The sequence below is a fragment of the Bos mutus genome, chromosome 19, assembly GCF_027580195.1.
Source record: "Bos mutus isolate GX-2022 chromosome 19, NWIPB_WYAK_1.1, whole genome shotgun sequence".
NCBI classification, from domain to species: Eukaryota; Metazoa; Chordata; class Mammalia; order Artiodactyla; family Bovidae; genus Bos; species Bos mutus.
In genome coordinates this window covers 42,269,834-42,558,191 of record NC_091635.1, presented here as the reverse complement: position 1 = coordinate 42,558,191, position 288,358 = coordinate 42,269,834, and the positions used below count along the sequence as shown (strand labels likewise).

The window sequence follows — 288,358 nt, the reverse complement described above, 5'->3', positions numbered from 1 at the left end:
CCACCGGCTCCCTGGTATCCACCCCAGCAGATAAAGCAGGACTCTGCCCTCTCTCCCCTCTCCCAGCCTCAGAGCCTTGTGGCCTCTTTGAGAAACTCCAGGAAGGCTGCACTCAGAGAAAACACTGTTACCAGTCTAAGGGCTTGTAATGAACCAAATTATCCTGAATTAATTGGGTGTTGTTAGCCGTGTGCCGTGTCGGGGAGGGGGTTGGGGAGCAGCAGCAGCAGCCAGCGAGCCTGGGGAAGGGAAAGGCGGGGGCCGCCCAGCCCACAATACAAAATGCTCTGCACAGCTTGTTCGAGAGAAGAATCCCTTAGTGTCAGCTCTCGCCGAAATAGCCAAGGCACCCACTCTCGCCTCCTGATAGGACCTCTATTCTGAAACCAGACTCCCGGCCCCCGGCTTTGAACATTGGAACTCCAGGGGCATAGGTCCGCGTTCCCAGGAGCCGTCATACAGCCTGGATGATAAGAATGAGCCTGTACCAGCCCCCTACCCCCCACCCCTCACCCCCGCGCCGAGCTTCAGGGTCAAATTACAAAGGAATCGAGAGGCCCAGTCTCTTGGCTGTACATCCCACTTCCTGCCTTGATGGGACTGGTGAGCGAGGCGTCGCCAAGCTGGGAATTGCTTCTAATTAAGTATTTGCAGGAAACGGAAGGCGGAGGCTCTGAAGAGCACACGTGGTCTTCAGCTGGTGCACAACAGAGGTGGTGCTGAGATCAGAGCACCTGCGAGAGGGACCTGAGCCCAGAGGTCTTATCTTGGCTCTTCTCCAACGGGCTGCGTGACCCTGGACAAGTTACTTCCCTCTCTGAGCCACGGTGTCTTCAACTGCGGGGTTGCTGGAATGAACAATCTCAGTCCCTGGGTCTCAGCCACTGGGAGGAGGCAGGGGTCTTGCAGGTTTTGCTAAGGTCGAGGAACCTTTGTGTGTACCCTCACTGTCTGTTGGGGGACAGGATAGCTCTCATGCTCACATGTACGATTGTTTTTCAAATGAACATAGACTCAGTGGTTATTTATAAAATAAAAATGTGTTTTAAAACAGTCACTGAATTCATGGGAATTTGATTCATTATTTTCTATATTTAATGATACTTTATGGGAGTTCCCTGGCAGTCCAGTGGTTAAGACTCCACACTTCCACTGCAGAGGGCACAGGTTCAATCCCTGGTCAGGGAACTAGGATCCCACATGCTTCATGGCTTGGGAAAAAAATTTTTTTAATGCTACTTTATCTTTTTAATTTTTTTATTGTGGTAAAATACACAAACGTATTTTATAATATGTTATAATATTTACAACATATACCATCTTAGCCATTTATAACTATACAATTCAGTGGCAGTGAGTACATTCATACTGCTGTACAACCAACACCATTATCCATCTCCAGAACTTTTTCATCATCCCAAAATAAACTCTAGCCATGAAACACTAAGTTCCCACTCTTCCTCCTCTTTCAGCCCCTGGAAACCCCCGGTGGTTATTTTCTTAATCAAAAAGACACTAAAAAGGCAACCGTTCTTCTTATTTGGGATCTTTGGAATAAACAGATGTTGAGAAGGAATTCTACTTCCGGAAAAGGTGAGGAGCTCTTGACCTCCAGACACCAACCCCCTGCCTGAGCTGACATTTACTGATTTTCTAATGTCAGGAAGGAAACATCAACTTGTTAATTTTTCCCCTAGATTGAAGACAGATTTACCTTTCAATTTTTTTTTTTTTTCTTTTCATGAAGGGTGGGAATATGGAGGTAGAATCTACAGAAAGAATTAGCAAAGATGTCAGAGAAGCGATTTCCTCTGCAGGGCGTGGAGGAGCCTTGCAGGGAGCAGGAAATATTCTCTATCTTGATCTGTGGGTGGTTTACTGGTGTGGATATATGTAAAAATTCACTGAGCTGCTCAGTTAAGATATACATGCTTTGCTGTATATTTTTATATCCAGAATATATCCAGAATAGCATCATTTTAAAAAGGGAGTGATGGGTGTCGTTTGTAGTGATGTGGATGGACCTGGAGTCTGCCATACAGAGTGAAGTCAGAAAGAGAAAACAAATATCGTATATTAACATATATATATGAAATCTAGAAAAATGTACCAATGAACCTGTTTGCAGGGCAGAAATAGAGACACAGATGTAGAGAATGGATTTGTGGACACAGGTGGGGAAGGAGAGGATGGGACAAATTGAGAAAGTAGCAATGCCATATACACTCCCATGTGTAAAACAGATAGCTAGTGAGAAGCTGCTGAATAGCACAGGTTGCTCAGCTTGGTGCTCTGTGATGACCTAGAGGGGTGGGAGGTAGGGGGGAAGGTGGGAGGGAAGCTCAGGAAGGAGGGAATATATGTATACTTACAGCTGATTCACCGTGCTGTATGGCAGAAACTAACAACATTATAAAGCAATTACACTCTAACAGTAAAAAAACAGGGAGTGAGCCATCCATTCAATGGGTATAAAATAACAACATCAAAAGCAGAGAAGGATGACAGACATTGCTCTCCTGCCAGGTAAGTGTCTACCTTCCTTGAACAAGCAGGCCAGGATCTGCTCTATCCTGAAATAACATCAGGTAACAGATCATTTGTTTATTCATTTGTTAAAGAAAAATGGCCCTTTCTTTGAGCCAGGCCCCATGCAAGGACCTGGAGATACAGAGAAGCTCAGTGACCTCATGGAACCGTGTCAGCTGTGGCCATCTCCCTCGTCCACCTACAAAATGCACGGTCAAGTTCTGGTTTACTTCACCTAAATAGCTCCTGCCACAGTCTCAGCTTCTTCCCTCTTCTACTTTCTCAGCAGAGGTCATCTTAAAGACTCTCTGAGGACGCCTTGTGAAGCTCTGGCCAGATGATCATTAGTAGGGAATAATCCTCTTTGTCAGGCAAAACAATCTCTGTTCCTTTATAGACCTATCCATCTTCAAACCCTCTAGTCAGAGCACTTTGGTTTAATACTAACAAGCTGATTTTGAAACCTATCTGTTTATGTTTCTATGACATGGAACTTCTTGAAGACAGGCATTTGCTATATTCATCTTTGTGTCGATTCTATTTCTTAAGCACCAAGTATGTGCGTATAGCCCAGTGTCTGGCACATACTCTGAGCTCATGAAGTTCACTGAGTATATAATTGAATCAAGGAAGGGATACACAGACGGAAGAGCAAAATGCCCAGAGGGGTCAACTGAGGGTTGACAGGCTGAGGGTCACCCAGCGATGGCGGATTGCAAATAACACTGTCCCCAGAAGTCAGCATCCTCTCTTTTCCTTGGCAGGCTACAGCCACACCATAAAACTTCCTGTCTATCCCTTTGAAGAGGTGGGTTTGATTTACATCAGCCATCAGGCAACAAAAATATGGCCTTCAAACTTTTACTGCCTTTTTATTATTCCCGGTGATGCACAGAAACATCATCCAAAACATTAGCAATTACTTTGAAGGTGCATGTTCCAAAGGCTTGGGGCTGAGGGGATTTTCTAATTTGATAAGTCAGGGTATTTCTGCCAGGCAGGCCCACAGACATCAGCAGAACTGGAGCTGAGTCAAAAGCAGAATTGATCTTTCAAGCCTCCTTCTCATTTCCATCAGCACCCCACCAGACACCTTATGCTGTGGCCTGTTCCCATCCATGTATAATTTATACATTTGATTTCAGTAGATCCATCTCTGCTTCATTCACAGGGAGGTGGAACAGGGAGAGCTCCTCTACTTTCCATGGAGAGTGATCATGTATATTTCCATAGACTGTGTTTCTATTTCTGCCTGGAGAATTATTTTTTTAAAGAGTAATTCCAAACTCACTCTCATATTTATTTAGTCTTTAGAAGCAGGTGGAATGGTGTGGACTTGTGTGGTTATTTCTGTTTATGCAGGTGGGAGGCTTGTCCCAGGCCTATCAGAGAGGAGACCAACCTAATGCCTCCCGATGCTGAGGAGTAGCTAGGAGAAGGCTGACGCCACCTTATCTGGAGCCAGAGTCAGTGCCCACTGAACTCTGACCCCAGTGTAGCTCTCCATCAGGCGAGTCGCCAGGGCCTTCCTCAAGTAGCTTAAGTAGCGTCCCCTGGAGGAAGACCAGGCCATAAACGGGAAAACACGAGATGCTCTTTCTTAAACCTAAGTCCTAATGTCAGGCTCTGTTGTTCTTCCTTTCCTCCTTTTCTGCTCCACTGCCCTGTGGGGAAATCTGATCCAATTCTGGAATCCCAGAGTTTCAAGAATTACCTTGGTAGTAATTAAACTGCCCCCCCGCACCCTCCCAACCCCACTGATCTTATACTCAAAACCTCTTCTCAAGGGACCTGTGCTTGTCTGTGCACCAGCAACTTCACCCCCGGGAGCCCAGCCACAAGCCTTCCTTCTAAATACCCTTCCTGGTTGGGCAGTGCTGCAGACTGTACCTCCAAGATGACTGCCACAAGATCTCCCATCCCACATGTTCTTACAACTTGAAAGCTGATCATTCCCCTACTGAGAGACAGGGTCTCTAATTCCTCCACTATAATCTAGGCAGATTTGTGACTATGGCAGAAGTAACACTGTTGCTTCCCCCTGGTTCTCTTGGAACCCAGCTGCCATGCTGTGAGGAAGCCCAGACCACATGGAGAGGCAACATTATAGGTGCCTGGGTGACAGCCCCCGCTGAGATCCTAGCCAACAGCCAGGATCAATGCCAGTCATGAGAGTGAGAAAGCCTTTGAAATGACTCCCGATCCTGCTACTATTTGACTGCAGTTGTCCAAGGGATCCTGAGTGAGAACCACCTTTCCAAATCTAGTTCATCTATAGAACCATGAGATGTTATAATAAAATGACTGTTGTTTTAAGCCACTGCTTTGGGGGATGATTCATTTTGCAGCGATAAACAACTGAAGCAGGGACTTCCCTGGTGGTCCAGAAGTTAAGAAAAGCCTTGCAATACAGAAGACACAGGTTTGATCCCTGGCTGGGGAACTAAGATCCCACGTGCCAGGAAGCAAGTAAGCTGAGGCACAACTAGAGAGTCCACGTCCCACCACAAAGGGTCCCAAGTGCCACAGTTAGGACCCGACACAGCCAAAAAAATAAATTAAAAAAAAAAAGGTAACTGAAACAGACACGGTTAGCAGAGGAAGTAAAGACAAAAGTGAGCCTCTGGCAGCGGTTCTACTGCCCCAGCTAAAAGACACGCCAGATTTATACAAAATCACATGTAAATGAGTGCTGACGGCCTTGGGTGCTCCCTCTCTCAGCAGACATTTGGGAAGGAAGAGGGCGGTAGAGGGAGAAAGAGAGACAATATTTATTGAGTACCTGCCACATACCAGGTAGGTGTCTTCTTACCCATCACACAGCTGAAAAAAAACTGATGGCCAGAGAAGTTGAGTTGGTGAAGGCCACGCTGCTAGTAAGTGCGCTGTTTGTGAAGTGAGGCTTATGGCCTGAGACACATATGGAGGAAAGAGGTGCTTCATAAATGTTAGTGGAAGGAGTGAATGAATGAATGAATGAATGCATTCCATCTGCCTTTTCTATGTAGCCTTTTTCTTCCCTGGTGGCTCAGGGTGCAAGTTGAACATCTTATGGGATAACGTCACTGATTTGTTTTTTTCCAGGGAAGGAAAGAGAAGGTAGGGAGTGGGCTGAGCCCAGGACCCCACTGCTGGCTGCTGCCCAGGGAATAGGCTGGCCATCCTGCCAGGTGGGGGTCACCATCCTGTCCTCCTCTGGTCTCAGCCCTCTTGAAGGTGCCCGGGGTCCCAGATGTTCTTCAGGCCCCCCTCAGTGCCATTCTGACTGTGTGTAGTCTCTAGTGCCAAGCCTTGGGGCAGAATCCATGCCACGGTGGTCGTGACCACATAAGGGCAGCCAGGCGGGGCCAGTGGGTTTCTGTTTGTACTCTGGTCCTCCCCAAGCACAACTAGGAGCAGAAATCATTTTGTCCTTTGCCATAGGCATCTTTTTAAAAATTATTCATTTATGTATGTATGTATGTATGTATGTATGTATTTGGCTGTGTTGGGTCTTAGTTGCGGCGAGCAGGATCTTTCTTTGTGGTGCGCAGGCTTCTCTAGTTCCAGCAGGAGGGCTCTTCTCTAGCTGTAGCTTGCAAGCTCAGTAGCTGTGGCCCGTGGGCTTAGTGGCCCCGCCGCACATGGGATCTTAGTTCCCTGACCAGGGATTGAACCTGAGTCCCCTTTATTGGAAGGCGATTCTTAACCTTGGCCCAGCAGGGAAGTCCTGCAGGCCCTGCAGCTGCACTGGCCTTTTCTTGCCTTTTTTTTTTTTTTTTTAACCACAAAGAACCATATTTTTCCAGGAAAGAGGGAGAAGAAAGCAAGTGTCAGGGTGGGGGGGGGGTACTTACACTAAGCACCTACCATGCCCCAGGCACTGTATAATGTGCATTCATCATCTCATTTAATCTTCATAATAATGCTATGAATAGTTAATCAGCTGCTTGTCCATTTAAAAAATAACACTATGAGGTACATATTACTATCCCTGTTTTACAGATGAGGCTCAGAGAGCTTAAATAACTTTGCCAAAGTCACACAGTTACCACAGTTTAGAGCTGGATTTCAAGCCCAGCCAAGCTGGTACAGTTTTAAAGCCAGGGCTCTTTTCCTCCTTCCCGGGAACTAGAATCCTCTTAGCCATGAAGTGCCTGAGAGCAGGTACAGGACCAGGAGAAAAGCTTACCTCCATCCCCCAAATATCATTCATGAAGCTGGGGCAATACATACTGGCAAAACCAGAGGCAACGTACTCAGTAACATATATCTGAGCTGTTTCTGTGGTTCTTGGCTTCAGTCTTTAAGACCATAGAACTTAAGATACTCAGCTCTGGCTTGATCTCATTCGTGAGCCAGCTGCCCACCACAACCCTGTCTCCCAGAGCTCAGACCAAGCCAGATGAGGAGAGCATACTTTTTTCCATGCATCTCACCTCACCCACCACTGAATTCCATTTCTGCTGAATCCTATGGGAGTGCGGTGCTTCAGCACCTAAACTCTGGAGCTATACTGGTTGGGTTCACCAATAGGACCTCTAACAAGTGACTCAACATGTCCTTGGCTCAGTTTCTCCATTTGTAAAATTGGGTTTATGAGAAAACCTACCACATAGGGTTATTAGGATTCAGTGAGTCAGTATGTGGAAAGGTTCATCAATGATAGGTTGGCTATTGATGCTATTTCTGGTTTGATTTGAGCACTGCCTGACCCATATCTTGCAACCCAGAAAGAACCCCTTTGAGTATGCCCCTCTGGAGACCAGACTAAACAGCCCAGCCAGCCCCCTCACCTCACCTATTGCCCCTCAGAGAACCAGGCAGGGATTGGCCAGGAAGCCTTTCTATATCAAGGAGGATGCTCTTAGAAATGGGCTGGGTGTGGCCTTAATCACTCACTGCCCAGCTCCTCCCCTGATTCCTGTCCTGTAGCTCAAGCAGCTTCACCACGTTCAGGCCTCACCTGAACCCTCAGATCATTTCCTCAAATTACCTGTGCCTGGCCTGGAGGCGATGCCACACACAGAGAGGAGGAGAAGCAGCTGCTTGTCACCTCCCCTCCTCCCCCCATTAGGATGTGAGTCACCTCCGGAGATGGGACTAGACAGCCAGAGGGTGAATAGCTGACCTCATGGTTTGGGTTACTAGGTTCCAGGTATCCCAAAATGCCACTGACATTTTATTTCCCTCTGATGAGTTGATGCCAGCCCTCCAGTGACAGGGACCGCACCCCAATTCCCTAGCCCAGCTGCAGAACCACTCTGGCAAGTCAAGGGATTCTAGACTCCAAATGGCACAGGTCAGAGTGGACTATGTATGTCGATGATTTTCTCCCATCTGTACACTGACCAGTGATAGCAAAGCCAAGTTGAAGCCAGGTCAGTGCAAGTTGCAGAAGCAGAAAGCTAATTCTATACACCTCTCTCCTTCAACTCACCCATCCTGAGTGCACCAAGGTAACTCCATCCTGTCATCCACCCATCAACACTATTCTCTGCCTGCTTCAGTGTACAGCAGTGCACATCCGTTCCCTAGTCCCTTCTGTCAGCGGACTTATTTCTCCCTCTATCAGAACTTTTTATTTATTTATTTTTTGGCTATAGTGGGTCTTCTTTGCTGCACACGGGCTTTCTTTAGTTGTGGCAAGCGGGGGCTACTCTTTGTTGCAGTGGGCGGGCTTCTCATTGCAGTGGTTTCTCTTGTTGCAGAGTATAGGCTTTAGTCGAAAGGGCTTCAGTACTTGCATCGCGTTGTGGATCGTGGGCTCTAGAGTGCAGGTTCAGCAGACGTAGCCCATGGGCTTAGTTGCTTCATGGCCTGTGGGATCTTTCAGGACTGGCAGTCTAATCAGTGTCCCTTACATTGCAAAGCAGATTCTTTAACCACTGGACCACCAGGGAAGCCCAGAACTTTTAAAAAAGACATTGGTTGAGCTCCTGATTTGTAGCTGGTCAGATATTGGTCAGGTACTGTTTCATTTATTCCTTACAAATACCCTGGAAGGTAGATCTATTATTAAATCCGTTTCCCTAGTGGCTCAGTTGGTAAAGAATCTGCCTGCAACGCAGGAGACCCAGGTTCAATCCTTGGATCAGGAAGATCCCCTGGAGACGGAAGTGGCAACCCACTCCAGTATTCTTGCCTGGAGAATTCCATGGACAGAGGAGCGGGTCAGGCTACAGTCCATGGGATTGCAAAGAGTCGGACATGACTGTGCGACTAAAAAAAAAAAAAAATATGAAAACAGGTTCAGAATGGTTAAGAAACTTGCATGACTTTCACATCCAGTGAAGACTTGAGCAAGGGTCTGAATGAGGTCTTGCCAACTGTAGAGCCCGGTTTGTTATAGCTACACCTTGCTCCCTCTGACTCTGGCCTGTGACAGTGACTTTGACCTCTCTGCAGGCTCATCTCCACACTGATTCTGCCCTCTCTACTATTCAGGTCAGAGATTATTGCCACAGAGGCATCCACCACAAACACAGGCAGGCACCTCTTAGCTACTCCTACTGCATGACCTCACCTTCCCAATTGGGAGCTAAGCAGCTTAAAATCTTCAGTCTTGGGGGCAGGGGCAACAATTGCTGTTGTTTTAATGTTTATTTATCTATTTGGCTGCACCTGGTCTTAGTCGCAGCATGTGGGCTCTTGAGTTGTGGCATGCGAACTCAGTTGTGGCATGTGGGATCCAGCTCCCTGACCAAGGATCATGTCAAACCTGGGCCCCCTGCACCAGGAGTGCAGAGACTTAGCCATTGGACCACCAGGGAAGTCCCTCTTTAGTCTATTGTTAATGTCAAGAGGTCTGGGTTCCCAAGAGAATCTCTCAGATACATTGATATTGCACAACTGATATTGCAAGAAATACCAAAGTTAAAGGCCTAGAATTGTAGCCCCACCAATAGCTGGATTCAAAATCCACCACCCTGGTACCAGGATCTCAGCACCCAGCCTGGTCACATAAACTCAGTATGCAAGGAAAGCATAGGCAGTGTTTCCCAAAGCATGGTCTAGGGAACCCTCCCCACCAAGAGATGCTACAAGAGAATTTTCACAGCCAAACATTTTATACCCTAATCCCTGCCTAAAGGTTTACTCTAGTCTTTAGTAAATTATAAGTTTGAGCAGTTTTTCAGTAAAGAGATTTCCCTTTAACTCAGTGTTTCTTCAATTTATATAATCCCAGAATGCTTTCACCTTTTTTAGGTTATATGAATGTCCAGTGGAATGGGCTTTGAGAATTGATGGTCTGGTACCTCCACCCTCATCTGAATCACACCAGGTTCAGCTGCAGATCACCAGTCTTCCAGCTATAACAGCCCACTTCACAGGCAGGGCCAGTGAGGCAGGGCACGTGGTCTCAGCCCGTGGAGCAGAGTTCACACTCCCGCTGCTGGCAGCACCCTTCAACCCCCTCTCTGACCCCTGGACTCTGGGGCCTGCTGCCAGCCCAGCCCAGAGTTGACCTCCTGTGACTTGATCCCTCGATTCAGGTACTTCTGCATTCCTGGCTCCTGGTGCCAGCGCTATCAGAACAGCCCTCGCCGTCTGCATGCCTGCTCCCTGCCAGAAAGTGCATGATGGAGAGAGAGTCCCAGGGGGGCCAAGCCTGGTTGCAAGGGGCGCACTTCCTAAGGCAGCACTTGAGCAGAGCCACATGCTGGGGAATTGGCCTCGGTTGGAGCAGAGGCATCCAACAGCTTGCAAGGCGAAGACACAAACAGCTCCCAAGCACAAAACGCCTTCACAAAAGCTCAGCATGCAAAAGAGCCCACCTGTCTCTCCACCACCCCACCCACCAGGTAACACCCGCACCAGCGGCAGCAGCAGCAGCCACTTCCACCCCCGCCCCAACAGCCCAAGTCATGTGAAGGCTGCCAGCCTTTGCCTGTCGGCTCCTAAGAACAGGGCCGACATCACTAATACATTCTGTCCATCTCAAAACCCAGGACAAGAGATTAAGCAATAGTAATCACCACAGGAGTCCCAGACAGAGTGGGGCAGGGGTGTGGGGTGTATGAAATCAATAGTTATCTACTGCCTCCTGAAATTTGCTTCTTCAAGCCGGGCGTCCTCTTTTTCTTTTTCTTTTATTCATTTATTTTTTAACTTTTAATTTTGAATTAGGGTATAGCCAGTTAGGGTTTTCCTGGTAGCTGTAACTGGTAAAGAATTCTTGACTGGAGAATCCCGATGGACAGAGGAACTTGGTGGGCTATAACCCCAGGAGTCAGACACGACTGAGTGATTAAGCACAGCACAGCACATAGCCAATTAACAATATTGTGATAGTTTCAGGTGAACAGCAAAGGGACTCAGCCATACATATACATGTATCCATTCTTGCCAAACTCCCCTCCCTTCCAGGCTCAGGCAACCTCTTTATAGGACTTGGACTAATAACGTCCATGTCTACAGACCCTGCGGGCATACAAGCATCTAAAACAATAGCCAGCCCCAGGTTTTGTAGAATGGGTTCTCCCATGTGGATGCTGGCTGATGGGTACATGTGACTACGTGCAAAGGGAACTGAGAACACAGGAAGAAGCCAAAATGGAAGGAAGGGTGCTGTGAGACAGCACTGCCTAAAAAAGCGCATATTTTCCAGGATTGATAATTAACCTTGGCATCAATAACTGCTTGCCTTTCCTGCCTCAACCCCACCTCAATATAGGTTCTCCCCACCCCCGCCCGTTATGAAATTTACAGCCCCTCTCTTGGAAGGCTACCCTCTGCAGTAAGCATAGGATGGAAACAATAACTAGAGGGCAAAGCAATTAACCATTTCCCCAGGCTGAAGTTTCAGCCTCTTATTGCCTTGATAATTTACTCTGTAAAGTGGCAGGCACCTTGGCTCAGAGCCACTTTCCAAATCTATTTAAAAGTCCCTGAATTCTGCTGAGTCTGATTTTACTCTATGAACAGGACCAAAAGCAGTAAGGTCTTCAACACCTCATTGTTTGGTGCTAAATATCACCCATGATGCTTATTGAAAAGCCCATAATTATAATACAACTTGGTTTTCCTGCAAAGCTTCCATTTCCTGGTGTACTAGGAGACAGAATTAGTGGTTGTATTGTTTTAGTGAGTCTTTGGAGCAGCGAACCAAGTGTCATCCCTTCTCCAACCAGATCTTCCTATTTCTACAAAGATCTCGGGGCTTTCGGCATCATGGTTCTCGTGGAAAAGTCATGGAGGTTTCAAGCTTTCAGGGCAAGTACAAGAATAGGGAATGCCAAGACCAGAAGGAGCCAAAATTATATCACAATGTGCTTAATTCTGAACCGACGATCTCATCATCTACTCTGATCTCTGCTTGCCCCCAACTACACTTCCTCCTGTCTCCTGTTCAGTGAATGGTTCCACCATCCACCATTGGTTCAGGTCACAAAAGTGGGGGTCACCTGAGTCTTGTCTGTTTCCCTCACCACCACCCTCATCCCACGTGCAACCAGCCCCCTATGTCCTGTCAGGGCCATTCATCCTTCTCCAGCCCCACCAGTTCCACTTTCATTCAGACCACTTTCTCTCCTCTGATTTAACAACAGGCTCCTAAGTGGCCTCTCTGCCTCCAGCCTTGCTCCCTTTTATCTGTTCTATCTATAATCAGAATGAGTTTGCAGGAAGAAAAACAAAATAAGATCATGTCACTGCTCATGTCCCTCAGACATGACCTGCCTTCTCCAGGACAGAATTCTAACCCCAACCTTGGCACCCAATGCCCTTCTTGTTGGTGCCCCACTCCTCTCACCAGCTTCTTTTCTTGCCATTCCCTTTCTTACCAGATATTGAAGACTTGTAGTTCCCAGAACACAACGTGCCTTCTCATGTCTCCAGCCTTTGTGCATACTATTTCCACATTCTGGAATAATTTTCCATCTACCTCCTGGCCAAGTCTTATTCATTCTCTAAGACTCAACATATGCATGCCTTCCTCTGGAAACTTTCTGGAAAGGGAAAAAAGCCCATCTTGCCAAGTGTTTTTATCTTAGTCTTATCCTTCTGATATGCAGCAGAGAGCAATGAAGATCTGAGCTACACCTGACCCACAGCACCTGAGGGACTATCCAGCATCCATTCTCCTCTCCCTCTTTCCTATCAGAGCCCAGATTTGTCCTCATATCCACTCTGCTCCAAGTAGCTCCATGCCTCAGGGAAAGCTGACCATGGGCTCTGACCAAGAGTGGACCTGACTGATCCAAGGTAATTCCATTTCCCTTCACAATAATTGGCTCAAGGATGTCATGTGATCCAGTTCCAGCCAATGAAATGCACTATTTCTTGAGAGAAACACCAGAAAGATAGGAGGAGATGGTCTCATTTCTTCTTCCACAGTAGGGATTCTCCAACTTTAAAAAAATTTTTTGGGTTCCAGGATCCCTTTGGCAGTCAGGTGAATTTTTTGGACCCCTTTTTAGAACAATATTTTTAAATACATAAAATAAATCACATGCAAACAATTATAATGTAATGTTATTAAAATATTAAAACAGTATTTATGATATATGTGATATTTTATTAATATATTCAATATCAAGATCTAGTGATGGGTCTGATGACTACTATAACTTCAAAGTGGGGTTAAAAGAAATAACATTTCACAGTATATTCACAACTATATGTGAAAATACATGTGATTTCTATGGATGGCAAAGCCACAGTCCACTATGCTACTATAGTTTGTTGCCTACACTCATAATTGAAGGAAACATCAAATTGCAGTTAGAGGTTAGTGATGTGATTCTTTTCCCTCAGTTCACGGCTCCCTGGGTTTGTCCATAGAGCCCAGTCAGTAACCCCCGCTCTGGAGTTTGTGCTCTCAGTGTGATGGCTGGAACCACTGCACCCATCTTCCTAACAACCTAAAGGTGGACCGATGTGGAGACTGGCCTGGCAGAGAGAGAAAAAGAACTTGGGTCCATGATGCTGATCCTGAGCCTCTAAACCAACCAATTCCAAAGCCCATGGACTTCAGTTATGAAAAATAAAATTATTTATTGTTTATGTCCACTTGACCCTGGATTTCTGTCACTTCAGCTCATTTACAGGAAAGGAGGAATGTTTAATTTTATATCAGAGTCAGTGTCATGGGACAGCACAAATGGGGCAGCTACATTAAGCTCCCAGTCAAAGCAGGAAGCCCTGCTCCTAACTAAAAGCAATTTTAAGTGCCCGGGCTTGGGACTTCCCTGGTGGTCCAAAGGTTAAAAATCTGCCTTCCAATGCAGAGGACAGGGATTCAATCCCTGGTTGGGGAACTAAGACCCCACAAGTGGTGGGCCAACTAAGCCCTGCTGCTACAACTAGAGAAAAGCCCATGTGCTGTAACCAAGAGCCGCTGCGCCATAATGAAGACCCAGCACAGCCATAAATAAACTAATTAATTAAATGAAAATAAACTGCCCCTGCTGTGTTCACAGCACCAGAGAATACTGATCACCGAGATCATGTAAGCACTGAGCCCTGGGGTACAGAAGCTAGAGAAATACCTGTCCCACTGCACCATTTTACAAAGCATATTGGATGGAGGTGTAACCTTGCGTGGGAACCAAGTGACGATAACTCTTTTCATAATCGCTTTGCTTTGAGCACACCAAGAAATAACAAAGGTTCTGAACTGAAAAGCTGAAACTCCATCATCAACAATATGGGGCAAGAATAATGTGGGACACACCAAAGAGCAAGACTCCTCAAACCGTAGTCCCCACTTCCTCCTCCAAGGGATCTTCCCAACCCAGGAGTCGAACCCACATCTCTCGCGTCCCCTGCATTGACAGGTGAATTCTTTACCACTGTGCCACCTGGGATTCCCATTGTCCCCAGAAAAGAACATCAAATTGAGGGTACATCAGAAACACCTGGAACTTGCATCTGACACTTCAGGAACAGGTAGCAGGGCAATATCCCCAGAAGCTCTGAGGATAGTTCAGTTCGGTAGGTTGGCAAGGGCCCTGAAAATTTGTATTTCCAAAATGCTTGGGGTTATGCTGAAGCTGCTGATGCAGGGCTGGAAACACTGGCTTGGAGGATGGACAGCTACTCAGAATGACCCCTTCAGCCACATGGCTAATAATATCACCCAGGAAAGCAGAACGGGCCTTAAAAGTTCATCTGGTGTTAGTATGCTGAGCGATTGATCTAGTTCTCTTAACCAAATGTGGTTTGAGCTAGGAGTGTGATCTGCCATTCTCCTTGGCAGTGGGGTGACAGAGCCAGCTTGTATTGGTTCATAAAAGCCAATTGTTAAATTTTCAGGAATTTTGCAAGCTGGTTATTAAATACAGCCATTATTAAAAACTAAAGTATAGGGGACTTCCCTAGAAGTCCAGTGGTTAGGACTCTGCATTCCCACTCCAGGGGGCTCGGATTTGATTCCTGGTTGGGGAACTAAAATCCTGCATACCGTGTGCTGTGGCCAAAAAATTTTTTTTTAATTATATGTATTGATAGTGAAACAAATTACATAAAAACAAAGGTAATATATACTCAAAACTCACCACTTTCTAATTATTTTACTACATTTTATAAGCACCTATGCTCTTGAGGTTACTCATGTCTCTTGAGTCTGTTTGGTGGAAATATTATACGTAATGTTTTCCTATCTTGCATCCCTTCCCATTCAGTGACTTAAAATTGGTAAATTGAAATCAGCCATGGTGGGAGGATTTATACTGAGGAAACTGTTGATTGTATAGGCAAGAATATGATGGAGAAAATGTTAATAATGCAGATTCAATTTAAACCCATGTTTTATTTATAATCGAGACATTGTGATGAGTACAAAAAGTAGGGGACATACTCATCCAGCGTTCAAAAACTACTACCTGATTCAGCAAAGAAGTCTCTATATCACTGATGAACAGAAGAAGTTCTGATATATGTCTTTGTTGTTTCTCTTTTGTCTTACTTCTTAACATAAGTGAAAATATCAACCAACATTCATAGTGGAATTATACTCACTTGTTTAGAGACGTGAGTGCCTTCTTTGCTGAACTGGATAATAACCAAGCATTTATACATAGTCTGATTTTGTCAAATCACGATTGAATTGCAACCATAGTTGGACTATGGACTATGGATACAAGACTTCAACAAAGGTCAATAAAAGCATTGTGAGATTCAACAGACTATATGGAATTTACAAAGAAGCATTGTGTATTTTATTTTTTATGAATAGTGTGCTACATACCCTTTCTAGCAATAAAATTTTAGAATAAACTTATACATCAATTATACTAAATTATACCAAATTTATAAGAAGCATATATATTTTTTTTTTCTGAAGAGCCAGTTTTTAAATATGTACCAGTACCACCTTTGAATCACCTTTGTATCCTGAATGGGGTGGACCTAGCTCATTATTAGAACTGTGAGGGACTTCCCTGGTGGTTCAGTGGTTAAGACTCCCTGCTCCCACTGCGGGGGGCACAGATTCGATCCCTGGTGGGGGAACTAAGATCCCACATGCCACTCGGTGTTGGGGAAAAAAAAAAGCAAAGGAATGTGATTTCACCGCCCAGAGTTTCAAAACTGGGTTAGCATCTCCCTGGCAGGATTTTGTCTTACCAGGCTTATTTCTTTTGAATGTGCTGCCTGCAACAAAGCATCTTTCACACTTGCTGAAGCTGTCCTGGAGTGGGGACACTGGCTCTTTCCTCCTATGTGTAGCTTGGTGCACGTCCCTAGGCAGGGAGGTGCAAGGAAAGTAATAAAACTTGCATAACCAGGGCCTCATTGAGCCTCCCAATAGTTCACAGCCTGGCTCTCTTTTCCTATAAGTTTACCATGACCTGAAAAGCACACAACTCCCTGGAAAGTCTCTCTATAAGAAACAGGAACAGGGGACTTCCCTGGTGGTCTAGGGGCGAAGACTCTGCACTCCCAAAGCAGGGGCCCGGGGTTTTTTCAGGAAACTAGATTCTAACTGCCTTGGCTAAGAGTTCAAATGCCACAGCTAAAGATCACACCACAACTAAGACCCAGCACAGCCAAATAATTTTTTTTTTTAAGGCATGGAGAAAGGACTTCCCTTCCTCATCAAAGGTGCAGAGCAGTGGGGTAGTACACGCCATGGACTGAGGGAGCTCTAGGCAACACGATGCCCTGATCTGGGGAAGCAGAGGGTCTTTCCAGGAAGCTGGAGATGGTATAAGACTGGGCTTGTTCACAGACACCCTCGAGGACTCCGATACACCAGCGAGAGAGGCCCAGTTCTGCAGTTATCTGGGTGGGGCTACCCAGAAGTAACCTTCAGGCTTAATGATTTATGAGATCTCATTTGTACCTCATTTGCCAAGCTTCATTGTGCAGATGAGAAAGCCCATCTCAGGAGGGAGATGACTCAACCAGAAAGGTCACATGGGGAGTCGGAGTCCAGCGCTATGGATATATCTCTGACTGTTTCATCCAGCCTCAGCTCTAGGCAAGATTTTACCTTTACATAAGCAGGGAAAGAAAGCATCAGCTCCTTGCGTAGAAACACACCGAGCCAGCTGGCATGTCTGTGAATCAGCATTTGTGCTTCTCCCAGATCATTTACAGATTCTGGGGAGGAGAGTGTGGAGGGAAAGTGCTCCAGAAGCCCTTGCCCACAGCTTTTACACAATGGCTAAGCTGCCCCCCCATGGCACATCGTCCACCTATTTCATCTGTCTCTGTCTCGTTCCCAACTATGTGCAAGTTCCTGTCTCAGGGAACATGATATACATGGCCTTTGGGGCCAGAAACAGGTTTAAACACTGTCACAGTGTCAAATACTGTGACACTGGGCAAGTCTATTAGATGAAAAAAGAAAAGGAACAAAATATTACTGAATGCCTTAATAAATTAGGATCATTTTAGTTGTAACTGAAACCCAACTCAAACAGTTTAAATTTATTTTATTTTATTTTTTTAAAGGAATATATCAGTAAAGCAAGCAAACTACTCTGGAACAGATCAAGTGGGCTTCAGGTGTAGCTTGACCCAGGGGAATAATATCTTCAGGACCCATTTTCACTCTCTCCATCTCTGTGTGCACGCGTGCTAAGTCTCTTCAGTCATGTCCAACTCTTTGTGACCTGTGGACTGTAGCCCGCTGGGCTCTGTCTATGGGATTCTCCAGGCAAAGATACTGGAGTGGGTTACCATTTCCCTCTCTAGGGGATCTTCCTGAACCAGGGATCAAGCCCACATCTCTTACGTCTCCTGCATTGAGGATTCTTTACCACTAGTACCACCTGGAAAGCCTGGACTCCACATTCTCTTGTTGGCTCCATTCTCAAACGGACTCTCCACTCAGAGAAGGAAGAGGTATGACTGCCCACACTCCAATCATACACATGGTCAGGCTCTGGGCCTAGCAATAAGGAAAATAATTCTCTTTTCAATAATGCCCACACAAATCCTAGGATCACTTTAATTGGACCAATCAGAGTCACATGGTATAGTCTTGAACCAATTACTGTAGTTAGGTAAATTCAAAGCACTGATTGGCCATGCTTGAGTCACATGCTCCTTCCCTGAAGTGAGAAATAAATCCTGGCACAGAGCACATGAACTACAAATGCATTAGGGAGTAGAGTTCCCCCCAAAGAAATAAAAAGGTAGTCCTTGGTGGCTCAGATGGTAAAGAATCTGCCTACACTGCAGGAGACCCAGTTTCAATCCCTGGGTTGGGAAGATCCCCTAGAGAAGGGAATAGCTACCCACTCCAGTATTTTTGCCTGGAGAATTGGCTCCTCTGTCCATGGGGTCACAAAGAGTCAGACACAAGTGAGCAAGTAACACTTCCACTAACATTTTACTAAAAGAAATGAAAATGGATTCTGGGTAGCCCAAAAGACCTCAAATGCCCACTGTACCTATATCTGCCAGGCTCTTGGTTCATTATTTTCATTAAACTCTCCCAACAATGTAATTTAATCTTTCAGAACTACAGTTTCCTCTTTTAAAATGAGAATAATGATACCTAATAAGAAGAATAGCTGCCACTTATTTAGAACTTACTGTACCAGGCACTGGGCTCAGTGCTTTCATGTATTCCAACTCACTTAATTATTTATGTCATAAGATTGCTGTTGAACATAAATTGAAACAGATGACATGAAAGGTCCCAGGCATAGTACCTGGTATATGATAGGTGATAAATCTTTAAATGTATTTTATTTGTATCTGCCCCTCATCTACTATAGTATTAAGCCTCTAACAGGTGCTGATTTTAAAGGCCGAATTAATTAATGAAAGCATGAATTATTTTTGCTTTTAATTACTTATATTCTACCTAGTTGTACAAAGGATTTGCTATAACAAACAGGATATCCATTCGGCAACACAGTGCAATTTAGATAGGAAAACAAAAATGAGATAAAGGAAATATGTAAATTAGAATAGAATAACAAGCGAGGTGGAAAAATAAAATGCATTCACAGAGACTGGGGAATTACTTTGCGAATTTGGCTCTGAGCTTCCTGGCCAACAAAGAGAAAAAGGAAACCCCATTCATTACAGTTCTACTATTCAAGAGTGCAGGGGAGGATCCCTCAAGGAAGAGAATTTAATAATACATTGGCTTTTGAGGCAAAGGAATTATTGCTGGGGGTGGCACAGATACCTCTAGATCCTATATTGGGAAAGAACTGGAGCATCTCTAGCACAGAAAATAATTGGCGAGGTAGCACTTTGTCTTTTGTGAGGCAAATACCTGAGGTACTTTTTAAATTATTATCTATTGACTTGGCTGCAACAGGTCTCAGTTGAAGCATGTGGAATCTAGTTTCCTGACCAGGGGTGGAACCCAGGCCCCCTGCATTGGGAGGGCGGAGTCTTAGCCCCTAGATCACCAGGGAAATCCCCCTGAGATACTTTTGATAACAGGATGAGGTGCCTCTGTGGGGCACTGGTAAGAACTCAATTTCTTGAGGCACAAATCCTCCCCCAGCCTTAGGAGGGACTCCCTCTGACAGAGCCCACACTCAAAGGGAAAGTGTGTAGGAGCCTTGTGTCTTGGAAGAGGATGACCCTGAGGGCCTGAGCTCCCTCCGCAAGGAAAAACCTAGGAGATGATCTCCAGGAAGCTCAGGAAGGAGAAACCCAGGGGTTCTCACCTAGCTCCTCCCTGAGGCAGGACGCCTCCTCTAGACTCTGAATCTCCACCCTACAGTCCCGAAAGAGTTAATTTGCGGTGACCCAAATCTGCAGTCCCATTTTGGGCACGCTGAAAATTACTTTTTAATCCTGGCTTTCAAGGCTTGCCCGGGGAGCCATCTGCTCTGCCCTCCCCCACCTCAGGCACATGGGATTACTCCCACCTGCCCCGCCTAACTTGCTTCTGTGGGGACTAATTCCACTCCTGCCCATCCAGAGAATAATAATTTGTAGGATGATGGTTTCATGTGTGGGGTGGGAAGAAATCCTAGATTTAAAAAAACCAAAAACACAAGGTTTTCAGATTAAATAGAAAACAATCTGAAAGGTCAGAATCCATAAACAACTTGTAGGTCTAAGATAATCAGACGTTCCAGCCTCAGTGATACAAGGCCATCTGTTGCAGGCTCCTGGGCTGGACAATATGGAGCTTGGGGGGTTTTCTGGGCTTTAATACTTGGGTGCCAGAGGGTTACGAAAGCAGATTTGCACCCATGACTCTGGGTTTGTTCCACCTAGGAAAAAGCAGAAGTCCCTGAACTCCCACCAGAATAAGACCCAGAGCTTATACCCTAAACTCTCAGTCCTTCAGCACCTCAATGGACCAATTCACGTAGACCACCTACTTACTGCGTGCCTGGGACTACACCCTCAAGGACCTCACTAACAGTGGAGGAGAGAGATGAGTCAGTAATGAGAAACCAGTGTGAAGTGTGATGTGTGTTGCAAAAAGGGGATTTCTGGGAGCACAGGGTGAGCGTCAACCCAAAACCCTGGTAGGGAGCTAAGCTTAGTCGTGAACAGGAGTTCATCAGATGGACAAAGTGAGATGGGACATCCACAGACATCCACAGAAAAGGCAATTGCACAGACAGAGGTCTGAGAGGATGGTGGTTCTTCTGAGAAGGGGACAGAGAAAGTGTTCTCAGCCACATGGCAGGTGGAAGTATCCACTGAGTGGGTACCACCTCCATCAAGGGTGATCCACCAGTAATCTTTGCAGTTACTAATACATATATCCTTTCACCCCAAAATTCCACTTCCAAGAATTTATCTTGCAAACATACTCCCACATGTGCAAAGTGACATACTTACAAGGTTATTCAATACAGCATTGTTTATTAATATAATGGCAAAAGGTTTGGAGTGATCTAAATGTCCACTATCTGGAAATTGGTTAAATGAATTATACTACAGCCCTACAAAGAATACCCTGCAATGGAAAAAAGAACAAAGCCATTCTTTATGTTCTGGTATGAAATGATCTCCGAGAGTATTGTCAGGTGATAAAAAACAAGGAGTCAACCAAATACAATGTGTAGACCTTCTCTGAATTTAGATTTGAACAAACAGAGAGAGACCACTAGGGAAACCTGAATACTGATAGATAGTTTGTATTTTTTTACATGACATAGATATTATATTTTAAGTTTTTTCCTTTAGTGATATATGCTGAAGTATTTACAGATGAAATTATATGATGTCAGAGATTTGCTTTAAAATAACCAAGGGGAGAGGGGACAAGGCTGGCATGTGCAATAATTGTTGAAGCGAGCTGCCAGCTATATGGGAGTTCACACTACTTCCTCTACTTTTATATATGTGTGAAAATTTTCTATGACAAAAAGTTTTCAGAAAGCAAGAAATAGAATACTGTATTCAAAATACTGACACTTAAATAAAACGATCCCCACTAAATATAGATAGACAGATTAGATAGATGATAGGTGGACAGACAGACAGGTAGATGAATGTTTCCTGAGACCTATTGGGCTATTTGAGAATATAATAGCTTATTTTAAAAAATAATTATAAAAAAGTGTGGGAAATGTGAGGATAAAAGGAAATGAAGAAACTTCAGTGGGGAGAGGGGGTAGTTGAGGAAGGTTTCTCGAGAGATGACGTCTGTGCTGCATCCTGAGAGATACCCAGGAGCTTGCCAGATAAGGAGCATGAGTGAGGAGTCACACATTTGCACTGAGGGAAAAGCAAGAGCAGAGGCAGGGAAATGGAAAGAATATAGCGTGTTTAACTAAAAATATTACTTGGCATTAATATGAGCAAAATCAATACAGTACTGTTGTCATATATATATATATAACCTTACCAATAGTTCTTCAGTAAAAAACCAAATGAAAGGATTTATGCACTCACAAAAAGAAAAAACCAGGAACAACAGACTTGCCCCTTTGTTTGCATATATATGTATATATATAAAACAAGTCTCTGTAAGACAACACACGGAGCTGGTAACATTTATTGCCTCCAGGAAGGTGGACTCACTAGCTGGAAGAAAGGGAAAGAAAGAGACTTTTCAGTTTTCTTTTTTTATATCTTTTGAATTTTGAGCCAAGTGATGCATTATCTATGTTTCCCAGTTAAATATATATATATATATATATATATATATATATATATGTTTGGACTCAAGAAACGAGCCTGTCTAGCTTGGATAAGTTATTTAGCCTTTACCTCTATAGATCTGTTTTCCTCTAGTTGGAACGGGAGCAATAATATTAGAAATCTGCCTCGTGGCAGTGTTGCAAAATTAAGTAAAATAATGGACTAAATGAAATAGTGTAATAAATTAGGTTCTGGATGGAGAATCCCCTTATGAACACCGGCAGACATTGATGGCAAGGCTAGGGTTCAACCCATGAGTATTTGATTCCGCGGTCCGTGTTCTTTCCACTACAAAGTTAATCACCAAGTTGAAGAGGGGCTGTCCATAGAGGGACTGGTCTCCAGGCTGAAGCTAGGAATGGGGTCAGTGGGACCTCTCTGAAGCTTGGACACTATGGCCTCATAGGTCTTTATGATTCGTGATCAGTCCCTCCAGGAAGCACACACAAGTGCTCACCACCTACTCTTAGCTATTTTCACTGCCTTGTCTCCCCCACGGAGGGTCACTGAAGATCAAATGGATGAAAGATGTAGTCTTACCTGTGTGACCAAGACCAAGTCTTCTGGGAGAGAAGTAGTTCTTCTCAGAGTTGCTCACAAATGTCTGAGCCCCACAGCAGAGAACTCCGGAAAGAAGTCTCGAGACCCAGGGTTGGGAGTCAAAGGATCTTGGACACTGTTGACAAAGCATATAAATTAAATCATATTCCTTCACCTCACTGGGTCTCTGTTTTCTCATCTGTAAAATGGGGCGGGCAGGTAGGAAATAACCTGCCCTAGCTACCTCTTAGGGTTGATATGGATAGTTAATGAAAAGAGATATGAGAAGACTTCCCTGGTGATCCAGTGGTAAAATATCTGTCTGCCATTGCAGGGGACACAGGTTTGACCCCTGGTCCTGGGAGATTCCACATGTCACAGGGCAACAAAGCCTGTAACTGCTGAAGCCCACGTGCTCTACAGCCCGTTCTCTGCAACAAGAGAAGCCACTACAATGAGAAGCCACCACAATTAGAGAAAGCCCATGCTCATCAACGCCCCAGCACAGCCCCCATTTTTTTTTAATTACATTCAAAAAGTTTTTTCAAAAAGAAAAGAGATGAGAAATTATGTCTTCTAAATCAGACACTAAACTATTAGGATCTTCTTCAAGCCTCTTTACCCTGGCAGATTCTGTGGCTCCATAGATATTTTCTACATAAGTTAAAAAGATGATCAAAGGGAAGTTGAAAGGCTGACCCTGAATTAGCAAGCCAGAGCTGTCACCTTGAAGTTCCTAAACCGTCCTTCTCCCCTGTGTCAGAGAGATTACAACACATACACAGGTGGGTGGGAAGGATACTCTGCCCCATAAATACACGTGGGCAGTATCCATCTACTTCAGATGTTTGTCCTTGATGAGAGCAGCAGCTGTCTCGATGTGGCTAAACAAAGTCGGGAAAAATCAGAAAAATGCAAATAAGATTCTTATTTTAGGCAAATCAATCTCAGCAAGGCTCATATCTGATCACGCTTATCTTTAGGATGATCATTAGGATAATGGATTAATGCAAATGTTTATTTTTGCCCTGTCTGCTCTCATCACTTTAAAAGCCCTCAGATCACATCTTGACTGTGCCAGACACCCCCAGACCTGTTACAGATCAGTCTGGAGACAGAATCCCCAGCATGAAGGCTGGACGAGAACTGGGTAGTCACAGAATCCAGCTCACCACAAGGTCACCAGCACCACACTGCCCCCACCTCTCATTACATGACACGAGCCACCTGCAGCCGTCCTCAGATGGTAGAGGTTTCCCTTAGGAAGCCCCAGAAAGGGAGGAGGAAGACACATGCGACTTTCTCTATGAGAAGGTCTTTGAGGGAAGTTGCAATGAGGAGGTTAAGAGCAGGAGCTTTGAAATCAGGCAATCCTGGTTGAACCCAAGCTCTTACATGCTGTGTGACCCGACTTCCATGAGCCTCAGTTTCCTCATCTGTAAAAATGGGGATAAAATGACTTCTACTTCACAGGGCTGTTGCGTGATCCAAATGAGAATTGTGTGTGTAAAGCATTTTGTGAAGTCTCTGATGTGGGGTAAAAATGAGAGCAACTGAGCACTGAGTATATATTTGGCACTGTACTGAGTCCTTCGTGTGTATTGATTAATACCAGCAACAACCCTAAAGGGTTTCCCCAGTGGCTCAGCGCCACTTGCAATGCTGGAGTTACAGGAGATGTGGGTTCGATCCGTGGGTCAGGAAGATCCCTCAGGAGGGCATGGCAACCCACTGCAGTAATCTTGCCTGGAGAATCCAAGGGACAGAGGAGGCTGGCGGGCTACAATCCATAGAATCGAAAAGAGTCAGACATGACCAAAGCGACTTAGCACACGCACGCACAACCCTAAAATATAGATGTTATTAGCTCTTTCTTAAAAAAAAAAAAAAAAAAAGAAAGTAAAAGAAGGAAACTGAAGTCCAGAGGAGGTCAAGTGACAGGGCACCGTAGCAGAACCAAGGTTTGAACCCATGGCTGCAGAGCCCAGTTCTTACTGCTTCCCTTCATCCATTGTCAGCTTACTGTTTGTTTGCTTGTTTGTTTAATATTCATTTATTTATTTTTGGCTGTGGCCACAGCTTCTCTAGTTGTGGCACCCATTCCCCGTGGCATATGGGATCTTAGTTCCCCGTCCAGGGACCAAACCCTCATCTCCTGCATTGGAAGGTGGATTCTTAACCACTGTACTGTCAGGAAATTCCTATCAACTCACTGTTTGAACTGGAAAGATGGAGAAGGGGTCTCCCAGCCTGGCAAGGAGCTGCACCTGTAATGAACCCTTCTAGAATTCTGTATAATGAAGATAAGAGGGCACTGGTCAAGAATGAAGAAGCAGTGAAAGGAGAAGGCACAGGGGTTTCCAATGCAGTGTGGAGAGAGAGAGAAACAGCAACCTCCCATCCACAGATAGACACCTTCTAGTGTGAGGGGGCAGTCACCCAGCCAGTGCCCGCACACCGACCCTGAGCCTGAGGCCTTAGCTGAGGCTTTCTCTCCCCTGGGTGTTGGAGACACAGCTGGAAAAACATCCTAGTCTCTGCAGAGGTGAATTTCACAGCACATTCCCAAAGCCTTTCTGGCTTCTTGCCTTAGATTGCTTTGAGTCAGAGCCACGATGGACTGGAAGGGGGGAGTCAGCCCTGGGGGAAATGGTGTTTGGAAATATCCTCCCTCTGAGTCCAAAAACGTCTGGCTATGAGAAACCCTGAGACCCTGATGCTGGGAAAGATTGACGGCAGAAGGAGAAGAGGGGAACAGAGGATGAGATGGTTGGCTGTCTTCACCAATGCAATGGATTGCAATGTACTTGAACTTGGGCAAACTCCGGGAGATGCTGAGGGACAGGAAAGCCTGGCATGCTGCAGTCCATGGGGTCTCAAAGAGTCAGGCATGACTTGGTGACTGAACAACATGAAAAACCTCAGATTCTTAGAAACACCACAATGATTAAGACTAGAGACTCAGAATTCAGGTCTATTTCAGAGAGCTCTAACATTAACTTGGCCCATGACCTTGGGAGATCTTCTTAACCTGGGGTCTCAGTTTTCTAGTCTGTTCAGTTAAGTTCAGTTCAGTCGCTCAGTCGTGTCCGACTCTTTGCGACCCCATGAATCACAGCACGCCAGGCCTCCCTGTCCATCACCAACTCCCGGAGTTCACTCAGACTCACGTCCATCGAGTCAGTGATGCCATCCAGCCATCTCATCCTCTGTCCTGCCCTCTGTCCTTCTCCTCCTGCCCCAATCCTTCCCAGCATCAGAGTCTTTTCCAATGAGTCAACTCTTCACATGAGGTGGCCAAAGTACTGGAGTTTCAGCTTTAGCATCATTCCTTCCAAAGAAATCCCAGGGCTGATCTCCTTCAGAATGGACTGGTTGGATCTCCTTGCAGTCCAAGGGACTCTCAAGAGTCTTCTCCAATACCACAGTTCAAAAGCATCAATTCTTCGGCGCTCAGCCTTCTTCACAGTCCAACTCTCACATCCATACACGACCACTGGAAAAACCATAGCCTTGACTAGACGGACCTTTGTTGGCAAAGTAATATCTCTGCTTTTCAATGTGCTATCTAGGTTGGTCATAACTTTTCTTCCAAGGAGTAAGTGTCTTTTAATTTCATGGCTGCAGCCACCATCTGCAGTGATTTTGGAGCCCCAAAAAATAAAGTCTGACACTGTTTCCACTCTTTCCCCATCTATTTGCCATGAAGTGATGGGACCAGATGCCATGATCTTCGTTTTCTGAATGTTGAGCTTTAAGCCAACTTTTTCACTCTCCACTTTCACTTTCATCAAGAGGCTTTTTAGTTCCTCTCCACTTTCTGCCATAAGGGTGGTATCATCTGCATATCTGAGGTTATTGATATTTCTCCCAGCAATCTTGATTCCAGCTTGTGTTTCTTCCAGCCCAGCGTTTCTCATGATGTACTCTGCATATAAGGTAAATAAGCAGGATGACAATATACAGCCTTGACGTACTCCTTTTCCTATTTAGAACCGGTCTGTTGTTCCATGTCCAGTTCTAACTGTTGCTTCCTGACCTGCATATAGGTTTCTCAAGAGGCACGTCAGGTGGTCTGGTATTCCCATCTCTTTCAGAATTCTCCACAGTTTATTGTGATCCACACAGTCAAAGGCTTTGGCATAGTCAATAAAACAGAAATAGATGTTTTTTCTGGAACTCTCTTGCTTTTTCGATGATCCAGCGGATGTTGGCAATTTGATCTCTGGTTCCTCTGCCTTTTCTAAAACCAGCTTGAACATCAAGAAGTTCACGGTTCACATATTGCTGAAGCCTAGCTTGGAGAATTTTGAGCATTACTTTACTAGCGTGTGAGATGAGTGCAATTGTGTGGTAGTTTGAGCATTCTTTGGCATTGCCTTTCTTTGGGATTGGAATGAAAACTGACCTTTTCCAGTCCTGTGGCCACTGCTGAGTTTTCCAAATTTGCTGGCATATTGAGTGCAGCACTTCCACAGCATCATCTTTCTAGTCTGTAAAATGGGACTAATAATATCTACCTTATAGGGTTTGAGAATGAAACAAGAGATCCTAGATAGGGTCCGGCATAGGGTAAGTTGTTAAGAAGCAGTAACTAGTTGTTATACGTAGTGGATTTAAATTCCTAAAAGACAAAAATACATACATTTAGTAAATTGTATGACTACAGTTGGAGATGTGTAGACACATGTATTTAAACATGCATTGATACATGTTTCCCTAGACAGGTCACTGAAAAACCAGCACATGTTTGAGTCAACATGAAGTATCTTTCACCTTCTCCTCAGTCCGGTGAGGTGTGGTTATTACCCCCATTTTAGAGATCAGGGAACAAAGGGACTTAGCAGGATCTAAGTAGCTTGCTCAAGGATTCCAGGCTAATCCAGTGTCCTTCCTACCCTTCTCTTAACCTTCATGACAATTTGTGCTGGCCCTTCCCCTCCCACACAGATTCTCTGTCAAGCTACAAGATTATGGATGTCTCCCCAAACACAACCTGATTATAGGAAGGAAAGGCCTGAGAAGAGGTGAGAGGGAAAAGAAAGGAGAGGAGGAAGATGGAGGGGGAGAGATGAAGGGATGGGAGATCCTTGCACCCGCCCACTCTGCCTGCCCCACCCCCAGCCTTGTCTCCGCCCACATTTTCCTGCCTGGTCTTCCAAGCGTTGCTGGGATGCTCCAAATGCTCCCATTACAGTGGGGTCCTTGTGCTCCTGGACTCCTGAGCCCCTGGGACCCCTAAGAGCTTCTGTCCCACCCTGATGCTGGCTCCATGCATGCTTGCCTTAAGGCTGTGGAGTGAAATTCCAGGAGGGAAGCAGCCCTCTCGAGAGCTCACCTTCGCTGGCTTCTGCAGCACCTCTCTTTAGTACCCACAGGGGCTTTGGCAGGAAGTGTCGTCTGTTGTGTTTGATTTTCCACCTGAAGGAGTGTGCAGAAGCTGAACTCTGACAGTAAAAGCAAAAGTGAAGGCACTAGATTGGACTTCCCTGGCAATCCAGTGGTTAAAACTCCACCTTCCAATGCAGAGGATACAGGTTAATCCCTGGTCAGGGAGGTAAAATCCCACATACCTTAGGACCAGAAAACCAAAACTTAAAAAAAGAAGACAGAAGCAATATTGTAACAAATTCAATAAAGACTTTAAAAACGGTCCATGATTAAAAAAAAATCTTAAAAAAAAAAAAGTGCAGATGCTGGAGCAGAAAGGTCAGTGTGAGGATTTTAAGAAATTGCATGGTGCAAGGGGCCCAGAACAGTGCCTGGCACACAGTAGGGCTCTGCAAGCAAGGACTGTCCTCCCTGACCCTGAGGAGTTCTCAGAGGTACCTCCTACCCCCGCCCGCCACCTACCCCTCTACCCAAAGCTGCATTTCAGTTTGTCTCGTACGCTCAGGCTTCACTCCATTACACAGGGAAATTTAGCTTCATTGATATGAAGGGGCTAATTACTACATGAGACATAATTACAAGACGGGAAATGGATTTATAGATGCTGTCAGTGGGAGGGGAAGCTGCTATGGCTGCACAGTGCTTTACAGGACTCAAAGCTGCCCAGAGTCTTGCCCTGGGAATACTTGCCTTTCCGAGAGACATCCTCCTAGAGAGGTCAGTGGTGCTACAGATTTCTGGACATCAAATCCATGTTTCCCTCTGAATTTGCTCCAGCAACAGTGACATGCTCCACAGGGTCCCTCAACACAATAAAAATCATACTTAAGAATGTAGTTGGTCTTAAAGGAAACATATGATGAGATGATCTATCTTAAAACTAGTGGAGCTTTCTGACTCTGCTGCCGCCATGGTGACTATGAGAAAGCTTGTGGAGAAGCTGGGGCAAAAAAAGAAAGCAGTTCCTGAAGTTAACCCTGGACTGTACTCATCTGTAAAAGATGGAATCATGGATAGCACCAATTTTGAGCAGTTTCTTCAGGATAGGATCAAGGTGGATGGAAAAGCTGGCAACATGGGTGGTGGTGTCCTAACCATCAAAAGAAACAAGAGTAAGATCTCTGTAACTTCCGAGGTGCCCTTTTCCAAAAGGCATTTGAAATACCTTACCAAAAAATATTTGAAGAAGAATAATCTACGTGATTGGTTAGCCGTAGTCACCAACAGCAAAGAAAGTTATGAATTGCATTACTTCCAGATTAATCAAGATGAAAGAGGAGGAAGATGAAGATTAAAATTCAATCTGGAATATTTGTATAAGTTCTTAAATAAAATTTATCAACCAAAAAAAAAAAAAAAAACCGAGAGGGAAGGAGAGATGCTGTCTAGAAACTCTAGGATGCTAGTGCCTGCTTTTCTTTGGGATTAGATGAATCTTGACAGAGAGTTATCTGTCCAGGGGCTTGCCTGATAAATAAGCACTCTTAGAGTCCCTTATGGCTTAGTTTTCTTCGATCCAAAATAACATATCCTGATGGGAAGGAGGCTCCAGAGAGATGGGATATATGTATGTGTATAGATGATTGATGATGTTATACAGCGGAAGCTAACACAACATTATAAAGCAATTATTCTTCAATAAAAAGTAGATAAATAAAATAAAATATGTATCTTGGGAATTCCCTGGTGCCCCAGTGGTTAGGACTCTGTGCTTCCAATGCAGAGGTTATGGGTTTGATCCCCAGAGAACTAAGACCCCAAATTCTGTGCAGTGTGGCCCCCCAATTTTTTTAATAAAATAATCAAATACTATATTTTAATGCACACACACAAATATACACATGCACAGAAATATAAACAGATAATGAGCATATGTGGAAATTTCCATCCTTGTTGATAATCAAAGTTAACAAATTAATTGTTGCTAGTATCTGTGGAGGGGTTTCCCAGGTGGCAGTAGTGGTTAAAAAAAAAAAAACTGCCTGCCTAAAAGATGCAGATTTGATCTCTGGGTCGGGAAGATCCCCTGGAGGAGGGCATGGCAACCCACCCCAGTATTCCTGCCTGGAGAATCTCATAGACAGAGGAGCCAGGCAGGCTACAGCCCATAGGGTCGAAAAGAGTCAGACTCAACTGAAGCGACTTAGCACACGCACACACACAGTATCTATGGAACACACTCCGTGCCAAGTACTGAGCTTTGCATATATTATTGTTCATCTTCACAATAGCCCATGAATAAATTGCAATCATCCCTAATTTACAGCTAGGAAACCAAGACTTGAAAAGGTCAACCTAGGTACCCGAGTTCACACTGGTTAATGCCAGAGCAAGGATTTGTACTCAGCCTGTCTGAGCCTAGATTCTCAAAAACAAAGAGGAAACCCCCCAAATAGCAATGATACAGACTCAAGACTCTCAGGAGTGTCAGGAATCTCTCTGGGATCTAGTATTCAATTCCTGATCCCCTAGTTAAGGAAATTATCTTAACTATAGAATAGGTTTAATGCACAAAGATCTTCTTTGCAGAATTACTTATGTATGGATGTGAGAGTTGGACTGTGAAGAGAGCTGAGCGCCGAAGAATTGATGCTTTTGAACTGTGTGTTGGAGAAGACTCTTGAGAGTCCCTTGGACTGCAAGGAGATCCAACCAGTCCATTCTGAAGGAGATCAGCCCTGGGATTTCTTTGGAAGGAATGATGCTAAAGCTGAAACTCCAGTACTTTGGCCACCTCATGTGAAGAGTTGACTCATTGGAAAAGACTCTGATGCTGGGAGGGATTGGGGGCAGGAGGAGAAGGGGATGACAGAGGATGAGATGACTGGATGGCATCACCAACTCGATGGACTTGAGTCTGAGTGAACTCCGGGAGTTGGTGATGGACAGGGAGGCCTGGTGTGCTGCGATTCATGGGGTCGCAAAGAGCTGGACACAACTGAGCAACTGAACTGAACTGAACTGAATAAAGAAAAAATTGGAAATTAAATGATCAACAATAGAGGAACCGTTGCATAAATTCTGGTACATCCATAAAATGGAGTATAAGTCAACGACTAAAAGTGAAAGTGAACATTGCTGTTGTGTCTGTCTCTTTGGGACCCCATGGACTATACAGTCTGTGGAATTCTCCAGGCCAGAATACTGGAGTGGGTAGCCTTTCCCTTCTCCAATGGATCTTCCCAACCCAGGGATCAAACCCAGGTCTCTCGCATTGCAAAAACTGATATGTACAGAGTTTATAACAACTCAGAGAAATGTTTATGTTATGTGGGATAAAAAGTAGCAAGATTCAAAAAATAAATATGCGTTACAATAACTCCAAGAAAGAAATATGTGAAAAAAGATAACTGGAATTTCAGTTCAGATCAGTTGCTCAGTTGTGTCTGATTCTTTGAGACCCCATGGACTGTAGCACGCCAGGCTTCCCTGTCCATTACCAACTCCTGGAGCTTGCTCAAACTCATGTCCATTGAGTTGGTGATGCCGTTCAACCATCTCATCCTCTGTTGTCCCCTTCTCCTCCTGCCTTCAATCTTTCCCAGCATCGGGGTCTTTTCAAATGAGACAGTTCTTTGCATCAGGTGACCAAAGTATTGGAGCTTCAGCTTCAGCATCATTCCCTCCAATGAATATTCAGGACTGATTTCCTTGAGGATTGACTGGTTTGATCTTCTTGCATCCCAAGGGACTCTCAAGAGTCTTCTCCAACACCACAGTTCAAAAGCATCAATTCTTCAGTGCTCATCTTTCTTTATAGTCCAACTCTCACATCCATACATGACTACCGGAAAAACCATAGCTTTGACTAGGCGGACCTTTGTCGGTAAACTAATGTCTCTGTTTTTTAATATGTTGTCTAGGTTGGTCATAGCTTTCTTCCAAGGGGCAAGCATCTTTTAACTTCATGGCTTCAGTCACCATCTGCAATGATTTTGGAGCCCAAGAAAATAAAGTCTGTCACTGTTTCCATTGTTTCTCCATCTATTTGCCATGAAGAGATGAGACTGGATGCCATGATCTTTGTTTTTTGAAAGTTGGGTTTTAACTGGAAGGAAACACACTAAAATGTTTTGTTTTGTTTTTAGCATAATTATGACTGTCAGAAACAATTTTCTGTCTTTTGTGACAGTCCTGCACTGTTCGGATTCTTAAAAGCCTTTCAAAGGCTCTGCCCACAATTGTAAGGCCTTTATTTTGAGGTCTTGCTTATCTTTCCTCACAGATGTCTGGAAAGAACCAACCATCATCACAATTTATTATTCTTAGAACTGTAAGTTTTCACACCAGGGGCTTCCCTTAAGAAGGAAGTATATGTGCCAAAGTTTCCTCGTCTGTCCTGGCTGATGACATCAGGTGCAGAGTACGGCAATTTTTTCTTTTTAAATAATTTAATTAATTAATTTATTTTTGACTGTGCTGCGTCATCACTGCTGCTCAGACTTTTGTCTAGTTGTGGTGACTGGGGCCCCTCCGTAGTTGTGTACCCAGGCCGCTTTTTGCGGTGGCTTCTCTTGCGGAGCATGGCTCTAGGGCACACTGCGGCCCGGGGGCTCAGTGGTTGCAGCTCCTGGCTCTCAAGCACAGGCTCGGTAGTTGTGGTGCACAGGCTTAGTTGTTCTCCAGCACGTGGAGCTCCCCGCATCAGGCATCGAACCCCGTGTCTCTTGCATTGGCAGGCAGATCCTTTACCACTGAGCCACCCGGGAAGCCTCTAGGGAACTTTTTAAGACCAGAAAGGGGGATGCCCAAGGGGGCAGAACGATGGATGCATGAGTCTCCTCCATACCTGGTCATTGGTTCATTCATTCAGGCTGTCAACGAACTTGCCCTGGACGCCTATTGTGTGTCAGGCGTCACACTAGGTTCTGGGAAATAAAAAACAGAAATAAAAAAGGTCTAAAGTTTACATCATGTTGGCTTGAGAAGCATCCCTGCTGATCACATAAGAAAAGGGGAAGAATCTAAGGCCAAAAGAAAGAGCTATCTGGCCAGTGGGTTGCCTGAAAAATGTGCCCTGTTAGAGTCCTTATGGCTTGGTAACTGAGACTGTAACAAGCCATGGGCCGGAGAAAGAACTAGAAACCAAATCATCCAGCACTTTGCATTTACTCCTTTCTTAGTATTAATAGGAGGAGGAGAGTTGTGCAACACGAATTCTCCTTGCTGGTCTGGGATGGCAGCCTCTGTGATAATTTTCTATTCAATTGGTAGTTTCATGTGCCTGCTAGGATGATTGGCTTGTCTTCTGTGGGCCAGGCTTATGTTACTACCTAAGTACTCACAGACTGGGGCAACTTATGCCCCTGACGTGTTTCCTAAGACAGATGCCTATGGCCACCCAAGGTGGTTGGTAGGCTTGGTCTCCCTGTTGGTGCCATCCTGCTCCTGTACTTTCAGTCTAGTAGGACATTCACACCCCCTCTATGCAAGCGTTTTCATACTCAAGTGAGGATCAGACAGACCTGAGCTCTGTTCCCTACTCCACCACTTACTATCTGTGACCTTGGGCAAGTTGCCTTCTCTGCTATTCAGCATATTCAAGATAAGATTTAAGGAAAATTCAGCCTGCCTATGGGTTCCAGGGCTTTTGCGCAAGCCTAGTGAATCAAATCTGTAGGGAGGGGCTCAGAATCTGTATTTAAGTGAGCATCCCAAAGTAGTTCTTATGACCTCAGGGTAAGTATTCAAAACATGGTAGCTTTATACAGTTGTAATTTACATTATCAATATCTACAGTCAGTTTAACAATGAATGACATCACCATTGCCTACAAGAGCGATAAGTATAACATTATACATCTAGATAATTAAAGGGCTATTCTGAGATTTCTCTTGAAGCAGCAGTCTTCCCCAAAGGTGAATTAAGGTCTCTAAATCTAAAACACAAAATGATGAACTGTAAATTGCAAATGAGCACTTTTCCTTCTTCTATCTACTAACGTTTCAAAAACTTCAGAGTCTGGTCATATTTAAGCAACTCTATCAAGTCATGTACACTGTAGGACTTTGTATATATTATTTCACCTTCAGAATTATGTTAAATTCACACATGCAACTTCAACACAGGTATACCTTTCTAAATGTAGTAGACTCAGGAACATAACCCCTGCAAACCTTGGGAAGTGATAACATGTTTTTATCACTCAATTTATTCACCCTTTTAAATATTTATATCCAACTGTGATCAATCATGTCTATTTTATAATTATGAATTTTGTATAATCTTTTTCACAAATACTTTGGTGTCATTTCTGAAGCATCACTTCTCTTCTAATATTATCTGGTTTTCCAACTCGTTAAACTGATACTTTCTCCTTAGTATAAAATTGCCGACATCAATGAGGTGTGAATTCACCCTCCTGGGTTTCGCTGCTGTATGAATTCTCTGGAGCACCATGAGTCATGACTTCTAGATGAGAAACTTCCCCATTTTTGTTCATTGATGTCTTAGAACAAGCTGTCCTTAAGAGTTTCTCTGTGTCAAATGAGGGTTGTGCCCCATCTGAAGGCGTGTCCATGTTCAGTAGATTACTGGGCTTCTCCATATGAATTGTCCTGTGTTTTGGTTCCTTTTTGAGGTGGCCTCTTGGTATCGCCATTGGCCTTTTACCCGTGCATTTATTTTTCATGGAGAGACTCATCACATGGCCTTCCACAACCTTGCTTTGAAGATCCTGCTTGTCCCTACCATGAGCCCAGGTTCCAGCAGAAACAATCTAGCCAGGACCCCCAAACTGGGCTCCTTCCAAAGGAATAATAACAATATCAACTATTCACCTGCATTATGTTAAACACTTTGTGTACATTAACCCATTTAATCTTCAAAAGAACCTTTCAAAGTGGGTTATTATAATCTCTATTTTAAACATTTGGTTCAGAGAAGTGAAACAGTTTGTTCAGTGTTACAAACCTCTGGAGTCTAATGACAATGTGTCCGATTTCTATACCCTTGCCTCCATTCCCTGTCACTTTTCATCCCGTTCCTTATGACCCGATGGGAGCCCAAACCTTGCCATGGGGACGTCCACAGTTACTTTCAACACAAGCTTAGCCCTAAGGCCGTCCCCAGCCCAGCTGGACTTGCACCACAGAGAGGCTTTATTCTCCAGCCTCTCTGTTCCTCCATAACCATTCTCTGAGAGATGAGATCATCATGAAATTACTTTCTGCTGCTCCAGGCACTCTCCTGCAACTGCAGTGCCCTCAACACACTACAGTCTCCCAGTTCTAATTATCACCAGGCTGAGCGGGGCTTTGGAAAAGTCCCAAGGCAAAAGATAACTAAATTAAAAGCCACGATAGTAAAGACATATTATCTCTGTATAAAAAAAAAATGCCCAAAGTTTACAAGTTTAAAATAAAAACATTTATTCTATCACAGTTCCTAAGGGTCAGAAATCTGAATGTAGCTTAGCTGAGGGCCTCTGGTTCGAGTTATCTCATGAGGTTGTAGTCAAGCTGTTGTCCAGGTATGTGGTCTCATAGGCTTGACTAGAACTGGAGGCTCCAATTCCATGCTCGTGCACATGGTTATAGGACTAAAGACCTTAGTTTCTTGCCCTGACATATGGGTCTCATGGCATCTTGCAACCCACACTGCAAGCGATCCAAGAGAAAGAGGAAGAGAGAGCACATTTAAGGTGCAAAACAGTCTTTTTATAACCTAACCTCGAAAGTGCCACTTCTGCTGGATTATTTGCTAGAAATGAATCACTAGTCACTCAAAGAGAGGGAATTACACAAGGGCACGGACACGAGGAGATAGCAAACACTGGTGGCTGTCTGTGAGGTGTACTGGACAGAATCAGTTACTGCCACCAGCCCCCATAAAATCGTACACACTGGGACTTCTCAGTGGTCCAGTGGTTAAGAATCTGCCTTGCAATGCAGGAGACATGAGTTCGATTCCTGTTCAGGAAACTAAGAGGGGCATGCCGAGGAGCAGCTAAGCCAATACACCACAACTACTGAGTCCACGCTCGGTGTGCCTTCAAATAAGACCACATCCCTGGCCAACAGCTTGCCTGCAATCTCATGAGAGGAAGCCCACACCACAGTGAAGACTCAGCACAACAGAAAGAAAACAACAGAAAAAGCCCATACACGCTAACTTTGTTCTCTTCCTGAAGTTTAATTTCCTTCTGGGCAATAACTCTTACTATATCTCCTGATTAACTTTTGAAGTCCCTTACCAACAGGATAGTATAATAGTTGACATCCATCAGTTGCTTAGCCCCTTCTAAATGCTGGGTCAAACACCTCACAAAACTTGAAAGATGCAGAAACTGAAGCTTAGAGAGGAAAAGTAACTTGCCCAAGATCTCATAGCTACTAACAAGCAGGGGTGTGATTTAAAGCCAAACCATCTGACTCCAGAACCTGGTTCTCTTTAGCATGTTGACGTGTGCACACTCCTGGTTTCTGTCTCAGCTGTGTCCCACTTTGCAATGACCATGACTCCTATGACTTGGGAGTGGTGGCAAATGCTTTGGACAAAAGGCAAATATGTTTCATTTTAGGGATTCTCTCCACCTGCTGTGTAAATCGGAGGGAAGACATTACTGGAGACTAGATAAGAGGGTGCCTAAATTAGCAGGAAGTTCCACAGAAATTCTAAGTATAAAAACAAATTGAAGATGGAAAAGGAAATAGTCTGTCAAGATCCCTTGCTCCTTCACTTCATTCCTAGCCAGCTGTGGTTAGGCTGGCTCACCTGTTTCCCAGGCTCCCGAACTATGCTTCCTACGAGCTAGATGTACTTGAGATTCCCAGAGCCAATGCTGAACAAATTGATTGATTGCTCCCTATTATCTCAGACACCTTGCAAAAAGCTTTACCTACACTGAGTCATTTAATTCCTACATATTTTTCTGCTCATGTGCACACATCATCTTGAGGTGGCTCACTGGGAATAATCCCTGTAATAAGGGCAACAGGGCTCCTGGAATGACCTTGGTATAAGCTAGAGAGTCTCATTCTTCTCCCCCAGAGAACACACGCAAGATTGACCACCAGGCAAAAGAGGATAAATGGGTCAGGGAAAATCCATCTTGGACCTCATTCAAGTAGACTCAGTCATACAGTGAGCTGAGACCACAGTCACATGACTGGCAAGGAGCTGGTGGAAGTGTGAGCAGGCAGGGACCAAGCTGAGGGAGATGAATCCCTGGAGCGTTCCCTGGAACAATCACATGGCTGGATGCAAAATGATCAGCTCATGCTCATGGTGGTTTAGCTGGTGCAGGCATCAAATCTTCCCAATCTATAGATTAGATCATGGCGGAAGCAATCCAAGTGGGTTCAGCCTTCTTGGCTTCAAATAACTGGTCTCTTCACAGCAAAACTCAGACCAGAAGGATCTAGTATCTCTCTTCACTATCCCAGAAGAGCAAAAGAGCTGCTAATAATTAAATAAACCCTAGGCAGTTAGGACCTCAGTCACTTAAACTGGACTTAGGGCGGTGCTTGAATTCCCACAGAGAGCTAGAGTCCTCTGTGGGCCCCCCAGGCAGAAGCCTAATCATCAGAATGGTGCCAGCCTAGGGGGGTTGGGAGTGGGAAAAGAAGGGAGGGGAAAGAAAAAGAAGGGAAGAAAAGGGAAATGAAAATGTGTCTTTCTGAGAACTCAGGTTTACCCCTAAGCATGCCATATCCAAGTCTAAAGAAGCAAGACTAATCCCAGGCCGCACTGGCCTCAGACTGCAGATGGAGGAAACCTTGACCAGCAGTATTGGTTTGAGAGTTTGGAGGAACTAAGACTCCACATAGAAAGCATCAGTGAGTCTAATTCAGAGGAGCAAGGGTGAAGGGTAGTAGTCAGAATCTGTTGACCCCACTGTAGGAAAAGCCCTTGTCCCTGTACTTGTATCTCAAGATATCAAGCTCAGAGATCATGAGCTCAGTAACCAAGTCGTACAGAGAAAAATGAAAGGGGATCTTGGTTTCCAGTTATGGGTTTGCCACTACTTGCTCTACAGCTCCTGGCAGATCACTGGTCTGATCCTTGGTTTGCCTGTGAGGAACAAACCCCTAGACTACAAGGGTCTTGTCTGATGTACTCATTCTCTTTATATCAAAGACCTAGCAGAGGGACGTCCCTGGTGGTCCAGTGGTTAAGAATCCACCTTGCAATGCAGGTGACAGGGATTCGATCCCTGGTCAGGGAACTAAGATCCCACACGCTGTAACTACCGAGCCTGTGTGCCACAACTACGGAAGCCCACGTGCTCTGAAGCCCACACAGCACAACTAAAGAGTCTTCATACTGCAATTAAAGATCCTGCATGATGCAATGATGATCCTGAAGGGTGCAACAAAGACCCTAGGCAGTCAAATAAATAACACTCTTTAAAAAAAAAAAAGAAAGACCTAGCACACAGTAAGAGCTTAATAAATATTTGCTGAATTAATTAATTAATTACACTCCTTGGAAAGGCTATGAGAATCAAGCATGAGACTTGAGTGTTATAAGTCACAGAGATCTTAGTTAAGATAATGCTACAGAATCTTAACCACATGGAGGTCCGATCATCAAACTGAAATGGACTAAAGCCTGCCAATGGGCAGGAAGCTACCGTCCTGCCTTCTCTCTGGGTCTGAAGCAACGGATTTGCCTTCCTTCCCCAAGGTGGACATGGCCCTAAATTACCTGTTGTTTGCCATTTGCTGTTTAGTTGTTCAGTCATGTCCAACTCTTTGCAATCCACCAGGCTCCTCTGTCCGTGGGATTTCCCAGACAAGGATACTGGAGCGAGTTGCCATTTCCTTCTCCAGGGGATCTTCCCAACCCAGGGATCGAACTTGGGTCTCCTGCATTGGCAGGCAGATTCTTTACCACTGAGCCACCTAAAACATAGTGAAGGACTTAAGGGTGGTGAAAACCTCTGGAACTGAGAGTAAGCTTAGTGGCGCTCTCTATTGTGAGGAGTCAAAAAGAACATAAGGGCCAACAAGGGCACCATTGGATATCTTTTTTATTACTTTTCATTATGGATTTCTATGCGACAGAAGAGACTGATAAGAGGTGGAAAAAATAATAATAACAATTTCTTTTCTATGGTGTCTTTGTTAAATCTCTTAATCAATGAACTTGAGATGTCACATCACTTGCTCTTGTGGGGCCACTTGGCTTCATGAGGGTAATAAATTTCCCAAGTCTCTGCAAGCTGAATTAATTTCTCGATATGACCTAGAAGTCCATGTCTAAAGGCAAAAGGATCACAACTTCCCTGGAGGTCCAGTGGTTAAGACTCCAGCCAGGCTCCCAATGCAGGGGGCACAAGTTTGATCGCTGGTTAGGGAAATAAGGTCCCACATGCCATGCATGCCATGCCAGCCAAAAATAATAATAAAAAATTTAAAAACAAAGGGAAAGGGATCCTTTGACAAGTAACAGAGATAAGGAAGAGAACATCCATGGAAGCTGTGAAGAAGTGTGTTTGAATGCTTGATCCATAGACCACCTGCACCAGATCACCCAAGGTGCTCATGAAAATGTCGATGGTAAGTCTTCACCCCAGCTCTACTGAATCACACTTTCCAGGGAGAGGATAAAGAAAGAGTAGGAAAGATGTCCAGTGCCCCCTTGGTAGAAAGTCAGGAAAAGGGTCCAGAAAGACCTGTGCATAAGGAAGTTCCAGCCAAATAGAGTGCTATCTAAAACAGACTAGAGATGCAAGCCTCTCTTGAGCCCACTCTAGGTCCAGCAGAGATACTGCAGTGAAGTGAAGTGAAAGTCGCTGAGTCGTGTCCGACTCTTTGTGACCCTATGGACTATAGTCTGCCAGGTTCCTCTATCCATGGGATTCTCCAGACAAGAATGCTGGAGTGGGTTGCCTTGCCCTCCTTCAGGGAATCTTCCCAACCCAGGGAGCAAATGCACATCTCTTATGTCTCCTGCAAGTGGTTCTTTATGACTAGTGCCACCTGGGAAGCCCACTGATTTCATAAAGAGGCTTCTTATTCGCCATGTTGATGGGGTCCATGGGTGGGTCTGCTTAGTCGTAAGGTTTTTCTTCAATTGCTACAAACTCAAGAGGAATGCGCTCTGGGCAAGCTTTCCCTTGCTGTCACTTCCCACAACTCGAACTCAGATTTGCTGAGATTGACAGAGCTGCCGGAGGAGCCAGCCCAGCTGTCTGGTACCTGTACTTTAAAATAATCTTCAGCGTTTTCCAAGCTGACTTCTGAATATCTGCAGCTCTAATTGGTGGGTAATCTCCATGTTGTTATATGAATGTAAAAACAACTACCTCAAGAATGCATTGGGTCTGGGACTTCCCTGGTTTCCCAGTGGATGAGAATCTGCTTGCCAGTGAAGGGGACACAGGTTCAATCCCTGGTCTGGGACGATCCAGCAACCAAGCTCCTATGCCACAACTACTGAAGCCTAGAGCCTGTGCTCCAAAACCAGAGAAGCCATCGCAACAAGAAGCCTGAGCACTGTAACTAGAGAGTAAACCCTGCTTGCCGCAACCAAAGAAAGCCTGAGCACAGCAATGAAGACCCAGCACAACCAAAAATAAATTTAAATAAAGAATATGTTTGGCCTTCCCTGGTAGTCCAGGCGTTAAGACTCTGCACTTCCTCTGCAGGGGGCTCGGGTTCCATCTCTGGTCAGTGCACTAAGATCCCTGCAGGCCAACAGGCATAGTTAAAAAATTAAATTAAAAAAAAAAAAAAGATTATTGCCCCAGCTGCTGTCTGCAAAGCCTGCTCATGTTGTCCTTGTCGCCTGCTGACCCCAGCTCATCCAATCTCTCACCTCCAGGGGCCACAACCTACCTGTGCTTTGAGCCACTAGGTACCACATCTTTGTGTATTTACCAAAAGATACCCTAAAAAACAGTTTGAACCTAGAGAATAACAAGGGGGTTTCATCACAGCTGCTTATTTTCTTTATTTCTTTTTCTTGGGGATTTCTCTGCTTCAGCCACCTCAGGGGGCAGGTACAACAAAATGACAGAAATGAAAACACTGAGCCACATTAAAATGCTGTACCAGCAACTGCCAAATCCTAAGCCTTTGGAGAATAAGCTGATGGAAAGTACAGCTGTCTCTCTGCTAGCGACACGGAGTGTAGGCTCAGATTGATGGTTCTGGGCTTAAGCCCAGGAGTTTAATGATAATGATGATGATAATTATTATAATAATAACTAACTTTTATTGAGTGCTTTCTATGTGCCAGATATAATACCGTGCATCATGTGTGTGTATCTATACCTATAAAATCTCATTTAGTTCTTTCTGAAGTCCTGTGATGCGGTAATATTATTACCTCCATCTTACAGAGGAGGAAATTGAGGAACAGAGGGTTTCAATAACTTGAAGAGAAACCCAACTCAAACTTGCTTCCTCTAAGGAGATGTGTTGGCGCATAGAACTCAGAAGGATGGAGTGGAGTCATGTTAGAGATGGTTTCAAGCACATCTGGAATTAGGGGCTCAAGTGATGTCTCTGAGGATCTTTGTCAACTTCTCTAAGTTCTACTTCCCTCTCAGTATTGACTTCATTCTTTGTCCCTACGGTTGGGCTTCCAGATAAACATGTTGAACTCCAGGTTTACCTAATCCAGCACCGTTGAAGCTATGCCTGACAATAGGCAAAGTACTGACAAACTTAGAAGAACCTGTCCCTTTAATCCTTGCTCTGAAGTCAGAACCACACACCCAACCATGTCACTTCCTTCCTTCCTTAAAACTCATCCTGTCCTTCTGTTGTATAAAATCGAATCTCTTTAGCAACCTCACCCCCACCTCCCGACCTGGTCTTGTGGGTCTCTTACTTCACTCTCCGTGACCCTCCCGCAGATGCTCTGTGTTCCTGGCAGGCAGTAGTACTGACACCTCCTGGATGTTCTCTTTGTTGGGGGCAGCTGTGCTGGGTCTTCCTTGCAGGGGGCAGGTTCTCTAATTTCAGAGCACAAACTCCAGAGCACGTGGGCTCAGTAGTGGTGGCACTCGGGCTTAGTTGTCCCACAGCATGTGGGATCTTAGTTCCCTGACTAGGGATGGAACCTGTGTCCCCTGCTTTGGAAGGCAGATTCTTAACCACTGGACCACCAGGGAAGTCCTGGATGTCCTTTTACACCTCCATGCCTTTGTTCTTGCTGTTTCATTGACCTGCAGAACTGTATGAAAGTGTTAGTTGCTCAGTCATGTCCAACTCTTTGCAACCCCATGGAGTGTAGTCCATCAGGCTCCTCTGTCCGTGGAATTTCCCAGGCAAGAATAGTGGAGTGGGTTGCCATTTCCTTCTCCAGAATCATATACCTACTTCTGATTCCTCCTGGAAAATGCTTATTCATCTTTAGAAATTCAAATCAAGTCTTTCTTCCTCCATAAAGCTTTTCCTGGAACCCAAGGTATGGGTGGTCTCTTCCTTCATAGCTCCCTCATTGCCCCTCGTTTGTACCATTTTATAGCTGAACTTGTTTAATTGCATTGAAAATGATCTCCTGTTTCTTCTATCAGATTAGAGCCCCTCGAAGGCAGGGATCATGTCCTCCTTATTTACAGAACCCTAGCACCTAGTACACAGCCAGCACACACCATGGTTACATTCAATGAATGTTTGTTGAATTATTGGATGGATGGGGTAGATGATTAACACGATATGATTATCAGGGTAACTGCTCTTGTGATACAAGGAGGTTAAATCCTGATCTAAGAGTACAACCCCTCCCAAAAGAAAAGGAAGGAAGGTTAACACATTAGTTAAGAGCATGGGTTTGGGAATAAAAATCTGGATTTGAATTCTGTCTCTGCTGCTTGCTGTGCCTCAGTATTTAACTACATACATGTGTGCTAAGTCCCATCAATTACATCCGACTCTTTGCGACCCCATGGACAATAGTCCGAAAGGCTCTTCTGTCCATGGGATTCTTCAGGTAAGAATACTGCAGTGGATTGCCATGCCCTCCTTCAGGGGATCTTCCCCACCCAGGCATCAAACCCACATGTCCTACATCTCCTGCATTGACAGGTGGGTTCTTTACCACAGCACCGCCTGGGAAGCCCATACTTAACCACGTGAATCTCAGTTTCCAAACGTGGAAACTAAGAGTAGGAATATCTGCCACATGGGTCACTGTGTAGGTTAAGCAAGATAATATACACTTGAAGGAAGTTGTGCTATTTAGCTGCCACTAGAAATTCTATTAAGATGAGAATTGTGTTTGCTCAGAAACTCCCCTGACAAGGAGCTTAGGGTAGGAGATGGGACCATGAGAAGTGAAAGTTGCTCAGTTGTGTCCGACTCTTTGCAGCCCCATGGGATTCTCTAGGCCAGAATACTGGAGTGGGTAGCCTTTCCCTTCTCAAGGGGATCTTCCCGACCCAGGGATCGAACCCAGGTCTCCCGCATTGCAGGCGGATTCTTTACCAGCTGAGCCACAAGGGAAGTCCAAGAATACTGAGGTGGGTAGCCTTTCCCTTCTCCAGCGGATCTTTCCGACCCAGGAATCGAACTGGGGTCTCCCACATTGCAGGCGGATTCTTTACCAACTGAGCTATAGGAGAAGCCCAGGGACCGTGAGAGGTGTTGCTGAAATATCAGCAAGGAAAAGGAAAATTTTTTTCAAATGAAACTGTGTATTTTGGAATAACTTTAGATTTAGAGAAAAATTGTAAAGACAGTCCAGAGAATCCCTGTACACCCTTCACCCAGTTTCCCCCAGTGTTTACATCTTACACGAGGCATTTGTCAAAACTGAGAAATTAACACAGTACACTATTCACTAAACTTCAGATTTTACTCAGATTTCACCAGTTTTCCACTAATGGCCTTTTTCTGTTCCAGGATCCAGTCCAGGCTACCAGATTGCATTTGGAAATTACTTTTCATACATAGAGGAGAGGAAAATTGTGGCAGTTTCACAGCAAGCCAGGATGGGTTGGGGAGGAGAAAGAGAGAGGGGAATGGGAGTGAGAGATGGAGAAGGAGAGAAGAAAGGGGGAGGGAGAGGAGAGAGAGCGCTTCTCCAATCTCACTGTGTGGGCCGCTTGCTCTGAGTCCCTCTGCATCCTACACTCTGACTGTGTGAATGCTGATATGAGAAGTCACAGCTGTGGAAATGGAGGAAGTGCCCTGAATTTCAGGTCTGGGATGATCTAGTGCAAAAGGAAGGACAGAGAAGTCTGAAAGCAGATTTGACCTTGGAAACACACATCTCCAGATGCAGAAATCTGCAGAAGGAGTTCAGATTTCTAGAGGCTGCAGAGTAGGCTGGGTGGGGAGAAACCAATTTTATCTATATCTCGAAGGACAGGAAGACCCCCTCCCTGTTGGCATCTGCCTGATATGGTAGTAACTCAAAATGCTCATTATTAGTATTATTAATCTAATGCTCACATCCCTTCATTTTTTTGTTGTTGTTAAATTTTTGGCCACGCAGCATGTGGGATCTTAGTTCCCCAGGAATCAAACCCAATCCCCCTGTATTGGAAGTATAGAGTCTTTACCACTGGATTGACAGGGAAGTCCCTCAGATCCCTTCTTAAGGAGTGAACCTTAGCTATCAACTCAACCCCTCAAAGCAGACTCTATTAGGTAGGATCTCCACTCTTGATTCAAGCTCTTCCACTTAATATCACCTACTAAGACTTCACGAAGACCACAATGGATTCACCACCAAGAGAAGCCACTTCAAGTTTGAACCATGTCCAGGTTACTGATAATGACCATGAGGATAACTTGTGGGTCCCCAGGGCCCAGCAACAGTGGGAAGGATGAGCTAGTGATGTGGGCCGGGTAACCAAGAACCATGATAAAGACCACAAAACCTGAACTTTCACAGGAAGATCCTGAGTTCCCCTGCCTCCTCCCTCCTCCTAAAAGACATTTTTTCCCACCCTTCCTACATCCCAAGGTCTTCCCTGATAGCTCAGTTGGTAAAGAAACTGCCTGCAATGCAGGAGACCCTGGTTCGATTCCTGGGTTGGAAAGATCTGCTGGAGAGGGCTAGGCTACCCACTCCAGTATTCTTGGGCTTCCCTTGTGATTCAGATGGTAAAGAATTCGCCTGCAATGCAAGAGACCCTGGTCCAGTCCCTGGGTTGGGAAGATCCCCTGAAGAAGTGAAAGGCTACCCACTCCAGTATTCTGGCCTGGAGAATTCCATGGACTGTATAGTCCATGGGGTTGCAAAGAGTCGGACATGACTGAGAAACTTTCACTTTCACTTTCCTACATCCCCACCCTTGCTCCAGGACCAGGCCCAGGAGTATCCTGAAGGGCTGACTAACTCTCTTCACCACAGTGATGCAAGTGAGGATTTAGGCAAAGGACGCTGCCAAAGAGGCCAATGTCAGAGACTGAATTCCAAGAGCAGGAGCTGAGGGCACCAGCTCTAAATCAATTATTCTTTTTTCTTTCACTGAATTGATCAGTATCCTGAGTATCATGTAAAAATATTAATAATCCTTTGCACTCTGAAGTGCTTTTACATCCATTATTCCAAGAAGTATGCAGGATGTGCCCATTTTACAGATGGAGAAGCCATGTCTCAAAAGGGTAAGGGGGGACTTCCCTGGTGGTTAAGACTCTGCACTTCCACTGAAGGGGGCATGGGTTTGAATCCTGGTCAGGGAACTATTAATAGATCCCATATGTGAAAACTAAGAGTTCACATGCCGAAACTAAAATGATCTTGCATGACTCTATGAAGATGGAAGATCTTAAGTGTCACGACTAAGACCCAGCACAGCCAAATAAATAAGAATTTTTAAAAAGACTGCATTTCCACTGCAGCCACTGTAGGGGGATGGGTTCAATCCCTGGCTGGGCAAGTTCTGCATGCCAAATGGCAAGGTTACAAAATTTTTTAAAAAGGTTAAGAGATTGCTCAAAGATCACCCAGTTTACCGAAGGATTCGAGACCTTCTAGAAGTTGGTCACTCTCTCTTGGACCCAGGTACCCCTGTGAGCTGCCATTCCCCGAAAAGAGTGACTCCTAGTCTCTCAGCAGAAAGCAGGAGAGCTCAGAATCAGAACATAGAAATGTTCACAAATGTCAACATTTTAGCTTTAACAAATTTATTTGAAAGCACATTTCTCCAAAACAATTTCTTCCTAAACAGTTAAAGCAACGAAGGGATGGGGAGAGACAGTTGTCAAAAAATGAATTGAACAGACAGGATAACAGACAGGTTAAGGGGAATAATTAGAGGCTTTTTTTCTTGTTATTCAACAGCTTCTTTTTCAGGCCTGTCAATCACTGTTTATCACACTTGAACCAAAACAATGATTTTTTTTTTTTCCTCTCTGAGGCCAAGAGGACCTACTGGGGAGATAGTCACTAACACTGAGGCAGAACCAGCATGACATATAGGCTGGAGTTGGGCAGCTTAAAAGTGTTCACAGCAACATGGAAACAAGGAGGCCTATGCCAGTGGGAATGGCCCATGCCAGTCGCCAATAATACACCTGGCAGAAGGGGAAGCAGACATTTTTCAAGCTCCTACTATGGGCTGGCATTCTTCATTAAAATTTCTCAGCAACCCTGACAGACAGACATTCTTATTCCCACTTCACAGATAAAAATGCTGAGGCTCAGTGATGTTAAAAAGCACACACACAAAATAAACTGCACAAAGCTAAATGCAAGAAAATGCAATACCAATGAAACTGCATGTCCATTTTTGCAACTAAGATGAGTGTCAGAATCCCAATAGTAGGCTGTGGGTCAAGCAAGTCCCTGTCCTACTGGGACTCTGGGGACTAAGGCAGAGCAATCAACCTGGTTCCGGATAAGGGATGAGGCAGAGGAAGAGCAACTATTGAACTCAGGGGCTGGGGGCTGGGAAGGGGGCTCACTCTTAGCAAACTAGGTACCTAACTCAGGTGACAACACAACCACATCCAAATCCTGCCAAATGAAGCCCTGGACCTTTGGATGGAGCTTAGCCATTGACCCATCTTGGAAGAACTGAGCATAATAGAGGAAGAGAATAGAGTGTTAAGGGAGCACAGAGGGGAAGAATGTGATCCAAGATGAGCAGAGAAGACTCTCTAGAGGAAGGAATAACTGAGTTGAGAGGTAGCCATGTAAGTGAAAGTGGAGGAGAGGAAAAGAGAAGAGAATCCCCAGCAGGGAAGACAATAAGCAAAGACACATGTGCCAGTAACAGCATGAGGGAGGGAGAAAACTACAGTTGGATGTAACCTGAGTGATAAACTAGAAGAAAGAAATGATCACTCATAGGCAACAGCTTATCACTGTTAACTTTGACGGGATGCTTACCACATGCCTGGTATGTCTAAGATCTTTACATATATTATCCACTCATTTGTTCCACAGATATTTATTGAACATGACAAGCGTGGGCTATATAACATGCAGGGCTCAGTACAGAGTGAGAATGTGGGGGCCTCTGTTCAAAAAGCAAGATTTTTACTTTCTTCTGTGGCTTCTCTCTCCACCATCATGGTATCTTTTTTACTTGCTGTTTAATGTTGCATTCTTGAAGCAAAGACATACTACCAGCGCAAGCATAGATCATTGTAAGTGCCCCACACCCCATCCTGTTGTAATAGAGGCAGCGCGAGCACGCAGCCATTATAGCACTGCCGTTATCGCGAGGTTGGAGGTCCCGCTCTGCCAACAGTGAGCCTGGAAGTGGTCCTCTTGGCAGAGGGTGGGGTGAGAGGTAGATATCAGCCTTCTCCCTTGAGCCCTTCAAGCCCTCTGGTGTCAAGCCAGCCTGTGAACTTCAGGGGCCGGCTACAGGCTAAGGGCTGTATCCTGCAGAGGTCCAGAGCTCTCGCCACAGCTGCCCCTGGGCAGGCACAGGCCTTGAAGTAACAGTGAACCTCTCCCCCGTCCCCACCTCCAAGACATAATGGTAGCAGCAGCGGCAGTCTCCATGGTTTGCAGTCCATGGAGGCCTCGGTAACTGGAGTATATGGACACTGCCATGAAGGCAAAGCTTCAACCAGCTTCAGTCTCACTGTACAAGTTTCAAAAATTGATCCAACTTAGATCAACTGTGGCCAAGTGCTAAAGAATCCGCCTGCCAATGCAGGAGACTCAGAAGACGTAGGTTCGATCCCTGGGTAGGGAAGATCCCCTGGAGTAGGAAATGGCAGCCCACTCCAATATTCTTGCCTGGAAAATTCCATGGACAGAGAAGCCTGGCAGGCTACAGTCCATGGAGTCACAAAGAGTTGGATGCAACTGAGGATGCACATGAACTCAAGCACTTAAAGTGCAATATTGCCAGACATTAGACAGAAGGTGGCCAGAGGTCAGGGTTAAGTTGCAAGGACATTACACATTGTTTCTTCTGAACCACCTCTGTGGTTGGGGCTAGTCTCAAAGAAGGGCAGTTGTTGTGAGCTGGGAATTCACCTGATTGGTATTTGTTTACAACATGTATTCCTATAGATCCCCTACTCTCTGCAGTTTAAAAACCTGAGGGCCAGCTCTATCCTGGTTACCTGGCTCCCTCAGTGATGACGGCTGGGCAGGATCTGAGAATGGGCTCTGAGGATGTCACCAGCTGAGATCTGCCTCTCCAGCTGGGCCTGGGCACTGCTGGGAGGATCCAGACTGCCTGCTGGATGAACACCCTCAGGCAGGGTAACCAGCCCAAGTTGGGATCTCCCTTCCCTTAGCCAGAGCCTGGACCTCAGAGGGCAAAAGTTGAGCCTCCTCCTTGTCAGAACAGAGAACAACATCTGTCTTGGTGGAGATTTACAGGAATATGGTGAACTGACTGTGACCTGACTTCAAAAGATCTGACACCAGGAACACTGCAACAACTAACCCTGCCCCTCTCTCCCCTTTCCTATAAGAGGGCTTTGCTTTAAGCTTTCAGGGAGTTGGGGGTTTTTTTAAGGCATGAACTGCCCGTCTCCTTGCATGGTTCTGCAATAAACTTTCTCTGCTCCAAACTCTGACGTTTTGATATGTTTGGTCTCGCTGTGTCAGGCACACAGACTTGCATTTGATCACACTGAGACTTGGGCCATGGGCACATACCTATTTGACTCTGACCTTCCCTGTATCCATGCCAAAATCTCCTCTGGGGCCCAAGGTGGCAGTAGTTGCTGGGTAGGGGAGGAGGAGCAGGTAGGTAAGAAATCATTCCAAAGACGTGGGGAGCAGCAGAGGTGGGATCACATGTGAATTGGGGTTCCAGACTCCAAGAGCAGGTCCCATAAGACCTGACTTATAAAAAACAAGAATAATTTCAAGACGGCAACCACAGAGCACTAAACTCCAGTTGCACAGGCTCTCCCTTCTGAGAGTGGGCCCTGTGAAACTGTACTGGTTTTAGCCTGTGAAGCCATCCTTGAAGTATTATCATATAGCAGTGTTAGTTGCTCAGTCGTGTCTGACTCTTTGCAACACCATGGATTGTAGCCCACCAGGTTCCTCTGTCCATGGGATTCTCCAGGCAAGAATATTAGAGTGGATTGCCATTCCCTTCTCCAGAGGATTTTCCAAAACCAGGGACTGAACTCAGGTCTCCTGCGTTGCAGGTAGATTCTTTACTGTCTGAGCAACATATATGTTAGTTCTATTCTTGACTCTAGGATATAGCAGTGGACAGAACAGAATAGATATAAGTTCCACTGTCCTGCAACTTACATTCAAGTGTGTGTTGTGGGGGGTAGAGGGAGGAAACTAGCAAAACAAATGAAGCAAATAGACGGTATGTTCAATGGTGATAAATACAATGGAGGAAGTGATGCAGGAAGAGGGCATAATGGTGCTGGAGAACATGTATTTTTTAAAAGGGAAGTCAGGAATAAGCTCACGAAGAAGGTAACTTTTGAGCAAAGATTTGAGGGAAGTAAGAGAATAAAGCAAGGGCATAGGAAAGAGAACATTCCAAGCAGACAAAAGAGCAAATACAGAGACCTTGAATCAAATGTGTTCTTGGCTTGTTCAAGAAGGCCGGTGTGATTAGAATAGGACAAATGAGGGGAAGCTGGTAGATGAGGTCAGAGAAGAAACAAGGGATGCAGATCAAGTCGGGCCTCATAAGCAGCTAGAAAGACTTGGGCTTTGGCTTTGAGTATGATGGGAACCTTGGGAGCATTTTGAGGAGAGAAGTAATATGATCTAATGTATTTCATTTCATTTTTTTTTTTTTTTTTTTGATCTAATGTATTTTAAAAGGCTCACTGTGGCTGCTTTGTGAAGAAGAGATGACTGAGTTGAGCCTCAAATTTTGAGTGGTAGCCATACAAGTAAAAGTGGAAGATAAGGACTAGAAAGACAGGGACTTCCACATAGTTAAGACTCCACACTTCCAATGTAGGGGATGTGGGTTTGATCTTTGGTCAGGGAATTAAGACCCCACATGCCTTGCAGACAAAAAATTAAATTAAAAAATAAAGAGGACTAGAAAGACAGCATGAACCAGGGACTACTGCAATAATCCAAGGGAAAGATGATGGTATCTTGGACCAGAGTGGTAGCAGTGAAAAATTATCTGATCCTGGATATATTTTGAAAGGAGAATCAACATTATTGTTGTTATTTAGTTGCTGAGTCCTGTCCAACTCATGCAACCCCATGCACAGTAGCAGGCCAGGCTCCTCTGTCCTCCACTATCTCCTGGAGTTTGCTCAGATTCATGTCCATTGAGTCAGTGATGCTATCTAATCATCTCATCCTCTGCCACCTCCTTCTTTTGCCTTCAGTCTTTCCCAGCACCAGGGTCTTTTCCAATGAGTTAACTTTTTGCATCAAGTAACCAAAGTACTGGAGCTTCAGCAACAGTCCTTCCAATGAATATTCAGAGTTGATTTCCTTTAGGATTGATGAATTTTCTCACAAATTAGATACGGGTAATTTGTGCAAATGAGCAAAAATGAGGACTCAAAATGTACTCCAAGAATTTTGACCAGAGCAATTGAAAGAATGTTGCCGTTAATCGAGATGGGGAAGAATATTGATGACGGTGATTTTAAGAGAAATTGGAAGTTCACTTTCAAATAGATTAAGTTAAAGAAGCCTATTAGGCTTCTAAGTAGAGATAACAAGTAGACAGTTGTATATAAGCCTGGAGTTTGAGGACAGTATATGGACTGGAGATATAAATGCAGGAATAGTTAGCATATAAATGAGAAGACTCTTGAGAGTCCCTTGGACTGCAAGGAGATCCAGTCCAAGGTGTTCCAAGATCAGTCCATTCTGAAGGAGATCAGTCCTGGGTGTTCTTTGGAAGGAATGATGCTAAAGCTGAAACTCCAGTACTTTGGCCACCTCATGCGAAGAGTTGACTCATTGGAAAAGACTCTGATGCTGGGAGGGATTGGGGGCAGGAGGAGAAGGAGACGACAGAGGATGAGATGGCTGGATGGCATCACTGACTCGATGGACGTGAGTCTGAGTGAACTCCGGAGTTGGCGATTGACAGGGAGGCCTGGCGTGCTGCGATTCATGGGGTTGCAAAGAGTCAGACAGGACTGAGCGACTGAACTGAACTGAACTGATATCTTAACGTAATGAAACTAGATGAGATCTCCAAGGGAGTTGAGTGTATGTAGAGAGATGAGATTTAAAGACAGCTCTGAGGTACAAAAACATAAAAGTTTAGGAGGAATTACCAACAAAGGAGACTGAGAAAGGATGGCCAATGAGATGAGAAGAAAACTGGGAGGGTGTGGTGTCCTCAAAGCCAGGGGAAGAAAGCGTTTCAAGAAGGAGAGGCTGATTCTCAGTGTTAGAGGCTGCTGACAGACCAATAGGAGGAATAAGAACTGATTATCAACATAGAATTGGATTTATCAACATAGAGTTCAGTAGTAACTTCAGTAAGAGTAGATTCAGTGGTGCAGTTGGGGGTGAAATCACGATTAGAGAAGGTTCAGAAGGAAAATGAACCAACTCAGTATTTTGAAAATTAATAAATAAAAGGGGAAAATCTATTATTTATCCTCTTTTTTCTCAGGGTAACCAAATAGTTGTTGAAGAGGAGTTTTATTTTATAGAAATATTCAGCTAGCCAGTAAGGAAGGAATGGTAGAATATTATCATTTTGCAGCCCCTGATGAATGAATGGATCTCGACAATGCTCACCATTAGCTTTACAAAAAGATGTTTTCCTGAGTAAAAAGGAACCTGAATCTGATTAAGCCTCTAGATCTAACATCAATTTGTAAAAACTACAGGGAGAGAGGAACCCACTTGGCAACAGCACAGGGAAGCAATCAGGAAACTCTAGGCTATGGGAAAATCTACAGGAAAAATGGTTCATTTCATCAACAACAACAACAAAATCCCAAAAATGGGAGGGGGGAAGAGGGGGGAAACTTATAGATTGAAAGAGAGTTAAAGGTAAAATTTTAAAAATTACAGTGACTGACCCTTATTTAGATCTTAATTCAAACAAACTGGAGGGAAAGCATGACATTGGAAATACTTGAAATTTTTAACATTGGTTGGATATCTGATTATATTAAAAATGACTTTTGGGACTTTCCTGGCAGTCCAGTGGTTAAGACTGTACTTCTAATGCAGGAGATGTGAGTTTGATCCCTGGTTGGAGAACTAAGATCCCATATGTTGCACAGCACAGTCAAAAATTGAGGGAAAAAAAAGACTGTTAACTTCATTAGATTTGACATAATATTGAAGTCTGGGTAAGGCGTTTCTGTTTCTTAGAGGCATGTGTTGAAATATTTACAAACAAAATATATGCCTGGATTTGCCACAAAATAACCCATGAAAAGAGATGGAAAAGAAAATAACACTTGACCAAAAATTAATAATTATTGAAAATTAGGTGATAGGTACATGGGAATATATTAAATAATTTTCTTTCCTGTGTATGTCTGAAATTTTTTACTACAAAAAGTTTTTTAAAAACAGAAAAGATAAAGAAAAGAAACTAGTTACAGTGAGTACAGATACTTCTTTCAAGGAGTTTTGCCATAAAGGGAACGAGAAAAATAAGGCAATGGCCAATACTATTTTATTTGATCCTCAATAAAGATTATTTTTTAAAGTCGATGGCATGATTATCAACCCTACTTTGCAGATACAGAAACTAGGGTATAAGAAACTAAGAAGGGTAAGTAATTGTGTAGGGATACACAACAAATGTCAGAACTAGAATTCAAACCCAAGTAGTTAGGATCCACAGCTCTGTTAACCACTATGGTCACTACACTAAATGCAGGGGGAAAAACAGTCAGATTCATTTTACTTCGGGCTACTTTCACAGATTAGCGGAGGACAAAATCGGAGGCAAGGAAACAAGTTCAGAGGCTGCTACAAAAGCCTAGGCAGGAGATTCTGATGACCGGAACTAGAACAGTGGCAATAGAAGTAGGAGAAATGGAAGATTAGCAAAGAGTAGCTACTGCTTTGCTAGACATGGAGAAACAACACAAACAACTGGTAGATTTTGGTGAGGTCTGTAGATTTTTGCGAGACAGGCATAAACATGGATCACAGATTTGCAGCTTTGTTAACTAAAATAGGTGGGACAGAGAAAGACAAGAGGGAAAGTAGGATAAGGTGAAACATTAGTTCATTGGGGATATATTAAATGCTCCAGTTCTCTTCACAGGGGGGACGGATATCAGAATTGAGACCATCTCCATTTTTTGGCAGAGTTGTTCTTACCAATGCTGCTGCTGCTGCTAAGTTGCTTCAGTCGTGTCCGACTCTGTGCGACCCCATAGACAGCAGACCACCAGGCTCCCCCGTCCCTGGGATTCTCCAGGCAAGAACACTGGAGTGGGTTGCCATTTCCTTCTCCAATGCATGAAAGTGAAAAGTGAAAGTGAAGTTGCTCAGTTGTGTCCGACTCTTAGCAACCCCATGGATTGCAGCCTACCAGGGTCCTCCGTCCATGGGATTTTCCAGGCAAGAGTATTGAAGAGGGGTGCCATGGCCTTCTCTGATTCTTACCAATAAACCTTTCATTAGTAACTACAAGTGGTGGGTTTCTGGTTGAGGAAGAAAACAAGCATTACTTTCACCAAATGTTCCTATCATTCAGAAGAGGCAATGGAGTTAATATTTTGCCTTCAGGTTCTGGCTTGAATATCTGACACCTGAGTTTGATTGGCACTCGTGGTAAAGAAACCACTTGCCAACACAGGAGATAAAAGAGACTCGGGTTCGATCCCTGGGTCAGGATGATCCCTTGCAGGAGAGCATGTCAACCCACTCCACTATTCTTGCCCGGAGAATACCATAGACAGAGGGCCTGGAGGGCTACAGTCCATAAGGTTGCAAAGAGTTGGACAGAACTGAAGTGACTTAGTACATCCATCCAAATAGGCATGATTCCACCCAGGTTCTTAACTTCAGCCCTGGGTAAATTTCATGTGGCCAAAGAATACATGTTTGAAAGTTAGACAATATCATATACAGAGGCTGCATTTCAAAGAAAGGGACACACCACCTGATACCTATGTGACACTGGGTAAATTTATCCAGCCTTTCTGAGTCTTAGTTTTCCCAATTGAAAATGAGAGTAATGATATTTGTCTTTTAAAATTAAGATGAGTCATTGGAAGTAAAGAACCTAGCAAAGGCATTTGGGTGCTCAATAAATGTCACTTTCATTACCACTCCCCTTTGTGAGGTTCTGAGGTTGTGATATCCCCATGCCCTTGGTGGTATTTATGTGTCATTATCTATGTCTAGGCAGAGCAATGGCATCAGGCCTTGACAGTCTTATCTGACGCAAGTGCATCCCATCCTGATTTAGGAATACCTCTACCCCCATTTGGAGTGCATAAATTCACTAGGTAAGGCTCTTCTAGGATTGCAAGATTGACTCACACTGCTTCTGCCTGTTGTTTCACAATGGGTTGGTTCCCTGCTGGGGGTATCAGCACCAAGAGTGTGGACAGCTCCTTCCCTGCCTTCCTTACTCTTAATTCTGGAACCTCCCTCTGCCCATGGTTCTGATCAAGGTTTCCTTGCCTTTCTTGCTCTTCTTACCACAGCTTTAACCACTTGAGTCAGAGTCCATAGGTTTGGCATTTAGCAAATCTTCAAATTTTTAGGAAATGTTGCCCTGTTATCTATGGACACTGATTCTGATATATAAGCTTATGCTTTGAAAAGAGTGATGTTTTGAAAAGAGTGTAACTTTAAAGTTTTTTAATAGTGATCCCCTACTGGATTGCCCAAGGTAAGAGAAACCCAAGTAAGATGGTAGGTGTTGCAAGAGGGCATCAGAGGGCAGACACACTGAAACCATACTCACAGAAAACTAGTCAATCTAATCACACTAGGACCACAGCCTTGTCTAACTCAATGAAACTAAGCCATGCCCGTGGGGCAACCCAAGACGGGCGGGTCATGGTGGAAAGATCTGACAGAATGTGGTCCACTGGGGAAGAGAATGGCAAACCACTTCAGTATTCTTGCCTTGAGAACCCCATGAACAGTATGAAAAGGCAAAATGATAGGATACTGAAAGAGGAACTCCCCAGGTCAGTAGGTGCCCAATATGCTACTAGAGATCAGTGGAGAAATAACTCCAGAAAGAATGAAGGGATGGAGCTAAAGCAAAAAGAATACCCAGCTGTGGATGTGACTGGTGATAGAAGCAAGGTCCGATGCTGTAAAGAGCAATATTGCATAGGAACCTGGAATGTCAGGTCCATGAATCAAGGCAAATTGGAAGTGGTCAAACGAGAGATGGCAGGAGTGAATGTCGACACTCTAGGAATCAGCGAACTAAAATGGACTGGAATAGGTGAATTTAACTCAGATGACCATTATATCTACTACTGCGGGCAGGAATCCCTCAGAAGAAATGGAGTAGCCATCATGGTCAACAAGAGTCCGAAATGCAGTACTTGGATGCAATCTCAAAAACGACAGAATGATCTCTGTTCGTTTCCAAGGCAAACCATTCAATATCACAGTAATCCAAGTCTATGCCCCAACCAGTAACACTGAAGAAGCTGAAGTTGAATGGTTCTATGAAGACCTACAAGACCTTTTAGAACTAACACCCAAAAAAGATGTCCTTTTCATTATAGGGGACTGGAATGCAAAAGTAGGAAGTCAAGAAACACCTGGAGTAACAGGCAAATTTGGCCTTGGAATACGGAATGAAGCAGGGCAAAGACTAATAGAGTTTTGCCAAGAAAATGCACTGGTCATAACAAACACCCTCTTCCAACAACACAAGAGAAGACTCTATACATGGACATCACCAGATGGTCAACACCGAAATCAGATTGATTATATTCTTTGCAGCCAAAGATGGAGAAGCTCTATACAGTCAACAAAAACAAGACCAGGAGCTGACCGTGGCTCAGATCATGAACTCCTTGTTACCAAATTCAGACTTAAATTGAAGAAAGTAGGGAAAACCACTAGACCATTCAGGTATGACCTATCAAATCCCTTATGATTATACAGTGGAAGTGAGAAATAGATTTAAGGGCCTAGATCTGATAGAGTGTCTGATGAACTATGGATGGAGGTTCGTGACATTGTACAGGAGACAGGGATCAAGACCATTCCTATGGAAAAGAAATGCAAAAAAGCAAAATGGCTGTCTGGGGAGGCCTTACAAATAGCTGTGAAAAGAAGAGAAGTGAAAAGCAAAGGAGAAAAGGAAAGATATAAGCATCTGAATGCAGAGTTCCAAAGAATAGCAAGAAGAGATAAGAAAGCCTTCCTCAGCGATCAATGCAAAGAAATAGAGGAAAACAACAGAATGGGAAAGACTAGAGATCTCTTCAAGAAAATTAGAGATACCAAGGGAACATTTCATGCAAAGATGGGCTCGATAAAGGACAGAAATGGTATGGACCTAACAAAAGCAGAAGATATTAAGAAGAGGTGGCAGGAAAACACAGAAGAACTGCACAAAAAAGATCTTCATGCCCAGATAATCACGATGATGTGATCACTGACCTAGAGCCAGACATCCTGGAATGTGAAGTCAAGTGGGACTTAGAAAGCATCACTATGAACAAAGCTAGTGGAGGTGATGGAATTCCAGTTGAGCTATTTCAAATCCTGAAAGATGATGCTGTGAAAGTGCTGCACTCAATATGCCAGCAAATTTGGAAAACTCAGCAGTGGCCACAGGACTGGAAAAGGCCAGTTTTTATTCCAATCCCAAAGAAAGGCAATGCCAAAGAATGCTCAAACTACCACACAATTGCACTCATCTCACATGCTAGTAAAGTAATGCTCAAAATTCTCCAAGCCAGGCTTCAGCAATATGTGAACTGTGAACTTCTTGATGTTCAAGCTGATTTTAGAAGAGGCAGAGGAACCAGAGATCAAATTGCCAACATCCGCTGGATCATGGAAAAAGCAAGAGAGTTCCAGAAAAACATCTATTTCTGCTTTATTGACTATGCCAAAGCCTTTGACTGTGTGGATCACAGTAAACTGTGGAAAATTCTGAAAGAGATGGGAATACCAGACCACCTGATCTGCCTCTTGAGAAATTTGTATGCAGGTCAGGAAGCAACAATTAGAACTGGACATGGAACAACAGACTGGTCCAAATAGGAAAAGGAGTACATCAAGGCTGTATATTTTCACCCTGCTTATTTAATTTATATGCAGAGTACATCATGAGAAACGCTGGGCTGGAAGAAGCACAAGCTGGAATCAAGATTGCTGGGAGACATATCAATAACCTCAGATATGCAGATGACACCACCCTTATGGCAGAAAGTGAAGAGGAACTAAAAAGCCTCTTGATGAAAGTGAAAGAGGAGAGTGAAAAAGTTGGCTTAAAGCTCAACATTCAGAAAACGAAGATCCTGGCATCTGGTCCCATCACTTCATGGCAAATAGATGGGGAAACACTGGAAACAGTGTCAGACTTTATTTTGGGGGGCTCCAAAATCACTGCAGATGGTGACTGCAGCCATGAAATTAAAAGACGCTTACTCCTTGGAAGGAAAGTTATGACCAACCTAGATAGCATATTCAAAAGCGGAGACATTACTTTGCCAACAAAGGTCCATCTAATCAAGGCTATGGTTTTTCCTGTGGTCATGTATGGATGTGAGAGTTGGACTGTGAAGAAGGCTGAGCGCTGAAGAATTGATGCTTTTGAACTGTGGTGTTGGAGAAGACTCTTGAGAGTCCCTTGGACTGTAAGGAGATCCAACCAGTCCATTCTGAAGGAGATCAGCCCTGGGATTTCTTTGGAAGGAATGATGCTAAAGCTGAAACTCCAGTACTTTGGCCACCTCATGTGAAGAGTTGACTCATTGGAAAAGACTCTGATGCTGGGAGGGATTGGGGCAGGAGGAGAAGGGGATGACAGAGGATGAGATGGCTGGATGGCATCACTGACTCGATGGACTTGAGTCTGAGTGAACTCCGGGAGTTGGTGATGGACAGGGAGGCCTGGCGTGCTGTGGTTCATGGGGTCGCAAAGAGCCGGACACGACTGAGCGGCTGAACTGAACTGAACTGAACTGATTGTTTGATTCTCTCTGGCTTTGTTTTTCATATCTTGGGAAAATGCTTGTGTAGCTGCCTTCAGTTCAGTTCATTTCAGTCGCTCAGTCATGTCCAACTCTTTGCGACCCCATGAACCGCAGCACGCCAGGCTTCCTAAGTCCATCACCAACTCCCGGAGTCCACCCAAACCCATGTAGCTGCCTTAGCTTTTCACAAATTACTAAGGAGTTAAGGGTGCATTCATTGGGTCTCGATCTTCTGGACTCATACTGAGATTATATACCTTAAGAGTATAAGCTTAAGAGAGCATATAGCTTCTTTCTCTTTTTCCCTAGAGAGAGGCATGGACTATAGAAGTAAGAGAAGAGTAACTGTTGCTATAGGAGATAGTTTTTGTTTTGTTTTAAGAAAACTGAACCGAACCGTATGTATGTTAACAACTAGAGTAGATTCCTAAACATTGAATATTAAGTCAAAACATTAAAACCTGAATGTTATCTTCAGGCCTCCTTTAATTGGGGTCTTAAATCTCTTTACCTGAGTCCTGGGCTGACATCAGCACTCTCGTATTGGGGTGCCTGGAGAAAGAGTCCTCCCAATTAGGACTCTCTAAGAGTAATCAGTTGATCCCACTTCTGGAAAGTGCATCCATGTTTACTGTATAACTACTGTAACTGCTGCTGTTGCTGCTAAGTCACTTCAGTCGTGTCCGACTCTGTGCGACTCCATAGACGGCGGCCCACCAGGCTCCCCCATCCCTGGGATTCTCCAGGCAAGAACACTGGAGTGGGTTGCCATTTCCTTCTCCAATGCATGAAAGGGAAAAGTGAAAGTGAAGTCGCTCAGTCGTGTCCAACTCTTCGCAACCCCATGGTCTGCAGCCTATCAGGCTCCTCCGTCCATGGGATTTTCCAGGCAAGAGTACTGGAGTGGGGTGCCATTGCCTTCTCCAACTACTGTAACTACTCAGTCAGATATGTCATCTCATCAAGTCCTCTCAGCATCCCTGGGAGGTAGCATTCGTATCCCCTTTACAGATACAGTCAGTCAGTCAGTTCAGTAGCTCAGTCGTGTCCAATTCTTTGTGACCCCATGAACCCCAGCATGCCAGGCCTCCCTATTTAAATTTTTAGGACTCCAACTCCCAGAGTCCACCCAAACCCATGTCCATTGAGTTGGTGATGCCATCCAACCATCTCATCCTCTGTTGTCCCCTTCTCCTCCTGCCCTCAATCTTTCCCAGCATCAGGGTCTTTTCCAGTGAGTCAGCTCTTCACATCAGGTGGCCAAAGTATTGGAGTTTCAGTTTCAACATCAGTCCTTCCGATGAACACCCAGGACTGATCTCCATTAGGATGGACTGGTTGGATCTCCTTGCAGTCCAAGGGACTCTCAAGAGTCTTCTCCAACACCACAGTTCAAAAGCATCAATTCTTCTGCGCTCAGCTTTCTTTATAGTCCAACTCTCACATCCATACATGACCACTGGAAAAACCATAGCCTTGACAGATACAAATGGAAGCTAAAACTTGAGAAGAGATCTTAGCAAGTTTTAACAGTCATCTATCTGTGGCCTCAGGTACTCCAGTAAGGCAAATGGCTCTGATGGTATAATAGGGGCTGACTGTGGGACACAGGGTTGCTAGTTTCAGGATAAAAGTTCAGAGGTAGTCTTCACATTTGTGAGCCAGTGCAAAGTTTGTCCTAAAAAGCACAAGCTGATGTTAAAACGGCTGCATCAGAATCATTGGTGGGCATGTTAAGAATGCAAATACATAGACCCTGTTCCCAAAGATTCTAATTCAGTAGGTATGGAACACAGCCAAGGAATCTAAATTTTTAAAGATTTCTAGGGGATTCTCGTGCACTGACAGATCTGGGAACCACTACTCTTGGCAACCTTTATAAGGCTCAGGCTTCCCTCTTCTGCTTATAGTTATAAAATAATCCTCAGGAATTCAGAGCCAAGGCACGATTCTGAAGGAGGAACTACAGTCCCCATGGAAATGATCACACACAGCACTTGGAAATTGGTTAGGGCTAGTGGTTCTCAATCAGAAAACGTGTGTCAATAACAGGAACACTTTCTCAACACCAACACACTTGCTTCAGTTGAGAACTACTGCATATTTGATGAGCCTAGAAATAAACTTGTTGGAGGTAAGAGATAACTGTTTCCTCAGGGATTAACGTAACCTCCTCAGGACTAGTGCAGAGCAGCCACTACATTCTCCACCATCTGGTGTATCTTCTACGAGGGTTTCTAATTTATCTCCAGGGAACTTCCCATGTGTTCCCCCATTACAACTTGAAGGGATTTGCACTTACGTGGAGGCTGGTATGAAAGGCAAAAAGATATGATACCAGAAGATGAGTTAGGGGGCCCCCAGGTGGGGGGCCAATTTATCCCTCCCTCTACTCAAAGGAGCTTATTGATATGCTGATAGACAAAATTCCACTGCTAAAAACCACTCATAAATTACTATTGTCTATTCAAAAAAATCAAGTGGGCAACTCAACGCTGTTAGGATGCCAGCAGTTACACTGGCTTCTTGTCTTCCTGCATATCCTCCAAATCTCCCATGGAAAAGAATCATCTCCACTCCAATCAGTACCACCCTCTGCAATTGGAACAACCCAAAGTGGGCTTTGCATTGAACAACAGACTGGTTCCAAATAGGTAAAGGAGTATGTCAAGGCTGTATATTGTCACCCTGCTTATTTAACTTCTATGCAGAGTACATCATGAGAAACGCTGGGCTGGAAGAAGCACAGGCTGGAATCAAGATTGCCGGGAGAAATATCAATTACCTCAGATATGCAAATGACACCATCCTTATGGCAGAAAGTGAAGAGGAACTAAAAAGCCTCTTGATGAAAGTGAAAGTGGAGAGTGAAAAAGTTGGCTTAAAGCTCAACATTCAGAAAACGAAGATCATGGCATCCGGTCCCATCACTTCATGGCAAATAGATGGGGAAACACTGGAAACAGTGTCAGACTTTATTTTGGGGGGCTCCAAAATCACTGCAGATGGTGACTGCAGCCATGAAATTAAAAGACGCTTACTCCTTGGAAGGAAAGTGATGACCAACCTAGATAGCATATTCAAAAGCAGAGACATTACTTTGCCAACAAAAGTCCATCTAGTCAAGGCTATGGTTTTTCCTGTGGTCATGTATGGATGTGAGAGTTGGACTGTGAAGAAGGCTGAGCGCTGAAGAATTGATGCTTTTGAACTGTGGTGTTGGAGAAGACTCTTGAGAGTCCCTTGGACTGTAAGGAGATCCAACCAGTCCATTCTGAAGGAGATCAGCCCTGGGATTTCTTTGAAGGAATGATGCTAAAGCTGAAACTCCAGTACTTTGGCCACCTCATGCGAAGAGTTGACTCATTGGAAAAGACTCTGATGCTGGGAGGGATTGGGGGCAGGAGGAGAAGGAGACAACAGAGGATGAGATGGCTGGATGGCATCACTGACTCGATGGACGTGAGTCTGAGTGAACTCCGGGAGTTGGTGATGGACAGGGAGGCCTGGCGTGCTGCGATTCATGGGGTCGCAAAGAGTCAGACACGACTGAGCGACTGAACTGAACTGAACTATCCCACTAATCTCAATTCCAAGTGAGTTGGGGGTATTTGACCACTTGTAAAGGAGATTCAACCTGTCTTTTTATTCTCTATACCACAAGTGTGATTGTGCTCTCATTCTCCTTCCTTCACTTTCTAAAACGGTTTAGTCAGTCTTTCCTGCTGCAAAGAAATAATTATAGGGGGTTGGGAGGAAATCAGTCATCAGGGGACAGATATTCTTCTTGCCTTGCAGCTCTCACTTCCTCCAGTCCTCATCTTTACCACTTTCTGGTGGGTGAGAACTCTGCTGGGTAAATGCCTTTCCTGAGAAAGAAAGCCTCAACTAGGTGGGTGGTTCTGAAACAAAAATAGTGGCAAAGACCTGGCTGATGGAGAAGTATCCAAGGAAGTTTTGTGGGATGGCCCTGTATTTTCAAAAGCAGCTGGGCTCCAGATTCGTGGATTAAAGCCTCAGTTCCTTTTTTTAAAAAAATATTAATTTGGCTGCATTGGGTCTTTGTTGCAGCACACACGATTTTTGTTGTGGCACATGGACTCTCTAGTTGTGGAGCATGCTTTGCAGCATGTGGAATCCAGTTTTCCAACCAGGGATTAACACTGCGTCCCCTACATTGCAAGATGGATTCTTAACCACTGGACCACTAGGTTCCCAAAAGGCATAGTTCCTTTGACACAAGAGTCTGTGTGTTTCAAGTTTCCAGCCACAGTCAGTGGCTCACTTGAGGTATATGAAAGTTCTCACAAGTATTTTGGAGGAGGATGAAGATTTTCAGACTATCCTCTGCAGTTTATCCAAAATGCTCATACTTGTCCTCTCCAGCCACTCCAACCCTCTAGTTTATCAGAGTTGGCAGTGGAGTAAGGAGTCAACCATGCACAGTTCAGAAAAATTCCCTAGGTGATTTTTATTCTTGACTCTTTCCTTTCCCATGGTACCCTCACCTCTAGCCCTAATTGAGAACCATTGAACTGAGAATTACCCAGCCCCTTGGGTTACTTTGGAAGTATTGTGGCTACATGAAGTCTATAAATGAGATGCCCATTAACACACACACACACACGCACACAACTTGGACCTTAAATAAGACAATGATGGGATTAGACATATGCATAGTTACCTGAAGGAGAAGGGTGACTCCACTGAGTAGTTGAAGGTATTAACAGTCCTATGTGAATGAAGTGAAGGTCGCTCAGTCGTGTCCAACTCTTTGCTACCCCATGGTCTATGCAGTCCATGGAATTCTCTAGGCCAGAATACTAGAGCGGTTAGCCTTTCCCTTCTCCAGGGAATCTTCCCAACCCAAGGAGCGAACCCAGGTCTCCCGCATTTCAGGCGGATTCTTTACCAGCTGAGCCACAAGGGAAGCCCAGTCCTAAAGAATGTGTCAAATTGAATGGGGAGGTTGTGCAGAGTAAAGAGAAATTGTCCGTCAAGAAAACATAGATGAAAGAAAGTTGCTGAAGCCAGGATTGGTAGTGCCCATCGCCAAGGGAGCCTCAACAATCAGACCTGGTCCATCGTGGGCTATTGATAAAACCATCTCTGTCATGAGAAGGAAGAATCAGGCCACTTATCTATTAGGGCTTGCCCAGTGACTCAGTGGGCAAAGAATCTGCCTGCAAAGCAGGGGCTGCAGGAGATGCAGTTTCGATCCCTGGGTCAGGAAAATCCCCTGGAGGAGGAAATGGTAACCCACTCCGGTATTCTTGCTGGAAAAATCCCATGGACCGAGGAGCCTGGCAGCTACAGTCCTTGGGGTCACAAAGAGTCGGACACAACTGAGCACACACAACAGCAACCGTCTGTTACCCCCAGAGCTAATTCTTTGCTCTTTCAAGTGATTGTCTGACCTCCTGTGTTATAGGTTGAGAAAGTTCTAGTCTGTATTTCTAGTACGGCTTTTGATTAAACACAACGTGACATTCCATGAAGCCTGATTGTAAGGCCCTGCCTGATGTGTCTCAAACTGACTTTTCAACCAACAGTGACGTAATAGTCCTTTTAAAAGGACTATTCTTCTCTAAAAAAATGTGAAATTCATATAGCATAAAATGAACCATTATGAACTGAACAATCAAGTGGCACGTAGCACACTCATAATGTTATACAACGACCATCTCTACCTTCTAAAACATTTTATTGCCCCCCAAAAAGTAACCCTGTACCATTAAGCAATTGTTCCCCACTCTCCCTTCCCCCCACCCCTGGCAACTCCCAACACTCATTCTGTGTCTATGTGTTTACCTATTCTGAAAATTGCATACAAACAGAATTATACAATATATGAACTTTTGGGTCTGGCTTCTATCATTTAGCGTGTTTTCAAAGTTTATTTACATTGTAACATGGATTGGTACTTCATCTCTTTCTATGGCTGAATGCTATTACCTTGCATATACACATCACAGTTGGTTTATCCATTCACCCACTGGTGGACATTTGGGTTCTTTTCCACTTTTTGGTCATTGTGAATAGCACTGCTATGAACATATATGTTATATGAAAACACACATGTTAAGGAAAAACAAAGAATTCAATTTGGATAAGTTGAGTTTGAGTTGTCTATTAGATATGAGTAATAGTTATCACGTTTTGTCATTACCTATTTACTTCTTTATGTCTTTGTTAACTGCTATATCAGTTAACAATGAACAGTAGACAATAAACTTGACAACACCAAGAACCAGATCTTTCTTATTCAGTGTTGTATCCCCAACATTTCACATGAAACTTGGCACTTAGTAGATGACCATTGAGTATATTTTAATAAATAAGTCAAAATGCAGTCAGGTCCAGCTCATCTTTTCTATGTACTCGGTTTGTAGCACTACTTTCAGATGCACATTTTTATTATACTTTACTTACCACTGTATTTCCAGCACTTTCTCTATTCCTGTAAGAAGTGGCATTCTTTTATTCAGAGTTTAATAAACCTTGACATGCCTCTCACCCCATCTCCTTACTCTCTCTTTACCTTTCCATTCATGCAGTCTCTGGCACAAATGGCATACTTAATAAATGCTGAGGGGAAAAAAAAGACCTGGTACTTCCCAATAGGGCTTCTCTAGTGGCTCAGTGGTAAAGAATCTTCCTGCCAATGCAGGAAACATGGACTCGATCCCTGGGTCGGGAAGATTCCCTGGAGAAGGAAATGGTAACCCACTCACTCCAGTATTCTTGCCTGGGAAAATCCCAAGGACAGAGGAGCCTGGCGGGCTATAGTTCATGGGGTGGCAAAAGAATTGGACATGACTTAGCAATTAAGCAACAACAACTTCTCAATAACGGTAGTAATATTTATTGAGTGCAAACTATGTGCCAAGTACTGTATAAAATGGTTTTACATCTCCTCACCTAATGCTTACAACACGTGTATCAGCAAAAAGCCTGAAGCATATTTTTTTTTCCAGTGTTAGAATCACATGCTTTGGAATGGGAGCTTGTCTATATAGCCAGAAAGAACAGTTGAGATGGGTATATTAATTTATTTAAGTGAATGTATATCAATATCATTTTTTTTTTAAGTGCTGACTTGTGTCAGCATAATGAAGCCGTGGAGAACCTTGCAATTGGGCAAATGAGTATATTAAGTTAAAAAATTCATCAGGCAATAAACATTTATAGCCCCACTATAAAGATATTGGGGTAGGGAGAAACACAAGATAAAAGATATGAGCTTAGCTGGGGAGAGTTTGATCTAGAACAGGGACATGTCATCAGTAAGCCCTGGAAATCTGTCCATCAGTAGGCTCTCACCCCGTCTATGGATCTCAAGGGGATTACATGAGATCCTCTGCAACTGAGTAGTTTGTAAAGGCACCCTCCAAAAAATTTCAATAGCCAGCCCACAAAAATCTTATAGCGGAGGCTCTAAAACTGAACACTGTTCTGAAGTCAGGTACCTTGCTAAGGAAGGCAGGAAGCTATGTCGAAACACAATCCCCTTCCACCTCGAGTGTGGGCTGTGCTTGGTGATTTGCTCTCAAAGAATATGGTATGACAGAAGAGGGGTGGGGAGTAACTTTACCATGGAGAAGTCAGGCAAACATACCTCAGCCAGGTGTCCAAGTAAAAATCAACAGTAATATGTCATCTTGATAGCATTTGCCCTTGATATGATGTGATGAAAATGACACTTCACCTCTAAGGCTTTCTTACCAAAAATCCATAGCCCCAGTCTAACTCTGAGAAAAACATCAGACACAAATTGAGGGATGTTCTACAAAATACTTGCCAGAACTCCTCAAAACCTTCAAGATGATCAAGAAAAGAAAAGTCTGAGAAACTGTTACAGACCAGAATAGTTTAAGGAGATATGACACCTAAATATTAGCGGTAATTCTGTAGTTCAAGAGTTCACACTTCTTCAGTGTACTGGTAAAAGTAAAAGCTATAGGGTTAGCAGGCCCTAGGTTTGACTACCAGCTTTCCTCACTTATTAACTATAAGAACTTGGATCAACTTCAACCCTTTGAGACTCGGTTTACTCCCCTGAAAACAGAAATAAAGTCAATACTTCCAACATCATAGAACTGTCATCATGCTTGAATTAGTTAATGCTTGTGACATTCTTAGTATCAGGTCTGGCACATGTGTGCGTGTGTGCTAAGTCACTTCGGTTGTGTCCAGCTCTTTGTGATCCCATGGACTGCAGCCTGCCATGCTCCTCTGTCCATGGGATTCTCCAGCAAGAATAGCGGAGTGGAAATCCCCACTTTCCTACTCCAGGGGATCTTCCCAACCCGGGGATTGAACCTGCACCGCTTAGGTCCTTTGCACTGGAAGATTCTTCACCACTAGTGCCACCTGGGAAGCCCACTGAGGTCTGCACATAGTAAACAATAACACAAGCTACTATGAATTCATCTTTATTTACTTTAGTGAAGAGTATGATGCAGAGATTTATGCTTCATTTTTACTCCTGGTCTTTAACCACTTTGTTCCAGCACTTTCTGAATGATCTATCATTTTCTAGTTGATTGCAAATCACTATCTTCACAAAATAATACATCCATATTTTTGTTAGAGGCTTTCTATTTTGTTGCACTAATTGGCCTACTTATTCTTGTGCAATTAGCACACTACTTTGCAGTATGGTATAGGTTTGTAACATGTTTTATAATTGCAAGTATAAATACTCTCATTGTATTATTCTTTATCTATATATATATTTAGATATATATTCTTTATTTAGATATATATTCTTTATTTTTATATATATAAAAAAAAAATATATATTTTTATTTTCTTGGCAACACTGCATGGCATATGGGATCTTTTTCTTTAATGGCTTGTGGGATCTTAGTTCCTTGACCAGGGATTCAGCCTGCACCCCTTGCACTGGAAGCATGGTGTCTCAACCACTGGACAGCTAAGGAAGTCCCTATTCTTTATATTTCTACAGTTGTTCTTATTCAGAATTTATTGAGAAACTTCCATGTGGAGAGCTGTCATAAGTTTAGAGAAAGGGGTACTGGAAGCAGAGGATGTAGTCCCCACACCAAGGTGTAGTGTGTGTGTGTGTGTGTGTGTGTGTGTGTGTGTGTAGAGAGAGAGAGAGAGACAAAGAAACTGATTCTTCTATTAGCCATTAAACGTCTTTCATGAATCTTATTCTCATGCCAGGCTCAGTGTTTGGTTCTGGAAATACAGACTGAATAAGGCATGGACTCAGTCCTCAAGGAGCCTTCAGTGTGGGAACATGAACAAGTAAAACCATGGTTCTAAGGTTGAATCACTTTAGAGGGTGCTGTGGGAATACAGAAGGGGGTCATGTCAATGAGGAAGCAATAGCTAATATGAGTTTTGAAGGCTGTAAGTGAGGTGGTAAAGCAGAAGAGAAGTGAGGGCAAGAGGCAGGGGGACAGAGTGGAAGGGCCCTGTAAGACAGGGAACAGAATGTATGAAGGTATGTCAACTTATGGAAAAGGACAATCCTCTCAATGTGACTGGAAGGGATGAGGGAGATCGGGGGAAGGACTGGAGTGTATATAGATATACACCTAGAGCAACACTGGGATATTTAAGTTCTAGCTGATGTTCTTTCTTCTCCCTTAAACTCATTTTACAAAGATCTTATCAGCCCAGATCATCAAGAAAGAGTCATATGGTATTTTGTGACCTCTCTTGTTTATTTTTATTTAATTTTTACTCTGGTGCCTTGAAAGCAGCTACTAAGTAGATTTACTTGATAGGTATTCCTCTAGATACTAGGACACAACAGTGAATAGAACAAAACCCCTGCCCTCATGGAGTTTATAGTTTTAGCAGGAGACAGATAATAAACAAGCAAATATGTAGTTTGTTAGATGGTGATAAAGGAGTCTATGGAGGGAAACAGATTAGGGGAGAGGGATAAGTATGTCTATTGTAGTACTTACACTTCTCCATAAAGGTTTTGTGGAGTCAAGTCAAGACTATGGTTTTTCCAGTAGTTATGTACAGATGTGAGAGTTGGACCATAAAGAAGGCTGAGTGCCAAAGAATTGATGCTTTCAAACTGTGGTGCTGGAGAAGACTTCTTGAGAGTCCCCTGGACTGCAAGGAGATCAAACCAGTCAATCCCAAAGGAAATCAAGCCTGAATATTCACTGGGAGGACTGTTGCTGAAGCTGAAGCTCCAATACTTTGGCCACCTGACACGAAGAGCCAACTCGTTGGAAAAGAACCTGATATTGGAAAGATTGAGGGCAGGAGGAGAAGGGAGTGACAGAGGATAATGGTTGGATGGCATCACTGACTCACTGGACATGAATTTGAGCGAACTCCAGGAGATAGTAGAGTACAGGGGGGCCTGATGTGCTGCAGTCCATGGGGTCTCAAAGAGTCAGACTCAACTGAGTGACTGAACAGCAACCTCCCTACTAGGTTGAGTGTTTTCAAGGGCATAGATTGGTTTTTGTTAATCCCTATAGCTTATGGTCCAGTGTCTGGAATAAAGCACATGTAAGATAAAAACAGAAGAATAGTATAGGTTAGACCTGGGAAGAGACCGCCTTGTCCAAATCCAGTCTCCATCACTAATTAAGTCAAGACCTTGGGTAGGGTACTTGCTTGAGTTTCCTCATCTTGAAAATGGAGATATTGATAATACCTTCTTCATAAGTCTGTTGGGAGCATTAAATGAGAATATATTGAAGAACTTAAGAGTCCCCTTAAATAGGTAGCAGTTAATAAATCATAACTGTTATTAAAGAACTGACTGTGATATGAGTATATTCTAACAGAACGGACTTTAGGGCAATTAAAATAATTTATTGTTGTTTGAAAAATCTGCTCATGCTAGGTTAGGTCTTCCGATAAAATATCTTCTTAAATTACACTAGCATATTTTTGTAGCCCAAAGGTGTTCTGAGAAGTTTATCCAGAATATGGAAGCATAAGCTGCTGACAGAGACCCTGGTGTTTTTTGTGAGCCTCAGACCCTGGTTTGCACCCAGCATCTCACCAGAGCTGAGCCTCTCTGCCTAGTTACTAGGTTTGTGAGCATGGCATTAAAAATACGATTGTCCATATTTATTTGGTGATAACACGTTCTGACAGTATTTAGCCTACAGGCCATGTACATTTCCATCATCTCTTCTCAGTAAAGCGTTTGCTTGGAGCTATCTCATATGTCTAGAAATATTGCCTTTTCAATTGTCAACAAAGTAAGAGAGAGTCATTTCTTAAATTTGTCTGGGACGTTGTAGTTTGCAAAGCACTCTCCTATCCATTATCATTCAATCCACAAGCAAACACTCCAGAGAGACAAGGCAGGGTGATCATTTCCACTTAGCAGCTATGGAAACAGAGGCTTATAAGGTTAAGCCTCAGCCAAGTTGGCTGAGCTTCTTCTTACTCGTGATTCTTCTCTCTGCCCTATAGCAGGCTCCCCATGAATTCTGGGTTCCCCCCAAATAGTCAACATGTCATTGCGGGCCCTTTCTCTTGACATTTCTTCATTTTTTTTTCAACTTATCCAGTATATCTACCTGTTTAGAGACACAAAATTGACAGTTACACTTTTTTCAGGTCAGGCAAGGCTGACCTCAATCCAGTAGAGCATCACAGGCCCTCTGCATCCAGCCCCTCTCAGTTTTGCCACTGGGGTGGACACTCTTGGTTAGAGGATAGAGGCTGGAATTCTAAGTGACTCCAAGCGAGTCCATAGTTTCCCTAAGTAAAAATGGTGATATATAATCTGTTATCATGATACAATCTAGGCATACTGAGATTCTCCCGGAAAATATACTCTGCTATTTCTCAGGCAGACCAGTAACTTATGTTTTTAATTGGTGGTGTGCAATAGATTCGGAGAAGGTAATGGCACCCCACTCCAGTACTCTTGCCTGGAAAATCCCATGGACGGAGGAGCCTGGTAGGCTGCAGTCCATGGGGTCGCTAAGAGTTGGACACAGCTGAGTGACTTCACTTTCACTTTTCACTTTCATGCATTGGAGAAGGAAATGGCAACCCACTGCAATGTTCTTGCCTGGAGAATCCCAGGGTTGGGGGAGCCTGGTGGGCTGCCGTCTATGGGGTCGCATAGAGTTGGACATGACTGAAGTGACTTAGCAGCAGCAGCAGCACAATTTATTAAGATAATTTTGCTAACTTATTTTACCAAATAAGGATAATAAACAACAATCATCATAAAACAACAAATAAGAATAATAAATAACTATCATCCTTTTCACACCAAAAAGATAGGAGAGAGAGAATATCAGAATAAGGAACAGTACATTTAGTTCTATGAAGAACTCAGAAATCAACCTTGTATCTCTTGTTCTACAGAGGTCTGTGTTAAACACTTCATCAGGCATTTGCTCTGGGACTGGCATTTGGAATCACAGCTCTGGGAGTTATAACACTTTTTGCCCTAGTATCCTTGGCTCGGGCTGTGTTCAGAGCAGGAGAATTCCAGGCCAGAAAGGCATGTGTATGGACTAACAGTAAAGTTTCCCTGTACATCTGAATTGGAGCCAAGACTTGTGAATCATCCTTTCTGGATATTCTATTAAAAGAAGTGAACACGATATAATTAGGTAGCATTTGCAACAGTATGTTTGTTTTTGTAGTGGTTGGGACAACATGTTAATTCCAAAAAATCTTAGCTTGGGAATAATTATGGACTCTGCAGTCAGCAGAAGGAAGCACCTGATTTGATGTCACATGTTATGGTGAACCATGAAATTGTCATTCACTGATGAGATCTTGACCTTCCTCTGTGACCAATACTCATTTTTAAAAACCCTACTGTGAAATTTAGGTAGACATAAATGTCATTATAAAGTCAAAAGTATATAACTAAAAGAAGGCAAGGGAATAAGAGAGGGTAATAAAGTTTTTGAGTGTCTACTTTGTGCCAGATATATGCAAAGAAACCAAACATCATTCACAATAAACTTGGAAAATTAATCAGCCATCTTTATTATACAAGTGAGGAGATTGAGATGAAGATAGAAAACTTAAATAAGGTCATATAGCTGGAAAGTGGCAGAGTTCAAATCTATCTGATTCCAAAACCATACTCTCTACATAATACTACCAAAGAAAACAGAACCAAGACCTAGAGTTCTGACATCTTTTAGCATGGTGAAATGTAAACAATGAAATTAAAAATACTCACTGGTTAAAACTAGAGGGGAACTTCTTGGACTTAACAAAGAGCATCTATTAAAAAACCTACTTATAGCATCATACTTAATGCTGAAAAACTGAATGTTAGAAGATTGCTTCCGAAGACTGAGAACAAGACAAGGAAATTTATTCTCACTGCTTCTATTAAACAGTTCATTGGAGGTCCTTGCTAGTGCAATAAGGCAAGAAAAATAAACAAAAGGCTGACATATTAGAAAGGAAGAGATAAAACCGCTTTTATTTGTAGATTAATAAGATTAGAGAATCTTCAAGGATCTAGAACAAAAATCTACTACAACTAATAAATGAATTTAGCAAGGCCAAAGACTACAAAGTCCTATAAAAAATCAATTATGTTTCTATATAGCAGAAATGAACCAGTGGAAAATGAAATTAAAAAACCAATGCCATTTACAATAATACTGAAAATGTTGAAATACTATCGGATAAATTTAAAATAATATGTTAATGACCTATACACTGAAAAGTATAAAACACTGGTTGGGAAAATTTTAAAAAACCTAAAAAGACAAAGAGATATACTGTGTTCATGAGTTGGAAGACTCAATGTTGTTAAGATGTCAATTTTCCTCAAATTATCTATTAACTCAATGAAATACCAATCAAAATACTTGAAGGCTCTAATTTTTTTTTGGCTAGAATTTGACAAGGTGATTTCAAAATCTATGTGAATATGCAAATGTCCAAGAATAAACAAAATAATTTTGGAAAAAAAGAACCAAATTGGAAGATTTAAATTACCTGATTTCAAGATGTAAATTTAAATCTATATTAATCAAGACAATATGGTATTGGCATAAGGACAGACACACAGTTCTGTGAAATAGAATACTTTCCAGAAATAGACCTACACATATTTGGTAAAATTATCTTTTAACAAAGGTACTACGGTAATTCACTCATCTCACATGCTAGTAAAGTAATGCTCAAAATTCTCCAAGCCAGGCTTCAGCAATACGTGAACCGTGAACTTCCTAATGTTCAAGCTGGTTTTAGAAAAGGCAGAGGAACCAGAGATCAAATTGCCAACATCTGCTGGATCATGGAAAAAGCAAAAGAGTTCCAGAAAAACATCTATTTCTGCTTTATTGACTATGCCAAAGCCTTTGACTGTGTGGATCACAATAAACTGTGGAAAATTCTAAAAGAGATGGGAATACCAGACCACCTAACCTGCCTCTTGAGAAATCTGTATGCAGGTCAGGAAGCAACAGTTAGAACTGGACATGGAACAATAGACTGGTTCCAAATAGGAAAAGGAGTACGTCAAGGCTGTATATTGTCACCCTGCTTATTTAACTTATATACAGAGTACATCATGAGAAACGCTGAACTGGAAGAAACACAGGCTGGAATCAAGGTTGCCGGGAGAAATATCAATAACCTCAGATATGCAGATGACACCACCCTTATGGCAGAAAGTGGAGAGGAACTAAAAAGCCTCTTGATGAAAGTGAAAGTGGAGAGTGAAAAAGTTGGCTTAAAGCTCAACATTCAGAAAACGAAGATCATAGCATCCGGTCCCATCACTTCATGGCAAACAGATGGGGAAACAGGGGAAACAGTGGAAACAGTGTCAGGCTTTATTTTGGGGGGCTCCAAAATCACTGCAGATGGTGACTGCAGCCATGAAATTAAAAGACGCTTCCTCCTTGGAAGGAAAGTTATGACCAACCTAGATAGCATATTCAAAAGCAGAGACATTATTTTGCCAACAAAGGTCCGTCTAGTCAAGGCTATGGTTTTTCCTGTGGTCATGTATGGATGTGAGAGTTGGACTGTGAAGAAGGCTGAGCGCTGAAGAATTGATGCTTTTGAACTGTGGTGTTGGAGAAGACTCTTGAGAGTCCCTTGGACTGCAAGGAGATCCAACCAGTCCATTCTGAAGGAGATCAGCCCTGGGATTTCTTTGGAAGAAATGATGCTAAAGCTGAAACTCCAGTACTTTGGCCACCTCATGCGAAGAGTTGACTCATTGGAAAAGACTCTGATGCTGGGAGGGATTGTGGGCAGGAGGAGAAGGGGACGACAGAGGATGAGATGGCTGGATGGCATCACTGACTTGATGGACTTGAGTCTGAGTGAACTCTGGGAGTTGGTGATGGACAGGGAGGCCTGGCGTGCTGCAATTCATGGGGTCGCAAAGAGTCGGACACAGCTGAGTGACTGAACTGAACTGAACTGAAGGTAATTCAATGGAGAAAAGATAATCTTTACAACAAATGATGCTGCAATGATCAGATATCCAAAAAAGGGGGACCACTCCCCCCAAAACACTTGACCTTTACCTCACATCACATGCAAAAATAAACTCTAAGTGAATCATAGACTTAAATGTAAATGATAAAAATATAAGAAAAAAATCCTATGGCCCTAAGGTAGGCAAAAATCTTAAGATTTTTGGCATCCAGAGAGGATGCCAAAACCCAAACCATACAAGAAAAAAATGGATGAACTGAACTTTATCAAAATTTAAAACTACTATTCATCAAAAACACTGTTAAGAAAAGTTGAAAGGAAATCTGTAGACTGGGGTAAAAGATTCACAATACATATATACAACAAAAGACTTGAATACAGAATATATAAAGGATATCTACCCTCAACTTTTCAAATGGGCACTTCACCAAAAAAGTTATATACAAGTAACCAATGAGAATATGAAAACATGTTTACCGTCACTAGCAAGAAGGGAAATACAAATTAAGACCACAAGATGATATCACCATGCATCCATTAGAACGGCTAAAAGTAAGAAGATTATGGTCCCAAGTGTTGGTGAGGATGAGCAACTGGAACTGTCATTTTTTGTTGGTGAAAAAGTAAAATGTTACAATAACTTAGAAAATAGTTGACTGTTTCTTATAAAAGTAAACATGCACTTACATTATGATCCAGAAATCCTATTTCTAGGTCTTCACTCAACAGAAATGAAAAAAATATGTCTACACAAAAATCTATACACAGAAACTTATAGCAGCGTTATTTATAATTGTCCAAAGCTGGGAATAACCCCAAAGTTCATCAGCTGATGAAATAAACTGATAAGCAAATTGTGTGATCCACCAATGCAATGGAATATTACTCAGTAATAATAATAAAAGGATCTACTCATACATGCAACAACATGGGTGAATCTCAAAAACATTTTGAGTGAGAAAATACTTATATGTGACTAAGTTCTGTATAATTCAATTTATATGAAATTGTAGAACAGGCAAAATTAATCTATAGGGATGAGAAGCAAAAAAAAAAGAAAAGCGTCTTCTTGGGTCAAGGGTGAAAGGATTGACTGGAAAGGGACAAAGATAGAAATGTTCTGTATTTTGACTGGGGTAGTGATTACATGGTGTCACTATGTATGTTTGTCAAAATTCATTGAAGTTAAAATATTTATTGCATGTACACTACAGATCAATAATGGGTATGAGAAGTAAAAATCTAAATTGATTTTTAGAATTGAAAATTTTTATTAAGTCCTAAGTGTGACTTTGTGTTGCTGCTGCTGCTGCTAAGTCGCTTCAGTCGTGTCCGACTCTGTGCGACCCCATAGACGGCAGCCCACCAGGCTCCCCCATCCCTGGGATTCTCCAGGCAAGAACATTGCAGTGGGTTGCCATTTCCTTCTCCAATGCATGAAAGGGAAAAGTGAAAGTGAAGTCGCTCAGTTGTGTCTGACTCTTCGAGACCCCATGGACTGAAGCCTCCCAGGCTCCTCCGTCCATGGGATTTTCCAGGCAAGAGTACTGGAGTGGGGTGCCATCGCCTTCTCTAGATACTGTATAAAAAGGATTGCCCAGATGCTGTCTCAGGTTGTAAACAAGTGCTCTTTATATGGAAATGATGGCCTGCCTAGGCAGGTAAATAGAGGAGAAGTATCAGACCAAATAGAAGCATTTGCTCCAAAATTTGATTTTTATTACTAGAGGACAACTTACAATCTTAAATATACCAGAAGCAGTAGGTTTTGGAGGCAGAAGACAAGAGTAAAGTCATAGGGATGCCTGTGGAGGAAAAAGGCGAGGCTATAGGAATCCCAACCAGTGCTCTAGGAAAGTCATCAGATGCCCCCATCACTTCAGTCATGGGAAAATTCCTGAAAGGGCAGATTGAAAGATATGGTAGAGAGGACATTCACACTCTGGCAGCCTGGCGTTCAGAGTGGACCACAGTAGGCTTTCTCTCACCTGGGAAAGTAAAAATAGAAACATTGTATGATGGATGGACCTACTTGTAGGCATCTACCCTAAAGAAACATTTGTATGTGTGTAAGCAGCATGAATCGGAGAAGGCAATGGCACCCCACTCCAGTACTCTTGCCTGGAGAATCCCAGGGATGGGGAGCCTGGTGGGCTGCTGTCTATGGGGTCGCACAGAGTCGGACACGAATGAAGCGACTTAGCAGCAGCAGCAAGCAGCATGAATGGGAACACTTGTGGAAGCCTTGTTTATAGAAGATAAAAAAAGTAACAACTTAAATGGGGAATGAGATAATAAAGTAAGGCACCCCTGCTCTATAGCAGACCTTTCAGTGCTCTATCCACCTGTGTTGTCATGTCCAACTCTTTGTTACCCCTTGGACTGTGGCCCACCAGACTGCTCTGTCCATGGGATTTTTCAGGCAAGAATACCGGAGTGGGTTGACCATTTCCTCCTGCAGAGGATCTTCCTGACCCACGGATCGAACCCACATCTCCTGCATTGGCAGGCAGATTCTTTACCACTGAGCCACTCTTTACCACAGAAGCCCACTCTATCTGTAGAACCTGGGATTTATGATGTTTCTGTTATGCCCACAGACTTTCAACTGCTAGCACCCGCCCCAGTTGTCTAAGGACTTTGGCCACCAGAGCACTCTCTGCCCAGGTGCATGACAAAACAAAAGTATGGAGAAATTAATCCCTTTCTAAAACAGCCCTCAACCAATAGTAAATGGGAGGTGATGTATAAATGCCCCAGCTCTCTTTGGTTAGAGGGTTCCACACCCACGTCACACACTGATTCCCAGAGTTCCCCCTGGATTTGAACTCTGATTACCTACAGTGATCACTTGTTTGATAAAACACCTTTCATTGGTTTCTTTCCCTTCCTTGTCTCACTTCTCTATCCCTCTACTGCTATTTTCTGAGATCACCTCTCACATAAAGTACTTGTGCTTAAATCCTTGTTTCAGGGTCTCCTTTTGAACACATGTTGAAAGAACAAAACAGAACAATAAATAGATAATTATGAAAAGATATCCAAAACATATTGTTAAGTGAGAAAGTATGTCGTAAAGACTAGACGTGTAGTATAATAGCACATATTTTTAAATTTTTTTAAATTTCTTTTTTTATTTTATTATTGGCTCTTCTGGGTCTTCATTGCTACATGGGCTTTTCTCTAGTTGAGGAGAGCCAGGGCTACCCTCCAGTTGCCATGTTCCGGCTTTTTATCTCAGTGGTATCTCTTGTGGAGCACGGGCTCTAGGTGTGAGCTTCAGTAGTTGCAGCTCCCGGGCTTTAGAGCGCAGGCTCAATAGTCGTGGCGCACGGGCTTAGCTGCTCCTTGGCATGTGGGATCTTCCAGATCAGAGACTGAACCTTCGTCTCCTGCATTGGCAGGCAGATTCTTTACCACTGAGCCAGCAGGGAAGCCCAGCATGTATTTTTAAAACACACAAAAATAAAACCATACATTTATAATTGTGTGTGTGTGTGTGTGTGTAAACGTCCATAAAATAGTCTAGTTGGCACGCACACTTAACGGAGAATAGTGGTGACCTCTGAGGAGAGCAGGACTAGACAACAGGGTTAAGGGAGAATTTTCTTAAGTAGAAAACTGAAAAGTTTAAAACAAGACTCTATTTGTGAATTGTTTGTGTTTTTTAAAAATAAAATAAAAAACACTTCTTAATGTGATGGATGAGTTCATTTCACTTCAGCTTAAGAACCAACTCTGGGCACTGGGGATGTGGAGAAAAATAGGAACACAGTCTCCGCCCTTAGGGAGCTCCCAGAGCATCAGACAAGTAAACATCTGTAATGCTGTGTGATAAGCGCCATGATGGAAATAAGCAGAAGGGGCTATGGGAAGCCAGTGGGGCCCAGTCAGCTATCTCTAGAAGAAAACACCATTCCTGCCTTACCTCCCCTGTGGAGTGTTAGGTACACGTCAACCGAAATGACTAGGGTCCAGTTAGCACAGCTGAAAGTGGGACAATTGAGAATTAAGCTTGCCACCCAGTCAGAATAAAGATGGTTTTAATAGAAGACTTATGACATCCCTGGAGGCGTGTCGTATAGGGAGACTTTCAGTGTTGCCAGCACCACCAGGAATCTCCAGTCAGATAATTATATTGGTGAAAGGACCTTGGCCCTTGGAGGGCCACCAGCCAGAGGTCCCACCAGCCTCCCCCCACACGTCCACCCTGTGCCCTGAGACCATGCCCACTGAGCGACCTTCTGCCAATGATTTAGTTTCCTGTGGAACATTGCCTAGAGGAAGAAAATGTACTGACATGAGGAGGCAACTGTTACAATTGAGTTGTCAGTTACATTTTTTACTGAAAGATAGTCCTATGGGGTCACACAGAGTCCGACACGACTGAAGTGACTTAGCAGCAGCAGCAGCAGCAGTCAAGTGGCCTATTTCTTGCCTCTGGGTCTTTAATTTGGGGCCCCTTAGCCCAGTGGTTCTAAGCTTTCTGCACACACATTAAAATCTCCTGGGAAGCTTTTAAAAATACTGATACCCAGGCCAGATCCCATATCGGTTAAATGAGAGTGAAGACCAGGCAGTGGTCAGCTGCCACCCAGGTCCACCTTCAGCAAACTCATTTTGGTAGCTTGAAACCAACCATGGTGGAAGTTTTTATACCATGGAAATGGGTTAAAAAATCACTTTATTTCCCTCTTCCTTTCCCAAGACCTGAGTGGTAAACATTTACCACCATGCCACTGAAGCCAGGCATCAGTAATTTTTAAAGATCCTCAGTTCAGTTCAGTTCAGTCGCTCAGTCGTGTCCGACTCTTTGCAACCCCATGAATCGAAGCACGCCAGGCCTCCCTGTCCATCACCAACTCCCGGAGTTCACTCAGACCCACTTCCATCGAGTCGGTGATGCCATCCAGCCATCTCATCCTCTGTCGTCCCCTTCTCCTCCTGCCCACAATCCCTCCCAGCATCAGAGTCTTTTCCAGTGAGTCAACTCTTCGCATGAGGTGGCCAAAGTACTGCAGTTTCAGCTTCAGCATCATTCCCTCCAAAGAAATCCCAGGGCTGATCTCCTTCAGAATGGACTGGTTGGATCTCCTTGCAGTCCAAGGGACTCTCAAGAGTCTTCTCCAACACCACAGTTCAAAAGCATCAATTCTTCGGCGCTCAGCCTTCTTCACAGTCCAACTCTCACATCCATACATGACCACAGGAAAAACCATAGCCTTGACTAGACGGACCTTTGTTGGCAAAATAATGTCTCTGCTTTTGAATATGCTATCTAGGTTGGTCATCACTTTCCTTCCAAGGAGTAAGCATCTTTTAATTTCATGGCTGCAGTCACCATCTGCAGTGATTTTGGAGCCCAAAAAAATAAAGTTGGACACTGTTTCCACTGTTTCCCCATCTGTTTGCCATGAAGTGATGGGACCGGATGCTATGATCTTCGTTTTCTGAATGTTGAGCTTTAAGCCAACTTTTTCACTCTCCACTTTCACTTTCATCAAGAGGCTTTTTAGTTCCTCTTCACCTTCTGCCATAAGGGTGGTGTCATCTGCATATCTGAGGTTATTGATATTTCTCCCGGCAACCTTGATTCCAGCCTGTGTTTCTTCCAGCCCAGCGTTTCTCATGATGTACTCTGCATATAAGTTAAATAAGCAGGGTGACAATATACAGCCTTGACGTACTCCTTTTCCTATTTGGAACCAGTCTATTGTTCCATGTCCAGTTCTAACTGTTGCTTCCTGACCTGCATACAGATTTCTCAAGAGGCAGGTCAGGTGGTCTGGTATTCCCATCTCTTTTAGAATTTTCCACAGTTTATTGTGATCCACACAGTCAAAGGCTTTGGCATAGTCAATAAAGATCCTCAGATGATTCTAATTTGCAGCAAGGCCTGGAAATCAGTCTTAGCCTTGGTCTACACAGTGCTCATTGTGGTTCTTGAAGAACTTGGTTTCACCTGCTATTCTAGGAATGGGTATTTAAGGCTGCAGCTCTCTTTCTAACCTGGAACCACCACTTTAAGGGTTTTTTGTTGTTGTTGTATAGTCACTAAGTCATGTCTGACTCTTTGCAACCCACCAGACTCCTCTGTTCATAGCAGTTCCTGGGCAAGAATACTGGAGTGGGTTGCCATTTTCTTCTCCATGGAATCTTCCTGAACCAGGGATCAAACCTGCATCTCCTGCATTGCAAGTGGATTCTTTACTGTTGAGCCATCAGGAAAGCTCAGTTAAGGGCTTTTAGGGAGAACAACTTTTATTCTATTCTGGAGACTGATCTCTGCAACTTGATATCTTGGGAGTGGGAAGGTAAAAGTTTTGTACAAGGCTCATTGTTGTCCTTTTAGTGAAAAGTATCTTGTCACATGTGGAGTCCAAGCTGAAAATGAATTCACAGGATATTTCCTATACAACATTATGAAATATGCTTTTTTATTGTATGTCCAGTGCATGTGAGTTATACTTTCATTTATTGATTTAAGAAGTCAGAATGACCAAAGGCACCTACAACTGTTAAACATTGCAATTTTATCACATAGTTTTAAACTTTTTAATAAAACTAACTTTAAGAGAAAATGTTCATCACTTAGTAACCTGGGAAGGAGAAAATTGTTGGACATTGCCTGGTTCTCTTGGCCAAGGACATGAGTCGGGGCTAAGGTATGGTCCTCAGGTTTGGAGTTGGGATGAGCATTTCACCTCAGGCCTAAAAGATGGAGAGGGGTAAGATGAGACCAGAGTTCTCAGATTCGTGCAAAGGGAGCAGGAGCTCTCGTGGGGTTTAAGCTATGTTGTTAACTTGAGTGGGAGCCTGGCTCTGGGGGAAAAAGGCCCAAGGCTTCAGGGGGCCTGGACAACACATGAACTTGGATTTGTCTGGCCTTACCTAGTCCCAGCTTCTTACCATACCCCATTTCTCTGGAAACCACTGGAAATGGAGACACCAAGGGAAAAAAAATTGATGAGTAACCAAAACATAGAAGGAAGGAAGCTACCTAATTGAGCTGCTCATCTATGTTAGGCACTGTGCTTGGTCTTTCATATGTTAATACATGGCCCTATTTAATGCTCTCAATATCTCTTCGAAGTAGATATTATTTTCTACTTCAAAACAGATGAAGAAACTAAAGCTCAAAAATGTTAAGTACCCAAAGTCGCATAGCCTCCTCAGACAACTCATGAGGGGAGCCAGTTCTTGGAAGAAAGGGAAGATCACCTCCCACTTCCTGCACATTCTATTCCTGCTTATGCATTCTGATGTCCTGCTTGCTTTTTTAGGCGTTAAGTGCTATCCTGCTGAGTCACTTCCGACTTCTTGTTCATCATGCTCAGCTCCTGAAAATGGAATGGATGGAAAGGGCTGGATATTGTACTGTCTGGTGATGCGTTTAAGGAGAACTGAGTGTCTGTCAGGCTGGCTCCCCATGGACGGAATGCTGGGGATGTGAACTGAGCAGCGCCTGAAGTGTGTTTCTCATCTGACACATAGGACACTTTGCTTTGGATTGTAATGGTAATAATAACCACTCCACTTACTGCCACCCATGAGGAGCCAGGCAGGCCCTGGGCTTGTGCTTTCCATGACTGTCTATTTGAATCATCACAACAGTTGGAGAAGTCAGGGATCCTGTATTTTATGGACAAGGAAATTCAGACTAAGACAGGTTAGGGAATTTGCCCTAGATCATAACAGCTAGTAGGTGGCAGAGCAGGGATTCAAATCCATAATCTAGATCTGTGCTGTTTCATAAGATAACCACTAGCCACATGAGGCTGTGTGTGTGCGTTCTGTTACTCAGTCGTGTCCAACTCTTGGTGACCCCATGGACTGCAGCCTGCCATGCTCCTCTGTCCATGGGATTCTCCAGCAAGAATAGTGGAGTAGGTTGCCCTTTCCAGGGGATCTTCCCAATGCAGGGATCAAACCTGCGTCTCCTGCATTGGCAGGCAAATTCTTCATCACTGCGCCACCTGGGAAGCCCCACATGAGGCTATTCAGTTCAGTTCACTCGCTCAGTCATGTCCAACTCTTTGCAACCCCATGAATCGCAGCACACCAGGCCTCCCTGTCCATCACCAACTCCCGGAGTTCACCCAGACTCACATCCATTGAGACAGTGATGCCATCCAGCCATCTCATCCTCTGTCATCCCCTTCTCCTCCTGCCCACAATCCCTCCCAGCATCAGAGTCTTTTCCAATGAGTCAACTCTTCACATGAGGTGGCCAAAGTACTGCAGTTTCAGCTTCAGCATCATTCCCTCCAAAGAAATCCCAGGGCTGATCTCCTTCAGAATGGACTGGTTGGATCTCCTTGCAGTCCAAGGGACTCTCAAGAGTCTTCTCCAACACCACAGTTCAAAAGCATCAATTCTTCGGTGCTCAGCCTTCTTCACAGTCCAACTCTCACATCCATACATGACCACAGGAAAAACCATAGCCTTGACTAGATGAACCTTTGTTGGCAAAGTAATGTCTCTGCTTTTCAATGTGCTATCTAGGTTGGTCATCACTTTCCTTCCAAGGAGTAAGCGTCTTTTAATTTCATGGCTGCAGTCACCATCTGCAGTGATTTTGGAGCCCCCCAAAATAAAGTCTGACACTGTTTCCACTGTTTCTCCATCTATTTCACATGAAGTGATGGGACCAGATGCCACGATCTTCGTTTTCTGAATGTTGAGCTTTAAGCCAACTTTTTCACTCTCCTCTTTCACTTTCATCAAGAAGCTTTTAGTTCCTCTTCACTTTCTGCCATAAGGGTGGTGTCATGAGGCTATAGAGCACTTGAAATGTAAACAGTATGACAGAAGACATTGAATTTTTAATTCAGTTGAGATGTGCTATTAGTGCAAAATATGTACCAGATTCCAAAGACTTAGTATCTATATCAATATCTATATTTATATATACACAATCTTTTTTTACATTGATTATATACTTAACATGACAAATTTTGCATGTTAGATAAAAAGTATTAAATTACAAATAGAATTAGTTTTTTTAACTTTTTAAAAATTTATTGTTATTGGAGTACAGTTGTTTTACAATGTTGTGCTAGTTTCTACTATATAGCAAACTGAATGAGCTATACATATTATACATCCCCTTTTTTTGGATTTCCTTCCCATTTAAGTCATCACAGAGCATTCTTTTTAATGTGACTACTAGAACATTAAAAATTTTTTACGTTACTCATTATATTTCTACTGGACAGAGCTGACCTAAATGACCTAATGGTCATTAGACTAGTGATTTCCCAATACTTTTGATAAATTTTTGGAGCACAAATCTCCAATTCACATACTTTTATTTATACATAATATACATGAACACTACTCTGTATATTATGTACATTATAAAACATTGACCAAATGGATGCTTTAAAAAGATGAAATAAAAAGAGAGCAGAAATAGAAGTTGTACTAATTTCTTTCTGGAGGCCAGACAGTGGTGCATTTTGTGCACCACTTAGAGTCCGCACACATCATTTTGGAAACTCTTGCATCAGACACTGAGAGCTCCTTCCTGAAAGAGTCTATTAATTTGCATCTCCCTGGGGTTCCCTGGTTGTTCAGACAGTGAAGAATCTGACTGTGGTGCAGGAGACCCAAGTTAAATCCCTGGGTCGGGAAGATACCCTGAAAATGGAATGGCTACCCACTCCAGTATTCTTGCCTGGAGAATCCCATGGACAGAGAAGACGAGGGGGCTACAGTCCATGGGGTCTCAAAGAGTCAGACACGACTGAGTGATTAACACTTCACTTTTTATTTCTGTATTGTTGAACCTAGTGCAATATCTAGATATAGTTGGTGTTCAGTAAATATTTGTGGCAGGAAAAAATAGCTCTTCATATGCAATAACTTTCTGGTGGTTTGGATGTATTTATTTCACATGCATTGAGCCCTTTCTAGGTCCCAGGTACTATACTAGAGAGTCAAGAGTAAAAGTTTCAGTCAGTCAGTCAATTCAGTTGCTCAGTTGTGTCCGACTCTTTTCGACCCCATGAATCGCAGCACGCCAGGCCTCCCTGTCCATCACCAACTCCCAGAGTTCACCCAAACTCATGTCCATCGAGTAGGTGATGCCGTCCAGCCATCTCATCCTCTGTTGTCCCCTTCTCCTCCTGACCCCAATCCCTCCCAGGATCAGAGTCTTTTCCAAAGAGTAAACTCTTTGCATGAGGTGGCCAAAGTATTGGAGTTTCAGCCTTAGCATCAGTCCTTCCAAAGAAATCCCAGGACTGATCTCCTTTAGAATGGATTGGTTGGATCTCCTTGCAGTCCAAGGGAGTCTCAAGAGTCTTCTCCAACACCTTAGGAAGACTCAAAAAAAAAAAAAAAAGAATACAGTCCCTTTGCTCTAGGCCAGTGCTTCTCAAACTTCAGTGCATGTAAGAATCACCTGGAGGGCTTATTAAACAGATCCCTGCCCCTCCCACCCCAAGATTCTGATTGAAAGAGAATGAACATATATTGTCAGGAACTTTAAAGTTAGTTAAATTGCCTAAATCATTCAGCTAGTGAATAGCAGAGCTTGGATTGGCACCCACTTCTGCTCTCAGAAATACATACAAATCTTTATTGCCTTCACCTTTTAGACACGGCTCAAGGAACCAGACTCAAGGAACACTGGGTGGAACAGAGAAGCTTCCTGTCCTGGTCAAACTCAGTAAACAATGAAAATTAAAAGAGTTCTCAAAATAAATAAATAAACAGTTCTCAGTGCTATGAGGGATGTAGTGCCATGGAAATATTTAAGAGAAACACGTATTCTACCATAGGGTTAGGGAAATCTTTTCAGAAAGAGAAGTGAAGACCAGAAGTATAAGTTAGAATGGGAGTTGGGAGTGTTTGGAGCTGATGATATGCATGAAGGCAACAAACCATTTGAGAAACTGAAAGAAATGCAGAATGTCTGGAGTATATAAGGCTGTGAAGGGAGGCAGGAACCAGATCCAGCTGGGCTATTTAGACTTATTGACTTTTTCAAGGATAGGGGTGTGGTCAGACTTGTGTTTTTAAAAGATTGTAATGCTCTCAGTGGATGAGAGATTAGAGGAGAGCTATCCTATAGGTAGGGAAAGTGAAAGTTGCTCATTTGTGTCTGACTCTTTGCGACCCAGGCCAGAGTACTGGAGTGTGTAGCCATTCCCTTCTCCAGGGGATCTTCCCAAACCAGGGATGGAACCCAGGTTCCTGCAATCTCCCACATTGCAGGCAGATTCTGTACCAGCTGAGCCACCAAGGAAGCCCTGTAGACAGGGAGATCGTAATTAAAGATGCTACAATGGCACCCCACTCCAGTACTCTTGCCTGGAAAATCCCATGGACGGAGGAGCCTGGTAGGCTGCAGTCCAATGGGGTCGCTAAGAGTCAGACATGACTAAGCGATTTCATTTTCACTTTTCACTTTCATGCATTGGAGAAGGAAATAGCAAACCACTCCAGTATTCTTGCCTGGAGAATCCCAGGGACAGAGGAGCCTAGTGGGCTGCCGTCTATGGGGCTGCACAGAGTCGGACACGACTGAAGCGACTTAGCAGCAGCAGCAGCAGCAGAGGCATGCATTTAGGTAATACTGTGGTAACTGCGGAGAAGGGTGTGTGTGTGTATGTGTGTGTTTGATAGAAAGTGATGCTGTTAGTCGCTCCGTTGTGTCTGACTCTTTGGGACCCCGTGAACTCTAGCCCACCAGAGCTGATTTCTCAAGGCAAGAATACTGGAGTGGGTTGTCATTGCCTTCTCCAGGGGATCTTCCTGAGCCAGGGGTCGAACCTGAGTCTCCAACATTGCGGGCACAGTCTTCACCATCTAAGCCATGAGGGAAGCCCATGTGTTTAAGTGTTCAGAAGTGTTTAAGACTTGATGATTGATTAGAAGGGAAGGAGTGGGCAGGCAGGAGAGAAATCAATGATGATTTCCAGGGTTCTGAGTGCACAGTTTTAGTAAGGGTAAGGTCTGTAAGCTTATTATTTCGTATTTTTAAAGAAAAGTAGATTTAGGTAAGTGAGGTTATGTGAAAGTAAACTTTATTTTAGTAAACTTTCAATGACTAGAATTTATTAGAAAGTATGGGATAGAATTTATTAGAAAGTATGGGATAAAATTACAGTCTTTGTGGTTAGGTTTATTATTTTTGTTGTTTTAATTATATCTATAGGCCTATTGTTCCATGAGCGTGTTAGTTGTGAAAACTGGACATAATGTCTTTTTGCCACTAAGAGGATTAGCCATGGAAGACCAGCTATAGGTTATGAACCATCAGTCTTTGAGTTTCTTTTGTGATCGCCCTGATGAATAACCTTGATTGAGTTTCTGAAGCTCGACATCCCCTCTTGGCGCCACCTATTTCTCCACACCTGAAGTCTCTAAAAGGGATAGTAGATGGTTCCTATCAATGGATGATTTGGACTCCGCCTTCTTCCTCTAGGTCCCGCCCTCTTCCCTGAAACCACACCCCCTTTCAGTTGGCCCGCCCCTTGAGGAGGTCGTCGCTGATATGACAGCGATTTTCCACAATCCTGACCTATAGGAGATCGGAAGGGTGGGACCGAAATCAATTTCCTTTTTCATTTGTCAAATCAAATGTCTATCTGGTTCCAGTCTCAGCCCACTTCCTCTTCAAGCCAATGATTGGTTGCTCTGTTCTTGCTCCCCGGCTCACGATTGGTTCTTTCGTTCCAACCCTCTCTTCCAGCTTTTGCAGGCGGGATTAGCACGCAGCTTCCTGCTCCTGCCAAAAAAATAAAAGAAGAAAAAGAAAAGAGGAGAGAGGCGAAAGAAAATGTCACGGAGATCTTTGGTGTTTAATTCGCTTTTGGCCTTGTCGGTCAGGCCCAACTCTGCCTTTTGATTGGTTTTTCTATCTGCCCATCCTGGGTCGGGGCGGGATTTCCCCAGGAGACCCACATCTTGTCGCCACTGGCCGAACAGTGCGCCTGTCTGAAGCTGCCGGCCCAGGATTGGAGGCGGACGCGGACAGGTGGGCGTGGATTGGCTAGGGCAGCCGGTCAGTGTGAGGCGGGGGCGGGGCCTCGGCGGCTGGTTGCGCGTGTCCGCCGCTGGCTCCGCTCTATCCGGCTTTGCTAGGGGAGGTGAGTCCGGCCGCGGCGGCACCGGCGGCTGAGGAGGCGGCGGCTGAGGAGAAAGCGGCCACAGCGGCTGAGGAGAAAGCGGCCGCGGGGACGGAAGCCGGGTGGGGGGGAGGGGGGGAGACGGAGCAGCCTTGAGCCCTGCGGGGGCCGTCGCGCGGGGGGACCCACCCGCTCTCCCCCCCAACCCTCCTCAGCAGAAGCAGCCGGCGGCGGGGGCAGGAGTCAGTCCGCTTCCGACTGCACCCCGCCCGCCTCCCGGGGCTCCCATTCTTTGGCCCCGGGACCCTAACCTCCTCCCGGGGCGGTTCCCTCTGTCTCGGCGTCCGAGTGCTGCCCACCTCTCTTTCATTCCTCCCCGCACCTCCTTACCTTCACTTTGCCCCGGTTCTCTTTCTCCTCTCTGTCCTGCCCTGTCGCCTCCTCTGCTCACTCTGTCCCTCCTGCCTCCTTCCCTGGCTCTTTTCTGTTCGGGAAAGTTTAGTCCCCCCCGCTCCAATCAGGTCAACCTGACGAGGAGTAGGGGGAGATGTAGGAAGGCCTGAGAGTTCGAGGGGGGGGCAGCTGGTTTCCCTGAACATTTCCCCCCATCTTTTCACTTTGGGGTGGTGGAATTTTTTTCAGTTGCATTTTTGAGGAGGTGGTAGGTGTTTAGAAAAGGATGTGGGAATGGAAGGGGTAGATGAGTCAAGCCTCTTACAAGATTCCAAGGGTGGTGTGTTACCTGATCCTTTTCGCGTGTGGAGTTCAGGAGGTCGGGAGGTTTGGCCTTCATTCCCACATTCAAAGTTGGAACCTCCCCCGAATTAAGCATGGAGTTTTAGTATCCACTTGTGGCAGGAAACCTGGGGGGAAGGGGTCCCTTTTTCCTTTTTCTTTTTCTTTTATTTTTTTGGGGGGGCAACCCACACCCTTCCACACACGCTCACCCCCAACTTAAACACCAAGATCCTCTAACTTGTCTGGATTGACTGATGAAGACATAAAGCCAGTTCCGCTCCATGTTTTTTGGAGGTGGAGTGAGTGGTTTTTTCCTTCATTTTTAAATGGCCAAATGACAGCTTGACCCAGTTTGCTTTCCAATCAAAGGGCATTTTTTTTTTTGAATGTCTCTTTGTGGCGCAAGAGCCAACGCAAAAATGATGGCGGCTTACAATGGCGGTACATCTGCGGCAGCAGCAGGGCACCACCACCACCATCACCACCACCTTCCACACCTCCCTCCTCCTCACCTTCACCACCACCACCACCCTCAGCACCATCTTCATCCCGGGTCGGCTGCTGCGGTCCACCCCGTGCAGCAGCATACTTCCTCGGCAGCTGCGGCAGCCGCCGCCGCAGCCGCAGCTGCAGCCATGTTAAACCCTGGGCAACAGCAGCCTTACTTCCCATCACCGGCACCGGGTCAGGCTCCGGGACCAGCTGCAGCAGCCCCAGCTCAGGTACAGGCTGCCGCAGCTGCCACAGTTAAGGCGCACCATCATCAGCACTCGCATCATCCACAACAGCAGCTGGATATTGAGCCGGATAGACCTATTGGATATGGAGCCTTTGGTGTCGTCTGGTGAGTATCCAAGGAAGAATCACGACTTCTGGTTTCTTCTCAAGGTTGCTGGGCAAGGCCTTTTCTCATGGTTTTTCTCCATGTCGACCCAAGTGGAACAAGCTGCTCAACTATAGGAAGTCACCCTTCATTACCTGGTAAAAGGGGCCTGATGGCATTGGCTGTCTAGGCTTAAGCTTTGAAGTCCTGGCCAGTTTTGGTGGAGCACCCTCTGTTGAACTCACAGAAGTTTGTTGTCTACCAGACTTACAGCGTAGGACCTAAGGAAGCCACTGAATGGAGAATCAGTAAATAGGTGAATGCATGGAACGCTTATTCCTCTACAGACCTTGGCCGTCCCTCATGTTTGATTGAGTTTGAATCAGTTGCCCAGTTGGAGCAGATGTCACAACTGACCCAAACTGGATTCCTTACCATTGTCTGGTCGTTGGGGTATACTTTCCACAACTATTTTGCTCTTTCTCTCTCTTCATTCCTTAATTTGTGATCGCGATCCCCAAAGGAAGATAGGGTTCATATTTGAACCAGTTAAGTCGTTTCGTGAGTGAGTGGTTTATTTTAAACCATAAAGCTACAGTTGGGAAGTATGTAGCTTTAGCCTTTTGATAAGAATGCATTAAATATAGCATCACACATGAGTACCACAATTGAGGTCAGTAGACTGTAACTATGCGGTGGCCCACATTCAGTGTAATGTTTTAGTGTCATTTAGTGGCTTGTAAGTTGCTCTTATCCCTTGGTTGGTTGCTGTAGTAGGGAGTGTGCTTTTAAAACATGAAACTGGTCTATTCTTGGTGCGGCTAGTATAAATTTTTTTAAAGTCTGAGGGCTTCTTAAATGCAACATTTTGTCATTTTGTCTATTCTTTTTAGGAAGATTAGTAGTTTATAGTAAAATGTGTTTATCATTGTAGGGTCCTGTTTCTATCAAAACTAGAGTGAACTGAGTTTTTCTCCCCAAGGAGTAAGTATTCTGGTGTGAATAGATGAATTGATGTTTTCAGTGCTTCAAAAATAGATTCCTTCAACTATATCCTGATTTAAAAAAAGAAAAGATTCTTGTTAATGTCTAGAAAAGCCCCCATCACCTAGAGAAAATGAACTCTTTGGAACTAGCCTGGTAAGCGTCTCCTTTGATCGTTGCTTTTCAGGCTGTAATTGATATGAATTTCATTTTTGCATTACATCTGGCCATCTTTATTTACATTTCAGATTTTATAAACTAGGCTACTAAGTGATCCAATCTATCTTTTTTTAACCTGGTAAAGTCCAGTGTTTTCCCAGTGAGCTCTCCAAGGAGGTTGCTGCTGCAGTGCTCTGTTCTCCAAGGTGTGTGGGATTCCTGGTGGGAAAGAGGGTAGCCGGTAATGGTGCCTCTTCAGTCTCTGCTCAGGGACCTGCCTGTTCTTGCCTTCCTGTCTTCCCTTCCATATCCTATCCTCAGGGACTACACGGTGAACTGCTATTCCTTGTCTAACCCTGGAGGATTTCAAAGCTGAGGGGAGGAAAAAGATTGTAATTTTGTCATTGATTTACTGAGAATTTGTTTGGATTTTCTTAGACCTGGATGCTCTTTAGTTTTAGTGCTTTGCATACAGTGCTAAGAACTGGAGATGTGCTGACAAGGAAATGGGTTGCAGGATTCTGGACTGTGTTCTAAAGGTGTTATTTGCTCTTCATTTCTATCAACTGGTGATGGGGTTTGTAGAAGTTTTAACTTAAAGTTGGTGCTAAGGGAATTTCTTTTTTCTTTTTTTTCAAGGGAAGGGAGATAAGGAACTGGAGTGCTGAAACATATCCCACAGCAAACATCCTGGTAGTGGTGTTCTAAATTACCAGTACATGAAAATCCAAATGCTTGATTTGAATCCATTCTAGATTCTTTCCTTGACTGACCCCTTCTACCACCCATGGAGTTCATTCCGTGCACTTGAAGCGCCTCCATTTGTGACCGTCTTCCACTGTGCACCAGTGGTTTTGTACTTGCCCTGTCTGATCACATTTGTGAGCCCAATGAGGGTAGTGACTGGGCCTGCTAGAGTACTTTTTTTCTCCGCAGCACAGTGCTGTGGCATCTTTGCTGCTTGGTTACTTGATCTCCTGGTCAGGCCTTCTTTGTTCTTTAACCAAGTTTTTCTACTTAGCTGCATTGAATGTTTTTATCAGCTGTTACAGGTGAAATACAATTCGGTATGAAAAAAAAGGAAAAGAGTTCCAGGTGTGTGTTTTAGTATGCAAATACTTTTCTATTTTTGTATTTACATATTTATAACTTGCTGTCTGAATTGCTTATTATATTTGAAATTTAATTGCTGTATGACCCAAGTAAGATTGTTAAAACTAGAAATTTGAATGACAGACCACAGTGAATTGCCCTAGTATTTTCAAACCCAAGCTGAAGATGTTAGTGAGCTTTTTTTACTTTTTAACTAACTGTGAAGATTTTTCTTTTTAATTTAGAAGGCACTTAATGACTCTGAAACAACTATTTTCTAAAGTGGTTAAAGTAGAACGTAAAAATATTCTCCTAATGACACATCATTTAATTCAAAGCACCACATAACTACTTGGGCATTATAAGATTCACTTAGACTCAAATATGTTTAATGCATTTTGCAAGTATTTTCCTTCTGTCATGGCATATGAGCGGAAACTGTATGCGCGCTCGTTTCTTTTTCTGGACGTGTACCCAGTGGTACTGAACTGATAGCTAAGTGTTGCTTATGATTTTGAGGGATATTGTTGTTCCTCCATGTACACAAGGAGAGATATTTGTAGGGGTGATGCAGCATTTTACCATTCTGATTTCTCACTGAACAATTTAGTCTACCAGGCTTGATTTATCTTTCTGCTGAATTTAACTATTGGAATAACTTATCAGTATTGGACAGTTGTGTAAAAGTAGTGAATTACCTATTAGCTTGCTGGTAAAGGTGGTGCTTTGACAGTTCAATTAAGGTTTCATTAACAACTGTCTGCTGTGCTTTATCTCAAAGTAAAGATTCCAGTTTACCTAGTAATATGATCATGGAGTAGCCTGAGATACATTCATTGCCAGCGATAGAATATTGTTCATGGGTTATCAAAGCATCATATATAATTTGACCTTCTTTATCAGATAACAAGGCTTCCAAATGCCCTTATGGATATTTTCACAATGCAAAACCAAAGCACAAAACAACTCACAGACAGAAACCTGACTTGTTCTGTGAGAATGTCAATATCTTTTTGTCTGTAGTTAACATTTGCCAGATGGAAAGTAAGTTAGGTTGTTCTTAAAGATGTAACAACTTTGGGACAAAGAGTATTACAACATAAAGCCTTCAGGGGCTCTTGAAGTGTATACTTTTGAGAATTGGAGGAAACTGACCGCATGAGAAAGGTTTGAGAACTGCAGAACCCAAGCAGTTTTGACTTTGGCAGCCAAAAATACCAGACTGAATTAATGGTACATATTGCTACCTTGATGATTTATGAAATCAGCATTTTTTACTGTCTGGGATTGCATTCAGTTTGTTGCCTTTGTTCTCCAAGTTAAATTGGAGAACTTTGAATTGTATTACTCTAATACTTTCAGCAGGTTACTTTTATATGAACTTTGAAACTCAAGCATCACTGTAGTGATACTTACTAGCTGTGTGATCTTGATACATTGTTTAACCTCTCTCTGTTTCTCATCTATAAAGTAAGGATAATAATAGCATTCATTTCATTCCATTGGTTTGAGGATTAAATGAAGGTAATCCTTGTAAACCATTGAGTATATTGTTTAGCACACAGTAAGCACTCAATAAATGTTAGCTGTTTTTTATTGTGGTTATTATTGGTAGGAAAATCAAACTTGTGTAAATGTTCATAGATGTGGCTTCACATATGGTCAGATTTATCAGGTAGAATCAAAATGCAGGCTATGAAATTCTCCAGGCAAGAATACTGGAGTGGGTAGCCATTCCCTGTTTCCAGGGGAGTCTTCCAGACCCAGGGATCGAACCCAGTTCTGCACTGCAGGCAGTGTCTTTACCGTTTGAGCCACCAGAGAAGCCCACTGTTTTTAGAGGCATGACTTTAAATACCTAGAGTGTCCTCTTAGTTCTGCTATATGCCAAGGGGTTGAATTTAGAGTTAGGGTAAAGTATTCTGTTGTCTCAATTAATTAAAAGCAAATGCATTTTTTAAAAGCACAATATGTATGTTTACATGGACTTGTTACATAAAGTCCATATGTTACATGGACTTTACATGTTCTAGCCAGATCATCTGTACTCGTTTAGGCAGTATTATAGATTTCCATACCTGGAAGGAAATTAATTTTTTTTTCCCCTCAGAATGTAACAAATGAAGGACATCCTTGTTGTCAAAGTTCACCTTTAGTGGAGATTCATTTTACTTGTGTATGGATGAACAGGTGTGAATTGTTAAAGACGATCCCAGTGAGGTGGGGGAAATATGTATGGTTTAATGAAAAATTACTCAGTGTAAATCCTTTTTGCGTGGCAGGGATTGTCTAGCTTCCTCATCTTGTGAAAATTAGAGGCATCATGTATTTTCTGATGTTTTCTCCAGTCCTCTTACTCCCCAAGTAGCAAACTGAAATTTGGAAAATTGAGGAATGCTTTTGGGGATAATTTTGGGAAAATGCTGGCGTTAGTTGCATCAGAAAGAGTAGTAGACTAAAGTGTATTTTGTTATTAGCTGCCTTTTCCAGGTTAGGAATCTGTAGCATTGAGAAGTTGGTCTATCAGCCAAGATTAACAGCCACAGCTGGATTCTTTGGTGGGGGTGGGGGGGGGCTGCTTTGTGAAAAGAGCTTTGAAGAACCAGAGCCTGCACCATAAAAAGGAAACGGTTGCTCTTCTAGACATAACAAAGCAGCCGTGTGAAACTAGAAATGTGGAAATCTATATTGTTAGTTTTAAGTACAAACGAACTTACTTTTAGAAACTGCAGGTTCATGGTCATAAAGTCGAGGAGGCAGAGAGAGAGAATAAAAGGAACACAGTCTAATGACAGTGAACTGGTTTCTTGGTCACTGAAAGTCCATAACCTGTAACATTGGAAGTCATGTTGTAGTTGGGCTCCTGGACAAGATTATGCAAATATTATTCAAAAACCCAAAATGAAACAAAACCTAAACACAACAAAAGAAATTTGGCTTATCCTTAGGGGAAATTTTTATGTTCTATTGACTATCAGCTTAGAAGAAAAAATTTTTTTCCTAAAAAAAATACATTTCAGAAGGAATTGCCTTTTCAAACAAGCTAAAACAACAGTCTCCCTCAGAACTACTTGCAACTTCTTTTAGCTATCAGTTGTTACCACTGGTGCATGTCCTGAAAAAGAAATAGTGGTATATATAGTTCTCTTTTATATGCTGTGCTAGGAGAATATTTGCAAAATACATTAACTGAATATTTGAATTCTGGAATTTAACCCTCAAAGCATCGGCAATTGTATTGGTGTTGTTCCTTATACAAAAGGCTGTCTTCTAATGGAATGCTAGAATATTTTATTATCTTCACAACTTGGAGCATTAGGGTTTCACTGACTTCTATATGTAGAATTGAGTCTATTCTTGGTGGTTCTTATTAGATTTGTTGCTGTCCTAGCATTTCAAGCATCAACTGTTTATATAATATGCTGATTTGATTTCTTTGATGCAAATTGTCAAGGCCAAAGAAACTTTTCCATTTGTCATCCAACCAAACAGAAAAAAGTCATTGAGTAGAAGTTCTTTACATTATATTTGGGTTTTACTTGCAATTCCCTGTGCTTCCGTAATACTCAGGTGCATTATTTGTTGATTGGGTCATCTAATGCAGATCAACAATGATTGTCTAACTAAAATAGCTTGTCAGTTTGATCCTTTTGTTGCTTGGGGGTAACACACAGAGTGCCTTAGGCAATAGTTGTAATACTGTCAATAAGCACGTGACAAACCATCATAGACCTAGCTGGTAGTTCTGAGGTACCTAGCTCAGAACTTTTTCAGAAAAAAATCTGGCACTCTGACATTTCGAAAAGATGAACTCTCAGGAAACTGTAGTGAGTTCAGATTTAATAGTTAATTGTAGTGGTGTGAATAGAGAGACTCTGTACAGGGATGTCTGCCTTTAAAGATGATTGGTGATCTTTACCTAAACCGTTTCACATCTTGTGCTTTGAATAAGTTTGGCTAATTGAATCATACAGAAGGTTTTGGCATGGCTGGAGGTCACTGGTCTTGTCAACCTGCTACAGAGCAGCACTATTGTAGGCTTTAATGAGGATATTTAGTTGTATAAATAATTTCACAGACTTCTTTCAAGTTTCTGCTGTGCTTGGGATATAAAGATGTTTAAGTCATGATATTGCCCTGAAGGTGTTTACAGTTAAAGAAACAGTATGAACTGATACATCCTTGCTCTCAAGAGAGTCTTGATGGAGAATTGAAACCAAATTTGAAACCGTCAAATAAAAATGTAAGGACAGATTATTTTCACTTGTTCTTATAATACTCATTGACTATGTGTTGACTGTTTGCCAGGCACTGTGCTGGATGATAAAGATTTAAAGGCGATTATGATCTAGTGGGGGAGAGGGATTTGTAAATGGTTAGTTACAATTCACTGCCGTAGGTGCAGCAATAGAGACACTCCCTGGGAATACAGAGGAGGGATTTCTTTGGAAGGTACGGATGCTTCCTCGAAGAGATAAATACCTCAACAGAGTTTTAAGAATAAAAGTTTTAAAAAAAGTCAACTAACGGGGAAGGGAATTATTGGTGGATGGGCCCTTATAAGGGAGACTTACAGGGCTGGAGCTGCTGAATATCAATTGCAGTGCAGGTGACAGGAGATGAGGGTGGAGATGCAAATCCTGAAGAGGTTGGAGCATCCTGCTGAAGAGATAAGACACCATTGGTACTTGGGAGAGGGGAAAAAGAAAACTTTTTTTTTTTTTTAATTTAAAGCCCCTTTATAACATGCAGTACATAAACAGATATGCAGCATATCTGTGGTATTAAAATTTCATTGAGGGGAGAGCAATTGGAAAATGTCTGAAAACGCTCCTGGGGGCAGGAAATAATGAAAAAGGTTGAAACATTAGGAATGGCAGCCACTGGAAGTTTTTAAGTAAGAGTGACCGTTTAGATAGGATTTTTTTTTTTTCAAGGCTATGTAAGTGGAAGTAGAGATAGCTGAGGTCTGGGCCTTAGGGAATGTTCTCAGTTGTAGATGGAAGAAATTATTGGAGATGGAACTAAGGGTAATCAGATAGGAAAATATTAGTGATTGACAACCTGCACATGGGAAAAGATTGTTAGGAAGATGGGAGTAATCTTTGATGCAGATAAAGTCAAAGAAAATGAGGATGGAAAAAGGTCATTAAATTTTGCAAGTAGATCACAGGAGAGAATGTGTATGATTCCCCCCGACATATATATATATATTTGGTTCTAAAGAATGTCTCCAGTATTAACAGCACGTTTATTGTTAATAAAATTCTCCCAAATCCCAAGTTGTTATTTCTAGTTTATTAAACCAGAAAATTTGATGTTTATCATAGTCAAGGTACCATTTCCTTGGCAAGATTATTTCTTTTTAATGACAAGGTAGTAAAGTACTAACTAAACTTGTTAGGAGACAAGGTTCTGGTCCCTGCTGCCAACAGCTCTATGACCTTGATTAAGTTATTTGACTTTTCTGAGTCTTGGTTCCCTCATTTATAAAATCCTGTGTTGCCTCAATACACAGTTGACCCTTGAACAACATGGGTTTGAACTGTGTAGATCTACTTAATATGCAGATTTTCAAAAATAAATATATTGGAAACTTGAGATTTGTGACAGTTTGAAAAACTCACAGATGAAGCCTGTAGTCTAGAAATATCAAAAGAATTAAGTAAAAGGTATGTCGTGAAGGCGTAAGATAGGTATAGATACTAGTCTTTTCCTTATACAGGCGTAAGGTGAATGATATTAATATAGAATTACTAGTGTATTAGTTTTCTTATTGTTTTAACTTTGTTTTCAAAGAATTAATTACCATACAGTATGCCCCACCTCCTTTCACTCATAGTTGGAGAAACAGTATCAGCCTAGCATCACAGGTAAGTGTCTTTTTAAAACATGTGTTTCCAGCACTCATATTGGTTAAACTAGTCTGCCGTAAAGCTACCATATTACTGCTTCTTTGTTATCAATGCATGAATAGTTATACCTGTAAAGAAATGTTTCTTTTTCACATTATCTTTTCATTTTGGATGTCTAGTGTTAGTGATACGTGTAATACATACAGTGTTTTGTATCATATAAGACAATATTGATGAAGGTACTGACAGATGATTAATCTTGTAAATAGCACTAAAAATATATTTTCTCTTCTTTATGATTTTCTTAACATTTTCTTTAATTTGCTTTGTGGTAAGAATTCAGTATATTGTATGTATAACAAACAAAAAGTGTTAATCGATTTTTTAGATTATCAGTAAGGCTTCCTTTCAGTCAGCCATAGGCTACTAGAAGTTACGTCTAGGGGGAATCAGAAGTTAATACATAGATTTTTTACTGCACTGGGCAGGGATCAGCACCCTTAACCTTCACATTGTTCAAGGGCCAACTATATAATGCAAACCACGTAACACAGTGTTAAATTTTCTACGTTAAAAATGTAAAAAGAAACAAATGAAATTAATTTTAGTAATCTATTTTATTTAACTCAATATATCCAAAATATTATCATTTTAACATGTTACTACTATAAAAATCATTAGATATTTTACATTTTTTTCCCATATAAAATATACTAGACCCAGTGTTTATGTTAGCACTTAGAACACTTCTCAGTTTGGACTGACCAAATTTCAAGCGTTCAGTAGCCCAGTGACTATTGACTGGCTTATTGACCAGCCCAGTTCTAGAATGTCTTTAGCCTCTGTCGAATTGTATGCTCATCTCTGGACCCGTCACTGTCAGTGTGGATAAGGTTACTTTAAAGCAGTCAGGTCCACTCCTGGAGATGGAGTCAGTTATAAGTGGGACGGATGAATTCCAGCAACGAATGCTGGGAAAATAGTCATTAAATGAGCAAGAACACATTCATCTAACTTATGTCAGACTCAGAAGAACTTGACTCAGTGTGTTTATAGAGCAAAGTGGAGTAATGTTCTTTGTAGAGAAGTTGTCCTGCCTGCCCTGAATTATTTGGAGTGATTTCCTTTTCTGAAGCCCTGTTTGCTTAAAGTAGCAGAAGGTAAAATTGGTACCTGATCCTTGTCATGTTTGCTTTCTTTGCCAGTTAGATCAGATATCCTCCATTGATTTCTTTTCTTTCCTCTCAGTGTTGTGGTTTTGTTATCTAAAGTTCTCAGTCTTGTCTTCAGTTTAAGTAATATAGAGCTCAGTATTGTCAGGCAGTAAACTTACAGGAGAATGGACAACACAGATACTTTTTTGTTTATCCATTCCTTGACCTAAAATTCTTGCTCTGAGCTACAGAGAAAAGGTGAAGGGGGAGACCTTTGAACAAATAGATAAAATTAGTCATTTGACCCAGATTGCAGCTATTTTTTTTTTTTCTGTCTGCATAGATAAAAACCATCCTCCAATTTACATAAGCAGGTGATTTTTCTTACATGCTAATTTTCTTAATCTACCATGGCAGAGAGCTACAGATTTGCAAATTGTGTAAGTAAATTGAAATAAAGGTGACTTATTTCACTTTATTATCTTACCAGTACAGAATTACCCCAAGGGTGCAATTATCAGGTGATTGTCAGATTGCACATCTAAGCTAACAGGCAACCCAGTGCAAAGTTTTTTTTCTCACTTCTCTTCCTTCTCTCTTTAATTTTTAAAATAGGAAACTATTGATTTCTGTATTTACTTTGACAGAGCTAGATATTTAGTAACACAGATGTGAGGAAATTTGAGCTTTTATTAAAAATAACCCAGAAACCATAAAAATTGACAGGTAATGGTACTGGCCAGAAAAAGCATACTTGGTTTGGATTTGAATTGCCCAGGAATTAGGTGAGAACCTTCAACTGTATTTAATTGGTAGCTTCCTTTGTGTTCCTTGTCCCAGGTTCTGCATGTTAATAGTATTTGAGGTTATTGTGAAGATAACTGGGTGTGTACTAAGGCCAGTGTTCAAAATAAATATTGATGCATTCTTTTAAAAACCAAACCATGTTAATTACAACATGGTTTAAAATGGCATTTCAGTAAGATTGAAATTTTAGAAAGGTTTTAGGGGCTCTTTTCACAGATGATTCATGAGGACAAATTAACGTCAATCAATAGTGTCTTCTTTTATTAAGATATTCCAATTTTAACTTAGTAATTAATGCTACATATTTAATCCCTCAGATGTTACTGTATTGTTTACTTGTGATATGTGTGGAGATTAAATTATACTTCCTGTACCTTTGAAGTAATGACTTAAAAATGAATCATAATTTTCAGCTAGCAGCTAGTTAAAAGGTTGGCCAGTCTTTTTATCCCAGTACTTAAATATTATTATTTCTTTGCAGGTTAAAGAAAAGTAGTTTAGATGAAATGAACTTTGAGAACAAAAGGCAGTTAAAGAATGACCTGAGCAGAACATTTAAGTACAAAAGGACAGGATGGTTAAATAGTTAAGAGCCTGTACTCTGATGACTGCCTGGATATAAATCTTAACTCTGCCCCTTATTAGTTGTGGGCAAATTATTTAACCTCTGGTTGTCATGTGTAAAATGGAGATAGTAAATAATGGTATATCTGTTGCATAGGGTTGTGTGAGGATTCAGTGAATCGATGTATATGTAAAGCCTTAGAACTGTGCTTGGCACTTAGGTATACATTAGCTGTCATTATTATCAGTTTCAGTACTCATGAAAAAATGCAGTACCTCCTTAAGTTTACTAACCTAGGGCAGGTAACCAACAGCTTTTGAATGATTATGATAGGTATCAAGTTAATGACTATACCAGAGATTTTTTTTCTGATTAACACCCAACTGTTTTCAAAAAATTCTTTCCATTTCTAGAATGCCTTCCAAAGGTAAAATTTCCTTTAGCACATAAGAGGAGGGTTTTTCCTTGCTTATCAACTCCCTCCTTTCACTCTATTATCAAAATAATAATATGTTTGTTGTAGGAAACTTGGAGAATACAGAAAAGCTATATTTAACCTGTAGCTCAGAGATAGCCACTAATAGTATTTTGGTATAATTTTTTTCAATTTTTAAAATCTGGAATGTGTGCATTTATAATAAAGTTTTAAACTTTGGGATCATGATTATTGTGTGCTTACAATGTGGTATCCTATTTGTTTCACCAACATTACAAAGGTAGATTTTGGCCATTTTTTCCCTCTTTGAGAGCTAGTTTTTTCTTTCTCACAAACCTAGAGCCCTATCTGAACGGAATTACAGAGTTGGGAGATACTTTAGAATGCATCTAGTGTAACTGCCTCATTTTATGTGGGAAAATTGAGACGCAGAGAAGCTAAGAGGTTTGTTCAAGGTCATACAACTGGTAGGAGGCTGAGCCAGAACCTTTGCGCCTTTGCTGTTTTACCAGTAATACCTGTCCAAGTTAATGCCCATTGAAAGTGGAGGAAGTGTTCTTCGAAAAGCAAACAAACAAAAAGAATAAAAAACAAAAATCCTATAAATGAAACCAAGAACAATGCTTCTGAAAGAAAAAACGACAATATTTAGAATACTCTGTTGGGCAGTTTTTGTGTGCCAGTGACTAAGGTTTCTGGTAAAAGTTTGATGTTACGAGCTACAGGGCTTTTGAAAATAGCTCACTCTTTATGTATGTATTACATGCACGTTCTGTATCTGCTTTGAGGCTATCATGCCTCTCCCCCTTTTATTTTTTGAAAAATTTTAAGTCTCAGAAAACTTGAAAGAAATGTACAGTGATACTCCCATAAACCTTTCTTCTAGATTAACATTTTGTGACTTTTTGCTTTATCTACTTCAAGGCTGTTTTTACGGAACTTTGAGATTGGGTTTCGATTAAATTTAGACTTACAGTGTTAAGAAATTTATGGTCACTGCATCAACTCACTGTTCCATGTAATAAGTTTTGTAAGATCTCCAACTAGAGAAGGAACTGGAAGTTTTCAAGCTTGTGACTTTTTGGAATGCTATTTATTCTCTTAATACTTAAAACAAAATTCAGTGTGAATCAAATGTGCAACTGAAACATACCAGTCAAAACTAGGCTTCAGGCAGAATAGAAATATTCCATTCGGCAGAGTTTTTCTTTTTTTGTGGTATTTATCTCAAATTGAGAATTAAAGGGACATTTTCAAATTAAGAACCTAAGATCTGGTTTCACAATTTTATGACAGAGGACATGATTGAGGATATTAGATTGTTGAAGCTAAATTTTAAGTTACTGTATTTTTTTTCTTTTTTAAGGAAATTACCCTAATACAGTCACATGAGCTGATGATGTTGTGATTTGTGTCACCCAATTCACTGCTCTGTATTTTTCAGTACCAAATAATTCCTTTGTTAAATTCATTTTCAGTAAATGAGCCATTGTTTCCCAAAGGGTAATGATTCTTTCTATATATAGCACAAATCCCTAAGAGAGAGATTTTAAAGTTTAAAATATTAACAATTAGAAATGGTTGAAATCATCACTGTGTATATGAAAAGGGCTGCTGCTGTGTTTGCTCCTTGGGCTACAATGAAATATTTTGTTAACCAGAAACCCCAACTGGACAGCAAGTCTTTGAAAGTATTTTGGCTTATGTGCAAAAGTGAGTTGTTTTATTGCATCCACCCAACTTTTACATTGCATAGTTTCATAACATAAACACCTAGAATGAGTCTAAATCTAAACGACCTGAGACCGGTCAGGAAGATCAATGCAACTGACACTGGTTTACTTGATGGTACTTGGTAGTAGTATCTGCAAATAAACCACTGACTTCTTAAAGTACCTCAGCGGGAAAGACATTAAAATAGGGACACTGTGGTGTTTTAACTGGTGTAAGATACTGAAGATGTTACCAACACACATCAGGTTGTCTCTGTAGGTGGGCAGATGTTTTTTTTTTTAATTTTGATTTTCTTTTAAGTGAAAATCAATCTGTTTCTGTCTCTCCTTCTCAGTATTAATCAAAGCAAATGCTTATAATCACTTATGATACATTCTGTACCCACTAATCCACTAAAAATGATGAGAGCTTCAAAGGCTGGGGCCATGTCTCTTTTGTGTCTCCAGAACCTATTGTGGTCATTGGTGGGTACTTACTACGTGCTTGTTGTTGAAAGTGGCTAATGCTAAGTTTGTACATGATGGTGACTGTCAAAGAAGAGTAGTATCGCTGGCTGTTGCCATTATGTAGATCCCTACTTCCTCATGAAATGAATTTTTATGAGAAAACAGTGATGTTTAGACTGTCTCGTAGTGACTTTTGTATTCTTATGTTTGGATTTTTTTTTCTTAAGAGTAAAGAGCCCTGATCTAAAAATAATATACAATAACCAACTATTTACCAAAATAGCCCTTTATTTTTATAATCTACATTAAAGTAAGAATGCTGTTAAATTGTTTAGGAAAAATAACAATTCTCAGTGCAGTACTGTCATCTTATGTTGAGAAATAGAAACTGTATTTCAAGTGTCACTTAATACATCAAAACATTTGAAAGCAGTCTGTGATGCTAACACCCCCCAATACTAAGCTCCTTATTCTGTTCTATAAATTTATGAATAAATTGCAGATTAGTGTGTACTAGAGATCTTCTTAAAGTTAGTGAGAAAGAATGGCTTATTTCTGTGTTGTGCTGGTTTATGCTTAACAGCAGGGTCTCTGAAAAATTAAAAAACTCTAGTTTGTAGGGCTTGCCAGTTCCTGTGGTCCTATAATGGCCGGTTTCAGGCTACCAAGCTGAAGTCACTAAATGCTGAATTGGAAAAACAGAGTAGCACACCATCGTAAACAGTTTTCACCATAAATCATTCTGAAATAATTAGGACTTGTTATTTCTGAGTATTTATTACCTTTATTTTAATTATAATTTGTTTCCTTATTAGTTTATATAATTTAATTTTTTTATAATTTTTCACAGTCAGCTTTGCAGAATTCCAGAAAATGTGACTGTCTCTCAGGAGCCATTCTGAGCCAGCTCCAGTGAACCCCTGATTTATTTCATGTGTTTGTTGGGGTGTTTAGCTGGTGTTGGGGAGTGAGGAAGTTACATCCTTACTCATCATGAACAAAAATAAAGTCCAAGTGGATTAAAAATTTAAATGGAAAAAAACAAAGCCAAAAAGTAAGAAGAAAGTAATATATAATTATTTATCATCTTGGAAGGAAAAGATGTATTGCCTTGATTTCAAAGCAAGAAAAAGAACATCAGGTTTGTCTGTGTAGAAATTTAAGATGTGTGTTTGGTAAAATGCATTATTAAAAAAGTCTGAAAGAAAAGACAAAAAGACCTCCAGAAAAACCTCCCAGATTGAAAGCAACCTAAATGTCTCTGAATGGTGAACTGGTTAACTTTGAAAAATGCTCATAATTTATTACGTGAAAATCAATGTCAAAGATCATCCCCTTTAAAAAAAAATTCGCTTCTATGTTCAAGGAAAGTCTGAAAAGATTTCTGCCAGCAATGGTTATTACAGTGAGGTGGCAGTAAAGTGGATTTTCACTTTGGATTTTATAGTAATAGGGCTTCAATGGTGGCTCAGACAGTAAAGAATCTGCCTGCAGTAGAGAAGACCTGGGTTCAATTCCTGGGTCAGGAAGATCACCTGGAGAAGGGAATGGCAACCCACTCCAGTATTACTGCCTGGGAAATCCCATGGACAGAGGAGCCTGGCAGGCTGCAGCCCATGGGATCACAAAGAGTCAGACTTAAAAGAAACACTAAGAATTTCTTTATTGTAAACATGAAGTACAAGAAGTACAATAATAGCATCCCTCTTTTTAGAGGAGGAAGCTATAGCTCAGAAAGGTCTGACTTGTCTCAGTGTTCATAGCTAACAAAATGATAAAAAAGGCCTCACCCAGGCCTGTGCTCTTTAAACAGACAAACAAATGTAATATTGATATATATAAAAGATACGTGATAGAAGTTAAAAGAATAATTAAAAAGTGTACATGAACCCACAACCTAGCCTAAGAAATAGAACATAAAATCAACCCTGTTGAGGCTGCCCTTAAAACATATCCACCCCATCACTCTGCCTTACTTCCCCTGCCAAGGGGAAACCACTTTCTTGAGATATAATTCACATTAAGCAATTTGCCTAAACTATACAATTTAATGTTTTTTTAAAGCATATTTACAGTAAATTAAGTTTAGACCATTTTTATCACCACTACAAGAAACCTCATACCTATTAGCAAATTGCTTCCATTACCCCTTCCCCTGCAACTGTTAACCTCTCTGTCTCTCTAGATTTGCCTATTCTGAACATTTGAAGTTGTTAAGTTCTTTGTGTATTCTAGATACCTTTATCAAATATTTGATTTGTAAATATATTCTCCTATTCTTGTCTTTAACTTTCTTGATGGTGTCCTTTGAAGCATAGAAGTTTTTTTTTTTTTTTTTTTTAATTTTTATGAAGTCCAATTTATTTGTCTTTTGCTCTTTTGGTGTCATATTTAAGAAGGTTTTGCATAATCCAGGTCATGAAGATTTATACTTCTGTTTTCTTCTAAGAGTTTTATAGTTCTAGCTCTTATATAGTTAGGTTTGTGATCCATTTTGAATTAATTTCTGTATGGTGTGAGGTAGGGAGTACAACTTCATTGTTTTGCATGTGGGTATCTACTTGTCTCATTGCCATTTGTTGAAAAGACTAATTATTTTCTAATTGAATGCCCTTGGCCTTGTTGTTGAAAATTAGTTGACCATAAGACACTCCCAACTTTGATTGTTTTAAGATTGTCTTGACTTACTCTAGGTCTCTACACTTTCATATGAATTTTAGGATCAGCTTGCTACTTGCTACAAAAGAGAGAGAGATGGCATTTTGTTGGGGATTACATTGAACTGTAAATCAGCTTGGGGAATTTTGTCATTTTAGCAGTATTAAGTCTTCTAATCCAGAACATGGGATGTTTTTCTATTTGTTTAGATCTTCTTTAATTTCTTCAACAATTTTGCTTTCAGAGTATGTTTTACACTTTGTTAAATTTATTCTTCAGGTGTTTTTTGTTTTTTGTTTTTTTTTTCATTGTTTTCAGTGATATTGTAATTGCTTTCTTAATTTCATTTAATCTTGCCCTGCAACCTGGTGGAACATGTTTTTGTTAGTGTTAATGGTTTATAAATATATTTCTCATGATTTCCTATATACAGTGTCATGTCACCTGCGAAGTTTTACTTTTTCTTTCCAGTTTTGCTGCTTTATTTTCTTGCCTAATTTCTAGGGCAAGAGTAGACTTCCTTGTTTGTTCCTGATCTTAAGGAGAACTCATTCAGTTTTTCTCTGCTGAGTGTGTTAGCTGTGGGTTTTTCCAGATGCTCCATATCAGATTGAGAAAGTTCTCTTTTATCCCTCATTTAAGTGTTTTTTTATCATGAATGGGTGTTAAACATTAATTAAAAAAATTTTTTTTAGAATGTAGTTGATTTACAATGTCGTGTTAGTTTCTCCTATACTGCAAAGTATATCAGTTATACATATATCCACTCTTTTTTAGACTATTTTCCCATATAGGTCATTGTTGTGCTAAGTCACTCAGTCGTGTCCAACTCCTTGCAACCCCATGGACTGTAGCCCGCCAGGCTCCTCTGTCCATGAGGATTCTCCAGGCAAAAATACTGGAGTGGATTGCCATGCCCTCCTGCAGGGGAATCTTCCCAACCCAGGGATTGAACCCAGGTCTCCCACATTGCAGGTGGATTCCTTATCTTCTGAGCCACCAGGGAAACCCATGAATACTAGAGTGGGTAGCGTATCCCTTCTCCAGGCATTCTTCCCTACACAGCAATTGAACTGGGATCTCCTGCATTGCAGGCAGATTCTTCACCAGCTGAGCTACCAGGAAAGCCCCATGTAGGTCATTACAGAATTTTAAGAAGTGTTCTCTGTGCTATGCAGTAGGTCCTTATTAGTTATCTGTATTATGTATGCTATGCTATGCTATGCTAAGTCACTTCAGTCATGTCCGACTCTGTGCGACCCCATAGACGGCAGCCCACCAGGATCCCCTGTCCCTGGAATTCTCCAGGCAACAACACTGGAGTGGGTTGCCATTTCCTTCTCCAATGCAGGAAAGTGAAAAGTGAAAGTGAAGTCGCTCAGTCGTGTCCGACTCTTAGCAACCCCATGGATTGCAGCCTAACAGGCTCCTCCATCCATGGGATTTTCCAAGCAAGAGTCCTGGAGTGGGGTGCCATTGGCTTCTCCTGTATTATGTATAATGAACATTAATTGATTTTTAAATATTGATTCAACCTCACTTTCCTGAGATAAGTCCCAGTTAATCACCGTATATAATCTGCTTTAGCTTTTTGTTTGTTTTAAATAGACTTTAGTTTTTAGGTTTTAGTTTAAAACCTAAACCTTGACTTTGACTGAAAAGTTAAACAAAAAATACAGAGAGTTTCTGTAAACTCACTGATCCTGGTCATGCACAGCCTCCTCCACTAAGAACATCCTGAACCAGAGTGATACATTTGTTACAGTCGATGAACCCACACTGACACATCATCATCCCCCAAAGTGTGTATTTTTTTACATTAGGTACTACTTACTCTTGGTAAGGTACTACTCTTGGTAGTACAGTGAATGGGTTTTGACAAATGTATTCAGCATTGTAGTATCATGCAGAATAGTTTCACTGCCCTAAAAATCCTCTATGCTGCATGCATTCATTATCCCTCCCTCCGAATCCCCAGCAACTGCTGATCTTTTACTGCCTCCATAGTTTTCCTTTTTCGTGTCATGTAGTTCGAATCATGTAATATGAAGCCTTTTCAGACTGACTTCTTTCACTTCCTGATATGCATCTAAGGTTCTTCCATGTCTATGGCTTGATAGCTCATTTCTTTGAGTGCTAAATAATATTCTGTTTAGTCCCTGGCCAAAGAACTAAAATCTCGCATACTGCAATAAATAAATAAAGTGCTTTAAATTCCATAAAGAAAGATATGAATAGAGAATGCAGTATAAGTAAATTTGGTTCCCTTTTCTAATTTAAAAATATGACAAAGAATTGAGATGAATTTGTTTTATTCTTTTTCAGTATTTTAGTGAATCTTTGAGGGAACTGATGATAAAAGTTTATGCAGAATCTTTATACTTTAGAGCATGTTGTCCCATTTATTCAGGCTCCTCAAGCCAGAGGAAACTTTGAACAGGGTTTAATATAAAAATGATTCTTTGCAGTATGCTTTTAAAATTCTTCTCTAGCTAACTTTATGGTGTCCATGGTAGATTCAAAGATATTTACATAAGTTTAACCACTTTATTTACATTACCAAATACAAATGATTCTTTTCTATTAAATGTTTTTCTCTTAATTTAAACTGTAATTATTCTGAACCTGAGTTTTCTGAACTTGAGTTCTGAGAAATTTCATTTTAGGGAATAACCCCTGACTTTTAATACTGAGCACCTGCTGTTATTTAAAAGCTGCATCCTCAGATAACTAATTCTTAATAAACATGGTCTGTAAGAGATGGTGGTAGAAATAGTTTTATATAGATTTCTCCAGTGGTTCCATCTGTTGAGAGTTGGATGTTTGAAGTACTAGTTTTTCCAGTTTTAGCATTTTACTGTTCTGTAATTCTATGGTATATTTATAGTTAGAAGAAACTTGAAAAAAGACATTTTAAAAATAATGGTTTTGAATGATCCCGGAGATAATTTTTCTGACGCCTTAGTTTTGATGAAAGTGGCAGCAGCTAATTTGTATGAAATTTCTGTATCACCTGAGTCCCTAACCTACATGCATGCATGGTTAGACGTGTTTGACTCTTTGCAATCCCCTGGACAGCAGCCTGCAAGGCCCCTCTGTCCATGGGATTTTTCCAGGCAAGAATACTGGAGTGGATTGCCAGTTCCTCCTCCACAGGATCTTCCCAACCCAGGGATCGAACCCATGTCTCCTGCATTGGCAGGTGGATTCTTTACCACTGAGTTACCTGGGAGACTGTCCTAACTTAAACGAGAGTAGTACAAGTTCAGGTGGCTTATGGGGGTCTCTGTACTTCATATAACTATCTAATGAGGATCCATTCTTCCTCAAAACTAGAAAAGCTTCTTTCCTTAGAAGCTTTATTTTTTAGCTGTAGATGTAGAAGAGGCAGAAAGGTCACTTACCCAGCACACTCAGTTAATGCTCCAGTAGTTGATGATGTGTTCTTTCAGTTTGGCTGTACAGGGCATATTTTGGATTTCTCAGCTTGTTTTAAAATTAATCCTTTAGAAAATAATCCCATGTGATTTGGTGGGGAAGATTTGAGGGGTAATGCCTATTGAAACTGCTTAAATAAGAATAGGGTATTGAACTCCCAGAAAGAGAGAGAGAAAGAGATGGGGTGAGTTATTGGCATTTTTTCCTTAGAATCCCTGCAGTAATGACTCTATAGTCTTCATTTAGTGGCTTAATTCTAAGTTTTATTGCCCTCTTGCCCTTTCGGTCAAAAGTTCTGTGCCTAATACTACTAACTTTATTCTCATCTCCTTTCATTTGGTTCTCTTTCACAGAATGTAAGTACCATTGTTAAGCTTCCTGTAACACTTAGATCTTGGGGGTGGAGGGGTGAGGGTGACTGGGGATTCTTTAAGTGAATAGATTTTTTAAAAATCCTTACTTATTAGAAAGTGAAAAACTTGGAATTGTATAATGTTTTAGGTAAACATTTTAAATTTTACTAAAATGAACTATGGTATCTCTGGATAATGATGAAAAGTTTAATATTAAAGCCACATGTGTTGAATAATTAGCATAATAAACCATGGGATAAACACTTTTAGCAAAAATTGTTAAATTATGACACGTTGATGACTGTTTTGTTAAGACAATAATCAATTCACCCCTTATCTTTTTTTTCTGTTACGTTGCCAGTTTTGTAACACAACTGGCACACTTTACACCCAAACAAACCTCATGCGTGAGTAGTATTCATATCTGATGCTAGCATACTTAAATTATAAAGCTTAATACAGTCTCCAAGAGAAAAAATAATTTAAAATTGAAGATTTATATATGTATCCAATTTTTTTCCTGTCTAATCATTTTCTTATTTTGTTTCTCAGGGTTTGGGTTTTAAAAGCAAATTGGTTTATTGTATCTTTCTTAGTGAACTTAGTATTTTAAAACATTCCCTAAAATGCTTTCCTGAAAGAAGAGATAACTTTACACGCTGAAAGTCCTTTTATATTTTATCTGTATTTGTCTGTATAAAGAAAACTACTGATTCTTTTCTTCAGAGATGTTTGTAGAGTCCAACTTGTGGAAGATTTATCCCTTCACCCTCATAAAAGTTCAGTTAGTAATAGGGAATATCTTATTTCCTACTGCTGCTTCTCGAGCTTTTACGACAGAGAGGGAGTTAGCAAAAAGGAATCATGACAAAATGAGGAGCCCTGAGAAGTGCATTTGAAAACTAATATTTAATTAAACTGAATCAAATGAGAAAAGAGTGTTCATTTACCCGTTGAAAGACTGCACCATGAGAAAGGTCAAGGCAGAATAACGTTTTAGCTCTTTGTATCTCAGTCTTCTCTTGGATATAGTAGGCATTATTAAAGCTCAGCATTCAGAAAATGAAGATCATGGCATCTGGTCCCATTACTTCATGGGAAATAGATGGAGAAACAGTGGAAACAGTGTCAGACTTTATTTTGGGGGGCTCCAAAATCACTGCAGATGGTGACTGCGGCCATGAAATTAAAAGACGCTTACTCCTTGGAAGGAAAGTGATGACCAACCTAGATAGCATATTCAAAAGCAGAGACATTACTTTGCCAACAAAGGTCTGTCTAGTCAAGGCTATGGTTTTTCCAGTGGTCATGTATGGATGTGAGAGTTGGACTGTGAAGAAAGCTGAGCGCCGAAGAATTGATGCTTTTGAACTGTGGTGTTGGAGAAGACTCTTGAGAGTCCCTTGGACTGCAAGGAGATCCAGCCAGTCCGTTCTAAAGGAGATCAGCCCTGGGTGTTCTTTGGAAGGACTGATGATGCTAAAGCTGAAACTCCAGTATTTTGGCCACCTCATGCGAAGAGTTGACTCATTGGAAAAGACTCTGATGCTGGGAGGGATTGGGGGCAGGAGGAGAAGGGGATGACAGGATGAGATGGCTGGATGGCATCACCGACTCGATGGATATGAGTTTGAGTGAACTCCAGGAGTTGGTGATGGACAGGGAGGCCTGGTGTGCTGCAGTTCATGGGGTCACAAAGAGTCGGACACGACTGAGTGACTGGACTGGATTGGAACTGGATGATGGTACCTATCTCAGGTTCCTGCAAGAATTTGAATGAGAGAGTACATGTAGAAGGCTGAGTATAGTACTTTGCCCATAGGAAACACTCAATAAATATTAGTTGTTTTTATTGTTATCTATTAGTACTTAACATCTTTGTTTTATGGAGGAAAACAGAGTGATTATAGTACCTAGTCCAATTTGTGAGGCCAAGGAGGCTTCCCTAACACAATTCTTACTTTGAAGAAGCTTGTACTTGAATCTTGGTTAACAAATTATGGTTAAGGTATACATACAAACAGGTCTAGGATGCTGACAGTGGGAAGTTAGGTGGGTTACCCAGGGAGTTGGTGATGGACAGGGAGGCCTGGCGTGCTGCGATTCATGGGGTCGCAAAGAGTCGGACACGACTGAGCGACTGATCTGATCTGAAGGGGATGGTTCTTAGAGCATTATATTGTGAATGGTAGCTTGTGTCATTATGCAGTGCATTTTTTGTACGCCTAATTAGGGAAGTGACAACTGAGTTAAATTTTGATGGTGAAAAGTCAAAGGATGAAGGGGGAAGGAGAGCACGACAGAATTTCATGTACTAAGTCATAGGGACATAAGAGACCATAGTACTTTTGGGGAGCTAGAATTACTTTAAGTGAAAGATGAGATAGATGAGAGAGTGATTACTAAGAAATAAGATTAAGAAGGACCTTGCTTGTATTTTAATACCTTCAGATTTTATTTGAATCTAGGAAGCTGTGGAGTAAACTGATGATTAAAATGATCAGATTTCTTTTTATGAGGTTCAGAGGCAGTACTGAGGAGAATGGTTTGCAGTAGCAACAGAAGTTGGGAGAAGGCAATTGTAGTACAAGGTCAATACTTCTAATGTGGACCACAAACTTTATGACAAGACATCAGTGATGAAAGTACCTTTCTCTACTTGCTTGAGGCTCATCCCTTGACATTCAGAAACTTTTATATGGCAGTTTAACATAGTACATGGTTTATAACTTTTGTTGGCCTTTCAGTGTTCTCAAGTCTTACACAGGTCAGTTTTTTCCTCCACTTCCCACAACTGCTATTTCAAATCTCTTTCACTCTTCTTAAGTTTCTACTCCACCTCTTCCTCACTTTCCACAGATGACATCATTCTATGTTTCACAGGGAACATAAAACCAAAGGATGGATGACTTCCTGCTCTACCCACAGACAAACGTGTGTCAACATTATTCAGCTTTCTTCTACTTTTCTGTCCCTGGATCCTATTCTCTTCCAGTTTTTCCAGGGGCTTTGTTCCATGTATTATCTTCTCTCAGATTTTCAGTCATTGTCTCTTTGTCGTACGTTTCCCCATAGCCTATAAACTTGTTCAAAACTCACCCCGAAATTCAATCCTTACCGTCTTTCTAGGTTACAAACATAATCTTGTTTCTCTTCACAGCCAAGCTCCTTGAAAGATTGGTCTTCAGTTATTTTCTCTGCTTCTTCACTTCTCATTTACTCCCAGTCCACTATATGCATCTTTCTTACACTTAACACAACTCAAACTGCTCTGACAAGTAAATGACCAGTGAGCTATTAAATATTAACTAGCAGCTAGGTACCAAATCCAGTGCGCACATTTCAGTCCTTAAGATTTATGTTGCATGGGTCAATAGTTTGTTCCTTTTTTCTGTTGAATAGTATTGCACTGTATTTATATAGCACAATTTTTTAATCCATTCTCATGTTAATGGACGTTCGGGTTTCCAGTTCTTGTCTATTATAAATGAAACTGCAGTGAACATTTGTAGGCAAATCTTTGTGTGGATGTATGCTTTCATTTCTCTTCAGAAAATGCTTAGGAGAAAGTACTGGGTCAGATAATAAGTGTATGTTTAGCTTTATAATAAACACCAACTTTTTAACAAAGTGATTGCAATTTTGTGTTCCTGTAAGCAGTGTTTGAGAGTTCCAGTGGCTCCACATGCTTATGAGCATTTGGTATTGTCTGCCACCACCCTTGTCTGGATAGACATCTTCTTTCAAATATGTGACTTACAAATATTTTCTCCTATAGTTCTTTTTTTTTTTAATTCTCAACAGTGTCTTTTGTGCTACAAACATTATGATTTTGATGAAGCCAGTTGATCATTTTTTTCTTTTATGGATCATACTTTTCTCCCTGTTTCTTCAAGCATATTAAAAAATTTATTTCATGTTGTGCATCTGATAAATGAATTATCCGCAGTCTTTGTTGGTCTAATTCTATAGTTTGCTCTTCATTGACTGTGACTCATAAGTCTTGTTTCTTCCTGTGATTTTTTTAAACAATGAGCTCACTGTGAGCTCATGGTCTTTGAAACTTGTAATTTTTTGAGGCTATAAATCAGAATTTTTTTCAGAGATAATTTGAGTGACTAGGAGTACACCTATTTCTAAGTAAATTTTTTACCTTAGTTGTTCAAGCCACACAACCAGTTGGAAGTCTGTAGCCCCACAGCAGTGAAGACTGGCTAAGAATTATAATGGAGATATATTTCCATTTAACTGTTACCATGAGCCAAATTTGATTCCCGTCATCTCCCTCTGCAGGATGAGTTTTCTCCTGTTTGACCCACTAAGGATGTAGCCGTCTGGGACGTCTTGGCATCTTTATAGATGTGCTGTTAACTCAGTCTGTCTCTATGGTAGGACCCAGGTGGCCCCTGTCATCTCAGCAAGTAGTCCATTAAAACCTAAGACTTTTGTCCCCCAAGGATTGGCCAGTAACTCCAGAGAAAGCTTTGGCTACAGTGTTCCTCACTCTTGTGAATTTATGCTTTCTCCTTGTTTCTGCCTTCAGGAACTCCTTTGCTTTCCCCTCAAGGTTCCATAGTCATTTTGTGGCTCTTACTTGTCCTACAATAGGAAAAAAATAAAGGAGTCTATTGGAGAAGCTATTTTGTAAACACATATCCCTTCTGCCTAGCATTCTTTCTCATTTTTGAAGATGTTCAGATGAGGAAAAGAATTAAGTAGTAGTTTGAAAAAGAGATGGGAGAGTAGAGAGTGGAGATTAGTGAGTACAGACAGGTTGGCAAGAAGACCAACTAGAGCAGAAGTGGGGATGACAACAATAGAGAAAGGCCCAGGGCAGAGAAGGCAAGAGGAAGTGCTGATAACAGTGGACGGACAGCAAGCTGACTCATGTTGCTCAAAGGAGCATGGCTCACATGTAAACATTCTTCTAATATCCACTTATACTGTAACGTCTCCACAATCAGGATGTTTCTTACAGTCAGTCATATCCCACAACTTAATAAGCAGCGTGTGTGGTTTTCCTTTTTGATGGTACATCAAATAATGGCACGTTTACTATTGATGGCATCTTACTGTTAATGAAATATGGTATAATTTACATTGCTCATAAGGGGGAGTATTGGCTGTATTAGCCTGTGAGTTTACGTTACGTGATCTGGCAGATGCATCAGTTTTTTTTTAAATGTTAAGAAACAGACTCTGCATTAAAGCTCATCCAGACAACTGACTCTTGATGTTATTCCAATAGAAGTCTCCTCTATCTAAGGTGATTTATGTGAAACTAGCAGTTCTTTTAAAAGGTCTGCCACTGAACTGGTTTGCAATTGCCAGAAATTGTGAATCAAATGTAAGTAATTACTAGAAATGAAAGTAACCTTTCCCCACCTCAATGCAAGAACAACTTGTATGGCAGCGTCTAAGCACTGCTTAAATGACAGCATCTCTACAGTTTGTGACTCAAGTTCATCTCTGTTTTATATTCTTGAGTCTCTTTGGAACTTTTGACAGAACTGTCACGCTCACAGATTTGTTTGACAAAATTGGGCATTTGAGTGAAAATACCTTTGGTTTTCTTCTTCTTTTTCTTTTTTACTGCTCTTAAGGGTCACAGCCAATGGACAGCCTCCTTGGTTAAGAAATGTAGACTAATTTACCTTATGTTTTGTGTACACACCATCTTCTAGCCGCCCCCCCATCCTTACTTCATAACTTTCCTATTTTTTTACCCCTTTCCCAGACTCTTATTTCTTCTCTTTTTCAAAAAAAAATATATTTTTTTCCTTCGATATTTCTCATTTGTTTTGGAATGAGGTGGATATAAATACAGACTAAAGCAATCAGCAAACAAAATCTATCTTTTAAAAACTTTTTCTCAGGTAGCAGTAACAACAAATTATTGTTATTCTATTATTTTAATTTATTATTATTTTAAAATTAAATATGGGTAATATTTCCACGTATATATGTGGAAAGTTCATTTTTGTTTTCCTCCTTCATATGTGTCATAAATCAAGTGAGTTGTTTTGAGGAAAGAAGAATTTTGTTTTGCTGACATTTGTGATAGTTCCAGTGTTTGGGAGCTAAAAAGGATAGTGAGTCCTTTCAGGTTATTTCTGATTTAGAGACTGGGTTTTTAAAAAAAATGATAACTTAAAATTTGAATACTTTTAAAGTTAGTGTGATTCACTTAAATAATTAGGAGAGACCTATATTCTTTTCTAACAGAAAAGGGGCTTTTTTTCCTAGTATTCTGCCTGAGAATGGAGAAGATGCACAAAAATGAAGAGTACCCTCGTTTTTGTGCATCTGTGTATATGTGTTTTAAGTTGAAAGTTAATTAAATACAGAGAACCTGGGGTTTATAGAGCAATGGAAGGAAAGAACTAGGGCTGAATAGGGTTGGTGGTCACTGCATTTTAGTTAAATATTTGTCCTGTATCTTACCAAATTGAGTCCAAAGTGGTAATTGAACTCACTCATCATTGACATATTTTATTCTCTCCCCTTATTTCTTCTGCCTCTGAACTAAAAATGTAGCTTGAAAGATTGAGAATTATAGTCAGAGATATACATAGAATTACACTGATTTAATACCGTGTGTCATGCCTGCCCTTTTTCTGTTGTTTCCTCTTCTTGGTGCTTTCTTTTGTTAGCATTACACCCCCTTTCCTTCCTTTTCCTATTCTTGCTTTTCTTTGCTTTGCACTTTTCTTTTTGAGATGAATTCTTTCTAACAAATAGAGTCACAGAAAATTCCAGTCTTTCTCTAGCATTGGATTTATGAAACAGTTCTTACCAGGATGTTCTATCTTAAAGTGTACATTTGTTATTTAAACACTGAAAATAATAAGCAAATAAAATGGTATTAAATACAAACCTCCTTTCCCTTCCTTTCCCTGTTTGCCAATCCTTGGGGACAAAAGTCATTCTGGTGAATTGTCTTGAAATACTTAAATTATAACTGCTTCTAAGCCTATTAGGCATCTGGCACTGTAAATTAATCTAAAACATTAATCTAGAGATTAAAATTGGGCGTCTTAATCAATTTGATGCAGAGAATACTGTTACATTAAACCTTGCATTAGTATGGAGGGGAGTAATAAGATAATGTTTGGAAACTTCACCTTCTTCTTGTCAGTGATGTGTTATAATTCATTCATACCAGAGACGATAAATGAATTCTAGATTTTCATGTTTTTTAACATTAACCTTACATTATGTTACTAGCATAGTTCTCTTCCTGTAAGCTTTGAAAGGAGATTCTTTTTAATAAATAGAGTCACAAAATTCCAGTCTTTCTCTAGCATCTTGTAATTTAGCTTTATGAAACAGTTCTTACCGGGATGTTCTACCTTAAAGTGTGCATTTATTATTTAAACACTGAAAAGAATAAGCAACTGAAGTGGTAGTGAATGAAACATATTAATACTTCTGTTTATTCAGTCAGCTAAAATTATGAAAGGACTGCTTCAATCCAAGAGGTATTATTTTTTTTTCCCCTATAAAGCATATGTAATTATTTTTGGTGAAGATAGCTAAATGGAAGTTTACATCATTGTATACCCAACAGAAGAAAATAAAAATGTGTGTGTGTCTGTGACTTTTTAAGAAGATGATCCATTAACTGTCATCTGATTCTGAAAGTATTCCCAATACCCCACCCCCAATCCCACAAAGCTAGGGCTGTGACCGTCTGAAAGAAGTCATTATTTACGTTGAAATTTATCATTTAGTCTGGCTAGGGAAAAATGACTTCACTTTCGCTTTTCACTTCCCTGCATTGGAGAAGGAAATGGCAACCCACTCCAGTGTTCTTGCTTGGAGAATCCCAGGGATGGGGAAGCCTGGTGGGCTGCTGTCTCTGGGGTCGTACAGAGTCGGACATGACTGAAGCGACTTAGCAGCTTATTAGCAGGGAAAATTATGGTTATTATTGGACCGTAGTACAGTTATGAATGCAGGGTAAGTTCATGGTGCTAATGTTTTAATAGTAGAGAACCCCTGTGAGCAGCACTGTGAGGAGAGTACCAAGTGTAGCATCTGCGGGTATGTTAATTCTTCTTTTAGTTCGAATTACCTCATGAACCATATTGGTAGATCCGCATAGTATATATCTTGCTCTATATTTTGGCAGTTTGTTGAAAACAGAAAACCAAGCATCCAAATGTTGGAACTAGTTGCTTTTTCTTTCATTTTATTTATGTTTTTAATTGTGTGCTTTTTATTCAATGGACTTGATTCCTTGAAGTAATCAGTTTTAGATCCGGATTTTTAAAGAAAAAGTGATGATTATTATACTTGCTTGTGGTAGATAATTATGATACAACATTAAATGAATTTTAAAAATTAGAATATCCACCCTACCCCCAAAAGTAATAAATATAAACCACAGAGAACAGGCGGAAAGTCTTTTCCATTGTGGGGCAAGATTGAATAAAGCTTACCTTTGAGCTTTATCTTAAAGCCTCTCTTGTTAATCCTTCACATAGACTGATGATGTATATATACTGTGAAAGCAAAGGCTTTTACGTTGATTTGAAAGTTTCTTGTTAACCGGGTTTAATTTGATACTGACATCTCCAAGCAAATTCTGAGTCCCTAAGCAAATTGCTTAGTCAAAGCTATAGCTTTTTCATTAGTCATGTATAAATGTGAGAGTTGGACCGTGAAGAAGGCTGAGAAGAATTGATGCTTTCAAATTGTGCTGGAGAAGACTCTTAAGAGTCCCTGGGACTGCATGGAGATCAAACCAGTCAATCCTAAAGGAAATCAACTGTGAATATTCATTGGAAGGACTGATGCTGAAGCTCCAGTACTTTGGCCACCTGATGCAAAGAACTGACTCATTGGAAAAGACCCTGATGCTGAGAAGGATTGAAGACTGAAGGAGATGGGGGCAGCAGAGGATGAGATGGTTAGATAGCATAGCATCACCAACTCATTGGACATGAATTTGAGCAAACTCCAGGAGATAGTGAAGGACAGGGAAGCCTGACATGCTGCAGTTCATGGGGTCGCAAAGAGTCGGACATGAGTTAATGACTGAGCAACAGCAAAGCAAATCACCATTCAAGAGCATGTGTTAGGGATGCTTTTATATCCTTCATCACTGAAAGCTTGTCAGCCACGCAAGAGGAAATGTCCCCCTTCGCCCAGAATTCATACTGTATTTAAGGGAAAGGGAGGGAAGTCGCTCAGTCATGTCCGACTCTTAGAGACCCCATGGACTACAGCCTGCCAGGCTCCTCCATCCATGGGATTTTCCAGGCAAGAGTACTGGAGTGGGGTGCCATTGCCTTCTCCAATACTGTATTTAAGGTAACTTTTTAAGCAGAAATAGTGCATCTGCAATATATTATAATTGGCTTTTTCTGAGAGGCTCAGCCAAAGAAAATGGTTCTCTAAGCAGTCTTGTATTTTTTAAACATTATTAGGTGTTAAAGGGTGCTGGCATAGCAGATTAATATTCATTTGGATTACCTGGATTGTAAGAAGATACTTTAGCAAAATGCACCTTTACAAGGCCAGATGCCTAATTGTAAGTTTCTGCTAGTATGTTCATCCAATTTTTATCAGTTCCTTTTGTGTGCAACTGGGATACCTCCCTATCCTTGTGAATAGGAGGCTGGGGAAAAATGTAGGTGGGGTGAAACGGGAAGCACAGTCCCCTGGGTTTCCTGCGGCTTTTCTTATTGCGGGATCAGTTTGGATTGTGAGATGAAATTGAAGAGCAGAATTTAATGTTGACCTCTACAGTTGATGGTCCAAAAGGGTTTATTTGTCTTCCCTAAAGCCTGTCAGTTTTTGAATTGAGTAGAGTGCTTTTGGCTGTAAAAGCTTTAAAATGTAAACATTGAGGAAATAGCATGTTTGTAATGACTAAGTAACATAACATATGCAGGTGCACATTTCAGAGTTTTCTCATTTATCCTAAAAGTTACACCTAAATAGTCATCTAGAAGGAAATTTTTAACCATTAAGATCGGTTATACTGTGTAATTAAATGCAGTGGTTTCTGTGGTGGCCCTTCCTAAAAGGATTTTGGTTGATCATAATAACTATATGCAGAGAACTGTTTGAAATAATAGTCACATGGTTTAGAAATAAATGGAGGAAAAGAACATCTATATGTTGTATGTTAAATCTGCTTTTCCCCATTTATATACTATCCTTTGTACTGTTTGATATGGAGAAAATTGTCTTGTGTTAGTAAGTCTAACATTTGTTTTCAGAATTGTGTGTACCAATGAAGAGGCTTGATTTATAGAGTCAAGTCTGAAAGTCTGAGTGATAAGAGTTGGGAACAGAAAGGACTCAACCACTTAACTGCTAATCCAGAAAGAGGGCAGTGGTGTTCAGAGTCTTTCAGGCTTCTGAACTGTCTAGGCTGTGACTTGTCAACAGGACTAAATGTTGTGTATCATTGCTCTTCATATCTTTCGCAGTATCGTGACTGCTACACAAATTTCAGGGCATAGAGTTCAAAAATGACTGATCAGAAATGTGTTGCTAGGAAGATTACTTTATTTCAACTGTTCAAAATTTTAATTTATCTGATTCAGTAAGAAGTTCACATGTTTTCTGTTTTTTTTATCCTTTGACATATCCTCTTAGCAAGTTTCTGACTGATATTCTTGGAATAAATAAAGTTAACCTCAACCTGAAAAAGGGGAGTTTTGAATACTCCCTTCCCCCATCAAAAAAAGGACATTTTCAGAGCATCATTCACAAATAAAGAAATACATTTAAACTTAAACGGTAGGGGGTAGGTTTTTTTTAATCATGTTCTGAGCTCAGATATACTAATTTGGAATATATTTTTGTAATGTAAGATTTTTTTTCACTAAACAAGTTTTTTAATAGCTTTTAAAAGTCACTATAGTTTTTTAAAATTAACATGTTTTGTTTTTTTTCCCCAAGATATTTATGGTTTAAGATTCAAAAGCTACAAAAGGGCTTACAAGATTTTTTCTTTTATCTGTTTCCCTAGTCACTCAGTTATACCCCTCTTAGAGGCAAAGAAAAACATATTACTAGTTTGCTTTTAAGGATCCTTCCTGGAAGTCACACAATTCCATCTATATTTTATTGGACAAAATCAAATCACCTGACCACAGTAGCTGCAGAAAAGAAACTTAGCCTTTTAGGTGAACAATGCTGCGTTGACTGTAAAGAAGGCTGAACGCCGAAGAATTGATTCTTTTGAATTGCGGTGTTGGAGTCCCTTGGACTGCAAGGAGATAAAACCAGTCCATCCTAAAGGAAATCAGTCCTGAATATTCATTGGAAGGACTGATGCTTTGGCCACCTGATGTGAAGAACTGACTCATTGAAAAAGACCCTGATGCTGGGAAAGATTGAAGGCAGGAGGGTAAGATGATCGGATGGCATCACCGATTCAATGGACATGAGTTTGAATACACTCCAGGAGTTGGTGATGGACAGAGAAGCCTGGTGTGCTGCAGTCCATGGGGTCACGAAGAGTCGGACACAACTGAGCAACTGAACTGAATTGAATTGCTGCCTTGAAGAAAAAATGGTTCTATTTCTCAGGAAAAGGAGAATTACCATTATGTAAAAGTTACTACCCCACTTCTAGCATGCCTAAAACTTATAACTTCAGAAATTATCTGATTTGATTTTTTAACCTTTATATAAGTTTGTACCAAATGAGAGTTTGGAAAATTTGGAACAGAGATTAATTAGAGCATTAACAATTGGTATTTGATTTAAACTTGGAAAGAAAGATTTGGTTATATCTTGGTCCTTTTGTGTGTTTTATACTGACTCTGTGCGACCCCATAGATGGCAGCCTGCCAGGCTCCCCCATCCCTGGGGTTCTCCAGGCAAGAACACTGGAGTGGGTTGCCATTTCCTTCTCCAGTGCATGAAAGTGAAAAGTGAAAGTGAAGTCACTCAGTCATGCCTGACTCTTAGCGGCCCCATGGACTGCAGCCTACCAGGCTCCTCCACCCTTGGGATTTTCCAAGTAAGAGTACTGGAGTGGGGTGCCATGGCCTTCTCTGTTATTGTTGTACAGAAGAATGTAAATCAGAAAAGAAAATCATTCATGGTCCCATGAATGGGACTCTTTCAGCTAATGAAAGTAGTAGTTGGGGTTGTAGTAGGGAAACAGATGAGATAAGGGCATATAAACATATTTGAATAACTGTTGCCTAGTTTGGCAGTAGAATAGGATATTTGGAGAGACGAGAGAAAACCAGAAACAGAGATCAGACTTTGAATGTTAAGAAATTTGGATTTTATTCATTTTTGTTTTGTTTGCCTTAGGTGAATACATTAGATGGTTAGACTGGATGATATCTAAGATTTTGTTTTAGTACTATAATCTGTGATGAGGCCATGTCATGACTGTGGTGTCAGCTCTAAGAGATTTAGTCATCAGTTCTCAGGTTTATAGCTTAATACAGTGGATGAAGTCATCAAGGAGAAAAGGTTAGACTACTTTGAGAATGCCCCACATCAAGGGGGTGATTACCTCTCTGTATTTCTCTCTTTTTTCTTATCATTTAATTTTAAGGAGTCTAGATGGTTTTTTTCCTTAGTTTACTGAGATTTACTGGTTGCATCCTTGTGGTTTAGCGTGTTATTCTGTTGTGCTTTCTGTTCATTAGTAGTTGGATCTGGAGACTTTGAATTTTTTTTTCTTATTTCCATGGGTGGGCATGACTACTTTACTAGGTAGTGGTTTGTACTTAAGCAGGAGACACATAATATGGGTTGACTCTCCTCTTGGGGTATTAGTAGGCATTGATGATTAAAGCTGAGATATATTGATTTGTTAAGGTTTACAAAATGGTAATATTCTAATTCTACCATTTCCTCTTCATTTATTAGCTGAAATATTACTGTAAAGTAAAACTTCCTCTTCTCTTTGATTACCTGTTGGTAGTATAGATGGTATAGGTTTAAATGCATGATTTGCCCCCATTATCTGTTTTCAGAATAATGAATTGGTTCACTGCCATCCTCCAACAGTGACCAATTAATATTATTAACGTATGGTTTTATGGTAAGTGAACCATGGTGATAGTGGTAAAGAACCAGCCTACAAATGTAGGAGACATTAAGAGATTTTGGGATTTCCTACCCTAAATTTGGAATCAGCCATTTATTCAGTCTCCTGGGCAGTAGAGATAGTCATTCTTTTGGGGTTGGTCATTGTTTCTAAGGCTTTTTGAGTGGACAGTCTTTTTAAGATAAAATAACACCAGGAGTTTATACTGATACTTCAAAATTAATTATTAACATTCTGATCTTATATTTGTATCTCCCTCTGACATTGACATATAGTCTTCAATGGCATATGAAATGATAGAAGTAAAACATAAGTGTGCAAAGTGATGGTTTAATATATGTTTACTTCGTGGAGAGCTTTCCTGGTAGCTCAACTGGTAAAGAACCCACCTGCAAGGCAGGAGACCCCAGTTTGATTCCTGGGTTGGGAATATCCCATGGAGAAGGGATAGGCTACCCACTCCAGTATTCTTGAACTTCCCTGGTTGCTCAGATGGTAAAGAATTCTCCTGCAACACGGGAGACCTGGATTTGATTCCTGGGTTGGGAAGATCCCCTGGAGGAGGGCATGGCAACCCAGTCTAGTATTCTTGCCTGGAGAATCCCCATGGACAGAGGAGCCTGGTGGGCTGCAGTCCATGGGGTTCCAAAGAGTCAGACCTGATTGGGTGACCTAGCACAGCATAGTGCATACTTTGTGGAAGGATTATGACAATTGAGTTAACATGTCTATCACCTCATATATTTACTCTTTTTTTTTTTTTTTGGTGAAAATATTAAAGTTTTTTAGAAAATTTTAATTATATAATACAGTATTATCAACTGTAGTCCACACTTTATATATTAGATCCTCAGAATTATTTATCTTAAAATAGCAAGTTTGTAACTTTTTTAGAAAACAGGTTAAGATTACTTTTTGACATACAAAAAACTACATATTTAAATTGTATAGTATGATAAGTTTGGAGAAGGCAATGGCACCCCACTCCAGTACCCTTGCCTGGAAAATCCCATGGACAGAGGAGCCAGGTAGGCTGCAGTCCATGGGGTCACGAAGAGTCGGACACGACTGAGTGACTTCCCTTTCACTTTTCACTTTCATGCATTGGAGAAGGAAATAGCAACCCACTCCAGTGTTCTTGCCTGGAGAATCCCAAGGACAGGGGAATCTGGTGGGCTTCTGTCTATGGGGTCGCATAGAGTTGGACACGACTGAAGCGACTTGGCAGTAGCAGCATGATAAGTTTGACATATGTTTACACTCAGGAAACTATCACCTCAGTCAAGATTCTGAACATATTCATCACCACGAAAAGATTCCTTTACCTGTCTGTAATCTTTACTTTCCATGCCTCCCTATCTCACCCACCCCACCTCCAGGCTTTTGATCACTATAAATTAGTTTGCATTTAGAAAATCTATTTATATAAAGTAGAATTTTATATAAATAGAATCATAGAATGTGCTGTATTTCATATATTTATAGTCATATATTTTACTTATACATAGACTTTTTTGTTTTTTTCTTTGTTTTATATAGATGTTTTAAATCCTGCACCACAGTGTTCTTATTTTGTTTTATATGTTGATTATCTTTTAAGGAGATTTAAATAATACTAACAGATCTTTGTATTTACCTAGGTTATTATTCCTGTGCTCTTTATTCCTTTGAGTAGATCCAGGTTTTCATCTGGTTATCATTTTCCTTCTGCTTAAGGACTTCCTTTGTCCTTTCTTATAGTGCAAGTCTTCTGGTGATGAATTCTTTCAGCTTTTGCATGCCTGAAAATGTTTTTATTTCACCTTTGATTTTGAAAGTTATGTTTGTTGGATATGAAATTCTAGGGTGACTTTTTTTCATTTAAGTACTTTTAAGATGATGTTCCAGTGTCATCTTCATGTCGTTGTTTTCATTGAGAAATAGGCTGTAATCCTTACTTTTGTTCTTCTGTATGTAGTGTGTCTTTATTTTCTTACTGCTTTTAAGATTTTCTCTTTATCAATAGTTTTAAGCAGTTCTCCCCCCATCCTAGTTTTATTGAGATATAATTGGCATACAGGACTGTATAAGTTTAAGGTGTGCAGTATGATAAAATTTTTTTCCCCATAATGCGAACTTTAAGGATCTCCTCTCTTAGCAGTGTTCAAACATATGATACATCAGGATTAACTGTAGTCATCATGTACGTTACATCTTCAGTATTTATTTATTTGCAGTTTATGCCTTTTGACCATACTTGAATCCAGTTTCCCCCCATGCTCCTCCGGTTTTAAGCAGTTTGATTATTATCTATCTTGATATTGTTTTCTCCTGCTTGGGGTTCAGTGAATTTCTCAGTTATGTGGGCTTACAGTTTATTCATATAATAGAATACTATGCTGCACATAAAATGAGTGAGCTCTATCTAGATGGATTGACATGGATAAATTTTAAAAATAAGACTGATTATGGAGGAAAAGCAATTTGTATGTGAAAGCTTGGGCCAGTGTGATACCATTTACATAAAATTTTAGGACAGTAATTATATCTGTTTTTATGGAGGTAGTCACGTATATCAAAAATTTTAAAGTATGAATATCAAGGATTCACAACACAGTCAGGATGTTGCTTAACTCAGAGAGGGAGAAAGTAAGAGACAGGCAGTCTTTTGATATATCTGTATAACATTTAATATTTTAACAAAAGTATCTGAAGCAGATGTGGCAAGCATTTTATCTGGGCAGTGAGTAATGTCTAATTTCTGTTTATATTTATGTCTAATATATAAGGTCAGGATAGTTCTTAGAGTTTCTGTGGCTTCCATTTTATTAAATATAAGTGCACACATATAAATCTCATCCACATCGTTAGCTGCATTCTGGTAATCTACCAAATAAAATTATTCCCTTAGATTTAAGACCTATTTCCAGTTAGTATTCTTTAAAAAGTAATGATCAAAGTTTTCATACCACTCTGTAAAATGAGTGTTTTGTGGGACCATTCTTTTTCCTCTTAGGAGACCCTTGTTGATTATCCTTTGCGGTATCCCAAAGACACATTGCAAGTTTTATGGCATTTAATCCAAGTAAAATAGATCATACAGGGCAGTGTCCCCTTCTTAACCTTTTTTTTTTTTTTTAAAGTAATGCACTTGTTACATATCTTCCAAAATAAAAAGCCTTTGTTATGCTAGGATCAGATTTTTTTATTTTTTTGACAGCTAGCCTATCTTCTGTGTCCTGAATGTCATTTTATCATCTCTTGAAATACTGCCAGTAGGTGCCCCTTGTTGAACAAGACTTAGAAATCATTATTAATAACTAACAGTATACACGTTTTTCTTAAATGTGCTGCCAAAGAGCAAACCTCTTTGGATTGGTGACATATAGCACCTGCACAGCAGCTTTTCCTTCCCATTTCTAAAGTAAAATGTACCTCTGTGAGGATCAGCTTTTTTTTGCTCTTATGCTTCTGGTCTTATTATGTTAAGTTTGGTGTGTCGTTTATAGCTTTAAAAAAAAAGGAGGTGGGGAAGGGGTGGATGAAGGGGAAGAGAAGGCTTGTCAGGATGTTTGTCTTGAAAAATAGAAATTTAGATAATCGAAATGTAACATTTAATATGTTAATTTCAGAAAATTTATAGATATACATGTTTCTGTACAATGAAATGAAAACCAGACTAGAACATTTTCTTAGTGTGTGGTAATTCTTCCGTTTTGGTGATACTTATTTTTCTCTTTGGAGGAAACCATAGAAGGAAATGGCACCCCACTCCAGTATTCTTGCCTGGAAAATCCCATGGATGGAGGAGCCTGGTGGGCTGCCATCTATGGGGTTGCACAGAGTTGGACATGACTGAAGTGACTTAGCTTAGCAGCATAGTTTGCAAAGGAATTTTCTTGTTCACATTAACTACATCAATATTTTGGAACAATATTTTAGGATTTATCTTTTTTTTTAATTTATTTTTGTCTTGAATTTTATATATATATTTTTTTAATTTTATTTTATTTTTAAACTTTACATAATTGTATTAGTTTTGCCAAATATCAAAATGAATCCACCACAGGTATACATGTGTTCCCCATCCTGAACCCTCCTCCCTCCCCATACCATCCCTCTGGGTCGTCCCAGTGCACTAGCCCCAAGCATCCAGTATCGTGCATCGAACCTGGACTGGCATCTCGTTTCATACATGATATTATCTTTCCATTACTAAGGTTTTTGTATTCACAAGCTCAGTAAACAATATTCTATAAAACTCCTTTTTTCTAACCTTGTGTACATTAGTAGAGCCGTCCATTTTGACAAACACCTACTGTGTTTGTTGAAAGTGGTAGAGAGATAAAGGTGAAACAGGTTGTCCTGTCCTTGGGTAGAATCAGCTAAGAAACTAAATGATTTGATTTTTGTTAGAAAGTTTTCCTAATCTTCATTTCTGAGAAATGCTGTCTCCCAACTAATAACTGTCTGGGAAGGGAGTTGAGGGGGAGGTGGGGACATACAATAATAAAACAAAGGACTTTGATTTCTTTGAAATATTCTTGTGACCAGATGCTGGAAAAGTATACAATGCATTTCTTAAATATAGTTCTGGCTCTGAAATACATACATACTTAATGAAACCAAAATTGAGCACTCCTAAAGTAGGCTGATCTATATATAATAACATTTCCAAAAGTAGAGCTTTTGTGGGCGGTCCCCATTAACTCTCCCTCCCTGTCCTCACTGCATATTCCCTCAACTTCCTCTGTAAGCATATCAAGAAGAGTGATTTATAATAAAAAAATTTTGTGAAATGTGATTGTGATCAGAGGTGTCCTTAGAAGGTGTAGAGGAACAGCTTTGGAATTGCTGCCTCATAGACCTTCAGAGTTCAGAGAAAGCAGCCTGGTGTAGAAAACAGAACACATACGGTCTGAGTTTAACAGACTTTAATCCAGTCTCAGTACTGCCATTTATTCTCTGTGACCCAAGGCAAATTTCTTAACCTCTCTGTGCATCAACTCTCCCTTTTGTAAAATGAAGGTAACAGTCTTCCCCGTGAAAATTGCACATCAAAGGCTCTCACTATTCATTGATTTCATTTGCTCGGCTAATTTATTGATGTTGCACTAGACTCTTTAGTGGTTCCTGCTAGTGTTAATAATTGATGAGCATTGTGCCAGGCCTTACTCAGCTGTCAGACTACCTAAGTCAGGGTATGGTCTGCACTAAAACACATTAGAATTTTAACTTGACATCTCTAAAAAGAGAATGACAAGAAAGATTTTTAAAAAATGACTATTGCTCAGTAACAAGGATAGCAGAAAGAAGCTGTAATATTTTTACTAGAATATGATAGATTCACAAGTTTTGCCAGTAGCAGTTATATCCTCATCAGATGATACTTAATAACCTCTGAACAAGTAAAATGATTTGTTTTTATTTATGTGAAGTGAAATTAAGCTCTGTGAAAAGACTATAATTTTCCACGAGTTTCTAGGATTTGCTATATGGGGAATGGTTACAGTCTTTCTTCAGATTTCTAAACAAATAACACCAGGAAAACAAATCCAAAAGTAGTTTGCAGCCTAAGTAGTTTGAAAGTTGATGTCAAATTGTTCCTGTCCTGAATCTAAGAACAAGAACACATTTCAAAAAGGCTGCTTTTCTCTTTTGCACCTTTGAAATGACTGTCATGGGTATATTTATAAATTGTGCATAATTAACCCAGCTACAGCCACTTGTCCTTTGCTAGCTGAGTCCAAGGCTTACATACCAGAAATGGAAGTAGTTTGGGGAGAAATCTGGGGAGTTGACAAAGAAGGTACTGATTTGCATCCATGATAGTATATAATGGGAGTCATAAAGAGATTAAATATCTGAAAAAAATTATTTTAGACAGTGACATCTAGGGGTTTGCTGGAGGGGCAAATTACAATGTTTATAATCTGTGAGGGGAAGGAGAGACAAAAGCTGATATTTTTATACAGGTGAAAATGAGCATCTAGTAAAAGTTGGTGTAAGAGCTGAGTCTTTTGGATTATAAAAGTTCAACTTAAAATAATGAAAAAGATTTGTTGGTTCACATAACCAGACCTCAGGATGGATAGAAGTAGAACTGCTGCTGCTGCTGCTAAGTTGCTTCAGTTGTGTCCAACTCTGTGCGACCCCATAGATGGCAGCCCACCAGGCCTCCCCCTCCCTGGGATTCTCCAGGCAAGAACACTGGAGTGGGTTGCCATTTCCTTCTCCAATGCATGAAAGTGGAAAGTAAAAGTGAAGTCGCTCAGTCGTGTCCGACTCTTCGCGACCCCATATACTGCAGCCCACCAGGCTCCTCCATCCGTGGGATTTTCCAGGCAAGAGTACTGGAGTGGGGTAGAAGTAGAACTAGTCTTAGATAAAAACGAAATTTTAGAGTTGAAAATCATCAGGATTCTTGTCTCCTTTCTCTTTCTCTTCATATTGTGATTAGTTTCTTGATTTGGTTTCTCTGTGTGGTAGAGGAAGCTCTCAGTACACACCCTTACAGCTCTTTAATGAAAGAGGAAAGGAGCCTCTCCTAACTCTGCTTTTTCAGTTTCCTAAGAAGTCTTTTTGGGTGGTGGGGAATGTAATCTGCTATCAGAATAAGATGAGAAAGAACATTGAGAAGACACAAGTAATAGCCATCCGCCACCTCAAGTGGAAATTGTTGCTATGTGCACCAAGAGAGGACTGTCTTCTTGGGAGAAGAGACTTGAGTTATATCTGGTGCTGTTAAATGTCACACTACACTGCTGTTACTGCCTCCAGGTCCGCGTTCTTCTGTTTATCTCCCTCTCTCCCCTAGCATTACCTTCAAACTAGAAGGATAGTCAACTTACACCTGGACCTTAGGAAAGAGCCCGCTGACCATTCTACATGGCAGTATATCCAATTCATTCCATTTCTAACACAGATTAGTAGCTTCTACTAGTGATGGGATTATTTTAGTTTTTTCTTTCTTCCCCAGACTATAACCCACAAAGTTAAAGAGATTTTTAGAGTTCTTTGGAAAATGTGCATCTCTCTATCCAAGGCTCACTTCTAGAGACAAAGATCCTACTGCTATTGTGTAATTCCTTAATCTTCAAGGGCTTTATTATAAAGCAAGGTGTCCATAAAATTCACTTCATCAGGATATTAAGTATCATATGATGCCAAATCTGCAGTTGAAATAAATATCATTGAAGTGATTATGCCATAGGCTTTCCCTCCCCTCTACTTCCCCCTGGATTGCATCAGTCCTTAAAAGTTACATTTAAAAATTACATCAATAGTACAGCCAGATGGTATTCTGACACTCACTGTAAGTATTCTAGGATTTTCTAAAATAGCTGGCTCAAACAGAAAAGTCATCTTCCCTCAAGTATGTTCCTGTGCTTTTCTCTTCGTTGTGTGTTGTAACTCTTGCTCTTTTCTTAAAATCATAAAACCAGAATGGAGAATTTACTTTTCAAAAATTTCCCTTGTTTTTCCATCTAAGTCTCTCTCATAGATGAAACATAATTGCATATTCATGGTGATGCTTTACTTATTAAATGCAGATATTCAAGCAGTTGTCAGCACACGCATTCTTTTATAGGTAAGAATATATCAATACTTCTTCAGAAAAAGTTGAAAAAGAATGATAGCTACTTAACTGGTTTCAGAAGAATTTAGTTTAAACAGCATTCTGTGACATGAACATGCTAGCCGCTGTACTAGAAACAAGGCTCAAAGAGCATTCTGAACTTCATACTGACTCACTGAAAATAGCAATTGTTTTTGAAGAGGATCACAAAATGTGTAAGTTCTTGATTCTACTGTGTAAAATTATAATTTCACATATGAGAAAAAAGTATAATATATAATAGTTTACTTTTGCCCTACTTTACATAATTAAGCGTACTTTACAAAATGTGCTGTCCAGTAACAGAACTATTATTATTGTGCCTTACTTGGAATAGACTTGAGTTTTTAAAATGTTCTTAAATTTTTAAAAATCCTTATATAGTATATCCTCAGATCTCTGGACCTAAGGAGATACAATCAAAGAAGTCCTGAAGGAGAATGTGTTTGTCAGCCATTGCATCTGGACTGAGAGGTTGCCTTAACTTTAATGTTAGAATCCTGACAACTGGGCATCAAAAGACACACTTTCAATGGGCCCCTGATATGTCAGTCAAAAGCCCCTCTAGATCTTGAAGACAGTTCTCTAGTTCCACACTCCTACCTCTATTTCCAAACAGCAGAGAGAAAAGGAAAAAAAAAAAAATATTTGTCTTCTTTGATAAAGAAATTAGACCCTAATAAAAATTTACTTTTACAAATCACTAATGTCAGGAAAGGGCCTCCCAAGTGGCACTAGTGGTAAAGAGCTTGCCTACCAATGCAGGAGACTTTAGAGACTCAGGTTCGATCCCTGGGTCAGGAAGATCCCCTGGAGGAGGGCATGACAACCCACTCCAGTATTCTTGCCAGGAGAATCCCCCATGGACAGAGGACCCTGGTGGGGTACTGTCCATAGGGTCGCTAAGAGTCGGACATGACTGAAGCAACTTAGCACAGCACAATACAATGTCAGGAAAATAAATCCCTTACTATTGACAGATAAATCATTTCCTTTTCTGTTGGAAAATAAGAGGTGCATTCTTCTCCCAGTAGTTGCCTTGTAGAACGCATAAATGAGACAGTACGGGGTCTAAACGGTGTTAGGATGGCACCTTTCCCTTGTTTATACTTTGTTTTGTCTGGCTGTGTCATATGTTGCAGCATGGCATCCCTTCATCACCATCCACGGCCACACTTAATGATAGTTTTATTCTTTTTCCACCTGATAGAACTTTGCTTGAGCCAACTGCTTGTATTTCACTTTGGGTTTTTTTATTTTCCTTGTTTAATTTTTATTTTATGTTGGAGTATAGTTTATTTACAGTGTTATATTAGTTTCAGGTATACAGTAAAGTGATTCAGTTATACATATATCTATTCTTTTTCAGATTCCTTTCCCATATAAGTTGTTAAAGAATACTGAGTAGAGTTCCCCGTGCTATACAGTAGATCCTTATTATCTATATATAGTAGTGTGTATATGCTGATCCCAAACTCCTAATTTATCCCTCCACCCTCCACCTTTCCCCTTTGATAACCAAAGTTTTCAAAGTCTGTGAGTCTGTTTCTGTTTTATAAATAAGTTTACTTGTATCATCATCTTAGATTGCATATTTGGGAATTCTCTGGTGGTCCAGTGGTTAGGGCTCTGCAAGGTGTGGGCCCCCCGCCACAAAAAATTCCACATTGTATTTCACTTTGGTTTGGAATGTATTAATAATTTAACTTAAAATTGAGGCACCAAAGTAAAAGGACCTTGCTACAAGGTATTTTTATCATATAATTTCTGAAGGCAACTGCACATACACACAGAAATGCTCATATTGCAAAGATAGTTCAGATAGTTGATTGATTATGGAAAAATTAATGTATAATATTTATACTTAGTTGTAATTATTAAGGTTTAATAAATGAGTTTCATTTCTTGTGTATTTGTATATTTAAACTTGGTTTGGCATTAAATGAATGAAATTCAAATCTATCTTTACAGTCAGATTTATATTCTCCATAGGTTTACTGTCTTCTTTGAGTTACACTGAGTTGCAGGGCAGATTTGTTACACATGTTACTATTTGTTAGGTAGAAGTCCAAGCTGTGTTACCATTTTTATAAATGAATTATCCTTACTTTGAATGCTTGAATATATACTTGAATGTATGAACCTCATTGAATTGGGAAACATAAAGCAGGCAAAATAAATTATTAGGCTTGAATAACTATTAGTATATTCTTTTCTGTTTGAAATTACCTGTTAACAATAATTGAGGGACTATTTGACATCTTATTTCCTGATGCTGATGTGGTTATAATGACAGATGTTATACATTTACACTGTCTTCAAGTAAGATAATTGACTTTATTTTAGCAACTAGGAAACCATTGAGGATATATCACTTTTTAGTTGGGACTCCTGCCTTTGTTACTGTCTTTGACAGATTGATAGTGAATGTTCCCTGGGTTTAAATTCACCAGGATTTAATAAGGATCTTATTTTTTCTTTTTCTTCCCCACCTCTAAATGAATGTTTACAGGATATTCCAGACTAGTTGACAAAGCTTTCTTTCTTGGCACTTTGCATTTGCTGATTCTGTAATTTTTTAAAGCATGGACTGAGTTTTAGTTTATTAGTCTTCCTTAGAACTAGAAATTACCTAATCCCACACCTTGCGATTTTTCCTTAATAGATAAGGACCTGAGGCCCAAGTAATACAAACCTAAAAAGTGTGTACTAGAACCTTCTGTTACTCCTTTATCTTTTACAGAGCAAACTGTAAGTAAATTATTAAAATAACTAATTAAATGTGTGGATCAGAGCTCTTTTGAAATGAAATAGTTGCTCATATCACATCTTTTGTGACAATACAGAGTAAAGTCCAAAGGTTCTTTTTTTCTTTTCATTAATCATCATAAGAATTAAACAGAAAATATAGTCTCATATGCCCAAACTGGGGTAAAAGAGGACAGGAATGATTAGTTTTCTTCTGTTAGAAATCTGACTGTTGTGATAGTTTCTGAATCATAACTCACACAGGTAGAGGATAAACATTTTTGTGAAAGATACCAACATAGAAGCAATTAAGAAGTGTATTTTCGTATATCAGTCAGGACATGTATATTATTGGGCACATCATTTTAATTGAATGGATGTCTTCTCATTTATCCGATCACCTATTACTGGACATACAAGACTTTTCCCAGTTATTTGTCGTCATTATGAAAAATTTTGTAGTACCATGTAGACCATACCAAATAGTCTTACATTTTTCTGATAATTTCTTTAGTAAAAAAAATTCCTAGAAATAGAATTACTGAGTCAAAAGGTCTACTCGTTTTTAAAGAATTTAGGTATACAGTGCCAAATTACTCTCAAGAAAGATGCTAATTAATGCCCTTCATCATAGGGTAATTTTTGTAAAGTCAGTTTGAGAAAAAATAATAGCTCCTAGTTTCAATATCATTTTTTGTACTAGTGGAGTACTGTATCTTTTGTTTTCTGGTAGCGTGTTCTTTTTCTTAAAGTTTATTTATATACAATAAAATTCACTCATTTTAATGATAGACTTTGATGAACTTTGTAATTGTGTTTGTGCAACCACAATCAAGACATTAGAATGGGTCTCTAACCTGAGAAGTTTTTTCCCATTGCTTTGTAGTTGGTCCCCTCTCCCACGTGCAGCCTCAGGCAACCATTGGTCTCCGTTCTGTCGCTGTGGTCTTGTTTCTTCTAGAGTTCCAACCAGGTGGACTCAAATAGTACATCATCTTTTGTGTTTGACTTCTTTTACTTAGCGTAATGTTTTGAGATTCAACACGTTTATTAATATTTCATTTGTTTGTAATATTGAGTTGTATTATATATACTATGAATGTACTAAAATTTATCATTCATCACTTGATAGACATTTGGAGGGCACTGAATTTTTGGTTATTATGAATCATGCTGTTATGAATTTTTGTGTGCACGTCTCTATGTGGATGTATATTCTAACTGTTCTTGGGTAAATACCTAGAAGTGGAATTGTTCAGTCATGTGTTAAGTATATGCTTATTTGTAAGACACTGCTGTACTGCTTTTCCAAATGTCTGTATATTCTGCATTTCCACCAGCCATGTATGAGAGTTCAAGTTGCTCCAAGTCCTCACCACCCCTCTTGTCAGTCCTTGTTTTCCCCACTCCCTTATGAGCTTACATTTTATTGGAATAGAGAAACATGTCCATAATCACAATGTGGTGTGGTTAGTGCTAAAATGTCAGTCTTGTTACGCTTTTGCCATTCTAGTGCGGGTGTGTAGTAGACTCTCACTGTGGCTTTAATTTGCGTTTCTTTGACTACTAATGTTGAATATTTTTTTCTTGTGCATCTCCATCTGCATATCTTCTTTTATAAAGTATGTAACTCTTTTGCACATTTTAAATTGTTAATCTTTTTACTATTGAAAGAGATATGTGTATTCTGCATACAAGCCTTTCGTCAGGTGTTTTAAAAATATTTTCTCCCATTTAGTAACTTGCCTTTTCATTTTCTCAGCAGTGTCTTTAGAAGAGGAAAAGTTTTTTGGTTTTGGTTTGTTTTCTTTTCCATATGGTTTATTACTGTGGCCATTTTTGGAAAATACAGCCTGCTACACTTCTTTTTCGGGAACATGGTTTATTCTGTTTGTTGAAGTTATCTTTTGTGTTTTTCAGTAAAATTGGCATTTTTATCCATCTATACCCATTATGTATCCTCACCCCTTATTAGATTATTAGATTTATTCCTGCATATCTTGAATCATTGAGGATCTTTTTTCCCTATTATATTTTTTTCATTTTTTATATGATTTTGACATTGAAAAAGGTTTTGTCCTTGCAAAGCAGATTAGTAGAACATTTCCAGTGTTATATAAGTTTATTCTACCTTCCTTATATACTATAGTACCTCTTTAGAAGACTTTAAGAACAGCCATTTCAAGAGGCAAGTAGCACTTTTAGTTTTTTGGTCCAGTTTAAGAAAGTTTAGAAGTTGTCTTTCTGTTCTAAATAACCATGCTGAAGTAGAAGGAAGTTTTATTTTGTATCATTCTTGCAACTTTATATATAGTGTTAAAAATGTGAGAGTGACAGGTCCTGTAGCTTTCTCTCCAGAAGTTTAGACATAGAGATTATGCATGGCATGCCTTTTTACTGAGTTAAAATCTTTCTGCACTCACTTTTTAAGGTTATGCTTTACTCTCTTTTCTGAAGTTTGAAACTTTGTTTTATGAAAACTTTTGTTTGAAAGTTAATTTGTATTCAGCCATATATTAAATTATTTTAAGTCCTAGAGATTTAATTAAGGAAATTTTTATATTTGCAGGTGATATAATAATAGATTTGGAAATATGCTTACATTTAAAATTTTGTCTGTTTATCACAGTGGTAGCAAACTAAAGTCATTGAACTTTTGAAACTAAGTTCTGAATGAATACTTTAGAAAACAGGCAAAAAAATCTACTCTCTTCCTGAACTTACTAGTGTTCCAAGGGAGATAGTTTTGGTTTTTAAAATTTATTTCTTTGGCTACATCGGGTCTTCCTTGGGTCACGCAGAATCTTTAGTTGTGGTGCACAGACTCTCTAGTTGTGGCACATGGGCTCTGGAGTGTGCGGGCTCACTCGTTGCAGCTCGGGGGGCTTAGTTTTTCCAAGGCCCATGGGATGTTAGTTCCCTGACCAGAAATTGAGCCCACGTCTCTTGCATTGCAAGACAGATTCTTAACCATTGGAGTAGTTGTAAAGCTGCTTTTCTAACTTCTTTCTGAGAGCAGGCCTTGGGTAGTTCTTATTTCTCTGGTTTGTTTCTCCTGGGGATTTGTGTGACCTGATAACAAACTGCTATATATAAACAATCATTTTTACTTTATCAAAGCGGGGCCAGTCATTGGAAGATGGGGGCTAGGTTTTAGTTATCGTTATTAGATGTTGTAAGTGGTAGTTTTCAGATAGACTTTTTTTTGGCAAACGAACTTGACATTTCTCATCCTCATGACTTTGATGGTTAGTTTCATCTTTCCTGAAGTGAAACTGACAACAAGCAGAGCAAGGCTCTCAAGGAACGACTCAGGATTCATGCAGAAGTAATTTGCAGTTATTTGATAGGCAGTGGTAGTTAGTAATAGTCTTGAAATCTTTTTACATGGAATCTCATAGTTTTAGGATAGCCTTTCTTTTCCCTGGGTTACCATTTGGATATGAGTAGCGAAAGAAACTCTTTTAAAACAAACTCTTGTTGTCCTCGTTCTAAATTCATTTTACGATTTTCTGTGGTCACCTTCTCTGACCTCCCACTACTAAAACTGTTGCACCATTGAATCCCAGTTTAGTTCTGCTAGCCTTCTGTTCTTCAGGTGTTTTTTTAAAGGTGTTCTCAGTAAAATGCCAGGCAGCAGACCATTTTCCTTTATTCAGCTGCGTTCTGCATGACTGTCTCTTAATTGCTATACTGAATCTTCACCTTGGTTCAAAGTTTTCTGTCTTAGCTGAATGGAAAGGAAACAGGTACCTCCTTTCGCCCAATGCTGTCTTTCAAATTCATATCCCAGAGGAGGATTGAAAATCTTCCTACCACGTAATAATATACACCTGATATTCTAGCTGTGGTGTAACAGGTGGCTTTCAAACATGGCTAATGAGCTGTGGCTGAAGCAAATACATTCCTCTTATCTGAGATTTTATAGTTTGTAATAGTATAATTTATATTATAAATATATATATGTATATAAACTGGCAACATAAAATTTTAAAATCATTTTTTGGTCCAAAGGCTAGAATGCTTTCAGATCTAAATCTAGGATGGTGTTTTCTTCCCTCCTGCTGTCTTTTCAAGTGGGAGAAAATATGGATTACTCTTCAAAGGGTACAGGTGTCATTTGCTGGTGAAAAATAGATTTGGGAAAAAGTAAGGAGTCAGTCATCAGTTACACCCCTGCCAGGTGTCTGGGCAGCCAAATCCTCCCCCTGCCCTCTCTTGAGTGAGTGATAAAGAAGACCTGGTGATTTACCCATCCATTGGCCATAGAAGAAAGCCCTTGTTATCTGTTACTAGCAACATTTGATTCCACCCTCAATTCCCCAGGTGCATCTGGGGTAGACATTGATAGCTAATAATTATGATCATCCTGCTCATTTAGAGCCGGTTTGCTCCCTGCATCATGCCAGCAGGTTTTACTGCCCAGAGCCAAGGCTGAATTTAGCCCTATATTAGAACACCAAGATAGGAAAAATGTTAGTTTGCAATGTTGATGTTTCTGTGGGGGTGATTTATTTCGTTTCCTTTATTGCACTATTTATCACAGTTAAAAACAAAAAATAGAATATATTATAGTCTTTACAACTTTTTCAAATACAATATGTTTTCTAAAAATTATCCTGCATCTAAAGCATCCATATTATAGTTGAAGAACCTAGCATAAGATACATCAAATTATGATTTGTGTACCTCATTATATCTAGTTTATTGAAAACGTACCTCAAATTACTTATTTCTTAAATTGTCTTAGTTTGGGAATTCCCTAGCAGTGCAGTGGTTAGGACTCTGTGTTTTTACTGCCAAGGGTATGGGTTCAACCCCTGGTCGGGGAACTAAGATCCCACAAGCCGCTCTGTGCAGCATCCTCAAAAATTATCTTACTTTTTATTATAATTCTGCATATTCAGAGCTTATTATCCTCAACTAAATTGTTTGTTATGCAGTGTGCTTTATATGAACAAAAGTGTTTCCATGTACATTACTGTTTTTAAATCATTTTTAATTCATATATAATGAAAATACATAAAGTGGTTGTCTCAAAATTTCCTTTGTAAAATTGGGATGTCTTATACACCATTCTTAAATGTCAGCAGATGCTTTCTAGGCTACATACAGGAAACAACGGGAAACAAAATCTGATAAATGCAAGCGCTATATACCAGAGTGCTCAATTAGGACACAGCATCTCCCCATTAGAATTCCAAATCAAATAAAACAAAAGTTGTTCTCAGTAATATAATAAGATAAATTTTTGAGAGAATGAAATGGAAATATCAATAGTAGGCATATGTGCTTTAGTGTACAGATTTGAATACACGACTGAGCGACTGAACTGAATTTTTTAGTAAATACTTTTAGCATAAATTTTAAATACAGCATCTTCAGATTATGGTACAATAAACTAAGAAGTAGCAAAGCATAGCAGGTTTTCAGCTAGATGAAAAGGAGAAATGCTTACTACAAAAGGTTATGTACTACTTGGTAAACATAAAAACCCCCCCTCACCAGTTATTCAGCTCATAAGACTGGCAAAGCTAAACTTATTTGTTCGATTCTACCTGTTTATTTCGATAAGAAAAAAAAAAAATCTGTATATAATAGTTAATCTCAAAAGGATCTAAGAAAACAACAGAGCAATAAGGTAGACAAAATTAAGATAACTAGGGAAATGGATGAAAGTGAAAGTGAAGTCGCTTAGTCGTGTCCGGCTCTTTGCGGCCCCTTGGATTATAGTCTACCACACTTCTCCATCCATGGGATTTCCAGGCAAGAGCACCAGAGTGGGTTGCCATTTCCTTCTCCAAGGGATCTTCCTGACCCAGGGATCGAACCCAGGTCTCCCACATTGCAGGCAGACGCTTTACGCTCTGAGCCACCAGGGAAATGGATAGCGTTTATAAAACTTAGAAACTAGGCTTTAAATTTTTAGAACACTATACAGCTAGATATTTTGAATAACTCAATAGGAAACACAGGATAAGTTACTAGGATCACTAGTGAGTATTTTATAATACATAATACCTACATCATATAAATAGCTACCAAACACTGAAGGCTACTAATTTATTTTGTGAGGCAGACAGATGCGGTGCCTGATAAGGACAGAATATAAAAACGAAGGCCAGTCTTCCAACAGGAACATGAAATAATGCTCAGCATCACTAATTTTTAGAGAAATGCAAATCAGAACTACAGTGAGGTACCGTCTCAAGCTGGTCAGAATGGCCATCATTTAAAAAAACCAAAAATCTACAAATAACAGATGCTATAGAGAAAGGGGAACGCTCCTACATTGTTGGTGGGAAAGTAAATTGATGCAGCCACTGTGGAAAACCGTATGATGGTTCCTCAAAAAAAAACAAGAGTTGCCAGATGATCCAGTGGTCCCACTCCTGGGCATATATCCAGACACAACTATAATTTAAAAAGATGCATGTACCCCCTATGTTCACAGCAGCACTATTTGTAACAGCTAAGACATGTGCTCGTGTGTGCATATTCTTTGGCTTCAGTCATGTCCAACTCTTTGCAAGTCTGTGGACTATAGCCCATCAGGAGCCTTTGTCCATGGCTTCTCCAGGCAAGAATACTGGAGTGAGTTGCCATGCCCTTCTCCAAGGGGTCTTCCCAACCCAGGGATCGAACCCACATCTCCATTGCAGGTGGATTCTTGACCGCTGAGCTACCGGGGAAGCCCAGCCAAGGTATGAAAACAACCTAAGTGCCCATCAACATGGAGAAGGCAATGGCACCCCACTCCAGTACTCTTGCCTGGGAAATCCCAAGGATGGAGGAGCCTGGTAGGCTACAGTCCATGGGGTCGTGAAGAGTCGGACACGACTGAGCAACTTCACTTTCACTTTTCACTTTCCTGCAGTGGAGAAGGAAATGGCAACCCACTCCAGTATGCTTGTCTGGAGAATCCCAGGGATGGGAGCCTGGTGGGCCACTGTCTATGGGGTCGCACAGAATCGGACACAACTGACATGACTTAGCAGCAGCAGCCCATCAACAAATGAATGAATAAAGAAGATGTCCATATATACAATGGAATACCACAGAAAGAATGAAATAATGCCATTTGCAGCAACATGAATGGACCTAGAGATTATAGTAAAGTAAGTCAGAAAGACAAATACCATATGATATCACTTATATGTGAAATCTAAAATATGACACAAATGAACATATATACAAAACAGAAACAGACCCAGAGACATAGAGAACAGATTTGTGGTTGCTAAGAGGGAGGGTGGGTAAGTGAGGGATGGATTGGGAGTTCAGGATTACCTGATGCAAATTATTATATATGGAATGGATAAACAAGATCCTGCATATAGCAGGGAATTATGTTCAATATTCTGTGATAAGCCATAGTGAAAAACAATATGAAAATGTGTGTATATATATATATGTATAACTCACTTGACTTTACAGCAGAAATTAACACAACACTGTAATTCAACTATACTTAAAATGTTTTTTAAAAAGGCCAGTCTTGATGAATGAAAAAAATGTAGTAAAATAATGTAAATAGAATGCATATCAAAAGGTATTCAACATTTTAAAAAATTACCAAGATCAAGTGAGATTTAGTATGGAAATTCACGATTGCTTTAGTGTAAGAAAAACTGTTATCTTAGTTCATTTCATTATTGGGAGAAATGGTAAAAGCAGTTAAACCAACATTCAGGATATAATATTCTAGGCACTGAGCAGATACAATAAAACGTTTAGTAGAATCCTTGCTCTCAAGGATTTTATAACCTGGTAACTTAAAAGTGAAAATTAGTGGAAATGATTATGCCTCCAAAATATTTTTAAGAGATTCTAAAAATATTTTATAAAAATCACTCACTTCCAACAACTCTAAAATATATAAAGGAAATAAGTTTTCTTTGTATTAAAAAGTTTTCCCTATGTATTTTGTTACTAAAACTTGACATCAGCCCAAATGGAAAAGTAGAGGCATCTTCCATTAAAAAACAAAACAAAAATCTCGTATCAATTGTCAGCCAGTTATGTGTTTAAAAAAAAATAATGTAAAGATAAACACAGGAAGGAAATTAAATGATCACAATGCATATAATAATTACATACCTAGAAAATTTAAAGAATTCAACAGCATAGTGATTGAATTTAGTGAAGTAGCAGTTTTTCAATTAATGTATATTACTGTATTTTAACAGATTATATAACAATAAACATACACTTATTTACAATGTTACATACTAAATACTTTTTTGGCAATGCATTTCTAGTGTTTTTAAAAAATAAGTTACATAGTTACCACTGCAGATGGTAACTGCAGCCATGAAATTAAAAGACGCTTACTCCTTGGAAGGAAAGTTATGACCAACCTATGCTATGCTATGCTAAGTCACTTCAGTCGTGTCTGACTCTGTGTGACCCCAGAGACAGCAGCCCACCAGGCTCCCCCATCCCTGAGATTCTCCAGGCAAGAACACTGGAGTGGGTTGCCATTTCCTTCTCCAATGAGTGAAAAGTGAAAGTGAAGTCGCTCAGTCGTGTCCGACTCTTAGTGACCCCATGGACTGCAGCCTACCAGGCTCCTCCGTCCATGGCAAGAGTACTGGAGTGGGGTGCCATTGCCTTCTCCGATGACCAACCTAGACAGCATATTAAAAAGCAGAGACATTACTTTGCCAACAAAGGTCTGTCTAGTCAAGGCTATGGTTTTTCCAATAGTCATGTATGGATGTGAGAGTTGGACTATAAAGAAAGCTGGGCACCGAAGAATTGATGCTTTTGACCTGTGGTATTGGAGAAGACTCTTGAGAGTCCCTTGGACTGCAAGGAGATCCAACCAGTCCATCCTAAAGGAGATCCGTCCTGGGTATTCATTGGAAGGACTGACGTTGAAGCTGAAACACTCCGATACTTTGGCCACCCAATGTCAAGAGCTGACTCATTTGAAAAGACCCTGATGCTGGGGTAAGATTGAAGGCAGGAGGCAAAGGGGATGACAGAGGATGAGATGGTTGGATGGCATCACCAACTCAATAGACATGGGTTTGGGTAAACACCGAGAGATGGTGATGGACAGGGAGGCCTGGCGTGCTACAGTCCATGGGGTCTCAGAGTTGGACACGACTGAGCAACTGAACTGAACTTTGTTTTATTTATCTATTTTATATATTCTCATATAAGAAGGATTATACAGTGTTCATCTTTCTTTGCAAGTTTAATTGGCCAGGTGAGGTAGAGGTGTCCCCAGCAGCAGTAACAAAAATCAAAGCACTAGATGGAGTATGAGTTTCTTTCTAGATGACACCACCCCTTGACACAAAATCCCTTGGCCCCCAGAGTCAGTTGAAACATTCCCTATTTGGCAGTCACGAAGATCAGGGCACTAGACATAATACTTTAGCCTAATGTGTATGTGTGAACAACAAAACTTCAATGGCAAACATCAAAGAATTTAGAATAAATAAAGTCTTAAACCCTGACTCATGGGAGGGCCAAATATACTAAGATCCCATGTTTACCTGAGGTATTTAATATTTAACCAAATAAGATACATATCTTAAAATCTTGCCACCAGCAACATCAGTATCACGTGGAAGCTTGTTATAAATGCAGAACCTCATTTCACCACCCCAGACATAGCAAATCAATCTTCACTCTAAGACTTTAAGAATTCTGGGTAATTCTTACATACCTTAAATTACAAAAGCACTGTGATTAAAGCAATAGTTCTTGAATCTGGGTAAAAGTCAAAGTCAGCTGGTATTCTTTGAATTGACGTATGAAATCTATGTGGGTAAATGGAAAAACTGTATAAATATCAAGAGGGAAAAGTATATAGCATGAAATCACAGTAGGGCCTAAAATATTGTAAACAGTATTCTGAGTTGATGATTTGTTTTAACAGTGTTAGGCATAATTTACATACTATAACATTCACCCATCATGAGTATGTAATTCTGTAATTTTTAGTAAATTTCCACCGTTATGCAATTTTGGAACATTTTCATCACCCCCAAAAGTTAACCATTTTGTAGTCAGTCACTCATTCCATTTCCCAACCCTGAGCAACCACTGATATGCTTTCTGTCTCTCTGAAAGTCTCATCCAAAAATTTCTTATAAGTGATATCATATATTGTGTGGTCTTTTGTGTTTGGCTTCTCTCAGTAGCATAATGCTTGAGGTTAGCCATTTGAGTGTTAGTTTATAAGGAAGTAGTAGTTTGTTCCTTTTTATTCTGTTGTATAGATGTAGCATAGTTTGTTTATCCATTCACTAGTTGATGGATTTGACTCCAGTTTTTTAGGCTATAAAACTGCTATGAATATTCACATAGAAATCATTGTGTGAACATATATTTTCATTTCCCTTATGTAAATATATGAGTAGATTTGCTGGATCATATGGTAAGTTTATTTTATCTTTTTCAGAAACAACCAAACTGCTTTCCAAAGTGGATGCTTTCCAAAGTGGATTTTACATTTCCACCAGTCACATGTGAGGGTTCCAGTTTTGATTGGAATTACACTGAATCTGTAGATCACTATGGAAAGATTGCAGTCTTAACATTGAGTTTCCCAATTCATGAATATGAAGTGTTCTGTCTTTTTAAATCTTGTGTAATTTATTTCAGCAGTATTTTGTAGTTTGCAGTATGTACATCTTAACATTTCTTTTGTCAAACTTCTTCCATTAAGTATTTTATTTGATTCTGTTGTGAATGGAATTGTTTTCTTAATTTCATTTTAAGACTGTTCATTGCTGGCATGTAGAAAAAAATGGGTTTTGTATAACAATCTTGTATCCTGCAACCTTGAAAAACCTGTTTGTTCAAGTACTGTTTTTGTGTATTTGTGAGGATTTTTTACATAAAGGATCATGTCATCTGCAAATAAAACCAGTTTTATTTCTTCCATTCCAATTCAGATTTTTTTTTTTTAATGGAGGTGTGCTTTTTCCACTGAGGAGAACCTCCAGTAAAATTCAGATAGACATGGCTAGAGCAGAGACCTTTGCCTTGTTCCTTGACCTTAGGGTGAAGCATTCAGTCTCAATTTGAAGAAAGGTATTAGCTCTGTTTTTCACGTGCCCTTTATCAGGTTGAAGAATTTTTCTCTTTTTAGTTTGTTGAATGTTTGTTTTTATCATGAATAGAGGTTGGATTTTATGTTACTGGATTGGATTTCCTACTTGTGGACAAAATGATGTCTCTGTTTTTTAATACACTGTCTAGGTTTGTCATAGCTTTCCTCAAAGGAGTAAGCATCACACCTTTTAATTCTGTCTTTGAGAGTAGATATTGAAACTTCCAGTTCAATTCAGTCTCTCAGTTGTGTCTGACTCTTTGGGACCCCCATGGACTGCAGCACGCCAGGCCTCCCTGTCCATCACCAACTCCCGGAGTTTACTCAAACTCATGTCCATTGAGTCAGTGATGCCATCCAACCATCTCATCCTCTGTCGTCCCCTTCTCCTCCTGCCTTCAGTCTTTCCCAGCATCAGGGTCTTTTCCAGTGAGTCAGTTCTTCGCATCAGGTGGCCAAAGTATTGGAGTTTCAACTTTATCATCAGTCCTTCCAATGAATATTCAAGACTGATTTCCTTTAGGATGGACTGGATCTCCTTGCAGTCCAAGGGACTCTCAGGAGTCTTCTCCAACACCACAGTTCAAAAGCATCAATTCTTTGGCCTTCAGCTTTCTTTATAGTCCAACTCTCACATCCATACATGACTACTGGAAAAACCATAGCTTTGACTAGATGGACCTTTGTTGGCAAAGTAATGTCTCTGCTTTTTAATATGCTGTCATAGCATTTCTTCCAAGGAACAAGCGTCTTTTAAATTTCATGGCTGCAGTCACCATCTGCAGTGATTTTGGAGCCCCGAATAAAGTCTCTCACTGTTTCCATTGTTTCTGCATCTGTTTGTGATGGAACCTGATGCCATGATCTTAGTTTTCTGAATGCTGAGTTTTAAGCCAACTTTTTCACTCTCCTCTTTCACTTTCATCAAGAGGCTCTTTAATTCCTCTGCTTTCTGCCATAAGGGTGGTGTCATCTGCATATCTGAGGTTATTGATATTTCTCCCAGCAATCTTGATTCCAGCTTGTGCTTCATTCACCCTGGCACTTCACATGATGTACTCTGCGTAAAAGTTAAATAACCAGGGTGACAGTACAGCCTTGATGTACTCCTTTCCCAATTTGGACCAGTCTGTTGTTCCATGTCCAGTTCTAACTGTTGCTTCTTGACCTGCATACAAATTTCTCAGGAGGCAGGTAAGGTGGTCCCATATCTTGAAGAATTTTCCACAGTTTGTTGTGATTCACACAGTCAAAGGCTTTGGCATGGTCAATAAAGCAGAAGTAGATGTTTTTCTGGAACTCTTTTGCTTTTTTGATGATCCAGCAGATGTTGGCAATTTGATTTCTGGTTCCTCTGCCTTTTCTAAATCCATCTTGAACATACTGGAAGTTCACGGTTTGCATACTGTTGAAGCCTGGCTTGGAGTATTTTGAGTATTATTTTTCTAGCATGTGAGATGAGTGTAATTGTGTGGTAGTTTGAGCATTCTTTGGCATTGCTTTTCTTTGGGATTGGAATGAAAACTGACTTTTTCCATTCCTGTGGCCACTGCTGAGTTTTCCAAATTCTCTGGCATGTTGAGTGCAGCACTTTAACAGCATCATCTTTTAGGATTTGAAATAGCTCAACTGGAATTCCATCAGCTCCACTAACTTTGTTCATAGTGATGCTTCCAAATATAATTAATTGATTGGTTGATTGAATTTGTATTTGCCTCTTTGCTATGGTATTTGTCGTCTACGTATCTCATGTTTCTTTTGTTGCTATAATCTTCCTTTATATCTTTTGTCTTAAACAAGTTCATATTTCAAAAATGTATGCTTGTGTTAACTGTTTTTCATTTCACTATTAACTCTTGATTTTTTTTTTTTAATCCTCTTTTGGTTTTTTAGTTATTTTCTTATTGATTGTTCCAGGAATTGCAGTATGCATCTTAATTTCTGAACTGTCAGTATCAGATTAATACCCTTTTCATTCTGGTAAAATGCAACAACTTTGCTCCATTATAGCTCAGTTTCCTCCCCAATTGTATTGTTATAGATATATTACATCTATGCTTATTAGAACCAACAGTTGTTCTCTTTATGCACATGTTTGCTATTTTGCCACCCCCCCACTGCAGTTACAGTGTTCCAGTGCTGTCTCATCTCTTTTATATCTAATGAAAAGTCAATCATTAATTGTCTTTTTTTTTTTATCATTATTTTCTTTGTATTTCAATTACTAACCTTTGTCTTTACCTTGATCTGTAGTTGACTGTGAAGTGTCTGGATACAGAACTCTTACGTCTATCCTACTTGGGAGTGTTTGAGCTTTGTATATTGTTCTTCATCAGATTTGGACATTTTTAAACCATTATTTCTTCAATTTTTTTTTTCTGCCCCTTCCTCTCTCATTAGATGTATGTTGGTACATTCACTTTTACCGCATAGGTCTCTGAGTCTCTGTTCATTTTTTTTTTTTTCCAAACTTTTTCATCTCTTGAGACGAATAGTTCTTGAGATTGTGTAATTTCTATGGATCTGTCTTTTATGTTCACTATTTTCTTGTTTTTTTTCTTTCTTCTGTTATCTCAAATCTGCTTTGGGTCCATATAGTAATTTTTTCGTTCCTAATATTGTACTTTTCAACTTTTAGAGTTTGATTTCCTTTTTTGTAACTTTCTGTTTCTGTATTGAGATTTTCTGTCATTGTCATCATATTTTTCTTTAATTCTTTGAACATGTTTGTAATTGCTTTTGAAATTTTTCTGAGTACAGTATCTGGACCCACTCAGAAGTAGTTTCTTTTGGGGCTTTTCCCTCTGAGTGGGTCACATTGTCCTCTGTGTTTGTGGGTTTTAACATGTCTTGTAGTTTGCTTTGTTAAAACTGGACATATTTGATAATATATTGTAACAACCCTGGATCTGATTTCTTTTCAGCCCTCTTCCCTCCTCTCTCTGAAGGTTGTCATTATTGCTGTTATTATATTTGTTTGCTTAATATCTAAGTAACTTGACTTAATATGCCAGATCTTTTTATTTTTTACCCTAGCCTTCTTGGGGTCCCATAGCTTAGCAGTCAGCTAAGTTAAAAGTTGTGTTCAAAACATATTGTTCCAGTAAGGCTTCTACCCTATGCTGAGCATCTGTGAGTGTCTTAGGGTGTTCATCAGGTTTTCATGTATGCCTCAGTTTTTACTTTTTGCTAAGCTTCCCATTTTCCCCTTTATATGTAGGAAGCCTCCTAGTCAGCCCTCAATAGGTAGTTTAGGACCTCTGCAGTCCACCTGCAGAGTTTACCAAGCCCTCTGTGGCTCTCATTTCTAGAATCTCCTTATTAAATTTCTGGATTTCTGTTAGTCTGTACCTCTTCCCAACTGAGACAGCAGGCTCAGGCTAGCAGAGCAGTAAACTTTATCTGTTCTCTTCTAGTTGGGTTTAATAGTTTTACTGTCAGTGCCACTGGGTGTGAGGTTTTGCCTTCCATTTTAGATTACTTCAGCAATCTCAGACAGTGAAGCCACTGGTTTCTGTGGCCAGCCCTGCTCAGGTACAACTGCTGCATAGAGTGTCTTGGGGTGGGGGGTGGATAAGGAATAACCCCAAACAATAACACCTCTGACTCCCTCTGTTCTTACCCAAAGCTCCACGTTTTTCATAAACACTTAAGTTTGTCACTTGACTTTAGTTATTTTCTGGAGCCTGGTAATGGTTGTTTCTGGCACACTTGTCCAGTTTTGTAGTAGTTTTGTAAGAAGATTTGCTGATTTCTTCAGTTTGCCACAGCTGGGAATCTTGCCTCCTGTTTTGTATTTGCAGTATTTTGGGGTTTGGTTATTTTTAAAAGGCCAACTAATTAAAAACCTGAAACACATCTATATATTGTAGCTGCTTCAGCATTTTGCTTCACAATAGAAGTTAGGAGATTGTGATTAGATTAGGGGTGGGACTGTAGTTCTGCTATAATTCTGCTGACAGCATTCTGTGGAATGCTCCTTAATAGCATATTCTTGTGTAATGATGAAGAAAACGTTTGTTTTTTTTTTTAAAGCAAGCAAATTCTTTTGGAATTCTATCAAAACATAAGGAAGATATTATGTATACTCCTCTCTTCAGAATGAACCAGTGGCACAAAGAAAGGTATGACAGAATCTGCTGGGCTAGTGTAGATGTGTATCTTTATGGGGGGGAGAAAGAATCAACCTCTTTAAAAACTACTCATTATATAGATTTCGATTTAAAATGCTTTTTTAATGCCCAAATTTAATGGGGAGGTTAGCCTTTACCTTTTTACTTATAACACACAGAAAGAATACAAAACAAAACATACAACTCAGTGATTTATCGCAGAGCACACACCTCTAGCCAGCATCCATATGAGAAATAGGACATTAGCAGCACCCAGAAGTCCTCTCTGCTCCGCCCCCATCATTAAGTAACCCCCTTCAAGATAACCATTGTCCTTACTTTTTTGGTAACCACTTCCTTTTTTAATAGTTTCTATTGCCTAAGTATGTATCCCTAAACCTTTAGAGTTTAACTTTGCTTGTACTTTTTATATAGAAATCTTACTGTTCATTTGTGACTGTTTTCTTTGGCTCAAAATTGTGTTTGTGAGATTTGTCTATGTTGCTGCATATAGCAGTAGTTCATTTCAGTTGCTGTAAAATATTCCATTATGTGAATATACAACAATTTGTTTATCTCTTTTACTGTGCATGGGTATTTGCGTTATTTCCATTTTTAAGGGTATTACAAATATGGCTGCAAACACAAACACACACACTTGTTTGCGTTTTAGTGTATAGGTACACACATTACTTTTGGGTGTATACCTAAGAGTCGAATTGCTGGGTTCCAGTATGGATTTATTTTCATTTTAGTATATAAAACCAACCTGTTTCCCAGAGTGATTCTATAAATTTACACTTCAACTAGCAATGTATTAGGATTGACATTGCATCACATCTTCACCAAACATTTGGTATTATCAGACTTTTAAATATTAGCCATTTTGGTGGTTAAGTCATACTTTCTCTTTGGCTTTAATTTTCATTTCCCAAATGACTAATGAGGTTAAGCTCCTTTTCATATGTTTATTGGCCATTTGAATTAATCCTTTTTTGTGGTGAAATGCCTTTCCAAGCCTTTTTAAAAAATTGATTCTTAAGAGGTCTGTATGTAACTGGCTAAGAGCCCTTTGTTCCTTTTTTGCTACCCTAGCCTTGCTCCTATGGAGAAGGCAATGGCGACCCACTCCAGTACTCTTGCCTAGAAAATCCCACGGACAGAGGAGCCTGGTAGGCTGCAGTCCATGGGATTGCTAAGAGTCGGACACGACTGAGTGACTTCACTTTGACTTTTCACTTTCATGCACTGGAGAAGGAAATGGCAACCCACTCCAGTGTTCTTGTCTGGAGAATCCCAGGGACGGGGGAGCCGTCTATGGGATCACACAGAGTCGGACACGACTGAAGCGACTTAGCAGTAGCAGCAGCAGCAGCAGCCTTGCTCCTAAAAGGCTCCTAAAGCCCTTTATTAGCAGAGTCTTAACATGGATCTAGTTGGAAAAACCAAAACATGGTTTGCAGACTCTGAGCCTCGGTATTACAGAGCAATGTTTAGTTTAGAAGCTGAGAAGCACTTGCTTAAGATGGCTGTTCTGTCTGCATAGCCAGCTTTATGATAAGCCAAATGTCTATATATGGGAGAATCTGTTTCTGTGCCATGTTTCTGTTTCATTGGACTGTTAGACTGGCTAAATTACCATGGCTTTATAGTAAGTCTTCATATCTGGGAGAGCAATTTTCCCTTCTCATTCTTTTTCAAGAGTGTCTTTCTTCTTAGCTTTCCTTGGCATATTTTCATTTTCATAAAAACTCTTATACTAATTTGTCTAGTTTTACAAAATGAAAACCATTTTATGTTTTCAATTTCACTTGAGTCTATAAATCAATTTGGGGAGAATTGAAATTTTCACAGTATCAAATAGCTTTCTAATTCATGAATATGGTATATCTCGTCATTATTTATGTCTTTAATTTCTCTCAGTGATGTGTTTTCAGTACTTTTATGTGGAAGTCTTGCATAAATTTTCTTTAATCCCAGTTTTGGCTATTTCTAACATTATTATAAAATTTAAATATTTTTTTCATTTTAATTTTTTTATTTTGCAATTTTGCAAACATACTTTTTCTTTACTTATGAATAATTAGATCCCATTAGCCAGGCTTCCCAGGTGGCTCAGTGGTAAAGAATCTGCCTGCCAGTGTAGGAGATGCAGATTCAATCCCTGTGTCAGGAAGATCCCCTGGAAAGGGAAATGGCAACCCACTCCAGTATTCTTGCCTGGGAAACCCTATGGGCAGAGAAGCTTGGTGGGCTACGTCCACAGGGTCCTAAAAGAGTAGAACTTGACTCAGTGACTAAACAACGACAACCTACCACTCAGGTTCAGTAACTTTAAGATTTGCTTCAACAGTCTTTATTGCTGAAGTATTTTAAAACAAATCCTAGATCTCATATCATTTCACTTATGTATACATAAGAATATACATCTCTAGAAAATAGGGAAATTTAATTTATAATCATAATTTTAAACCATATTCAAGTTTTCCTTTTTATTCCAAAAAAGATTTTATTGTTGGTGTGTTCAGTTTGCTTTTAACTAATAGCATATTGAGACTTATAGTTTATGTTATTAAAATATTAGTTTAACCACTAAAATATTAATATCAAATGGTAAAGCATTCTCTTTGGCAATTTAAAACAAAACTTTTTCTGATGATGTGCACAATTTATTACAGTTTCTGACATTGGTAAAGCCATAATCCTGTAAACATACCATGTGAATAAAACTGTCCTTTTCTTTCATTTTACGTCTTCTACATTTATAAAACTAATGTGCAACAAAAATTGCCATTCCTTAATTTAAAAAAATCTTTATATTCATCATTGATCCTGTTACTGAATACATATCTCTCATGAAGTCATCAATGGGATTAAAAGCAAGTACATTTTTGTATAACGTAGTTTTAGTTTTGGTTACCCTTTGTGATCTCCTCTTGCCCAAAGTTTTTAAAATACAAGAAGGAGTTGCAGTTGTGGATTATTTTCCTTTGTGGCTTTGTACAGATACCTTTCCTTCATTGCAACTGGTTTCCTCCCCATACGATATTCACAGGTCTGTTTCTAGGAGAAATGGTAGCTAGTGGATCCTGAAAATTTCCTAGACTTGGCAGACTAGGATGTGTCATGATCACCCTCTAACATTGAAAAGACAATGTGGCAGCTTTTGTGCAGGCAGGTCAGACTCTTACAGAGACATTTTGACAGTGACTGAGAGGGAAAGAGTCTATATGTCTTTTAGAATCTACAGTAAGGATGGAACTAATTAATTCATAATCTCAGGCACCATAAAATATTCCCAAGACAATAATTAGCATTAGATAATTTTTCACCTATAGTTTAACTTATTCAGTGATTATTGGAATGGGGAGTTGAGGAGGCCTTAAAGTTAGATCTTACAATAACAAGTATTTGAAAGTAAATACGACTGCTTGGTATTGGATGGCTTCAGTTCAGTTCAGTTCAGTCACTCAGTCGTGTCCGACTCTTTGCGACCCCATGAATCGCAGCATGCCAGGCCTCCCTGTCCATCACCAACTCCCAGAGTTTACTCAAACTCATCTCCATCTAGTCGGTGATGGCATCCAGCCATCTCATCCTCTGTCATCCCCTTCTCCTCCTGCCTCCAATCCCTCCCAGCATCAGAAACTCTTCCAATGAGTCAACTCTTGGCATGAGGTAGCCAAAGTACTGGAGTTTCAGCTTTAGCATCATTCCTTCCAAAGGACACCCAGGACTGATCTCCTTTAGAATGGACTGGTTGGATCTCCTTGCAGTCCAAGGGACTCTCAAGAGTCTTCTCCAACACCACAGTTCAAAAGCATCAATTCTTCGGCGCTCAGCCTTCTTCACAGTCCAACTCTCACATCCATACCTGACAACTGGAAAAACCGTAGCCTTGACTAGATGGACCTTTGTTGGCAAAGTAATGTCTCTGCTTGGATGGCTTACCTATTCTTTATTCTTCCTCCCTTATTAGCGCCCCCGGGTGTCTCACTACAGATCAGAATGGCTCAGTGCTCGCTCTCATCTGCTGGGATCATTGCTATTTATACTTAAGCACAGAGTTAGAGGATGTTTAAATTCCTCTTTAACTCTTTCTGTTAAATGTAGCTATTTTGCTTCTCCCAATCAGTAATATTAGGATATGAGAAAAAAGAATGAACTGTTTCACTGCTTGGTTTGGCTATTGTATAATACCTTTTTTCCTTGTAATTTTCAGATTAACAAATTGGGGGATCGTTTATTTTATAAGTATGTTGAATAAAATGAAGAAGATTGCTTTCTCATGTATAGAGCTAACTCAGCAAATACCAAATTTGGTATTTAAAAGAAAAACCAACATCAGAAAAACTCGACTGATGGAACAGATTATCTAAATATGAAAGATGAGAAACCTTTTTAATATGTTTTTGGGTGGGGGCAGGAAAGCTTAGGAGATTTGTTCTTCTAAATACTATAGTTTGCAACTCTGTAAATTATGTCAGAGTGCACACAGACTAGAGCTTGTTGAAGATCTGGTTAGAAAAACAAAAGAATCATATAAATGATATTCCATATTCTTTGACCTGTAGTGTCCATGAACATATAATAAGTACTGAGGACAACTAAACATTTTCTAGACTTATTTGTTGTCAAAAATTTTGTCTCATAGTTTTTGCTATTGTTTTCTCAACAGACTTCATCTAAATACAAGTAAAAATAACTTTTAAGGAAGTGAATCCCGTGAATGTGAAGGCAATAATCTAAACATTTAGAGTGTAGTTAGGAAGTTCTCCTGAAGAGAAGGATTGGCTGTCCACTCCAGTATTCCTGCCTGGAGAATTCCATAGACAGAGTAGCCTGGGGGGCTACAGTGTAGGGGGTTGCAAAGAGTCGAACACGGCTGAGCGACTAACACTTAGGAGGTTCTGTTACTGAGATGTGTATTGTATTGGTACAGTTGACATAGCAATTGTAGTATATAACAAAAAATAGAGGATTGCTGATTACAAGTTAATGTGGCCAGAATTAGAAGAAAAATTTCTTAATCCAAATTGAACATTCTCATTATAAATTATTATTATTTTTGTTGGATAGTTAAAAACCTGTATCAGAGCCATGAACTTTAAAACAGCTAAAATATATAAAGGGGAAAGATTCTTCACATAAAGTGAATGAGGAGCATTAATTTCTGGGAGATTCTTGCTGATTAGTTATACTAATTAAAAGATGTTGTAATGTAACATTCTAATACCTGAAAAGTATCCCCAATAATAACTTTTACTCTTGTTTCATTTCAACCCTTCTGCTTGTCAGTAATACAAGTAGATTTGTGGTACTGGTCTCAGCTTCCTGGGATTAAGAAAACTCTACAACAAAACAACCATACCAAATCTAAAAGGCTTCCTGTTTTGGTAGTGTACTCTTTTGACTGTCTCTCTCTCTCTCTGAAGAATGGCTCGTGGATTCTTCTGGCTGTTTAAAAAACAGTTGAACTTATATTCTAAGTTCAGAGAAGGATTGATGAACCCGAGAAGATATAAGAAAGGATTCTTTCTCACAACCCTTAAAACTTTGTTTTTGTTTTTCTCTTTTGAAAACTTCTAAGTGTTTACAGAATCAAATGTTAATTTAAAACTGAGGAAGTGCCTGTTAGTATAACTGGAATGCCTGTGAAGGTAAGCAGATGAAAGGACAGATGCACTGTTTTATTTAGAGCATATAGTATTTTAGAGAAAGTAACTGGTCATAACTGAATTGTAGGGCGAAGGTTAACTCCTTTTTTCTGAAAGGAGGAAAGTTGCCTAAACGTTGTTCATTATCTCTACAGCAGGAGCTTCATGAACAAGTGCAGTCGAAATAACCAGGGTATTGCAGCAGCAGAGAAACTAAGCACAGCAAGCCATTCAGTAACAAAGAAAATAAAAGAATTCCTGTATAACAGGCTTCCACACTTATCTGTGTTCTGTGGTACTGTTTGTGCTGAATTAAAGCATCTGCTACCTCAAGTTAAGAGAGAACAAACTCAACATGGCGTGAAATTACTGCACTGCCATTCACATTCATTAGAGTTACATTGTTACCAGCCACAGGCATGACTGGCTTTTGCATGAATAATAACATAAAATGCTGCTTTGTGAATTTTACCTTAAAACATTAGAAGGAATGGTACTAACCCTGAGCCAAGAATGGGTTTATCTTAGAACAGCTTTCTTCACCATGGTAGGGTCAAGACCAGTGAAGTCAGAAGTTGCAAAGAATTTTTGCCGCATGAGGCCTTTGGAAAGGGTATTATGTTAAATCAATTTACTCATTTTTTAAAATTAATATCGTGCAGGCTAGCTATCATTAGACATTAAAAATTACTAATGTGCCATTTGGCAACATCGTAGTGATCATTGATTCAGGCAATAAAGCCGTCAATGGGTGCTAAATGTAATGAGTCAGAGTTTGATGAGGCATATTTACAGTTAGACAAAAGGAAAAAATAAATTTACAGTGTAGAAGCCTGAAAGAACACTTCATCCAAATGATCACAGTTACCATCAGTCATGGGAAAAACTGACTTCATGTGCCTACTAAAGTGATGCACTGAGAAGACATCTGGGTCATGCCCGTTAAAAAATACATTCCCTAGTGGCTCAGATGGTAAAGAATCTGCCTGCAATGCAGGAGACCCCAGTTAGATCCCAGAGTCAGGAAGATCCCCTGGAGAAGGGAATGGCTTCCCACTCCAGTATTCTTGCCTGGAAAATGCTGTGGACAGAGGAGCCTGGTGGGCTACAGCCCATGGGGTTGCAGAGTCAACACAACAGCAGCTAACAGCATCACCTTGAATCTAATCTTAAGAAAATGTCAGACGCAAATTGAGGAGCGGTCTACAAAATGACTGGCCTGTACTCTTCCAAAATAGCAATGTCATAAAAGACAAAAAAATGCTAATTAACTGTCCTCCATTAAAGAAGACTCAAGAGGCAGTGACTACTATGCAGTGTGTGATCCAGAATTTCCTTTCCTTGCTGTTTCATTGACTTTTTATCTTCTGGTATCCAGGTACCAGATATTTAAATATGAAAAAAATGTAATAGTCAATATAATATTATATTTGGTTGCCTTCGTATTTTGCTTTCCTGGATTATGTGGATTCTAAGCAGCGTTGTGGATTTTGCTTGGTACTTTTTTAAACAACAGTCAAAAATGTTAGGTCTCTTAGTGTAGTTGAATTACATTTCAAGGTATTGAAGAGTTAAAAATGATAATACTTGTTTTACCAAATTTTCTATCAGTGGGAGAAAGTAGAGTCCTCATGCTGTTTTAAAAATACTAGGATGCACCATTTAAGAGTAACGAGAACTCAGGAAAGGAAGTAGCAATCACTAGGATAAATTTGTAAAGTGATGATATTCATAAAGAAGTTTGGTATGGTTTTTAGACAGTTAAATAAAAGGAATGCTTTATTTTCAGAAAAGTAATTTGATAAGTGTCTTATTTCCTCCTGGACAAGAGGAAGAAATAAACTGAGTAATTGTAGTTAAGTAAATAATTGAATAAAGATGCCTTCTAGTATTATATCTGTTGAAGAGCTTTGTCCTCAGACCTGTTCTAAACTTTAATTAATAACTTAGATAAAGGCATTGGTGACATACAGACCAAATTTCAAAACGATAGAAATCTGGGAAGAGGAGCCAAATCATCGAATGACTGAAAGAGAAAGTGAAAGATAACGGTAGCCGAGAGTGATAATTATCTAGCAAAATAAATCTGACAGGAATGAATTCTACAAAGACAACCAGTCATCCATGATGGATAGAAGGCAAAAAAAGCTTTAGATTAATTCATGGAAGCTCAGTTAGCCAAATGGCCAATTGGCCATAATTACCAAAAACTTTGACTTAATATGTATCAGTTGGGTCCCGTCAGAAAAATGGAAAACACGTTAGTACTTCAAACACAGGGAACTGTAACGCAAGGAATTGGCAATATAGATGTTAGAAGGCTAAAAGAAATTTCTAGGCAGACACTGAGTTATTAAAGAGAGAGTAACTGCAGGAGGCAGCTATCATACCAAGAACTGAGAAAAGGGAAGACGTTATCATGATAACCAAGATGCCACAGCCCTAAACTCCCACTCAGACTTACGAGGGGACACGCTGGTGTCCTGAAATGTCCTAGAAACCGTATTACTAAAAGATGTTCATTTACATAAGAAATACTGCAGTTGTAGTCTCTACACTGAATTAAAAGTGACCACATTTGGTTCTGAAAATAAAGCATAAAACTAATTTGACTTCAATCATGTTAATGTTCTATACTTTTTCCCTCCTGTCTAAAATAGCTTTACCGTTAATAGCCTTTCTACCTCAGATGTATCGCTAAGTGACCTCTCCGGAAGATTAAAGTTTTTATAGAAATTTAGGGATTTAAAAAAAAGAAGCAGCATGGCAAATGAGTTGGGTGGGCTAAACATTCTGTTTGGTTATACTTTTTTTTAATCTTTCTCACTGATACCTTAAGCATTATTAAGTGGATTTAATATTGAGTGTTTCAGTATAAAGGTATCTGTCATATGATGAAACATTGAAGAGCAAAGTTTGGAATTGATTTCTCTTTTTTTCCTCTCCCCCTAAATATTGTGTCTTTAGGTCAGTAACAGATCCAAGAGATGGAAAGAGAGTAGCACTCAAAAAGATGCCCAACGTCTTCCAGAATCTGGTCTCTTGCAAAAGGGTCTTCCGGGAATTGAAGATGTTGTGTTTTTTTAAACATGATAATGTAAGTGAAGTTGGTGTTTGGGATAACTATTTCCAAAGCATGTTTAATTATGTTAGTAAAGAGCAGAAGAGACTTAAAAAGGGTACATTACCGTATTAAGGGATTTGGAAACCTGAGACAAAATAGACCTTTTTTGTGAATGAGCAAATTTAAATGAATTCTAGGATTTATTGATTGACAGAAATATTAATTGATATAAAGCAAATGTTAAAACTTAGCTTGGGAACAGTGCTAATACTCGACGTAAAAATAGAGTATAATATGTAGTCTGAGTGATTTAAATAGAAGTAACTGGCCCCTGATTTTAAATGCCTTATTTTTATCTTTTAGTATTTTAAATCAGAGTTGAGTTAAAGATATACGAAAAAGTTTTTCCTCTGAAAAAAAAAAAATACAGCTCTTAAAGATAATATGGGTTATCTTATTTATTGCTCTGTGTAGAAATGTCAGGACTCATGGGGAAAGAGAATCATAGTGGTTTGAGAGAGCTTCTCTTCAACTAATCCTGAATTAAAAGTTTGATATATGTAAAATTTCCCTGGCGGATGTTAGTGTTAGACTGTTAGTTTTCAATTTCATATGAAAAGAAAAACTGCCTGAAATTCTGCATTTGGTTCTCAACCTGTGCTGTTTTAATTGCTGAAATAAAAGTCAGAAAAATAATAATTGCTTGTGAATCTGACTGCTGGTTTGCACAGGAACTTTAAGAACTTTGGCCAAAGTGTGAATCACACTTTAAGAGAAAAATTTATAGAAGTTTGAAGTATTTGGTAAAACTGGGAATATCAGACTTACAATGTGTTTTTATTTGAAGCTCCTTGGTTTGACATATTTCATTTTACTGATTCCCCCGCCCCCAATCCATTTTCCTTAAACTTTTTTAGAAAGTTATTGTTTTGTCTTTTATTCAGTTGGAACTGTTTAACAATGTGTGTTTGTTTCAGTAACTTTCAAAACATCATTCCAGTTGCTATTTCATGACTAGTTCCTGAAATTTTGGAAATGATTTTAGATAGATGTCTAGTGCTCACTTTGTTACTTATTTCTCAAATTTGCCTTGTGAATACCAACCCAGCATCAAAGAGTTACACACCGTATATATACATTGTCAGAGACTCAAGTAAAGGGATCCATGGGAAATAAATATTTTTCAGGTGGCATCAGAAATTCACTTACTACAGGTTTCAATGGTTTATTATATTTGGACCTATCTTGGCTTCTTTTATAAAGGAGGGGTGGTGTAATAGGCCACTATCTGTATATATTACTATCTTTGCTCATGACTCATTCCTATGGAGTAGCTAATTAAGTTACAGAGATAGTGTCAGAGTGAGTAGTGTAAGAAAAGAAACAAACTGCGTTTTTGAAAATCACACATATTAACACACAGCAACTACTGTTCGGAGCTCCTGAGCTCTGTCATAAAAGAGTGCTTGTGACTTCTTTGGGAATGTTCGAAAGTGAGGCAGATAGTTGGAGCTGAAGACATCATGGCACCACTATTTTATACATAATGAATTTATGCCGTGCTCTGAAATCTACAGAAGTATCTCTGGGCCAGCATACCTGGTATGTTTGGAATGCCAATCTAAGAGGCAACTGGTATTTGATGTAGTTAAGGCAACAGATGTTTATTAATTGTGTCCTGTGTGCAGAGTGTAGTGCTAGGTCATATGGAGAATACCAAAAAAAAAAAAAGTTTAAAATATGGTCCTTTTTTAAAGGAAGTAGACCAGATGCTTGAGCATTTGTTACTGTCAGGAAGTATGTAGATGCTTTATGTATATTAATCTGTAAAAATCTTGTCAGGTAGGGCTTGCTATCCCTACTCTGCAGAGAAGGAAACCAAAGCTTAGAGTTAAGTAACTTGCCCAAGGTCAAGGTGGCACAAGATTGGAATTTAAATCTGTCTTGCTTCAGAGCCCATATTCATTACTTCAGTAAACATTTATCGTGCGCATCCTATATCCCTAAACTCCATCAGCTTCTAGGGGTTGCTACCCTCGGGGAGTTTAGTAACGTGATAAATACTGTGCTAACAGTGCTGGCGGAGGACTACCTGCATGGTTAAACATTAATACAGGACACTTTGCTCTGTGCAGAGTGAAAAGCTGGGCAACCAAACCTCAAAGTATATAAGTCTTAAAAAATGCAAATTCATGGGTTTCATCCTAGACCTACTAAATTGTAATCTCTGGGGTTGAGATTACAGGTAGCAGTACTTTTTTTAAAGCTTCTCAGGTGAAAGATGACAGATAAGTATTATACTATTAAGAAAAAGAGAATAATTGTCCTGGACTTAGACTCTCAAAGATGATTTTAACAGGGAGAAGGTAAACCTTAAGATGAGCCTTTTGAGATTAATATTCGATTGACTAGAAGAAGAAGAAAGGAATATCATGATGAAAATGGCATTTAGAAAGATTCACCTGGCTGTTGCAGGAAGGCTGGGTTTTAATTTGGATGACTTTGTATGTGTCAGAGAATAGCTGCAGAGTCCTGGAAGACTTTGGATTTTCTTTTGAACAGAACCTTCAAAGTCATTGTATCATATTCATTGATTTCAGGTGATCTGACTGATTGAGATACACACACACACATTGTTTTTCCCTTAAAGTTTGTTCATCTTATAGGATAAGTTCACTGCGATGTAGTAACTTAGGGTGCCAGAAATGGGTTTAACTTTCTAAAGATCGATGTTGGTTAGTAGTTTAGTAGCATCTCTGTAGTATCTAGTCAGAATTTGAGCTGTGACTGTATATTCTCTACTTCACAGACATGGTTGTCATTTTAACAGCATGGAAAAGGGGTGATTGAAGGTTTTTTCAGTCTTTGAGAATCTGATGAATGCTGGGTACCCTCTTGGAAAAATACATATGCACACAATTTTTATTTCATTTTAGACATTAACTAGCCCTCTAAAGCCCATCCAGAGCCTCCTTCGGACCCACTGATTCCTGCCATGAGCCCTTGTTATACAGTTCTTGGGTTTTTCTTGTCCTTAGGTAATAACACTAAGCACACGGTAGGTAGACAGTCTATTGAAGAGTGAGTGAGTGAGTGAAAGTGACAGGAAAAAGATATGAAATCTTGAAGTCTAGAATGATTGCCTCAGTGATCTTTCTTGGAGTTACTTCTTCCCAACCTTTTAGTTCTGGAGTAGAGGAGGCCAAAGAGGAGGTAGAGAAAGCAAAGAAGAATCATTTGTTTTCCTTTGTATAGTCTGACCAAACTCAAAGAAGGCCTTTCTGGGTTCATAAGTAGGAAAAAGAATCATACCAATAGGACCCTTCTCTGAATGCCGACAAGCTGTTTGGCTACAGACATTATTAATGCTAATGGTTCTGCTGCTAAGGAGTATGAAAGGGCAAAGGATAATTAGAATAGGTTACTTATCAGTGGATTTGGTTTTGTTTGCTCTGTGCCTAAATCTTGTGGTACTCTTGATGCATTTCTAATACAGTAGCTTGTATTCATGGACTGAAATACTCACTGTGGTTAATATGCATGCTTTACCCAAGTTCAGCTATATATTCAAGGTAATCCCAATGAGCATCCCAGCAGGGTTTTATGTGTATGTATGTTTGGAAATTGACAAACATTCTAAAGTTTATGGAAATGGAAAAGACCTAAACTAAACTAGTCAAGACAATCTTGAAGAAGTTAAACAAATTTGGAGATTCAGACATCCAGGTATTGAAACATATGAAGCTATAAAAATCAAGGCAGTACAAAGATAGACAGATAAATGGAATAGAGTCTGTAAACTGACATACACATATGTATTCACCTGATTTATAAGATAGGTGCCACTGCAATCCAGAGGGGAGTGGGTGGCCATTTCAGTAAATCAAAATCAATTAGATACCCATTTGAAAAAATCTGGGTTTCCCTGGTGGGTCAGTGGTAAAGAACACCTGCCAATGTAGGAGACAAGGGTTTGATCCCTGGGTGGGGAAGATCCCCTGGAGAATGAAATGGCAACCCACTCCAATATTCTGGCCTGGGAAATCCCATGGACAAAGAAGCCTGATGGGCTATAGTCCATAGGGTCGCAAAAGAGTCAGACACGACCTAGCAACTGAACCATAACAACAAGAACAATGAAAGAGGTCTATTTCATGACATATACATAAGTTAATTCAAAATGGATCAGACTTAAATGTGAAAGGTAAAATAACAAAGCTTCTGGAATGAAACACAGGAAAATGTCTTCACGACTTTGAGATAAGCAAAGATTTCTTAACTAGACAAGTAAAGCTTTGACCATTTTTTTTGAAAATGTTAACTAGGACACCATTGACATTAAAAATTGATGCTCATCAGAAGTTTAAGGGACTTCCCTGGTGGCTCAGATGGTAAAGAATCTGCCTGCAGTGTAGGAAACCTGGGTTCGATCCCTGGGTGGGGAAGATTCCCTGGAGGAGGGCATGGCAACTCACTCCAGTATTCTTGGACAGAATTCCATGGACAGAGGAGCCTGGCGGGCAAGGATCGCAAAGAGTTGGACGACTGAAGCAACTAAGTATGTGCAACACAGAAGTTTAAGAGAAAGAAAAGACAGACCTCAGACATCATCCAGCAAAAAAACTTGTTTCCAGAATTTATTATGTAATAGAACAATTTTTTAAATAAATGTTTAGCATTTGAGGAAAACCATTAGAAATAAATATTTTACTTGATGTTTTTTCAGACTGTAAATTCTGTATCCAAACATTATATATCTTATAAAGAGCTCCTCCAAATCAAAAATTTTTGCCCATCAGTAAAAGACTTAAGAATTTCACCAAAAATAGGATAACCAAATGGCTAATAAGCCTATGACAGATTGCTCAAAGTTGTTAGTCATTGGGGAAATGTAAATTAAGATTAGTGAGATACTGGGAAATAGATGGGGAAACAGTGGAAACAGTGTCAGACTTTATTTTTCTGGGCTCCAAAATCACTACAGATGGTGACTGCAGCCATGAAATTAAAAGACGCTTACTCCTTGGAAGGAAAGTTATGACCAACCTAGATAGCATATTCAAAAGCAGAGACATTACTTTGCCAACAAAGGTTCGTCTAGTCAAGGCTATGGTTTTTCCTGTGGTCATGTATAGATGTGAGAGTTGGACTGTGAAGAAGGCTGAGCACCAAAGAATTGATGCTTTTGAACTGTGGTATTGGAGAAGACTCTTGAGAGTCCCTTGGACTGCAAGGAGATCCAACCAGTCCATTCTGAAGGAGATCAGCCCTGGGATTTCTTTGGAAGGAATGATGCTAATGGAGAAGGCAATGGCACCCCACTCCAGTACTCTTGCCTGGAAAATCCCATGGATGGAGGAGTCTGGTAGGCTGCAGTCCATGGGGTCGCTAAGAGTTGGACACGACTGAGCGACTTCACTTTCACTTTTCACTTTCATGCATTGGAGAAGGAAATAGCAACCCACTCCAGTGTTCTTGCCTGGAGAATCCCAGGGACGGGGAGCCTGGTGGGCTGCCATCTCTGGGGTCACACAGAAATGATGCTAAAGCTGAAACTCCGGTACTTTGGCCACCTCATGTGAAGAGTTGACTCATTGGAAAAGACTCTGATGCTGGGAGGGATTGGGGGCAGGAGGAGAAGGGGACGGCAGAGGATGAGATGGCTGGATGGCATCACTGACTCGATGGACGTGAGTCTCAGTGAACTCCGGGAGTTGGTGATGGACAGGGAGGCCTGGCGTGCTGTGATTCATGGGGTCACAAAGAGTTGGACACGACTGAGCGACTGATCTGATCTGATCTGACTATATACCCACCAGAATGGTTGAAGTGAAAGACTGACAATACCCACTGTGGATGAGAATGTGAATCAACTGAAGCTTACTGTTGCTGGTAAGAACGTAGATTTGTAAAACCACTTAGGAAAACTGGTTATTTGTTACCTAGTCCAAGCTTGCTCTGCTCCTCACACTACAGATCAATGAATCAGAGACAAGGTGCTGAGGCAAGGAATACGGCTTTAAGCCAACTGACCGAAAAGATGGCAGACTAATGTCTCAAAGTAACCATCTTGTTGGGATCTAGATGCCAGATTGTTTTATAGAACCAGAGAGAAAAGTGCTGAGGAACTAAAGTCAAAAGGCAGAACAGAGAGGGAGAGGGAGTGAGGGAGTAAAGTGAATCTTGTAAAACATCTACTGGAATGGCCTGCCTGTGGAAGAGATGTGTTAATCTCTTGCAACCATTCACAGTGGGCAGAGTCAGATTATCTCTGTGAGCTGAACAAAGGCGCTTCAGTTTAACAGTCAGGCAGAAGGCCAGGGTCCTCTGAGACAGGTCTTTTATGTATGATTATAATAACAACAGCAACGCACAGCAAGTCAAAGAAACAGTCAACACGAAGTCAGAATTGGTTGTTCTCTGCCACAGTTTCTGTTAAAGCTAAATATACACCTGCCCGGCGACCCAGCAGTTCTCCTCTTTGGTATACCCAAGGCAAATGATTGCATATATCTACCAAAGGACATGTACAAAAATGTTCATAGCAGCTTTATTCGTAATAACATTTAGAAACAACCCCCAAGTTTGCCAGCAGTACTCTGGATAAATACTTTGTGTTATATTCCTTTGATACAATGTTATCCTACACATCATTAAAAAGGGTGAAGATTCACACATGGGTGAATCTCACAGGCATAACAGTAAATGAGAGAAACCATATACAAAGACTTGATTTTTTTATGATTCAATTTACGTAAAGTTCAAGGACAGGCAAAAGGAATCCATGGTGATGGAAGTGAGATCAGTGGTAACCTCTGGGCAGGTATGGGTTCTGACTAGAAAGGAGCAAAGGGGGACTTCTGGGATGTTGAAATCCTTAATTTCTTGATCTAGCTTTTAACCATGGAATAAAAATTTATCATGTTGTATACTTTATGTGTATAAAAATTATTCAGATTATACACTACAATCTGTATATTTTACTGTATGTTACAGCTCAAAAAAGTAACATTCTCTACCTTAAACAACTTAAAATCTATTGGGGGTAGGGGTACGTGAGAGAATGGAGAGGTGGTGGGACCTCCTTTGCTTAAATTTGGGATTTGAATTAATTAAATTTGAATTCCACAAACAGTTAAATTTTTAGTCTTTACATTTAGGATTGAGATTATTTACAGCAATTGTTTTATTGATAAAGGGTTAACTTAAAAACCCACTACGCCATTTACTAATGTAACCAATTTTAGTGAATCTTCTAACATCACAGAGGTTAAAATTCTGAAAATCAGCTACCACAATGAGCTTTTGTTCAACTCTTAAAAGATTTGAGAAATGTGCTGAGACACTGGTAATGACCATTATTTCAGGACGGAGCTTTAGTTCGTTTTTAAATTAGACAAATCAGCTTGCTTTTTGTGTGTTTGAGATCCTCAGAGTTTTGAGTCTGTGGTATTTTGGGATACTTTGACTCTTTATAGGTGACCTCCTATTTACATCATAAGGCTAATCTCATATGCTTTATTCCCATAAATAATAGAAGGGTTATAGAAGTACTTGGACTATTTAAATAGTCAGGCATTAAGTCTGGGGTTTGAAACTCTGCTAATGTTCCTTCTCACTTAACTCATTTACATCGCTTCTGAGATTCCTGAATCATCTCTAAGCACTGTTTTTGCCACCTGGAAACACTGAATGCTGTCATCTGATAAACATTTTGAGGTAGAAGAAACAGGAATATAAGACAATGGGCATTTAAAAAATTCCAGACAGAATTTAAAGTATTATACCTTCAAAGCTAAGAATCACAGCTAAATGCTTTGGCGCAAATGTCTAACCCTATTTTATATGGCTGTTCTGCAGAAAGCCTCATAAAATTTGGAGTAAGAAAGCCTCATTCTTCTCTATCAAGGTTTAAAATGTATGGCTGTCACTTTCCTTTAGATAACCTCTAATTATAGCAGATAGATTTGAAGTGTAAAATAGCTTTGTCTAATGGACGCTGTCACTCACTGCATTCTGTTTCCCCCCAAGACAGGATGTATGTTGTTCAGATACAGAGCTTAGAGTCCGAAAGATGTCAAGTAAAACACTAATTTCTAACTGCCTTCCTCAAAGCATCAAATATTCATGTTAAAAATTTTTCTATCACATAATGAGAAATGAATTTATGTGAATTTGTGACACCAGCTAATTATAGGTGTTTAAAAATATAGAAATGAAGTAATTTATCTTTCATATGGTAAAAATTATTCTTTGAAGAAACTGGAAAATCTGTTATTTTCCATTTATACCAAGATTTCCGAGTATAAACATTTTAGTTCAGAAAGAAAATACAGATATTCTTTATAAACTAAGGATACTCTTTATAAACATCTAAACTATTTTAAAACCTTTATACTTAACTGGTATTAAAGTGAGTGAAAGTGAAAGTCGCTCAGTCGTGTCCAACTCTTTGGGACCCCATGGACTATATATATATAGTTCTCCAGGCCAGAATACTGGCGTGGGTAGCCTTTCCCTTCTCCAAGAGGATCTTCCCAACCCAGGGATCGAACCCAAGTCTCCTGCATTGTAGGTGGATTCTTTACCAGCTACCAGCTGAGCCACAAAGGAAGCCCAAGAATACTGAAATGGGTACTCTATCCCTTCTCCAGCAGATATTCCCAACCCAGGAATTGAACCAGGGTCGCCTGCATTGCAGGCAGATTCTTTACCAACTGAGCTATGAGGGAAGCTCTAAGTGAGTGAAGGCTTTTTCAATAAAGGTTTCATTTAATTAAAAACTTTATAAAGTAACAAATTATTGGCTAAAAAAATAATAATAATAACCTTTAAAATGAACAAGGGACTTCCCTGGTGGTCCAGTGGCTAAGATTCTGTGCTCCCAATGCAGAAGGCCTGGCTTAATTCCTGGTCAGGGAACTAGATCCCACATGCCACTGCTCGGAGTTCACACACTAAAGATCGAAGATCCTGTGTACCACAACTAAGACCCCAAACAGCCAAATAAATAAAAATAGTAAAATAAAATGAACAAGGTTTCTTCCATACATAAATCGCAAGGGGAAAAGAGAAAGAAATAGAGGAGAAATTTATAGGTAAAACTTGCTAGATGTGCATCAACCATAATATGTAAATCCTCTTTAGCTCCTAATTTAGATTAACACTTCCCCCCCCCCCCACCAAAAAAATAAGAAACTTAGAAACTTGAGCACTGGGTATTTGATGGTGTTGAAAAACATTAAATTTTTAGATTTGTTCATTGTACTTTTTAAAAGTTTTTAGCTTTTAGAGATATTTACTGATGTATAGCTGATAATTTCCTCAAAATTATACAGGGAGAGTGGAGGGTATAGATGAATGGAGAAAGGTCATGTAGATAACTACTAAGGCCAAGTCTTGATTACATGAGTGTTCTTTTATATCATTCTGCCCACTTTTATATGTTTGAAGTTCTCCAGAATACATTTTTTCTTGAAAAACTAAGCTAAAGATCACGAAATATGAACTTGTACTACTAAATAAATAAACTTATACTAAATAAATAAAAATTTATTTTCTGTTAAATACCTTCTTCTGTATCCTTTGAGTCTGATATTTCTCATTAGCAAGATAGGTTTGAATTCTTAGGTGTGACATCATAGATGGGGCTTAAAGGAGTTGGTAGACAGTTGGTAGGGGAAGAAGGCCTATTTGTTATATTTCTATGGCAGAAGTCACATTGGTAGTGTACAGCTTTTATAAAGGACTTGAATTTCAGATACCTTAAAGTCTTTTTTTTTCCACCCTAGTGACTTCTTTTTCTGTACTTGGAATAAAATCCAAAACCCTTACCGTAATGTAAAGAGATTTTGTGTGATATACTCCTGCCTTTCTCTTCCCCAGTCTGTTTTCCTCCCACCCTCTGTGTTCCATAAGCACTGGCATTTCTGTTTCTAGACTCCTCCAGGTTCTCTCTTGCCTCAATGCTTTTACACTGCCTGACCAACTCCTATTCACCCTGCAACTCTTAGTGTTCCTTCAGGGAAGCTTTTTCTTCCACTGCTCTGTACTTTTTCCCTTCATAATAATAAATGTCACAGCTCCATTTTTGTTAACTATTTAATGCCTTCCTCTCCCCTAGTCAAGAGCGGGGTGGTTATTTTTATTCATCAGTTTTACCGAAGAGCCTTCCAAAATGCCTACCAGATAAAATACATATAGTAAACATTTTTGAACAGAGGAATATAGGGTGAATGGTAGATAGAGCTCTCAGGCTCTTGGAGCGAATCCAACTGTTAGAAATAGGACATTTCTTTCCAGCATTCTCCTGTGCAGGGGTTCTGGTAGCATGTGGTATATCCCAATTGCCTCTCTCGTATTGCTGTAGCTAAAATTGTCTTTGATAGTAATTTTACAAAGCCTATCTTAATGTTTCAGTGTTTCTTGATTGATAAATTTAGTTCATCTCAGTGGGCAGTTATAATGAAGCCTGAAATCATTAATGAGTTAAGAGTACTTTTTTGCATTTATGTCATATTTTGGTTCTTTTTTTTTTTTCCTCTAAATTTTGCTTTTTTTTTTCCTTTTCCCAGGTACTCTCTGCCCTTGACATACTCCAGCCTCCACACATTGACTATTTTGAAGAAATGTATCCTAACCCGGGAATGTGAAAGAAGGGAACAACTTTTTAATTAATTTGTTCCTCTAGCACCTTCTGGGGTTCATGCCTTGAAGTATATTAAATCTCATCCTTGCAGAAGTGTTGAGTACCTAGAACCAGGTAATTTTGAAATCTCAAGTATCTGAAAAAGCTCAACATTATCAATATATCCTGAGTGGTGATACCACAAAATAAGACTTCTGAATAGATGTTTCACTTCATCCCCACATCCTTGTGAGATAGGTTATCGCTATTCCTTTTTTGCTGATGAAACCATTGTGGCAGCTGTGTTGTAACAGAATTTGGTAAAGTCCTTTGTCACTATACAACAACTGCCAATCAGTCAAGAAGATAATACTGATTTCTCTTTATTTTTTTTTTAACCACTTGGGTAAGGTGAAAATTAAAGAGAGCTCTTGAATACTATAATTCTTGGTGATACTTCAACCTACTAGTCCTTTATGGAACTCATCCCTCTGTGCAGTAAAGGGTTAACTCAGTGAACTTGGGGCGTCCTACTCCTACACATTCTCAAGAAATGACTGACCTTTGACCAGCTCCTGGCTGATGGAGTGTCTTTGTATACCTCTTAGTGTTCAAAAATGAGTTCCTGGGCCAGGCAAGATGGTTCTGACACACCTTTTCTTTAAACGTATATAAACAATTAGGGGTTTCTCTGGTGGTCCCTTGGTTAAGAAACAATGCAGGGGACACCAATTCAGTACCACATGCTGCAAGAAATCTTTTTTTTTTAAGTATATAAAATTAACCTAAGGCTGGAAGGATTGAGAAAGTTTTTTTTCTTCTCAGCTATAGGTTAGTAGTAGCAACTGATGTAAGAGCATTAATGATTCCATTTCCTAGACTTTCTGGCAGTAACATGGCTCCTGACTGAAGAAAAGAAGGAAGCTGGTAGGAGCGGAGCAGTACTTGTTTCAATCAGCACAAGTAACTTTCTACGTTTGGCCAGAAGCCACCACCTTTATTTATCCTTGTTGGTGGGAAGGGAATCCATATATTAGAAGGCATTCCTGTGAGTGTGTAAAATCATTTCTGCCTCTTTGGAAATGAAGAAATTTTCTTTATTAAATAAGAATTTTACTGGATTTACAGGTGTGTCAGGGGTCCCCAAGATTACTCTCAGGTTTGATGATTTGATGAAAGGCTCAAGGACCCAGGAAAGCTGTTCTACTCATGGTTACAGTTTATTACTGCAGAAGGATACATATTAAAATCAGCGAAGGAGAAAGCTACATGAGGCAGAGTCCAAGAGAAACCAGACACAAAGTTCCAGTTGTGCTCTCCTAATGAAACTGCACAGATAGTGCCTCCCAGCAAAAGTGTGTGACAACAGGAGTAAAATGTTATCAACCAGCGAAGCTCACCTCAGCCTTGGTGTCCAGGGTTTTTGTTGGAGGTCAGGGAGCCTTCAGGACTGACCTTGGCTACTCTAGCCCTCCTCCCTTCTCACCCAGAGGTTGAACTAATACAGCTGGCCCAGGGCCCCAGGTGAACGAAAACAGGTGTTCACCATAAATCACATTGTTAGCATAAGCCATCTGGTGTGGCCAAAGCATCAGGTATGCTAAGACATTCTTATGAGGCAGGATATTGCAAGAGTTCAAAGGTTATTTCTCAGGGGCCAGTCCTAAAGACTTCTGGAATGTGTAAGTTTGGGGCAACCCAGAGCTGCTGTTAACCCTTTATTGCACTTAGGCCATCTGTGGGGAAAGAATGTGTTCATATAAGATAATTGGTGAATATGGGTATTTTTAATAAATATCAAGTATTTGTAGATTTTCTTCACTGAATACGTAGCTAATTCATTTTATTCTGGGCTGTTTTGTCTTACAGTTCAAGCATGAATTCTTTACATCAGGCATTAATTTTTTGTACTTGGGTTTGTTATTCCTTTAAAATGTTTACTATCATAAGGTAGGAATTCTCAATGCTTATTATTATTGTTGTTCATAATTTGAGTCTGGGACATCCTAGATTCATTATTATTTCAAATACTTGCAGAGCAGTGAAAATTTAGCACCATTACGATTTACAACCATGGGTGGCATAGGTGATGTAATAGCTCTTGGTAGCTGATTCCAACCATTTCATTAGCTAGCAGAATGTTTCTATGAAATTCCTTTCCCTGAAATTGTTCATGAATGTTTGTATTAAAAGCCTTTGTCATGAAATGTTCGTGGAACCATTTACTTAAATGTTTTACTTTATTTACCTTTAGATTAAAAGATTGACACCTGTGCTTTCATAGTTATTAGCTGGCTACAGATGGAAAAACCTTCAAATCTAAAACCTCAGCATTCTTTTTTCTGTTGTACAATTTTTAGCTGTATGTAGAATGATACACAGAAAAAAGGGTGCTTTTCAGTGGTTTTGCCATTTGGGAAAAAAACAAATCCTGTTAACATAAAAAGAGTTAAACCATAGCTGCCACAGGATTATAAAGACTTTTTTTTTAACAAAGAAGACATGGTGAAGCTTGGGGTACAAAAATACTGAAATTACGTGTTTTAGAACAGCTAAATGGAAACCTAAGAAATGCCTTAGTTGCATATGTGCTCTGCCTGATTTTTCTAATATCCTAAATAGAACATTTTCTGTGTCCAGTGCTTTTTAATACAAATAAATTTGTTGTAGCCAAAGCAAAAAAAAAAAAAAAAAGATTTCCCTCAGTTTCCCTCTGAAAAATAAGAAAACTTCTGCCTAAAACACAAAAGTATTGAATGATTAATAGGATCTCAAGTTCCTATTTGATTTCAATGTAATACATTATCCATCTGTGCCAGCAGCTCCTTCTGTAGTATCTCAGAATCATGGCATATACATTAAACATGGTTTTAGACAGTGCTTTTTTTTTTTTTTTTTTTAAGTTGAAGGCTTTTAGAATAGATATTTTGAATTTTAAATGTGTGATCTTGGAATTGTGCTTTGAAGAAACTATTTTGGAGGCTCTGTTGTTTTAGGTAAGTTCTAAATATATATATTGCTAGGCATCTAATGGATGTCTGATATTTCATTGATAAAAGAGCCCATTTATGGAGTCAAAAATATATATAAAGGGAAAGAAATAATCTTTAGTAATCTTAAATGTAGCGTACCATACCATTACACTTTTTTCTAAGACTAGAAAATTGGGATGTTATAGTGCATATGTAAGTTTCAGCAGGCAATATTTTAAACCAGAAGATCTTTTTAAAACTAATAGAATAGTTAATATCATTTTAGAATACCTGAGGTCTGTGAACATTTTGATGTAATCAAGTGTACAATAAGTGTCAACGTGTATATCATGCAGTTAATCATCCATTTTTCACTAAAACTGTAATAAAATGACTATATCGGTGCCCACCAAAAATTTAGCTTGGGTTTTGAAAGACCATGCATCTTTAAATAACTCCTTATGCAGCTTTTAAAAAGGCAGTATCTAGATTATAACTGTTTACAAATCTTCCTACAGTAGAGTTCAGCAGATGAATCAGGTATGGAAAGAGCAATAAGTTCCACCCTGACCTCTGTATCTTTTAGCTTTTGTGTTTTCATAGTTTTAAAGTCTAATATATCCACCAAAAAATATATTCTCTAATAATTAAGAAAAATTATTTTTTAACTTGAAACACAATCAACATTTTATGGAGAAGAATATGCATGGTCTAAGTCTTCTGTGCTAGAAACAATTACAGCCTAAAATCAGTAGAAATGAGAAGTCTAACTAGATGACGGTGTGCTGCAGTTGCCAGGACTCCTGGATTTTACCTGATGTCCTGGTATTAATAAGTTTCTTCTTTTACTTTCTGAAGTGTCCCTATTTGAATAATAGGTTTGGCTTGTGCAGGCAATGTTTAAACAGGAATTTCTTGTCATAAAGGCAGCGAGGGAACCTACATTTCAGCCAGTTAAAGTCTTTGGTAGGCAGTAATGTAATACTATCAAATAAACTACTCCCAGATGCAGCAGTTTAATTGATAGTATGAGTAGACTGTATTTTATATACACAATATGTAATTCCCTAGTGCTATGAAAGAGCTCTCTAACCTCAGGGAACCTTAGGAGCCAGTGAAAAGCTAAGAACAAGCAAAATAAAATGTGTAAATGCAGATATAAGTGCACTCTTTCTGCAGCAAAAGTACCAGCGAAGACCGGAAATCTCCATCCTAAGAATTTTGAAGATTTCCATATTGTTAGAATTTCCTCTTCATTTATTCCATAAACATAAGCATCAACTATGTTCCTAGAACCAAGAATTTTTATCTGTTTTGCTCACTGTTGTGTTCCCAGCACTTAGAACAGTACCTAACATATAGTAGGTGCTAAATAGATATTTGTTGAATAAGATAGTGTCTGACTTAACAGGTTTGTAATCTAGTGGATGATATAATCATATAAATAATATAGATTAGAAAGTACAGTGATAGAAAAAAATCTACATATCCTGAGAGCACTGAGGATCTGATTTTCACTCTTTCCCGTTTTAGTTTCCAAGCTGATTACTTGAAAAGCATTTGATGTTTTTAAACAAAAACTTTGATTTACCCACCATCACCAGTTTTGGCTCCTTAGCACCGAAGCCTAAGACAAACACTTAGAAAGGCAAAACAGAGGAAAAGTTAGGTAGAACAGTCCAAGAGCAGCAAAATTCTTAACTTTACCCACCTTAGTCAGTATCTCCTCAGCTTTATTTATTCATGTGGCCAAACATTTAGCACTGTTATATATTTAACATTGTATTAATACTAATCCCTGTGGAGGTTATAGAGATGAATTGTTTTTTTAAATTTAGTGTGTCAGGAATTATTCTCAATACTTCACTCTTATTTTAAAGATGAAGAAACTATAGCTCAGAGAGGTAGATAACTTGATCAAGGGGTTTGAATCCATGTTGACTGGTCTGATGGGTAAAGAAGGCTCTTAACCCACTACTGCCTCTTAATGTTTTCCCTCAAGAAAAATGTTCTCCCTCGAGTCAGTGGGGTGAGATAAGAACTAAAGAATAACTATTATGTATGGTAGATTGTGTCAGAAGATTTAAAAGAAGAAATTGCCTCACAGAAAAAACCGTAAGAAGATTTCATGTAGGAAAAGACATTTTAGCTGAGTATTGAAGGATGAGAAGGATTTGGATCGGTAACATTGAGGAGGATGGATATTCCAAATGGATGGAGTAAGTATTAACATCTTCTAGGGAATGACTAGAGTTTAGAATGTGTAAATAGTGAGAAATTAAGCTAGTTGGAGCCAAGTCATGGAGGGCCTTGAATGCTGAACTAAGGAAATTCATCTTTATTCAGGAGGCATTTTAGAATCCAGCGAAGGATTTTTGTGGTGAGGAATGACAGAATCAGAAGTGTATTCTATAAACTTAACAAAGAGTTTCTGTTGGGGTGTTGAGAAAGTTCTAGAAACAGAAGTGGTGAAAGTGGTGATAGTTGCATAACGTTGTGAATGTGCTTAATACCACTGAATTTAGAGGTTTTTGAGCATAGCAGTGGGACCAACCATAGTCTAGAAAAGGTAGGAGAAAAGGCAGCTTACTCCTCCACTTACCAGCTCTTTAAATGGAGACCATGTTACCCAAATCATGTTGATGCTCTTCATATTAATCCATTATAAATGTTTTTTGATGGCCAAATTAATTAAATCTTAAAAATGTCAACACCTAATTCATTTGCTGTTAAACTTTAGAAAATGAGAATATATTTTTTAGGTCTAAAATTCCAATGTTATTTTCATGCTGACACATTAGCAGTGGAAAAAGCAGAATTCAAAGTCAGGTGTGAGAAGTTTAAAGATATTTTCCTTTGATTCTGCCTTGAGCTAATTACCCAAAATCTCTGCATCATTCATTCTCTGAACAGTGAGTTTTTGAACTTATGGTGGAGTCACAGTCCTACATTTAAACTGAAACATATGCAACACGGATTTTTGAATTTAACGTGGTTAAAAGAGAGAGAATTTAGTTTGTGCCCAATTCCACTCATTTACCTTCTTTTCCAGAATGAGTATGAGACAGAAATCAAGATGTACTGTGCCCTCAGTTAGTTTCAGCTCCCATAGGCTTCCCACAGTGGGAGCATTTCACCAAACTGAGTGTGATACTGGTGTTAAGAGAGGTACTTTTGTGTGGCATGACCCCTTAACACAAGCCATCTGTTTCATATGGGGCTCAATCAAAGAAAACAGCTCTCTGTTCCAATGCCAGAGAATACAATACTGTTGAATTTAATGAGAGTTTGATATGTGGGTCTCCAACATGGTATCTTCCCAGGTGACTTTTTTTTGTGATACTTGGTGTTCATTTTATGCCTTAACTTTAGAACTTCACCCTCAGGAAAGAGGTACCAGCAGGTATTATCAAGTATAATGGCTATTGCTGTTACCCTTAAGGAGTTCATGGTTCAAAAGAGATGATTGACGATTGTGAAATAATTATAATACCAGAGTAATCAAGTTTACAATAGAAATATTAACCACATTTTGTTACGTATGAAAACTTCCCTGCCCTCCTTCCCTCTCCCACAAAAGAAGAGTTTGGAGGACTTACCTGGAACTTAAAATTTTTGTAGAATAAAACATTTTCCTACATCAATTCATATGAGATCAATTGCATATTAGTAGGATAGATATGGGGCTTTCCTGATAGCTGATAAAAAATCTGCCTGCAGTGTGGGAGACCTGGGTTCAATCCTTGGGTTGGGAAGATCCTCTGGAGAAGGGAACAGCTACCCGCTCCAGTATTCTGGCCTAGAGAATTCCATGGACTGTGTAGTCCATGGGGTTGCGAAGAGTCGGACATGACAGCAACTTTTGCTTCTCTTCAGGATAGATATATTTTCCATATTTTCTCACAAAATTTTAGGTGGTTTCTGGTCTCTATTTGTGGGTCCATATAACCCTTTTTGTATAGCTATTCTAATGAAATAGCAGTATGGAACAGCGCTGAAGGTGGTACATCTAATTGCATGATAGAGTATTTGTTCCATAAATGTTAGAAAGTAGGTACTGTGAACAAGTGGATAAGGTACTCATATCTTTTTTTCCCCAAATTCATTAAAATATAATTTGATACATAGCAGATCTTATATCTTGACAGAGGAGGCAGATCCCTTTAAATGGACCATTGTTTTAACTTTCGTCTCTTCCCAGTTGCCATAGAAAATACTCAGAAACAGACTTTTGATATACCTCTCAGATGATTCTAGGTTTTTGTTCTCTGTATATTTTGAATCCTCTCTGCCCTATTCCTTTTAATAACTTAGCTTTTTAAAATCTTCAACCAAAAATGAATTTCACTGTGATGGGTGGCACTGGGCAGGTGTACTAAGGAAGTATCTGTAGCTTGGCATATTGAGAAGCTTGTCTTCCCTTCAGAATGTTGTTTGTGGTTGTTTATACTGCTGATAGCAATCTACTTTCAGGTTTTAATGACATCATTCTTGCAGCTTTACAATAGATCAGACTGGAGTAAGTTGCTCTCAAATTCTGTTGGGTGCAGGACATTTGAAACCAGATCATCTGGACATAGAAGTAAGTTTTTCAGACCCGTTACAAAAGGGTATGTGTGCTTAGTTGCTCAATCGTGTCTTACTCTTTGCAACCCGTGGACTGCAGCCCACCAGGCTTCTCTGTCCATGGGGATTCTCCAGGCAAGAATACTGGAGTGGATTGCCATGCCCTCTTCCGGAGCATCTTCTCAACCCAGGGATCGAAGCCAGGTCTCCTGCATTGCGGGTGGATTCTTTACCATCTGAGCCACCAGGGAAGCCCTAAGAAAGGGTGGATAGGTCTAATTTGAGGACCCATTGACAGTAAGAAGCATGAGGCAGTTTATATGACTGATATGTGCATCTTTACCCTCTGAATGGGGTTAAGTGGGGATTGAAGAATTTGTCCCTTCTCTTCATTAATTAAAAAAAAAATTGAAGAAGTAAAATGTTTCTCATCTTGGGGAGAGACTCTTCTCTCAAATATATATATATTACATCCAGAAAAAGTAGTAACTATTTTGGTCATTAATTCTGCTTCTGTTCCATGCTCTTAATGTCTGGGTTTGTGTATCTCTGCATTTATTTGCTTTGGGGGGCTATGATGACAAAAGATTAGTAATCCCAGACTCTACTGCCAGCCTTTGACAGATACAGAAACTTAACTTTGCCTTCTGTAGGGCACTTTGAAAAGATAAGACTGAGGTTTGAAATAATATCACATATTCTAGGATGCTTTTTCTGTCATTGCATATGTGGTTATAGCTTTAGTGACAAGGACTCAGCGAACAGAATCTTCTGGAACAGGATATAGAATGACAGCTTTCCAGTTTTCTGTTTTTGGTGGTGGTGGTTGTTTTTTTCTTTTTTCATATGGTAGAATTGACTCTTTTTTTTTAGTTAATTTAAAATTGTGAATTAAAGGTGGTTTTAATTTTTTTGATTTTTGACATTCTATACAACAAATTAGTTACCTTAAAAAGAAGAGGAATTTGCCTTAGCCTGGGAAAGAGGTTGTTATATTCAAGCATTTTAACACCATGACCTTTTATTCCATTGATTTCTATAGAGAAGCACAGGCATGCTTCAGAAAAGGTCAGTGATTCTAATTGAAGCACACACCAATTTTTTTCTAGTTGCAAAGGCGCCCATGCTTTTTGTTGCAAAAAAAGATGATGAGATTTAGAGCTGACCATTTGTTACGAGAAAGCAATTTTCTCTGTGATGCATTGCTGTTTTTCTTTCACGTGGAAAGCATTGTTTGAAATCAACAATATCCAAAAACCAGATTTTTCCTTATTCATGCTATTTAATACCCCTCATTTTTATTTCTGAGGCTGTACATATTTGAGATCTCAATTGAAATTTCCCTCTGTGGACCTGATTTTGAAAGAAAAAAAATGTGAGGAAAATGATACCTATTAAGTCTCACATATTTATGGTTAAAAGATTTTCCTTCCAACAAGAATGGCAGGATTTCAGAGTTAGTGCTTAACATGAGTTTAAGCACGTTATAACTGTCGTCATTGGACTTTTCATAGAAGAGAATCTGTGGCTTTAGGAACTAAACTTGGCTATCTACATACTATAGTTGAACCAAAAATTCACTGTGTCCTTTTGGAAAAGTCACCTGATCTTCATATTTGTTCTAACTTACATTGCATGAAGATGGAAGACTTTCTTTTTTAAATGGTTGTTAAATTGTTGGCCAACATGTCTCCTACTTGATATTTAACATTGCAAGAGTTATTTTTTATAATCTGGTTTAGTGTTGGTCTTTGTCCAATATGAAGTGGAAGAAAGAATTGCCCGCGTTTTAATATCTGAAGTCAGGGCTTAAAATTGTGTTTTCAAAGCTTTCTGTCTATATTAATTCTGGAGGAAGTAATTTGTGTTCTCCATTTTCTTCTCCCAACTCAGCTAAACCAGCTAAATACCCTTACTTTGCTTTCGGAAGCTTTTAACACATCATTAATAGTTTCTCACACAACCTCAGTTGCTCATTGCACATAGAACATTAAATGTGTTCTCAGACTTCAGTTAAGCAGGTAGGTCAACCCACTATAGTTCTGAACTTTAGATGGTGAGAGTTTTTGAACCCGATAGGGTAGTTTTTAACATAAGACCACATCACAGATTTTCACACATATGCACACCTTGAGCTGTCCAGAATGGTTAACTCTCTATTATTAAAGTGCTTATATAGTAGTGCTTTCTTATGACATTTGCATAACCTTTATCTATAGCAATCATTTATTTGTAATAGTTTATAAACTCCCCTGGTTCTTACTGACTCTAGGAGCTGGGTAATGAATTTATTCTTACCTTTATTCTCTTTTGTCTGAGAGGTGGAAACAATCTAAGTCATAGACTGACAGGCAGGCTCAAACGTAGGAATATGGAAAATTGACCATCATTGCAGGATTATTATATTACGAAATTGACAAGCAAGTATCTCCCTTTCTTCTCCTTCAAAGCCTTGGTGGCTCCTCCAATATCTGTTCTTGGTTAGAGCCTAAATAACAGCACTCTAAAATCAGTCCCATTCTCTGCTCCTTCTCCTTACCATGCTCTCATCATCCGTTAGTTCTCCTGCCTGACAAAAAGCGATCTTGAGCTCAGTGACTGTCGTATCATGAAATGGGAACAAGCTCCCTATCTTCTGTTTATTTCAAAATCTTTTGATCAGTCCAGGGCCAACCTTGTCAGCATTCTTGCTAGCTTGAGGTAATAGAAAGTCTATCATAGTGGCAAAGAGCATGGAACCAGACAACCTAGATTTGAATCCCAGCTTTGCCTTTTACTTGTGTTTTCTTGGACAAGTTACTTAACCTCTCTGTGCCTCAATTTCCTGGTTAATAAAATGAAAATATTTAGTAGTGCCATAAAAAAGGCTGAGTGCCGAAGAATTGATGCTTTTGAGCTGTGGTATTGGAGAAGACTCTTCAGAGTCCCTTGAACTGCAAGATCAAACCAGTCAATCTAAAGGAAATCAATACTGAATATTCATTAGAAGGATTGATACTGAAGCTCCAGTACTTTGGCCATCTGATGCGAAGAGCCAACTCATTGGAAAAGACCCTGATGCTGGGAAAGATTGAAAGCAGGAGGAGAAGGGGACGACAGAGGATGAGATGGTTGGATGGCATCACTGACTCAATTGACATGAGTTTGAGCAAGCTCCGGGAAATGTAGAAGGACAAGGAAGCCTGGCGTGCTGCAATCCATGGGGTTGCAAAGAGTTGGACATGACTGAGCAAATGAGCAACAGCCACCCCATAGAGTTATTTTGAGGAATAAATTGGGATAGTTAGAACAGTACTTAACAAGTGCACAAAAGTAGTAAGGAAAGGCCTTATAGATGAAGTAGAACTTAGTGAAGTTGGAAGACAGTAGAAACTCCTGTGGACTTTGTGATGCAAAGTGTGCCAAGCCAGCTATGAACAGATGGTATAAGCAAGTCCTCATCACAAATGGACTTCCGTAATGGCTGATCACTAACTACCTAACTCATTTATAGAGAGGTGTGTTTTTTTTGTTTTTTTTTGTTTTTAATGTTAACTGTTAATGAAGAGTGGGTTGTCAACCTCAGTACCTCATATTCTCTTACCTGGTCTCCTCTTCTAGCTTTAGTTTTTTTTTGGCATTTAGTTTTTTTTCAGCTCTTTGAAACACCTGTATTTCAGGATGTATACAGAAAATATATTCTGTATACATCTCGCTGGCACCTCCAAGCCTTCCATCCAGACTGCATCCACGTTATAGCTTTCTAACTACTTTTTCCATTACCTTAACCAAACTCTTCTTATTAATTAGAAAGACATAATTTCCTCCTTCAACCTATCATCCCACAACCACTCGCCTTGGGTCTTCCCTGGTGGTCCAGTGGCTAAGACTCTGCACAAAGAATACTCCCCTTTTATGCCCTAAAGTAGTAGTCACATCTCCTAGTAGTAGTCCCTTCATGGCTACATAAAGATTACTTTGGCCTTACATATTTTAGGGCTTCCCCCATGGCTCAGTGGTAAAGAATCCACCTGCAATGCAGGAGCTGTGGGTTCAATTCCTGAGTGGGGAGGAAATGGCAACCCACTCCAGTATTCTTGCCTGGGAAATTCCATGAACAGAGGAACCTGGTGGGCTACAGTCCATAGGGTCACAAAGCATTGGACACAACTCAGACGACTTAGCAGCAGTAGTGTATGTGCAAATCCTGAGGTTGTTTTAAAAGAACTGTTTCAAGTTCCAACTCCCAGTTGGAATTTTTTTCCCTCTGCTTTGAAGAGAGTTGCTATAGTAGGAACAACTTATTCACACCAGCTCTTTGAAACACCTGTTTCAGGTGATGCCAAAAAAAAAAAAACTAAAGCTAGAATGTAGTCTTTTCACCTCTATTACAAAATAAATACACCTCCAAAACTTCCCAGCTGGTGGGGAATGAAATGCTGCCAGCCTTCCCAACTATTAGAGGGTAATAATGAATAACAACAAAGCCATACCTCATTTGAGCCCCTGAAAAGCCTCATAACCCCATTATCATTCTCTTGAACTGCTTAACCTTCTGGTTAACCTTCTGATTATTAGCCTCTTTAATCCAGGTGTGAGGATTTGGGGATGCTCATAGGGCTATTTATTTCATCTTTTTGTCCTATTCCACTGTTCTGACTTTATTTTTTAAGGTTGGTAGACACCAGGGAGATACGTGTTACATAGAGACCCAGAGGTTTCAGAAGTCACTAAATTTATCAGACCTGCCTTAATTGGAGGATATAGGGAAGCAGTGGGGCTTTTAGCCACTTCATAGACCAGCTGAGTCTCCCGCTACCAACTCAATTTATTTGAGAGCAATACTTCAGGGAACTTAATAAACCTGTAGCACACTAGCACAAATCTGTATTTTAACCAGAGTACAATTTATGTACTACTTAATAATACATTGGTTTGCTCTGTGTATAATATATAATGCCATTATTAAAAGTTAAGTGCACTGAATTGTTGGTGTGGGTTTAATAATTACATGTTTAATTGACAGTTTTCCTCTTATTGATACATCACTCAGAGGTGGCAAGAGAACTCAGATGGTAGGTAATAGAATTAGGTTGAAGTGGCCTTTTTCCAAAGGAAATATGATACGCACAAGCCCAGCAGAGTTTTGTTTTGTGTGTGTGGTTCTGGATATGTGGTATACTAACCAGTTAGGGGATGCCAACCTAATAGTTAATTTTTGCCACCCTAAGGTCAAGTCTGAGAAAATCCAGGTGACTAGAAGTTCTTTACTGAAACCAGGAGTCCCATGGGTGGAGGTCTCACAGCGATTAACACTTTTAATTGCTCCCTTGAGTTTCCAGTCCTTCCAGAACCAACCCTCTCTCAAAAGTAGTATGCAATATGCCAAGAAAACTGCATGAGACCTGTTAATAAGAAGTGAATATAATTTTCCTTTTCAGCAGTGATATCCTTTTAAGATTCTGATCTTCTTAAGATCAGTACCTTAAAGGAACTTTTTTAATTGGTTGCCTGTTTTGTTTTGTTTTTTCTTTTTAACTTAGATTCTTTTGGCTTTCCCTTGCGTAGGGAGAGGGAAATGTTAGGAGGAGATAAGAATAAAGTTACATGTTCTTCCCATAACAGTGATGATGGTGGCAGCAGCTATGTGTCAGACATTTATATGTGATTCACATACAGCATCTGGACCCAGCAATAACCCAGCAGTGTAGTAGATGTCGTTGTGTTTCTTTTGTAAATGCAGAAACAAACTCGAGAGGTTATTTAACTTGTCTGATGTTACCAAGCCAGTAAGTGACCAAGTCGAGATTCTAACCTGGTCTTTAATTCCAAAGCCTACACCACACTGCCTCCCACTACCTAAATCTGTTTTAACTCTTCATTCTAAAAATCTGCCCTCTTCTCAAGTAGAATTATTTTGTTCACCTTTTTTGATGTTTCATCTATTGAGAGACAAAGCACAGGTTAAGAACAAAAGCTGGGGTTTAGCACCAACTCTCCTGTGTACTAGCTATGACTTCTGGCTAGTTTCTTCACCTTTCTAAACCTCTTTGCTTATTTGTATAATGGGAATGTTAATAGGACTTAGAGTAATTATGAATAGATGAGACAAATTAACTTTAAGCTGGAGGTCTGACACATAGAAAACTAAATAGCAGTTTTTTAAAATCAAGTTTCTGTGGCCATGTACATTAAAATCTTTTTGCTTCCTTTTTACTTTTTCTATCTGACTTTTACTTGTCAGTCTTAACGCTTTTCTAATCTCTTGAATGTTGCTTTGCATTCATTCATCTTTTTTCTCTGTTTTGTCATTGAGTTAGCATGCTCTCTACACCCCTCGGTACCCAGTCAGTGTTTATTGATGCCAATGATAATGGTTAAACAATGATGGTGTTGGCACCAGTCCTGCAGCCTCTGAGACTGCTTGAGTAATCATGACTTCCTAAAAACAGAGACAGACTCAATCATCTTTCTCATAATTGAAGGTCAGAATTTAATGTCAGCATTTGTTTCTGTGGTGATTATGTAGCTTTTTCTGTGGAATTACCTTTGACAGTTGGAGTAGTCGGGCTTTCTGGCATGAGACTGATTGTCATGCATTCTTAAATTACTTTCTAAAATAGATGCAGCATCATAAAGGTAGGTTAAACAAATATTGATCATGGTACAGGTTTGTTTTACTTGAAGCAAGAGGTCAGGGGAGGCCTACCATTGAGGGGCAGTTGACGACCAGACTCTATCTACATTAGTTCCCTAGTTTTCTTTCCATAATCCTTTTTGGCATCAAACAACATTGTACAAAACTGTGTTTAATCCTAAACATGCCTCTCTTTTCTCTGCCTTTCTGGTATCTCTAATATATTCCTACCTCATTTCTTTGATTCTCAGAAGATTTCTTATTTTTGCTTTTTCTGCTTCAAACTCTGTCCTCATAAACACATTTTATTCCACAGCAACCCTTTGTGGGTGTCCAGCAGGATGTCCTGCATGTTATATTGATATTTGGGCCCTATGCACTAACAACTCAGCTGCTAACACTGATGGGCATTATTCTAAAGGCTGAATTTTATGATTCAATAATGATAACATGCTTCCATAATTTAGAAATCCAGATTTTTTTAATAACAAAAGGAAAGAAATAGAAAAAAATTTAATAAAAAAAAAGAAAAACTTTGTGCAAGAAAAAGAAGATTGTAAGCAGAAGCAAAATTAATACCCTGTCTGTGGCAGATTTCATTTAGTAGTAATTACTTGTTACCATGTCTAATGTAATATAATACATAAACTTATATTTTTAATTTAATCTCCCACTAAAATCTGTCCTATATTTCCAGCAATCTATAGTTCAGACTTGTTTTCTTCCTCATTTTCTTCTCAAGGGATACCATTGACATGCATATGCTAATTTTTTTGTGTTTTCCTTATCCATTTAAAGAAATAGAGAATATGAAGCTATTCAAGTAAGTGTGTATGGTTCATTGGTATAAGAAAGTGTTAATTGTCAATTTTAGTTTTGAAGCTTAAGAAAGGTGAAATAAGGAGTTCCCTGGCAGTCCAGTGGTTAGGACTCTGCTCTTCCAATGCAGGGGGTGAGGGTTCAATCTCCACTCAGGGAACTAAGATCCCACATGCCACATGGCATGGCCAAAATATAAATTTTTTTTAAAAGAGAAAGAAGAAAGAAGTGTGAAAGGAATAAGATTTGAATGAAGTAACGTGGGAGAGAGAGTATGAGGTAGAAAAACTTGTGTCCATCATTTTTTTTTAACCTTTGTTTTATTTTTCAGTTGCTGGCAAAAGGAGTATCATGATTTAGCTTGTCAACCTGACATTCGTTCACCCCCAACGTAGATCTGTTGCACGGGAGTGGTACAAGGTTGTTAGGAGGATTAAATGAGGTGATCTGTATTAAGAGTAGCACATAGTAGACTCAAGGGTGCTTTATTTGAGATTCTGACCTGTTAGTGACAGAACCAAGACTACAATTCAGGTACTAGAGGAAATGAGTAAGAGTGTGGCAGTTACTTCAGACACCTTTGGATTCAGTTCCTTCCAAAAGGAAAGCCTAAAACTCAAAAAGAGAACAGTTAGTTCTGTAGAATAACCTAACTTGTGCTGTGAGAAATCAGAGATAATTCATAGCAAGTGCTTCCAAAGTGCCTCACATATAGAGGGAACTCAATAAATGTTCATTGCTTTTATTTTTGCTATTTCTCATGTATTTTTATTTATTTATTTATTTTTAATTCTTAAGGTGAACCATTTTAGGAAACCTAATGCATGACTTCCCTGGTGGTTCAGTGGCAAAGAATCCACCTGCCAGTGCGGGAGTTGCAAGAGACACAGGTTCCATCCCTGGGTTGGGAAGATCCCCTGGAGTAGGAAATGGCAACCCACTCCAGTATTCTTGCCTGAAAAATCCCATGGACAGAGGAGCCTGGGGGCTACAATCCATGGGGTCTCAAAGAGTTGGACGCAGCTGAGCACAATGCATGTATGTGTGTTTTTATAGATATAGGTAAATTGCCAATTAGAATGTGCATCTAATTAGAAGTTTAGTATGAGCCGAAGAAACCTGGATGGTTTCTCACATGTTTCTCTGAAGGTGTAAATCTCTGTAGTTATTGGCATTTAGCAATTCTAATAATTTAGAGGTTTATCTTTTTAGAAGAATGTGTCTTAGTTGTGCTGCTTTGCTTCTCTTAACTCCTCTTGGCCCTGTGGTGGCAGATCTGCCTTATTCAGTCCCAGAGCAGTGCCTAAGGGGCTTTACGAGATCAACAGCCATGACATTGTTGTGATCTTTGAGTGAATCTGTTGTAATTGCTTGTTTGATTGTCCACCTGCCTTGGTAGGCTATGAACTCAGTTTTGGCAGTGATGCTCTTACACTCCATCACATTTTCAGTGCCTAGAATGGAGCCCATGTCTGGCACATGCTGCTATGCTGGGTATTTGTTGGAGAACAAGAAGAGTGACTTCTCATTTGAAAACACATAGGGAGGGATTCTAAAAGCTCCATCATGTAACCCAGTCCTGAATTTGATTTTTTTTTGGAATCTGGTTTTTTTCGAGGTGCAAAGTAGGTCCGTCTTAGGAATTTAATTTTCTCTCTTGACAGTAAACAGAGTGAGGCAGAATTTAACAGAAAGGGTCCGACTTAGGGATCATTACAATCTAGGTGTGAATCCAAGCTCTGTGTCAGCAGCTTAACCTCTCCCAGCCTCGATGTGCTCATATCTTAATAGAAATAGTTACAAATTAGGTATCATACACAGGGATTAAATGAGGTGATAAAGTGGCACATAAGTAGCTTCAACAGGAAGTTAGCTTCCTTTCTTCTTTTCTTCTCCTCATAGCACTTAATTAAAAGTAATTCAGCTTTTCTTTATTGCAAAGTAGTGTGCATGCTGTGTGACCTGTGGTTAAGCAATGGGAATAGTAGGCAAGCAGGAAGCAGCTTTGTGGGATAGAGCGCACGCTGGGCTGGGAGTCGGGAAGCATAAGGTAGTAAGGCTTTTTGCAAACTTGGAATGTGACCTTGGGTAAATCCCATAACCTCTCTGTGACTAAGTTTGTGTTTCTGTTAACTGATGTTCTCCATTGACTAGTAATATTTGAGAAGGCAGTGAAGGGACTGTTTTCTATCCCATTATATATAAAGAAGTTTCTGAAATGTCAGTATTACAAAAAAAACCTACACAAAATTAACTCTTTAAAACAACACAGAAACACTTGTGCCTCTTGGGCACCTTTAGGTATCAAAAGCTGCTACCGTCCCCCGCCTTGCATTTCTAATTGTTAATTTGCATCATTCGTTTTTCTGAAGCAAATCAGTACCTTTTGAAATCCATATTTCATGGAGCTACTTAACTAATTGCTGCAATCAGCAGCAATTTATTTTATATCAGGGCTGTTCAAATCACTGTGAGGTTGGCATACCATGCACAGTGTGTTTTTTACAACCATATTTTTAATGATGAGTTTTAATAAGGGAGAATGGTTAATCTGCTAATATTCGCCTGAAAGTCCTAACTTTGGTCCTGTGGTGTACCTTTACCCAGTGCTAACTTTAAAGGCCATAGCAAAGTCAGTGACCCAGTGGGTGCACCAGCTGTTGGAGAGGCTGTCCCATTTAGAAGGACAGAGAGAGGGAAAGAGCACCCTGTTTTTCTTCTTATTTGGAGACCCTCATTAAATTACTCAGAAACAATAATCAGATAGCTGCTGTTCAAGTTAATGGCACCTCCGAGTCCCTGTCAAGAGAGCTTTATTTAATGTGCGACAGACCTGGAGTGGTGCAGGTGCCTTTTCAGGCCCTCATTTAATTTAAGCTGCTTTAGTTGGCATGGCAACTAGTTGAGACATCTGGGAGACATTATGTTGGGGATTGAGACTTTAGAGGATTTCTGCTAGAGCAAAGCAGAAACCTTATCATAAAGTGGTGTGTGTTGCTTCTAAATTTCTGCAGCTCTGTTGTTCAGTCGCCAATTCAGGAATTGTATTTTTCCAGAGAAGTAAAATTTTTAAAGGTTGGCCTGGCCATTGGCTTGTTTTCTGTGAAGAAAAAATTTGCTTTGTCCCTGAGGTGAAACATTTATTTCAACCCTGAAGAATTTATTTTGCCAAACTAAAGCTTGAGAAAACTTACTCTATGCAGAGTGGCTATTTTCATCACCTTGTAAAAAGTATACTTTCAAAATTTCTCAAACTTTTATGTTTAAAAGATATTAGAGGAAGGGAAATATTTCTGTGCAAAGGTAAATGAAATTGTCAAGGTAGACTGGGCTATATGTGGTTTTCCCTGGATTTTCTGATTAAATTAAGAGATTATTAAACACTACCCTCATTTTTTTTTTTAACGCTGTCATCTTCTCAAGAAGCAGAGATATAAAAGTAACACTCATTTAAACTCTTTTTTAAATATTATAACAGGAGATTGAATGAAAGGTTTTTTAAATTCACAGATCCTGAGGACAAGAAACATGATAATCTGGTCATTTGTGTTTAGCAGAGGGAGTACCTGCTGGTTTATATTTTGTAAGAAATTATGCACATAATGTGCTCTTAGTATAGAAGAATTGACTTACTATTTGAAGTCATCCTTTATATTCATTTTGAACACCTTGTCTTTCAGGTTCATTTTGGTTTGGGGGGGTTTGTTTTGTTTTTGCTGTCTGTTAATACTTTGCTCTGTATTAGGTTGAACCATGTGAAATAATTATTTTTGTTGGTCAAAATGGTTCAACATTATCAATTCAGATCTAGTAGGTCTAGGGTGGGAACAACACCCTGATCTGGAAGTACTTGTTTCATAATGCTAAGTTAAACATTAGAGTGTTTTCTAAAATTAGTAATTATTTGTAAAATATCCAGTTAGAATAGTACCCATTCCAGCCAGACAATGTTTTCCTTTTCCCTTTTCTTTGAAAATGTAGTCACCGTTAGAAGAAAGCATATGATATTATTTCATGCTTATTCTGTTTTTGGCTTTTGTATCAGTTTGTTCCTTTTATAAGTCAAAGCAATATTTTTCAAGTGCCAGCACCATGATTTCAATCAGCCTGATAACTTGAAAATTAAGATGTTTTCTCTCTGCTGTTTGCATGCATACCAACTGTCACCAGTAACAGTAAAGATTCTGGCATCGCAGCTTGGCTGCCTGTTTTGTAGATATGTGAGACAGAATAGAATATAACCTGCTCTTCACTTCCATGCAAGAACTTTTCAATCCTGGCAGGAAGAAGAAAATTGTCAGTAAACTCAGAAGACATGACTGACATCCCATACAGATAAGTACTCTGTTCAGGAGTTTTCTTTTCCTGAGTAAAACCACAAGTTGACGATACAGGGATGTCAGTTGTGAAGTTTTTCTGTGTTTGCTCTGTTGTTCTGTTTTTTCCCTGTGTAATGTTCCTTTGTTTTCATCCCTTGAGATTTCTGGAACCAACTCAGGAATATGAGAACCTCTGATTAAGGCTTAATGGTGCAAATAGAAAATTTTTTCCCCTGTCTCTATCCTATGATTAAGATTTCCCAGTGCGGCAGGGAAGAAACTTTTTAGTATATACAAGAGGGTTAATATCTTTAATATGTAAGGCACTTCTATAAATAAAATTATCACCCCAGTATAAAACTGAGTTAAAAAAAGAAACACTTCTCTCTTCACTCCTCTCTTTTTTCTCCTCTCATACTCACACATATATGTGGCCAATAAACATGTAAACAATTTCCATCTGAAAACAACATTTGATAAAACACAGATCTTTATTGCTAAAATCCTTCCTATAGTCCCCAAGAATTCATACTGGAAGAGGCAGAAACTTCTACCGGCAGTAATGAGAACCCAGAAGCAGGTTACTTCTTGCTCAGAACATCAGAGCAGCTAAGGAACTGGAGGCATCAGGTATCTTAGAAAGTAGGGATGCACGTGGGTCTAAACCCAGAGTTGCTTTCAGGCCTTCGTTAGAAGTAGTAAAGATTTAGTTCAGGTGTCTTTTCCTATCCCACGGGAGACAAGTAAAGCCTTACTCCCTGGTGACAGCAGGAGCTAAGCTATGGTGTCTTTGGCTCTTCCCCTGCTCTTACAGGATATCTTGGACGTGTTATTTTGAGCTGTCAGTGAGTCATCCATTGGAGATGATGAGTAGACAGTTAAATATACAAGGCTGGACTTAAGGCAAGAAAATTACTAGAGATGTAAAGTTGAGAGTCGTCAGGATGGATGTTTATTTAAAGTCATGGGACTCTCTTCGATTACCCTAGAGAGTGAGTATCTGAAGAGAAGAGGACCAAGCCCTGGGGCATTTCAACAGTAAATGGTTGGGCAGGAGCACCAACAAAGGGAATGAGAGGAAACAAAAAGAAAGGGAGAAGGAAAGTCAGAGCTGAATGTTCCAGAAGCCATTTGGAGAAAGTGCCTCACAAAAGAGGGGTTGGCCAACTGTGTATGTCAGCTGTTACCAATTTTTCATTCTCCCTATGCCCAAGTTGTCCCTTTTCCTACTTGTTTGCGCTGAAAAATTAAATTAGAAGTGTTTTTAAGTCCCCAAATAATAATCACTTACTACAAGAGACTTTTTAAAACTCAGAAAGGTAACATACAAAACCTCATGTCACTTTTTTGAAAATGTAAGTTATGTCCAGCACTTACCCTTCCAATGAGCATGCCAGTGCTGAAACAAGAGCCCCTGCCCTGGATCCTTTTAGTTTTTTATAGCTAATGGTGAGCACCCAAAGACTCCAGCCTCCGTAATATCTTTCTCATAGAAGAATTTTAGGATCTGAGGAAATACGTAAGAAAGCAGACTAACTCTGCTGTCTTTTGTCTTGCTTTTCCCTGCTTTCAGGTGCACAGGGCCAGGGAGGAAGCCTTAGTGTTTTACTCAGAATGTGAAACTTTTACAAGGTGTCAAAAGAATTTGTTTGGGTTCTTTTTCTTGTTTATTCATTTGTCTTCATTAAGTTTTATTGGAATACAGTTGATTTACAATGTTTTGTTAATTTCTGCTATATAGCAAAGTGAATCATTCATAATATACCCACCCTTTTTTAGATTTTTTCACATATAGAATGTGTCAAAAGAATTTAAATCCTGTAAGAGCCTCCTAAACTCAAAGGCCCTCTTCCTTTGTCTGAAGGAAGCTTTTAAATCATAAAACTTGCCTAAAATTTTAAGGAGTTGTTACTGAAGGCAGGGGTAAGTCATGAATCTGTCCAAAAGACGGTGTCTTTACCAAGAGAATTCCACATCTCCATTACTCCCTGGGCCCTAGCCTTCGATCTTCTACCTCATATTGATTGTGCAAAACCCTGAGGAAATACTGAGTACAAAGCATAGGAAGCTTAAAATTAAGTACAGGAGGTATACATGTATAACAAGTTAAATAATAAAAGTTCAGTTGTGAAGACTGTAGAGACTGAGATATGAACTAACGATTTTGCATGTTTTTCGGAGTACCATGCTTTACAAAGTAACCAAAGCCATTGTTAATGGATGGATTACATCTTTTGCTTTGGTGCTATGGTGGCCTAACGTGAGACCAGCACTCTTTCTTGTTTGGATTCAGAGGACACTCCAGGAACATGTCTGAATAGACCCTGAGACTGTGAGAAATGTGAAACGAGTCTTCACATTTCTCCTGATCTGGCTGTCTTTGAAAATATTTACCCTTATTTTTCTCTTTTATAGTGCTAATTATAGTCACTTGATTGTTAACTTCTGACTTTTTAAAATTATTTCATTTTGGCAGTGTTTTCATCTTAGGAGGGCTAGAATTGTCATCTCTTTTCATGCTGTCCTAAAGCTTTCCTTCCTTAAAGCTCTTTCCAGCCTTAAAAAGAGAAGTTATTTATTTAGAGTTGGTACCTAATTTATAGGGTTTGGGGGCTGAATTCTCTGAACTCTCCTTAACTAAAAACCTCAAGATATGTTGTCACAGAACTGATGCAGAGTGACCTGCATAAAATTATCGTCTCTCCTCAACCACTCAGCTCAGATCATGTCAAAGTTTTTCTTTATCAGATTTTGCGAGGTAAGACTTTCTCTGTGAAGAAAAAGGTAGTGTCACTGTATAAATGAAATGTTTTGCTTTTCATTTGAACTAATCTGACCTTCCAAGGCTAACTTCTTGCCTAACAACTTTTTTTCTTCTGACCAAAGTATACTTAATACTCTCTATCCTTGATGTTAAATAAGAAGCTTTTAAGGGTAGCCAGGTGGTTCTTATTTTCAGTGATGGAAGAGAAGGTCCTTTCTAATTCATTAGGTAGTCAAGGGGGTTAATCTCGGGGGGTACATAAGCAGGATGTTTTGCCACAAAGCTTCCACTGAACAGCCTTTAGTAGGAGTATGTGGCTGGCATCAGATGATTAACTGAAAAGGAACTGTGTTTCCTATGGATGACATACATTCTTTAAGCTGGCAGTAGGTGGGCCTGGTCTGAGAGTTGGCAGGCATGCCTGAGTTCCACTCTAGAAAAGCAAAATGACTTTTAAAGTCAAAGCATGGAGAAGACTGACAGAAACAGCCAACTAACTCACTCTCCAGCCTGGCTCATTAAAGAGCGCTGACATGATGGAGAAACAGTTTGGGCTGGCATTGTTGGAGCTTCCTCTGGCCATCAGGTGTATCCTTCAGAATTTTGGCATTACACCTGTTTAAAGCTGACACAGTTTTCTTACCTAGTAAAATTTTTTCTCCCATAGGATTCAAACAAGTATGGGGAGAGAGGAGGGAGGAGGGTTCAGGATGGGGAACACAGGTATACCTGTGGCGGATTCATTTCGATATTTGGCAAAACTAATACAATATTGTAAAGTTTAAAAATAAAATAAAATTAAAAAAAAAAGACATTCCTTATAAAAATTGAAAAGCATCTGCCAAAGGAATTAAAACACATACACAGCGTTAAAACTAGAAAGTTCACCTTCTGTAGATTTGTTGATATTGGGAGTGGGGGAGGTGGCAGAGGGAAGATACTGGATAGAGGATCTTCTTTAATATTGTAGAAAATGTGATTTGCTTTATTTTATTCAGAAGTCTCAGCCTTGAAGCTGTGCCTTTTATCTAGCACTGCTAAAGCCCACAGACTTTATAAAGATATCAAAAATATTTTTAAAGTAATTAATTACTTTCCTGATTCTCAGTGGTGGAGAGTACTACCAACAGACCTGGGCAAGTTTCTGAATTTTGTCTCATCAGTGAAAATCTGTCCTGGAAAAGGCTTGCTGTTGGTTAATAGGAACTATTTTGTGGCAGCAGCTCACAATCAGCTTGAGAGTGTCCAGAATATCCAGAGCTCCAGGAGCCACACTTAGAAACTGTTCAAGGTTATTGGTCTGGTCAGCCTTAACTCCAGGGTTTGGAATGCTTATCTGTACTTAAACCTACATAATCTTTCAAATTATAGACATTATCTCTAGACTGTGCAAACCTTTGATGACATTTTCTTTTACTGTAGCAAAATTACAGTTTTTTGAGGTAGGACTAAGTCAAGCTTTTAATAATGTTCATTATGCAGTTATTTAGACAACAATTTAAAATCCTGTACTCTTGTTTCTATGGTTTTCCCCCAAATCATTGGTTGAGTAAAAGGAATTAAATATCTGCAGTTAAATTCTGTTTGTTATTTCAGGTTTGAAATATCTCCATTCAGCTGGCATTTTACATCGAGACATTAAGCCAGGGAATCTCCTTGTGAACAGCAACTGTGTTCTAAAGGTAGCTTTTCATTTTATTTAAACATCTAGGAAACAAGTGGAATGTCAGAGTGTGTTTAAGAACACGTTTTTGTGAAAGAAATGGTTAAATTTGTTTTCATCACTTTACCAGAAATTAAAGAACCCAGTGTTCTCCACCAGTATCACTAGTCATGGACAAAATAGTAACTTAATTTGTAGTCTTGGCTCATGGTTTCTTCATGATATTTTGCACATATTTTGGTAACATTGGAATTGGAATTGCAATGTGACTAGAAAGAAGACTAGAGAAGGTGATTTCTTTTCAGCTTGTTCCATTACAAAGAAAGTGTATATCAGAAAAAAGATTGGAAGACTAGTAAGCATCTACTTACATGACAATCAAGTGTGGTTTTTAAGAAGACTGTATGTTTTTGCACAGCTGATGTTTTTATATGCTGTTTGCCTGAGGCAGCAAAGTAGGGAAATAGAAACATTTAAAAGTGAGAATACTAAGCCAGAAAAGGGTCAAAGGTATTTCCACAGTATGTAGTGGCCAATCCTCAGTTACTCCTCTGAAGGGGTATTGATTTCAGGGTTTATTATGGTTAGCAGCCCCATATCTCAAGACATCAATTTCAGTTTTACTCTCGCTGCAGTACCACCCCCGTTGTCTTTTGTTAGAGTGGCTCGCAAATAGCAAAATCCACATGTGTGCATTGCCCTGTCCCTAACAGAAATGTGTCTTAACAGACCTCCTAAATAGTGAAGGGCCCACCATATCTTTCCTATGGTAAGGTAAGGGCCTTAAGAGGTAAGGGCCTTCCTAGAGCTGAGTCATCTCTCTGAAAGCAAATTAAAATTCCACTTATTTTATGAGCGGCTGCAGTATTATATGGTGCTTCAGTCTACAGTAAATATTCTTAACATTTCAATTGATATATTTGAAAAAGAAAAGAACTATTTATAAACATTGCCTACTTTAAATGTAATCAACTGTCATTAGTACTTATCCTGTTGGCAGTTAAACTAAACCTTAAAACCAAGCATATAAATGAATTTCATTTTTTATTTTAAATGCTTTCTTTAAACTGTGGGCCAGTTTTCTTTAAAAGCTAGTGTGTTAAACTGCTTTTGAATTTAAAAAAATCTCCCTTCACTCTATATATGAAGAACTCTGCTCCTGTTTTAAGTCTAGAAAGATTAAAAACACCTATTTTTCATATTTTCCTTGAAAACATCTAATATTATACTTAATTCTTTTGTTTCCACAGATAATTAATTATCCCAAAAACCATTAAAGTAAAAACTACCAAAGTAAATTTTCCTTCTATAGGTCATTGAGTTCACTCCCCTGCTGCTTTTCACTGTGGGACTGCCCTGGTGGTCCAGTGGCTAAGACTGTGAACTTTCAATGCAGGGGGCCCAGGTTCAATCTGTAGTCAGGAAACTAGATCCCATTTGCCACAGCTAAGACCCAGCGCAGCCCAATAAATTAATTAAAAAATAAATAAATAAAAAGAGCTGTAACCAGGCTTCCCGGGTGGCTCAGTGGTATAGAATCCACCTGCCAATGCAGAAGACACGGGTTTGATCCCTGCTCTGGGAAGATCCCATGTGCTATGGAGCAACTCAGACTGTATGCCACAACTGTTGAGCCTATACTCTGGAGCCCCAGAGCCACACCTTCTGAGCCCATGTGCTGCAACTGCTAAAGCCCACACACCCTAGAGCCCATGCTCTGCACCAAGAGAAACCAACGTAATGAGAAACCCAGGAAGCACAGCTATAGAGTAGCCCCTGGTCACCTCAAGTAGAGAAAGCCCACACAGCAACGAAGTCCCAGCACAGCCAAAAACAAATAAGTAGAGTAGTAGCAAACTGTTAAAATACAGTGTAATAAACATCTTCAGACCTTATCTCCATAACCCATTTTAATTCTTTTTTTTAAATAATCAAAAACCTTAGAGTCAGAAATTCTTTGACTTATGCAGACCAAGTCACTTATATGACAGTTTAAACCAGTTTCTGCTTATTTCAGTTTCTGGTTGGAAAACTTCACAAAGCATTTGTGTAGAGCCTGTCATGCTTGATGCCATTAACTACTTGCAGTCCATTTTCTAAATTGTCTTTTATGGTATTGTAACCTCCAGCTACATGAAAGAGTAACTAAAAGAAAATGTCATTTATGAATAAACAACATACAGGTCAGAACAAATTGAAATTTTGCTCTGCTCCTTTAACTTGTCTTAGCAGCCTACTTTTAAAAGCCAGAGTAGATTGCCAATCTACTGATGCTAATTCTGTCTTCTCAAATGTAAAAATGTAGAAAATAATAATGACAAAACATTTTTAAAAATCATCCTTTCATATTGAGAATCTATTTTGTTTACTGTTAGGCACAAAGCAGATAATTTTGCTGGAAATTGCAATATCTTTTTGGTTACCTGATCATTTAAGCTTCTTACTTTGGATTTAGCCTGTCTTCAAGATAAATTGCCAAAAAATGAATCCAGATCTTTTTTTTTTTTTTTTTTTTAAAGGCTGGCTTTATAAGAGAAAACATTTTCTGTTGGGTAAGGTGGTGTTTTGTTTTGTTTTAATACCAGAGAAATAAAGTGGATTTTTAGGTTTTTTTGTTTTGTTTTAAAAGATAGCCTAAAAATTTTTGGTCAAGTAATAGAGTTTTAAAATATTATATGTTATTTGAACACCAGTCTTTGGGAGGATTTGATAAACAACATATGCCTGTTTTCCTTTTTGGTATAGTTTTTCTGTGTGGTCTGAAAATGTACTTTCATTTTAAGTTTTAAAGATGTTGGTTTCATACTGATTTGTCCCCACATACAGACATGCATTCATTTGATGTGACCAGACATAGTAGATTCGAGATAAAAAGAGAAGATTGCAAAAAATTCGGGGTAAAATATGATTTCTTTAAAGCAGTAGTTTTCCAATGTTTTTATAAGCTATGAGATCCTTTTTTCAAATAAAATATTATGGTAGGACCTCAACTTAGAATGCAGATAAGTATTATTTTGTCAGTTATATTAATAATATTGACTCAGACTTAATCAATGAGAACGCTGGAGCTTAGATGGTCATTCCTCTCTTATCTCTTCCTCAGTGCTGCCAGTTTCTGTTTTGGTTGCCCAGTATCAAGAAAGCCTCAATTCCTGAAAATAAGCAGAATTTGCTGATGGTGGCACTGCTGCCGTTTACTAACAGCTCACCTTGCAGCCTCCAAAAACTTTTCACTTAAACAGAAAGGGCAAGACTTGCCTGGTGGTCCAGTGGTTAAGAATCTGCCTGCCAGTGCAGGCATGGCTTCGATCCCTGGTCCCTGGTCCCAGAACTAAGATACCACGTGCTGCAGGAGAACCAAGCCCGTGTGCCATAACTAGAGCCTGCGCTCTGCAGCAAGAGAGGCCAGTGCAGTGAGAAGCCTACACACTGCCACGGGAGAGTAACCCTCACTCTCCGCAACTAGAGGGAAAAAAAAAGCCTGTGTGCTGCAACAAAGACCCAGCGCAGCCAAAAATAAACAGAAAGCGCAAGAAAAGATTTATTCCTAGGTTTGTAGGACTAACCAGTCTTTCTCATTTACCATTATGTCTCCAAGTTCTAGCACTGCCTAAAATATAATAGGCATTCAATTAATTAAATGTTTATGGCATGAAGAATTGAAGGGACCTATTAGCATTGGTATTCTACAGTATGCTACTTTTTGACATATTCACACATTGGATTGTGAATTAGTATTTTAAATATTTATAGATTCATGTGAAATTTAGGTAAAATGTTCATGGAACTCCTGAAGTACCTCAGGATTCAGCAGGACTCTGTTCGAAACCCATAGCTTTGAAGAAATTTTACTGTGTATATTCCATAAAGATAGTGAACATATGGGAATTCCCTGGTGGTCTAAGTGGCTGGGACTTGATGGCTTCACTGCCAAGGCCTGGGGTTCATCTCTGATCAGGGAGCAAAGATCCCACAAGCCATGCAGTGCAGCCAAAAACAAACAAAAAAATAGTGAACCTAGCTCAGGAGGTCTTTTTTTTCCCTTATGATATCTTCCTCCATAAGCAGCCTTGAAAATAAATTAGCTTGGTTTCTTCATTAAACCTAAAAGTATACATTCATTAAAAACAAATGAAAAGTGAAAAGCTTGTCTTTACGATAATTCTGTATAGAAATATGGAAGTTTGACACTTTCTTCCCTCTCATCCAAATAATATCAAAATACACTGACACAAATGTACTCCACCTGTATCACTGAAAACTTTGCAAAGTTCCGAGGTCTGTCGGGTTTTAGTTTTTTATTATTTTGTTCTCCTATTCCACTTGTAAATATATTTGTCTATTTGACAACATTCTGATAATCTATTCTGTTTAGATTTGTGATTTTGGATTGGCCAGAGTGGAAGAATTAGATGAATCCCGTCATATGACTCAGGAAGTTGTTACTCAGTATTATCGGGCTCCAGAAATCCTGATGGGCAGCCGTCATTACAGCAATGCTATTGACATCTGGTCTGTCGGATGTATCTTTGCAGAACTACTAGGACGAAGAATACTGTTTCAGGCACAGAGTCCCATTCAGCAGGTATGATTTCACTTTAGGCTTTAGGAACTTTCAATTCTATTACAGATTTAAAGGAAAAACCATCTTGCGCACATCTTGGGCTTATTCACTGTACTGTCTAAATTGCTTTTAGCAAATTCAAGTTCTCTTAAAATCAGAAAGTTATGAAGATTACAGAGAGATTGACTTTGCAGCTTACGAGCCTCTTAGAGGGAACGTTGACTTTATTACACGCACTGATGCATGGCAGCAGACTCCGCTGTAACAGTTTGCACAGGTGTGATCTTCAGTGGTTCAAGAGCCTCTGTTCTAACTGAATGGATCTGACTCGAAAATGTATTTGGTGACTTAATGTACTTACACTTTGTGCTTAGAATACAAATTTTGAGTGTTGACTTCTTTAAATATGAACATTTAGAGCCCTTTCCAACCTTTATTGGACTAAATTATTTAAATATGGCAGAGAATATCAGAAGCTGATTAAAATGTTGGAAACCATTTGTGGTATTTTAACTGTCTGCCTTTATAAACTAATTTGTTACTACCCACATTTTCTTTGGTCTAATTCTTAAGTACTTTTTATTCATAAAAATGTTAACAATCTTGTTTGCATGAGAAGAATGTAACAATGGTGAGTCAGGCTGTACAATCCAGTTGGTGGATTCAAATCCTACTCTGCCAATTGTTATCAGTCAAATCCTGGACAAGTTAAACTGTTCTGAGGATTGTTGTGCAGAATAAATGAAATAGTAGAGCCAAAACTAAGGCCTGGAGTCTGGTAAGCACTCCATAAATGTTAGCAGTTATGATGGTGGTGGTGACGGTGTGCCAGGGTATGAAGGATACAGCTGTAAATAAGACAAAGCTTTCTGAAACTTTCATGTGAGACAGAAAATAAATAAGTATGGGGGGCTTCCCTGATGGTCCAGTGGTTAAGGCTCTGCACTTCCAGTGCAAGGGATGTGGATTTGATCCCTGGCCGGGGAACTAGGGTCCACATGCCTCAGAGCATCTAAGCCTGTGAGCCACAGCTGCTGAGCTCATGACCCACAACTAGAGAGCTTGTGGGCCACGGTGAAAGATCCCAGATGATACAAACCAAGACCTGATGTGTTCAAACAAATATCTTTTTAAAGAAAATAAATATCATCCCAAGTAATGATAAGTACCACCAAAAAGAATTAAACCAGGTTAGGGATAGAGAATGATGATGGAGCCAGAGCAGTGCTAAAAAGCCGTCTGAGGGAGTAACATTCGAGGAGAGACTCAAGTGAAATGAGGGACCAAGATGTTAGGGACAAATATTCCCAGCTCAGGGACAGCCAGAAGGTGCCTGCATGGAGGCGACACCAGGGGCACACCAGGGACAAAAGGGACGACCAGCATAATAGAACCTGCTGAGGCAGGAACAAGTGTGGGTGTGCTGGAGTGGTGGCTTGATGAAGGAAGAGTGTGTAGGAGATGAGGTCGCAGAAAAAGAGCCTGCCTGACCTTGGCTACCTGATACGAACTTTGGGTTCTTTTCTGTCCAAAGTGTGATGGAAAGCTGTCTGTTTTTGAGCAAGAAAGTGTTAAGATTTGATTGATCACATTTGAAAAGATCACCCTACCTACTGTGTATCTTTGTAAATAATTCACGCACTTGATGAAAAATGAAGCCATCTCCTTTAGGCTCTGTCTACCAAGAATTGTTAACTGATACATTAGAAACTATATGCTCTGATCAACATTTAAATTTATTTCTCTGCTATACATCTAGTCATTTTTGTTTAAGTCTGCATCTTTTAAAATTGATCGTGGTGATAAAAAAATTAATCATATATAAATCCAATGTTGGGTACTATTGATAATATCCACTTGATTACTCAATTTCTTTAGAAAGTAGAGTTTAACAGCCTTACCTATAAGATGACATTCATATATGGACATAAGCTGCCATACAGAAGAGCTTAAGTAGGGACTTACTTCCCTGGTGGTACAGAGGGTAAGAATCCATCTGCTAATGCAGGGGACACAGGTTTGATCACTGATCCAGGAAGATTCCACATGCCTCAGAGCAACAAAGTCCATGCACTACAACTACTGAGCCCACAGTCTAGAACCCAAGAGCTACAGCTACTGAAGCCCATGCTCTGCAACAAGAGAATCCTGAGCTAGGGAGCAGCCCCCACTCTGCACAGCTGGAGAAAACCCATGCACAGCAACAAAGACCCAGTGCTGAAAAGAATGTACAAAGGAAAATGTGAAGCAACCGGAACGGGATTCAGATATCTCATTTGCTAGAGAAATAACATAGGTCTTGAGTTTTTCAGTCTGAGGTAGCCACTGAAGGAGAACTCACATCTATCCGTCACCATTGTATTTTGGAGTGAGAAATCAAGATCTATAATGAGAACAGAGTCTAACTTATAAATGGAAGTATTAATAGATATTTGCTGTAGCATTTTCTCTTTGAGAAATAAATATCCTATGCACTGTAGTATCAGCAGACTTCATTGAAATGTTCCTTATCCATAGATCTGAGCCATTTAAATAATTTTATTTATTTTTGGCTGTGCTGGGTCTTCATTGCTGCATGGGCTTTTTTCTAGTTGTGGCGAGCAGGGGCTTCTCTTTGCGGTGACTTCTCTTGTTGCAGAGCCCAGGCTCTAGAGCACAGACTCAACAGTTGTGCACACAAACTTAGGTGTTTCAAGGCATATGGGATCTTCCTGAATCAGGGATAAAACCTGTGTCTCATGCATTAGCAGCTGGATTCTTTACCACTGAGCCATCAGGGAAGCCTGGATCTGACCCATTTTATACAACTTTCTCAATATTTCCCGTTGTTTTCATGAACTGCTCATTTCCTTTTGTTTCTTAGAGGTCCAAACGTATGGTCAAGTCACTTTTCCCAGAAAGCTTTTGCACAGAGATGTTTAGTTCTGTGCAAAACAAGCCACTTGAGAAACTCCATTATCCTGGAGGGCAGTGATACTGAGGGCCACCCCATGGGTTAGTTAAGTGCAGGAAATAGTGCTTTGTATTTGCAAATCCCAGAACCAGAAGTATTCTCTAGGTAAGAATTTTCCATCCTGAAAGTATTAGAATGAGACGTTATTGCTAATTGGGTTAGAATAATCATAGCACTTACAGAAAATTGTTAAGGCAGTTTGCTATCTACAAGGGCATATTTGTGAGAAGACCATTTTTTTGGTCTCTTTTATTGGACCCAGCTAACTAGACGTGGCCTTACACAGTGTCACAGTTTTCTGGGCACCACAGCTTTTCACCAATGTGAAAGATTATGTGTGGTGTGAAGACACACAGCAGGCACATGCAGACTCATAAATTACTGTCACCTTGGAATGCCTTGGTGGCCAAAACCGTTTTCTTTATTTCTATCATATAGATCCCAAGTGAACATTTTTCTGTCTTGTTTTGTTTTTTTATAGTCCAGAAAGTGAAAATAGAGGCTCCTACCAGTTAATCTGGAACTTGCCTTAAGTTTTCTGCTCCCCTCCATATTTGGTCCTCATCTCTCAGGCTGTGACATAAGAGTAATGAAAGGTTGTTTCCATGAGCTTACTAACCCTCTGTATTTCCTGTTTGTTCATAGTTGGATTTGATCACAGATCTCTTGGGCACTCCATCACTGGAAGCAATGAGGACGGCTTGTGAAGGCGCTAAGGCACACATACTCAGGGGTCCTCATAAACAGGTGAGGCCCTGTATTTGGTCACCATCTGGCAGAGTTTCCCTCCCACAGAATAACGAGATGAGAATTTTTAAACAAAAACATTACATGTAGGTTTTATTCATTTTTTTTATGTCATGGCCATAGGTAAAATGTTAAAATATTTGTCAAACCCAATAGGATATAGTAATTCCCAGTGCTGTAGGAGAAAGTATTTTTGTAGCACCTTTGCTAGTAAATGACCTCTGGCTTTGGTCTCCTGGTTTTTGCGTTGTTGGGGACAAGTTACAGGGGGTGGATCCTTGACCTCAGTACCATAACCTCGTATATGTGTATCAAGCTGTCATTTTCACATACTGAGCCGAAATACCCGGTATCTCTCATTCCAGCCAGGAATGTGAAGCTGTTTCTATTGCACTCTTGCCACTAACACAGAATTAGATGTGAATGTTATTAGAAAAGAAGTATGAAGAGAGATTGCCAGATTTGCACTGATCAATATTACTTGCAACCAGCCAAGTCACTGCTGAGAAAGATGAGATGGTTATTATCTCCACCCTGTTGATTGAGCAGCATTTTTTAGAAGCACTTTCCTAATCTCCTTGGCAAAACAGCTTAATGATGTGAAGTGAGTAAGGGGAATACTTTTCCTAGGAACAACAAACCGAGACAGAAGGGAGAAGGCTTGAGCAGGGAGCGTCGGCAACTCTTCCCTGGGCTTCGCCTTGCTTTCTTTTACAATGGGCATTGAGATGATCTGATTGATCGTTAGAAGATCTGGTTGATGTAATTGATAGACCAAGTGACAGACGGAGTTTGGCAGTCCTCAGATTACCTGCCAGACATTTGATCGAGGCATTGGCTTTTTTTTGGAGTTCCCTGTCTATGATTCTGGTGTGAATCTGGAGCTTCCATTTCCACAGGCGAAAAAGGCAATGGGTAAAGCGTGTTATCTTCTAAAACCAGCCTGAACTAGTCATTGTAGATTTACTACTAGAGATGGTGTTTTAAATAGCCCCCTGCTGGTTACATCTTTCTGAAATGATGGGGGCGCTGACTCCCTTAGAAGAGCACAGTCTCAACCTAGAGGAAGGTTCTATTTTCAAAGAAAGATCTAACAAGATCTGTTATGTTCAATTTACTGGCCAGTATCAGGGATATTAAACTAGTTTATCAATACCTGGCATATATACCTTCAAAGCAGATTTTTAAAAAATTTTGTTTGTGTATTTGCAAGTAAATATGGGTACATGTAAAATAAAAATTTTACAGTTAGTCGTTCTCAGCTACCCCCATGTCATCCTAGTCTCCTCTGGATTAATTTGAGAATATCTTTCCAGACATTTTTCTATGCATTTACATATATTTGTACAAACAGAAATATATCCTATTGTTTGTTGGGACTTTTAAAAAAATACACATATACAGAAGGAAAACCTAATTGGCTATCTTCTTAAAGTCACAGATTACTGCTTCAAATTAATATACTTGTGTTGGTTGATTAATATACATCCTTCCAAGTGGTTTATCAGTCAGGATTCTTTCCACTGAAACTCAGTTAAAGCTGACTGAAGCCAAAAAGGATACTTAACTTAGGGCTCATGTAACCGAAAAGTCTTGAGCTACCACTGACTTTGGGCTCTGCTGGATTCAGGTAGTCAAATAATATTTCATACCAGGAATTTGCCTCTCTTCTGTTCTGTTTTCCTGTATTTTGGCTTCATTTTCAGAACAGGCTTTCCCCCATGAGTTGGCCAAAATGGAGCCAATAATCTAGGCCTACATTCTATTAGCAGATCAGTCCTTCGGGAAAGAGCTTTCCCAACTAGATTCATAAAAATATTTGGAGGGTCTCTGATTCTGTTAGGAATGTACTTGGTCATGAGGAATAGAAAACCTTGCTTGTGTGTTAGTCGCTTAGTTGTGTCCCAACTCTTTGCAACCCCATAGACTGAATCCTGTCAGGCTCCTCTGGCTATGGAAGTCTCCAGGCAAGAATACTGGAGTGGGCTGCCATTTTCCTCTCCAGGGGATCTTCTGACCCAGGGATTGAACCTGAGTCTCCTGCATTGCAGGCAGATTCCTTAGCACCTGAGCTACAGGGAAATCCCAAAAACCTTGCTTATAATGGTCTAAAGAAATAGAAGTTTATTTTTTCCTCATATCAAAAAGTCCCAGAGGTAGGCAGTCTGGTGATGGCATCGCAGCATGTCATCGATTATGTCTATTTTTTTTTTCTTTCTTTTTTCACCTTTAGCATGTGACTTCATACTCTCTTGCCTATTGCCTCGTAGTCACAAAATGACAATAGCTTGTCCACAAATCATGTCCATATTCAAAGCAAGAAAATGGAGCAAAGAGGGAGCACTAGCAGGATCTGTTCCTTTTCTCAGGAAAGCAAACATTTTCCCAGAAGCCTGCCTAGCAAACCTCTGCTTATGTGTTACTGTCCAGAACTGTATGGCATGTGGCCTCCCTGAAGGCAAGAAAGGCTTTTTTTTTTTTTAAGTGTCTTTTCTATCCCAGTTAATAACGATAGAGATAAAGGATAAAAGGATTGGGAGGGTGTGTTAGGTTAGCCAGCCATTGACTGTTTCCAACCTGTTTTAATTATGTACATCATCCTGGCACCAGAGGTGGTGCTCAGAAGACATCATTTGATTGGCCAAGCCCTCTGCTCATTTTTGCAGTTGGGAGACTGAAATTAAGCCCCACTGAATCACTTGATCTGAGAGTGAGAAAGGGAGTTGGGTCCTTTAAGGTCAGGAAATAACGGACAGACAAGAACACTGGTATTTTCTATGTATTGTCTCTTTTCTACAGCTCATTACATGAGTTTGAGTAGGCTCTGGGAGTTGGTGATGGACAGGGAAGGCTGGCATGCTGCAGTCCATGGGGTCGCAAAGAGTCAGATGTGACTGAACTACAACTCAAGATCTTGGATGAAGGGAATCTTAGCTGCCACGGCCCAGGAATCTATTAAGGCAGATACTTGTTGAGGCTCTGCCATGTTGATAGGATTGAGAAGTCTTCTACCAGCCCTTAGTCCCTTTGTTCATCTCATAAGGTTTAGAGCTTCATTTTTCCTCAGACTGTTCTCAGCTAATTGTGTCAGAAATAAGTAAAATTCTGAAATTTTTCAGAAATAAGTGAAATTCAGTAAATTTCACTGAGGTGAAAATAGTTCCATCTCCTGTCAGGTACTTTATCTTCCAGGTAAGAGAATCAGAGTACTCTAGAGAGTTCACGCAGTTCAGACTTACTTTTCAGACGGGGGTTTCTTTTGTATAACCCCAAAGTGCTTACCATGGTGCACTGCACATGGTGCAGTTCAGTTCATGCGGCCGACTGATGGGCGCGGCTTCTCTGCTGCCAGGTAAAGACTATCAGGAATCTCCAACAGGCCTTGCACAGCCTGGCCGACTCTGCTGCGGTGACCACACTCTGAAGTTGGCTCTTGATAACTGTGGCATCTATCACCTAGGGCCTCTCGCTCAAGCCAGAGTCTCATCCTTGCTTCATTTCACTGGCAATTACTTAGTCATTACTGGGGCACTCTTCATAACCCTTCCTGTGCTCGTGACTCAGCACGGCACCCGCTCACTCCTACATGGCCTGAGTGACTTACCTTGAAGAACAACAGAAAATGGACCCGTATATAATGGATCCATATATTTTAGAGGGAGAAAAGTAATATGTGTGAGTATTGGGGGAATTGGCAGAACCTTTTTTCCAAAGGAGATGTTTAAGCCGTATTTCTAAGCATTCTGGGCTTCCTCATGGTTCAGCAGTAAAGAATCCGCCCACAATGCAGGAGATGCGGGTCGAGAAGATCCTCTAGAGCAGGGCATGGCCACCCACTCCAGTATTCTTGCCTGGAGAATCCCATGGACAGAGGAGCCTATTGGGCTACACTCCATGGGGTTACAAAGAGTTGGACACGACTGAAGCAACTGAGCAGCAGCAGCTGAACTTCTACTTTTTCTCTTATTCAAATTTATTCTGTTGCACTTGAGGAGAAATATAAACTTCTTAGCATTGGCTCCACAGAGTGCAGAAAAAAAAAAAAGAAAGAAATGCAGCATTTGTAGTATTGCATTTTTCCTGTGGAGCCAAAGCTAAGTTATTGATAGTTATCGTTCAGGAAAGGTACTGGCATGACTGAACTGACTCTTTTTCTCTGGGGCTCTTTTTAACATGCATATATAAACACAGAAAAGGAGAAAGCATACCAAATGACTGTTAAGGCTGAAATGAAACAGGATTATTTTTAATGTATCTGTTGGGGTGTACTTCTATAAAGAAAAATAATATTGGGGGGAGGGTGGATTTGTAATATTTCAGGTAGCCTTAAACATCCACTCTTGATTTTTACAAATTCCCCATCCCATATCCATTTGTCCTCCATTCATAAATTTTGCTTTCTAATTTGTCTTAGATCCTCTATTTAGTGGCCTCTAGAACTGCTTGTTCATGTTTTCCTTGCCCACCAGAGAGGTGTTAGTCATCTTTGTTGTCTCAGCATGTAGCCCAGGACCTGGCACTTCGTGGATGTCAGGATTAGCAGTGATGTTGGTAGGTAGGCAGGTCTGTACTGGAGTAGTCTAATGGATAAGAGAGCCAAAGCAAGTCACTTACCTGAGTCTGGTGATGGCAGAGTTAGAATTTGAAGCCACATCTTCTAGTACTTATTCCAGTATTTAGTATTCCCTTCCTTAAGCTATAACCTGCCTCCACCACAAAAATGGGATGAGGGGTAGATGCACTTTGAGAGTGGAAGGAAAAGAATTACTTATGGGGAGACATTTTGGTCAGTAAAGACTGACTGGAATTTGGCTGCCAGCCTACACAAATCAGTGAAAAAGAGGACAACTATTCAGTTAAACCAAGAATCAGAATCTTTCAAGAATATCAAATGACTTCATTTTACACAATAAAAAAATTCTTATAGAAAATATGTGTAAGTTAAATCATAAGTTAAAACCTCTTCCCCACACTCTTCACAACCCCCCTCCCTTCTCCTGACTAATACAAATAATTTTAGAGCTGCCATAGACGTGCATATTAACTCCTTGGTAAATGCACCAAGGAGTAGTAGACTGGCCTACAAATATCTGAATGCCAGCTAAACGTGAGTTCTGTGAGCACAGTGCTCTTTATCTGTAGTAATCCTACCAAGTATTGTACAGTTAGAGCTCAACTTGAGAGAGTGTTTAGTCCAGCCTCCTCATTTTAGGGAACTGAGATTCAGACATGTTGATCTAGTTAGTGAAGTAGAACTCCCATCTCCTTTTATCTGCTGTTAACTCGTGATCCTAAAGAAAACATCTGTAAGGTGAATAATTACCCCCTGATGATTCTGAGGTGTCTTTTTGTTCTTGTTGGATTTTCATACACGGCTTAACTGTTGCAAGGAGGCAGATACATAGAATACTTGATGCTAGTAGTTGTCACAGCAGGATTCTAAGGCTGTGATCAAGACACAAGGGACCTTTCAGTGTTACTTGCGTGAGAGACAGAGCAGTGACACCATTCATCTGCCAAGCAGCAAAATAACAGCTTCATAAGCTCTGTGGCTTATAGGCTCGTTAGAATCATCTCCCTGCCTGCAAAAGGGTTAGATACGGGTGTGTGGATATGCCTGCCACTTATTAATACAAAAGACAATTATTGAGTGAGTAATCAATGCTAAAGGCAGTATGGCTGGAACCAGCAAAAGCAGCGTCATACTTTCTTAGAAGACTCTGTAAATCCCTGAGTGTCCTAAAGCTCCTTCAGCGTTGTGGCAACTTCATGGTAATGTTGACATACGACATCGTTCACATGCTTGCACAGTTTACTTGCAAGTGGCCAAGGTTGTAAATCTTTTCTCCCATCCCTCGGCATGTTTGGTCTCCCCTTGCCAAAGCGTGTATAATATAAGGCTAATGGGGTTTCATATTTGCAGGATTACCTTTCAGTTTTCATAGGCTCTTTTGTGCTCTGACCTTCAATGGGTAATCATGCAATATAAAATATGCACTGAAAGTCAGTTATTGCTTTTGAAGACTGGTTAATGAGGGGAATACTCATCTCCTTTGAGTTGAGATTTCTCTGCACACATCTTTAGAGCTGGGTACTTGTCATAAACTGGCTGTATTCCACATCTACTTACACAAAGACTCACTCACATATTTGAATTCTTTATTTTTTTGCAGCCATCTCTTCCTGTACTTTATACCCTGTCTAGCCAGGCTACACATGAAGCTGTTCATCTCCTTTGTAGGATGTTGGTCTTTGATCCAGTAAGTAGTGTTTGTTTTTATGTTATTTTAATGAATTAAAAATGTGTTCTAAGAAAAACATCCTGGCTTTGAATAGATGGGCAATGTAAATAATGACTTTTTAAAAGATAACTCATGTAATTGGGGCCTGAAGTTTATCATGCTCCCCCATCACAAAGAAGTTCGAGTAGTAACACATAATATTAGGTGAAGAGAGATAAGGAAGGGCATCATCTTTATTTATCTCAATATTTGTAAAAGGAGTTTGACACCAGTCTGAATTAGGGGGAAAATTTTTAACATTATTTGAAAAAAATCTGCCCATTGTATTGCATAAGGAAGTGTTTACTCTGGGTTTTCAGTTCAGTCGCTGAGTTGTGTCCAATTCTTTGCGACGCCGTAGACAGCTTGCCAGGCTTCCCTGTCCTTCACCAACTCCCAGAGCTTGCTCAAACTCATGTCCTTCGAGTTGGTGATGCCATCCAATCATCTTATCCTCTGTCATCCCCTTCTCCTCCTACCTTCAGTCTTTCCCAGCATCAGGGTCTTTTCCAGTGAGTCAGTTATTTGCATCAGGTGGCCAACGTATTGGAGCTTCAGCTTCAGCATCAGTCCTTCCAGTGAATATTCAGGGATGATTTCCTTTAGGATGGACTGGTTGGGTCTCCTTGCAGTCCAAGGGACTCCCAAGAGTCTTCTCCAACACCACAGTTCAAAAGCATCAATTCTTTGGCACTCAGCTTTCTTTATGGTCCAGTTCTCACGTCCATACATGACTACTGGAAAAACTATAGCTTTGACTAGACAGACCTTTGTTGGCAAAGTAGTATCTCTGCATTTTAATATGCTGTCTAGGTTTATCATAGCATTTCAAATGGTGGCTTTTCTAAATGCCATTTCTAGACTTGACTCCTCTGGGACAAAGTTCAGTTCTTCATTTATTCATTCATCTGAAGAATATTGATCACATCTGTGCCAATAACTGTTGTCAAAGAAGACTTTTTTAAATGAAAGCATTTAGAAAATTTTACTTGCCAAGAGTACATGGAAGTCACCAAATACAAAACACAACAGATATTTAAAGGGAAAAAATACCCACAAAATTACCAGTTAGGTTTACACTGGTTTGTTCACAGTGAGAAATAGCAACTTTGTCACCTGATTATTAAATCCGCAAAGGTTAGAACAAAGATTAGGGATAAAAATGATTTGTTAGTCCAAGTCTGTAGGAAACAGAGTTCTTTTATTTGGAGAACCAGAATGCTAGCAAGGTCATGCTCAAAATCCTCCAAGCCAGGCTTCAACAGTATGTGAACTGAGAACTTCCAGATGTTCAAGCCAGATTTAGAAAAGGCAGAGGAACCAGAGGTCAAATTGCCAACATCTGTTGGATCATAGAAAAAGCATGAGAATTCCCAAAAACATCTACTTTGCTTCACTGACTACACTAAAGCCTTTGACTATGTGGATCACAACAAACCGGAAAATTCTTCAAGTGATGAGAATACCAGACCACCTTACCTGCCTCCTGAGAAACCTGTATGCAGGTCAAGAAGCAACAGTTAGAACTGGACATGGAACAGCAGACTGATTCCAAATTGGGAAAGGAATACATAAAGGTTGTATATTATCACCCTGCTTATTTAACTTATATGCAGAGTACATCATGCAAAATGCTGGACTAGATGAAGCACAAGCTGGAATCAAGATTGCTGGGAAGAATATCAACAGCCTCAGATATGCAGATAACATGACCCTTAGAGCAGAAAGTGAAGAGAAACTAAAAGAGCCTCTTGATGAAGGTGAAAGAGGAGGAGAGTGAAAAAGCTGCCTCAAAACTCAACATTCAAAAAACAAAGATCATGGCATCTGGTCCCATCACTTCATGGCAAATACATGGGGAAACAATGGAAACAGTGAAAGACTTTTACTTTCTTGGGCTCCAAAATCACTGCAGATGGTGACTGCAGCCATGAAATTAAAAGATGCTTGCTCCTTGGAAGCTATGACAGACGTGGACAGTGTACTAAAAAGCAGAGACGTCATTTTACCAACAAAGGTCTGTCTAGTCAAAGCTATGGTTTTTCCAGTAGTTATAAATGGATGTAAGAGTTGGTCCATAAAGAAGGCTGAGCACCAGAGAACTGATACATTTGATCCGTGGTGTTGGAGAAGACTCTTGAGAGTCCCTTGGACAGCAAGGAGATCGAACCAGTCAATCCTAAAGCAAATCAATGCTGAATAATTATTGAAGGACTGATGCTGAAACTCCAATACTTTGGCCACCTGATGCAAAGAACTGACTCATTGGAAAAGACCCTGATGCTGGGAAAGATTGAAGGTAGGAGGAGAAGGGGACAACAGAGGATGAGATGGTTGGATAGCATCACCAATTCAATAAGCATGAATTTGAGCAAACTCTGGGAGATGGTGAAGGACAGGGAAGCCTGGCGTGCTGCAGTCCTTGTGGTCGCAGAGTCAGGCACAACTAAGTGGCTGAACAAGAACCAATCACGGAGTGATCAAGTTATTTCTATCACATCTCCTGGTACAAAGTGGATTTTTGTTGGGTGTTTTCCTTTTGTTTACTTTGGTATGTGAGGTTCTTAGTGATCAGGAAGCAAGACAAAGTGGCAGTTCTTTCGCACAGTCCCTCCTTGTGGTCAAATTCCTGCCATTGAGGACAGTTTCAGCCACATAACTTGCTGAATGAGCTGGTGATTTAGTGTCATTAGTTTGATATTTTATTTGGCAAGTTTATGTGTATAGCTTTCACAGGAGATTTTGATTAATACATAAAGACCTTTTGTATGGTTAACAAAACTAGAGGCACATGGATTTCAGGTTTCAGAGGTAATTTTTGTCGTCCATCGAGGATTTTCTAAAGGCCCTGAGGTTAAATTTACTTTTATTTGTCAAGTATATGTTACTCTCTTTATTCTACTTAGATTAGGAATGAGTAACCATGTAATTCACCTGTCCCAGGTTTTACCTGCAGTTCTTGTAGCTGTAGGGTATCCTCTTTCTCTGAGATCCCACGTTTATTAATGACTGTGACCTGCTGAGAGCTCGTAGTCTTTACAGCCCTTAGGGTCCTTTTCCTAAGCCACAGAGTGGATGCCATGCTCATCTCCCCAGAGGCCTTTCAGATACCAGTTCTGCATGTGAAATGTAGTCCTTATTCTTCAACAGTGGGATTGTCACACTTAATTAAATGAAACTTCTGGTGTGGTCATAGTTACAAATTAGATTTATCTACAATAAGGAGGTTTGATTTATCTAATAAGGAGGACAGGGTCTTACTGAATTTAGTTTATGAATGATTTATTAGGGATTCTTTTCTTTCTAGTTATGAGAGTTCTGTATCTAGCTTAAAGAATGTTTCATTCTGATTTTATCCTGTTAAATTTGAGAGTTAATGATACATTAGAAAGAAAGAAATGAGATTAAAAAAAAAGCCATTAAAATAGAACATTAACCATAATTAAATAAGTTTATTTAATCCATTTAGTCTGAAGTAGTTAATTCTTATTTTGTTGATCTTGGGTTAAGCAGTCTATTACCTCACTTCTGCTCCTTGTGGCTGTCTGTAGTGATGATAAGCAGCTGTACCCATGAGTTTGTACCCCAGAGATGACAGTCAGGAGTACCTGATGACATTTCTTTACGGAGATCCTTGTGATGGTTCATATGGAAGACTCAACTCCTGATCTTTATCTTGTAGCAGGAGCCTTTAGGCAAATATAAGGAAAAAGCAGAAACAACCAGGGGATGATAAGATGAAAAGGTGCTGGTTCTTTTATTATAATAATACCAACAATACTGAAAAGGATGGAGTATAATAAATAATTTTTAAAGATGTAATTAACTATTACCTCAAAATAGTGAAGACATTAAACAAATCTCCAGAGACCTTAATTTATCTAAAGACAATAAACAGTTATAAGCAATATTTTTAAAGTATAACAATAATTATTAGGAATTTAGGTAATTATTCACTTTTTTCTCTTGATGAACAAAAGCATATCTGTTATCTTAACACACACATCTTTCTTTCATCACACATTCTTCCATGCTTTTTAAATACATATGTACTTTAACCCAAAGGTATTTGCCATCTTTTTTTAACTTTGTCGATGGCTGCTTAATAATATTAAGAGCCTAAGTATATTAAAATTATGTTGCCCATATATCCAAAGACCACATATTAACTCAATATTAGTAAGGTCTTAATGTTAACTAAGAATTAGGAGTTTAAATTTTAAGTTGACTCATTAAGTCTTTAGAATTTTTAGCATACAAAAAACTAATTTCTTTTTAGAAACACATTACCTGTTATCATTTATCTAATTTAGTTGAACACATAATTTTTCCAGTAAGAAAAAAATTCAAAATGATTAGGCTTTTTATGAGGGAAAAAAACCTAAGATTTATATAAACCAGAATATTGTATTAGCATTATTTGTACATGACAGTAAAATCAGAAAGAAAACAGGTGGGTGTTTTAAAATTTTTATTAACTATTAACTCATACTGATTTGTCCAAAGAGTCATCTTGTATACAATTATTAAAACCTTTAAGTTGTTTATGAGAAGTATTTTGCTTACTTTGTGGTCTAGGAATTAAGTAATAGTATTATTTTAAATAATTTTAATTTATTATTTTAAATTATTTTAAATAATTAAAATAATAAGCTCACAATTAAAGCTTTTTAATCTTTGAGTTACAACTTGAGCAAGAAAAAATTTCTAAAGAGCCAAAATACTTCATTCATAGGGAAGAATAATGTTTTTATATCTTTCCGTTTCTTTTTATAGTCTTTAATATTGTTATTGTTTCTAAAAGCCAGTTGCAATAGGAGTTTGCTCCATTTGATTTTAAGAGATCTCATAATATGATGTATTAACTCCTCTCAGAAGTATACAAAGTACATCCATTTATATTTGTAAAATGGAAAATTTTATCACTCTTATTCAAAACTTAGAAGAGCCAATTTTGATAAAGCAACAGAATCTCATAAAAACAAGTATCCATACCTATTACAAATGTTGATCAAGAAACAAGATGTAATTACAACATAGAGGACATAATTATGCAACATCAGATACTTCAAAAGAACATCACTATTAAATCTGAGAAGTTTTGTGATTTTTTTTTTTTTCACTTCAGTTTTACAGGATAGTTTTTCAGTGTTCATACCCCTTACAAAGTGACAGTCTCCTTTCTTTAACTTTGTTCCAGAAGTCCCAAAGAGACTTTAATTTGTTTAGAGAAATGAAAATTGATCATTGCATGCTAGGGATTTGATTTACTTTTTGTTCAAAGGCTTTTCTTTTGTAAGATGAGACACTTCAGAGGACCCGAGCCTAGTGCACACAGAACATACAACACAGAGAGCATGCCATCCATAGTTAGAACATACAACACAGAGAGCATGCCATCCATAGTTAGAACATACAACATACAGAGCATGCCATCCATAGTTAGGAAAACACCAGAATCTCTCCAGGTATGCATCTGAAATTTTAGGAATACCAGAATCCCCAGACAGACAAGACTAACAGTGAAACCAGATTCCATCTGCTGGTTCACAGCTGACAGGGACCCAGTTTCTGACATCTGCCACCTGACAGAAATGGTTGTATGATAAAACCCAGATTCAGTCACTGCTGCCACCAGTTTGGACATGATCAGCCATGCTCACTCAGAAACAGAAATAGACTTGGCCAGTAACCAGTGGGCAAAAGCCAAAGAGCTCTCAACCCTGCACGTGAGCCTGGCTGGAGCCTGAGTCCTGGTGGACTCAGAGGGGTCCAGGCAAGGTGTACTGGCCTGTATTTTTTGGTTCTGACAGTAGACCTTGATCCCAGCGGAGCCTCTGGGAATAGTTGGACTCATTTAGGAAAAAAGAAAAGGTTTAGTTGCTAAGCATGTTAGTGTGTCAGACTTCAGAAGGGCTGTCACCAAATAACAAAACACAAGCAGCAGCAAAAGGAACAAAACTGGGTTGTAAAGTTCACATTCAACTCTTCTTGGTAGAGCAACGGCCGATTTCTGTTGTTAGCATATCCGAAAAGGTCATGACATGGCTTTTTAATATTAGCATAGCAAAAAATCAGAGATAACGTGTTTTTCTAGGGAATCCAGGTTTAGGGAAATATTTAATGTTCTGTTATTTGAGGGGCCAGAATCAGTTGGAGGATCCAATTATTTTGGATTTGAATGCAAATGGTTTTCTCTTTTCAGTTGTGTTGTGTGGAAGCAGGGCAAAGGGTCAGTTTGTGTTCTCCTCTCTACTACTGAGTCATCCTTAAATCTTTTAAAATCTACTTTGTCTCAGTAGTACTGACATATCCACTGAGCTATAAGAAGGGACAGCTTTATTCTTTTTTCATGGAGAAGCAAGTTTAAAAGTTTATGGTGTATGTAACTGGAAACCAATACACTCAGTATTCTGATCTGAAGTGCCAGAAAACCCCAGGCTGCTGATACGCACACTGGGATGGATATCAAAACATGGCATGCAGGCTATTAGCTGTTGCCTAACCCCAGCAGCTTTCAGTCAGGCTTTTGCTCAAGTTGATTTGGTGTCCAGGAGGATAAAAGTTTCAAGCAGCTTTGTAAAACTGCCACCATGATCACATCTCTTCTAAGTGCTGAAACATATTTAGAAAATACAACTGTTACTTAAAATGTAAATGTATCCCTTCCAAAGCATTGCATATTTAAATATCATGATATTTATCATTTTTGACCCTGCACACATCCATTTAAAGGTAGGAAACTTTTCAGGATTTTAGCAGAAAGTCATTTCTAAGTGCTTTCTGGCAGAATGTGGTGGTTTATAACAGTAGCTTCTTGTCTTACATCAAAAACTCCCTCTACTGCTATATTACCTGCCTCAAAATTCAGCTGTCCTCTTACCCTCAACCATCTGCAGCCACCCCTCTATGCAGGATGTACTGTAAATTAAGTGTAAGTGGTATAAAGCAGCCACTGTGGCTCATGAAAGATCCTATATGGACAGTTGTGTTTATCTGTAGTGTTGATGTGCTGGTCTCTCAATTTGATTTCAGTCCAAAAGAATATCCGCTAAGGATGCCTTAGCCCACCCCTACCTAGATGAAGGGCGACTACGATACCACACGTGTATGTGTAAATGTTGCTTTTCCACCTCTACTGGAAGAGTTTACACCAGTGACTTTGAGCCCGTCACCAACCCCAAATTCGATGACACTTTTGAGAAGAACCTCAGTTCTGTTCGACAGGTTAAAGGTAAGTGTGTTTTTTGGCTTTCCGCCAGGGGGGATGACTATAACATTTTCTGTTATGTGACTGTGGAAAGCTGAGGTCTGGATGGCGATCAAAGCTCCTTTATATGTTTATTTTTAAAAACTTGCATATAGCCGTTTGTCCAGAGTATATAAGCCAAGAAAGCTATGTGTGTTATAAAAACATTGATTTTATATCCAAGGGAAGGTCTGGCAGAGGAATGAACATTTTGTTCTTGTTTTTAGAGCTGACTTAGTATGACTCAATATATTTAATATGTATTCACTCAGTGTGATTGCATGGAATGAAACATATTGGACTTTTTTATATAACATGCAGAGCTTTAAAAAGAATAAACAGCCACTGAGGGAATCATTCCTTAGATGATGACAAGAAGAGGATTTCTGATAGTCTAGTCATAAAATATCCTGACACAATCTCCTACTGGGGTGGGGGTTAATGACATCCAAAATTCTGAGTGGTTTTAAGTGTCTGCTCTAGGACATTTTAGAAAAGAATTGTCCCCAAGTGACCAGCCTGAAACTATGTACCTAAATACCAACTCAAGTTTTTTAAGTGATTTTCAAAAAGGCAGTAATTACCAGCAGTTTAGAAGAGCTCATTTATAATGCTAACCCAGCAGAGGCACTCTCGACTTTATACACTATTTTGCACCTCCCACGGGTGGGATTTCCAGCCCCTGTAACGCCACTTGGGAGGGTTGGCCTGCATTCAGCAGCACCTGTCGCTTGGTTTCAGGAAAGTTCCACTGAACTCTGCCTGAGAGATGACGTGTGTGTGTTTGATTTAACTAAACCACTAGGAAATGCTGTTCAGATGCTGACTAGAGTTAACCCATGAATCCACTGCTCCCAGGCCTGCGAATTGGCATGGGTTGTATGATGTTTGTTTTCTCCACAGAAATCATTCACCAGTTCATTTTGGAACAGCAGAAAGGAAACCGAGTGCCTCTCTGCATCAACCCTCAGTCCGCTGCTTTTAAGAGCTTTATTAGGTAACTGTGTGTAACTCTAACTTCCTTGTTAGGATTGAAAGGGTGCCATTGTGAGTTTATTATTCAGCATATTTCTTGTTTTATTTAGATTAGTAACATGAATAAAAGGTCCAACAGAAAGTTTCTGAGTTTTGGCTTTAGTCAAAAGCACATGTAAAATGTGAAGAACATGTGTTTGCAGTCTCGCTTCAGCTCACTGTGGTTGCCTTGGCAGTTTTTCCCCAGATGACCATTATGCTGCCTGATCAAGTGCGTGGGGATCGTCCTTCTGCAGCAGCCACTGTCCTGCAGTTGGACGTGGTCACCTCAGTTCCCACTACCATCCCCACCACCCTAATGATAACTGCAAGCAAGAAAATCATATTTTATAGGTGGACTGCTGATATATCCTCTTTAGAAGAGAAGCCAACAGTCTGATTGGCTCAAGAGCTATAAGCCTCCTTTAGAACCTAGCAAGCCTCATTCTCTTTCTGTTTGTCCTTTCCTTCTTCTTTTCCTTGAGTCCTTGTATCAATCATGGTCCATCAAGAGAAAGAAACCCACCTAGTAATACGAACAGGGAAAATTTAATAACAAGCATTAACTAGGAAAAGATGGCTAACAACTCAAAGGCATGGAAGAGGATGCTGAGGAGTCCGAAGTAGCAAATGCAGAAAAGCAAGGACTCCCTCTGGACCAAGGGAGAGCAAACAGAGAGAAACTGAGAACTCAGAGGAAGCCCCTCCACCCCAGGCTATTAAGATTTGGACCTCTTTGGAGAGTAGCTAGCTGCCACAGGAACACAGCATTGAGGATGGTGAAGAAACTTTTCAAAAGGGGTGGGCTGAACTAGTGCATCACAGAGCCTGCTGGGAGCAGAGAAAGTTTGGGTAGACCAAAGCCTCCCCCGCCCTCCACCCCAGAAGAAAGGCACACCGGAACCTGGAAGGAAAGCAGCTTCCTAACGCCATGGCCTTGCAGCGCCCCTCTAGCGCCCTCTGTTGACAAAGGCTCACATCAGGCCGGGCGGCAAAGGAAAAAGGTGCACAGGTCTGGCTGGGGTATCACAGAGCAGTGTGTCTTTGATCTGAGAGGCCATGCTCTTCCTGCCCTTCTCCCACTCCTTTTTCCTCTCCTCCTCGCTTCTCTTTCCCTTCCCCTCACACTTCCTCCTTTTAAGTGGCCTGGATATAGTGTTGAAGGGGATTGAATTTACTGAACCAAGGTCAAGAATTTTTTAAGTCCTCTCTCATTCTTTCCATGTATGCTTCCGTAGAAAGAAGGAATGAAGTTGCATTTTTACTTCTCTATGGTTTTAAATTACTTTGTTTTAAATTTTTCCCTAAGAGTCAGTGACCGAGTCAGTCAGGTGTTTTAATGCCTTTCAGGTGCAAGTTATTCATTATCCTGGCCCCGAGGAAGCAGGGTGACACCAGCTGCCTCGAGTCTATAATCTTAGTTGGCAACATTAGACAGACCTGTGAAATAACCGACAAAACAGATCTGCAGATAACAAGTGCTAAATGATTATCAATTAAAACTTGATAAAAGAATGCTTATGAGGCTCATTCAAAATAGGTCCCTGCTTAAAGTCACCTTATTTTGAGAAGCTACTTTTAAATGGATAATTCTGTATCCTTTAATGTTATTTTCCCAGTTGATTATAGGATTATTTATAATAGCTTCCATTCGTATTATGAAGTAGGCACCGTGGAAAGCACTTTACACAGACTGTCTCATTTGTTCACCCCCATATCCTCTGGAGGTGGACAGATGCACTGTTAAAGAAGTGAAACAAAACCCCAGAAGTGGACTTGATCCTTTTTTTTTTTTTAAGAGGAAAAGGGGGAAACAGGCAGCAGTGAACTGCCCTTTTGTGGTGCTTACAGCCGGCTCACCGTATCTCTGTTCTCTTCCAGTTCCACTGTCGCTCAGCCGTCTGAGATGCCCCCATCTCCTCTGGTGTGGGAGTGACGGTGGAAGATAATGTACTACTGAAGATGTTATGTAGCTCTCCACTGGAGTCTGGGATTTGCAATTCTGGAGGTTAATCATGCTTGTACTGTAATTTTACTAATGAAGTTTTAAATTAACAACCACTACTTGTATGATAGGAATAATATTTAGAAATGTTACTAGACTTTTAATCTTGTAAAGTGGTTGTGCTTTTAGAAGAAAAAATATTTTACCCAGAGTTGCACATGTTTTATGAATTTAGTGCAGCTGTTATGGCTCACCTCAGAACAAAAGAGAATTGAACCAAATTTGGGAGTTTGGGGTTTTTGTGTTTGTTTTTTCTTTTTTAAAAATATGAAGTGAGATTGTTCACACACACACACAAAGGACAGTCATACATTTTGATATTTGAGCCATTCCTGAAAATTTGGGGTTTTCTAAAACAAAAGAATCTAGAAACCTTGCCTGCGACCAATCATGGAGCCACGTGAGCTGATCGTGGCTGCACCTGGGGGGGTGGGGGAAGGGGGCATGCCACCTAATGATCAAGCCCTATAATTAGCTTCTCATTAGCGCCGTGCCGGTGATGTGTGCTGTCTAAAATCCAATGTTGTGGGTAGAGAGAATGAGTTTGTGACTAGGAGAGACTAAAACTTCTGTTTTCCTTACCCAGTATAAATATATATATATATATTTAATCTATTTTTATTAGAAGTTTTTCTGCTCTTTCTTACATAAAAGAATCCCCAAGCATGCATCTTTCATGTGTGTAAATAATTCATTTCTGGGCTAATTTCAAAAGAATCCCAACATTGCTGTATAGAGAGAGAACTAGCTTGCACATTTTAGGTCTGTGAAATTTTGTGAGACTTTTCCTGCACTGGACAGTAAAAAAAATAAAGATAAAAACAAATTAAAAAAAAATTTTAAGCCACAAAAAAAGGCACATAGGGAATTATGTCAAATGTGTTTGTGTCCTTAGGCAAAGCTGTGGGAGTCTTGAAATGTCACAGTAGTAAATAACTTATTACTTTTTGACAAATTCTTGTTTCTGTTGGAACACTGAATTCCTCTGTGCATATGTATATATGAATACAAATTGAAGGCCTCTACCTCCTGGAGTTATACAACTTGGCTTGTTTACCTCCACATGCTGATGATGACTATTTTTTTTTTTTTAAGTTCAATGTGGAGACTTGAAACTTGAATGTCCCTTCCAACTTTTATATTAAAAATAAAAAGACAAGAAAATTGAAGATCGTTTTTCACCTGTACAAGGAATACTAATGGATCGTCTTAAAATTGGTCTAGGAAAAAACCTTGGTGTGTGTTATGGACAATTAACTGTTAAAGTTATTGTAAGTTATCTGTATTTAGCAGAGTATTTTCATCTTGAGTGATTTGAGCTGAATTTGAAGACTATTAATAAGTTATGTTTGGAAGTTTTAACTTCAATGAAGTAATTATTTGCTGTGAAAGAAACAAACATTGAATTACTAAACAAAGATGGTGCAATATCTTTGTTTTCTTTTTACGAGGCTCCTGAGAATCAACCCAACTGAAGCATTTCAATTCACTTGAATGAGAAACGTGTTTAGTATCAAAAGAGCCCAAGAAGACACTGGTGTGAAAGGTACAATCTCAGAGGTTGGTCAATTACCGTGGCACACTTACTGGTCACTTTGTACAATGTAGATTTGAAGTACAGTGGTGAAAACATTAAATGTGACATTTGAAAAAGATGTGTCAGCCGTTTTATTTCAGTTCCTTTATTTTCTCTTCAGTATAGTCTGCAGCCTGCATTTGCAAAGTTTTGAGACGTTACCTGTTTATATTTCCATTTCAATTTTTGAGAAAATTAGTTGTGGGGTTTTTTTTTTTAACCTTCTCAGAGACTTTAGATTGCCAAAAACATAACTGAAAACTTATTAACTGATTTCAGAGATACTGCTTATATGCAATTTGAACATCTTTCCAGACCTTAGAGTCTATCTAACCCAGTGGTTTTTTAACTTTTCTTAATCCTATTTTCATGTGAAATCAAACTCCAATATAGTAGAGTCCATTATATTAAACAAAAGTGGACTGCTCAGGGGGCTTGACCCCTCCCTCCGCTTCCTTTCTGCCTCCTGCCCCTGGCATCCCAGCGGTACTTCTGGCTAAAGAAGTCCCAGCTGGGTGGTGGTGTGATCAAGACTCAATGCCAGACTGCCTGTCTGGTACCAGCCTATCGTGTTAGACCGCGTAACTTCAGAATACTTTGCCTGAGGCTGGATAAAGCAAGAATACTCGGGGTTGTAGGTACCATGTGCACTTCTTCATAGGTAAGTATTAGAGGAAACTTGTTTGACCTGTTCCCACCAAAACCTGTTCATCTCACCAGGGGATTTGTGCCCTATTCTCTAATTTTACATTGTTGATAATTGCAAAAGCATGCAGTGTGTACAGCCAGTAGTCAGTATGGACAGGTAAGTCAGGGCTGGAAGCAGCTGCAGTTTGTTTGCAATTTAAGTTATAAGAACCTGGAATATGGAGATAATCTATTGAGCTAGCTCATAAGATTTGGAATTTTAATTTTTTCTGTATGGTAAGTAATTTTAAATATTACTTATATTAAAGTACATTAATAGGATGCGTAACTCACATGGATTTTAAATTAAGACAGCTGCGGTGGGGGCTGTCGTCCAGACAGCACAGCAGAAAATGGGCACGTTTAGTGTCTTCCCTGCAATGCCTCTTCCACCTCTTCTTGGCTTCTGAACACAGCTCTTTTCTTCTCTTAGGGGCCATAACTCTCCCTTACAGGCTCCTTCCTTTATCCTAACGTGTTGTGTTCTCTGGGCTATGGATCAATCCTGGGTTTTCATCCTAAGGTCAAAGGTTCTTGACTTGGTTACTTGGTAGAATCACCCGCAGAGCTTTCAGGAATTCCACAGCTGCACCCCAGAATCTGAGGCAAGGTCAGGCCAGTCTGTTGTGGTGCGGTTCTGTTTGTTTAAGTCCTTCCCATGTGCAGCCAAGATCCACTGCCGGACACGCTCTCCTTGTGACCTCATCTACCCTCCTGCCTTCGTTGGCTATAAGAGAATGACCCCAGATCTCATCTCTATACCCAGATTCTTCTAGGTAGCTACTAGAAATTTCTACTTGGGTATCTTATAGGTCCTCACCCATGTCAAAAATGAAATTAAGGGACTTCCCTGGAGGTCCAGTGGCTAAGATCCCGTGCTCCCAGTGCAGGGGGGCTTGGGTTCAGTCCCTGGTCGGGGAACCTATATCCCACATGCCACAACTAAGATGCAGCACAGCCAAATCAGTTATTTTTTTAAATGAAATGAACATTTCTTCCCCGATCATTCTTATTGCCCCATTAGCTCTTTTTCCCACCTCCTCGACTAGCAAAATAGTTTCGGCTTAACAAGCTAGGGCCATCCTGAGCACTTCATGAGGAATTGTGGAAGGGAAGCGACTTGCTGGGGGCGAAGGGGGCAGAGTCGTGCCCTGAGTCAGCCTATTCACGTTCAGAGGGGACCAGTGCCAGGGTAGTGCTCCTGACAGCACAGCAGCAGGCCTTCTTTTTTGGCAGGTGAGAGGGAAGCGAATGACTCCAGTCACCGTGCTGTCTGCGCCCTACCCCTCAACCCTGGGCTTCACCATCCACCCACTTACACAAGTCCAAAATCAGAGTCCTCCTCACTCCCATCTCAGCTCCAGAATTCATGCACATTGTGCATTCCATTCTTTGATATACTTTTATCTTAATGTTTTAAATGACACACCATTAGGGAAAAAAATAGTAAATTTCCAGTGAATAAGCTAAATGCTGTTCAATCTTGTTTTCCATTTTGGGACCAGGGCTGCATTGAAGAGCCTGATACTACTCACTGATTTAACATCCAGTTTTTGTCTCTCAGGTTTAAAATATTTTGAGAATCAAACACCTAAGTGATAACATTTTCTTGTGACCTTTGCCAGTGAGTGGACAATGCCCAGATACTTGGAAAGAAGTGGTAAATTACATTTTCAGGTTGCTGTTGGTAGAATGTTTAACACACAGATCTTGCTAAGAGTTCAGTGTTTATCTTAAGCAGCCGACTTCAACAGATTCAGACAGTGGTCAGCCTCCTGCTGTCTCAGGGAAATACTCAAAGATCTCTAAGTAATAAAAATGGGTTTATTTTTACTTATGTTTTGATAATACTCATTTTCACAGCTCTTCATTGCCACAGCCAACTATTTTTATCCATTTCTTAATTATAGCAATTACACTTTTTTTTTTTTTAATGAGCGGCTTTACCTTAGAGTTTCTGAGAATGCTTATCCTTGAGAAGAAAAATCTTAATAAATACAATATTGTGATTTCTTTTTAAAAACTATATTGTGGGGGCTTCCCTGGTGACTCAGTGGTAAAGAATCTGCCTGCTACTGCAGGAGACACAGGTTTTGATCCCTTGTCCAGGAGGATCCCACATGCCCCAGAGCAGCTAAGCCCATGAGTCACAGCTACTGAAGCCTGTGCACCTGGAACCCGTGCTCCACAACAGAAGCAACAGCAATGAGAAGCCCGCCTGCCGGAACGAGAGCGCAGGCTCCGCTTGCCTCCTGTCCTGCGCCTGCCCCGTCCTGTCCACTGGACTGCTGTGGAAGGTGGTTCCACATGAACACAGAGCTAAACTTTTAATTTGAGCCCCTTCCTTGTGATGAAAGCAAACAATGAGTAACTTCAATTTATTACCTCTTATCTATATTTTTATCCTTTGTCATGACTTTTCCATGAAGAAAAATAACTCAAGGTAGAACCAACTAACCAAATTTCCCCAGATAAGCCATTGCTCGTATGTGTAGTATAGTAGTACAGGATTTCTAAATCATGTTTCACTTTACTACACGTATTTTAAAAGCAAGATATTCAAAATACATTTTAAATAACTAACCATTTTTTTCCATCCACTAGACACACTGAAAGAAATCAAGAGGTACTTAGCCTATACAAGCTTCCTCACTTTTACCAGATTCAGATGTGGCCCTGTCTATTAGTTCATGAACCTTTTTTCATTCTATACTATTTACCAAAGCTCATCATTCAATTATTTTTTACCAACAACAGTCTTAAAAGTTAACATGTCATATACATCAGAGCTTTCCTGGTGGCTCAGATGGTAAAGAACCCACCTGAAATCCAGGAGACCTGGGTTGGCAAGATCCCCTGGAGGAGGGCATGGTAACCCACTCCAGTATTCTTGCCTGGAGAATCCCCATGGACAGAACCCTGGTGGACTACAGTCCATGGGGTGGCAAACAGACATGACTGAGCAGCTAAACAGCAGACATCATCCTACAGATTGCAAATAAAGACCAGCAGAATGACCAAACCATTAACACCCGTGCTTTTTCATCTAACTATCAAGAATCGGGTTAAGCTGAGTTTTGCGTCTGGTCGTGTTCAGACCTTTTTAAGTGCAGCAAAAATACTTGAACTTTTATTTCAAGCAATATAGATATTTACAAACAACTATACAGAAAACATGTGGAGGTTCCTTAAACTATAAATAGTTACCATATGATTCAGCAATCCCACTCCTGGGCATACATCCAGAAAAGACAAAAGCTCTAATTCACACAGATACAAGCACCCCAGTGTTCACAGCAGCACTGTTTACAACAGCCAAGACATGGAAGCAACCTAAGTGTCCATCAACTGATGAATGGATAAAGAAGGTGTGGTACATATACACAATGGAATATTACTTAGTCATAAGTGAAATACCATTTGCAGCAACATGGATCTACAGATTAGCATACAGTGAAACAAGTCAAAAATAATACAGTATCACTTATATGTAGTCTAACAAAATGTACAAATGTACTTATTTACAAAACAGATTCACCGACAAACTTACGGTAAGGAGAATGGGGGGGAGGGATAAATTGGGAGTGTGGGATTAATAGATGTACATTACCATATAAAAAAAGATTTATTGTACTACATGGGGAACTATATTCACTATATTCTAATAAACCATATATATATGGATGCGTGTATATAACTGAGTCACTTTGCTGTACACCTGAAACTAACACTATTATAAATCAGCTATACATCACCAACAATAAAAAATTACATAAACACCCAGGATTTCTTGATGATTATAACAAACATTAAATAAATAGCTGAGCTTACAGAAAGAGGGGATTCTTTAAAGACCTAAAAGATCACAAGCCACTACTTCCCTAAGGCCTTTTGCCAACTGGTAAAAATAACAGCTAACACTAATAGTCAATGTTTATTGACTAATTACTATATGCCAGACCCTGCTCCAAGTACTTTACAACAACCCTGTAACGTGGGTACTATTAGCTCCATCTTTCAGAGACTGAGGCACAAAGAAGTCAAAATCTTGGCTAATAGCTACAAGGAAGACAGGATATATGGCCTTGAGCAAGATACGGAATTAAAACAGGCTCCCACATGTAATTGAGACGTTAACAGGGCTATACCTTCAGTAAAAGCTCTGTCGGGGGCGGGCGCAGAAATCCTACCTGCCACAGTGAAATGTGTCTGTTACAACCGCAGCTTCCGGTGGGGAAAAAGTCCTCCACAGAAATTTAAACCACAAATGTGCCCTTACATGTCATCAGATTTCAGATTTATGCTGCCATCAAGGCTTAGGAAACTCAAATCAAGATATTAACCTAAAACGCCCTCAGTTGGTAGTGCCCTGGGGTATCTGGCAAAAGCAAACACAGATGCTCTTTTGAGGGAAATGCATCCTTAACTAAGGCTCCAGAGATTCTGGTAGAGCACCTCCAAACAGGAACTCACAACCCAAATTACAAAGCACGGGGAAATAAGCCACTATACGTAAGAGCTTCCCTGGTGGCTCAGCTGGTGAAGAATCCACCTCCAATGCGGGTTCAATCCCTGGGTTGGGAAGATTCCCTGAAGGAAGGCAAGGCAACCCGCTCCAGTATTCTTGCCTGGAGAATCCCCTTGGACAGAGGAGCCTGGCGGGCCACATCCATGGGGTGTGCAAAGAGTCAGACACAACTGAGCTACTAAGCACAGCATGACTAAGCACATACATAAAAGACAATTACAAACCAAGTACTTCAGATACTGGAAGTACTGGATGCAGAATACAAATGGATTATGCTTAAAGAGTATTTAGAGGGTTTCCCTGGTGACTCAGTGGTAAAGAATCCGCATGCCAATGCAGGAACACGGGTTTGATCCCTGATCTGGGAAGACCCTACATGCCGCGGAGCAACTAAGCCTGTACATCACGACTTCTGGGCCTGTGCTCTAGAGCCGGGGAGCCGCAGCTACTGAAGCCCACGCCCTAGAGCCTGTGCTCTGCAGCAAGAGAAGCCACAATTAGAAGCCCATGCGCTGAAACTAGAGAGCAGCCTCCACCCACCACAACTAGAGAAAAGCTCACCCAGCAATGAAGACCCAGTACAGCCAAAATTAAATAAAAAAGTCCTAATGAGGTGGATGGACCTAGAGCCTATTGTACAGAGTGACGTAAGTCAGAGAAAAACAAATATCGTATATTAATCATACAGGCAGAATCTAGAAAGATGGTACCGATGAACCTATTGGCAGGACAGCAGTGGAGATGCAGGCACAGAGGAGAGACTTGTGGACACAGTCGGGGAAGGACGGACTGGGAGAACAGTGTGGAAACATACACACCACCGTATGTGAAATAGACAGCCAGTGGGAATTTGCTACCTGACACAGGGGGCTCAAGTCAGGTGCTCTGTGACAACCTAGAGGGGTGGGATGGGGTGGGAGGTCAGGGGGAGGTTCAAGAGGGAGGGGCCATATGTATACCTATGGCTGATTCACATCAATGTACAGCAGAAACCAACACAATATTGTAAAGCAATTATCCTCCAATTAAAAATCAATAATTTTTTTTTAAATGAAGGTATCCAAAAGCCAATCAAGGACTAAAATCACTGAAATATCACCAGGCAAATCTGAAAGGAAATCAACTCACACAAATGAAAAATAAAGTCATTGAAAGTAAAAATAAACAGCAGATAGAACACAATCAAAGAAAAACTTGTGAAAATTTACCCGGTATACACTGTCTCGTATACAGCAGAAATAACAAAAATGCACAGAAAATAAAAGACATTGACACTGGAGGGGTAGAGTGAAAAAGGTCTATATAAAATTGGAGTTCCAAAGATAAAAGGATACAAGAGGGGCAATGTTAAATAATAGCTGAAATTGGCTTACATTTGATCATAGTTAGGAATCATTGAATCTAGGAAGCACAACTAATCATAAGCAGGATAGACAGGTCACGGCAGCTTTATTGACAACAGCCAAGATAGAGAAGCCACTAACGTGTCCATCAGTTGGCAAACCAGGCAAAGCAAGAAGACTGGCCAAAGGAAACCCAAAAAGTGCCCCGTAAAAGTGACTCAGACCACCACACGGATGCCCATGGGTCTATCCACACATGCTCTTTTGCCTCCTAATAAACACTTTGCTTCACTACTTTCCATCTCTATGTGGAAATTCATTTCTACACGGCTCACTGGCCCCTAGTGGTCTAGAAGCTAGGATTCTGCGCTCTCACTGCCATGGCCAGACTTCAATCTCTGCCCGGGAACCAAAATCCTGCTTCAAGCTGAGACCATCTGAGGTCAGTCTTAGCCTTGAGCACACAAGCATGTGCTGAGCCTGGTGAGCCTTCCTCGTAGCAAGTCCGCTCCTTCCCTCCAGCAGTAGGTAGAAGAACCACTTCTTTTTGCCATTCTGGGCAAGGTCCTGGGGTTTTGCAGCCTGGGCCCCTGTCTATATCCTCAGTCCCTGACAACAGCACCCAGAACAAGCTGTTTGCCCTGCTGCCTGAGTGCCCTTCAATGTTCTCAGCAAAGAACTCGGGTTTTCCCGGCAGCATTTGCACCCACACCGAGAGCTTTCCCTGACCTCATGCCACCTCCACATGCCGGCCCCAGGCCCCACGTGTCAGACCAACCATGTGTCCATCTATAAGGGACGATAGTCTCTGCCGGTGGCATGAGTGGTGGGCACACCTACAGCCACAGCACTGGCTCTGTGGACAGCTGATCCCTCGGGGGGCTGGACCACTTGCTCTCCTCCCCCACACCCGACCAATGGTCATGACAAGGTGACACTGGCGGCCGGGCAGGAGGGGGCCCAGAGGCCAGCACCGGGCACAAATCGAATGTGCCTTTCCACCGGCCGTGGATACACAGGATGTTGGGACTTTGGGTCTACAAAATAATCCAAGCCCGCTAGAAGCGGAACCCCACGTGCAGGATGAGAGCTCCCTCTGGACACAGGCTCGAAGCTTGTGCACAGGCGCTGGCCACACCAGCGCTTCCTGCCCACTCCCTCCAGCCTCCCTGGTGGGCACAGCTGGACAGGCACTCCATGGGCTTCCCCCCAAGAGCCTGAGGAACCAACCCTGGCAGGCCCTGGGCACAAAAGTTGTCACTCCACCAACGCCCATCAGCGCCCCTTTCCCAGTGACCAGGAGAAGGAAGGCCAGCAAAGTTTGAGGTCCAGCATCAGCGAAGCTCGACCCACCCCCACCACGGGACCCCCCCAAGCCTGCTCACTCAGGCCCACCAGCTGCATCTCCTGGCGCCCAAGTACCCCCGCATGGACCCACATTCCTGGTGTGGACGTCCACGTACACAAGCAGCCCCATCATGTCCTCTTCCCACGTGGGATGCCCCCTCCACCCCCACCCTCCCTGGCAACAGCCTGGACCTCGCACATCCTGGGAAGGAAGGAGGCGGCCAGCCTGTCCTACCTTCCCCCTGGGGGTCCAGACACAGGCCTCAGGGGCTGCTGGGCCTTGGGGTCCAGATGATTCTGAGGTGGGCTGAACCTGCCACTGCCCACTGGGGCTTCCCCATCTCCGATTCAGGAAAAAGGAAGGACCTGCCAAACCAATCCCATCCCTGGGCTCCTCTGCAAAGCTGCTTCGATTCCCTGATTCCCTCTTCCTGACCCTGCAGATCCCCACAAGACCTGTGAGATCCCCACAAGACCCTCTCTACCCTGTTCTGAGCAACTCACTAGTCAATCCACACTGCCACCACCCCTCGAACAGACCGGGAAGGCGCAGCTCCGAGAAGGCAAGTAACCTGTTCAGAAGCACAGACATGGGGCCACAGAACAGGGTCTGCACCCCCAACCCCCGACCAGGGCCCACTCCCTGCAGCTTCCACATCCCCACTCGGAGGGGACGAGCTCACAGAGCCTCCTCTTAGGGGGATTAGCTTTGCAAAACCTCCTCCTCAGCGGGACTCATGTTACAAGACCTTCTTTTAACAGGATTTGTCTTACAATCCTGTTTGGGGGGGTCACCTGGGAGATTTGTCATCCAGAAGGGGGTTCAGCCTCATGTCATCAGGGAGGCTTTTTTGGGTCACGCTCACCACTGCTAGTCCACTCCCAGCTCACACCTAAGGAGACCCCATGGGGCCCTGAGCCCTGTGGCTCTGCCTGGGTGCCCACTCCCCTCCTGCCTGGTCCCTCCTTCCAATGTCCCCTGCAGGGTCATCAGGAGCTCTTACCCACCTACGGCAGGCTGGCCCCTCTGTCCTGGGCGGGGAGCTGCCCGGTGTCAGTGGGAAAAAACAAGAGGTAGCCGTGGGGCCTCCCTCACACAGCTCAACAGCCAGCGTGCACCTGCTGACCTCGTCGCTCTCGCCCAGGCCCAGGCGGGGTTCAGGGACTTGCAACCTCCCCTTGTTTCATCTCACCCCGGTGGTGTCCATGGGGGACTTGCTGGCAGCTCCATGCTGGCTGCAAAGAGAGAACATTAGTTCACACACCCCTCCCAGGGCGTGGGGCTCTCTCAGGCAGGCACCTCCAGGATTTTGGAGCTCACCTGGGCAGGCACCCAGTAGCCCATGCGGCTCACATGGGCAGACACATTCGAGAGCATAGACTCACCTGGGCAGCCCATGGTGCTCCCCTGGGGATACTCCTCCCAGGGCACGGGCCCACCTGGGCAGGTACCCCAGCAGGGCTGGGCACACAGGAACCCCATGCAGAGCCCTGGTTGCAGAGCACCCCCTGCCACACCTGTTGGTCAGAGCTGACCCTGAGCACCTTAGAGAAGGACCTGAACAAACAGCAGCCCCTGGACATGTCAGTGACCCTGGGTGGCCTCCCTCCACTGGCTCTTCTAGAAGCTTCCACCGCACCCAGGCATCAGGCCTTGTCTCCGGCCCTCCTTGACCCCTCCTCATCCTGACTGCTAGATCCTGGGCAGGCACCCAGCAGCCCATGGGGCTCTCATGGGTAGCCCCCTCCAGGGCACAGGGTCCATCTGGGCAGGCACCTCAACAGAGCTCAGCACAGAGCCCTCATGGCAGAGGATCCCAGCCCACCTGTTGATCAGACCTGACCATGAGCACCTCAGAGCAGGATTTCAACTAACAAACAGCAGTTCCTGGACAGGTCTGTGATCTGGGCTTCACTCTGTGCGACCTCCCTCCATTGGGTCTTCCAAAGGCTTCCACAGCACCCAGGGTACCAGGCCCCTGCCTCCACTGTTACCTCTCCTCTCCCTGACACTCAGATCCCTGTCAGGAGGAGAGGGTCTTCTTGAAATTGTCTCCCACTCGTGGGCCAGTTAAAATGATTAGTAAACAAGCCAGAGCTGCAGTCCCATATCCATCCTGACCCTGAGGACCTACACCTGTTCCTTGGACCTGGCTGGCGTAGCAAGCTCCATTTTTCTGCAACTATGAGCTGGTGGCTCAGTTTTAAAGAAGACACCTGCAATGCAGGAGACCGGGGTTTGACCCCTGGGTTGGGAAGATCCCCTGGAGAAGGGAATAGTTACCCACTCCAGTATTCTTGCCTGGAGAATCCCATGGACAGAGGAGACTGGTGGGCTACAATTCATTTGCAGTTTCTTAAGGAACTTCCACACTGTTTTCCATTTAGCTTATTAAAAAAAAAAAAAATCTAATTACCTAAATCGCCTGTCTACATAGGACCTCAGTCATCTCTTAAAATGAGAGGACCATTTTATACAAACATAATGGGTTGAATGGTGGCCGCAAAAGATGTGTCCCCTAGAGTGCGTGCAAGGACGTTACCTGAAAAAAGGGTCTTTGCAGAATGAGTGACGGATCTGAGATAAGGTCATCCCGGACCAGGGTAGAGGAAAGGGCTTGGAAACACACCCGTGGCAACATGCACGCAGAGCTGCAGGCCGCAGGGGATGGCCCTGGTCTGGGTGTTTCCATTCACCTGTCTGCGCTATCCCTCCTTTCGTGGCTCCCACTGTCTTTTTTCTTGCTTCCTCACTTCTGCCTGGACAGAACTGACAGCAGCAGGTGACAGCTCCTCTTCGTTAGCAGGTGTCATTCCCCAACTCCTGCAGAAAGTCCAGCGCAGGCCCGCTCAGACCGGGCCACACCCTCGGCCATAGCCCCTCCTCCCACCCGCCAGCCCCGGCCGGCCCCGCCCACCCGCAGCCGCGGGCAGGACTGGGGCGTGGCCTGAGGAGCACCTGCATCGCCTGCAGCTTACTGTGTTAGCTCGCTCAATCGTGTCCCACTCTGTGCGACCCCATGGACTGCAGCCCGCCAGGCTCCTCCGTCCATGCGATTTCCCAGGCAAGAATACGGGAGTGGATTGCCATTTTCCTCCCTCTCCAGGGGATCTTCCCGACCCAGGGACTGACCCTCATTGCAGGCAGACTCTTTACGCCTGAGCCACTAGACGGAGGGGTTGGAGGGGGTTTCCAGACCTCGATCCAGTACACCCAGGAAAGGCTGACTGGCTGAGTCAGACTGCCCAGGTTGGCCAATTCTCGCCCATCAGGGGCTCCGGAAAAGTGAAAGTCGCAGTCGTGTGGGACTCTGCGACCCCACGGACTGTAGCCTACCAAGGAAGCCCTACAAATCCTGGCTTTCCTTTGTTAAATTTATTTCCAGTGATTTTGATGATATTGTTTTCAGATTTTTCACTGCTAATATATAAATTACAACTGAATTTTGTATATTATTATCCTAAAATCTGGATGAACTCATTAATTAGTCATAATAGTTTTTAAAACGTATTCCACTTAGGATCTTATAGTAAAGTTTAATGGCCTCTGGAAAAACACAGTTATCAAATTTTTATATAGTTTTCATGTTTTTCTTGAGGGAAAATAATGAATTTCATTATTCCTGAGGCAATAAAGAAAAGTTTTCAGTTATTTTTTTTTAATTGATGATGCCATTTAATAAGGAAAACTTTTTTGGGGGGGCAGTTAGGCTTGGCTACCTGTGTCGTGGCAAAAACTTCTGAAAAAATGTCATATCTACTGAAAAACTGAGGAAGCAGAGGTGGTCCAGTGGCCAAGATTCCAAGCTCCCAGTGCAAGTTGCCTGCTTTCCATCCCTGGTCAGAGAACTAGATCCCATGTGCTACAACTAAGACCTGGTGCAACCAAATAAATAAGGGAAGCAAGGAAATATGCGTAAATAAAAAAGTAGAAAGGGTATATCCATACATGCTTCATCTAGGCTCATCAGTTTTAAACCCGCCACATTTGCTTTACTGCTTATATACTTTTTGCTAAAACGTAACATTTCATTCCTAATGTATCTCCTGCTGCTAAGTCACTTCAGTCCTGTCCCTGGGATTCTCCAGGCAAGAACACTGGAGTGGGTTGCCATTTCCTTCTCCAATGCATGAAAGTGAAAAGTGAAAGTGAAGTCGCTCAGTCGTGTCCGACTCTTCGAGACCCCATGGACTGCAGCCTACCAGGCTCCTCCACCCATGGAATTTTCCAGGCAAGAGTACTGGAGTGGGGTGCCATTGCCTTCTCCGAATGTATCTCCTAATAACATAATTACAATTATCATACTTAAGAAATTTAACAATTAGTATATTACCTAATGTACAAGACATACTCAAATTTCTCCCGCTGTCCCCAAAATTTTAAATTTTCACTTTTAGCTTTTATTTTTCCAGTTCAGAATCTAGCCATGATGTCTTGGCACTTGCTTCTCATGTCTTTTTAGCATCCTTTAATATAGAAGTGTCTTTCTGCCTTCTCTTTCATGGCATTTGGCATTTATGGATGTGCAAGGCCAATTACCATGTAGAATTTTCCCTACAAAGATTTGTATTTTTGTGACTGTTTCCTCATGATTCAGTTCAGTTCAGTTCAGTCTCTCAGTCGTGTCCAACTTTTTGTGACCCCATGAATCGCAGCACGCCAGGCCTCCCTGTCCATCACCAGCTCCCGGAGTTCACTCAAATTCATGTCCATCGAGTCGGTGATGCCATCCAGCCATCTCATCCTCTGTCGTCCCCTTCTCCTCCTGCCCCCAATCCCTCCCAGTATCAGGGTCTTTTCCAATGAGTCAACTCTTCGCATGAAGTGGCCAAAGTATTGGAGTTTCAGCTTTAGCATCAGTCCTTCCAAAGAACACCCAGGATTGATCTCCTTTAGAATGGACTGGTTGGATCTCCTTGCAGTCCAAGGGACTCTCAAGAGTCTTCTCCAACACCACAGTTCAAAAGCATCAATTCTTCAGCGCTCAGCCTTCTTCACAGTCCAACTCTCACATCCATACATAACCACAGGAAAAACCATAGCCTTGACTAGACGGACCTTAGTTGGCAAAGTAATGTCTCTGCTTTTGAATATGCTGTCTAGGTTGGTCATAAACTTCCTTCCAAGGAGTAAGCATCTTTTAATTTCATGGCTGCAATCACCATCTGCAGTGATTTTGGAGCCCAAGAAAATAAAGTCTGACACTGTTTCCACTGTTTTCCCATCTATTTCCCAAGAAGTGACAGCACCAGATCCTCATGATTAGATTTAGGTTAAACATTTCTGGAAAGATTTATTACAGAGATGATGTATTCCATCAAACCTGGAGACAAAAATGTTTGTCACACTTTTGATGATACTAAATTTGATCATGATCAAAGTTGTAGTCGCCAGACTGCTCTGTGGTGAAGATACCGTTTCTCTTTGTAATTAAGTGATCTATGGAGAGAGATCAGCCCTGGGATTTCTTTGGAAAGAATGATGCTAAAGCTGAAACTCCAGTACTTTGGCCACCTCATGCGAAGAGTTGACTCATTGGAAAAGACTCTGATGCTGGGAGGGATTGGGGGCAGCAGGAGAAGGGGATGACAGAGGATGAGATGGCTGGATGGTATCACTGACTCAATGGACGTGAGTCTGAGTGAACTCGGGGAGTTGGTGAGGGACACGGAGGCCTGGCGTGCTGCGATTCATGGGGTCGCAAAGAGTCGGACACGACTGAGCGACTGATCTTATCTCTGATGCAGAGAGATGCTGAGACCACATCTTGTTCCTCAGTAAATTTCATCCAGTGCCATCTATTGGTGATCTCTGCCAATTATTTATTACATTAGTGGTTGGATAATAGTGATTCCCTAATTCTATCCTTCCTTCTACACTATGCTTGCTTAATCTTTTGAGTCATGTCCAACTCTTTGTGACATGGACTGTAGCCCGCCAGTCTCCTCTGTTCATGGGATTTCCCAGGCAAGAATACTACAATGGGTTGCCATTTCCTTCTCCACTTCTACATTATAGATTCGGACATATAGTGAAGGATTCATCAGAATTTCTGAGAATGTGGACATATCTTCCAAAAAGATTCTGAAAATGCCCCTAACGGAGCTGTGGTAATGTTGCAGGAAGGGGGACCCTTTCCAGGGCCCGAAACTGGGCTGTTGTCTAACATTTGAAAATGAATTGTCCAAGGAGACACATGTGCTGACAAAGCAAGAGACTTTATTGGGAACGGGCACCCAGGTGGAGAGCAGTAGGGTAAGGGAACCCAGGAGAACTGCTCTGCCGCGTGGCTCGAAGTCTCGGGTTTTACGGTGATGGGATTAGTTTCTGGGTTATCTTTGGCCAATCATTCTAATTCAGAGTCTTTCCTGGTGGCGCATGCAATGCTCAGCCAAGATGGATGCTAGCGAGAGGGATTCTGGGAAGTGGACAGACACGCGGTGTCTCCTTTCGACCTTTCCCAAACTCTTCGATTGGTGGTGGCTTATTAGTTCCGTATTCCTTACCAGGATCTCCTGTCATAAAACAACTCATGTGAATGGTTACTAAAGGGCCTGACCAGGGTGGGCGGTTTCAGTCAGTGTGCTTCCCCTAACAACTCTCTCTTGAGAGACTTTATACTCAAGATACTTCTTGGGAATTGGGGCGGAGGTCTCTTTCTTTTGTAACTTCTTTTTGTTGTGCATGGGCATAGGCCTGTCTAGTAGAGCAGAAGTCTCTTTTTACCTGATCTAAGTCAAGGTATTTTTCTGCCTGAAACCAGCATTCACCCTTGTAATAACAGCAAGTTAGTTTGAAACTGTTGGCCCCCCTCAGAGATGAAATAGACAGGGGCCAAACGGGAGACATAACAGGATGGTCATCTCTGGTCCCCGGAAACAGAAGGCAACATTTGCGGTGAGGGTTGCAGGGTTTGTGACCCTTTTTGATTGGTTGGTGGTGAGGCAACAGAGCTGTGTGCTCCAGGAATCTTGTGTTCAGTCTGAAGTTACCATCTTTTACCTGGATGGGGGCTCCAGTTCTGTAGAAGAACTCAAAGACATTGTTATGTATATTTTTTGAGTAGGAACCAGGACCCTGTCTGGAGGCTGTACCAACCTTTGATTGTTTTTTCTGTTTCTGTATCCCCTCCCTTTCCTGATTAGCAATTGTTTGAATCCACCCTTTGGAGCTCAGGGAAGGTCAAGGAGGCTGAATGAAGCCCATATCCTACAGACAAGAAATGGAGAACACAGAACAGGTCTGTACTCCCGAGCTCCAGAGTCCTGCTCAGTTTTATTTAGGGAACTGGGGAACTGTGACTGTGATAACTTCCTGTCAAAATGGGGCATAGGACTGTCTCAGCTTGGAGAAGAGACACTAAATTGGAAGTATTCCTGAGTTCCAAGTCCTAGATCTGAGCCTTGTATGATTAAAATCTGAATCCCTTAGTCTGCCATTTTGTTGTAACAGACCCAATTAGAAGTAGCTGGAGGAGGGATAACTGGAATTTTAATAGACAAAATAAATCTCATTTTTTTAAGAAGAATAGGCCTGAAACCCAGTCTGGACCTGGCACTTCGGGGAGACTTGCAGCCAGGTAGCCAGGTAGCCATTTGCCTAGTTTTATCAAAAGTAAGGTTGCAGTTACTAGCTTTCAGCAGACATTGTTTTGAGAATGGTGGCATTTAAGCCTGACACAACTCAGAAAACTCAAGTTTTAGCAATACAATGTCTAATCTGAAATCACACCACAGTGTCACCTAGTTATTTTCCAAGATGTCTGAACCACAGCCACTCTGTTTTGACTTTTTAACTGTAAAAAAATTTTTAATAGCCAAAGTAGATGTCACCATTAATGACGTCAGTGTTTCTCTAGGTATGAGAAGATGTAAGAATTGGAACTCATAAAACATTTTCTTGAAAGGATCTATCTGAAGGCCTGTTCTGCCAGTTTTTTCCAGAGCAGAGTGCCTCATTCTTGATTTGGGGCGTTGAACTCTTTTTAGGGGCGTTGAAAGTCAGCAGTTGCAGTGGCCATGATTTAATCTTTGTAGACGTTAGACGGCAAGTGTCAGTTTTCAGCTGGCAGAGCCCCTTTTTGTTCATAAACTTGACCATGATTTTGAGGGGGGACATTTTCATGACCATTTTATCTCATGGTGCTGAGAATGTCCATTTTCAGGTTTGGCAAAGATTTTGTTGATAAGCCACTCAATGTGTTGTTACTGGACTAGGCCATAAAACAGTATCCAAAATTTTCTGGACAACCTGTCTTACTAGCCTCTTGGTCCAGGAGAATATTTCCTCTTGTTGCTTTTTTCCATATCTAGAGTTACACTGTTACCATCATTGATCTCATATGTAGCTATATATTATTTTATCAGAGGCCTCAGTCACACATTTGGCAGCGTAAGAAACAGCAATTTTGTAAAACAGGTGAAATACAAATAACATAGCCAGCAGTATTAGTAAAGTCACAAGTAAGACTTAGGAGCTTTCATTAGATGTGGCCCAGTATATCTCAGGTCATCTGACTTAGTCTGCTCTGTAGAATCTTTATCTTTTAGGGAAATTATATATTGGCACCGTCTATAAGGCACATAGTCCAGTTTTTTAGTGTTACTAGACTATCTTTAGTATGATTTAATTGTTTTCAACACAGAGGAGACTTTAAACCTAAATTACCATAGCCTGGTGTTATCTATATAAATCTATCTCATAATTGTGGGAGATTTTTTGTTGTTGTTATTGAAACTTTTCTTGTTGCTCTGATTGAGCTTGAGTAATAGAAGAAAGCTCAAATTTATGGCCAGAGTCAGAGAAGGCATTATTAATTGGCCCGATGAAGGGATCCCATCTAGTAATATCATAGTGACCTGAATATGACTATCTTTTTTTTTTTAAGTAAATTTTTTCAGGGCTAACCAGTTAGAGTCTTGTAGTAGAGAAATTTACAAAGGTAACCCAGAACTAGACACAGGTAATTGGACACAAACCCAACAATTGGATTGATTTTTAAAACTAGCATAGGATCAGGCCTATGATAGAAAAGCATTTGATTTATATGCAAAAGTCTAAGAAGTCAAGGAAACATTATAAATGATCATACAAATCAGGTCCAGCATCTTGGGCAAGCTGTCTACCTCTGATGTCATTGTGTTCTCATCCTGGTGTAGTGTAGTTTCTCCTCTGTTTGAGCATCATTTTAAGGGGAGATCAGGTCAGCTATCTTCTCTATAGACCAATCCAGTGTAGGGGCCTTTGGAAGTGGGAATTAGTCTAAGAGTTAATTTTTCTTTAGTTTCATTGTGCATGAGCTAGTTAAGAGTACCTGATAAAAAAGTCCTTCCATCCAGGTTGGAGACAGTCCCTTAAACCCTGTCTTTTTTTAGTCCTGGTTGCAGGTCATGAGGTATCTGATCCTCATCCAAAGATAGATTACTGAGATAAGCTTCAGAAACAAACTTAGGTATTCTTTAAGAATTTAATTAAATTTTACATTAATATCACATAACAGCAAAGAACTATCTAAGAAATGAGTTTTACTATATGCAGACCTCCATTAACAAACTGGGATTTAACATTTATTGAAACATCTTTTTCTCCCTAAAATTACCCTCATTTTTATCAAATATAACCAAATTAAGCCTAGTTTGTTTGCAAAATAGGTCTGTTTTCACTAATTTTGGTCTGATGATTTATATAACCATAATTGATCAAAGATTTTTTATTTTGCTGAAACATTTATAGAATCTCAGACTGAATTTTTAAAATAAAACAGGGCTGGGAAACTCACACCAAAGGCTTATCACAGATTTTGCCTAACTAATCTAAGTGATTTTTTTCTTTTTTAAGGTCTCAAAATTTCTTGACATTTTTGTACCTGTTAGATAACCTTCCTAATTCATTTGATAAACTTACTGGAAACCTAAGAGTTTCCAGTTTTTGGAGGTGTCAGAGAGAAAATATAATTGTTTTGTTTATAATGTATAATTTTACCAAAGTATTGTCATAATTAGTTTGAGAGGAAGGTTTTCTCTACTCCCGGAAAACATAAGATTTAAACCCATAATTTTTCAGACAGAAACCATAAAAGTTATAAGCATATTCTCTGGTTTATTCAGTCCTTTTGTTAACTTTTGTAAGTCGTCAGGTTTTCCATTAGAATACCAGGACATATCAGAAAGTTAAGAACTCCATATAATTTCTAGGATATCTGTATTAGTAATTTTACCGTACATTATAACATGAGTGGATTTATTACTCATTTGATAATCTTTTTCATGTAATTTAACCAAATAAACACAGTTTAATATCTCTCTTTGGGATGTTTCAGGGGGCCTCTGAAGCACCCCAAAGTTGGCTAGAGGTCAAAAGGACTTTAAAAGGATTTGATTTAGGAAGTTTTATGGAAAAGATCAATTAAAAGGGTTTAGAACATTTGGTCAGATTTAGTTGATGGGTGTATCATTTAGCTTGTTGATAGCCACAGTGGGTATAAATACCAAGGCTCAAGGTCTAGTGAAAGTCAGCTCCGCCATCTTGGACCTAGTTGGCTCTAACTAGTTTTCTTATGGCTATGTCATTCTTAACAAAATCCATTTATCTAACTAATTGTAATCCAATTTTAGAAAATCCTGATCATGCATAACTCTTTTTAGTATTTTTCATATCTTTTTTTTTTAAACTGAAAACACACTTTTTACTTTCCTTTAGCAATCAAGAACTAACTTTTATATTAGCATTTTATAGATTGGTGAGCATAAATACCAGTGATAGCTTCTAAAACCCTTACTTTCTTAGAACATTTTAGGATGGCACCTCTAAAACCCTTGCTTTCTTAGAACATTTTAGGATGGCACCAAACATTATTTACTTACAGTCCCAAATCTCTTTGTTTCTCTGTAAAAGGAAATTAGTGTTTAGTAGTAAATGTTTCAAAATCTTATTTTATTTGGAAATGGCCTAACTATTCAATTGACTTCTAACACTTAGCATACTTAGCACAACCCTTAGAAATTCAAGTTACACCAATCTGGAGAGACTATTTTAGACATATTTTTAAAGAATAATTATTTTTAATAGAATTTATATAAAAGCTCATATCTCATTTACATTTTTTAGAAGTTTTTTTCAGTCGAGGTAATTTTCTTGTTGACAAATTTGTAACAGATATGATAATATTTAACTTATATTAAACCTAGGTACAATGAAAATATTTTACTTAATGCTAATTACTCTAAGACATGTCTATATTAGATAGGTCAACAAACAAACATTAATATCAGGTATTTAATACTGAATATTTAACAGTTCACATGAACCTGGAATTTATTGTTTAATTTAGAATTATTTGATTTGTAAGCACTTACCTTTTTTAGGCCAATTAAATAGAGCTCATTTACAAATTAATCTCATAAATATTATCCAGAGATAAAGACACACATTTAGACAGATACAATGCAAGATCTAGCTTCATTTTCTAAGTTTAGTCATGAATTAGATATTATAATATAAATTTTACTAGTTTATAAAAAGTTGGAATAAATAAAACTTTTAAAGGCTTTTTCCCATTTTTCCTCAGTGTCAGGGGTTAGAGATGGTCTAGATAAGTGTTCCTGAGAGCCCTGGTCTCAAGGCACAGGGAAAGAAAATCAAGTTCTAACAAAATGGTGGCAGGTCTAAACCAAATGGTGGCCAAAGCAAAATGGCCATCAAAAATCACAACACAGAACGGAGTTAAAACACACACATATAAACCTGGCAGTCCTCATCAGACACTCCCTTAAATACAAGAATACAGTCTCTCAGAAAACCTCCTATAGAGACACAGAACTTCAGACAAAGGAAAATATCTCAGGTCTTCAAAAATTTCAAAGGGAGGAAAGGAAGCCAGGTTGAAAGAAGGGGGAGGAAGCGGGAGAGGGGAGCAAAAGGGGTGGCCTTACAGACGTCTCCTGCCACCTGCAGATACCCAGGTATTATGAGACTTTACCCTGGGCCTCCAGAGAAGGGAGGCCTGGAACTTGGCCCTATCAGAAATCAGACCAGAACAGAACCAGAATTCGAGTTCTCTGCCAAGAGGAAGTGATCAGTCTCCAATCCTCAGCTCAGGCTGAGGCCCTTCGACCAGATTCCTGTGTCCAGGACCAGGGGACTAGGAAAAAAGGGGAGGATAGGAAGGGTTAAGGAGAGGAAAGAGAGAGAGAAGGGAGAGAGGTCAATAAAGTCTCTTGTTCCTTACCAGTTGGGGCACTCTGGCCAGTTGTCCACATCAGGAAGAGATCAGGGACAAAGGGTCCCAGTTGCAGCCACTGGGTCTGGTCCATTAGCAGCCAAGCTGGCCCCTGAGTACCCCAAGTGGTCAGGATGTCAGTTTGAAGAGTCCCACCAGAGTCGCCATTGGTTGCAGGAAGGGGGACCCCTTCCAGGGCCCGAAACTGGGCTCTTGTCTAACACTCGGAAATGAATTGTCCGAGGAGACACATGTGCTGACAAAGCAAGAGACTTTATTGGGAAAGGGCACCCGGGTGGAGAGCAGTAGGGTAAGGAACCCAGGAGAACTGCTCTGCCGTGTGGCTCCCAGTCTCGGGTTTTATGGTGATGGGATTAGTTTCAGGTGGTCTTTAGCCAATCATTCTAATTCAGAGTCTTTCCTGGTGGTGCATGCAATGCTCAGCCAAGATGGATGCTAACCAGAGGGATTCTGGGAAGTGGATGGACACGCAGTGTCTCCTTTTGACCTTTCCCAAACTCTTCTGGATTGGGGGTGGCTTATTAGTTCTGTATTCCTTACCAGGATCTCCTGTCACAAAACAACTCATGTGAATGGTTACTAAAGGGCCTGACCAGGGTGGGCGGTTTCAGTCAGTGTGCTTTGTTGTGCATGGGCATAGGCCTGTCTAGTAGAGCAGAAGTCTCTTTTTACCTGATCTAAGTCAAGGTATTTTTCTGCCTGAAACCAGCATTCACCCTTGTAATAACAGCAAGTTAGTTTGAAACTGTTGGCCCCCTCAGAGATGAAATAGACAGGGCCAAACGGGAGACATAACAGGATGGTCATCTCTGGTCCCCGGAAACAGAAGGCAACATTTATGTGAGGGTTGCAGGGTTTGTGACCCTTTTGATTGGTTGGTGAGGCAACAGAGCTGTGTGCTCCAGGAATCTTGTGTTCAGTCTGAAGTTACCATCTTTTACCTGGATGGGGGCTCCAGTTCTGTAGAAGAACTCAAAGACATTGTTATGTATATTTTTTGAGTAGGAACCAGGACCCTGTCTGGAGGCTGTACCAACCTTTGATTGTTTTTTCTGTTTCTGTATCCCCTCCTTCCTGATTAGCAATTGTTTGAATCCACCTTTGGAGCTCAGGGAAGGTCAAGGAGGCTGAATGAAGCCCATATCCTACAGACAAGAAATGGAGAACACAGAACAGGTCTGTACCTCCGAGCCCAGAGTCCTGCTCAGTTTTATTTAGGGAACTGGGAACTGTGACTGTGATAACTTCCTGTCAAAATGGGGCATAGGACTGTCTCAGCTTGGAGAAGAGACACTAAATTGGAAGTATTCCTGAGTTCCAAGTCCTAGATCTGAGCCTTGTATGATTAAAATCTGAATCCCTTAGTCTGCCATTTTGTTGTAACAGACCCAATTAGAAGTAGCTGGAGGAGGGATAACTGGAATTTTAATAGACAAAATAAATCTCATTTTTTAAGAAGAATAGGCCTGAAACCCAGTCTGGACCTGGCACTTCGGGAGACTTGCAGCCAGGTAGCCAGGTAGCCATTTGCCTAGTTTTATCAAAAGTAAGGTTGCAGTTACTAGCTTTCAGCAGACATTGTTTTGAGAATGGTGGCATTTAAGCCTGACACAACTCAGAAAACTCAAGTTTTAGCAATACAATGTCTAATCTGAAATCACACCACAGTGTCACCTAGTTATTTTCAAGATGTCTGAACCACAGCCACTCTGTTTTGACTTTTTAACTGTAAAAAAATTTTTAATAGCCAAAGTAGATGTCACCATTAATGACGTCAGTGTTTCTCTAGGTATGAGAAGATGTAAGAATTGGAACTCATAAAACATTTTCTTGAAAGGATCTATCTGAAGGCCTGTTCTGCCAGTTTTTTCCAGAGCAGAGTGCCTCATTCTTGATTTGGGGCGTTGAACTCTTTTTAGGGGCGTTGAAAGTCAGCAGTTGCAGTGGCCATGATTTAATCTTTGTAGACGTTAGACGGCAAGTGTCAGTTTTCAGCTGGCAGAGCCCCTTTTTGTTCATAAACTTGACCATGATTTTGAGGGGGACATTTCATGACCATTTTATCTCATGGTGCTGAGAATGTCCATTTTCAGGTTTGGCAAAGATTTTGTTGATAAGCCACTCAATGTGTTGTTACTGGACTAGGCCATAAAACAGTATCCAAAATTTTCTGGACAACCTGTCTTACTAGCCTCTTGGTCCAGGAGAATATTTCCTCTTGTTGCTTTTTTCCATATCTAGAGTTACACTGTTACCATCATTGATCTCATATGTAGCTATATATTATTTTATCAGAGGCCTCAGTCACACATTTGGCAGCGTAAGAAACAGCAATTTTGTAAAACAGGTGAAATACAAATAACATAGCCAGCAGTATTAGTAAAGTCACAAGTAAGACTTAGGAGCTTTCATTAGATGTGGCCCAGTATATCTCAGGTCATCTGACTTAGTCTGCTCTGTAGAATCTTTATCTTTTAGGAAATTATATATTGGCACCGTCTATAAGGCACATAGTCCAGTTTTTAGTGTTACTAGACTATCTTTAGTATGATTTAATTGTTTTCAACACAGAGGAGACTTTAAACCTAAATTACCATAGCCTGGTGTTATCTATATAAATCTATCTCATAATTGTGGGAGATTTTTTGTTGTTATTATTGAAACTTTTCTTGTTGCTCTGATTGAGCTTGAGTAATAGAAGAAAGCTCAAATTTATGGCCAGAGTCAGAGAAGGCATTATTAATTGGCCCGATGAAGGGATCCCATCTAGTAATATCATAGTGACCTGAATATGACTATCTTTTTTTTTTTTTTAAGTAAATTTTTTCAGGGCTAACCAGTTAGAGTCTTGTAGTAGAGAAATTTACAAAGGTAACCCAGAACTAGACACAGGTAATTGGACACAAACCCAACAATTGGATTGATTTTTAAAACTAGCATAGGATCAGGCCTATGATAGAAAAAGCATTTGATTTATATGCAAAAGTCTAAGAAGTCAAGGAAACATTATAAATGATCATACAAATCAGGTCCAGCATCTTGGGCAAGCTGTCTACCTCTGATGTCATTGTGTTCTCATCCTGGTGTAGTGTAGTTTCTCCTCTGTTTGAGCATCATTTTAAGGGGAGATCAGGTCAGCTATCTTCTCTATAGACCAATCCAGTGTAGGGGCCTTTGGAAGTGGGAATTAGTCTAAGAGTTAATTTTTCTTTAGTTTCATTGTGCATGAGCTAGTTAAGAGTACCTGATAAAAAAGTCCTTCCATCCAGGTTGGAGACAGTCCCTTAAACCCTGTCTTTTTTTAGTCCTGGTTGCAGGTCATGAGGTATCTGATCCTCATCCAAAGATAGATTACTGAGATAAGCTTCAGAAACAAACTTAGGGTATTCTTTAAGAATTTAATTAAATTTTACATTAATATCACATAACAGCAAAGAACTATCTAAGAAATGAGTTTTACTATATGCAGACCTCCATTAACAAACTGGGATTTAACATTTATTGAAACATCTTTTTCTCCCTAAAATTACCCTCATTTTTATCAAATATAACCAAATTAAGCCTAGTTTGTTTGCAAAATAGGTCTGTTTTCACTAATTTTGGTCTGATGATTTATATAACCATAATTGATCAAAGATTTTTATTTTGCTGAAACATTTATAGAATCTCAGACTGAATTTTTAAAATAAAACAGGGCTGGGAAACTCACACCAAAGGCTTATCACAGATTTTGCCTAACTAATCTAAGTGATTTTTTTCTTTTTAAGGTCTCAAAATTTCTTGACATTTTTGTACCTGTTAGATAACCTTCCTAATTCATTTGATAAACTTACTGGAAACCTAAGAGTTTCCAGTTTTGGAGGTGTCAGAGAGAAAATATAATTGTTTTGTTTATAATGTATAATTTTACCAAAGTATTGTCATAATTAGTTTGAGAGGAAGGTTTTTTCTACTCCCGGAAAACATAAGATTTAAACCCATAATTTTCAGACAGAAACCATAAAAGTTATAAGCATATTCTCTGGTTTATTCAGTCCTTTTGTTAACTTTTGTAAGTCGTCAGGTTTTCCATTAGAATACCAGGACATATCAGAAAGTTAAGAACTCCATATAATTTCTAGGATATCTGTATTAGTAATTTTACCGTACATTATAACATGAGTGGATTTATTACTCATTTGATAATCTTTTTCATGTAATTTAACCAAATAAACACAGTTTAATATCTCTCTTTGGGATGTTTCAGGGGCCTCTGAAGCACCCCAAAGTTGGCTAGAGGTCAAAAGGACTTTAAAAGGATTTGATTTAGGAAGTTTTATGGAAAAGATCAATTAAAAGGGTTTAGAACATTTGGTCAGATTTAGTTGATGGGTGTATCATTTAGCTTGTTGATAGCCACAGTGGGTATAAATACCAAGGCTCAAGGTCTAGTGAAAGTCAGCTCCGCCATCTTGGACCTAGTTGGCTCTAACTAGTTTTCTTATGGCTGTGTCATTCTTAACAAAATCCATTTATCTAACTAATTGTAATCCAATTTTAGAAAATCCTGATCATGCATAACTCTTTTTAGTATTTTTCATATCTTTTTTTTTTAAACTGAAAACACACTTTTTACTTTCCTTTAGCAATCAAGAACTAACTTTTACATTAGCATTTTATAGATTGGTGAGCATAAATACCAGTGATAGCTTCTAAAACCCTTACTTTCTTAGAACATTTTAGGATGGCACCTCTAAAACCCTTGCTTTCTTAGAACATTTTAGGATGGCACCAAACATTATTTACTTACAGTCCCAAATCTCTTTGTTTCTCTGTAAAAGGAAATTAGTGTTTAGTAGTAAATGTTTCAAAATCTTATTTTATTTGAAATGGCCTAACTATTCAATTGACTTCTAACACTTAGCATACTTAGCACAACCCTTAGAAATTCAAGTTACACCAATCTGGAGAGACTATTTTAGACATATTTTTAAAGAATAATTATTTTTAATAGAATTTATATAAAAGCTCATATCTCATTTACATTTTTTAGAAGTTTTTTCAGTCGAGGTAATTTTCTTGTTGACAAATTTGTAACAGATATGATAATATTTAACTTATATTAAACCTAGGTACAATGAAAATATTTTACTTAATGCTAATTACTCTAAGACATGTCTATATTAGATAGGTCAACAAACAAACATTAATATCAGGTATTTAATACTGAATATTTAACGGTTCACATGAACCTGGAATTTATTGTTTAATTTAGAATTATTTGATTTGTAAGCACTTACCTTTTTTTAGGCCAATTAAATAGAGCTCATTTACAAATTAATCTCATAAATATTATCCAGAGATAAAGACACACATTTAGACAGATACAATGCAAGATCTAGCTTCATTTTCTAAGTTTAGTCATGAATTAGATATTATAATATAAATTTTACTAGTTTATAAAAAAGTTGGAATAAATAAAACTTTTAAAGGCTTTTTCCCATTTTTCCTCAGTGTCAGGGGTTAGAGATGGTCTAGATAAGTGTTCCTGAGAGCCCTGGTCTCAAGGCACAGGGAAAGAAAATCAAGTTCTAACAAAATGGTGGCAGGTCTAAACCAAATGGTGGCCAAAGCAAAATGGCCATCAAAAATCACAACACAGAACGGAGTTAAAACACACACATATAAACCTGGCAGTCCTCATCAGACACTCCCTTAAATACAAGAATACAGTCTCTCAGAAAACCTCCTATAGAGACACAGAACTTCAGACAAAGGAAAATATCTCAGGTCTTCAAAAATTTCAAAGGGAGGAAAGGAAGCCAGGTTGAAAGAAGGGGAGGAAGCGGGAGAGGGGAGCAAAAGGGGTGGCCTTACAGACGTCTCCTGCCACCTGCAGATACCCAGGTATTATGAGACTTTACCCTGGGCCTCCAGAGAAGGGAGGCCTGGAACTTGGCCCTATCAGAAATCAGACCAGAACAGAACCAGAATTCGAGTTCTGTGCCAAGAGGAAGTGATCAGTCTCCAATCCTCAGCTCAGGCTGAGGCCCTTCGACCAGATTCCTGTGTCCAGGAGCAGGGGACTAGGAAAAAAGGGGAGGATAGGAAGGGTTAAGGAGAGGAAAGAGAGAGAGAAGGGGAGAGAGGTCAATAAAGTCTCTTGTTCCTTACCAGTTGGGGCACTCTGGCCAGTTGTCCACGTCAGGAAGAGATCAGGGACAAAAGGGTCCCAGTTGCAGCCACTGGGTCTGGTCCATTAGCAGCCAAGCTGGCCCCTGAGTACCCCAAGTGGTCAGGATGTCAGTTGCAGCGAAGAGTCCCACCAGAGTCGCCACTGGTTGCAAGAAGGGGGACCCCTTCCAGGGCCCGAAACTGGGCTCTTGTCTAACACTCGGAAATGAATTGTCCGAGGAGACACATGTGCTGACAAAGCAAGAGACTTTATTGGGAAAGGGCACCCGGGTGGAGAGCAGTAGGGTAAGGGAACCCAGGAGAACTGCTCTGCCGTGTGGCTCCCAGTCTCGGGTTTTATGGTGATGGGATTAGTTTCCAGGTGGTCTTTGGCCAATCATTCTAATTCAGAGTCTTTCCTGGTGGTGCATGCATCGCTCAGCCAAGATGGATGCTAACCAGAGGGATTCTGGGAAGTGGATGGACACGCAGTGTCTCCTTTTGACCTTTCCCAAACTCTTCTGGTTGGGGGTGGCTTATTAGTTCTGTATTCCTTACCAGGATCTCCTGTCACAAAACAACTCATGTGAATGGTTACTAAAGGGCCTGGCCAGGGTGGGCGGTTTCAGTCAGTGTGCTTCCCCTAACAGTAAAGACTGCTCATGGACCCTGAACTCTCCTCTTCCTCCTTCCCTGGCACAAGGCCAGAGTATATCCCCAGGCCCCTGGTGGGAAGATGTGGGCACCTGTCTAAATCCTCTCTGATGGAATGTGACGGGAAGAGCTGTGTACACTTCCAGGCCTTAGGGTGTGTGTACATTAGGCCTCAGGGTGACCCATACACCCCCTGATGCTTCCTTTCCTCACTCACTAGAACCCACAGCTACCTGGCCTTGACCACAAAGGCGGCAATGCCTTAGAGCAGGAGTCAATTCAACAGCCACAAGGCAAATCAGGCCCAATGCCTGGTTTCGTAAATAAAGGTTTACTGGAACACACCCAGGCTCGCTCATGTACATGTGGCCTATCGCTGTTCCCATACAACAAATGGCGGAGTTGAGTACCTGAGACAGAGATGAGCCCACAGACACTAAAATACGGTCTGCTCTGTTTATAGCAAATATTTGCCAACCATTGCTCTAATGTATACAGTAGGCACTCCATAAGTGAGAAATATTAACTTTCATTAAATGGACTCCACTACTTCCACCACCAAATGTACTTGAGACACATCTCTCTTGACAAAAGCCTGACATACTTCCAACCCTTTCCTTTGTTAACTACTAAAGTTCTAGAAATACATGATAATAGTGACAAACATTAATATCTTGCTTCCAGCCTCCCCAGCTCCCGACCCCCACATCAGTCCACCTTGCACACACGGGGGCCAAAGGCATCCTCCTGGAACACTATTGTAATCCCACCTACCAGTCTCCCTGCTGCCTTGATACCAAATAAAAAGACTTACTACGCTTAGCTTGCCAGCCCCAGTAACCTGACACTCTCTCCCCCAAATCAAACTTAACCCCAGTCCTACCTGAGAGCCAGGGCTGGGACCGGGTGAGGTGAGTGAGACACCTCGGGCACACAATTTGGATGGGCACCCAAAGTCAGTCATCGGAACAGATAATATTTTAATGCAGTATTTTTTAAAAATCAACATGAATGCAAAAAGAGTTACAAACAACAAAAGACCCAAATTTTAAACAAGTCTTTCAGAATTAACCCCCACCTGCTCTGCATGAGTTGTTTCTCTGACACAAAAAGGAGGTAATCACTCAAATCAGGGGGCCAGCTGCCCTCTGCCCAGGTAAAACCCACAGATCTGCAGAGAGATCCTTCTGAATCTCACTCCCCAACCCCATAACCCAGCGTCCTTGCTCTGCTTCCAGCACTGACAGAATCTTAGCTCTTACTAATGAAGACATAATGTTTTAGCTTTGAGGTGTGGAGCCCCCTGCTGACTCTAGAGCCAGGTCTAATCGCTTTCCATTAGCAGCAGAACCTCTTGACATTTGTTGTATCTACATCTTGCCATCGGTGGGCTGTTCTTACACCCAGTGATCCATCCCCTCACAGTTACACTGGGTGACCGTCGCTGTCTCCGTGGATAGAGGAGCCTCATTGTCACGTGTAGTTCACTCAACAATGACCCCGGCTTTGTTTTAGTAAAATAAAGATGCGGGTGGCACAGTCTTTGTGGTCCAGGAACCCAGACTCTAGCAGGAAAGGTGCAGACAGGTACTCAGATCGGTGAAAACAATCAGTGAAAAGGGTAAACGTGTCAGAGGCAGTGCTGCAGAAGCTCAGAGACAGCAGTGATCTGCACACAGAGGCAGTCAGGACAGGGGGCCATTGGGCCTTAAAACTAGGGATGGAGGCTGGGTCGGGGTGAAGAGGGTGGGAGCATTTTGAGAGAGAAGAGTGAAACAAAAGCAGAGAGGGGAGTGTCAACTACAAATTGGCACTTGCCATGGGCACTTGCCATTTGCTTCTAAGGATTAAATCACGTGCTGCTATAGCTGATTTCAACACCCATGAAAAGGAGTCCAGGGTGGAGAGCAGAAAGGAGGCACTCTGCTGGGGAAGAGAAACTGGCAGGACAGGTCTTCAGATATTTTCAGGAGTCAACTTTATGAGCCCACTCCTATGAGCTATCTCCTCCTCATATCTAGAAAAGCACTAAAATCATTCGTGGTGAGGACTGTTCCTCATGACTAGCAAAAGCTTCACAAAACTAGAAGTTCCTGGAAAAATATGTGTTTCATTGCACGTATTCCTTCTTCACCAAAATCATATACAGACTGACCTGTCCCCCACTGCCTCTTTGGAGCAGTTTCTCAGGAGCTATCTGAGGTGCTGTCTCCCAGGCTGCAGTCCTCATTTTGCATTTTCCAATAAAACTTCACTCACAGCTCTCACATTGCACATTTCAGTCGACAAGAGGAAAGGGCCTTGCATAGTTGCTGCTCAGGAGGCAGGTGGTGGGTCTAGCTCGGACCTTCTCTAAGTGCCTTCCAGCTGGAGTTATAAGACTAGAATTCTCTTCCCACCACTGTGGGGGTACATTGTCCAGCTAGTGGTGTTTGTCTTATCACAATATGAATAATTTCCAAAAGGCGCTAAACATCACCTCTTCTCACTCACAACCAGGGAAGCTACTCAGAACTTTCTTTTTTTTTTTTTAAGTCATTCTTTTACTCAACATTTGCTTTGGGTAAGAATCTGTTGATTAGCTGTGTCCTCCTCCCCAGGGCCATTTACCTATGACTTCTCTGACCGTCTCAAGCTTTGGCTCCCCTACTACAGGAATTTCAAGCTGAAGACAGCAGCTGGACAGAGATTTTGCTGGATGCAGGGCCTTTCAAAAGTGCCTGGCCTTGAAAATCTTTATCTACAGCTAAGAAGCTTGGCTGAGATGTTTTCAGAGGAACAGTGACTTTAACAGCTGTACACTTACCACATTCCCTGGGCAAACAGCAGCCGCCCCCGCCCCGCCCCCTTTCCCCAGCGGGTAGTTCGTCTGCTTGGAGTACAGCTTAACAGGTGTTAGCCATTCCCGCCGGTGGGGGGTAGGGGGTCTGTTGCCAGGGCCCCTCCTGAGTGCAGCTGTGCAAGAGGGCTCCTGCCTGCCCCCTAGAGGCCCCAGGAACGACAGAACCTTGTGTTCTGCTAATGTTTATCCCTTGTTCACCACCAAGGAGGAAATCTCCACTCCTCTCCTGCTGGGCCCTGTCCTCCACCCAGCTCTGTTTCTCCTCCCCAGTAAACACCCACGCCTCACCAGAGCCCAAACCCCTCTACTATGAGGTTCACAAAGCCCTCCACACCCTCAGCCCTCGCCTCCCGCAGTAACTGACACTCCCCCGCCCCTGAGGTCTGGGCTCTCCCACAGCCCGCCCCAGCACACGTTGTTCACTTTCTCACACTCCACAGAGTTCAAGGTCAGGAGGTGGGGTCACCAGTTTCCCTACTCCCCAAGGCCACATCCACACCATTTCCTCTCCACTCTCCGAGGTTCAAGCCAGACCTCGGCCCATGCTCACCTCCCTCCTGGCCACTCCCCTTACATGCTGAGCCTATGGCCATGGGCTCACAGTGGCCTCTGTAGTCGATCCACCCCACACTCTGGGATCTCTGTTCCGTGATCTCCAAATACCTTCTCCTCCACTCCATTTCAGCCAGATTCCCAGGGGCAGAACCTCCTCCTGATACCCAGAACCCAGACATTGTATCCACTTGTTCTACTCGCCCATCCTTCCGGCCCATTCGTCCAGTTTCTCCCACCGCATCAGCAGTCATGCCTCTGCAAGGCCTCAAATCTGTGCACTTCTCCAGTTTCTCCCAGTCTACCAGTCCCTTCTGGCCTTACATCACCTACTCCCTATCTTGTTCAAACTGCGTGCTCCATCTCTTCAATCACTCTCTTGTTCAACTTCTCAACATCAATGCTGTCTTTCCTAACTTTCACCCCAACGGCCTTTTTCTGTGTAGCCCTCACAACGGACCAAAGCCCACAGCCTGGGAGACGCCACACATCTCAGCTGGGTCCTCGACGCTGACCACTGTTTCTCTGTCCTAGTGCTCCACCCTGGGGAGCACAGTGCACCGCTGACCTAACTCTGATCCATTCTCTCCAACTGCTCAGCGGTCTTGAGCCACATTCCCTGCTTTCCTTCTCCTGTCTGGACAACCTCTCCCCCGACCCAGAAACTTTAAGCAGCATCTAGACACGTGAAAGTGCTCTGGTCTCTCTTCTCTGAAAAGAAGATAAATCAGCCTTCTCTTGAGCACATTTCCCTCCACCTCCTGCCCTGGCTCTCTCCTCCCGTTCATAATCATGTCTAACTCCCTACCTCCATTTCCCCACCTCCTTGCTCCTTGCCGGCCTGTCATCATCCGGCTCCTGCCTCCAACCACCACAGCTGCTCTCACAAGTCACAGGTGGGTACCACTTAGTGTGGTTCTGACACAGCAGAACCCCCTCCTTCCCTGTGTTTCTGAGACATCACACTCCTGCTGTCCACCTGTATATCTCAGCCCCCTCCTCCCCTGACCCCTGACGTCGTCCAAGATCTCTCACAAGCCTTGTGCTCTCAAAATTTCCACGTCCAACAAACACGGATGCCTCACAAATCCGCATCTTCAGACGTGTTCATCTAACTGCCTCCTTGACTTTTCCACTCATGCTGCAGAGACTGCTCAGTAACATGGCCAGAACCAAATTATCTTTCTCTTCGACTCACTTCTCCGCTATGTCCCTCTTCTCAGTGAATGGGTGCCCCACCCGTCCTGTTCCAGGGCAGACCCAGGTCCAGTATGTAATTAAAGATCAATATTTGCGCGGCCTGAAAACGAACCCTTGAGCCTCCCTTATTCTCTACAGCGAATCACCAAGACCTGGCAATTTTACCTCCTCCTATATCACCGTGCTTCTTTCTGAACTGAGGCTGGCTGCCTCCTACACCTCCTTCGGAAAGCTTCCGGGACCCTCAACTCCGGCGGGCCAGGGATCTTGCCCGCTGTTCCCACGCCCGGGACTGCTGCCACGGCACGGACCACCACCACGCAATGTCCAGCCGGCCCTGGTGGGTGAGACCCCACTGCACTAGGCGCTCCATCTCCTTTAAGTCCCCACGGCCGGGCACAAAGGAGCCGCCCGGCAAGCACTAAACGGATGGAGTGAAGGAACGGAAGAGTAATAATGAGTGAAAGGGCCACGGAAGGCAAACGCCGCGAAGCCCAGCGCGCACGCGGTCGCGGCGAGAAGGCCGGCGGGTAGCGCTGCGGGGCCGGGCGCCCTGAGAAGCCCTGGGCAGCCCCGGGAAGCTCCGCCCTCGCCTCACGCGGCGCTCCTCGCAACCAATAGGAACTGTCCCCGGGCCGCCTCTGCGGACGCTCCCGGCCCGCGCGCGGCTTCTCAGCCAATGGGAGCAGCCGGCGTCGCCCTCGCGGCGGGGCGGGACGGGGCGGGGCGCGGGGGTCCCGGGACAGCTCAGGCGCGGCTCTTTCCCCACGTCGTGTTCCGGTGAGCGTAGTCTCGGCTCCCGCTCAGCCCAACCGACGGACGATGGGGACTCTGGGCGCCCGGCGCGGCCTGGAGTGGTTTCTGGGCTTCTACTTCCTCTCCCACATCCCCATCACTCTGCTCATGGACCTGCAGGGGGTGCTGCCACGCGATCTCTACCCCGTCGAGGTGAGGGCGCCTTCGCTCCCGGTCGCCGAGGTTGGGGCCCCTCGTCGTAGCGGTTGCCCCGGCGTCCCCATCGCGTCCCCTCCTCGGGCCTCGCCCACTCCGGGTTCCCTCCCACTTTCCTTGGGTCCCGCCGGCGCTCTTTTCCTCGACATCTTGGGCTTTTCTTTGTTTATCCCTGCGTCTTCTCCCAGGCTTCCGGGTCGGGGGAGGGGGGGGGGACACCTTGCCCCCTTTGAAGACAGTTCTCTCTCTTTTTTTTTAAAGACTCCCATACCCCAGCTCTAGTCAGTTGTCCGTATTTGAGGGAAAGGGTCTGGATGAATGGGCTTCCCAGGTTGGCTCAGTGGGTAAAGAATCCGCCTGCCAATGCAAGAGATGCAGGAGACACGGGTTTGATCCCTGGGTCGGGAAGGTCCTCTGGAGGAGGAAATGGCAATCCACTCCAGTATTCTCGCCTGGAAAATCCCGTGGACAGGGGAACTTGGTGGACTACAGTTGATAGGGTCGCAAAGAGTCCGACGCCACTGGGCACACACACACACACAGTGGATGAACCAGTGTCTAAATTACATGTCGAATTGGTTTTAAAGTTGTGTTTCCTGGGAGGGCTTTAAAAATATCGACTAATCGCAAAGAAATATCGTGCACGTAGAATTAGATGCGTCTATAAAGAAATTGGCAGAGAACGTCTTGATTTCAAGATTAGGATCCTGCAACTTCAAAATCTCGGAAGTAAATTAAGGATACCTTGCAAATAGCGCCTTTTTAAAAGTTGTGTTTGAATAGGAATGATCGTTTGAGTAGAAATACAGGCAAAGGCCCCATTTCCTGGTTGTTGGAGAACATTCTTTACACTAAACTTCGCTTTAAATGCTTTTGATTTTTTCAGGTTTATTTTCATGCCTGGACTCTATAACCTGCTATCATGGAATTCCAGTTCTCAGTTCTACCCTTCTCCAGTTTGTCAGCAGAACTATAGGCAAGCCTGATTTGTCTACCTAAAGATTTGATTTTGCCTCTGTTTGTCCTTAAATGCTTTTTCTCTGCAAACAGGGGTTCTTAACCTGAGGCCCATGAACCCCTCGTGGGGTATGCAGAATTGTGTGTGCCCTGTGTTTTACATAGCTTCCATCAACTTTTTCAGGGGTCTGACCTTACCAAAAAGGTTAAGAGCCACTGCTCAACAATATACCCCCACTCCATAGTCTGGTTTGTTTCTAGCTCCAAGCGTAACTAGGAAGATCTCTGACCTACCTTTTCCTGGGATAAGTGTAGGCCGTGTGTGGCAAGAGCATTGGACTGAAGTCTGGGGATTTGGTTCTTCCAAAAACCTCTTGAGCGCCTTGGGCAAGTCAGGGCTCTTCAACTGTTAAGGAAGAGAGAGTTGAGTTAAATCACAAGCTCAAACATATACTAGGTATATTAGTTTCCTCTTGCTTCTGCAGCAAGTTACAAAAATAAAGTGGCTTAAAACAACACGAATTTGTTCTCTTTCAGTTTGCGAGGTCAGAAGTTTGAAATGAGTCTTGCAGGCATGATTGCTTCTGAACGTCCTGGTGGAACATCTGTTCCTGGCCTCTTCCAGTTTCTGGTGGCTGCAGGTGTTCTTGGCTTGTGGCCACGTCACATCAGTCTCCGCTTCTGTCCTTACTTTGCTTTGTTTTCTTTAGTTCAATCTCCTGCTGCCCAGCGTTTATAAGAACACTTGTCATTACATTTAGGGCTCGCCAGATAACCAGGATAGTCTTCCCATTTCATGATCCTGAACTTTAACCACATCTGCCAAGTCACTTTTGCCAAATAGGGTTACATTCATACATGCTGGTATGATTAAGACTATTCAGCCTACTGCCTACGTCCAGGCGGTACATGATCTTGGCCAACAGAACTCAGGCAGGCTGACTGTTTACAGTCTCTCGTGTTTTGAGTCCCTTTACTCCTGGCCAGCTCCGTGACTCCAGGTAGCCAGCCTTTCTGGACTGAACAGCTGTTAGTTTCTCTCTCTCTTTTTTTAAAATTGGATGTGGACTGTTTTTGAAGTCTTTATTGAATTTGTTACAGTACTGCTCCTGTTGTATACTTTTGGTTTTTTGGCCTTGAGGCATGTGAGGTCTTGGCTTCCTGACGAGTGTTTAAACCCACATCCCCTGCATTGAAAGGCGAGGTCTTAACCACTGGACTGTGCCAGGGAAATCCCTTCCATATCTTTTCTGAATGTGCCATTCCCACAAGTCCTTGCTCACAAAATACAATTAAAATTTGTTCAAAATCTAAAGACCCCATTTAAACTTACATATTTGATTTGGTAAAGTTTTCTTAGCTTTAGTTTTTTAAGTTGACTTATTGTCGAAAGTGGGAGAAGGCAATGGCAACCCAGTCCAGTACTCTTGCCTGGAAAATCCCATGGATGGAGGAGCCTGGTAGGCTGCAGTCCATGGGGTCGCTAAGAGTCAGACACGACTGAGCAACTTCACTTTCACTTTACACTTTCCTGCATTGGAGAAGGAAATGGCAACCCACTCCAGTGTTCTTGCCTGGAGAATCCCATGGACGGAGAAGCCTGGTAGGCTGCAGTCCATGGGGTCACCCAGAGTCGGACACGACACAGGCGACTTGGCAGCAGCATTGTCGAAGGTCAAGGGCCAAAGCAGGCCATATCTGACCAGAAACTGTGTGTGTGTCTATCTTTGGTGCTGTTTAAAGGCCTTGGCTGTACCCGGGTGTCTCAGCTTTGAAGGCCTGTGTCTCTAATCACTTCTGTTGCTTTGGGGTGGGCAATGATGAGTGTGTTGCTTCCATATGGGGAAATAATAATAATAAAAGCCTTGAGTTATTTTCAGATTCTCCTTGAAAAAATGCCGAATTTTAACATCTGTTGTGTTTTTCCTCCCTAAAGAGAAGAAATTTTCTCCTCGAACTAAAAAGCTTGTAGAGATCACATAATGGTTAGGCTGAAATTTGCAAATATCTTTCTTGGTTTGAACCAGATCAACTCTTGGGGAAAAACTCTGAAACAGTAAGAATTCAGTTTGGATTAGGACATGGAGAGGATGGAAGCATTTTGTGATATTATTTGCATCTGGGTAGCATTGCTTCTATTAAAATAAGGAAAAACAGGTGAGCATCTAGGCCTGAAATCAGCCTGTGTGCTCACTCTAAGTTTAGAGGAGTGCAGGACCGTTCAGTAGCAGCTCTGGTCTAGAAATCCATGTGCATAGGCCAGGTGAATATTTTAATGGATAACAGTGCTAAGTTGAGTCAAGTGTGAGTCAGGTATAAATGGAAACAGTTTTATTACCTTTTTGGGAAATAATCAATGACTAGTTGCATGCTGAGATTGTAGTAAGATTAAACTGAACTCCAAGTCCGTATTAATTATATTCAAGTAATCTTAGCATTTACTGTGTGCTAGCCATTGTTCTAGGACTCTAAGTATTAACTGATTTTATCTTAACCAACAATGAGGTGGGTACTATAATTAGGTAACCAGCTTAGTGACATTTAAGTGCTTTGCTCAGCGGCAGGCACTCTGCCCCAGGTACCATGCTCTTCACTCTGCTTGGGGTTTAAGGGTGTTGACCCTCCAAACAGTTGAAAATCCACTTATAACTTATAGTCAGCCCTTGGTACTCACGTTCCTCCCTATCCTCAGATTCAGCCAGCCACTGACTGACCATGTAGTATTTACCGTTGGAAAAAAATCCGTGTATACGTGGACCTGCACAATTCAAACCCATGTTGTTCGAGGGTCAACTGTATTTTAAATTTTGCTATTATCATTCTGAACCTCTTAGAAATTACAAATTTCTTGTACAAATCTTCTTGGATTTATGAAATAAGTGGATCTGAGAGCATGAATAATAATTAGAAGGTGAAGTTCAAATGAATCAGAATGCCTTTGAAATTTTGTTGTAAATCTTTTAAAATAGGTCTGTCCCTCAATTTTTTTTTTTTTTTTTAGAGTAAATCTAGAAAGCAAAAGAGGATCTTAAAAAACATTTAGTCCAAGTTGCTTGCTTTACAGATGAGAAAACAGAGTCCAGGAGAGATGCAGGGATTTAACCTTGATGAATATTTTCTACCACATTACCATCCTGAAAAGTGCTTAGAAAGAATCTAAGGATATTTCCATAAATTTAAGTTTCAAGTCAAATACAAATTCAAGATCATTTGGTCAATAAATTGGCTATCTAGCTGAGGCCCTTCTGTCATTAATTATACTAACTGTGTGTTCCTGGATATTTGCTTAAAGGTCACTCTCAGCAAAGAGCCCTCTTATTTCACAATAGTGAATCTTTAGATTAAAAATTAACAGGAAAAGTATCTTTGGATTTTCCGTTGTAAGCCAGATTCCTAGCTTGGAAGTTGTCTTATAATATCAAGGCGCCATCCAGGAGGTTGAATGCCACAGACCTTCAGTAGTCTATCTGGGGAGAGCCCTAGGCTTCTCCTGGGAGCACAGAAGGGGCAACCTCAGACCCCCTGCTTCCTCCCCCTGCCTCCCCAACCCCCCGGCGACATGGATCTGCATCTTTCGTTTTGACAGTGTTATCACGAAGCTGGGGTCCATGCTAGCACTGAGACCACTCAAAAAGCTATACAGTCTGTTCCTCTACAAATATCCCACTGATCTCCTAAAAAAAAAAACAACTTTTGAACTAGGGGAGTTAAGAATGAAGAGGAATTTGAGATTTGGAGATTATTTAAATTGTCTAAAATTGCATCTTCACAGAAGTTAGATTTACCTTCTTTCCATTCACCCCCCTACCCCGCCAAAAAAAAACCAAAAAAATTCATATCTGTACTTGAGGAAATCTGGCCCTTGGAGGTTGGTGTTGCTGTTGTGAAAAGACAAACCTCAGGATGGTTTTCATATCATTTCTTTATAAAGAAGGATACTGTTGGCCAATACACCCATTTGTGTGTTCAGCAAACTAAGAGCCTGTTAAGTGCCACTCGTTGTTCTTGACAGGCAACACACCTGGATGTGTGTTATCACAGATAAATTCTGGGCAGCACACAGGGGCTGGAAGAGCTGAGAAAAGCTGCTGGGTGAAGGTAACATTTGAGTTAGAGCTTGTGTGTGTGTGCTAAGTCACTTCGATTGTGTCCGACTCCCATGGACTGTAGCCCACCGGGCTCCTCTGTCCATATCGAATTCCCCAGGCAAGAGTACTGGAGTATGTTGCCATTTCTCACTCGGGATCTTCCTGACCCAGGGAGTGAACCTGTCTTACATCTCCTGCATTGGCAGATGGGTTCTTTACCACTAGTGCCACCTGGGAGAGCTTGTGAGTTTTGATTAAATGACCGTCCAGGCTGCACCACTAAAGCCAGCTGTGAGTGCTTTTGGCCCACCAGCTGTGAGTCCGCTGCCCAGGGGCTGCGTGATGAGAGGCACGTCCGCAGGGTTGGAGCTGCGGAAGCCAGTCCTGCCAGCTGGCTGTACTCACCGTGTTCCTCGTCTTTTCCCAGCTGAGAAACCTGCAGCAGTGGTATATCGAGGAGTTCAAAGACCCTCTGCTCCAGACCCCCCCGGTGTGGTTCAAGTCCTTCCTGTTCTGCGAGCTTGTGTTTCAGCTGCCTTTCTTTCCCATCGCAGCATATGCCTTCTTCAAAGGTGAGTAAGTGAGAAATCCCATTTTTGCCCTGAGACCAGGTCTCAGAAATCTTTGGGGAAAGTTCCACCAAGGAAGGGGAGTGGTCCCTGAAGGATGTGTGAGGGTGATACAGGAGTGGGAATGGTCAGGATCAATCTTGGGAAGGGACATCAGTGTGGCTCAGGATAGTGGTCTAGGGTCAGTGGGGCTGCAGGACTGCCTCAGTCAACTGGAAATCTCGCACACATGCCACCTGAAGCTACTTTACAGATTGAACTTGTTCCCTTTTGTTTTCCTAGAATTTTTTGTTTTGGCTTTTATTTTTCAGCTGTGGGTAGTATCATACTGGCTAATAAGCAGTAGCAGCAAGTTATCTCTAAGTGGCCTGACTTCTCACTTAAAGATTATTCTTCCAGTGTCCCCATATGACTATTGTTTTGAAAAAGAAGGCGGCCATACCAGTGTTCATTGTAAATAAACTTATACAGGTTATTTCCCACTGGAGCCCTCAAATCCATCTCTTAGCAGAATCTGTTGATTCTTCTCATCCATATATACTTACTTAGCAGAGAGATGCTGCTGGCAGAGCTGCCCTGCTCCTCACCTCCCTCCCCACCCACTGTATTTGAGACCAACTGAGTTTACCTTATAATGGCCACTTTACTGCCCTAGAGTTTTTCTGAATTTCGACTCCACCCGTGTTCTCTGGCAGTCAGTGCTAGGGCTCCATCTGTCACATAAGGACTGCACGTTGGACGCTATTATATCATTTGTTTCCACTTGGAAAAGGAGGTAGAATGACTGAACTGAAGGGAGCAGGCAGAGACAGGGTGGAGGGTATGGCGGGCTCCCCTGGAGCCATGAGCAGGTCTCACCCGACTTTCTCTCCTCGCTGACCTCAGGAGGCTGCAAGTGGATCCGCACCCCTGCCATCATCTACTCGGTTCACACCATGACAGCTCTGATTCCCATCCTCTCCACGTTGCTACTCGACGATTTCTCCAAAGCCAGTCATTTCAGAGGACAAGGACCTAAGACTTTCCAGGAACGACTATTCCTGATATCTGTCTATATCCCCTACTTTCTCATCCCTCTTATACTTCTGCTTTTCATGGTGCGGAACCCCTACTACAAGTCTGAGGAGAAAAGAAAGAAAAAATGAAAGAAATGCCCCTAAGGCCAGGGGAGAGGTGACCACTGGGCTGTTTCCTGTTGGACCCAGTACCAGGAACAGTGTTCAGAACCCATGTTTTCAGTAGTATCTGAACCACAGCAGCAGCAACACACATGAGCAAGACCCTGGCAGGAGGCATACCAAACCCTCACTTTCCAAGGGCTTTGACACAGACGACTGACCACCTGAGGACGGGCACAGAGGTGTGGGCTAGGTGATTGGAAGTGGTGCCAAAGGTCTCCTCAGCATGTCCCCAGGTGCCACTGCAGGATTACTAAAAGCAGAACCAGACCAGAAATCAGATAAACCTCCAAGAAACATGGCCTGCTTGGCATATTCGTGAGTCATTTGACTCACAGGATACATGTGACTAAAACTGACTCATGAGTCTCTACAGAGTATCACTGATGAGCAAAATTGTTTGAAATTATACCTAATATTCATTAAAAATTGTTTCCTTGCCCCTACCCCTAGGTAGGGGTGAAATATTCTGTAAGAGGTTATAAATTTAGTTTTAAGATTCAACCTTGGCATGACTTTCAGTTGGAAATGGGTCAGACTGGAAGGTATATTGTTTCTGTCCTAAAACAGGTCATCCCAGGAGAAGAGAATTTTTAGAGTCTCCTTGTTCATTCTCTTTCTAAACCTTAGTCTTCTGTTAGTTTTTACAGACCACATGAGTTCCTTTACTCTGAGGTCTGGTGTCTCAAACCTGAGCTGGAGGAATGCTTCCTACTGGATAACTTCCTCCTACCAAACAGTTTCATAATTCTTTGTCCTGTACCCACTTGGGGTAGGGGTGGGGGGCTGGCCATGACAGGTCCAGTGTGTGCATATAAGGTCTCTTTATTTGGTATCCTGCTAGCTTTAAGTTCATACTCGAGGCCGACTCAAAAAGGCTTGTGAACGCACATGAAAAATGGTAGATGCTGGTCCTGGTTAGTCCCCCCTTTTTGCCTGTTTTGCTTACAAGCCCTAATGGTCTGATTTTGGGGAATATCATCTGACTCGTGTGTCTGGTCAAAATAAAGGTAGCTGCTGACTACTGCCTGGTTTTGTTCTGTGGAGTCTGGGGTTCTTACAATGGGTTAATAAATATACACTTCAAGGGCACGGAAAAGAGGTAGATCAAGCCATTTGAAAATAATAATTTATTGCTTTTCCTTCCAAAGCTTTGTGAATTTACAAAAAAATAAGTTGACAGGCTGCTCAGTTGAGACTGAGAATGCAAGAGGTGAGAACCTGGACCACGATGGCCACTGGATGTTCGCCTGCAGATGTGCACTGACATCTGTAACGGACTCCCCCAGGTTTGCTACTGCCTTCAGCGGGGCTGCAGTTCCTCACACAGCTTCTCACGTGACACACTTGGGTCACTGGCCAAGTCATGGAATGGTACAGAGGTTTTTTTGGTTTGGGGGTTGTGGGGTTTTTTCCTTTTTTTGCCCTCCTGCTAGAAAATGAAAATTTCAGTTCATTTCTGAAAAATAAATTGGTCAATAAACTCATTTTGTTCTGCTTCTACTTTACACAAAGCTTCATATTCAACCCGATACCTGAAAAACAAAATTGTTGGAGGCTCTCAAAATGGAGAAAATAAACCATGAACTTAATTCTTCCAGAGAAGAATAGAAGTGATTTAGATGATTCCAAGAAATGGTGTGAGTTCAAAATGAAGTTAGTGAGGGCAAGAGAGAGAAATGAGGCAAAGCTCTGCCTAGGCCCACCCCTGAGAAGTCTGCAGCCCTGAATAGCTTCCTTGCAGAGAGCCGGCCAGCTCCAGACACTCAAGTGTGTGCCCTCAAGCTATGAGAGGTCTGTCTGACATTAACAAATTTTCTTCCCATCAAATTAATTTTTAAAATCTTCAAATCAGGATGATAAGACACTATTCCTGGGAGAACAATGATGAAGAGCAAGGGTAACAGGTGACCATTCAAGAGGAAAAACAGAATTGCAGTTGAGTAAAGAACTTGCTTTACGACAAAGCTTACCTTTCAAGCTGCATTTTCTTTTCTGCTATTAGTGCCTGAAGTTGCTGCTGTTGGGCTTCTCTCTGTTTTGCTATAGATTTGAGCAAGTTCCGAGCACCAATGGCCTAGAAAAACATGATATTGCCAAAGAACGTCATTACTTCATTAAAGTTCTCAGTTGGGGAAGGAACCATGGGGCTATGGAGTGGGGAAAGGTCGAGCTTCAGAGTTTTAGGAGTAAGTCAGAAGAAGGCTTAACCTCCTGATCCCAAAGTGCCTGGTGAGAACAGAGCTGCGGCTGAGCATCTGCAGACCTAGGAATCGAGGGCCTGGCACACAGTGGCCCATCTGGTGCGCCACTTAGCCTTGTGGCCTTTGCTAAGTCATCTATACTCTGCACGCCTTCATTTCTTCATTTATAAAATGAGGGTCAGGTCAGTTCAGTTGCTCAGTCGTAAATAAGGGTAAACTACCTATTCATCGTATCTCAGTGATGATGTGAAGATTGAAGGAAACAAAGTATACTGGCATGTAAGTTCAATAGTGGGTTAACTGGACCAGGAATTACTTATTTTTAAATTGCAGTATAATTGATATATATTAGTTTCAGGTATACAACATAATCATTCAATATTTGCACAGGCATTCTTATTTAAAATCCTGTTTTAATTAAAGAACCCCCCATCACCTAGCCCCCCCACAACCAAAAAAAATAAAAGGGGACTTCCCTGATGGTCCAGTGGTTAAGAATCTGCCTGCCAATGCAGGGGACATGGGTTCAATTCTTGCTCCGAGAAGATCCCACAGGCAACAGGGCAACTAAGGCTGCGCGCAGCAACTATTGCCACAGCCACTGAGCCTGCACACCCGAGAGCCTGTGCTCCGCAACGAGAAGCCGCTACAGTGAGAAGCCGCACACCACAGCAAAGAACGGCCCTGGCTCGCCACGACTAGAGAGCCCACACAGCAGCAACGAAGACCCAGCACAGCCAAAAGTAATTTTTTTAAGAACCAGAAAAAAAAAAAAAAAAGGAGGGGGGTGGCCAGAAGGATGAGAGACTAGTGAACCAGGCCAAAAGTTAGACAAAATACTTGCTGATCTTACCTTCATCTTCTCATTTTCTGCTTCCTTTGCAAGCTGGTCAACAAGCTCAATTAAGCCACCAACTATTTTCTGAAATTGGCCAATTTCTTTTGTGGAAAGAAGAACAAAAACAAATGTTTTTATTTTTCAGCCTTCCCACTCTCCCTCAGCATTTCCTTGTGGCGAGAGGGCAGAGCTAACCACCTCTTCTAATTTGTGTGAAAAGCCATTTGGTGTCTGAAAGCCTTGATCTGAACCTAGAGAAGGGTGGCTGTGAGCCCAGAGCTGGGTTGGGGTGTATTGGGATCTTGAGTCCCCACTGAACCAGCCAGAAGCTGTAGCTTGGGCTGTGAGGCTCCTGATGGGCGCACCTTCGGATGGACCGCATCCTGCTGTCCTAGGAATGACAGGAAGCACAAAGGGCTGACCTCACGAAAGGACCGCCTCAGCATCCGAACGCTGCCTCTGGACAAGCCACAGGTAAGACTAGATTTGACTTGATGAGGACTGGGGGCTTTCCACCTGTGACCAGAGCTAATAAAAAGCTCAAAGCATTTAAGGAGTTAATCTCATTTGTTCTCTTCAGTGTATAGTGGAACCTGTGTTACTCAGGAGTAAACTAAGACCCAGAGGGTAGGACAGCGTGCACACAGCGTTCAGAAGACGTGTGAGAGGACCCACCACCTTCCGCCAGTCAAGCTCTCTCCAGAGCTGATGGACTCCCCAGAAGGCTCAGATACAGGCTACATCTGCTCTGTTTGCTGCTACTGGGCTTGTGTGGCTGCTGGGACAGGAAGCATCCTGGCTATCACTAGCTTAAATAAAAAAAAAATGACTTCATTGAGTCTTTTGAACTGCCTCTCCAAACTCCAGGTGATCAACTCTCCAAACAATGGCAAGTCTGCCACTGAGAACACTATTTCTCCCAAGAAATCAAATCCTAACTCTCTTTCCCACCCCCAAGTCATGGTTCTGAAGTTGAAGGTTCCTGGGATGGCCTACCTAAACAAACACCCTCCTGTCTCCACTACAGTGTTTGATCGGTGCCCTGGGACTACCCGAGAGCACAGGAGGGCTTGCAGACAAGGTGGGTAGCACATGGGAATTCAGGAGGGCCGGGTTCAACCTCCTGGGAGACAGCAGCTCCATTTGGGCAGGGCCCAGAGCTACAGTCAAGGGGTGGGGGCAAGACACAAAGCTGAGTGGCACCATGTCCCCCCAGACGACACTCACTGTCCACAAAGTCCTTGCACTCCTCCTTGAGCTCTATGGTCTGCTGGGTAACCTCTGGGTCCAACACCCGCAGCTTGTTCAGCTCATCAAAGTGCAGCCCTGCTTCAGCCAGGATGTCCTTGGCCATGGCTGTAAAGAAACCAGCCCCAGTCCCCAATCACTTCCCAGCCCCTCAAGGAGAAGCCAGCTTCCAGCCCAGCCCCACTCCTGGTCCCAGACACCAAGGACAAAAGCCCAGATGTTCCAAAGGCTCCCCCTTCCCTCTGCCTCCGCCTCTCTGAGCCTCACCTGTTTGCCTTCCAGCTTCCCCAGAGAAGAGAGGTTCTCTGACAGGGTCAGCCAGGGAGAGGTGTGTCATAGGAGCAAGGGTCAGGAAAGAATAAAGTCCAGTTGCTTGTCACAGGCATCGTTCATTCAACACACATTCCTGGAGTGCCAACTACATGCCAGCACTGCTAGATGCTGGGGGTAAAGGTGCGTGCAACATGGTGCCTGCCCTGGAGGAGCACAGAGTGTAGCTGGAGGAAGACAGACATGGACACTGCAAAGTTACACTGTGTTAAGTGCTTTTACAGAAATATCACTAAAGAGCTGGAGGAGAAGAGAACAGTTAACTTGGGGTGAGGGAGTGACATGTGAATTAAGCTGGGAGCCATAAGCATATTTCTTTATCCCCAGTTATGTACCCAAAAGGACATAAAAGAGCTTTTCAAATATAGTGCTGGAACATGAAAGACAAGTAAAAGAGAAAATTGGAGGGAATTAAAAATTAGGGTTAAAAATAAACAGGAAAAAAAAACACAAGAAGCCAGGGGTAAGAATATTACCCATAATGTATGCCACAGGTACACCTGCCTCAACTGGGACCCAAAGCTGGGTCAGTCTCTTTCTAGCGGAAAACACAAAAAGGAATGAAATATCAGTGAGAACATGCCAAGTAAGGAGGTCAGAGAAAGGCATTCCAAGCAGAGAAAACAGCCTGGACAGGAGCATAAAGCCATTGAAAGGGCCTATTCCTGACTAGAAGTTGAAAGGACATGATGAGAGGGAAAGCTGGATGGAGCCAGATCAGAAACACCCTGTGGGCCAAGCTAAGGAGTTTGGCTTTTTTTCCGTAGACAAGAACCAACAGAGGTATCTTCTCCTTCCCAGGCCACCTCGCATTCCTGGTCCAAAGGATGCCTCAGTTCCGGGAAGGAAACACTGAAAACTCACCCTCATTCTGGCTTAAACACACATACAAAATAAAAATAAGAGAGCACATGCCCTGTCTAAAAAGGGAGGCAATGCTACTTAGGTCTAGCTCTTGGCTGCTACACCAACTTGGAAACCCCCGGTGTTCCAAAGGCTACCACAGCCTGGCCCTGCACCAGTCCTTCCCTCCCATCTCTCCCAGCTTCCCCTGTTTCCCTTCCCAATACGTTAGAGAAGTTCTGTTCTGAATGGGGTGATTCTGGGAGCAACTTGCCGGGGTAGGTATACCATATAAAGAGCAATGGTTAAAAAGAATTAAGTTCCACTGTTGCCAGAACTGATTTTCAAGAGGACCAGAAATCCAGATTTACGTATGCAATCTGACTTTTAAAGAACAGTATCTCCTTTAATTCAAAAATTTTAAGGAAAAAAAACACCCAAAACCCACATCCAAGATTGTGTGGGCCAACTAATGCATGTCTAGCTGTGTATGGCCCAGGGCCTTTGGCCTCACTGCAGTCCATTCAAGTAAGTCAGCTAGCATCTTCCTTTTGAAACACTTTAATCATTCAGAGTTCCCTTGTAATTGGGCCTTTTAAAAAGATCTGTCTTCCTATTTGTTCTGTTTGCACATAGTCTAAGTCAGGGGCCCCAAACCTCCGAGATCTAATGCCTGATGATCTGAGGTAGAGCTGATGTAATAATAATAGAAATAAAGTGCACAATGAATGTAATGCACTTGAATCATCCCAAAATCATCACCCCCGCCCTGCCTCTGCCCCCTGACCATGGGAAAACTGTCTTCCATGAATCTGGTCCCTGGCGCCTAAAAGGTTGAAGACTGCTTGTCTGAGCATTTAGCACCTACCAGGTGAGTGGTAAAGAATCCACCTGCCAAAGCAGGAGACACAAGAGACACAGGTTCAATACCTGCGTCGGGAAGGTCCCCTCGAGGAGGAAATGGCAACCCACTCCAGTATTCTTGCCTAGAAAATTCCATGGATAGAGGAGCCTGATGGGCCGCAAAAGAGTCATACACAACAAGCGACTGAGCGCACACACAAGTAACTAACCAAACTGCTTCAAATAACCAGAGGGCACAAAGATCTGCTTCAATTTGCACTCCCTTCCCAGAGAGCTTGTATTTATTCACAAACATCTACTGTCCCGGGGATAAAGTAGTCAAGAAAATGCTTCAGTGCTTCAAGTTCCCGACCTCTGGACAGACAGTAAACAAATAATCACAAATTGTGATAAAAGTATGAGGAAAAGCACATGGTGCTACATGAAGCTGTAGCAGAAGGATAAAATTCATGTGGACACAAAATTACCCCCCAAAATTGCAAACAAAAGTCTTCTGAAAAAGTGACACGCTGAGAACTAAAGGCTGTCCAGAAGTTTGTCAAGTGAGGGGAGGAGGCAGAAGGAAAAGCATGTGTGAAGATGCTGAGGCTGAGAAATGGAACCTGTAACAAGAGCCAAGACGCTAGTGTGGTTGAAAGGCTGAGCAAGGGAAAAAGAGAAACGGGATGAGGTGAGATGGGAAGGCTAGGGCTGGATGGCGGAGGGCTCTGAAAGCTGCAGTAATGAGCCTGATTTTCTCATAAGCGTTTAATGGGCAGCCAGTGGATTCTCAGCAGAGTGGCATAGTCAGATATGCCCTTTAGAGAGATCATTCAGACCCAGGATAGAGAATGGGTTGGAGGAAGAAAGAGGAGGGAGCTACAACTATCTTGCTCATCACTGTTAACCTAGCATCTAACATGATGCCTGCACAGAAACTGGCACTCAGCGAATGTATGTGGTATGAATGACTGTGAAAACAGAGCAGGCTACTTTAGTAACCAAGGCTTGGAGCTGAAGAAAAGTGTTCCGATTTGAGATGTTTTTTAAGTCGAGTTGATAGGACTTAGTAAAGGATGACTGAGGCAGGGGTTTGGGGAGGAGTGAAAGAGAGTCAGGCAAGATTCCCGCGTACCTGGCCTGAGCCAGCTGCACGGCTGGAAGAGATGTTGAATGAGAAGGGTCAGACCGTAGAAGAAGCAGAGAGCGTTCAAAGTCGATTACCGGATTCTCTCCCAACTCCCACCACACGCGCATCTGAGGAACACCGGGCACAAGAGCCGGACTGAGCTCTAGGAAGATGAGAGTGGTGACGCGCTCTCCTCCAAACCCACCCCCGGGCTCTCCCCGGACTCACGCTGGGCGCTCCGAGCAGGCTCCACCCGTGGGGTGTGGGGAAAATTAGGAAGACCTGGGTGTGGAGCTCGCGTCTTCACTACGTAAACTCTTTGAACTTAATATGAGACGCAGTTTCCTCCTAAGATAGTTGCGAGCAGCAGCGCGTAAAGCTCCAGGCCCTAGCCGGGGGTAAAACCGCTCCCAGAGCCTGGCGGAACTCCCACGTTTCTTTCGCCCTGGGATTGCTTTTTCTCGGGGTGCAGGCCTGTTAGGCTCATCTCACCCCGGGCCTGCCCCAAGCCCGCCAACCCAGGGTCACGGCCTACCTGTTCACTCCGCAGCGACAGCGCCGGCGACCCAGGCTAACGTCGGAAGTCAGCGCCTCTCTCCAGTCGGCTGCAGCCGACACCCTGCCCAGCAGCCTCAGCCGCTGCCACGGCGACAGAACCTGTTTACCTCTAATGTCACTTCCCGACCCCGGAAGCACTTAGACCCATCAAGCCCGCAGGGCCTGCTGGGAAACAGAGGCCTGAGAGGAAGGATAACTGCCTAAGAGCCCCAGAGCCTTTGCGCCGGAAAGGCTACCGGAAGTAGCTATGCTCTCAGCGCAAAATACTCAGGGGCCCCTCCCTCCGCCCTGATTGGGTGCTGGGTCTGCCCCGCCTTCTAGTCTCAGGCTCCGGCCGGCTTGGGGCGGAGTCCTCGGGTGGAGGATGTGAGTTTCGGCCCGGGATTGCTGGAGCTCTAGGGGCCACAGTTCGGGGGCGGCACAGTGTCGACTTGCAATCCGGCTGAGGGGAGAGGCGCCACCGGGAAGGGTGAGAGCCGAGCCGGTCCATGCCCTAGGGGAAGGGATGGTTGGGTCCTGGGCTGAGCAAACAGAGCCCCACGCGGTCTTGGGGAAAAGGCGTGGGACGGCGAAAGAGGGGTGGAGAGCTCAAATCCTCCCCTGGGAATGGGTGTCAGAACCGGTTTCTGTTTCTCAATAGTGAGAAGGGGTACGAGTTGGGAAAGACTCTACACTGTCATGGAGAGGTTGGGTCTGTTTTAATTTCCCCACGCCTTTTGGATGTAGCAGTAGGATTACACCTTGGATTTTCTGCTAGATCCGCCCTCTCTGACCAAGATCGGCTCCTCCCCTCGCCATCCCTGGTGTGACGAATTTCTGGGACCTTCTTTCCTTAGGACCCCATCTTCTAACACCGCCGTGATTGTTTGCCCGTTATTCCGCTTAGGTTCCCATTCGCTTTGCCTAGTGTGACACAGATAGGCCCGAGCACCCCCAAATACCCACACACAAAGTCCGGAAGGAAGAGCTTTCAGTGGAAACTTCATTTTCACTGGAATTACCTTCTGGGGCGTCACCTGCCACAGGATTCCTGGAACCTATTGGCCTGGGCAGAATCTGAGCAACTGAAATCTCAGCCGACGTCGTCCAGGGGCTCAAAGCAATTGCTTTGTTGGAAAAGAATAGATTAGTTTGGATTTGTCTTCCTTTGTTGGCAGCCGCCTAACCTTTGGTGAGCTCCTTTTCTTTGATCTTGGGGAAATTGGGGCTAGACACAAAATGCATAGAGAACTTGTTAAAACCTGTTAAGGGGTGGATTTATTCCTTCCGGGTGGGCAGAGTTTGGTAAAGTAATCTCATACCATTCAAGATTACTTACTGATTGGGCAGTCTGCTGGGGCGGGGCGCTCATCTCATCCATACTGTACAAACCACCAAAGGAGTTCAGCATTTCATACAGCACCTGTCCTGGCCCTTCCTTGGACATTCTTCCCAGGTTGGTCAGTCACTCAGTCATGTCCAACGCTTTGCAACCGCATGGGCTGTAGCCCCCCAGACTCCTCTGTCCATGGGATTTCCTGGGACAAGAATACTGGAGCAGGTTGCCATTTCCTTCTCCAGGGGATGATCCCGATCCAGGGATCAAACCTGCATTTCCTGTGTTTGCAGGTAGGTTCTTTACCACTGGCGCCACTGGGGACCTACTTAAATCTTTTCGGGAACAATTTCAGTCTAACAGATTGACGAATACTTACAAATGTGCGGCATTGTGTTAAGCACTGCTTGGAGAGTGGAGTAGTAAGTGTGGGAAAACCAGTGCACTTCTTCTGGGTTACACTTAGAAGAGATAATGAGGTAAACTTCAGCATGCTATGATGATGAAGTGAGGTCATTTCACTTTTTTTTCTGACTCCCATTACCAGCACTGTAGTCCAAGCCTTCCATCATCTCTTGCTTAGACTTCTGGTCTTCACACTTGCTCTCTTGCATTCAGAGTCCACTCTCTACACAGTAGTCAGGGTGATCTTAGGTCATATTGCTTCCCTGCTCTAAACCCTACAGTCGATCTTCATTGCAATTAATATAAAATCCACTCTTCAGTGTGATCCGTCCCTGCCTTCCCTGACTTCGCATCCAGCCGTCTTCCCCCTTCTTTCTTTGCACCAGCCACCTTGGCCTTATTTCTGCTTCTAAAGCTTGCGTCTGACCGAGGAACTCTGCACCTACGCTTCCATCTGTCTGGAGTGCTTTTAAGAGCTTAGCTGGAGTGTCACCTTCCCAAAGAGCCTTACCCTGGCTCCCCATCTACATGAGTCCGTCTTCCTAGTCACTCGCTTTACTAAGTACCTTTTTCGCTTCTTAAATTGCCTTCTTTTTTCATTTTCTTGTTGTATGTGTCTTCCCACTATGAGGTTAGCTTCACGGGACTGACTCTCTTGTTCTCATCTGTATCCCCAGCACCTGGCACAAAGCAGGGACACGATAAATACTCTTATTATTTTTATTCTTGTTAATGAACAAGAATATTCACGTTTCTTTGAATTCCTGAAGTCAAGGACAGTATCATTTCATCTCTTCCTCCTGCTTAACTTGGTAGGCACTCAATATTGTTTTATTGACAAATGAGTTAAATGAGCTGATGATATATATGCCTTGGGTAGTACCTGGAACAGAGTAAACAAGCAAAGAATGTTGGCTTTTTGTTTTCTCTTGGTGAATGAATTCTACCAATTCTTCATGTAGAACCTAGATCACAAAGGGTGGTCTGGCTTCGCCTTCCTCTGCTCTCCTTGCTTCTCTGTCCTGTAAACTCCTGTCAGTGTTTCAGTTTTCAAATCACTTAATTGTTCTTAGACTGATTATTTGGTTCTTTTTCCCCATTCGTGTTGGGCGGGAAGAAAGGAGGAGATAGGGCTGGGTCCCCTCTCAGGAAAAAAGAAGCAAAAATAGCCATCCTGTAGTTGTTCTAGCCTGAAAAATGGTGACAATTTCAGGAACTCAGGGCAGGGCTGATGCCAAAAAAAAGGAAGGTCAGGAAACCTCAGCGGGAACCAGGATAACCTCTGCCAGGAACACTGGCCAGCTCCCTCCAGCCTGGCTCAATCTGTGTTCTCCTGAAGTTGCTGTTACTTGCCTTCCTGAAGCCAGACTCTGGGTGGTGCTCAAAGGAAGCACTGGTGCAGGCTGCCCCGAGCCTGGAGTCATTAGAAAGGAAGTGCATCCTGTCCCTAGGACTCCTGGGAAACTCCTAGGCTGGCTGGATTCCCAGGTTTGGCTGGAAATCTTGGATCCTGGGAACCTCGAGAGGGAAACAACTGGAGTCTAACTGGTGGATCCCCAGGGTGAGGTCTTCTGCTCTGCCTAGTCTGTTCCTGGAGCTATCTCTAATTAGCTGCAAGAGTTTGCTTGACCTCTTTGTTACCCAGAGCTGGGAGGAGTCTCAGGGACACTGATGAGGTGACCAGCACTGGGTTCTGGGAAACTCTGCTCCCAGACCTGGTAACTGGTACCATGAAGAACAGCAGGAATGTCTTTTTTGTCGTTGCCTAAGGCTCAGCTTCTGTCAGGGAGTCTTGGGCTCAGAAGGAGAGAATGACTGGATGGTCAGTGTTTGTCTTCCTGTCCCCTCCCAGCTGCGGGCTCTCCTCCACTGACTCTTGTCTTCTCTCCCATGTCCTGCTCACAGCGCTGAGAGTATGAGGCTCTGGCCTCCACTGGCCACTCACTCGTGACCCTTCCACCACGGCGGAGCCTTCCAAGCCAACCTCCTGCCGTGTGGTGATCTACTTGCAGCGGGAGATGTCGGGGGATACCTGTCTGTGCCCAGCCTCGGGGGCCAAGCCCAAGCTCGGAGGCTTCAAGGGAGGAGGCCTGGGCAACAAATACGTCCAGCTCAATGTGGGCGGTTCCCTGTACTACACCACTGTGCGGGCACTAACCCGGCACGACACCATGCTCAAGGCCATGTTCAGTGGGCGCATGGAGGTGCTGACCGACAAAGAAGGTGAGGCGCGGGGGCCTGTTGGGCGGGGTTGGGGTGGGGGGGTGGGAGGAGGAAGTGACTTCAGAGCATGGCCTAAGCCTGGCAGATCTGGAATCTAGATTCACTTTTCTTCTTCATGTAGTACAGGACTCCTTCACCTGGAGTTCTTATGCAGCTTCAGAATTCTCTGAAACTGTACATGGAATGTTGTGTGTGTACATATTTTTCAGGGAGAAGAGCTGTACTTTTTAAAAAGTTCACACAGGACTAGAGTCTCATAAGAACCATCACCAGAGTGCCTGAGCAGTGGGCAGAAAGCAGGCAGGGCTGGGTGGGAGTGTTGCCAGGAGGTGGGCCTGGAGGGGCTGTGTCTTCTTGGTTTCAGGGAGTGGGGTGGAGAGCAGCCATGGACGTCAGAGCCGGAGGTTCCTCCTATTACCCTGTGCCATGGGCTCTGTGCTCCTTATCACCTGCCACCAGGCTCGTCAGGTGGTTTTTGCCTGCTGTCTGCCCTGAGGTACCTGGAGACAAACAGTAACCCTCAGGGGCCTGTCTGAATCCCTAGGCTGGATCCTCATAGACCGATGCGGAAAGCACTTTGGCACCATCCTGAATTACCTCCGAGATGACACGATCGTCCTCCCTCAAAACCGGCAAGAGATCAAGGAACTGATGGCTGAAGCGAAATATTACCTCATTCAGGGTCTGGTGAACATGTGCCAGTCTGCCCTGCAGGTGCGGAGGCAGAGGCAGGGCGGGCTGATGAGGTTGGGGTTGGCTCCCTCCTTCAGGGACGTAGGGTGCAGTTCCTGGAAGGCCACATGGCACATATGAAATGATTCCAAAACTAGTTAGACACACCGTGTTGCCCAGGCCAAGCAAGCTGGCAAAGTGAGTGAAAGTCGCGCAGTCGTGTCTTACTTTGCGACCCCATGGACTATACAGTCCATGGAATTCTCCAGGTCAGAATACTGGAGTGGGTAGCTTTTCCCTTCTCCAGGGGATCTTCCAACTCAAGGATCAAACCCAGGTCTCCCACATTGCAGGCGGATTCTTTACCAGCTGAGCCACAAGGGAAGCCCCAGCAAGCTGGCAGCCAGTCAGTTTATAAGGTGATGGACTCAGGCGGAGTGACAGGACCCTGCTTCTAGTTTATATGCCTAGGTATCTGGAGTTTAGGTTTCTGGAAATGGGGATCTGCTTGCCAGTTGGCAGTTTCTCCTGCCAGAGCCTCCTGTCTCTATCTGATGCCTCAACAAGCAGGGGGTGGCCATGGCAGAGGGGCTCTGACAGCTCCTGGGAAAAGCCTGGCAAACAGAAGATCTGGAAAAAAAAGGCTTGTTTGTTGTGTGTCACCCAGGACAAGAAGGACTCCTACCAGCCTGTGTGCAACATCCCCATCATCACCTCCCTGAAGGAAGAGGAGAGGCTCATCGAATCCTCCACCAAGGTACTAGGACCTCCAAAGGGTGGCCAGGGGCGGCAGGCTGGGGGTGCCAGGTCCCTGGCCCTCACGCTCTCTCCCCTCACAGCCCGTTGTGAAGCTGCTGTACAACAGGAGCAACAACAAGTATTCCTACACCAGGTAGGGGGCACCCTGGCGAGGGTGGGGGATGGTGCCCAGGCAAGGGCTGAGTGGACAAACTGGGCAGCAGACTCAAGGGAAGCCACCTGCATGCCTGGCACAGTTGGCATGAGTCTGGGTCTCGGGAGAACAGAGCAGAAGGGGAATCAGAGCCAAGGCATCTGGAACTCAATGCGGGGCCCTGGCCGGGATGGAGACAAGACTGAACATGAACGTGTAACTCAACATGCGTCACATCAGGCAGTGGGCCAGGGGTTTTCCCCGCATTCTCTTACAGGGGTGGGAGGCCAGGCGGCTGGAACTCCTCTTGAGGCAGCCTTTGTTCTTTGCATCCGGGCCAGTGGCCTCTTCGTCCTGCAGTGTCCTCTCAACAGGCCATAGCTAGGTACAGCTGAGGCTGCAGGCCCTCAGTGATTCCCCGGGGCAGACATATTGCCAGGGTCACCCCTGCAGCAAGGGAAGGAAGCTGACTGCCGTCTTAACAGGAAGACCTGTTGAGATGGCAGTCAGCCTCCTTCTTTTTGGGCCTGCTGAGAGGAGGCCCTCCCTCAGCTCTCTCTGTTGTAACTTAAGTCCAATTCACCTCCTTCCCCTCAGAGGCCCCCAGATTCACAGGGGACCCCGTGACCCTTTTTCACCGTCCCTCTGGCGTCCTGACTTTCCCTCATTTTGTGAGCACGACAGGGGAGGGGAGGGCTGGGGAGGGCCCAGCCTGCACCACCCTTGTGCTGGGCCCTCACTCCCAGGCCGGTGGGCTCTCACCGGTTTTTCAGCAACTCCGATGACCACCTGCTGAAAAACATCGAGCTGTTCGACAAGCTCTCCCTGCGCTTCAACGGTCGCGTGCTCTTCATCAAGGACGTCATCGGTGATGAGATCTGCTGCTGGTCCTTCTACGGGCAGGGTCGGAAGCTGGCAGAGGTGTGCTGCACCTCCATTGTGTACGCCACCGAGAAGAAGCAGACCAAGGTACAGGGCTTCTGCCTGCCTGTGTGCGGCTGCACCTTTCACCACCGGGCGCACATCCTGCTGTTTCCCACACTCACCGCAGCGGTATTGCTCAAGGACAAAAGCCAATGCAGGGAGTTCAGGGAATGCACAGAACTCTGCTCTGGTCAGCTGAGAGGCAGGGCTGTTGACCAGCGGGGGTAATTGGAGTTGGCCCAATTCAGATCTGAATCCTGGTCCCAAAGTCAGTTTTCTGATTTTGGATAAGACATTTAGACCATCTGGGCCTCAGTTTCCTCATTTGAAGATCTGAGAATGGAAGTATGAATTTAACAGAACTGTTATGAAAATGAGACAGTTCTGAGGAGAAGCAGTGCAGGGCAGGAGAAATAGCTGTTCAGTCCTCCAGCCCTTGCTGGTTGGGCGTTCCTGGTCAGTCAGCTTGTCTCTGCAGTGACAACATACTGCCAGGCACGAGTAAGGGATTTGATAGGAGATGACAAATTCAATTTTTATAATCTGTAAAACGGAGACTAGGGCTGTTAGAAATTTAATTCTATATATATACCCACATATATATATTCTATATATATATACATATATTCTATGTATATACACATATATTATATATATATATATATATAAATAAATATATATATAAAGGATCTTGGGGCTTCCCAGATGGCGCCAGTGGCAATGCAGGAGACACAAGAGATGCAAGTCCGATCCCTGGGTTGGGAAGATCCCCTAGAGGAGGAAATGGCAACCCACTCCAATATTCTTGCCTAGAGAATCCCATGGACACAGGAGCCTGGTGGGGTGTGTCCACGGGGTCGCAAAGAGTCGGACATGACTGAGCGCACATGCACAACAAACCCAGCTAACTCTCCCCAGGCTGCCAGCAGATGGTGCCTCCCCAGAGAACAGCTGCCCCAGTGTGTTCAGGAGACGACAGACTGCCAGGGTGGAAGGGCGGCTTGTCTCGGGGGAGAGCTGTGTGCATGTGAAGGGCTCAAAGCAAGAAGGCTTTTTTGTTTTGTGTGTGCCCGGCTCTCTGCTCAACACTTTACAATCTTCATATAACATTCACAACAGTCTCTTAGGTCAGTGTTAACATTTGGAAACTCAGGCACCACAAAGTTAAGCCTGAGACCCCACAGCTAGTAAGTGGGGGAGCTGTTTGTACCTAGGCCTGACCACAGAGCCAAGGCCCTGACCTCTCCACATACTAGTCCACTGGTCTGGGATTGGGTGGGGCAGGGTACTAGTCTTCTGCATCTTTATGTCCATAGAATACATCTCCTCATGCCTCCTTCAGAGGACACCTCCACCCGCCCTCGCAAGACAGAAAGTCATGTCTCTTGAGAGACTTCTGGAGGCCTCATGGAGTTAGCAGGGCCAACGGCCCTGACATGCTGTGCCCTCTTTGGGATGAAACCTCATGCTGTTCTCTCGTCCCAGGTGGAATTCCCAGAGGCCCGAATCTATGAGGAGACACTCAACGTCTTACTCTATGAGACCCCCCGAGTCCCTGACAACTCCCTCTTGGAGGCCACAAGCCGGAACCGCAGCCAGGCTTCCCCCAGTGAAGATGAGGAAACCTTGGAACTGCGGGACCGTGTCCGCCGCATCCACGTCAAGCGCTACAGCACTTACGATGACCGGCAGCTCGGCCACCAGTCCTCCCATCGTGATTAATGAGACCCTCCTGGAGTCAGGGCACGGGACGCCCCATTGCCCCTCTTGTGGAGCCCCGCCCCCTCGGCCACCCCACTCTACTGCTGGCTGGGTCTCTGCCCCAGCACCCAGAGGCACAACAGGACCTGCCCAGGAGGTCAGAGGGCCTGAGCAGCGGAGGGCTCGAATTTCTCTGCCTGGCTCCCTCAGCACTTCAGGAGGACTGGCCCCTTTGCTCAGCCTCTCCCTTTCTGGCCCTGGGCTGAATGGACTGACCTGTCCACCTCCCATTGGGAGCATTCCCCTCCTCCCTTGGCTGAGCACACCTTTGCTCTGCTGAAGGCTACTTTAGGCCTCAGGGGAGGCCCACGGGGAACGGGTCTCTCTCTGAGGAAGGTGGCTTCTGGTGCTGTGGAGGCCCAGTTTCTTACAGGAGGTGGGGCTCCTTTTTTCCTAAGCACAGGCTTGATGAGTTACGTTTTTAACAAATAATCTAGGAAATGACTAGTTTTTAGTTTTAGTTGAATAATGAGGGGACTGGGTATTTCTGCTACCCCTCCAGGGTTCCAAGATCCGTGGTAAAGCAGAACCCTTGGCCCTTTTGCTACCTTTGGGATCTGTTTCTTTAAGCACTTTGTACTTTTATTCAGGAGATTTGTAATCTGCCCTGACCCACGTCATCTTCTGATCGAATCCCCTTTTCCCTGTAGAGTCAATCTGAGGGAGGGGAAAGAAGCAATAAAAAAACTGACCAGCTCTAGCTTTGCCACAGTGGCCAAGCAGCCAACCCAAAGAGCACTGATGGGGTGAGTTTGTGTAAGTTAGGACCTGTGGTCCTAATAACACCCCTAGAAGAAAGGATCGTTTACCCCCACATCTTCAGAGTCACATATGCACTGACTTTTAGGGTCTTACATGACTTCTCTTTGATTCTCTCGCCCTTGGCTCTGAAGCAAGCTGTCCTCACTTACTGTAAGCTCAGAGGGCCGTTGTGGTGGCAGGGGGCAGGAGCTGCAGCAGGCAGGCTGGAGCCCATGGGCCCCACACCCACCTGCCCATCATCCGAGGACAGCAAACACAGAGCCCTGCATTCCCGGGGGCCCCACTGAGGTGGTTATGCTTGGCCATCCATTCCCCCGCCCCCATCCATGTTGTTGGTTTTGGGGATGGTGGTTCTGCCCAGTGGTGAGTCCCTGAACACAGGAGAATGTGTGTAGCCTAAAAGCCTTGAAAAGGTTCTTCATTTCTTTCTTGTTGGGTAAATTTGGCTCTAGAGATGCCGCACCCTTGGGTAAGGGTGCAAGTTCCAAGCTCCTCTTCAGGGCTTCGGTTTTCATTCCCTTCTGTTTGGCTTGGCCCGCGGGCAGCTGCTTATCTGAATTCTTTTCTAAAGGAATGCCACCAGGAAGGAGCTGTTCAGCCAACCTAACAAACCAGCACTGCACTCAGCAGTACCCACTCAGTCAGGAAAGGACATAGCTGATCAAGTTCATGTCTCTTGACTACTCTGACCATAGCCAAGTGGCTGCTTACAGTTGAGCCTATGGGCAAATGCCAGGCCAGGATTAGTAGACACGAAGACCTGTGCTAGGGCAGGAGAAAGGTGACTCTAATCAGGCGTTTTACGCTAGTCGTACTCTTGAACGTATAGACTTTCAGGTGAGGCACCTTGATGGTCAGCTATGAACGGTTCTTCAAGCCTTCACTGGAGTAATAAGATGAAGACAAATCCATTTCTTTGGCCAGATTCCAACTCTGGGTTTCCCACAGTGACTGGAATGCTTCTGCTTGAGGCCACCAGTCTGTTTCCTCAGCTGCCTTCCCAAAGCCCGTTAATACTCAAAGTCCCAGCTCCCCACTGAGGTATTTTAATGCTTGTCCCTTAACCTCCCCAGTCCCTGGGCCTCTCTTCACTGCTGGGACTTTGAGATCCTCAGCTGTCTCAGTGGTGAGCAGTCTTTTCTTCCTGAGACAGCACAACAGTCTGGGACTCTGGGCACTTATCTCTTCCAGTTAAAAATCTCTCTTTGGTTTTAAAATACTAACATTGAACTCACTGAAGTAATCTTAGCTTTTAAAGTCAGACTGTGTTGTAAGGGTTTGGGGAATTTTGAGTTTCCCAGCCCCATTCAGAAAATGCTCTTGGCTGTGTAAATTTTTCAATTCTGAGCAGCCCTGGGGAATGTACACAAAAAGTGTGGATCAAGGTTAAACCTTGTCAGTTTCTAAGAAAACTGGAAGCCTGCTGTTAACCACACGGGCCAGCATTAGGTTCTGATCTATTACCTGACCAGGGTCTGCTGAAGGATGGCACAGGTCCTGGCATGAAAGAACTTCTTTATCATGTAACTACAATTCCCTGTTGCTCGGCATAGGTGATGGAAACAAACACTAATTTCTAATAAACCTGTGTTACACTGCGGTGCCTCAGAGCCGTGCTTACAGGGAGTAGAGCTTGGTCACTCACTGCTGTGTGGCCATAATTCATGTATTTCTGTTTACCACCTGACCTTACACTCTCACTGGGGCCTATGCCCCATTGCACTCAGTTGCCCTGCAACCCAGGCTCCCCCTGGTGGAGGATTAGTGAAAATTGGTCAGTCATGTCTGACTTTTTACGACCCCACAGACTATACAGTCCATGGAATTCTCCAGGCCAGAATACTGGAGTGGGTAGCCTTTCCCTTCTACAGGGGATCTTCCCAACCCAGGGATCGAACCCAGGTCTCCCATATAGCAGGTGGATTCTTTACCAGCTGAGCCACCAGGGAGGCCCAAGAATACTGGAGTGGGTAGCCTATCCCTTCTCCAGCAGATCTTCCCGACCCAGGAATCGTACCGGGGTCTCCTGCATTGCAGGCGGATTCTTTGCCAGCTGAGCTAAGGTGGAGGATTAAAGACAACACTATAAAGGGCTGGAACTGAAATTTAATATTAAGAAAATGGTAGTCAGGGAGCAAGCAAGAATCCTAAGAATCAGGGCAAAAATGCAGCACATTTTTATCTCTGGCTCTTGGAGATCTTCAAGAAGCTCAGAAAGTAGCTTGGCTTAGTCACTGTCCATACCTAACGCTCCCTGGCTGAGTTTCTGCATTTCTGAACTGGAGGCCTGACAGACTCGTGCCCGTGGCTGGCAGGCCCACTGCTCAGGAAACCCAACAGGCTTGCCTTACTCCTTTGACCTTGCTGCCGCCCTCCAGCTCTGCACTTGGCAGAGGGTAAAGAAAACAGAGTCCAGCCCATCCCCCACTTCACTGGCTGAGTGACCTGGGAGACATCAGGCAAACCCCTGCCCCACGATGGAGACAGACACCCTAGCTGAAGGGGCAGCTTCCTGAAGGGCAGTTAAGGACAGTAACCAAGGGCCCCCGCCAGGTCAGAAAGGGAGCCTGAGACGTCGGGGGGCAGAAACGGCGAGGGTGGCCAAGCGCGCACTGGTTTATTGCCCACACCTCGCATTCTAACAACTGTGTGACAGGCTAGGGAACCCCCACACCTATGGCCGCTGAACACAGTTCCTGATGGAAAGGTTTACTGGAACACAGCGTAGGCAGGGCATACGGGGAAGGCCAGCCTTGGAGGAGGCCCACGTGGGTCTTCTGGAGAAGTCATACTCCACCCGCCAAAGTAAGAACGCCGAAGTCAAATGGCACAAACGATTAAGAGACCCACTGTGGCCGTGACAGAGTTCTGCAGCAACTCTCATGGGATGTGGGCTGTTGTTCGGGGCGGAGCCTGGGTGCTCAGGGCCTCTGCTGGCCTACCAATGAAGGCCTGAGGGCGGTGTCTTCTCATCTTTATTGCTTTCCAGGGAGAAGGGAGGGATCCGGACGTCAAAGTGGGAACCATCAGGCCTCTCGAAGCGGAAAGTGCCCCTGGGAGTCAGAGAGAAACTGGTTTAGAGGTCTGGAGAGCCCTGTGCCCTCAGCACCACAACTGAGGCAGAATAATGCAGGCCTGGGCTCTTCTGCCTGGCTCATGCCAGGATAACACTGGTCCAGGGACCCAAGAGCCCATCCTGGCCCTTCATGAAAAGAAGAAATGAAGTTGTCCTGAATTCAGCCCTTCGATGCACCCTGGATAAGCCACCCAACTATGCTTTCAGGATACAGAATTAAACACCAAGGGAAAAAACCAACTCATTGGCAGCTCTGTAGCAAAAAGTCACCAGACCGCTTTGACCTAAGTCCTCATCCCACAGGGGCCTCCCCAGATGGCACAGTGGTAAAGAATCCACCTGCCAATGCAGGAGATGCAACAGACACAGTTCAATCCCTGACTAAGGAAAATCCCCTGGAGAAAGAAATCTCCAGTATTCTTGCCCGGAAAACTCCATGGACAGAGGAGCCTGTCGGGCTATAGTCCATGGAATTGCAATTAGACATGACTGAGCAACTGAGCGCACACACACACACACACACACAAATTCCACAAAATCACGGAGAACTGGCAAAGTCATAAATCAGGCAAGACTCACACAACAATGAATGGCAGATACAGCTCCACCTCAGGACTTCACTGGGTCCAGAGTGAACTGCACGCTATGAGCTCTCACTTTCTGACCTGCAGTGTCGTGGACCTAAGCTGCCCCCACACCCACTTACTCACCACATGTGCCCACTGGAGGCCTGCAGGGAGACGTGGCTGCTGTACTGGAAGGCGGGCTGCTCCTTGGATAACACTGGTTCCTGTGAGGGTTCAGGCAAAATAGGTCAGACCAGACAAGCTCCCTGTACCCCAGGGCCACATGCTGACCATCACCGAGTCAGGACCAGATGCCCTCTCATGCCTCCCACCATAACGGCCGGCCAGCACCTCCTCTCACAGCACCGCCATTGACCTGGGCCTTTTACTCTGGCCCTGAGAAAGATAATCTCAGACTAAACATCTGAGGTTTCCAGACAAAGATGACAAGCCCAAGATCTCTGCAAATACCCCTTTCAGCGTCTATTCACTAAGTGCCTTATGATCAGCAAACATCTGCTAACTTAAGTCCTGGTCATCATAAGGTAATAGATGTTATCCTAAAAAACTGAGATTCTGGTTAAATAACCTGGCCAAAGTTATGCAGCAAGTAAACAACACAGTGGGCGTCTGAAAAGAGATGAGCTCCAAAGCCCTGTTCTTTCTATCCCACGCTGCCTCCCCAAGTCCCTGCTAATGTGTATAACTGCTTACTGAATGCGGCCCCTTCTCTTGACTATTTCTCAGGAGAGTGGGTGGGGTAGCGCAGGAATTGCAAAGTCAGATCTCTTCAAGGGCCAGCAGAGGATGTATGTGTGTAAAGAGGCAGAGGAAGGACAACTGGGAGTGCTGGAGGGTGTGTACCACACCCAAAGGCTTCCCAATTCAGATTTTTAAAAAGGGTGGCCACCAACGTCACTTACTTGGCTCCAAATCCAGGACCTGCTGCTACGAGTTATAAGGACCATGGGCCAGTTAAATAACAGTCCCTCACAGTGAGGTTTCTCACTCTGAACAGTCCTGTGCTTTCACACACTGACCCCCTGCCCCTAACCACAGAGGAGGAGACCATGCACTAAGCTCCCAGGCCTGCTGGGTGCGACCAGAAACCAAGACTGTTAGCCCAAAGATGCTCACCCTGCCCACCACCCCTCGGCCTCGCACTGTCTCCAAGGTGCCGGACAGACTGAATATCCTCCAGTGTCGCTCCCGGAGCTGAACCACGTCACTGTCGAGGTTCTCCAGGCGGATGCAGTAGCGCCACTGTGGGAGCAGGGGAGAGACTTCACGTCTGAGAAGGAACAGAACCTGGGCTAGCCCCCTGGCAATTCTACGAGAGAAAAGGGCAACGAAGGCCAACACCTGCCCTGCACGGGTCTCATCTCCCGCCCCGGAGGTGAAGCCCCCACCTCCCACCTGCCCCCACAGGCACGCCTCCTGGGCGCCCCTCCTCCCGAGATTAGACACTCACCCAGTAGACGTGGGAATTCTGGGCTTCCTGGGGAAAACAAAACACAAAGAATTTCAGTCCCCGAGGGTAGAAAACATCTATTCCAACCAACATCACTCCAGTGGAGCAGATGTATTCCAGGACGGATGCAAAGACAGAAGAAAGCCATAAGTATCTTGATGACGTGCTAACTATGGCCAACATGCCCAGAGGGAGGCAGACTCCCTGGGCCCTTCCCTGGCCTCCTTCCTCTTCATCCTATCAAGATCACAGAGCTGGATGAGAACAGAAGAGAGGGCCCTTCCCTCTCACCACTCTCCCCATCAGCCTCCACCCCTTTGCCCACCACTGCTGCCCAGGCTGCTGTCTTCCTCCTCTGCCTTCCCACATCTCAGCAGGATTACAAGACTTAGAAAGATGTAGGCTGGCCTCCCCCACTACCGTGAGCTCCTGGAAGGCAGGTACAGTGTTTCATTTTTGTCACCCTAAGACCCAGGTTACGGCCAAGCAAGAAACAGCTCAATAAATGTATAAAACGTGGGAAGAGGAGCCTACAGTGATTTAAACAAGTATGTGTATGTTCTTCATAATCATGGCTCCCTTTGAGCCAGAAGAGAAGAGAGAGTCAACCTGGAGGCCTCCTTCCTGGGATCTGAGTGTTTCCTTGCTCTAGGTCTTGATGTCAGCTCTTGCCAAGAGGGTGCTTGACCCCAGCCAATACATGCAGCACTGGAAACCAGAACCTCAGGCACATGGTTTAAATGTGGGACCCACACCAGCAGTCACACTGGGGACCCCACACAGAACCCGGGGGCCCGGCCCTGAGGGAAGGTACCAAGGCTCGGCACCTACCCTCATGCCCATGTAGAAGGGGATGACGGTGACACGGATATTCTCAGTTGTTTCCCGGTGGACATCAGAGAGCTCCAGCCAGGGGTGATTCTTCTCCTGCCAGGCCCGTAGTGTCTCCCGAGCCACAAAAGGGGGTGCTGGGGCAAGAAATGACTGGTTAGACCAGGCCAGTGGCCAACTGCTTCTCTTATAAAATCCTTCCCAGTGATGGCCAAGGTATAGAAGACACATGAGCAAAAGCAGCACAGGCTGGAAGGCGGCACAGGGATGCCTACCAAGAATAAGCCCCAAGGAGGAATATGACGTCAGGGGAAGAGAAGTGGCCTGGGAGTTAGGGGCCCTGGCTCTCAGATCTCACTCTGCCACTACCTAGCAACCTTGAGTCGCTCTCATCATCCCTGAGCCTGTTTCCCTATCTGTGAGGAGGAGATAAAGGCCATCTACCCAACAGGTCTAAAGGGAGGTTAAATCAAGTTGTAGAAACAGAGCTTTGAAACTGCTTCTGTGACACTGTTTTTGAAGAAAGGGCCCTCCCATTACAGTTTCCCTTTATGAAAGAGGGTACCTTTCGTCTGGTCATACAGGAGAAATCTTTCAAAGAGCTCATGCTGGATAGGAACCTGATCAGTGGAGGTGTAGGGGAGGATGTCTTCGTGGCTGACATAATCCAGGCCTGGCAGAGAGACAAAGACAGAAAACTCACAGAGGAACGGGGAAGAGTGGGGCTGAAAAGAAACTCAATTTTGGGGCCTTGTCCCAGGGTGGGACGAAGCTGGCATCAAGGCTCTCAGCATCTACACGCCCTCCAAAGCAGATTTAAGGACAGCAGAAAGGCACTGGAATTCTCTTCCTGAGACACACCAGACCCCTCACCGATGGGCACCACTCAGATGCTCATAACTCACCTGGAATGGCATAGAGGGCCCGGCTGTCGTCGTGATTAGCCAAGAAAGTCACAGCTTCTGTCTGAGATCTCTGAGACTAAGGCAAGAAGCAAGTCATAGGTTTTCTTGGTCACTATCCAGTCCTGAGGACTTGGGGCCCAGTGCAGTATGGAACTGTTGGATCCCTCTCCTTCTCTTGGTCCCCATCAGGGTCCAGGCCTTCCCCATGGAAAGGAACCCCAGGCGCAGCCACCTTGCTTACTTACTATATGTGGACAGTCTCGGGCATCAATCAGCACCTGATAGTAAGTGTGAGTTTTGCCTTTCACCTCCTTCGAGCCATGGCCGGCAGGGTTCTCTGCTCTACGGGGCAGGAGGAAAAGCCCAAGATCAACCTGAGAAACGGAAGCGGGGCCTGCCCCAGCTCCCTGCCACCCCTCACCTAAACAAACCAGTGCCTGAACCGAAGGGGCTTAGCAGAAGCTGAGCCGATGCTCAGCACGCCCTGGCCAACGCTCCCCAGGCAGGAGCAAGCAATAGGGTGTGGTGAAGAGTCATCGTTTATCTTCCTCTCTGGATGCCTCTTTAAAAAAGGGGCCAAGCTGAGAAAATCAAACTGCTGCTTCAGTCCCTGGAGCCCAGAGCACCCCACTCTTCTCACATCCCAGGGGCTCTCTGCGATCACTTAATGGAGCCTTTCTTTTTTTAATGTACTCTAGGAGAAAGATTCTAACTGAACATCAAGAAATCAAGAAGCCTAGTTCCCCAAATGCCCTCTGGGGTACTTATAATGCAAACTAAGAATGCCTGGGGTGAGCATCCTGGGGAGGTCTGAAGGGACCCTTTGGCTTAAGACTCAGCACTTTTGTCTCCATGGGCATCAGTGTCAAGGGAGTGTTTGGGGACTGTTCCTAAGGCCCAGAAGGAGGCTGTCTTGACCGCTGGGACTCCAATTACGTATGTCTGCCATGGGTTGGGCCTCCTCCAGAGGATACTGCGAGGCATAGTGAGAGGGAAACTTACTTTTCTGGGGCTGCAGACGCCACATCCCGGTCATAGAGTCTGGCCTGCCAGGGAAACAGGACGACACCTCGGTAGCCAAAAACACTGTGAAGGAAAAGCTGGGAGAAAAGAAAGGTTCAGTGAGTCTGCAGCCGAGCAGGTACATCCAGGTGGGGCCCAGACCACTAAGTGGCACGGGTGGTGGCAACTCCAGCACAAGGTCTTGCTGTTCTTTCCCTTGGACTCTGAGATCCACCCAGACCAACTGTGGCGCACGCTTACTGTCCCTTCACCTGGCTGACTTCTACTCAGCCGTCAGGCCATAGCCGAGGCCTCGAGGAAGCCTTCCCTTCCCTCCCTTCCACTTAGCCGGTGTACAGCCGTGAACCATGTGCATGCTGTAATTCTTTTCTTAGACTGTCAACTCCATGAAGGAACTGCTTTCTGATTTTATACCAATGCATAAAGCCCATTCTATTGGAGGCATACAGGGGGAAAAAGCTGAATAAACAAAAAGTTCTCCTTATCTACAAGGGGTCTAAATCTATCTCAGTAGATCTGGCATAAAACTGACTCAGAAAAAGAGCCTCAACCCAGAGCTTAATTCACTGCACTCAATTCAACTAGAACAAAGCATCAAAAAGCAGGCCCTCCACTGGCTTCCCACCAACCACTATGTTAGATGACTCTTTAGCAATAGGACTTTCTCCTCAATATAGTTCAAACCATCTCTGTCTACACTAACTTGGAAACAAAACCCGATGACACATGAAGTGCATTCAAATCCAGGAAAACAGGGACAAAAAAACATGTTAAAACAACAACAACAACAAAACTTTTGATTCTGGTCTGGCACCAAACACCAAGGCAGAAAATCATAATGTTCAGGCCTGTGACCAAATTTCACCCTTTCAGAAGCAGAGCACACCCTGAAAACCAAAGATGATGCCGCCCAGCACTCACCTGTCCAGTCTCGTATTTTCCATTCTGTTTTGGCACCTCGAACACACCAACTGTCTCCAAAACTTTGCCCTCTGGTCGGTTTCTGATTAGGAAGGAAAAGGAACAAGCAACTGAAAAGCTAAGAAGTGAAGGGTACTAATCCATCAGAAAAAGCTGCTAGGATACTGGGGGGGCCGGGGCCATGACAGCGGAGAAGGGTCGCGGCAGTGGGGCCAGCTGAAGCAGGGAAGGGTCCTGCCAAGCTACCCCTCCACAGAGATTCTGCTGCTCCTCCTCTGAGGACCAGCTGCAGATGCCCGCTTGGTTTCCATGAGATCTGACAGCTCCCAGATCACTTCTCTCTTGATCTTAGCATTCCTCGTATCACGCCCTCAGACCCTGCTTCATCGTATCCCTTGCCTCCATTTCTTCCCTGACCCATCCTCCTGACCTCCCACAGCAGTGACTGCCTTTCCCACCTTGCATTTCAGTTATTTGTGTCACTGTCTTATCTCCATTAGAGACTGTAAGTTCCCCGGGAGCAATGCTTGTGTCTGATTAGCCTGTGCTCCCTCTCAGAGCCTAGCGTGTAAGGGGTGCTCAAAAGAAAACTTCTTTTGTGTCATCATGCCATGTTCATTTCCACCTCTAAACTGCAGTCCTCATCCTGGCATTGCACCAATGTTATTCTATCTAGTTTTTGTTCAGATTTACATCAATTTTCAGAGGAGTCTTAAATTGCAAATAGCTATCATCTCTCCCCCATGTCCGTGTCTCATCTCAGCCACTAAAAGGTCAGCTGTCACAGTGACTTCTGGACCCGACTGCTTTTTCTGGGGGCCCTTCAAAGCACCGCTTTCTTACTGTTGTGGAGAGGTGAACTCCATGTCTCCTTCCACTTGGTTCACCTGCCCCAATTTGATCTCTCTGGTCTCATCCCTAGGCACATTGTTCACACCATCCCTGTGGCTTCAAACCCCCTTCCTCAAGTCACATAAAGAGAGTATGTGCCCTCAAGGTCACACTGAAGCCTGGGACCCACGCAGGGCGCAGACTCGGGTCCTGTTTCCCATTTCCAGCATCTTTCTGAGAGAGGCCTTGACCCGCAGTCATGGGCTGAGGGTTCAAATCAAAAGCCCTAGCACTTAATTGAAGGACTTCCCACTAACAGTGGCGCTCGGATGCCCGCATTCGAGGAAGCAGGCTTTGCTCCGAGAGGGTTATTAGTTCCCCCTCGGAGCCAGTCCGGCACAATCCAGGACTCTGGGCCGCGCTCCCTTCCTCGCTCCTGGCACGCGTCCCAGGCAGCGCAGGTCGGCTCTCGGCCGGAACTCTCCCCTGGGTCGAACTCCTATCACCCTCTGCCGCTGGGCCCTCTGGCCGGGGACACGCTCCCTAGGCTCCGGGCCCGACCCCCGCGCTCCGTCCCTCACCGGGACGAGAGGTGCCTCCGCGTCGTCGTGGTCGCCACGGGTGGGAAGGCCCCAACTTCACCCGCCGCACAGAGCGGCCTCGGCCCCCGGGTCCCAGTCAGCGACCGGGACCACCAACGACTGCCCACGGTCAGGGCCCGCCGGGCCACACAGCCCGCCATGTCTCGCCCGAGCTCCCGCTGGGCTGCTGACACACCACCCGACCCGCGGCCGGGCGGCGTTCCGCCCCCGCCCCACACTGCCCCGCGCCGTTGCCCCGCCCCTTTGGCTCTCTGCCCCGCCCCGCGAGCTTCGCGCTTCTTCCGGCGCAGGCGGACGGAAGTCTCGGTTCTGGGTCACCTGACCGTAAAGTCGGCTAGTAATGGCGTCTAGCTTGTTAGCTGGCGAGCGATTTGTACGCGCTCTGGGTCCTGGTGGGGAGCTGGAGCCAGAGCAACTGCCCGGGAAGCTGCGGGCAGAGCTTGAGGCCGCGCTAGGAAAGAAGCACAAGGGCGGCAATCGCCCGGCTCGCCTGGTTTCTTTCCGCCTGATCCGGGATCTGCATCAGTACTTGAGAGAAAGGGGTGAGCCCCAGTCTCCGGTTCAGAGTCGCCTCTTTTTTCCCCAGAGTTTAGGCCCTCCTGAGGTGTTTTTTCCCGAGGGGGTGTATCTGTTGCTGAACCAAACTCGCGGCTTCTTTCATGACTCCCAGCAAAGCCAATATACTGAGGCAGGGTTATGGTGAAGGAAAGTACAGTATTTAATGCAGGGTGCCAAGCAAGGGAATGGGAAACAAGGCTCAAATCCACTCTAGCTTGGAATTTGAGTTAAGGAACTTTCGTTTAAAGGAGAAGAACAAAGAGGCTAGGAATAATAGTCGTGTGACTTTTCCTAACTGTGGTTTCAGGAGTCAGAATGTCTCTGATTTACGATTCTCAGGTCACGTGGTCCTTGGCTCCGGTGTCTGTTAGCTCACTTTGCCCTGGAGAAGCAACCAGAGTTTTCAGGTTAATGATGATATTTATAACACTACATTAAAGATGTTATCAACAATAGCAGTTTGAGTCATCTGACTCTGGTTCATTAGTATTCTGTTAACACAGCATAGAAGTTAGAGGGGACAGGAAAAGGAATAAAGTTTTGGATAGAGAGATGAATTGTAAGGTCAGTAAGGAAATTTCAGTTTTAGGGGGACTGGGTTTCGAATCCGTCACTCTCTTTCACCCATGGAATGATAATCTGGCCAACCCAAGAGTAACCTCACAAACCCTGGGGAACCAGCCCACTCTCTTCATAATTTCCATGGGAATTTTTCATGGATGACAAAATTTACTTGTGCAGTTTCTGTTCTCTTGAGTCTCATCTTTACATCCAGGCCCACGTGACCCTTGAGGAAATACAAATTCTAACTCAAAAGCACAGCACAGGTTCAGTTTCTTCCTTTTGAGCCACATTAAAAAAAAAAAAAAAGGCAACATAGTGGGCTCACCCTGTGTGTGAATCTAGATTTCTTTCCATCTTAAAAGCAAGAGTGGTCACATCTGATAGAGTTGGTTGGTTTTTGTTTTTGGATATAGAATGATGGGAAGTTCTGTTGAAATATCTGGACTGGGAGTGACATTTGAATTGTAGTCCTAATTCTGCTACTGACTCTTCATGGAGGAGTCATTTCTCTTCCTTGAGCCTCTGTTCCCTTATATGTAAAGGGGTCCAGTATGGCAAACTGGCATGTAAGGTCTTTTGCCAGAATTAACAGCCTGCCCACAAGTGTGAGGGGTAGATTATTCAATTATTAGAACTAAAAAGGACCTTAGAGGGCATCTAGCACAGTGTCCTCTAAGTATTCACCATCACTAGGCCTTAAACCTATTTAGGGCAAGTTCTTTTGTGGCCACAGAAATGACCTAACTTAAAGGCAAATATAAATGACCTACGAGCTGTGACATTGGTTGGGTAATTGAGAGCCAACAATTAAAGTCACCATGTAGCACTAGTATATGGGATTATCTATGTTTCTTTCCAGTTGAAAATGAACCTGGAGATGAACTGATATAAGAGTAGCCATGTTTTATTTTGGTAGAAAGAATTGGCGGGCTGGGGACTTCTTTGGCAGTCCGGTGGTTAAGATGCTGTGCTTTCAATGCAGAGGGTGCAGGTTTAAGAATTGGGCTAGATCCTTCTCGGATCCTTCAACCTCACCTCTATGCATTTTTCCTCAGGTTCCAAACTGTACCTTCATGAGCTCCTAGAAGGCAGTGAAATCTATCTTCCAGAGGTTGTGAAGCCTCCTCGGGTACGTAAGGGATATATTTGTGAGAATGGATGTTGACTCAGTTGGGTTTATTCATTTTACTTCCAAATTTATGAATCTTTGCGCTCAAAATTTGTTCTTTGAATCCTTGAGAGCTGGGGTGGAGGAAACCAGATATTGTCCTCCCAGTCTGACAGCTTGAAAAACTGATACCCCCCAAAAAAAGTTTCCAAAGCACTGGAGGCAGGACTGGTGCCTGGGTCTTCTTAGCAGTACTTTGCCCCCTGAAACCAGTGACTGTGACGTGTTTTCTAGCAAGCTGGAAATACCATTCTTCTTCTTTGATTTTTCTGCCTCAGAACCCAGAGCTAGTTGCTCGTCTGGAAAAGATTAAGATACAGCTGGCCAATGAGGAATATAAGCGGATCACCCGCAATGTCACCTGTCAGGTAAGAGCCCACTCTTCAATATGTGGACCCTGTAGCCCCTGAAAGCAGGGCCCTGCACTGGGAAGACACACAGATGAAAGAAAGTGTGGAAACCTGGTTTGTATACTATTAATATTAAGGGACTGTAAAAGCTCTGTGCTGCGTACAAGCCAAATACAGTTCCCATCCTATTTACTGAGACTGTCGGCTCAGATGGTGACTGATTTTTAAAGGTTGTAGAGGTGGAGATGAGCCGGGAGCCATTCTTTTGACAGAGCACCCTACTTTTCTCTGGCATGCACCTGGCCCAGAGGAGGAGAGGGATACACGGGTACTGGAAATATACGTCTCTTCTCTGAAATGCTTGATCCAGAGTAGACTCCAACTGGTCCTAGACAAAATCCAGGAAGAAGACAGAACTAGTGTGTTGGGTATAAAGAGGGCTGAGCCCAGACTGACAAATGAATACTCTCTGGGCTGCTTCCATTCTGAAATCCTTTGCTTTTTCTTTTTCCAAGGATCCAAGGCATGGTGGAACTCTCAGTGACCTGGGAAAGCAAGGTGAGGTACTAGGAAATCAGGCTGCGAAAGCCTCTCACTGGGATGGGTCACCCGTGGTCCTCCTTCTCACTCCATTGCTCAGGATTTAAGCCTGAGCTATTCAGGCTTGCTGTTTGAGGGAAGCCTGGCTGATGGGGGAGGCAACTGTGAGATAAAAGGGCCTCATGGAGGATGCTGACCTAAAAGTTTCTTGCCCGGGCTCCTCCCCAAAGTGAGGTCAGTGAAGGCTCTGGTCATCACCATCTTCAACTTCATTGTCACGGTGGCGGCTGCCTTCGTCTGCACTTACCTTGGAAGCCAGTATATCTTCACAGAAATGACCTCGGTGAGTAGGTTCTGGGCAGGGCAGGGTGCCTCAGTTGGGAGTGTTGGTGGGATAGGGAGGAGGTATGCAAAAATGCCTTGAACAGGTTATGTATTTATGTGATAAACAAAGGGAGCATTTGATCTGTCCAACAGTCATGGAGGTAGATAATAACCTCAAGAGAATCAGGATCCAGTTTTCTTCCCTTCCCCCCAACTTATGGGCTGGGTTGAGGTCCTCTCCATACTTGTTAGGTGCTAGAGGCTCCAGAGCTGGAAGCTGGTCTGCATCCCATAAGCCTGATTCTCTCCCTTCCCAGCGAGTACTGGCTGCCTTGATCGTGGCCTCTGTGGTGGGTCTGGCCGAGCTATACGTCATGGTGCGGGCGATGGAAGGCGAATTGGGAGAACTGTAACTGTGCTTCCTCATCGAAGTCCGGAGACTCCAGGGTCTCAGCTGCCAATTGCTGATTCTCAGTCAGTGATTTGTACTCAGCCAAGCCAAGGCCACGTGCTCTTCCTGTGGGACAGTCCCATCCTGTCGGTTAACGGAGGGGGCCATAGAGGAGACTCAGACAACAACAGGAAAGAACTGGTCTGTCCGTACATTTTCCCGAAGCCAGTGCCCATCTGCCTTCTACTGTCCATTCTGGGCATTGCTGGGGCTGGGTTTTTCCCCCACTGGAATAAAAGAGAATCCAGGCCTTTCCAGAAATAGACCATGCTGCCTTGAACTTGCCCAGGTGCACAAGTCAGTGGTTGTCCTTGCTCCACACATCTTGATGCAGACCTGTGATTTATATCAGAAGACTCCAGTAAAACAGAGGGATTCGCTTTCTTCAGTTTGTGCTGGAAGAGGAACTGATCAGAGGACATCAAATAAGAGAAAGCCAGTTGGTACACGATGGTGCAATTGTACACAAGGCAACTTTGGAATCTTAGTTTCTGCCTTCATCTTCTTCCTTCTGCTGGCCTTGTTCAGATTTCCTATGTTTCTGCCTGTCTTCAGTATTCATCAGCCCTCCTTCAACTTCCCACCTTCTGGTCACCCTTTGCTCTGCTTCCAAAAATGAAAACAGTTCAGATAGCAAAGCAGTATGTCTGCTTTTAATTGCAAAATCCCTTGTACTTGTTTGTATTTGTAAGGAGAGTATGCCTACTGTGAATTGTCTCAGCTAATGAAGGGAGAGATTCTTCGTAGACTGGTGACTGTTTCTAGATTGAACTGTATGTGTAATTTATATGAGTATACACATAACAAAAATATATGGTATGTGTACATATTGTTATACATAAGCCTGTTACAGGTTATTTTATGCGGATTCTTAAACATATCTGGGTAAGTGCAAAAAATAGTATGTAAAATTGTTTTACATGATTGCTTTTGGTCTTCAAAACCATTCCAGAGGTTAGAAAAGGAAGCGGTTTTAGGTCCCTTTTCCAGAAGACAAAACTGAGGCTGAGAGAGGTCAAATGATCCTCAGCAGTCCTTTTTCTGTTAAAAGGAGCCAAAGACTCCTGAGTTATCTTGAAGTCTCTGTAATGTTACACTTTTAAGAACTTAGATTAGTGGTGTGTTGATGGAATCTGTATAAGACTTTTAGAAATTACAGTAGCATTATTATTTATCCAATAAATATTTATCAAATCCAGCATATTCTATTGTTTGTTTGTTTGTTTGTTTTTATAACTTTGGCCATGCCACACAGCATGCAGGGTCTTAGTTCCCTGACCAGGGATTGAATCCGAGCTCCCTACAGTGGACGTGTAGCATCCTAACCACTGAACCGCCAGGGAATTCCCTCCAGGGTGTTCTTATTTCAAATCTTATGACAACAGAGAAGTCCAAAAGTTTCCATAGTTGGTGAGACTTAATTCAGGTCTGCTCCTAATGGTAGACTCTTTCTTTCTGTTTGTTCAGTGTATGAGCTCCTAAGGTCTTTTTTTTTCCCAGGACCCTCTTCTGTTCTTAGAAATTATACACTCATCGACTCAATAGACGTTTCCTCTACAGTATTGCCGGTTTCTTGAATTACAGCAAGTCAGCCTCTAAAGAAAATATTCTGCTTGAGTGAGAAGGAGGGTGTAGGCCCTTCTGTTATACCACAGATCATTTTGTTGAGAAATCAGGATTTCTGTTGTTGACTGGAAGAAATACCAACTTGAGAAAAAATACAGGTGGCATTTTACAGTGTTTTTAGCATCCCTGACTGTTTGAGTTAAAAAGCTACACTGAATCACTCTTTGCTCCTAATGAGCAAAGCCAAGTCA

At 41.9% G+C, this 288,358-nt stretch overlaps 6 protein-coding genes across 11 annotated transcripts; 4 read left to right on the top strand and 2 right to left on the bottom strand.

Moving 5' to 3' along the window:
* The first annotated feature begins 86,840 nt into the window (after positions 1-86,840).
* On the top strand, positions 86,841-216,204 carry NLK (nemo like kinase). Its single transcript, XM_005907241.3, has 11 exons — positions 86,841-88,439; positions 155,294-155,423; positions 165,965-166,020; positions 187,961-188,067; positions 189,670-189,755; positions 194,112-194,321; positions 197,899-198,000; positions 204,174-204,260; positions 211,317-211,515; positions 212,434-212,527; positions 214,426-216,204. Exons 1-11 carry the CDS (start codon positions 87,982-87,984, stop codon positions 214,478-214,480), a joined length of 1,584 nt encoding a protein of 527 aa, XP_005907303.2. The 5' UTR covers positions 86,841-87,981; the 3' UTR covers positions 214,481-216,204.
* A 32,199-nt stretch (positions 216,205-248,403) lies between these two features.
* On the top strand, positions 248,404-256,440 carry TMEM97 (transmembrane protein 97). Its single transcript, XM_005907242.3, has 3 exons — positions 248,404-248,618; positions 254,094-254,238; positions 255,121-256,440. Exons 1-3 carry the CDS (start codon positions 248,493-248,495, stop codon positions 255,378-255,380), a joined length of 531 nt encoding a protein of 176 aa, XP_005907304.3. The 5' UTR covers positions 248,404-248,492; the 3' UTR covers positions 255,381-256,440.
* Positions 256,441-256,525: 85 nt separating this feature from the next.
* IFT20 (intraflagellar transport 20) lies at positions 256,526-263,561 on the bottom strand. Of its 3 annotated transcripts, none has more exons than XM_070390379.1 (6): positions 263,384-263,561; positions 262,855-262,976; positions 259,683-259,811; positions 258,471-258,556; positions 257,387-257,490; positions 256,526-256,948 (listed from the first exon to the last, which is right to left on the bottom strand). In XM_070390379.1, the coding sequence occupies exons 3-6, from the start codon at positions 259,807-259,809 to the stop codon at positions 256,867-256,869; spliced, it is 399 nt and encodes a 132-aa protein (XP_070246480.1). In that variant the 5' UTR covers positions 259,810-259,811; positions 262,855-262,976; positions 263,384-263,561; the 3' UTR covers positions 256,526-256,866. The 3 variants fall into 3 exon arrangements, with proteins under 3 accessions (XP_070246480.1, XP_005907305.1, XP_014337491.1); XM_005907243.3 differs by lacking the exon at positions 262,855-262,976 and adding an exon at positions 259,971-260,200 and having other exon boundaries at positions 263,384-263,557; XM_014482005.2 differs by lacking the exon at positions 262,855-262,976 and having other exon boundaries at positions 263,384-263,558.
* A 154-nt stretch (positions 263,562-263,715) lies between these two features.
* On the top strand, positions 263,716-273,958 carry TNFAIP1 (TNF alpha induced protein 1). Of its 4 annotated transcripts, XM_070390376.1 has the most exons (9): positions 263,729-263,875; positions 264,293-264,577; positions 264,842-265,014; positions 267,032-267,349; positions 267,894-268,063; positions 268,689-268,778; positions 268,861-268,913; positions 269,687-269,882; positions 271,323-273,958. In XM_070390376.1, exons 4-9 carry the CDS (start codon positions 267,145-267,147, stop codon positions 271,557-271,559), a joined length of 951 nt encoding a protein of 316 aa, XP_070246477.1. In that variant the 5' UTR covers positions 263,729-263,875; positions 264,293-264,577; positions 264,842-265,014; positions 267,032-267,144; the 3' UTR covers positions 271,560-273,958. The 4 variants fall into 4 exon arrangements, with proteins under 4 accessions (XP_005907306.1, XP_070246477.1, XP_070246479.1 ...); XM_070390378.1 differs by lacking the exon at positions 264,842-265,014; XM_005907244.3 differs by lacking the exons at positions 264,293-264,577; positions 264,842-265,014 and having other exon boundaries at positions 263,716-263,875.
* Positions 273,959-274,962: 1,004 nt separating this feature from the next.
* On the bottom strand, positions 274,963-282,808 carry POLDIP2 (DNA polymerase delta interacting protein 2). Its single transcript, XM_070390375.1, has 11 exons — positions 282,566-282,808; positions 281,154-281,235; positions 280,212-280,309; positions 279,455-279,551; positions 279,210-279,285; positions 278,870-278,977; positions 278,305-278,441; positions 277,474-277,500; positions 277,140-277,265; positions 276,147-276,226; positions 274,963-275,413 (listed from the first exon to the last, which is right to left on the bottom strand). The coding sequence occupies exons 1-11, from the start codon at positions 282,724-282,726 to the stop codon at positions 275,299-275,301; spliced, it is 1,107 nt and encodes a 368-aa protein (XP_070246476.1). The 5' UTR covers positions 282,727-282,808; the 3' UTR covers positions 274,963-275,298.
* A 79-nt stretch (positions 282,809-282,887) lies between these two features.
* TMEM199 (transmembrane protein 199) lies at positions 282,888-287,736 on the top strand. Its single transcript, XM_005907245.3, has 6 exons — positions 282,888-283,128; positions 284,764-284,837; positions 285,155-285,244; positions 285,742-285,784; positions 285,997-286,109; positions 286,408-287,736. The coding sequence occupies exons 1-6, from the start codon at positions 282,927-282,929 to the stop codon at positions 286,501-286,503; spliced, it is 618 nt and encodes a 205-aa protein (XP_005907307.1). The 5' UTR covers positions 282,888-282,926; the 3' UTR covers positions 286,504-287,736.
* The last annotated feature ends 622 nt before the right edge of the window (positions 287,737-288,358 follow it).

What these genes read in the sequence shown, in the direction of transcription:
- NLK (XM_005907241.3), top strand. Translation starts at nt 87,982, where the DNA reads ATGTCTCTTTGTGGCGCAAGAGCCAACGCAAAAATGATGGCGGCTTAC. An exon ending in GGAGCCTTTGGTGTCGTCTG is followed by an intron (nt 88,440 to 155,293) that starts GTGAGTATCCAA and finishes TTGTGTCTTTAG; the next exon opens with GTCAGTAACAGATCCAAGAG. An exon ending in ATTGACTATTTTGAAGAAAT is followed by an intron (nt 166,021 to 187,960) that starts GTATCCTAACCC and finishes AAAAACCTCAAG; the next exon opens with ATATGTTGTCACAGAACTGA.
- TMEM97 (XM_005907242.3), top strand. Translation starts at nt 248,493, where the DNA reads ATGGGGACTCTGGGCGCCCGGCGCGGCCTGGAGTGGTTTCTGGGCTTC. An exon ending in GCGATCTCTACCCCGTCGAG is followed by an intron (nt 248,619 to 254,093) that starts GTGAGGGCGCCT and finishes GTCTTTTCCCAG; the next exon opens with CTGAGAAACCTGCAGCAGTG. An exon ending in AGCATATGCCTTCTTCAAAG is followed by an intron (nt 254,239 to 255,120) that starts GTGAGTAAGTGA and finishes CGCTGACCTCAG; the next exon opens with GAGGCTGCAAGTGGATCCGC.
- IFT20 (XM_005907243.3), bottom strand. Translation starts at nt 260,040, where the DNA reads ATGACACACCTCTCCCTGGCTGACCCTGTCAGAGAACCTCTCTTCTCT. An exon ending in GGAAGCTGGAAGGCAAACAG is followed by an intron (nt 259,812 to 259,970) that starts GTGAGGCTCAGA and finishes GTTTCTTTACAG; the next exon opens with CCATGGCCAAGGACATCCTG. An exon ending in AAGAAAATGCAGCTTGAAAG is followed by an intron (nt 256,949 to 257,386) that starts GTAAGCTTTGTC and finishes TTTGTTTTTCAG; the next exon opens with GTATCGGGTTGAATATGAAG.
- TNFAIP1 (XM_005907244.3), top strand. Translation starts at nt 267,145, where the DNA reads ATGTCGGGGGATACCTGTCTGTGCCCAGCCTCGGGGGCCAAGCCCAAG. An exon ending in TGTGCCAGTCTGCCCTGCAG is followed by an intron (nt 268,064 to 268,688) that starts GTGCGGAGGCAG and finishes TGTGTCACCCAG; the next exon opens with GACAAGAAGGACTCCTACCA. An exon ending in CCGAGAAGAAGCAGACCAAG is followed by an intron (nt 269,883 to 271,322) that starts GTACAGGGCTTC and finishes CTCTCGTCCCAG; the next exon opens with GTGGAATTCCCAGAGGCCCG.
- POLDIP2 (XM_070390375.1), bottom strand. Translation starts at nt 282,726, where the DNA reads ATGGCGGGCTGTGTGGCCCGGCGGGCCCTGACCGTGGGCAGTCGTTGG. An exon ending in GCGTCTGCAGCCCCAGAAAA is followed by an intron (nt 279,552 to 280,211) that starts GTAAGTTTCCCT and finishes CCTGCCCCGTAG; the next exon opens with AGCAGAGAACCCTGCCGGCC. An exon ending in CCTTCTACATGGGCATGAGG is followed by an intron (nt 277,501 to 278,304) that starts GTAGGTGCCGAG and finishes TGTTTTCCCCAG; the next exon opens with GAAGCCCAGAATTCCCACGT.
- TMEM199 (XM_005907245.3), top strand. Translation starts at nt 282,927, where the DNA reads ATGGCGTCTAGCTTGTTAGCTGGCGAGCGATTTGTACGCGCTCTGGGT. An exon ending in CCCGCAATGTCACCTGTCAG is followed by an intron (nt 285,245 to 285,741) that starts GTAAGAGCCCAC and finishes TCTTTTTCCAAG; the next exon opens with GATCCAAGGCATGGTGGAAC. An exon ending in TCTTCACAGAAATGACCTCG is followed by an intron (nt 286,110 to 286,407) that starts GTGAGTAGGTTC and finishes CTCCCTTCCCAG; the next exon opens with CGAGTACTGGCTGCCTTGAT.